This window comes from Diprion similis, chromosome 1 (genome assembly GCF_021155765.1).
Source record: "Diprion similis isolate iyDipSimi1 chromosome 1, iyDipSimi1.1, whole genome shotgun sequence".
Classification (NCBI taxonomy): Eukaryota; Metazoa; Arthropoda; class Insecta; order Hymenoptera; family Diprionidae; genus Diprion; species Diprion similis.
This window is the reverse complement of record NC_060105.1, coordinates 4,307,812-4,521,435: the sequence shown is the minus strand read 5'-3', so window position 1 is coordinate 4,521,435 and position 213,624 is coordinate 4,307,812. Positions and strand designations below refer to the sequence as shown.

The window sequence follows — 213,624 nt, the reverse complement described above, 5'->3', positions numbered from 1 at the left end:
CCAAAAAAGTAAGGCTCACCCCTTTGGATTTATGGCGAAAATTTCGACCACTTTGGAAAGTGATGAAATCAATTTTTTGAGGCACTATTCCGACGTAATTCTGCGAGAGGAATCGATCAAGCGCAGTCCCAATACGCTGCGAGCGATAGCTGAAAAGTTACGGCCAAAAAACTCATGATTTTCATCGGCATTTCTCTGCTGCTGGTCCTACCCTTTTTTTGATGTGTTTTCTGAGTTTCTGGGGGTCGAATTACTCTAGAAATGGTCATACAAAACGATTCGGAGACGAGAAATTTTTGGCTCCAAAAATGACCAGAAAAGTAAGGCTAACCCCTTTGGATTTTTGGCGAAAATTTCGACTACTTTGGAAAGTGCTGGAATCTATTTTTTGAGGCACTATTCCGACGTAATTTTGCGAGAGGAATCGATTAAGCGCAGTCCCAATACGCTGCGAGCGATAGCTGAAAAGTTACGGCCAAAAAACTCATGATTTTCATCGGCATTTCTCTGCTGCTGGTCCTACCCTTTTTTGATGTGTTTTCTGAGTTCCTGGGGGTCGAATTACTCTAGAAATGGTCACACAAAACGATTCGGAGACGAGAAATTTTCGGCTCAAAAAATGACCAAAAAAGTAAGGCTAACCCCTTTGGATTTTTGGCGAAAATTTCGACTACTTTGGAAAGTGCTGGAATCAATTTTTTGAGGCACTATTCCGACGTAATTTTGCGAGAGGAATCGATTAAGCGCAGTCCCAATACGCTGCGAGCGATAGCTGAAAAGTTACGGTCAAAAAACTCATGATTTTCATTGGCATTTCCCTGCTGCTGGTCCTACCCTCTTTTTGATGTGTTTTCTGAGTTTCTGGGGGTCGAATTACTCTAGAAATGGTCATACAAAACGATTCGGAGACGAGAAATTTTCGGCTCCAAAAATGACCAGAAAAGTAAGGCTAACCCCTTTGGATTTTTGGCGAAAATTTCGACCACTCTGAAAAGTGCTGGAATCAATTTTTTGAGGCACTATTCCGACGTAATTTTGCGAGAGGAATCGATTAAGCGCAGTCCCAATACGCTGCGAGCGATAGCTGAAAAGTTACGGCCAAAAAACTTATGGTTTTTATCGGCATTTCTCTGCTGCTGGTCCTACCCTTTTTTTGATGTGTTTTCTGAGTTCCTAGGGGTCGAATTACTCTAGAAATGGTCATACAAAACGATTCGAAGACGAGAAATTTTCGGCTTGAAAAATGACCAAAAAAGTAAGGCTAACCCCTTTGGATTTTTGGCGAAAATTTCGACCACTTTGGAAAGTGATGGAATCAATTTTTTGAGGCACTATTCCGACGTAATTTAGCGAGAGGAATCGATTAAGCGCAAACCCAATACGCTGCGAGCGATAGCTGAAAAGTTACGGCCAAAAAACTCATGATTTTCATCGGCATTTCTCTGCTGCTGGTCCTTCCCTTTTTTTGATGTGTTTTCTGAGTTCCTGGGGGTCAAATTACTCTAGAAATGGTCATACAAAACGATTCGGAGACGAGAAATTTTCGGCTCCAAAAATGACCAGAAAATTAAGGCTAACCCCTTTGGATTTTTAGCGAAAATTTCGACCACTTTGAAGAGTGCTGGAATCAATTTTTTGAGGCACTATTCCGACGTAATTTTGCGAGAGAAATCGATTAAGCGCAGTCCCAATACGCTGCGAGCGATAGCTGAAAAGTTACGGCCAAAAAACTTATGATTTTCATCGGCATTTCTCTGCTGCTGGTCCTACCCTTTTTTTGATGTGTTTTCTGAGTTCCTGGGGGTCGAATTACTCTAGAAATGGTCATACAAAACGATTCGGAGACGAGAAATTTTCGGCTCCAAAAATGACCAGAAAAGTAAGGCTAACCCCTTTGGATTTTTGGCGAAAATTTCGACCACTTTGGAAAGTGCTGGAATCAATTTTTTGAGGCACTATTCCGACGTAATTTTGCGAGAGGAATCGATTGAGCGCAGTCCCAATACGCTGCGAGCGATAGCTGAAAAGTTACGGCCAAAAAACTCATGATTTTCATCGGCATTTCTCTGCTGCTGGTCCTACCCTTTTTTTGATGTGTTTTCTGAGTTCCTGGGGGTCGAATTACTCTAGAAATGGTCATACAAAACGATTCGGAGACGAGAAATATTCGGCTCCAAAAATGACCAGAAAAGTAAGGCTAACCCCTTTGGATTTTTGGCGAAAATTTCGACCACTTTGAAAAGTGCTGGAATCAATTTTTTGAGGCACTATTCCGACGTAATTTTGCGAAAGGAATCGATTGAGCGCAGTCCCAATACGCTGCGAGCGATAGCTGAAAAGTTACGGCCAAAAAACTCATGATTTTCATCGGCATTTCTCTGCTGCTGGTCCTACCCTTTTTTTGATGTGTTTTCTGAGTTCCTGGGGGTCGAATTACTCTAGAAATGGTCATACAAAACGATTCGGAGACGAGAAATTTTCGGCTCCAAAAATGACCAGAAAAGTAAGGCTAACCCCTTTGGATTTTTGGCGAAAATTTCGACCACTTTGAAAAGTGCTGGAATCAATTTTTTGAGGCACTATTCCGACGTAATTTTGCGAGAGGAATCGATTGAGCGCAGTCCCAATACGCTGCGAGCGATAGCTGAAAAGTTACGGCCAAAAAACTCATGATTTTCATCGGCATTTCTCTGCTGCTGGTCCTACCCTTTTTTTGATGTGTTTTCTGAGTTCCTGGGGGTCGAATTACTCTAGAAATGGTCATACAAAACGATTCGGAGACGAGAAATTTTCGGCTCCAAAAATGACCAGAAAAGTAAGGCTAACCCCTTTGGAGTTTTGGCGAAAATTTCGACCACTTTGAAAAGTGCTGGAATCGATTTTTTGAGGCACTATTCCGACGTAATTTTGCGAAAGAAATCGATTAAGCGCAGTCCCAATACGCTGCGAGCGATAGCTGAAAAGTTACGGCCAAAAAACTCATGATTTTCATCGGCATTTCTCTGCTGCTGGTCCTACCCTTTTTTTGATGTGTTTTCTGAGTTCCTGGGGGTCGAATTACTCTAGAAATGGTCATACAAAACGTTTCGGAGACGAGAAATTTTCGGCTCCAAAAATGACCAGACAAGTAAGGCTAACCCCTTTGGATTTTTGGCGAAAATTTCGACCACTTTGAAAAGTGCTGGAATCAATTTTTTGAGGCACTATTCCGACGTAATTTTGCGAGAGGAATCGATTAAGCGCAGTCCCAATACGCTGCGAGCGATAGCTGAAAAGTTACGGCCAAAAAACTCATGATTTTCATCGGCATTTCTCTGCTGCTGGTCCTACCCTTTTTTTGATGTGTTTTCTGAGTTCCTGGGGGTCGAATTACTCTGGAAATGGTCATACAAAACGATTCGGAGACGAGAAATTTTCGGCTCCAAAAATGACCAAAAAAGTAAGGCTAACCCCTTTGGATTTTTGGCGAAAATTTTGACCACTTTGAAAAGTGCTGGAATCAATTTTTTGAGGCACTATTCCGACGTAATTTTGCGAGAGGAATCGATTAAGCGCAGTCCCAATACGCTGCGAGCGATAGCTGAAAAGTTACGGCCAAAAAACTCATGATTTTCATCGGCATTTCTCTGCTGCTGGTCCTACCCTTTTTTTGATGTGTTTTCTGAGTTCCTGGGGGTCGAATTACTCTAGAAATGGTCATACAAAACGATTCGGAGACGAGAAATTTTCGGCTCCAAAAATGACCAGAAAAGTAAGGCTAACCCCTTTGGATTTTTGGCGAAAATTTCGACCACTTTGAAAAGTGCTGGAATCAATTTTTTGAGGCACTATTCCGACGTAATTTTGCGAGAGGAATCGATTGAGCGCAGTCCCAATACGCTGCGAGCGATAGCTGAAAAGTTACGGCCAAAAAACTCATGATTTTCATCGGCATTTCTCTGCTGCTGGTCCTACCCTTTTTTTGATGTGTTTTCTGAGTTCCTGGGGGTCGAATTACTCTAGAAATGGTCATACAAAACGATTCGGAGACGAGAAATTTTCGGCTCCAAAAATGACCAGAAAAGTAAGGCTAACCCCTTTGGAGTTTTGGCGAAAATTTCGACCACTTTGAAAAGTGCTGGAATCAATTTTTTGAGGCACTATTCCGACGTAATTTTGCGAAAGAAATCGATTAAGCGCAGTCCCAATACGCTGCGAGCGATAGCTGAAAAGTTACGGCCAAAAAACTCATGATTTTCATCGGCATTTCTCTGCTGCTGGTCCTACCCTTTTTTTGATGTGTTTTCTGAGTTCCTGGGGGTCGAATTACTCTAGAAATGGTCATACAAAACGTTTCGGAGACGAGAAATTTTCGGCTCCAAAAATGACCAGAAAAGTAAGGCTAACCCCTTTGGATTTTTGGCGAAAATTTCGACCACTTTGAAAAGTGCTGGAATCAATTTTTTGAGGCACTATTCCGACGTAATTTTGCGAGAGGAATCGATTAAGCGCAGTCCCAATACGCTGCGAGCGATAGCTGAAAAGTTACGGCCAAAAAACTCATGATTTTCATCGGCATTTCTCTGCTGCTGGTCCTACCCTTTTTTTGATGTGTTTTCTGAGTTCCTGGGGGTCAAATTACTCTAGAAATGGTCATACAAAACGATTCGGAGACGAGAAATTTCCGGCTCCAAAAATGACCAGAAAAGTAAGGCTAACCCCTTTGGATTTTTAGCGAAAATTTCGACCACTTTGAAAAGTGCTGGAATCAATTTTTTGAGGCACTATTCCGACGTAATTTTGCGAGAGAAATCGATTAAGCGCAGTCCCAATACGCTGCGAGCGATAGCTGAAAAGTTACGGCCAAAAAACTTATGATTTTCATCGGCATTTCTCTGCTGCTGGTCCTACCCTTTTTTTGATGTGTTTTCTGAGTTCCTGGGGGTCGAATTACTCTAGAAATGGTCATACAAAACGATTCGGAGACGAGAAATTTTCGGCTCCAAAAATGACCAGAAAAGTAAGGCTAACCCCTTCGGATTTTTGGCGAAAATTTCGACCACTTTGGAAAGTGCTGGAATCAATTTTTTGAGGCACTATTCCGACGTAATTTTGCGAGAGGAATCGATTAAGCGCAGTCCCAATACGCTGCGAGCGATAGCTGAAAAGTTACGGCCAAAAAACTTATGATTTTCATCGGCATTTCTCTGCTGCTGGTCCTACCCTTTTTTTGATGTGTTTTCTGAGTTCCTGGGGGTCGAATTACTCTAGAAATGGTCATACAAAACGATTCGGAGACGAGAAATTTTCGGCTCCAAAAATGACCAGAAAAGTAAGGCTAACCCCTTTGGATTTTTGGCGAAAATTTCGACCACTTTGAAAAGTGCTGGAATCAATTTTTTGAGGCACTATTCCGACGTAATTTTGCGAGAGGAATCGATTGAGCGCAGTCCCAATACGCTGCGAGCGATAGCTGAAAAGTTACGGCCAAAAAACTCATGATTTTCATCGGCATTTCTCTGCTGCTGGTCCTACCCTTTTTTTGATGTGTTTTCTGAGTTCCTGGGGGTCGAATTACTCTAGAAATGGTCATACAAAACGATTCGGAGACGAGAAATTTTCGGCTCCAAAAATGACCAGAAAAGTAAGGCTAACCCCTTTGGAGTTTTGGCGAAAATTTCGACCACTTTGAAAAGTGCTGGAATCGATTTTTTGAGGCACTATTCCGACGTAATTTTGCGAAAGAAATCGATTAAGCGCAGTCCCAATACGCTGCGAGCGATAGCTGAAAAGTTACGGCCAAAAAACTCATGATTTTCATCGGCATTTCTCTGCTGCTGGTCCTACCCTTTTTTTGATGTGTTTTCTGAGTTCCTGGGGGTCGAATTACTCTAGAAATGGTCATACAAAACGTTTCGGAGACGAGAAATTTTCGGCTCCAAAAATGACCAGACAAGTAAGGCTAACCCCTTTGGATTTTTGGCGAAAATTTCGACCACTTTGAAAAGTGCTGGAATCAATTTTTTGAGGCACTATTCCGACGTAATTTTGCGAGAGGAATCGATTAAGCGCAGTCCCAATACGCTGCGAGCGATAGCTGAAAAGTTACGGCCAAAAAACTCATGATTTTCATCGGCATTTCTCTGCTGCTGGTCCTACCCTTTTTTTGATGTGTTTTCTGAGTTCCTGGGGGTCGAATTACTCTGGAAATGGTCATACAAAACGATTCGGAGACGAGAAATTTTCGGCTCCAAAAATGACCAAAAAAGTAAGGCTAACCCCTTTGGATTTTTGGCGAAAATTTTGACCACTTTGAAAAGTGCTGGAATCAATTTTTTGAGGCACTATTCCGACGTAATTTTGCGAGAGGAATCGATTAAGCGCAGTCCCAATACGCTGCGAGCGATAGCTGAAAAGTTACGGCCAAAAAACTCATGATTTTCATCGGCATTTCTCTGCTGCTGGTCCTACCCTTTTTTTGATGTGTTTTCTGAGTTCCTGGGGGTCGAATTACTCTAGAAATGGTCATACAAAACGATTCGGAGACGAGAAATTTTCGGCTCCAAAAATGACCAGAAAAGTAAGGCTAACCCCTTTGGATTTTTGGCGAAAATTTCGACCACTTTGAAAAGTGCTGGAATCAATTTTTTGAGGCACTATTCCGACGTAATTTTGCGAGAGAAATCGATTAAGCGCAGTCCCAATACGCTGCGAGCGATAGCTGAAAAGTTACGGCCAAAAAACTTATGGTTTTTATCGGCATTTCTCTGCTGCTGGTCCTACCCTTTTTTTGATGTGTTTTCTGAGTTCCTGGGGGTCGAATTACTCTAGAAATGGTCATACAAAACGATTCGGAGACGAGAAATTTCCGGCTTGAAAAATGACCAAAAAAGTAAGGCTAACCCCTTTGGATTTTTGGCGAAAATTTCGACCACTTTGGAAAGTGATGGAATCAATTTTTTGAGGCACTATTCCGACGTAATTTTGCGAGAGGAATCGATTAAGCGCAGTCCCAATACGCTGCGGGCGATAGCTGAAAAGTTACGGCCAAAAAACTCATGATTTTCATCGGCATTTCTCTGCTGCTGGTCCTACCCTTTTTTTGATGTGTTTTCTGAGTTCCTGGGGGTCAAATTACTCTAGAAATGGTCATACAAAACGATTCGGAGACGAGAAATTTTCGGCTCTAAAAATGACCAGAAAAGTAAGGCTAACCCCTTTGGATTTTTAGCGAAAATTTCGACCACTTTGAAAAGTGCTGGAATCAATTTTTTGAGGCACTATTCCGACGTAATTTTGCGAGAGAAATCGATTAAGCACAGTCCCAATACGCTGCGAGCGATAGCTGAAAAGTTACGGCCAAAAAACTTATGATTTTCATCGGCATTTCTCTGCTGCTGGTCCTACCCTTTTTTTGATGTATTTTCTGAGTTCCTGGGGGTCGAATTACTCTAGAAATGGTCATACAAAACGATTCGGAGACGAGAAATTTTCGGCTCCAAAAATGACCAGAAAAGTAAGGCTAACCCCTTTGGATTTTTGGCGAAAATTTCGACCACTTTGGAAAGTGCTGGAATCAATTTTTTGAGGCACTATTCCGACGTAATTTTGCGAGAGGAATCGATTAAGCGCAGTCCCAATACGCTGCGAGCGATAGCTGAAAAGTTACGGCCAAAAAACTCATGATTTTCATCGGCATTTCTCTGCTGCTGGTCCTACCCTTTTTTTGATGTGTTTTCTGAGTTCCTGGGGGTCGAATTACTCTAGAAATGGTCATACAAAACGATTCGGAGACGAGAAATTTTCGGCTCCAAAAATGACCAGAAAAGTAAGGCTAACCCCTTTGGATTTTTGGCGAAAATTTCGACCACTTTGGAAAGTGCTGGAATCAATTTTTTGAGGCACTATTCCGACGTAATTTTGCGAGAGGAATCGATTAAGCGCAGTCCCAATACGCTGCGAGCGATAGCTGAAAAGTTACGGCCAAAAAACTCATGATTTTCATCGACATTTCTCTGCTGCTGGTCCTACCCTTTTTTTGATGTGTTTTCTGAGTTCCTGGGGGTCGAATTACTCTAGAAATGGTCATACAAAACGATTCGGAGACGAGAAATTTTCGGCTCCAAAAATGACCAGAAAAGTAAGGCTAACCCCTTTGGATTTTTGGCGAAAATTTCGACCACTTTGGAAAGTGCTGGAATCAATTTTTTGAGGCACTATTCCGACGTAATTTTGCGAGAGGAATCGATTAAGCGCAGTACCAATACGCTGCGAGCGATAGCTGACAAGTTACGGCCAATAAACTTATGGTTTTTATCGGCATTTCTCTGCTGCTGGTCCTACCCTTTTTTTGATGTGTTTTCTGAGTTCCTGGGGGTCGAATTACTCTAGAAATGGTCATACAAAACGATTCGGTGACGAGAAATTTTCGGCTCCAAAAATGACCAGAAAAGTAAGGCTAACCCCTTTGGATTTTTGGCGAAAATTTCGACCACTTTGGAAAGTGCTGGAATCAATTTTTTGAGGCACTATTCCGACGTAATTTTGCGAGAGGAATCGATTAAGCGCAGTCCCAATACGCTGCGAGCGATAGCTGAAAAGTTACGGCCAAAAAACTCATGATTCTCATCGGCATTACTCTGCTGCTGGTCCTACCCTTTTTTTGATGTGTTTTCTGAGTTCCTGGGGGTCGAATTACTCTAGAAATGGTCATACAAAACGATTCGGAGACGAGAAATTTTCGGCTCCAAAAATGACCAGAAAAGTAAGGCTAACCCCTTTGGATTTTTGGCGAAAATTTCGACCACTTTGAAAAGTGCTGGAATCAATTTTTTGAGGCACTATTCCGACGTAATTTTGCGAGAGGAATCGATTGAGCGCAGTCCTAATACGCTGCGAGCGATAGCTGAAAAGTTACGGCCAAAAAACTCATGATTTTCATCGGCATTTCTCTGCTGCTGGTCCTACCCTTTTTTTGATGTGTTTTCTGAGTTCCTGGGGGTCGAATTACTCTAGAAATGGTCATACAAAACGATTCGGAGACGAGAAATTTTCGACTCCAAAAATGACCAGAAAAGTAAGGCTAACCCCTTTGGATTTTTGGCGAAAATTTCGACCACTTTGAAAAGTGCTGGAATCAATTTTTTGAGGCACTATTCCGACGTAATTTTGCGAGAGGAATCGATTAAGCGCAGTCCCAATACGCTGCGAGCGATAGCTGAGAAGTTACGGCCAAGAAACTCATGATTTTCATTGGCATTTCCCTGCTGCTGGTCCTACCCTCTTTTTGATGTGTTTTCTGAGTTTCTGGGGGTCGAATTACTCTAGAAATGGTCATACAAAACGATTCGGAGACGAGAAATTTTCGGCTCTAAAAATGATTAGAAAAGTAAGGCTAACCCCTTTGGATTTTTGGCGAAAATTTCGACCACTTTGAAAAGTGCTGGAATCAATTTTTTGAGGCACTATTCCGACGTAATTTTGCGAGAGGAATCGATTAAGCGCAGTCCCAATACGCTGCGAGCGATAGCTGAGAAGTTACGGCCAAGAAACTCATGATTTTCATTGGCATTTTCCTGCTGCTGGTCCTACCCTCTTTTTGATGTGTTTTCTGAGTTTCTGGGGGTCGAATTACTCTAGAAATGGTCATACAAAACGATTCGGAGACGAGAAATTTTCGGCTCTAAAAATGATTAGAAAAGTAAGGCTAACCCCTTTGGATTTTTGGCGAAAATTTCGACCACTTTGAAAAGTGCTGGAATCAATTTTTTGAGGCACTATTCCGACGTACTTTTGCGAGAGGAATCGATTAAGCGCAGTCCCAATACGCTGCGAGCGATAGCTGAAAAGTTACGGCCAAAAAACTCATGATTTTCATTGGCATTCCTCTGCTGCTGGTCCTACCCTCTCTTTGATGTGTTTTCTGAGTTCCTGGGGGTCGAATTACTCTAGAAATGGTCATACAAAACGATTCGGAGACGAGAAATTTTCGGCTTAAAAAATGACCAAAAAAGTAAGGCTAACCCCTTTGGATTTTTGGCGAAAATTTCGACCACTTTGAAAAGTGCTGGAATCAATTTTTTGAGGCATTATTCCGACGTAATTTTGCGAGAGGAATCGATTAAGCGCAGTCCCAATACGCTGCGAGCGATAGCTGAAAAGTTACGGCCAAAAAACTCATGATTTTCATCGGCATTTCTCTGCTGCTGGTCCTACCCTTTTTTTGATGTGTTTTCTGAGTTCCTGGGGGTCGAATTACTCTAGAAATGGTCACACAAAACGATTCGGAGACGAGAAATTTTCGGCTTGAAAAATGACCAAAAAAGTAAGGCTCACCCCTTTGGATTTATGGCGAAAATTTCGACCACTTTGGAAAGTGATGAAATCAATTTTTTGAGGCACTATTCCGACGTAATTCTGCGAGAGGAATCGATCAAGCGCAGTCCCAATACGCTGCGAGCGATAGCTGAAAAGTTACGGCCAAAAAACTCATGATTTTCATCGGCATTTCTCTGCTGCTGGTCCTACCCTTTTTTTGATGTGTTTTCTGAGTTTCTGGGGGTCGAATTACTCTAGAAATGGTCATACAAAACGATTCGGAGACGAGAAATTTTTGGCTCCAAAAATGACCAGAAAAGTAAGGCTAACCCCTTTGGATTTTTGGCGAAAATTTCGACTACTTTGGAAAGTGCTGGAATCTATTTTTTGAGGCACTATTCCGACGTAATTTTGCGAGAGGAATCGATTAAGCGCAGTCCCAATACGCTGCGAGCGATAGCTGAAAAGTTACGGCCAAAAAACTCATGATTTTCATCGGCATTTCTCTGCTGCTGGTCCTACCCTTTTTTGATGTGTTTTCTGAGTTCCTGGGGGTCGAATTACTCTAGAAATGGTCACACAAAACGATTCGGAGACGAGAAATTTTCGGCTCAAAAAATGACCAAAAAAGTAAGGCTAACCCCTTTGGATTTTTGGCGAAAATTTCGACTACTTTGGAAAGTGCTGGAATCAATTTTTTGAGGCACTATTCCGACGTAATTTTGCGAGAGGAATCGATTAAGCGCAGTCCCAATACGCTGCGAGCGATAGCTGAAAAGTTACGGTCAAAAAACTCATGATTTTCATTGGCATTTCCCTGCTGCTGGTCCTACCCTCTTTTTGATGTGTTTTCTGAGTTTCTGGGGGTCGAATTACTCTAGAAATGGTCACACAAAACGATTCGGAGACGAGAAATTTTCGGCTTGAAAAATGACCAAAAAAGTAAGGCTAACCCCTTTGGATTTTTGGCGAAAATTTCGACCACTTTGGAAAGTGATGAAATCAATTTTTTGAGGCACTATTCCGACGTAATTTTGCGAGAGGAATCGATTAAGCGCAGTCCCAATACGCTGCGAGCGATAGCTGAAAAGTTACGGCCAAAAAACTCATGATTTTCATCGGCATTTCTCTGCTGCTGGTCCTACCCTCTTTCCGACGTATTTTCTGAGTTCCTGGGGGTCGAATTACTCTAGAAATGGTCATACAAAACGATTCGGAGACGAGAAATTTTTGGCTCTAAAAATGACCAAAAAAGTAAGGCTAACCCCTTTGGATTTCTGGCGAAAATTTCGACGACTTTAAAAAGTGCTGCATGAATTCGATGAGGCACTATTCCGACGTGATTTCGCGAGACGAATCGATCAAGCGCAGTCTCAATACGCTGGGAGCAACGCGAATCAATTTAGAGTTGAAAAACTCATGAAAAACAGCAAGGTTCCCCCTACAACAAACAGCAGCGACCTCACGTCGTAGATACACGAAATCCGCAACGGGATTTCGGAAAGGTAAGGAAAAAATCACAACTTCCAACTTCCAAGTCTTCGTTTATTCAATTATCACAAATATCAATTCATATCAACTGTTACAAATTAAGTCCAAATAAGAAATAGGGAAATAGGACTGCAGTACTGTCTTACGCATAATATGAAAAACATCACATCGGAGAGTTACTGATGTAGTTCCAAAATACAGCCCAAGTTCAGGGCTGCCTGCAGTTGCAAAACATTCCCCAGGAATACGATGTATGATGCATGATGTACGGTGTACGATATTGTAACGTCTCTATCTTGTGTAACCGGTATTTTCATGAATACAAAATGATACTCATCGTATTTCCTCCATATTTCCTTAAATGCTGATCGTTTGCTGTTTTTGATTCCCGTTTCACAGTCCTGAGGTTCCAATTAGTCTAAAATGGATCATGCAAACAGATATTAAGACAAAATATTTCTTTCTCGACAAAAACTAAGACTAAGCCCTTTGTATTTCTCGTAAAAAATTTGACGATTTCAAATGATACCGGAATTGATTCTTTCGAGCTTTTTATTGGCCTAATGTTGCGAGATGAATTGATTGCTTGCAATCCAAACACGGCACGAGCAACGGATTCAAAAGAGTTACAATCGAGAAATCAAAGATTATCTTTGTACTTTCCTTGTCTCTGGTCCTACGTTCGTTTTGGCGCGTTTCCTGCGTTCTAGGGTGTCCAATCGTTCAAAATACGGTCATACAAAACGATTTTGAGACGAAACACTTCTTGCTCAACAAAACTATAAAGTTAAAACTCTATTTGAACGCTCAATACTCATACTTACACTCATACTGTTCTCAATAAAGCTATGAAGCGTTCTTCGTTGTACGAATTCCGCGCCTTAGCATTGAAAGGTTGTGTCAACAGCGAAGATTTACATCCGAAATTGGCACCGGTCACTTACACTCTTGTCCACCCGTTACACTTTTCCTCTCAATGGCCACGACGTTATTCTCCCAAAACGGTTGTGGCCTGTCTTGAATAGGTCAAAGGATGTCTGAACCTTCTAGAAGAGAATTGAATCACCTTATTTGTTACTTTTCTCCGTGCTTGGCGAGAGTGAAAAGCGCATGTATACATTATTGATAAAATGTTCGGCAGTTTCGACTGAAAACGGTGACTGTGTATACTACTACCTAACTATTATTCGTATAGGATTTTCTTCAACAATAATTCGAGATTTTCAATGCTTTTCCGTCAAGTCATTCCCCGACGTCTAATACTTCGCTCCACTCATCAGGCAGTTCATCGTTTCCTGAGAATAAGAACCCAGTTCGTATTCCGGGAGATCCAAGAAACGAGTATAGATCTACACCATTTGCTCTCGTATTTCGTATCTGAAAGAGGCTACCAACGAAAGGTTTCCGGTCACAATATAACAGCCGAGTGCGAAATGTTCATAGGGTAAAACGTGATCGCGACTGGGGGCGAAAGTTCGTCGGGACCACGCCACGGTCGAATCGTGCGATGTTACACAAGCCGCGGATTCGCAGGGTGCGGAAGACGAGCGCAGGGTGCTCAGATTACGTCGAGATAAGCCTGACTCAAGTTTTTCACTGCGTCCGTGTAACGACCCCAAAGCCGTTTGCTAAATTCAGGAAAGGCGGGCTCGCCCTCGTCGAGGAAAATAGTCTTAGTAACTCCGCAGACTCCGGTTCTCCTAACGTCCCTATTTCGTCCCCATTTCACGGACCTCGGTACTGTTAATTCCAAGTTTTCAGCCAGGCTTTACGCCGACTAATCGTCGCGGTCGCGTCGCCTGAGATCTGACGTCTAGATTGCAAATAAATAAGTCCGCAGAGGGTGTTTTCTACTAGTCGACGTTATCACCTGTGCAATTTTGAATTTCGCACGCGAAATGCCTGTCGTTTACACACGAATAGATGGTCAAGTATTGTAAACCGACTTCCTAATCCACTGCGATAATTTAATGATCGAAGCCCATGCAGGCTTCGGGGATTAGTGCAGGCTGTAATTCAAACACTGCAGTAATTAATGAAGGATCGATGTAGGTGATTAATACTATTCCAAGCCAGAAACGAGCGTAAGATGCTTGTATAATTAACGGGATATTTTGAGATCAGTGACAGGTGAAGTTATCCAGCGTTTTCGATTACCGTTCCAAACGTGCATATATCACGGATCATAATTGAAGGAGGTAATGGCGAGGAACCACAGACGAATGGACAATCTGCCCCCAACTTCCGGCGATGGAGAAGAGATTCTGTGTGTGTATCTATAGAGAGCGAGAGAGGAGTGGAGATTTTGGATGTGTGGCGTGAGGTATGATCGCTACTGCCCCGTTATCATGGTAATTAAATGCAAATAGGGACGGGAAGCACTACAGGAAAGCTGGCACGAACTTCTCTGAGATCCTTACACTCAACTTCGGCCTATTAGATTTAACGTCTTGTGAATTACTGCCACGGAATTGTGTATTGTAACCGTCACGTACAAGACATCCAAGCAATAAAAATAAACGTTGTATAAATCTAATTGGTAGCGCAGCTAAGTAAAGTAGCACCTCACGATCGAGTCGAAGAAAAATTAACTCACCGCAAGATATTGGGGCCAAAAGCAATCGGTTGAGTTGCGGCAGGTATTCCTGGGGCGAAGTCTTTTGGGAATCCTCCCTTTCCACCTGACCCAATGACGGCAGTTCCCTGTATCCTGTGGGGGTGACGAACGATGCACGAGAGACGGTACTTCCGGTGAACAGATCGGAAAACGGAGGAAAGAGTAAAGTGAAAAAAGTGATCAGGTGGAGTCACGAATTATATCAATAAATTTTGCCATGCGTTGTGTTGAGAATGGTGATTAATATTATCAGCTCTATTTCCAGAAACATAAATTCCTCACGGAAATTCTTGTAGCAAAATATTCCAGATACAGTCACCCTATAATTTATTCAATTTTGCTCCACGGCTGGCTGACACGAATTGAAAAGTTACGGTCTCGCGTTCGTCTGGAGATATCCTTCTGCATGGGGCAATATTTCAAATTCTATTATAAAGGAGGGACATCGACAAAGTCGAATCCGATATCGCTGTTTCATGGTTGGCGTTGCGTCAGGAGGTCGTAGTCCTGCATCCATCAAGCCCCCCCCCCCCCCCCTTTGATTTTTGATCTTCTTTGCAGAATCAGAAACGAGATAACGGATCAAAACTGTTTGTTTGTCAGGGGAATTGCTTCGGAAATCGGTTTTCTGCAGGAGCCAACAAAAGCTATTGTCGTATCCCGAGAACGAGAATGGTTTGAATTGCTTGTTATTCTTTTCCTTGATGTGACCTTTGCTCCAAATTATCGTACGAAATTATCGTACAGCCAGCTCTGGGGTATAATGGAATTTGGCTAATATTCGGAATTGCTATACCGCTGTTACGAAGTTGACATAAATTATCTGTTTTTTTTTTTTTTTTTTCTTTATTATATGTATATTTACGGTTCGAACGAGTTGTCATGCTACTCCAACCCTACAAGTGTAATTTGACATAAAATTTACGAGGCATATGGCGGGAGTGAAATTTGAAGAAAAAATTTCAGGTAAACAGGGAGTTGCCATATGGTGTGGATTTATAACAAGGGAGGATAAAGGGAGTCTTCGATGCAGAGAAGAAAGTTATTATGCTTCGTGCGATGCAGTTCAGTACCGGGCAATTATCTAGAGGAAAAAAGATCCGCGATCGCCTCGATATTATCTACCTTGAAAAAGTTCAGTCAACAGCAAGTCGAACGAACAGTTTCACGAAATACATACATTCCAGGAATAACTCTGCGTAATTGGTCAAGATGATACTTTACGATTTTCAAATTACTTACAACGCATAAATAAGGCTTCGAATTCCGTAAGATTTATTCAAATTTTCATCGTACAGAATTTTCTTTGCGACTGTCTCCCCTACCTTCGAAGAGGCTAATTTATGGCATGTTGAAAGACTAAAGAATAAGACGAAGGAGTAACGCCCCAAGAATCTAATTAGAAGTCCCTGTCGCACAAAGAGTTCAAAGCAACCTTTTTGCGGTATCCTTTAGAATAATCCTGAAGTGAAAGCGAGTATAACGACGACATCAACGACGTAAAATGAAAGCCTATTACTTGGTGGAAAATCATGCGAATCAAGTCCAGCTGCCTGAGCTTAGTGGCGGCACAGCTTTGCCTGGGTGAAGCTGTCAAATTATCTGAAACCTTATATGTACGTGAGTGTAATCAAGTTTTTATATGCGGCACCGTCATTCGTCTTGCATACACAAAACAAATCCCAGACTGCACAGACTGCGGAGAAACGAATTGATTAAACTCTAAATTTGTGGTGGGAAAATTCGTGCACCCTGGTGTAATTTACTCAATCTTAATTAACGTAACTGCGTAACACCCCGCACCATATTTATGTACTCACTCACCGACGTACAGTACGATTCGAGCTAGTTTACGAAACAGATTTTCACATATCTTATACCCCTGTACACTAGACCTTAACAAGGAGCGACAGGAACGCGCGGTAGTCTTTTAAGGGCGAAGTGACGTACGAAGGGTGGAACGAAAAAGGGGAAGAAAAAACAGCACTAGCCAAAGGCGATATTTCGGAACATCACTAAACTTCCTTAACGTATCCGAGTTTTGACGGTTGAAGGGGTTTGGGGTCATACCAGCATCCAGTTTTATATTTTACCTACTTGCTGGATAAAGTATTTTCTTTATGCTTGGTAAGGTGTCACGTTATAGATGAGCTTCAAATTACGTACATGCAGGGGAATGCGTGACACGCGCGTATGAATTTTGTTCGTTTTTCTTTCATCCGCGTAAAACTACTGTCATCATACTCTAAAATCCATTTGATAAAATGCAAAGTTATTCTGTGGTTTGAAGAGGGAGTAAATTTCACCGGTATCATCCTCTATACCCATGGTAAATGCGGTTGGCGTGCCATTTTGAGAGTGAAAATCCGGAGATTTCAGTCGCTTGAAATGACGATTCTATTCATCCTTCCACCCCCATGGAAAAAACAAGGGTCCAAAGAGCAAACGCTCGGCGTCTTGTGTAGCAGGTGTAACGTACTATAAGATGAAACGCGAGACGCTATACCGAAGTGCTGAATTTCCGGCATCGTTCCACTATATAAGAATTCGAAATGATCTCAATTTCTCACGCGAAGAGTACCAAGTTTTTACCATTCCAAGCGACACAACAGACGCACAACATGGATGTTCCAGTTCGTTAATCAATTATCAAGACCAAGGGTTAAACTATGATCAACACGGCTATCCATACATCTGTTTGAATAGAGAGAGAGCGAGAGAGAGAGAGAGAGAGAGAGAGTCCGACCCACATCCGTGAGGGATTCCAAAGTTGAGGCCTGGGAAAAGCTTGCGTGAGGATACAGAAGCCGCCTGCATGAGTGTGGTTTTGGTGTGGGGAGGTTACGGGAAATTTGGAAGACAAAGTGGGTCCGGGGATAATACGCGGCAGATTTATCACGTAAGGAAAATCTGGAGTTCTGGAACGTTCGGCGGGGTTTCGATACGAGACTTTAATCTCTGCCCAAATTTGATTTACCTATACTTCAAGCGGTTCGCGACTCAGGAGTGGAACCTTGCCGAGGCGAGGGGATTACGTGACCGATATCCGCTAAGCCAAGGGTAATATTTACGTTGAGAAACGGCCGTCTCATGGAGTCTCATTACTAAAATTATTCGCGTCAAATGGACGGGCAATGTCGTTATACGTGAAAGAAAAACAAGTTATAAATGAACCTGCGCGACGATTCTCGAGGAAAGATGAGAGGGAGAGAGGCGCTGGACCGAATTACTCCTGGGACGAATCTGATTGCCGATTAGAGTGTGGTGAGACCTACGGTGGAAAAATATAAGCTTCCACCTGTCGCCGAAATAAGTTAGACCCTGTGACTGATGCTCATTAATATTTACGCGGTACCGCGATTCTGCCCGAAATGTGTAATGTGAGTTTGGAATACAAACCGTTGCGCAGAACGGCCACAAATCGATTGACTAATCTGATAGAACGTGATCCATGGATTATGCCTGATACGTACAAAAATAACTAATATACTTGTGGATAAGTGCTCTAATTACCGATTAAAGACTTTAATCATTAAAGTGATCCACGGTCGTTCGAATTGCTTGGGTATTAATCTTGCATATTTCGCTGGTAGACGCGTCTTGTTATCTAGTCGGCGAGACGTTATACCTAATAACATTCTCTTAAATGGAGTTCGAATTTCACGTGGGCATGGATTTGCAGACGGAGGTCTAAAGTGGGATTTAGAATTATCGTGTATCGTGATATAATATATCGAGACTTGAAGAAGTTTCTGAACGTTAGAAACTGAGAATTATGATGATCATTCCTTTTCCGACATCCTTTTACGTTGTTCGGAGCAGAAAATATCGGCAGAACAGTACAGCGAGCAATATTCTCGACAATTTCCTCTACTACCTAGGAAAGAATGTGCTCGAGTCTGGACCATATTAATATCTGACGTCCTTTTTTGGCCGCTCTTCATTTTTCCGAATTGTATCACGGGCCAAAGAATATCCCATAAATCCGCGAAACAATGTTTCATCGATGAATGATAACTGTGTAGTGATAAATCTTGGTTGGACGGATAATTATGTATTCATCAGTTTTTCTTCGTGTACATGTTCGGATTGATCCGAGCAGCTGCAAGTATAGTTTCTTTGAAAGGCGTATGTTTGTAAGAAAATTAAAAAGAAGAAAAGGGAAGAAAACGTGAAATGTATGGTGAGGGAATTTAAATCTGCGATAGACCAATTGTACCATTCAACTCTGTCGGGTACAAATTAATATTTGAATATAATCAAGCGAAAATTGATTATACCCTAATTTAATGTGATTCAGAATGATTTGTCTTCTCAGATTTCACTTCTCGCCCTGGGGTTGAAACGTCTCTCGACTTTCAAGCCAGGCAAGGAAATGACATTTTCTCATTCTACTCATTGCGAAGAGGTTCAGAATTTATTACGACAATTAGATAAGTATCTAGTACGTAAGTAAACTTTCATTAAAGTTTGTTTTCACCAAGTAATAAAGACATTGAATAACGAGTTTACTTTGAAAGTTTGTTTTTCAGAAACCTGCTGCAGTTTCTACGGTTGGTATATATGGATGATTTTTTTCTGCATTTATAAATACCATTCTGACTTCAGTTGATTTATATTTGCGAGAAGTAAGCGTAATTGATATACCGCGCAACTCAAAAAGCACATCGCTGTAAATTGGACAACTTTCTTTTGTCTTGGTTAAATTAGTTCAGCACTTGGAAATTTCTCAACGAATTGTATGCTTCCAACAAATTTATGATTATATAGATAATATTATAATTCTAAGCCAGCGTTAAATTGTAAACATGACACAAGTACAGTGTATGGATTAAAATTCAAAAACAACCCCTAAGACGTTCTTAATTTTAGATATAATCAAATTTCAACGCCTCTGCCTACCTGGTCCTTAATTTTTCTTCATGAGAAGTTTTCCATTATTCACCACTTTGAGATCAATTGTATATTGGATGTATACGGCACATAAGTAGTTGCAACAATTGGCTTTTGTCGGTGTAATATTATCGGCTATTGCGGGAGGTTTATAACGATTGTGGGTAAGCCTGGTGAATAGAAAAAATCAATTTAAAGTTTCCAAGACAGATAAGTAGCAGCAATGCAAAAGTCGGTAACTTACCGTTGGAAAAGGCTCACATCCTTGGTAAGGACGTCACTGATCGTAATTTTGATTCACCATCCACCGGGTCTGAGGCAATTCCTTACGTTCGAATAAGAAAATACAGTTTTAAATGGTTACTTGTCGACTAGCTGACGTTAATTTTGCAAATAACCGTCAGTCGAAAAATGTATTAAAATTGGACAATTTACTGTAATTCCTAAAATTTAGCTCCGAATGAATGTCTTAAGATTTTCCGCTAATTTTGAGGTAAAGTAAATGGAACGATAAATAATGTTGTACCGTTTGTTCAATGTAACTTTCGTAAAAATACATAGAATACGAGAGCTTTTCATTAGAACGATGGAGCGATGGTGTAATGATTATTTAAAAAGGATTTAATAAAATCTGATACTCTCAAAATATGTACGTTGATATATTTATTCATATTTACTGCTATATCAATATATCAATAGGTATAAATATTATTCTTTCCATAAAAACATTACAGTTAATTCTTAATCTTTATACCGAAAGTTACGTGGCGATTATTATTAATATATTTACAGTAGTCGTTAACAACAATTATTGTTTATCCGTACAAGATTCATAAAATGATATAATACATATTTATATTTATAGATCTTCATTCTGATGATATATTTTTTTTTTTTCATCTTTTGCAATACGTAAAAAGGGAAATATCTAACGGCAGTACATATGTGTACTAAATTTATTTTCTAAGTCCGTGGCTCAAACGTAAGATTGATCGAATTTCATTTGTCTGATGTGTTTGATCACGCATTTCTTTTATGTAAATCGGAAAATATTTATATCCGTATAAGTGAAGATGCTATTTGACAGTTGACATTATTGTGTATATAGATGATGGAATAAATAGACGGATTTGAGAATTAAGTAGAGATCAAATTGTTATTACTGTTTTAATTTCATGTTCATCACTATTATCCGGAAATGACAGTCTCGAAAGGAAAGAAAATCGATCGTTTTATTTGGTTCGTTAAAAATTGATGATAGTATGATTTTCTTTTGGCACAGTAATTTTAATTTGGAAAATATGTCAAGAGTTGAATGAAACTCGATGATATATGTGCAAATTCAATCGTTGCATGAATAACAAGAAATGAAAATATTGAAGCGAAATTGAAAAAATTAATAAATAAAAGAAACAAAAAGAATTTGCAGCATCAAAGTAAGCTACGATTAAATTTTTTACTCTAGCATGCGCTTAAATATACTTTAAGATTAATCCGATTACGTTACAATCTAGTAAGCGACACGTGTGATACATCGTAGTATTTCATTTTCTTTTTTTTTTCTCCTTTTTTCTTGCCTTAGCTTTTCTCCTCTTCTTTATCCCCCCTTTATGTATAATATTGGTCAAGCAGTTTTTCTCTTCAGATGCCCTCATCTGTGTATGTACTTATTTTTACATATTTATCTGGATTTACAATATTTACATTAGGTGTGTAAGGTATCGTTGGAAAACTACACGGATAATAGTCGAACACTATCTGTATGTACCTAAATAACTGTTGCTATAATGATTGAAAATCATTAATGAAGAAGGTCTATTGTACACGTGCAAAAAGATGAATTTTGCTCATCGCGCTGAATTCAGCTAGTAACAACGACGCAAATTGTAAATTATATAAATAAATAGGCAAATGAGTGAAAGTTCCATCAACATTTCTTCGCAGTTGACCAGGTTCAATGATTTTAGTTTAGTTCGATGGATTTTTGATGTAGTAAGTGAAGGAACGAAGCGAGGCAGAAAAAGAAATAAGGAAGTATAAAAGTAAAACATGATACAAAATGATAATGTTGGAAAATTTATTATTAAACGATAATAATTGAATTAAATTCTTCTCGTAATGCACAATCTTTTGTGCATACATCTATATATAACGTAAATATAGCGATTCTGCGCCAATTTGCGTATCTTTCATAATATTTCTATCGATATTATAGTTAAATGCAGTTGAAAAATAATATCCCAGGTATCGCCATTCTTACGTTACGTCTACAGGTCTCTAATTTTCATACAAATCTAAGAGGATCGTATAAAACTCTGTACAATTGTCAATTCGTGATATTGAAGAGTGGAAGGAAAAGAAAAAATTATAACTTGCCCGTATATTAACTAGAATATTAAATCATTGAGTATAAAATAAGTTGACTTCGATTCAACGATAATGTCATGTCTCAGTATTGCATTATATTAAGGATAAAAGAAGAAGAAAAATAAAATCAATGATAAATCAACTTCACTTTTCTCCTCGAATTAATTCTTACTTAATAAACTAAAATCTTTGTCACATGATCCACATGTCCTTCACCATGCGAGTCTCTATATACCGTTCATACGTTATTCATATTTATTCTAACGTAATAGATTGACGTATGCTTTGGTTCAGAATATTGGATCAGGCTGACAACTTAAATATTTCCAAAGTTACGTACAACACACGTTTCTTACTCTTTTAATAGATAATACAAAACCTTATAAATGGAATGGCGTCAATTACAGAAGGAAAATAAAAGAAACTGATAATCGATTAAATACAATTAAACAAGAGAGAGGGAAAGAGAGAGAGAGAGTAAGAGGCTAGATCAGAAAGGAACAATAGTGAAAAATACAAGCATTTACAATTGAGTCTTAACAACAAATCGCCATCATTATGTATGAAAGTGTCTTCTGGTTCTAAAGATCACACTTCTTTCGATCCTGTATAACATTATAATGAAAAAAATCCACGCACATTCTAAAAATATTGTTGGAAACTGATACTATTACGAAAATTTCACAATGGCTACATTCGTTCGGAAGATTTCATTTTATCTTAAATCAAAGTTATGCTAAGACTTAGTACTGACTTCTTAGATAATTTCTTGCAAAATAAATAGATAAACGATATGTCAAAAATGTACCTGCAATATTTCTTTATCGCGTGAAGAGAGATATTAGGAGCGAGAAGCCAAGCGTTGAAAAATAATGTCGATTTTCAACACTGTTATTAATATGTCTGTTATAGTGAATAGATAAATATACACGTTAATCATTACACTTTTCATAAATCTAACGATAGTAAAATAAATCCTATTTGAAGACTAGGCGTCTTAAAAATTCGACATTTATTAGTATGTGTACATATCTATCTATCATAGGTATACGTATATATGCATAACAGTATATATATACATTATACGCATAACACGTAATGTTTTATATTGAAAAATATCGAGTTTTGCGACGACGACATATATCAAGTTATTTCCCCCAACTCTCTCTTGCGTTTATGGTCAATCATAGGATTTATAGACATAATAATAATGTATATAACCTTAGAAATAAAACGTGTATGCACGTATAATGATCATATCTAGCCTAACTAAGCAGCCTCTACTAAATACTAACAAAGGTGTAGGCATTGGCTAGAATAATGAATTTTTGTTAAATTGTATTTTTACCAAAATATTTTCCTTTCTCGGTACTTGAAACCGATATTAATAGTCTGTGGCTATAAAATACATTATCCTTGCGATTTCGCTCCAATTTTAAAACAATCGGCCATTAATATCATCGTAGCTGTACATACATATCTAAATGGAACACTGAATTGATTATCGAGGAGTATCCCAGGTGGATTCAATAAGAAAACGTAAGTTTCAAAACAGACGAGTAAAAGAAATAATTTGCTAATTTGGCTGAGCTTACTTAATGTATGTTCTTTCAACTTACGCAGGCACGTATACAAATTGAACATAAAGAAAAGTAAAATTTTGTTTAAAAATGTTCACCGTCAACAAAACCAAGGTGTAGCGGTTCGTATTCTACATTGTAACCGTGTGTTTTCATTAATCCTCGATGTTGGATACCCCGTTAATTTGAAAGTTTCAGTTAGAAAAATAACAATAACAATAATTATTACTCGAGAGTTTGAATAACGAGAATTCGGGAATACCGTGAAAGAAAAAAATTAAATAAAAGTCTTGGAAAGAAACAAGTGCAGCGTCCGATAAGTGAATCGTAATTTATAACTCCAGTATTCCCCAATTCTTTTTCTTCTCTCACGAGAATGAGGATTTAGTTTGAAAAAGAGATACTATATAATAATACGTTTCAGGAATGTATAACGTTTTTAAGTATATGTTAATCGTTTAACATTCTACAAGTAAAAAAGTTCAAGCAACAGTCCACTTAAAAATATAATATAATATAAAATATCACTTTTATTTTTGTTCTTCTTTTTTACATCATCTCATACACATATTTTCCCTTAGTGTCGAACAAGAACAAGCTTTTCGCTCTTCGCTCGTCGTTGAAGGCTTTAAAAAGAAGAAATTAAAAAATTAAAACAAGACATTCCAATTCTACAAACGACTGCAAGAAAATTTGGAACGGATTTTAGTCGCCGTTACTCGCGGGCAAGAAAATGAACGGTTGAACAACCTGATCAAAAAGCTTGATTAAGTTCGACGCGCGCCTGACATGATTCTTCTCTTCCAACTACCGAAGGCTTCAGGGTAAAATTGAGAAAATGACGCGAGATGGCCTGAAATATAAAGCTCGGACGGATCGAGCCAATTCTGCGGCGGAGGTGGCCAATTCCTCCCCGCGCCCCCACGGCGCACGTTGATTTTAAAATTACTCGAAGAATACACGACAATAACTGCACGAAAGTCTCGCTAAACGTTGCAGAATCACGATTAAATTAAACCGATGTGGACCTCGACTAGATCAGCATTCGGTTTTATTTTTTAATTATTTTAACACCGTTCGACGGATGAAATCTCGAGGTGAGATTTACCGTGATATGAAAATGGTAAATCCAATCTTAAGATTGAAAAATTGAAAATTGTTAACGGAATTAAAAAATTTTGTCACTCCTTTTAAACTAGTCAATTTGTTTAGCATTTTTTTTTTTTTTTTGTCTCAACATTTCAATCCTTAGATCTTTCTACTTGATCTCTTGAAAAATTCTACACGGACAAATGTTTCGTTAACTATGAATCATGATGTGAATGTCTCTTGTTAAAAGTTTTTTTTTCAACTTTTGTCTACGTGTAGCAGAAGATCCTTGTCGAGGATTGATCATCGGTCCGCAATTTTTATAACACAGTTGTTGAATCGTCGTTTCATTTTGTTGTTTACTTTTGTGTCACTGTCTCTATCTTCTTCGTGTTATTCTTATTCTTCTCTTGGTAATCTTCTGTTCTGAGATTTTGTAGAGTGTAGTAATAATCAATCAACGTGAACGACCAGCGTGCTGCCTGATACAGGCGAGCTGCTAGACTGCCGTGGGGGCCCTTGATTGTCAATGCCATTTAGCCTTCTGGGCAAATATGTCCGCCCGTAGATTTTGCGCGAAACAGATGCCCAGTATCTGAAAAATGATAAAAAGTGGGTGAGATTTAGAGGCGAAATAAAATATAGGGGTGGTAGTCTGAATTTGTTGGGAAATATGTACGAACGGATCCTTGATTTCTTACACGTAACGACAATATGTACAGTGACAACGTGCGCATGTTGAAAAGCGAGTACGTACACAATATGGAATAAATAAATGAATAAATAAATAAACAAATGACATTCCTGCGACTGCATGTTCATCTGCAAGACATCACAAGATGATGTTTTAAATGATCGATATCTTACCTTAAATCACGGAAGCGTCGATTGGAATCTCCCCGCTTAAAACTACAACGATTGCCTTATGATTAAAGAGAGAAAGAAACATTAAAGAGAGAGAGAGAGAGAAAAGTTTGATTTAAATTAATGCATATTAATCCACAATTTCACCAATTTCCAACGATTCATAAAATCATGAGTATACTTTTCTAGAAATTATCTTTGTATCTCGATATTTTGTAAGAAGAAATAAGCAAATAACAAATCGACACAGAATGAGCGACGCGCTTATTGAGCGGGAAAATTTATAATAAAATAATAAAAAGAAGAGGACAAATCCGTGAGTTTTGCGGGTGGAGGCCTGGAATGATTTTAAATATCTAAGTCAAGGTGAAAGAGTCGCGTGTATCTCGGGCGATACATCGAGATCAGATAAGAATAAAATGTGGGTAAAATTCGATATTCATGGATAAAGACGAGGGGAGGTAAGAGGCTGCGGTGCAGCTTCGCGGAGATCAAGATTGGGCCCATCGTACCTGAGCGAAAGCCGTGCAAACAGCACTGCTGGCAATGGCAAGTAGATTCCTCTCCATCCATTCTTCGCCAGCCAGAACGCATCCTTTATCATTGATCACCTTGGTTACGTCAAAATTCTGAAAAAACAAACATTCGAAGCTTCTTAATTCTTACCAAAAGCTGCAGGATTAGTTGTTGTGTTGTTAGTAGTCCAAAGGATCTGCGATTCCTCGGCGTTGAGCGGGGACTGAAAATTTTATACCGAGACAACTGGATCTCCGTTTGTGTTTAATCGTAAAACACACAAATCAGGGATCTTACAGTTATACTGTTTTAACGGTAAAGAATTCCAACCCGGAAGTCGGAGTTGAATGATGGAAAAAAAAGGGAAAAATGCAGATCCTAAGATCGTAAAAGAGATACGATCTTAAAACGTTGTGAAATTTTATAACAACCGCAATTACATTAATGATCTCATAATTACAAATGCCTACACACTTTTGTCTGTGATATTTTAAATGCCGTATTTAATTACCTCCTCGAAGTGTACGATAGTTACAAATTAATTAACAATATCAGATTTTTCATCCCAAGTAGTAAGAAGCGAGATAAAGAAATTAATGTTCAAGGTGCAGAATAACGCTCTTCAAATTCTACCCTCCTTAGCACATGTGGGTGAAATATGCAACGTTCAACAACGGCGCGGGCTCTTAATCGCAGGCTTTGCTAAATAGATAGTTCTAAGTGGGCTCAATAATTCACCGATTAAACGAACCTGCTGCAGGATTAGATTAACGGCAGGTAATTTACAGCTCGCATGGTTTTACCTCCCACAGCAGTGCCATGAGGTTACAGGTCTGTCGATTCTATTTCACCATCGATGTAGGTAAAAGTTCCTCCTCGTACTTCGCACGAAAGATTGAAGGTGAAACGTTTTTTTTTTTTTTCTTTCTTTTTTACCCACTTTGAAAATTCCACTGTAAAAGTGTAAATTTCGCCACTTGTTTACAACAATGATTACTTAATACTTACCCAGTAAATTCCAACGATTTTACTTTACCGTCTTAAATATTGTACAATTAATAGACGAATGTTTCAAATATTTATACACATATAACAGCTGTACGCGGGCATAAATTAAACTGACATATGGTAGAAAAATCTTTATGAAATTATACATGTATGCGCATGCGAGAAATTTTTTTTTTTTTTTTTTTTATATACGTGTAATGGACACACATGACGTGCATTTTATGTACGAAAAGTTGCGTTAGGAGATAAATGTTATAATACGTCTTGCCAGAAGGTGTTAAGAAAAAAGAAAACAAAACGTTTATCATTTCCAATAGACAAGCAGTTAATAATTAGAAAAATTATATTTTGTACCTATCGATCGCTGCATGCATTAAAACATCAATTTCTCACCTTCCGTGTGTGGGTTTTAAAAATAAAATCATCAATACGCGACATCTGATGGTAATAAAATGAATTCGGAGTTCAGAATTTTCACATGAGTTAGGAAATGTATTAAAAAATGTCTATAAAGCGTCAGTTTTTCAAAGTGAACAAGTAAATTTGATTTTCAACTCACATCGCGCGGAGGATCGTAATAAACTAGATTAAAATCTACGTTTACCCGAACGAATACCCGGAAGAAATGAAATCCCTGCACGAGTCGAAACATACAATTTGAATAATCTCGTAATCGTGACTGAAATGTAACCGACAAAAAAAAAATAGTTAAAAAGAAAAAAAATAGTAACATTTCATTGATATCCGACCAAAGGCGAGAGACTCGATTGAAGTAAAAGCAAAACGGAAAACCACTCAACACGTGCATAAAGAAGGGGAGAGAAAAATGTTCAGGCATAGATGTTAGGGGTGATTGTCGGGTACCTGGAGGACCATAACACCAACGGCGGCGCCGGCAACGGGGACGAGGTTCAACTCGACCCACTCTTCGCCGGCCCTTAGGCACCCTCTTTCAAAGATACTTCTTTCCCCTGGCTGCACACCCCAGGAGAAAGAAAGACAACAATGCTTTGTTAGTATAAATAGAGTTGAAAGCATGCGGAGTCGCGCCTTTTTCAAACTCATCTCTCATTTTTCGAGATATATTTTTATTTTTTTCCACCTCATTTCCTCGATAAATAATTATATTATAGAGATTAGTGCGCTGTCCGATTGATCGATTAATCGTTTTATTCGATTAATCGATTAACCAATAGTTTCGATTCGATACCGATTGTTCTGCTGAATTATTGTAACGCGAAATTTCGGTTTATCGATTAATCGAAAACCGATAAATCAAAATCGTGGATTAATCGATTAATCGGAAGAAGGATAAAAAATATAATCGATACATATTATATGTGTATACAGATAATCTGTGCAGTGTTCTTCGGGAGGCGGACGGTTAAGAAATCACGAGTATGATAATGACGATGACGAAGCAATATAAAAAAAAAAAAAAAAAATACACACATATATATATATATATATATGATGTGCAATTACACTCGAGGTATTATTAGGACGAAATATAATTGGTGTATAGATACGCGCGTGTATGTATAATACAGTGTAAAAGGACCTCAACCGAGAGTGGTACGATAATTTCTCGTCTCTGCTCGCTCGTTTTCCGTCTAATTAGGTTCCCGTTCGCATCCTGACCTGATTTGCAACCCCCCCCCCCCCCCCCCCCCCCCTCCCAAGCCCCTCTTTTGTGGCTTATAATTACCGACGTCCCCGACGACGGAGGCTTGAACTCGGTGTTGAAAACAACGCTTGGACTTCTCAACGTTATCTCGCATATCGATGGTGAGATTAATTCTTTCAATAGGTTTAAATACTAAAAACTCGACGAATGAAAATGTGTCTTGAATTTTTTCTCATCTACGATAGATCTTTCTGAAATTATGTTTTTTCCGTTTTTTTTTTCAGTTTCGTTTTTCAAAACTTTTTCACTGAATATTATGTTATGCGTTGTTATTTAGTTTTTTGTTTGTAGTTATACTATAAGTTTATTGGATTTGTGAGTATGTATAAGGAATTTTGAATTGACTCCCGTTGATAGTATAAATTTTCTCAAGTATTATTCACTTATTTATTTATCTATTTATTTTTGTAACATACTGATTATCCAAATTGAGCTGTACGGGGCAAAAATGTTTCTTCTAACTTTTTGCTCGGAAAATATATGAGGATAGAAAAAAAGGAAATACAAAAGTTTACATAATTTCACCATTTCCGATCCTATCATAAGTATGAATTCTTTGAATAAATCTTTATCGAAAAAACCAAAGTTTCGTGATTCATTGATTTTTTTCACTTTTAGCATATTCTGCATAATTCTCAAGTGTTTCGGTTACCAGGTTTCCTTTTCTTTTCTTTTTTCTTTTGGATAAACTTATTTCTACACCGAACTCTTCGACGAAATTTTCAGGAAACTAGATAAAGTTTCCTGAAAATATATATACCAAAGAAGATGAAGATAGAGAGATAGAAATGGAGAAAACTTCCCACCAGGGAAGACCGTCGTAATTAAATATGGACTGCATAATTCTTACACGTTAAATATACTACACTATACTTCATAACTATCTGGTAAAAATGATAAGGATCGATTTATCAAAACCGAATACTTACATAGCCGGGCTTTCGCACGTCGTATCCACACTGTTTGTTCTTGATAATCTCCTGAAAAGTATTCAACACGATTAGATAGATAAAAAAAAAAAGTTACCAGCAAAAAATCTGTCGGTTAAAAAATCCAAAAATCAAAATCGATACGGATCTATTTTAAGCAGCTATCTCAAGCCATCGAGATCATCGCTTTTCGAGAGACTTTCAATCAGCCAGAGAGATAAATATCGTAGATATAGGTATAATAATAATAATAACAATAATAATACGAGTACAAGGAAACAAGTAATAATACGTATACAAGGAAAGTAAAGTTCATTATATGTATATACCTATTATACAATGAAAATTAATGATACGGAATGAAATAATCTTACGTTTGGTTTTCGCTTGCAGCAGCTAAAAGGCACACCGCATGCTTCTCTCGACCCAATCTCACTCGACGAGCAGTTGAAGTAGTTGTTTCGGTCCCAGTCCTTGGGGCCCTCGATTCCGCAACACTGCAACTGTGAAACGAAACCCTCAACGATCAATATACCCCCTGGGTTAGAATTCGAATTTCGGATAAGGGTGGAAAACGGGAAAAGGATAGCAGAGAAAGAAATATAAATTATTTCGAAACAAGATACAGACATATATATATATATATATATATATATATATATATATTATACACATATTCCACAGTAATTATAAGGACACGAAGAAAAATAGGAAGAAAAAAATTAAAATTCAGAATAAACTGAATCGTTTATAAGCACGAAGAGGTTAAATAGTGCAAAATGTAAAACCGATGTAAAATAAACTATCGATATACGAGCTGATATCTACTGTTTTTTCTTTTTATAAAACTGGCGATATTTTTGATTTTATCATTCGTCAAAGAAATGATAAAATCTGAAATTATCTACAAAGAAATAAAACTACTTTGTGGGTGTAATATAGTAACTAATGTTGGGGAAAATAGGGATATTTTCTGGTATTAATTAATTTAAGGCCAGATATTAAGGTGGCGCGAAACAGGCTTGATTGCTGCAGTATATATACATATATATACCGCCCTATATATATACATAGGCATGCATAAGAGTCGGGAATTCGGAGAGCTATCGCCGTGAGAGAATCTCGACTGCGTAGTAAAGTCACCCAAGTTTCATTAAACCTCAATATTTCACGGTCGGTGGAAGCCCGACCCGTGTAACCACTCCTTGCCTAATTTACTCCCCAAACCCTACTTTTTGGCATCCGTATACTTGCCTACTTTGCAGCAGCCCTCAAACCTCTGGAAGCATCTAAATATCTTTTTCTTCGTTAATAGCAACACAATTTTCCTCGAGCAGAGCTTGTCGTGTTTTACAATTAAATCATTTTCGTAATAAGTATCGAATTAATTAGGTTCCTTCGAAACTCTATTATATAATCAATAACATAACGCGGAACGGATTTTTTCTTCGAATCAACGTGGAAAAACTGTGAAAAGAAGAAGAAGAAGAAAAAAAAAAGAAATATTTTATCGACCAGTAATAGTTTAATCGGAATTTACCCAGTCCTCCTGGATCCAATCGATCAGATTCTGTTGATCAGGATCTTCTCTGTAGTGGATTATGAAAGCTTGAAATCCACCCGTGGCCTGTGACTTGATCTGTAAACGTGAAACAGATGAATCTGAATTAGACAGAATGAATATATGTGCGTATGTAAAATATGCTCAACAGATGAAACAGAATTTGATAAAAAAAAAAAAAAAATCAAAATCCCAGATAGCCGATCAATTTTCTTCCGACGTCTGAATTTCACGAGCTTTCCACCGCGCTATTCCATCGGCTTTTATACACACGAATTTCGCGTACGCGTAATACTTGTTTTTCACCTCATTTCGTCATTCTCTCGATTGGAAATTTCGAGGACCAGCATTTTTATTAATTTTACGAACATCTTATTAATTCTCCCGTTTCCGATCGTTGAACGGGGAGAATCTCGTGCTGAAATTATTGTGTACACCCTTCGTGATAAAATTATATTCAAAATTTCTAAACGATGAGAGACGAATGAACGAATGAATGAAAGAAAGAGATAAAAGAAAATCATCCTAAGATACGTCCATACGTAAAAAAAAAAAAAATAACAAGAAAATCGTTTCAGAGTCTCGAAGTATTACATTTTCTTTTCTTTTCTTTCCATTTTTTTGTTTGTTTTTTCAATCAAACTTCAATATCGCACGATTCGTCGGAACAGAAAACGCGTTCTGTCAAAATTGTATTTATATGATTGAACTTTTGAATGACAGCTGTTACATAAATTCTGGAGTAGATTATAGGTATATATAGTACATTATACGTATATAAATACATAACGTAGATCGTAGAAGTCAGTGGAATAGCGGGTGTGAAAAATTGACATAAAAAAAAATGAGACTCACCCAATCTTTAAAGACGAATCCCAATATGCCAGCTGTCATTTCCGACAGAAGTAACAGCGCCAAAAATACCGCATACTGAAACAGAGATTACATAAATATGTGATTTTCTTTTAGTTCGTTGCTGTTGTCAAAATTTAAGAACGTGCAGATGAATTCAACTTTTGCGACTATTGTAGAAAATATTTATTCAAGGTTGTGTTTAACGGGCTGAAAAATATATCGTGAAAATCCATCGTTGATAGAGTAAGAAAATACACACAAATACCTGCAGCAGTCGCATAAATTTGCAAAAAAGATTTTTCTCTTTTATATCTATTGCCCGATAAAAATATTTCGACCATGTATTTCGACATGTTAAATACATCACGAGATCGATTCGCATTATTTCGTCCTTCATCGTCAGACCCACGATTCTATTATACCACATAATAATTTACCGAGCGCTGCGATCGGTGGAAATATTGGCGAATTTGGACAGCGTTTGGAAAATTTTTAAAATTGCAATTGAAGGCCAAATAACTGTTAAAATTAGTGAATTAATGAACATGCGAATTAGAAGTTGACGATTCGAGGAACTCTAGTAGAGTTTTTAAACAACAATTAGGCTTAACTTGAAGCCCCTGAATCGTTGAAAGAAATCAAATCATTTGTTCACATAACAGAAAATAATCCTGCAAATGATTGATTGAATCTTTATTATTCAGTTTTGAATCCATGATATCCGCACATTTCCAATTCCGTCCGTTACGCATATAATTCGTTATACGTGGTTTAGATTATATTTAAAAAAAAAAGAGGTGAAAACTGGAGTGCTTTTCAGAATTAAAATTCTCTTTCTATCAAGGTAATAAGAGGAAGAAAATAAAATAAATTCCTACGGCGAAGAGCTCGTTAAAAACGCGGATATATATATATATATATATACATATATATATACGTTTGGATAAAATTTATTCGCAGAATGCGATAACCCGCAGCATACATACATACTTTGATATTCCGGTTTGATCCTTAGGGACATAATTTGAGGATACGTATGTTAGGTAGGTACCTATATGTATAAGGAAACCAAGATAGCTACCCAGCTGAAAACCTAATATACATGCATGTATATATATATACTATATATGTATAAAGATTACATGTATCGCGCTGCTGTGCATAGGTAAGACTTTTTTAATAACGTCAGATAAGCCCGGGTATGTATAATACAAGTTATATATACACATATACCTACAGTATGTAGAGGAATAACGAGAAGGACAGTAACGTGAGAGAAAAGTAGTTGTAAGAAATGACGATACCGGGTTGTTCGGTAGTAAAGTTGATTGAAACGAGCCGCTGGCTCAAGTTTTTAACCCCCGTAAATCTGACCTCGCGGTTTATTAAACTTGAGGTTAAAAAAAATCCGACAATTACGCGATATTAACAGTTATATATAAATAAAAATGACATTACGATGAAATTTGAAAGAAACAAAACCAAAAAAAAAAAAAAAAAACAAATATCCGAATAGATCTCTGAAATCATTGTATGTATTGTTACGTACCTATAATTTTTAGTAATTTAAATTAATAAATATATGTAAATACATATTTTTTTAAATTAATTCAATAAGCATTATTCCAATGCCAATTGGATGGCATTTTTTGGAATGATCTTCTATATGTTTATTGATTAATATGTGAGCCCAAAACAAAGAAGATAAGTAGTATTGACAAAACTTATGAATATTATAGATGTGTATAATAATACTAACCGCAGCGAGTAAACAGGTGTTTTCCCTCAAGGCGCCAACGCATCCTGTGAATCCGATGATGAACGTCACTGTACCTGCAGAAAAAAAAAAAAAAGCACCAATCAAATAGTCTGAAATTATTTATAGATTATAATAATTATTTCATACCGCTTTGAATCAGTGGTTTTCTATGAATGATTTTTTCAAAATGACATTTTATTATCAATCAAATAAAATGCAACTCGTTATTTTGAAAAAGAAGAAAAACAATTAACAATTTCCGTCCTTGGATACCTAAGCTTTAATATTTATTAAATAAAGTGCTACAATTTTATATAATATTCTATATATTAATCGAATCTTTTGGCTTCTTCTTCTTCTTTTTTTTCTTCTTCTTCTTCTTCGAAAGAGAGATTCAATTACATATGTACTGTTTGAACGATTAGCAATCGACGTGGAAACGGGGTGAAAGTGAGTTCAGAATGATCCACCTCACGTGCACCAACGAAGAGACAAATCTATGCCGCAGAAATTAGGTAAATATGTAAGCGGAATACCACCCTCTGCAAACTGGATAATTCGTTTCCGGAGGATAATAATCCAAAACCCCTTGAACCTCTCCTTAATTCCTCTTATACGCTTACTATACATACATATATGTATGTTCATGTACGTATATATATATATATATTATAAAGGATGGTTTAATTACTGAGAACGTATCACGACATCCGCTCTCTGTCGTGTCATATAATATTATACGTGCGGCGTTATGAAAATTCCCCGCAGATTTCTGCCACTTTCATTCATACTATCACGTACGTATGTGTTATATATACATATATATATGTACTTATGTATACTACATATACACATGTATATATGTATATATATATATACGAAAACAAAGCTTTACCGCTCTCGACTACTTCTAAAGTGATTCGGAACTGTTGGTCATTGCGGCATGAAAAATGTTTCCGAGCGTGAAGAGAGGAATAACGATTTTTTACCGCAATTTCGTTTTACATTTATAAGTTGTTGTTGTTGTTTTTTTTTTTTTTAATTTTTTTTTTTTTTAAATTTCATTTTATTCTCTCTCTCTTTTTCTCTTTAGCTCTTTCGCGCTGTACGAAATATCAACGGAACCGTATAAGGTGGTGTATCAAGACGTATATACATAGATATAATGTGTGGGAGGAAAATCGATACGCCATTTTTCTGAACAACGCAATATAATCGGGGCAACACCAAACCCTTATATATATATATATATATATATATATATATATATATATGTGTGTGTGTGTATGTATGGATGTATATATATCATAGTGATATAGCTACTTTTGTGACGAAAATATTTCCACCCGGGCGAATAAAAATTCAGTGACGTATTAGAATGTTATACTGACAAGAAAAAAAAAAAACATTCTTCCAGCCAACCTCGCGGTGAAAATCTCATATTATAGAATATCTATGATCCTAATATATATATGTATAATACCGGTCTAGAAATTTCTCAAAGGAAGAATAGAAGTTTTGAGTGTTTTCTGGAGAATTCTCAGACCGTTTAAACAATATCTAAGTTGATGAAAAAAAGAAAAAAAAAAGAACAATTTCAATTTTTTCCTTGATACAATAATATATAAGTAATAACTTTACACGGTTACTTAATCAGCTTATATATAGCGAAGATCTCTCTCTTTGACAATTTACCGTACATAATGTACGTTGTACAGAAATTTCATTGGAAAACTATTGAAACGGTAAACGTAAATGAAACGCAACGAGACATGCATGTTACTCACGTGAAATGAACTATAACAATAAAAGTATACGCAGCATCCTTTTCACTTTGACGATGAAAGTTCGGATTTAATATCGTTGAATAAATTACAGTACTCGCGTTAACGTAACGACCTCTGACTGCACAAACAAATCTCTCCATTTCGGTGAGAATAACAATTCTGCACGCACCCACGTACCTCTGTACATTGCACACTAGACTTATCACGTTGCAGACGAGGTTGTAGGTATATGACACATTATGTGCGAGGTAGGAATAAATCAGGATAATAATATACTGCGGGGGGGGGGGGGGGGGGGGGGGGCAAAACGGTGTACATAAGGAAATACTAACTTTTCGAAGACTCAAATACGCTAAATCATTGTTCTTATTTTTTCAATTGTAACCAAAGAAAATAAAAATGATTTTCAGATGTCAGGGGTAAAGAAGATATTTTTTTTTTTTTGAGAATTTCTGAAAATTCAAATTAATGTTCAATAATGGTAAAAAAAAAAATTCATTTTTGACTATTGAGAAAAGGTTTTGAAAGACGAAATTTTTTTACTATAAAAAGTTAAGGGTACTCCGTTTTACTCGCCCCTCCCCTACAATTTTAGATAAATGTTTACCACATTCTTCATAGGAATTCTTAAACCAGCCACAAAAACGTTTCCACGTTCTTCATAGAAATATATGGGTACTTGAACGCGTCTGGCGACAAAATTTCTTCAATCTACATGAAATCTGGTTTATAGAGTGAACGATCCGTGACTAGGTATTCAATCTCCATACCTGCCTCACGTTTACATGTGTATATCACATACATACATTGTAACTCGCTACCTGCGTTACGGAAGAAAATGTGGGATCGTTGAGCTTTAAGGAACTGATTCAAGGGGACGAATAAATAAAGCTGGGAAAAAGGCTTTTATACCGATATATGTTTCTCGGTCTAACAAGTAAAAAACTCAGTTTTGTAAGTCAGAAACAAGACTGTTTTTACAATAACGCTGGTTGACGCAGCAGCAACCTTATTCATTTTGTATGACAGAAGAACTCTCAAGCTTTTTTTTATCCATGTCGACTTCTAGATCTTTGGAAGAAGGGTAAAACGGGAGATTTTACCCTTTGTTACAATATTGTGTAATGATCAGCTCCCTCTGTTCCTGAGCTAGTTACACTCGCCAAACCAGCGATGATGAATTCCACGTGTGTCGGATTAGGTCTGATGGACGGAATGGGCGAATGAAATGTAAATTTGGGTTAGCTGGTGTACCTGCCTAATTTACTTTACGAAAGAATGGACGGAGGAATAGATAGATTAGATCGGAGAAATTCGAACTGCACAATTAACTATGAGAATGGAACACTCTAAAAACAACGTCGACACTCCTGGGATTATTAAATCGGCACTTGAACGCCTATAGGTATAACTTTTCGGAGAATCGGGTATACGCTTTATATACTATGGTGTTTTCTCCCCATCGGTGAATTGCACGCACGGCGGTATCGACGTGATCTAATTAATGCTAAGAACATGATACGACCGGCGGCATCGCCGATGGATGGATGGATGGATGGATGGATGGATGGATGGATGCACCTACTGCCTCTGACAGTGATTAGAGAGAATGATGAGACGGATGAATGGGGCTCCCACGTATACCTGCTGTCTCGACGCTCTATTGTATAGACATAATATCGGCTAGCTGACCACGAGAAGCATATCTTGTTGCAGACATGCCATCCAGGATATCCAGCAGCGACGAGATGATTTCATGGTTACTGGAATTGCGCAGGGACCAATTTCAGAGAGTGATGACTTTTTCCTTCCTTCCTTCCTTCCTTTCTTCTATCTTTCTTTCTTTCTTTCTTTTTATCTGATTTTGCGACCTCGCGATACTGCAGAAATTGTCTTTTTTCAGGAGAATAAAGCCTCGCGACGTTATTGATCAAGATGATTCTGAATTATGCCCAAAGTATTGGATGTACATCGTATACCAAAAAAATGAAAAACAGAAGAAGAAGAAGAAGAAGAACTTTCTCATCACCGTGATGTAGTTTTAATAAAAATTATATCAACTAATTAGACCGAAATTTGGAATTGCTACTCTTTCATAGATAACTTCTTTCGGTTAAAATTTAACTAAAAGTATCACTATTAAATAATCAGCGTCTATAGTTACGAGTAAATTATTAATACAAAGCTAATTTTGAACAAAGTTTTGTGTTGAACAAATCTTTCAACTTCACCGTTTCTATAGTGGTAATTTATATACATAATATATACTTATATGTATACCTATATTAGGGTGAGCCAAAGAAAAGAAAAAACTAATTTTTTTTCTTTAGTTCTGATAAAGTTTCGCAAAGTTGATGAAAAATGTGATGTTTCATGTTTTTCAGCCATTATTTCGTGATGAAATATGAAAAAAAATTGTGGAAGTCATCATTTACCATTTGAGGTTGAACTTTAAGCTTGAATAACTTTTAAACGAGTATACTTGGCGAAAAATCACATTAGATCTTTTTCGTAGATCTTTCGATTTCCTACAAGAATATTTATTGATTTCGATAACACGAAAATTCGTTGGAACGCAATAAAATTACAAAAAAAAAAAAGAAGAATTCTCACGTGTTATTTAAATGGGAAATCCAAAATCACGAAAAGGCAACTCTCAATATTAATATTAAGAGCTTAAACTTCACCAGAATTTTTCTTTTTTCATCATCCTGAACGATATTTTCACAACTAAAAATAAAAATGATTTTTTTTTTCTTTTTGGTCCATCCTAAACTATATATATATATATATATATATTATATATAATATAAAGTAATAGGTAGACTTCAGAATCCGATTGTAAATCCTTGCGTGACATAGACGCGTAAATTAAAATCCGGCATATCACTCGGCTTGGAAGACAAGGATGGTAAATTAACCCCTAGCAGTAAAGAGAGATATTCTCGGTATAGGAAAGACAGACAGCTTGCGATAAAGCTCCGTGTAACATGTTTTATATATATACCTATATACATATACATATATACATATATACACGTGTGTATAACAGCATGTAAATGTAAAGCTGTTGGAAGTAAAATGTAGATTTTCTCTCGTTGGCACGTTCGCGGGTTGTTAAATCGAGCAGGAGTCGGACTCGATGTTAAGGAAGCCGTAAGGAAGCGCAAGTCCGCGCTTCATGAGATGGACGGTAATAGCCGCAGCTCGTTGCATGCAAGTGCAAGTGCAAGTGCAAGTGCAAGTGCAAGTGCAATGCACGATTACCCGGTACAATATATTAACACAAGAATGAATGGATCCGAAGTTGAAAAAAAAAAAAAAAAACGCCGCCATTTATCGAACATAAAAACGTCGCGTTGGAAATGAATTCTCTTTTTTTTTTTTTTTTTTTTATTCGTTATTTTTATTTATAATTTATTTATACCTGCGTATTTTTTTAACGGAGTGCAGAGTAAATCGCGTGTTTAAATCAGGTGCGCACTGCTCGCTGAGCGATAAGAGGAAGCAAAAAGCGTCGCCAAGTCGAGTTTTCAGTCGAGTCTTCTCGGTAGTGAAAAATACACGCAGGCACTGTATACTGATTGTAAGAAAAGTGTTCATAGAGGCATGGAAATTCGCGTTGGTATTCCTCGCGTAAGTTTATACGAAAATATTCAGGCACATATGCAATATGTATGTATGTATGTATGTATGTATGTATGTATGTATGCACATAACACGGTGAATAGGGGAAAATTTCTTAGCTACTGCACGTAATCAGGGGAGATAAAAGTAAATAAACTGCGAGTAAAGAAAGAGGAGAAGGAAAATATGAAAGAATAGCTATTGAGTATACAAATGAATTTATTTCTCACGTGTAGAAAATACTCAACTTAATTCGGACATGTTTTAAGAAAGAAGCGCCAGACAAAAACAAAAAAAAAAAAAAAACAAAGAAACGCGAATATACTATCTAGAAACAAAAATCTCTCGCCCTTTTTTTACTACTTGAGGATGGAAAAAGCTTTCGCTGTTACTTTTTCACCGAGTTACGTGTACGTAGGTCGAGACGAGGGCCAACGAAAAACGAAATAAAACGAAAGAGGACTTAAAGAAATTAAGAACCTGTTAAAAATCCACATTTTTTCATCGAAGTCAAAATTAAAGGATTCAAATTACTTGTATTGCAGGATATAAAAAAAAAAATCCTGCACAACATTTTAACCATACTTGCTTTAGAATAGTTCTAAGGACTCTCCAGAGTTTCTCGTTTCTACGAAGCTATCCTTACACGCGTGTGTGTTTATACATATGTATATATAAAAAGAAAATCTCGATATCTCACGAGCAGCGGGTGATTTAGATTCGAGTAACACGCGATCTACCTCATCATAGAATTAAAGGAGAAATTCACCGTTAAATTTTCGCGTATTCGTACAAAATCTATTGTCAGCTATCAATTAGCCAGATTTGATTTCATACGAACGTAGAATTTTTAGCCAGAAGAAAAAATATATGAAAAAAAAAAAAAAAAATTGTTCCAACAAGATACGTTATATAATTTTTTTTTTCTTTTCTTCCGACACACCGAGATCGTGTAGTAACAATTAGCAACAATTATTGTCGAGATTAATTTGAACTACAATTGTAGTAATAATTAAATCATATAACTCTTATACATTATCAAATTATTATATTATATTTTTCAAGGGTTAAAATTAAAGAGTTGTATATATATATATATATACTCACCGATTAGTATCAAAATGAACGCCGGATCAAGTGCGACGTTCGTAAGTCGAGACAAGTTGTTGAAAGTATCCTTTTCCGTCCAGGCCCAAACCCCGACTGCCATGATGCCGAGGCCAAGGAGCTGAAAGGAGAAAAGATGCACGAGACGCGATTAGTTTTCACGATATTCAATATTCCTTTTTGAAATTTTTCACACACGATTCAATTTTTTACATATTTTTTATCTTTCATATCACAGTTTGTTAATCATCGGAAACAATTACGATTAAAATTATAATTGACAGTCGGATAATAAAAAAACTAGTATCCACTCATATATTGCTGGCATGATTAATTGTCGCTTAGTCGAACGACCCTATCATGGATAGATTGAACAGGAAAACGGTGAGGGGGGGGGGGGGGGGAGGGGCGCCGCGTCCTGCAACTGCAACATTTCGGCTGACCAAGCATGACGACAATTAATTTCAGATAATGAGGGATACCCAATGATTCTGCTCACTCGAACGTGACATTTCTATTATTCCGTTATATTGGGTCAGTGAGAGAACGCTGAACCCCATGTACCTACATATATAGGTATATCATATATAGCTTATAATATGTATATACATCTGTAAGCATCACATCTGTAGGTTAATTATACATGTGAATGTAAAAATTAATACGTTTGCTATGAAAATGATAATATTAAGAGAAATATTTACAAATCCATTTTATGTAGAAACTATTGAAATATATATACGATGAGTGTCCATGTCAGAGGATTGGTTAAAATCGAGTCAATTAATCGGTTTAACCATTTGATAGAAATAATATTAACGATTCGCTGCAAGTTGATGAAATTAATTCGATTAATTAATTTATTATCTATCGCTTTGACATTGTCAAATATTGCCGATAATTTTTTCACTCATCTTATTTTTCATTTTCTCGCTATTATATGTATAAGCTATTTGGCAATATTGCGAGACAAGTTTCTTTGTCGCTTATTCTATGCGTCGCGTTTTTCGAATGCAAATGATAAAATAATATGATGGAGAAGAAGTCCGTGACTTCGAGTGAATGTTTCGTATAAGATTTATAGACAAGATAGCCAAGGTGTAATCCGGGTTTAAAATTTTAATCGCTGCGGCTGTGTAATCAGCTGCCCAACAAGGAGCAAGAAGGCTTATGTCGGCTAACCCTTGAATCCCCCTGGATGAACACTTTCCTCCAACGTACATTATACAATCCAGTATCAAAATTAGGCCCGATTTGTTGCTCGGTGAAAATATTCACGATGAACGCGTTTAAAAGAAAAATAATTTGCGATTTCCACCATGACACCTCGTAAAATTTTTTTTCAGGTGAAAGGAAAGGTTCTGTGAAAAAATCAGCGTCTACGTTATGCGGAAGATCTTAAGATATTTAATGTGCGAATAAAAAAATTGTATGATAACGGAATGAAAGAGAGAGAGAGAGAATAAATAAAAAAATGTTTGCGAGAAGCGGAAAAAAAACGCGACACTTTTTCCGTGCAAATAATTTCACAACATGCCAAACGGTTAGCGGTAGGTATTGTTAATTGGGTTAATTAGAGTCAGCCGGGATACCTAAATTGATGCCAGTAACTTTGTTGAGTAATTACTTTATCGCTAACAATTGTTTCCACCCTTAATCACACCTAACGCAGTTTAAAATTAACATACTTTACAAATACCAACGAACAATTTGTTACGCGTTTCTGTAAATGTAAAAACTTTTTTTTTTTTTTTTTTTTTAGCGAAAACTCCGGACTGCGAAAGACCTTCGACTTTTTGTAAGAGAAAAAACATTGGAAAAAAATGAAATAAAATCTGTCGAAAATGTAAAAATTAAACTCAAAGATTTCTCAATAATCACGTTGTAGATTAATGCAGATTAAAATTACAGAAAGATTCTAAAAACTATGTAGACGCTTGTGTACTTTGTATGAAAAGTATATAATAAGTGACTCTAATTTCTTTCCCTTCCTTTCCTTCACTTCTTTTTCTTTATTTCCTTAATTTCTTTTTTGCAGCATTGATTGCAGATTCCACTCACGTATAATAGTATATATATAACTTAGTCGAGTGCTGAAGAGATTAATTTTTTTTACCAATCCCTGAAGTTTTTACCTGTCCATAATGTAATTCCGATTCAATTTATACTAGCATGTATGTATTACATATACATATATAACATACACATCAGGTACATAGAAAAGTTGGTAAATTCATGCTCTTGACGTGCGCGAAAATGTGTGAATATTTTCACTACCGTCAGTTCTTATTATACTTACTTATTATACATGACAGGATCGCGAAATGAGACCTTTATAATTAATATTATACGTTTTAACCGCTTAAACGAACGAAGAGGAAGAAAGAACGATGCTAATCCGATTTCTCTTGAGCTGTTCAGTCTCTGCACACCTTAGTAAAAAAATTTCCCTCGTACGAATTATTCGATGGTACAATTTAAGGCCCAGAGTGTCTAGTCTAGCGTTAGTGAAATATCAAATTCCCTGAGCTTTCCCGGCTTTCCATACGAAAATAAATACTGCATTTTCCGGGACAAATTTGAACCGAACTTTACTAAGAAACTTACTTTTTTCACGAAAATTGGTTAAAAATTAGACATCACACGTCTCCGTCGTAATTTTGTAAAAATTGTCTCATTTTTCTTTGAATTTTGTTTAGGCTCTCGATTACTAAATATATCAGCGAACGCAGTAATTTTTAAAAATTAACGAAAGATTAGGATTAGCAATTCGTTCGAAACACGAAGGTATAAACATCGATCTGCTTATATTCTTCACCAATTTTTTACGTAATTCTCAACATCAAATTTATCATTTCTTAAAATTCCTCCAAAAAACGGAGAGCAATTTTTTACATTTCAAATAATCTCGCACCAGTGAGGAAGAATAAAATACAAAAATTCCAAGACATATACCCGAATTCCCTGACATTTCCCGGTTTTCCAGGATTCCCTGACAGCTGGACACCCTAAATTTAACGTACGATATACTTATTTTTTATTCATATATATATTTCCTTCAAAGTTGGTTATATAATTTTCATCGTAGAAGGGGGATGAAAAAATCGAAACAAACAAACAAAAACGCGAACGACAAACCCGGAAAATTTTAAACGATCGCGAATACTGCGGGCATAATTACTATACATTAATAAAATTGCAAATTTCCATGCAACAATACGCGATGCGAATTAAATGTAACAAGTACCCTGAGCCATATAATTTCAAATAGTAGTTTACAGCTGTTGCTGTTGCACGCGATACGAAGGTATAATATAATAATATCAAAATCGCGAAAAGATAATTACGTATCTAGGTAGAGGTGTAAGGAATTATAAGCGTTGACGCGGCTTGGAGAAACGTAGGTAGGCAGGTAAAAATTTTTTAACTTCAATTCTCTTCATTTTCATACTTCAATTTTTTCCTTCGCTTAAGGGGTTGCCCTGTTCGATTACCACGTCCACGTAAATATCTCCAGATATCCTCAGTCCGTGTGTTTTAAACTCAAAAAGAGCTTAACAAGCCCATTCTATACAAAATTTTGAACAAAAAAAAAATTTTGAGTCTAAGAAAATTTTCATTTGATGCACTAATAAAGAAATGGCACTAAAAGTACGAAATCGCAATAGTAAAAATTCGTAGTTTTCGTGCCATTTCTTTATTTCTACATCGAATAAAAATCTATTGGGAGTATTTTTGTTTAGAATCGTGTATAGAATGGGACGATTAAGTCCTTTTTGCGTTGAAAATATGTGGACTTTGATATCTGAATATACGTACATACGACGTTACCATCGACCAGGACACCCCCTTAACTCTTCCACTCGACTCGATGCGCCGAGAAGTATGAAATCTGCCACCGCAGGTGAACAAAAATGTTTACCAATACTTTCTGTCGTATGTTGTACCTATACTTTCTTTCGGCCCTCAGTCTTTCTCTTATCCTTTCTTTTCAGATCCAGTTCTTTCACGTGGATTAAGTTTACCCAGCTGAGTCCCTCCTGTCAACCATTTTGTGAGGAATTACGAAAGCAGTCATGCCAGCCACTCCTGCAATTGCTTTTCTCGTCTCTTGTTGCTGTCTCACTTCTGTTTTACTTTTTACTTTTATTATTTTCACGACGTTACGATGAACTCGATTGATAATCGAAGCGTATATACCCGCAAGGAAGAACGTGATTGCAGATTATTCGTGTATTTTCGACGAAATTAAACTCGTGACATGACGGGTATATAACAATATGAAAAAATGGAGCTGAAAAATGATATTATATGTGTAGAAATTGGTCCAGAATTCGAGTTAAAGATAGACGTGTATTATGAAATATGTATAGAGAAAAAGAGTCAGCAAGTTGGAAACTTTCAGGCTCAATTAAACTCGAGAGAGAAAAGTTTGAGAGTCGTTTATATATTATAAGCAATTAGACAACCTGCGCATTAATTAATGCATAACTATATATATATATATATATATATATATATATATATATATATATATCCATGAATATGAAAATGTTGAATGAAAATTAAATACCGTTTATGTATATAATAAAAATCCGATCCGTTTTCGATTGTGAAGAATCTTTTAAACTTGGAAGAACGATACTTTTTCTTCTTACCTTTTCACTCAACTCTTTTACTTTCCTCTTTGTGAATAGAAGTATAGTGTATTACTATATATATAGTCTCACTTTCCTCGAGAATCACGACTTATTTATGTGTGGTTAGAATAGAAAAGTTATATACGAGCACGTGAGTAACGTATTTATATGGATCTAACTTGATACCAAAGAATCAATGGAGTTGAGTTAGCGGTATACGCGCGGCATTTTTCCGCTCTTCTTTACTATTTATGGGTATTGAATTGATCTGACGAGGGTGAAAAGCAATGCAGCAGCAGCAGCAGCAGCAGCAACAGGAAAACAAATCGACGACGGTGAATTAGTAATTAAACATTAGGAAGCAGTAAGAGTTCGGAATCACAAGGAGAGGGTCGAAGAAGAAAGGAACGCCAAGAGGGCACTTAAACGGGAACCTGACTTCGACCTTAAGGATTTCCCGTACTATATATTTTTCGAGAAAACTTTGCACTCAACTGATTCAATCGGCGAGAAGCCACGGTTCTAATTAAATAAATGGATCTTCGACTGATTGCGTTACGTTACGGTATATATGTATATATATTAGGGTGGCGCAAAAAAACCGACTGTTTTTTTTTTTCTAGTCTCGTGTGACAAAGTGTTAGTTTTTGATGTTTCAAGAGCCCATTCCAAAGGACAGCTCAAAAAAAAATTTTAAGAGGTCACTCCAAATTTTTTAAAACGTCAAAAATCGTCAAAAAATTGAATCAAAAAAATTATATTTTCAGTATTTTGTTTGATTTTTAATTCATGTCGTGGTGTATTGTTATCGATTCTTTCTTACTAAATTGAAGAAAAAAAATGTATGAAATTTTAATATGAATATTAAAAGGTCGCTCGAAAAGATCTAAAGAGATGCACCAAAAAATTGAAAAAAAATTATGAGCGACCTTTCAAAATTCAAATTTTGAAGTGAAACTTTCGGAAACTTATGTTTTTGTCTATAAAATTATACCGTGACGAGATAAAAAATTTGAAGAAAAAAAAATCGAATTTTGACGATTTCTGACGTTTTAAAAAATGTGAAGCGACCTCTTAAATTTTTTTTTTTTTCGAGCTGTCCTTTGAAGTATGCCCTTAAAACATCAAAAACTAACATTTTGTCACACGAGACTCAAAAAAAAAAAAAATTGTCGTTTTTTTTGCGCCACCCTAATATATATATATATTACTATTATTATTGTTGTTATTATTATCAGGGATATATACAATCTATAGAAGCATTTCGGAATGTTTAATTTTCACTTTCGCTTAATCCCAGCGGGAATGAATGTTAAAAATTTTACGAGAGAATTACCGCTACAGCCAGGCAGTTTCCAAACGGAATGTATAATCAAAGCCCGTTAATTAATTACTCGGAAAAGACTGCAAAAAATTCGGCGTTGATGTAACAATCGCCGATTTTCATTATTATCTCGGTGTAGGTACTTGAAAAGAAATCATCAGCGCAGCTGAAAAGACGAAATTCAATGAAATCAATAACGTTGATTAAATAGTTAAAATTTCATTCCCATGGGTGAATTCCACGTATCAACCCGCTAATATCCGTTTCCTATAATTCATATATTATATATAATATGAAGTACGCGCTACCATTTAAAAATTATTTAAAACTATACATATATACCGCGAATAGTATAATAAATGGTTTTTAGCTAGATTCCAACAGTTTCCCCCATAATATTTTTAACTGTACCATAACATCAAAGCTCGTGTAATTTAATAATCCCTGCGCGTCACAGAACCCAACGAACATTTGTTACGTGTATCATTCGTTTTTACTTGTTTAATTAATATAACGAAGAAATACCTGTAATTAATAACGATCAAACAGTCTAAATACTCTGAACGTTTCGCAACAATTTCCGTTACAACATCCTGCAAAAAGGCAGAGAGTCAATAAAAAAAAAAAAAACAGAAAAAAAAATTCCTGTCAACAAGAAAACGAGTCTTGTGTCATTCGACAAAAAGAGGCAATTAACCTCTACGCTTAATTAACATCCTCCAGGAATTCTGTCGACTGTGTATAGAATTTTCGTCGTCGATTCGAAGAGATTGAATAACGTTAATTATAATTGGCCACGTGATCCATTTCCGAAGAGCAGCCGTGAGGGGCTGAACGAGCGAGAAAATAGAAACAAGTGTTATTTGTAAATGCGAATTTTGCTATCAGGTACACTACAAAAATTTCAGGGTACGCGTGATGAATTGAAGAACAAAAACGAAAAAAAAAATAAAAGAATCCGATTTGAATCAACAAATGAAACAAAAAACCGCCGAAATACCGGCGACAGCCGCGTTGCACGCGTTCGTTTCTCGAAACTCGTTTATCTCCGTTATACTGCACCGAGATTGGATTTGATTCGTGGTGTTCCACAGAATATTGATATAATGTGACATAGTTTCGGTATTGCGGCTCAGCTGCTGCTGCAGAAATGTAAAACAGCCGTTCGTTTCGTGTCGTCGTTTGCGATAGAGGTAGCTAGTAATGAGAATAAATGGCGAGTGAATTGTCGCCCCCCATAAACGATGTATTACATAGGTATAATTCATATTGGATGGGGGTTGAAAATGTAGAAGGATTAGAAAATTGAAAATTCGAATTTTCGAAAACGGTAAAATCTGTTTTATAGCATTTTAAAAAGTGCAATATAAGAAAGATGAACCATAGAAAAATTAAAACGTAAAATAATCAGAATTTTAATAATCTTTATTCGTCCTAACGATTCTATATCTTATATGGTTAGCTGCCGACACCTATTTTGACATTCTCGTCTTACCGTATCTAAAAATTTTCTAAAACAGATTTTCGAAATCTTTGACAATTCGATACTGCGGCTCTGCTTTTTTCTGATCTTCCCACATTTTGACCTCCACCTTGATCCGTTACTAATTGATGAAAATCAAAGTCAAAACTTGGATGAAAACAAGTGAAAACATCAAGCCCAGTAAATTTAACCAGCTACCCATAATAACGAACGAGTCTACGACTAAACAAGACGACGAAGGGTTAGTAAAATAATCTGTAAACCCTATATCTACCTACCTACACCTCGTAATTTCCGTTCATCAATTATCTCGTTTCGCAAGCAGAGCTATGCTAAAAACGCGGCCGTTATATCGATCGGGAGCAGTTTAACCCGCGCAGGTAAACGAGGTTAACTCGCAATTCTGAAGTTTGCAGGTAAACGAGTTAGTTGGCATCACGGTTTATAAATTGGGTCAGATGATCAGTCGTTTACAGAGACGTATGTACCTATTCCTGCCCCGCTTCCAGTGCATCGGCGAACGGTAAACGATCATCATAGAACCATCAGTTGAACAGCTGCTGAATAACGGATCTGCAGGCCAAAATACAGATTCCACGCATACATACATGTAAGAGGCAGGATCAGAGCTCAGCAGAGTTCGATATTTCTCAATTAGGGGGGCTGATAGACAGTGTATGTATGTACATATATATATATATATATATATATATATATATACACATGCACACACACACACACACACACACACATATATCCATATAGACCAATCAGCGGGCGCGTTCTAATTACTCCGGATGACTTCTACGAGTTCGCCGTGATTCTCGGACCGCAGAGAATTTCTGACCCTCTCCCATCAGGTATTTGCGGTTTAATCATATGCGTGTGCAGCGAGTTTAACCCCACTGACACAGACAGATAGATGGAGGGAGATAGAGAGATATCACGTATGCGAGATTCGCGCATAATCAACCGCTATGCATATTCATTCCGTTCCTCCGCAAGGCGACGCGATGCAGCAGCTAGCGTCAAGTTGATATTTCAAATTAGCCGGGTCGCGTGTCGCGTGACCGATTGCTCCGGATTCGATGATCGATTGTCACCCCTTTCCGGTTTCACACGTTCGTTGTTCTGAAATCACCATTTATTTTTAGTTTGCTTGCTTGCCTGCTATTTTTTTTTTGTTTTTTTTGTTTTGTTTATTGTTTCTGTTTTTTCTTTTTTAATTTATTGTTTATTTTGAGTGTAAATTGTGGCAAAAACTGGGAGAGAAAATTTACACGAGAAACAAAAAAAAGAAATTGAATTGTTACTGTACACGGACGGTCTACCGTCTATTTTTGTTTTTTCATTTCTTCTTCTTTTTTTTCTTTTTTTTTTATCATTTATTCATCTCCCAGTTGCAGAATGAAAATAAAAATCGAACCCTGTATAATTAATAAGGGTACAATTTTTCTTCTCGCAATTCGTTTCTCGAATTTGTCGTGATTTCTTTTTTTTTTTTTTTTTTTTTTTTTTCCACCCTTACGCTGCACATGACCACCTGTCACGTCAACCAGTCGTTGCGTAGAAACGGAGACATCGATTCGAATAACTTGAAAACAAAATTCTGGTATACCTACTCTTGGAACTGTGATATTTGAAGAAAAATTAAATAATTTTTTAGCAATATGAAATTTTGAATACAGGAACAAAAAAAGAATTCATAAAACAACAGAATAGCGATAAATACTATAAAAGACGAGACATAATTTATAAGCTCACAGATTGTAAAATTTATAAAACTTGATCAATACTTAATGTTCAACCGATTAAAAGAAAGTAAAAATGGAAAAAAAGGAGGAGCAAAAAAAAATCAAGTCCAAAGTAAAACTTTATCCATTCCGCGAGTAAACGTCAATGGCAGGGGGGGGGGTGCGTGTGATTGTATATGCATTGGGGAAAAAAAAAAAAAAATATTATAGGAAAAATAAGGAATCGGAGCAAGCCGTTCGTCTCAAAAAAAAAAAAAAAAAAATGTAAGTTTCCAACCTGTGCAGAGGTGCACGTATGCGGTATCAGCTTCTGGTATAGTCGTAAATCAGGCTCCTTTCGAGGGAGGAGAAGGATGATAACTTGCCGTAGCTGTCTTGGAACATACGGGAACTATAAGTCGTTAATACTACAAGTTTGGACAAATATTTCCGGGAAAGTTGAGCTGAGCGCAGAGAGAGAGAGAGAGAGAGAGAGAAGCATCCCTTCCAGCTTCCCTTACACTGACATCTTCGCAGCAGCAGCAGCAGCAGCAGCGGAGGACAAGGGACGCGAAATGGCTTTGGCAGGGCTTTGTGGGAAAACTTTCGGATTGTTCCTTCCTTCGGGAAGGCGAGGAGCAGCTCCTATATGTACGGAAAACTCTCTCCCTTCCTCTATTCCGGCTGCAACCGAGCGTTATATGTATGCATACATACACACATATGTGTATATATACATACATATTTCATACATACATATGTATAAGGGTGAAATACTTGTGCCAGCGGATGCCGCGAGAAATCAACCTGGTAAGCAAATATCGATGTCACTATACATATGTATGTGTATAGGTATACGTGTTACATATATATATATATATATATATATATATATAGCTAACGGTTCCCGAAACTTTTCAAGTAACAAGGTATACAAACGATAGTTGGGTGCAAAAGTTAACCAGAAACAAGCTATATCCAGCACTTTCTTTCCTTTCTTTCTTTCTTTTTGTCTCTGTTTTTTTTTTCAAGCCCTCTTTCCCGTGTGTCCTGCACAAAACAGGATAGAAAAATGTCATCCTTACAGCAAACTTTTTAGAATCCAGATACGGATCTCGGAGGATTTCTTCTCTTCGTTTCATTCGCAGAACGATATTAGATCAGAGATTTAATTTAGGGCTGGACGATTTTGAATATTAGTTTCATTGTTTAGTTTTCTCGAATGAACAATTGCACATCGATCGATATTTCGAGAGAGCTGCAGAGTTTGCATCTTCACAATAAGTACAAAAATTATCTACCACGTGACCTACGCGAGATTGTGATAATAAGGCGAGAATGAAAAAAAATTTTTTTTTTTTATTTTCATTATTCATTTATTTATATTTTGGACCAGCGGTTTACAACTAGTGAAGTAGTGACTGAACGACTGACGCAAGGACGACTCGCGTTTTTCACTGCGCATCCAAAGCGTAACCTTTACAAGAGAAGTAGAGGCAGGAGCCTAGATAACAAAGGAAAGTCCCCTTAGGGTCATTAAAAACGGGGAATCACTCCGTACACTGGCGTCAAACAGAATACATAAACTGAAAAAGTGAATAGAATAAATAAACAAATCGAAATTTTACCAAGCGGAAAATTCACAGAACTGAAAATCTTCGATCACTTGGAATTTCGATATATTTCGGATTCTCAAATTTTCTCATTTTCGCACTTTCGGAACTTTGACTCGTCGGAGTTACACCATTTCGGAAATTTGAGCGTCGGATTTCGGACTATTCGAAACGTGGATGTTTCCTCAAAGTTTAGATTTCTTTACTTCAAGTTTCGACGCCAAGAAATTCGGAACATGACGCTTCCGGAAGTTTTCAATGTAAAAAAATCCGACCCCGCCTCTGCAACGAATTTACACAGGAGAGTCGAGCTTTGAAAAACTCGATATATTTCAGGTCAGACAATTGAGTCAGCCGCCGCCGTCTGAGCAAGTAGTAAAAGTCAGCCGGCGGCTTATCCATATTTAAGTAGATACGGTCAACGTCCGTTTCGCCGCAGTCGAACGTCGAAACAAAATCACAACTTCAGACAAGATTTTTTGTTTTTTCAAACAACATTTAAACCATTAGGAAAAAATTATTAAATATACGGTGTGTAATACATAGGAAAAAATTTTCATTATACATCAAAGTATTCGTATTATTTTTTTCCTGTTCAGTTCCTTTTTAATTAAGCAAAATTTCAACGTAGACGTAAAGAACAAAGGTAAAAAAATAAAAAATAAACAGTTCTTAAATTTATTTCTTTCCGCAGAAATTTCTAATTCGTTCGTATTTAGAAAAAACCAAACAAAACGAATATAAAGAAGAAAAAAAAAAATTAATCATCCTGCCAATAACCGTCAAAAAACTAAATTTCACTTTCGTGATAACGACTCGCAAAATTCTCATTTATAATCGCGTAAAAAAAGTGAAAAACTTTCGACTTTAAAATAGTCAGGAACAAAGAACCGTTGAGGTCAAAATTGAAAAGCGTCTGCGACCAGGGAACATTGAAATTCCAAAAAAAAACAAAAACACCATTTAACAACCAACCATAACCAGGTAAATACATACAGTATTAAGTATGTGTATATATCAAGTAGTTTGCAATAATACAGAGGCAAACAATTTCGCGTTGGATTTGAGAGGTAGGTACATACATAGTAGAAGGTAAAAGCTGGTATCCGAACAGACAAAGACAAAGCAAAATGGATACATCAGAGGAGAATCCGGAGTCGGTCTTATGCACAGCGTGCATTTACATACCTCCATATGTATATATATATATATATATATATACCTACAATACCGGTATAGGTATATATCTACGTAATTTCCTGATTTGATTTTCCAGCCGAGATATTCAGCCGCTCGTACCAACCGCCTGACAATTGAACCTGTAGTAGATGGTAGAAACTGACGTGGTGGTTTGCAGCTCGCATGACGCAATGCAGTCAGTCTCGGCTCGACTCAAAACAGAACTCTCCATGTTGTACAATGGCGGCATTATATACATGCATATATATGTATGTATAGATGGTTGTACAGAGGTATTGTATACACAGTATATAAACTTTCATTATACACAACGTGTGGGTATTCGTTTTACGAAGCACAGTGCAACAGCAACAGCGGCAGCAGCAGCAGCAGCTATTCACTTTCCAACACAGCAGAATCTGCACTACGGTTTAAAGTTTTAAAAGGTTTTGTCCTATAATCGCGTCAGTCATCCACCTGATGCCTGGAAGCTTTCAGCGGGATTTCTCGCATGGTGGGATTAAAATTTTCAGTGCTTTGTTATTTCATTCCTTTATTTTACCTTTCAATTATTCACCATCTTTGTAAGCTTAAAATATACATTAGAAAGATGATTACGTACAGTTTATAACAGTAGATAGATATTGAGTTTTGTTTTTAACAATAAGTCGTAAAAGACGAGAAGAAAATTATCAAACGGAGAACGCTGTAAAAATTGAAAATCCAAAGTTAGGGTGAATTGTTTCGTTGATTTATTATAACGTAGAATTATAATGATTATTGCAAAAACCATACATTCTGCCAGATATTATGTACAAGAACCGGATAGTTCTGTAAGACAAAAAGTAAAACCAGAATTCCCTTTATGGAAAACGAGATGTGTTTCAAGTATCAAGATGATTTTGTAAAAAATGCATGCAAATGCAGGATAAGATATATACATATATATATATATATATATGATATAAACATCTGCAAAGGAATTAATGTATAGACAGACTGAAGAATGAGGAGAACTCAAAGGTTATTCGTGAATCAACGACGACATGTACATTTCATGTATATAAATGCTGAAAGCTTTGCGCAAATTTCAGTTAAATTTTTGAAATGCAGTTAAAGGAGAAGACGACGGAAAATGAACCAAGTGTATATATACATATCATATAACGTAAGGAAGTTTTGTTTAATAATTAAAATCAACGTTCGTTTATTCCCTTATTTTAATCAATTTTTTTTATTCAACCTTTCGTTGAATATAGATTACATACAAGATAGACGATTTTCTTTTTTCGAGATGAAAAATATTCAAAATTTGCATACGATAACAAAGCAACGGAGAAAAGATCATACAACTTTCACGATCACATTACATACCCGAGCATAAATATGAAGAGATAAAAGAAAGGAGCAGTAAAAAATCATTGGAATTGAATCGGCATGAAAGAATCGGCTATCAGTGAAGCCCGAAGGATACCTAAATCAAATTACGAGATTGAATAGACCGGTTTTTTTTTTCTTCTTCATAAACCTTCCCGTCTTGATTTCCTGCAACCACGGTGCTGAATTGTATATACAAACGATGATATATATACAGATCTGGATACGGGTGCAAACATCGACGTTGATAAAGAGGTTAACGTGGGTGGAAATACGCGTTAACAAGGTTGAATAATTCCCCGAAGGGTATTGTATATATAGGTATATAAAAATATGTACGTACGTCTACATATCTATGCATTTATATATACATATATGGGGTATTCCACGCCAACTTGACGCCAGTATTAAACCTCGACCGTCTCAAATTCATTTCATGTTTTTTTTCTAAAATTCTACTCGGTAAAAAACGTGATCTGAATTTTTTTCGATTTTTTTTATAGAAGTGTTTATTATATATAGATTAGGGTGGCGTAAAAAAACCGACTTTTTTTTCGAGTCTCGTGTGACAAAATGTTAGTTTTTCATGTTTTAAGAGCCCACTCCAAGAGACAGCTTAAAAAAAAATTTTAAGAGGTCGCTCCGAATTATTTAAAATGTCAAAAATCGTCAAAAAATTAAATTAAAAAAATTATATTTTCAGTATTTTGTTTGATTTTCAATTCATGTCGTGGTGTATTGTTATCGATTCTTTCTGACTGAATAAAAGAAAAAAAATTTATGAAATTTTAATATGAATATTAAAAGGTCGCTCGAAAAAATCTAAAGAAATGCACCAAAAAATTTAAAAAAAATTATGAGCGACCTTTCAAAATTCAAATTTTGAACTAAAACTTTCGGAAACTTATTATTTTTTTTTAGTCTATAAAATTATATCGTAACGAGAAAAAAAAAAAAAAAAAAAATTCGATTTTTGACGATTTTTAACGTTTCAGAAAATGTGGAGCGACGTCTTAAAAAAATTTTTTCGAGCTGTCCTTTAGAGTAGGCTCTTGAAACATCAAAAACTAACATTTTGTCACACGAGACAAAAAAAAAAAGTCAGTTTTTTTGCGTCGTCCTAATATACATATATATATAAATAAGGATGATGAGATGGAAGGTGCAGGATAGATTACGCCTGTACACCTGTACCTTCGAAACCCTCGCAAATCCTGGACATTCTCCAAACGGCGTTATGATGTTCAATTTCCGTATCGATTCGAGAAACGAATCCCGGAGGAAACCCGGATCTGACGTATAATAGACGATGGTTCTCTCTGTCTTTCTCTCTCTCTCCCTCTCTTTCTCTCTATCTCTTTCACTCACTCGCGAGGAGCTAATTTCATTAAAGGACACGTAGATTCCGACAAAGGAAAATTAATGAATGTACGTGGCCTTAGATCTGATTTTCTTTTCGAATATTTCGTTGTCGCTAGAAAACTAGCTGATTCTGGCGAATTTCACCGTGCGAGAAAAATCTTCATATTTATAAATCTGCTGCAACCCCTGACCAACCTCTGACCCTCGCCATTTCTAGTTTCGTTATAAAACAAATTTCAGTAATCGTTCCAGCTCTGAACCAGTATCCTGAATTATTTCAAACATTTTTTTATTCAACTGCTAAGTTATTCATAAATAATATTTAAATTAATTTTGAAATGAAGCTGTCTTAAAATTCTAAAAAAAAATAATAATATATATATACATATGTAGGTAATTTCTCCTTAAGGTGATTATTTTTATAGCTGCACGATTAAAACGATAGATTATTCTCTTCGTGTTTCGATTCGTTAACGTGACCAAGTTCTATGCGATCTAGTTTCTCGATCGTGTCGTATAAAGGTATAATAATGTCAGAGTTTTTTCAGCGATGGTAAAAGGTAGAGAAGGTAAAGAGAAGGAATGGAGGAGAACGTAAGCTTGCAGGAAATCATTTCGCGATCGGATCTTTCTTTTAACTAGCTGTAACGGTGAACATTTTACCTTATACTTCGATAGTGTAGGAATGAAAAATCATAGTAATCTCTTCTTCAGTTCCCGCCCTTCCCTATATATACCTGCAACTGAGATAAGGTTTGAAAACGCTCCATATTTAATCGAGAAATAACCCTGCAGGGGTTGAGAAAAGTATATGGAGAGAGGACTCTCGTAAGATTTATCGCAACGAAAAGTGAGCGCAAAGTTTATACCGCAAGCCCAACCCCAGCTCAGCGTCCTCCACACTTTGTTATTACACTTTCCGATAGCCTCCGGCATTTTCGAATCTTTAGAAAAAGATAAAAAAAAAGGTTCGAATGTTTTTCCAAGTGTAATATTAGAACGAACTACGATTTACTATAGACTACAAATATCAACCCTATAGCTAGATTGACTTGTTTCAACGATAACTTTTCCACGTGTGTGTGACAATAAATTTCTCACATATTGTTCTCCGATAACATAATAACAATTAATTTCTGGATACAATCCGAACTCGAGCTTAAAATTAAATTTATAGATAGCAGGTAGAGTTAAATTGATTGAAATACGAGAAGTGAGAAATGAGGTGAGAAACTGACTATCAATTTTATGATTTAGCTATCAAGGAGATCAATAAGAACTGGCTCAGTACCCTGAAAATTCTGAAACGAAAAGGTGCTGCCAAAATGCTGCCTTAAAAGTGGAATAGTAACGGAGTTTTCTTATGGGGGAAGAGAGAGAGAAAGAAAGCTTTTTGCGAACGCTGCAGGGTGGTGGTGGTGAAACTTTCAACAAAATCGCTTCAAGGATATTCTTATTCAAGGCATGTGCCAAAGGGCTCGCTCTGCTCCTGCTCGGAACTATGGGTCGTAGAGCTAATATAGAAAGCGCATACATATTCTCGAATTACGCCAACTTCTTGGGTATTATAGGAGCTTTCGGCGTGTGCGCGCATTGCGAAAAAGTGTTACACGCCCCATCGTTTTTTCCCTTTATTTTTCTTTTTTCTTTCGTTTTTCTTTTTCCTTCCTATTTCTCGATATTATACAGATAATATCGGTATATAGTATTACTGTTACTGTAGCACGGTTTCCACTCTGACGTACAAAAACCTGCCACTTTCACTCCATCTTACAACCGATTACCGATATACCATTCAATTTCTGGGTACAACATGTAGGTATACATGTATACATATACGTACATATATACCTACATAACCGATGTATAACATCTGTTACTACCAAAGTTAGCAAGAAACGCTTACAGCAGCTGAAACAATTTGCAACGTTAGCAGCAAGGTATGGTAATAAAATGGAATACATGGTATTACCATTGATCCGTCGCGAGAAAATAAGAAAATTTTTATAAGTTATTCGATACAGGTGTTGTTGTTGTTTTTTTTTCTTTTTTTTTTTTTCTCTCCGTTCACCCACGAGAAAAATTCGTTTTATCCGGGAGTTAAAAAACCTGACACGATTCGGGTTATCTGTAATAATTGTTCTAACTTCCGTGTTATAGAATGCAATTTATTAAGACGAAGAAGAAGATAAAAACAAAAAGCAAATGGCGTGTGTTTGGTAAGTATACTTTGTAGATCAGAGCTTTGTTTCTTTACTTTATACTGTTTTTCTTCATCTTTGCCTCGTTAGAATCATTATATTCTGCTCACAGATAAACATATATATGTATGTATATCCGGATGTCGGATGTAAAATATACTTAAATTTAACATATATTCTTATTTCCCGATCTCATTATAAACTGGTACAAAAGTCGAATGAAATTCATCGTTCGTGGAGTTTGGAGAGAGATAGAAAACTGGGTTCAGGTCGTTGGAGGTGAGGGGAAGGGGAGGGGAGGGGATGAGAAAAAGGTATGAGAAGAGACGCGCCATTAGGAACGTATTTAGACATAAAGATGCCTCTTTGAAAATTTTTCAGTCCCTTGGCGGTCTTTATAAAAAGTAAACTTTTGGTAACGAGGGTCGAACTGACACACAGAGGAACGTTTCTCCCCAACGTAGTTATAACGTACCAAAAAGAGAACGTTTCACGTTTGGCTTAAATATATTCTCAATGAAGGGTCGCTCGTATCCTTCATAATACCAACCCATCCGTACGTTTTCTTTTTTGTTTTTGTCGTTTTTTAAATATGCATGGTTATTCGAAAACATATAGAAAAGTGAAGAAGAAGAAGAAGTTGAAGAAGAGAACGAAGAGCATGATAAAACGATTACCTACCTGTGATTATGATTACGATGTACACTAATGTGTCCCTTATTTAAGGTGTTAACGAATTTTTGCCCTTTCCTGCATCCCTCAAATTAATTTCAAATAATAAGAAAACAATTGTCTAATTTTTTTTAGATTTTTACCTCAACTCTATCAGATATTCCGCTTTGTGGTCGAAGTTTCTTATGGAAATAACATGGGAAAAATTTTTTTTTCTATATATAGTATATATTTTATTGCAAGAGTAATAATGTTGAAAAAAAATTTGTGACCGTGAGGTTTTAGTCGACGTTAGTGCTACTGTCTGGGAAAAAATTCCCATAATCGTAACACGAAATCTCGACGAATTGCACACCCTCGAAATTTGACCCCTTTTTTTTTATCTAGAAGAAATTCAATTTGTCTAGATTTGCTGCTATCGTGATATAAATTTTTTTACAGATAGTAGCACTAATGCCCACTAAAAAGTCGCAGTTATAGATTTTTTTTTTCAATATTATTACTCTCGAAAATAAAATATGGACCGACGACAACAAGTTTTTGCCATGATAATTGAATAAGAAACTTTGATCACAAAGTTGAGGTAGAAATCTGAAAAAATTATGCAATTGTTTTCGAATTATTTGAAGTTTATTTGGGGGATGGGGGGGGGGGGCAAAAATTCGTCAACACCCTAAATAAGGACCACCCTAATGTATGCACACTAATAATGAATGTTTCAATCTTTATATCTGTAATTAGAAAATTTATGTGCAGGTTATGCAGTTGTATGTGAATAATATATTTATGTACATAAATGCAGAGATATAAGATATGTATGTACATAAAGCTCGCGTTCAATCCGACGCGGTTGATCAATAAACGGAGTATTTGCCTTGGTATATATGCTGCAGCATTCCATATCCTATCAACGTCATGTATTATGGGGAAAAGCAAGCAACTCCGCATCAGCCCGTGATGTAACAGTTTTAGAACAACAATCGAAAGATATTGCGATAGAAAACTCACTTTTCACACTGCATGTATTGCTCGTGTTCTTGTTACTTTAAAGAGTACGGGTTTATAGTAAAAGGAAAAGGAAAAGAAAGAGAAATAGAGAGGAATTTGAAAGAAATAATAACGAAAACAAAAGAAAAACTTTTATAAAAAATTATCACACATGGCATTCGCCCAGCTGCAGCCGAATGAAAAAGGTTTTTACTTTGCACCCCATGATGTAATATATCTGATATATTTATCGTCGAACTCCGGCCGGTATAAGCTGGCATAAAAATATGGTGGATGGGTGTGGTGTATGTATATGACGTAATGTAATGGTTATGTAGCTGATATAGCCAGAACCGAGTTTCTGTATTAAAAATATTTCCGCTCACGTACCGGTGTGTTAAATTGGATTCGTTGGAAGAAGATTTGTGAAAACCTATTCGAGTAAACTGCTCCCTCTCTCTCTCTCTCTCTCTCTCTCTCTCTCTCTCTCTCTCTCTGCTTCACCCCGCGTTTCGAGATGTAGTTTCCAGGTTTGCTAACGGAATTTGGATTCCCTTCACAGTCCCTGAGTTCTTCAAGGTAAGTCTTTCTTTCTTTCTTTCTTTCTTTTTTTTATAACTTCAATTTCTCCATATTCCGTTTACCTCATAAATTTTTCATCCCATATCTTGGTTTCTTTTTTCTTTCTCATTTCTTTCTTTCTTTCCTTCTCAATTTTTTTCGGACTCGATTAACAATCCAAACGTGCAGACAAAGCGCAAAAACGAAACACGTGAGGCGGAAATTTGGTAATAGAATATTTAAGTAACGAGGAGGCTGGTATAAAATTATCCTCGGGCTGAATGTCCTTAAATTAAATGGACAGATTGGACGATAATACTGCCGAGTATAATTTACGCTCGAGAAATTATCCAATTTAACGATATGAATACCGTTTTATTTATTATATCTTTATGAGAATTTTCCAAATTCACTGTTCACATTATATATAATTGTATAATTCTGCATAAACATCAAAATTGTTGTTATCGTTGTATACAGAATTAAAAGCCCTCGAAATTGATGCATGTATTAATAAATTTGCAAACTTGATCGTGATTAATTTTATCATTCGCGCATCACGTTTAGCAAAAAATTTCAAGATTTTTTTTATTTTTTGCCACATTTAAAAATAATAATCAACAAGGAAACTTTATTTTCTCAAATTCTTATTATTTATTACCATACAAATTATCCACGTCTGCGTGACAATAACAACATTAAGAAGAAAATTTGTTAATTTCGGATAAAACGATATACATATAGTGTGTTACATATTACGACATAAGAGTATCGATATAAATACACGAGCCTCTGCATTTCCACAGAGAAAATATTTCAACACCCGTGTCAAAATTCCGTATCGGATATTAAAAAAAATAGAATAAAAAAAAAAAAAAAAAAAAAAAAAAAAATTAAAGCGAAGAAGATTAAGAGGAAGAAGAAGAGTAGAATCGACAACGGAGTAACGAACTGTGCACACGTGAAACAGAGGGAGAGAAAAATAAAGAAGCAATATCGTAAATAAACAGCTGCACGTGTATATAATACCCATGTACGTAGCTGTCGAAGGGTGTGCGGAGGGTGCGCGAAATGAGAGGAGGGAAAACGCAATAAAGCAAGATCTGAACGAGGGGGAGGTAAAAGAGGAAAGGAAAGGAGAGGAGAGGAGAGGGGATGGGATTTCAAACGTTAGTCATCGTCGGCGGTGCAAATTGGCATCGACTTGTCGGAGTGAGTAATTTCCCCAGGGGTGGTAAAAGGGGGGATGGGGTGGGGGTGGAGTGAAGAGAAGAGGACAGGCGCGCAGGGTTTTAGGTTATCTATTTATTTGCCTTTCTGCATACACCATCGCAAGACCATCCGTCACAACTCCTTGATCGAGTTTCACCCCCTTAAGACGTTTGCTAATCCTATTGCCATTGTGTTTTTCTTTCTATATTGAATAAATGCTGTTCGTTCGCGGCTGACTTGTCGACGATATCGTCTACGACCTACTCGCTTCTCCTCACCCCCACCCCCACCCCCTTGTATATACCCTGTTAAAAAATTCCCAGCTTTAAAAGTTACAAGGTGTTTGCCTAATTTATAAATATTATCGTCCGTTATTCTTTTCCAACACTAACATATTGCAAATGTAAGTGTTTAGGGATAAAAATTAGAATTAGATTGATAGAAGAAGAAGAAGAAGAAGAAAAAGATAAGATGTGAAAAAATAAATAAATAATCACACATTTTTTATATTTTCAACGTTCTAGTGATAAAAACCTTTTCCCAAATTGTTCATACCTTGAATTTATTGATCGAATTTTCTAACAAACAGAATCATATTTTTTCCTATAATTTTGAACGATTTTTATTCTCTATGAAATGAATCAAAGCGAGGAGAGTGTGCAGCAGCTATTAGACTGTGCGAAATCAAACGAGAAATTTCTTCAATTCGTTAAAAAGTTACTTTTGTAGAGACTTAATTCCCTACAAAATGACACCTTGATCTTTTTTTTTTTTGATCGATCATATTCAACGAGTTATAGATCATAAAGTTGTGCCAAAAAATTTGTTTTTCCAAAAAAGTTTTTATTTACTCGAGCGTTAACTGAAAAATGGACATGCATATCGAGTTGAAACTTCACCAGAATTTATTTTTTGCAAAAGACAACCTAATTTTCGTATTAGACCGGAAAAAAAATAAAATACTCGCTTCACTTGGCACAGTCTAATATACATACATACCTATATACATGGTTAGAAATAACTAAACAAACCGGCAGTTACGGCCGGTGTTCCAAGGGAACAATTCGGATCTCTAGAGCATTGTCTACCATGGCTAGGATTGCATTATAGATAAGCGACGGTGGCGGTGAAGGAAGTAGAGAAGGAAGAGGACGAAGAGGAGGAGGAAGAACGGTCCTTGAACGGATGTGGGTACAGCCGTCTATACAAGTTAAATACAAAATCGTGCCAATTTACGATCGATGTCAAATTATACGTATTTATAAAAAAAATGAAACTCTTTGTAAAAAGAATTCGATTGGTTGCTAAACATAAAATTAGTTGTTACAATATATCTCTTTTCGAAAGAAACTTCCTTCCGCCGCGCGTGTTACAAGGGAAATTGTATTGCTTGACTGGGAATGAAAATAGGCCATTTCGTCGCGCCATTGCAGGGATCCATTTCTTCTTAATCGGGGTGAGATGGGGGTTGGGGTGGCGAAAAAAGCTCCTTGTCAGGACAATGGCAGTTGTTTCTAACAAGGGTGCAAGCCCAAGGTTGACGTGAAGGGGGTCGAGGTGATGCGGGAGCTTTGCCGCCCTGGTTGTTGCGGCCTCGTCTATCCCTCTCTCTCTCTCTCTCTCTCTCTCTCTTCGTGTTTTGCTAAATTACCTTCATAACGAAAAAGGCTACAACCCGCGTCTCGTTTCCACCGGCATCAAAACCGCGAGGCGTTAAACCGTAACCAAGGAACAAGCTTCGCGGCTAAAAACAACCTGTACAGCTAAAGCAGGTAGGTATATAAATATATACCTATATGCGTACCTACTACTTACTACTTAGTCTTAATTATTATACTTTACTTTATTAACAACTATAGGAGAAATATGATTATTGCATTAATTCAAAGCACAGGTACCTTGGCATCGATTCCATTGGAAACTGCATAACACCATAGAGTGCAACAAAACTTGAAAAAACGTCAATAACGTATCTTCGCAATCACTAATTGCTCGACAGTCTCGTTCGTTTCGATTAAATACACGCGTCGTTTCGAATTTCCATGCAGGATTCTGACTTTTTTTTTCTTCTTCTTCTTATCTTTTCTTTTCATTTTTTTTTTTTATTATTACCCTCGTGCAACATGCATTACGTATGCATATCGTCCTCTTACGGTGCAACGCCGTTTACCGCAAGAGGACGGAACTCGATTGACCGCGTGCCAATTTTTATACGGACCGTCAATTTCCGAGGTGCAGACTTATTATGTGTCAGGATTCTTATTCTTCGTAGGTATATTATATGTATATATAGTATACATGCATATATGTACGTATATTAGACTGGCCGTTAAAAAAATGTTTATTATTCGAGTTGAAAAATTTCAAATTAATCTTGAAAAAAGAAAATCCTCAAAGTTTCAATGCTCTATCGCGCTGTTAAGGAGTGTCGGTATTTTTTTTTTTTTTTTTTGTTTTTCGTTTTTTAAATTGTTTATAGACTAATTTCCAAGCTAGACTGTTTTTTTTTTTTTGCCGCCATGTTGAATAATCCGTCATGAATAATTGAAAATGTCTGTATGAAAAGTATAATTCCAATTCCAGATTTATTTGTGTACCGTTTGATATTTTTTTTTTTTTTCTTCTCTCTTTCTCGACTAAACTTGAATTTTTTAGAAACGACTTTATCGACCGACCAAAATTAAATAAAATTAAGAAAAAAAAAAGATTCTTCGCAAGACATTTTTTTTTACTCTACACTTTGCTGATAAAACAAAATTACAAATCGTAAAGTTGAGAAATATCTCGACCAGATGACATCGTCAATTTGTCAAAGAACATCAGACTGCCTCTAAAACTTCATGAATCCCCGAAACGCAGGCGTGTCTCTTGATAATCTATCCATCGGAATGAATGGGATTAGTCGAAAAAGGCACGACGGCTGACTGACGGATCCGATGAAACGACGATTCGGCAAGCCTGCGAGGGAGGTCCATTTATTTCACCCAGTTAACAAAGATAATGAAAATTGCATTCAACGTCGTTCGTAAAGGGATAACGAGGATAACGAGGATAACGAACTTGACCCCAGCTGACAATGAACAATTCTTCCTCCTTACAATTTTAAAAGCTTGTCGGAGAAAGAGAGAGAGAAAATAGGATCTCATTCGGAGGGTTCGCGAGTCGGTCGGCATTGTGGCACCACAGACGTGGAAATCAGAGGGTGGCAGAAGAGAGGGATAAATGAGAGAGTGAGAAAGAAAGAGAGAGAGAGAGAGAGAGAGAGGAATGAGAAGGTAGGTAGGTATAGCGGGAGATAAAGTACGGAAGATTAAGTCAGGCCAAAGCCAATGGCCGACGGGGTACGGGACACGATAATATCGTCGCAAGCTCAGCGCTTTTCCGCATCCGGTACATTATATGTACCTACGGCCAACATTATATCTAGAAGGTAGACTGGCTATAAGTTCTCCCTGCAGGATACCTCCGCGAGTTACTGCTGCTATAGTTATTGCGTGGATTGTACAAAAAAAAAAAAAAAAAAAAAAAAAAAAAAAAAAAAAAAAAAAAAAAAAAAAAAAAAAAAAAAAAAAAAAAGCGGTCCTTTCAAGAGTTTTTTTGTTTTGTTTTGTTTTTAACAAGTTTTAACTGTAAATATTGATACAGGCTTTGTTACTTTTAATAAATACCGCACTCTCGAATTATGTAATAAAAATTTTTATTGATTTTAATCACTTTTTATATACGCGCGAGAATCGTAGTTGAAATTCAGTTTGAAAAAAAAAAAAAAAGTTGATTTGCGGTGTTGATGATTTCTCGGAGATGGTTAACCTGAAACGAAAATATCGAACGATTTTAGATTCGGTATGTTAATTGCCTTGGAATGAATCATGAGTTTTTTTTTTTTTTGAAATTTTAATTCTGACTATGTTTCTATTTTTTTGCAAATAAACGGCAAAAAAAAAGCGGTCTTTTTCAACTTTTTCGTAAAATGGCCGGCATTTTGTTAATTTTGCAAATATAAAAAATCGTATGGTTCATTCCAAGGTCATCGAAATGCTGAATCTAAAACCGTTTGATTTTTTGATTCCAGGTTAATCATCTGCGAGAATTCATCAACACCGCAGACCTACCTTTTTTCAAACTGAATTTCAACTACGATTTTCGTGTATAAAAAGTGATTAAAATGGATTAAAAATTTTCTTTTTTTTTTCGTATATATAAAATTCAAGAGCGTATTTATTGAGTCTAATAAAGCCTGTATCAATATTTACAGTTAAAAGTTACTAAAAAAAAAAAACTCTCAAAAAAAAACCCTTTTTTTTATTGCTCGTCAGTTGGTTAAACTGCTTAACTATATACATATATAATCAGAATCCGAACATCATATTTTGACACGAATACTTTCATCTTTGTCAATATTGCCGTCAAGCTTCTTTGACTTCTTTATCGCAGATTTATTCAACAGAGAATTCAAATGGCAAAATATACATATAATATATATATATATATTATATATGTATGCAATAAAAATCGCGACGCATTTAGCGTACATAAGGGTGTTATTCGCGCCTGGATAAACGGAAGCTGCCGTGTACTTGAAACTCTCGACGCGCACCTTGTTATATACAGAATGTACATACATATACTTATATACCTACATATAATATAACCTGCTCTTTCATATTTGTGCAGTACAAGTTGATTTGAAAAATACACACAGAGTCGAGAGCTGATTGCGAGGATGAAATCTGATTGGACGCGAGACGAGGGAAGAGGAAGTACAGCCGAGAATTTCCGCCCTTCTACACACGTCAATTCTCCAATTCGGCTACGATATTTCAGCAAGGTGTTTCTGTATATACATATATATATATATATATTAGGGTGGCGCAAAAAAACCGAATATTTTTTTTTTTCTTTGAGTTGCGCGTGACAAAATGTTAGTTTGGTTAGTAATGGTTTTCGGGGTTGCTGATTGAATTCGCCACACTGAATTTTCAAAACTTAACAACATCAGATTCGTAATCAGCGACCCGAAAACCCCGTAGTCAGAGTTTTTTCTCCGGATTCGATCGAATTCTAAATTTTCGTCCACCATATTGGATCCGGTATCATGAATTTAAAAAATCCGATGTCAAATTCGTAATATCAGCGAGCCAAAAAACTTACAATTTATGTAAATCATGTATAATAAACGTGTAGCGGAGTAAATGTTCAATTTTCACGATCCTTCTTCTTTTTTTCTCTTCAACAAATTTGTTTTTTAACAACAACAATTTAAATCGTATCGCAATAATTACTCTCGAGTATTGAAAACATATCATTATACCACCAGAAATAGCAAAAAAAAAAACGGCAAAGAAATATGTTTTCAAAGTTCTTTGAATATACAAAAACAAAAAGCAAAAAAAAAAAAAAAATAATATGAACATAAAATAAGTGGTAAGAATTAAGAACTTATGTAACCACCATGACTGACAAGGGTTAAAAAATTCGTCAACGAGGGCCGGTAATTGCAGTCCATCGTCCATCCGAATAATCTGGGCCATCGATACTCTTCTATACCTACTTCCATGCGAACCATACGAAGCACACTAATCGTTTAATACCCTCGACTCGCCCCATCACAGTCCCATGGATGTCCCTACGTGCGTATGTATGTATACATGTTATATACCTGCAGCCACGCCATGGCGATAGGGGATGATTTATTGCTTTGATATCCGGCAAGCTGGACGACGGTTGGGTGGTTGGGTGGTTGGTAGATATGTAGATATGTAGGTATAACCTCCTCCTCCTCCTCTATAATACACGCTGCGTAACGCAAATCCCCAACGATGCTGACACAAATACACACTCATATCGTGTCTGCCGTAGCACGTCATGAATATTTCATGACATTAAGCAAAAATTTAAGAGACTGTTCGAGCTGATGATATACATTGTTATATAAATATATATACGTGTATGTACAACAAATTCGAACGCTTTGCATGGACACACTGGGCAGTAGTATTAATGCTTAGTTATATATGTAGATATGGGACGTTCCACCAAGTATCGATCAGGATCGGAAATTGACATTTCAATTTTCATCTACAAAAATACTGGTCGTAAAACAATTAAAGCCCTGATTTTTCAATTCAATTCGTGTATGAGATATCGCTATTTCCAGACCAACCGTTTTTTTTTTTTTTTTTTTAATTGATTCGTAAATTACGATAATTTTCAAAAATTACTTCTGGAATGCAATTTTTCAAATCAAAAATTAACGAAAAAGTTTTCTTTACAGCAATCATCATTCGTGTTCATTTTCTTTCTTTATTACAAGAAACTTTTTTGTTCATTTTCATATATGAAAAGTGCATTTGAAAAGTAATATTTGAAATTTTTATCATTATCAAAATCCAACTTTTGTTGTAATAAAATCTCCGTCTTTGAATAGGTCTAAAAAATTTTATCATATTTTCCTAGAATTTTCCTGAAATTTTTTAAAGCTCAAAAACTGAGCACGAATGATTCAAGAAATTTTATTTTTACATCAATTTTTACATTTGTTCTTCTACCAGTGCTTTCGCAGAAATTTTTTTTCCATCAAATCGGAAATACGAATTTCCAATCCTAATCGATACTTCGTGGAATGCCCCATATGCTAACCTGTCATACATTATAATTCCGCACAACTAGTGTGTTATAATATAACAATTTAACGATTTTATCACGTGCAAATTAGACAAGGATGTCCTTTATGAATTATTAATAATAGAGGCATTACTCGATTGCTTTTCCTCACGATCGATTTCTCTTGGTTTTCGCCTCGTATTCCGTTGATACGAGGGAATAAAAATGAGAGAAGAGAGAAGCGGAATCATGAATGACCGACCCCTTGAGACCGCTTCTTCGGTAGGTACATATACAAGACAGGATCTCGAGATAAACAAGGAAAGATCCAACACCAAATGGCAGGCACGAATATGCAACGACGATTGATCCGAGAAAAAAGAAAAATAAGAAGCAAATAATTAAAGGAAATAAAAAACAAGACACCGAGAAGGAGAGAGAGAGAGAGAGAGAGAGAGAGATTTCAGTGGGAGAAAAAAGGAAAATTTTTTAGACAGTCAAAAGCATACGAATATATAATGTTGATTCGTAAATTCTGCTTAAATCGTGTGTGAAAAAAAAAATTGACCGGACGATAAAATTGAATGATGTGGTTTTTTTTTTTTTTCTTGTTTTTGTTCTTTGATACCAAATTTCTCACGAATACTTTATATTTTTTATGATTAAAATCTTTCCTTCGATTTTCGTGCATTCATAAATTTATCTAAAATAGATGGGCATCTAGAGAGAGTGATAAGGGGAGGGGGGGAGGGGGGAGGGGAGGTTGAACAGAGCAGAGTAAAGTGATAGAGAGGGGGATGGGGGGGGGGGGGGGGAGGGAGGTGGTTATTGAGAGGTAGCCTTATATATACTTACGTTCGAGGTTAAGAGCTTTATTACAAAGGGTACTCGCAGTGCTGTGCTCAAAGTAGAAGCGATCGGTGAGAAAGTTAGTTTATAGGGTGGAGCGAACGAAAAAAAAAAAAAACAGCTTTTCACGAAAACGGGAGAAAAAGGGGAAACACGAAAGAAGAAAACGAATTCCAGACGTGAGGTAAAAGAAAAATGAGTATAAAAAAATTATTGCTGCATGCATGGATACTGTACTGTACTGTACACACAATGTGAATATAATAAATAAACTGATAATACCTTGAAAATTTCATACATATATATATATATATATATAAGTATTCTTATGAAAAATCGAATTTTTGATCAGACATTTTTTCAGCGAGTTTTCTTTCGTTAAACTTTTCTAACAATGGCAAAATTCATTTTATTACTAAATAGGTATACTATTAAACCCTTTTCGTTCAACCAGCGTGTGAATGAACAGGATGTTTAAACATAGGATGGCAACAAATTTTTGGAAAAAAAAATTCCATGCCTAGTTTTCCCTGACATTTTCCCACTTCTAGTAAGTTACTAAAACATAAATCGTTCAGTTTACAAATTAATGAAAAATATAACGTAAAAAAAGTCAATTTCAGCTAATTTGTTTTCTCGATAAAAAAAAAAAAGTAAACTTATTACCTCGGAAAATCATTTCTAATTCCCACAATAAAAACATTAAATTTTCAGTTTTTTCCATGAACAAATTAAAAATCCCCAGATAATTACAGATTTTTCATGATCCCTTTTAAATCCCCTGACATTTTCAGATTTTTCACATTTCCCAGGTGTTTGTGTGTGGTCACCCTGTTACAGGCACTAACAAAAGCAGCAACGTTTCCAATGATGAGAACAAGTGTGTCGACCGTTCTTGGATCGAGCAAGTACCCACATATAGCCGAAGTCCTTTAAGACAAGGACACACGAAGTAACACTTGCTCTCTCTCTCTCTCTCTCTCTCTTCCTCTCTCGTGAGCAAGCTCTTGGCATAAATTGGAGAATTCGCAACGACGCGACGGTACATACATACGTGCCGAGTTATTTGACTGAGCAAACACCTCGTCGAACACAAGTTATATTGTACAAAGATATTAACTGCACACATATACCGATCAGTGTCGCATGCCCGCCATTTCCGTAATTCTGACGTGAATCGGATATATTCGAATGCATGTGAAACTTGTCAGATTACACCGTACCTATGCAACAAACATCAATGTAGGTACATAATAAATTTATAAACAATTTTAGGAGCGCAAAAAAATCGGAAGGAAACCAATTTTTCAAAGGTTGAAAAATATTTATTTCATCTGTAAAAAGCTTCTGCTTGGTTACTTTTTTTTTTTTTTATTCTTTATTTTCTTACTTCTTTCTTTCTTTCTTTCTTTTCCTCGTAAACCTGTCTTCATTCTTCTGCTATAGCGACGCGTTTCAAATATTCCGCACTTTTATTCTCTACGAAAAATTTTCAATTTCAATTACATATATATGTATATGTTACGTATGTACATACATACAGGTAGGTAGATAAATACAATCTGTGAAAATGGGTTCCGGCATTATAGGTATAATATAACATTTTATATCATACCCTATTATGATTATTATTATTATTGTTATTATTATCATTACTATTCTACATAATAATGATAATGATAATAACAATAACATCGTGTCTGTATAGTGATTTATTCGATGAAGTGTGAACGAACTTTTCTCAGCTCTGCAGCCTCTGATTATTTTCTCTGACCGTTTCTCTATGTACTTTATTCTTCGTCCTTCCTTCTCCTATTCACCAATTTGATGCTCGAAAATATCTCCGGGGAGTTTTATATGTATAGATATATGTATATGTTTACAGGAGCATCCAGTAAATGGAGCAACTATTTCTAGATTGAAATGTAAGGGATGATACGTCTAATGGTTACCATAACTACATACCAACATATTCGCAGCTTCCTTCCTACATTCGTTTTCACCCCTCCCCCACCCTCCTTGCGGGCCTTCTTTATCCCTCTCTCATTCTCTCTTTGTCCATTCTTGTCAATATTTTCGTCCCAAAAAAAAAAAAAAGACAATTAAGTAAATTAAATTCACCGCGTTTCCCCGAATCTGCAGCTTGATAAAAATTAAATTGTTGTTTCTTTTTTCATTTTTTCTCTCGGCGACGCACAAATACATCGTTTTCAACCGTATTATAAAATGTCGCGATAAAATGTCAAAGTAATTTTCGGGCTCAAAAGGATATGAGTTTAAAAAAAGAAAAAAAGAAAAAAAAAAACACTTCATATATTTTGTATCAAACGGCAAGGATACGTGGAAAAAGTGTATTTTTTTTTCTTTTCTTTCTTTCTTTTTCAAAAACAAAGCGGTAGGGAAATTATTCTCAAAGGACAAAAATCAGCCCGCGCGTTTCGTGTGATAGTACCTATATATTATACACGTTACGTTTTGTATAATGGAGCGAGATTTGTGCGGAAAAACGGAAACGGTCGGTTGAGGGGATAAGAGAGTGAGATTGAGAGATGTGGAAGAAACGGGGAAAGAGAGAGATAGAAATAAAAGAATTACGATATAGTACATGGTTGTGGAGGGTGAATTCAGGCGGGGGGTTGGAGAGATGAAATATTGGTTGCTCGTGGGGTTTTTTGAGCTACGGGGTTAACGGGGGTGGAGGTGGGGGTGGGGGTGGGGGAAGAGGAACGAAGGATTCGAGGACGTAAATGGAACGACCGAGAAAAATGAGAGAGAGACGGAGAAAGAGGGAAAGGGAAAGAAAAAGAGAAAAAGGAACGGTGCCAAATGGCCGTCCCATAAAAAATACTATAACTATATATATATCGTGTGTGGGCTAAATTCTCATGTGATAATTTATTCCCTTCGCGGAAAGAATTATCCGTCATTCCAAATTTCAGTTTCGTCGTAGAAACACGCCGCAACGTTAATCCGCGTTAATGATCTTTACGCAATTATACAATTTTGCTCGCAAGGTGTAACGTGAAATTTAGAAGATACTTTGGAAATTGGAATAACAACGTCTTAATTAATACATTTCAATTATTTCAGCAGAAAATCAACTTCAGATTTACGGTTTACAAAAATTCACAAAAATTGTCAATTACCAATTACCTTAACTTGTCGGATTACAATTTCTACGGTAACTTTTTGTTTTCTACGCTTTTCTAACGGTTATGAAATTTTTTTCCGATCTTTACGATAAGAATTGTGACGCAATAAGAAGCCCCGCTTTTCGAGAAACGCCACTTTTTGACGTTATTTTAAATAATAACTGGACATATGTAAAACGTAATTGATTGGAATCGCGTGAAAAGCACTTGTTTTACGAAGCTTTATCGTGAGTTTCAAGTTTCAAGCAAATCAAAAAAGTTTAAGAGGTTCACTGACGTGTCCTCTTAAGAAGATCGTATAAATTATTCCAGATCACGTGTCTCCAAAGAATTTTTTTTTATTATTACACCTCAGAATTTGATCGAGGCTTATTACGGATGGTAAAAATTTCTGTTGGTATAAGAAACTCGGCGGAAAATTTCATCGTTTAATATTCTGCAAGCGTATATAACCGACACTATAAAAAAATCGCAATCGATCAATTGCGCTGTAATTAAAAATTCCCTAAGAAACTTTTTCACCAAATGATGATATGAAAAGTATTTAATTCAATTGCCTCGAGGATGAAAGTGCAGTACATTAAGTTAAAAAAAAAAAACGAACAAATAATAAACAAATCTTTCCTCGACCACAGGAACTGTGACACAAAGAGGACTTAGAATACAAGAAATTAAAAATGAAGATAGAAAACGCGACTCGCACCTCATACACTCAACGATTAACAAAGAATCTTTACAAGACTTTAACACCACCCAGCTGGCTACGAAGTTGTAGCCGTTACAACGTTGTTTAAATATTTAACCCAAATGAAGGTAAGAATTACTTGAAAAAAAAAGAGAAAAAAAAAACAAACAAACGAGAAAAAATTTCCTCCCATCGGTATTATTATTTATAAAACGAGAGATGAGGCAAGCAAGTATCGCTTATCTTCTGAACTACCTACCCATGTATGCGCGAGTAAATGATTATATTATTATTATACGCTTATGTCACGAAGTTCGGAACAAGGGATGAAATATTTTAAAAACTGTATCCCTTATTTAACATCACCTGCTGCCTCTCCATAGCACGCAATTTTATAAAAATAAATTTCTGATCTTGGATATCGTTCAATTTTCCACGTAACTCGATAATTTTCGTTACAATTTTTCGTTCTTTCTCCCCTGGAAAATCACTATAATTATAACTATTATTTAAAAAAAGATCTTTTCCACCTGCGTAAAAAGATCCAAGGAAAGGAAAATGTATCCGTGAAATGTTGTGATAACGAAAGAGAGAGAGAGATGGAAAAATATGAATGAAGAAAAGAGGGGAAAACAAACATAACCGTAACAAAAAAAAAAAAATCGACAAGAAAAAAGTAAGCGGTACAAAAGGGATCGTCAACTGTTTAGCGAACCTGAAAATTTCTCTCTTTTCCCTCGAGTTTCTACTTCGGTTAACGGGACGCGATAAAAATTCAACAAATATCCTGAAATTTCTCTTTCTCTTTCTCTTTATCTTTCTCTCTCTCTCTCTCTCTCTCTCACCTTTCTTCTCCGATGTTTCTCTCCCTTTTATTATTTCATACTAACCATTACCTTACATTGTTTTCACCTCATTTTCCAGCATTGCCATATACAATATAATGGGTACATATTGCTGTACACAATATTGTAGGTGAATCCCTGATAGAATCAGAGGAAAGAACAAAACAACAACAACAAAAAGGAGAGAAGAAGAAAGAAAAAAATTAAATAAAAAAAAAAAGACTGGCGAGAGTGGCGTTCAATTTGTTCCTACGAAACCAAGGTATAAGTGGAGGGTGAGTTGCGAAGGTAGGTTATCGATTTATAGGGTTGTCGCTGAGTTCACTTATAACTATATATATCTATAGTGAATATATACATACATACATATAGACTCATAGATTCGCCCAGTTTCGTTCTACACCACCATCCACACCCCCGTACGTACGTATATTCTGTACACACAGGACTCAGTGTCAATAACAAATTGAAGGCGACCAGGCGGGAAGGGTTTTCAACTTAATTACGAAGCAGGTTCGTTCGGTCAATATTTGCAGAAAGGGTTGCCATTATTTTTCTTTCTTTTTTTTTTTTTTTTTTTCTTCTTCTTCTGTCAAATAAACTGCAATTTTTATCACCTATAATTATCATCATTGTACTATATATATATTTATACTTGATTATATTTATATACGTATGTATAATAAATGTAACGTGAATATTGTAAAATTCGGCTATACGTTTATAGATGAATAAATAAAAATGTAAAAACAATTCGTGTGTCATATGTAAAATAAAATTTACACATCCAAGACTATATAAATAATTATTTTATTCTTTATCGAGAGAAATGAGAGAAAGGTAATGTATGTAATTTAAAAACGATTATACTATAATATACGGAGAATGGGGAATGAGTTTTAATTAATAATTCTCAGTAACAATACGAACTTTTCACTACGTTAAAATTATTTACCACCCACTAGTTTTGTAAGAAATTTCAATGCTTGTCCCTGAACGGGTAGAATTAATATTCAACTAATATAACGAGACGTGTTTCACGAAGCGAAGTTAACTCTAATTAAAACCCCTCGTCGAGAACTCCTGAACAAGACAAATTCATTGTTCACGCAGCCCTTGTAAAGGAATCTTTCATCCATTCATCCATTTCTCGTTTACACGCACGCACACACGCACACATACACTAATATATATATATACATTAGGGTGGCGCAAAAAACCCGACTATTTCTATTTTTTGAGTCTCGTGTGACAAAATGTTAGTTTTTGATGTTTTAAGAGCCGACTCCAAAGGACAGCTCAAAAAAAAATTTTAAGAGGTCGCTCCAAATTTTTTAAAATGTCAAAAATCGACAAAAACTAAATTCAAAAAATTATATTTTCAGTATTTTGTTTGATTTTTAATTCATGTCGTGGTGTATTGTTATCGATTCTTTCTTACTAAATAGAAGAAAAAAAATGTATGAAATTTCAATATGAATATTAAAAGGTCGCTCGAAAAGATCTAAAGAAATGCATCAAAAAATTGAAAAAAAATTATGAGCGACCTTTCAAAATTCAAATTTTGAACTGAAACTTTCGGAAACTTATTTTTTTTTTGTCTATAAAATTATACCGTAACGAGAAAAAAAATTTGAAAAAAATCAATTTTTGACGATTTCCGACGTTTTAAAAAATGTGGAACGACCTCTTAAAAATTTTTTTTTTAACTGTCCTTTGAAGTGGGCTCTTAAAACACCAAAAACTAACATTATGTCACACGAGACTCAAAAAAAAAAAAATAGTCGGTTATTTTGCGCCACCCTAATATATATATATATAAGTAATTTCATGCCTTATATCCGACTTGTATTAATTATTATACACTTGGGATAAAATTGGAGTGTAAAAAATGTGGGAAAAAAAAAAAAAGTGCAAGCTTCGAAGGCGAGGCGCATAATCGGGCAATGGGCAAAAGTGCCTGCAAGGCAAATGCACATTCATGCCATCCAAGCACAGCCCAGCCCAGGCCAACCAGAGAAGTTGTACCTGCAGAGAGGCAACGTAACGTAACGTGTAACGCGACACTCGACGCAATAGGTTCGATGTCATAAAACTTTCAAATTACCTGAAACTTTCGACCCGGAAAATTGTATCGCTTGAGGTAGGATAGGTAGGATCGTATACATCGGACCTATACCTACCTACATATGCATTCTACCGTCGGAGACAAAAACTTTGAAACAAGCATCATATACATCATATACGATGTGCGTAAACGATAATTTGATAGATTTTTGAATTTGACAAAAAATTATTCTCCCAGCAAAAGTCAGACAGAACTTAGGACGTTTAATACACTCCAGTTTAAATGGAATGAATAAATAAATAAATAAAAACATACATCGTGCGAAGGTAAAGAAATAAAAAAATATATATGTGTGTACAAATTGAACCTATAATAATTATCTGCGTTCAAAGTTTTAATAACCCACATGCACCAGTTTTCAAACGATCCGCTGTATCTATATGTGGGTGACATAATATACGCTCGTGTTTATCTTCGACAAGTTTCAAACGTGTATGAATACCTCGATAACAGCCTTTGTTGCCGTTTAGATTTTGCCGATAACCAATTAAAAAATTGCCTCGGGCTCTTTGAACTATACCTATATGTACACACAACTAGAACGTAAAACGTAAAACATAAAACATAAAACATAAAACGTACAAGCACGCGAGGCTATAAATGAAAAAAATTAGGTCTGACTTCAGTCTTTGCAATGGTAGGTGTTGTTGTTGTTGTTGTTGTTGTTGTTGTTGTTGTTGCTGGTATTGATATTCTTCCGATCTCATCGTGATGAATTATTTCTGTGTATATCGAGAATGTTAATTATTTCTCAACGACGATCGTTCTGAATTTCGCGAAAATATTAAAACAATAAAAATTTGAATAACATAAAAGTAAAAATTGATGAATAAATTAGAATTCTTTTGAAAAGAGTAATTATACTAATAGTATATATATATAAATTGAAAATGCATCGATAATAAATGTATATTAAATATAAATTTCAGATAAATTCACGGATAATAAATATTTTCAAAATAACCAAAGAAGTAAATTTAATCGTTTTTCTTTCTTATACCCAGAAATATTTCCGCAACGTCAGCATATTCGCATCGTCTAATTCCTTTGGAAGTAATTATACATAAAACAAAGGAGATGATGATGTAGGTATACCTGTTAGAAGAAACAATGAGGTTGCGGATGCTGTGGAACTGATAAGACAACGGAAAACAGACTGAAAGGAAAGGACAAAAAGAGGACGAAAAGAAAAACAGGAAAAAGAAAAAAAAAAACAGAAAAGAAACCCACAAAACAGAACAAAATCACAACGAATTAAGAGCAAACGGATTCTCGCAAAATACAAACGAATTAGCCTGCACAATTGAGATAAGATGCCGTTGATAACTATAAGATATATATAAGGGTGGCCGTTGAAAAAAAAGTTGATGCTCCAACTTGAAAAATCTTGAGTTCAAGTTGAAAAAAAATTATCCTGAAAGTTTCAATTCTCTATGTTACTATTAAGGGATAAATATTTTTTTTTCAAATGTGATAAAAAAAAATTTTTTTTATTCGTTTTCCTTATAAAATAAGATTTCATTTTTCGTCGACCCCGATTCTTTTGAATCTTACAACGATTGAAAAATCAAAATCAAACTGTATATACAAATAAATCTGGAATCAAAAATACTCTTTACTCAAATATTTTCAATTTTTCAAAAGTATTTTTCATCCCATATTTATTTGTTTACCGTTTGATTTTTTTTTTCGAATCGTTATCAAATTCCAAAAAATCGGTATCCGACAAAAAATGAAATCTTATTTCATAAAGAAAATGAAAGAAAAAAAAATCGAAAAAAAAATATTTTTCAAAAATCTGCCGGCACGCCTTAATAGTGAGATGGAGCATTCAAAGTTTCAGGATCTTTTTTCTTTTTTCAAGATGAACTTGAGATTTTTCAAGTTGAAGCATAAAGTTTGTTTTAACCGGCCACCCTAATATATATATATATATAGTAATTGTACACTTCGTAACGCGAAACGTTTAAAATTATGCTTTACTCTCATCCCGTGAAAAGTGAAATAATTTTCTGAACTTGAATTTATGATGATTTATTCTCGAAAAATCTCGATAGTAATTAAACATAATTTTTTATATGAAAAGTAAAAATTTTATTCTGATTTTAGAAATCACTTTCTTAAGGGTCCCACTTTATTGCTCCGCAACCTTTAGAACTTGACTCGGTTTGTCGTCGCGAAAGGGGGTCAAACCGGTGACCCGACATTGCAGGTAGACATTGAGTTCCGCAGCAGCAGGAACCGCATCCGGCGTTTGGCCTGCAGTATCCTTTCAAGCTTGAGTATGCAGAGCATGGAAGCTCGGTAATAACAAGCTCCGCAAAACCGCAAACGGAATGCGTGGTTACAGAGTCTAGAGCAGTTCTGCGGCGCGGCGTGCAGAAATATGCCATCAGAGTTGAGTACAAAGTAGTGCATGGCATATATATATATACCAGTATATACATGTATAAGAACAAAAGCTTGGAAAATAGTCGAGTTTAAACAACCGTTTGCAAATTTTTTTCCCACAAAGTCCAAATCATTTCAAAGTGTTTTTATATAAGTATTAATTAACATGTATTCGATTGTACGATAAATGAGTCGACTGTTTGCAGACAAATGTTTAACAGGATTAATTAATCGAGTTATGTACATTTATAGATATTTGATACTAATTATTCTGCAGGTCAGAGAGCAAAAGAAAATCAGACAAAAAAGCAAAAATTATACATCAAAGTACCGAAGGAATTTTTTTTTTTTGTTGTTATTTTTTTTTTTCTTACAACGATAGAAGTGATTCGAAAATCGCGCATTGATATTGATGTGCAAAATACTGGTATAACGAATAAGACTTTTCGTGTAATAGATTGAACAACAATAAAGTACTTCTCGGATTGCAGGGTCAAGGCGGGAGTAAATCGAGGAATCGCATGACTGGCCATCGTCACGCCTATGAATTCGATAAATATTGCCATTATATATATACATAGACTATGTTTAAAGATGAAAAAAATAAGAAGAAATCTTTATTTTTCTTACGAAAGCGGACGAACGTGTCGCGAATAACTCCAAAAATTGGTAAAACAGTGTGGTCACATTGATTTCGAAAAAAAAATCTCAAAACGATACCAACCACTAATTTTTTTCGTGCTCAGATTAAAATTCTTAATACTACAATCGATATAACATCATCATCATCATCGTCATCGTCGTCGTCGTCGTTTCTTCTATGTGATGGTTAAGTATAAAAATCGAAATGATCATATAAAATACACGGTGTAATTTGAATGTAACCACAACATGTTAATTAATGGCGATTAGTGTTACTTATGGTGGAAGTTTAACAGGTCGAATCGACCACCATATATAGCAAAAGTTTTTGGTACGATCAAGTTTGAATTTAATTTACATAGACAGCAGTCTGATAGTAAGTTTTTGGGTCTTAAAGTCATGGTTGTGGATATTTATACCTTATATAGTATACATATACATATATGTACACGATTAAACGTCAGGGGCAAGGGGAGATTCTTAATTAACGCTACAAACACACACGCACACACACACGCACACGCACAAACACAAAAGAAACACAATCGTGTAAGAAGTTATAACGTGAATTATTTCACGTTGCAAACTATTCGTACACACGTTATATATTATTAATTAAGAACCTCAAAGGATATCTCGCGTTGTGTTTTGTGAAGGTAAAACGTTGCCTATAAAAATTGTTTGTGATGAGAAGAGAAACGATAATTATATTAAAAAAAAAAACGACACAATTTCAATCACGCAAGACAAACGGTTGTAAAATTTTACACCATCGCGTCAACGGTTTAATAAATCCTGTTAAAAATGATTGTGAATTGACTAAAAATTTACTGTACAAAATAATTGTCAAATTAGGAAATCAGCTTTCAAATTTATAAATCGGGGTGTAGCGACGTAAATTACTATATATATAATATGTATTTGCCTTAAATTTACGATAAAAATGTTTCATTTTACGAAAATTTTGATAAAAAACCGACACAAAAGTAATTTAAATTAACTGAATATTGTAGGTATATATATATACAACCTTTAACGAGTTTCGAACGGTGCAGAACCGCAGCGTCTATATATAATGCAAGGTGCAAGAAGATGATGATGAAACTTACCTGAAACAAATAAATAAAAAAATCATTATTATTATATAAAATATAAGATGAACAAATATCGACAAACACAATTAATAATAAGGTGAGAGGTTAATTTTTTAAAGAATTTTACTCTCTTTTCTTTTCTTTTCTTTCTTAATTTGCCAAATATTAGCAAAAAAAATTACTCTTTCATTTCATTCTTCGCTAGTAATTGCATATAAAGATAATTGACGATGTTCAAATTTTTTTGTTTGTTTTTTTTTTTTTTTTCTTTTCTTCTCTTCAAAATTTGCTTTTATTCTCGCAATGTGATAATAATTCAACGAAATAAACTAGCTGCAATCGATTTGTCAGAGAATTTAACCCACGTTTCATATATTTGACAATTATGTATTTATTAAATATATATATATATCACGCAGTTCATCCCGAGAAAATTGTGAAAAAAAAAAAAAAAAAAAAACGAAAATCAAGGTTATGCATCAAGGAAAAAAATTTTTTTTAAAATCGTATCAGTTAACGTATCGGAACGTTGAAGGGAAAAAGAAAAGAAAAAAAGAAGAAATCACTATTCTGCACATTTGGTATAACCGAAGAAGTTGAATTTAGCAAAAATCAGAGTTTATTTGCTTTGTTAACGGTTTACTATAATTTCAAGATACTACCGGAGAGTAGAAAATGGTCGGGAGGAGGAGGAGGAGGAGGAGGAGGAGGAGAAAGAGGAAAAAGAGGGTCGAAGGTAGGAAGGCAAGGAGGCTTGGAGAGTCCCTCACATAAAACGAACTGTTCCAATATGCATGGACATTCGCCGGGAGCGGAAGTCAGTACCTGTGTGTACCTACAAGGCATGTCTGTATATTATGCAACACCTTCTCCCAAGCTCCCTACATGGGAGGGGGGGGGGGGTGTACATGTGGGTATTATAACATATACATACATATGTACACACATATATGCACGTATGTATACAAGGACACCCATCCACCCGTTCTGCACTCTCCTCTCTCGTCGCTCCTTAGACGTGCGTGTTATGGCTTCTGTATTTATGAGGTTAAGGGCCTACGCAGAATATGTCTACACCTATGTCATACCGTCACACCGTTCCCGTTTATTGCCACGTATATACCTATATATAGTTGTTACATGTATTATACCTGGTGTACAGACAGGTATTATAAGAAGATTCGTATCAAGCCAAAGTTTTGACTTCTTCTTTTGTTCATCTTAAGTTTTTAAAAATCATCACCACCATTTAGGTAGTCCTCAAGCACAATTCCTATTCGTCGATCTGTCAAGTTCAAAAAGCAAAAAATTTGTGCGGATATAGTCACTTTGAGATGTGATTTTCTAACAAATTAGCAGCTCGACAAACATACGACAAACTTTGGGAGTTAAGGGTGGATTGGATCAACATAAGCTTCGTGGCGGAAAAGCGAATAAGATGAGATTGAGCATCGGTAGAATCGAAAGGACATGCACCGTACAAGAGTGAACCTCTTTGCCGAGGCCTAGTTCCAATACTTCCATCCAGCCAGAGCACCGTGTGATTTTATTATAAAGAAGACACGATGAAGCTCTGAAGTCAATCACTCGGCCATGGCTGCCCGCTTCATCGACATCACCGCGAGTGCATGTGGGTATTAAAAGTACTCGTATTAGGCGTGTATACATATAATAGAATTGGATGAGGTGTGTACGTCCACCACCATAGACAACACATGTGTAAATCCACCTACGTATGTATGTACACGTGACAACGACATGACATGACATGCGAACATCGTGCAACAAGCGAAACTGCGTAAGTACTGGAATCAGTTGAGAGTTTGTCGAACGCAATATCCGCTCTCCGCATTCGTCCGTACTGAGGGTACCTTGTATGTACATGCATAGATATACGTGTCTATATGGGGTGTTCCACGCCAACTCGACCAGTGTTGAACCCCAAGCATCTGAAAATCATTTCATATTTTTTTCTAACATTGTACTCGGTGAAAAAACGCGACCTGATTTTTTTTCAAATTTTTTTAACAAACGGTTTATTTTTTTTTTTCACCACCCAATTCAGAACTTTTTAATTTGTAAAACTCAAAATTATCTCAACTACCTAAAGTGGCGCATCATCGAATTGGTGAAACCGTACATTTGCAAGTAAATTGACTCTTCTTTGACGCTTACGATTTGATCCTGTGTTAATTTTGAGATTCAAAATTTCGAATTAGGTGATGAAAAAATGGTCGGGGTTTAACACTGGTCAGGTTGTCTTGGAACACCCCATATATATATATGAGGTAGATGAGCACACACACAGCAACGATACTTAACCCCATGTGAATCATTCGCTCATTTCCGGTAGTGAAGCTGCCGCCTGACTGGATGTAGGTATGTATGTACATATTTTCCTTGTCGAAACACGATTAATGAATGTCCGATTAATTGATTCCTTCTTTTGTCCAAATACTCGATTTCATTACACGTATATGTATGTAATGTGTATATATACAAGCACTATGTATACCTATACCGACTACGGAAGGGTTTAAAAAGACTTTCAATCGAGTCACATATCAGATTCGAGATCATAATTTTACGACCGGAAATAATGCTTTGCCAAGCTTATTGCAATCAGTAATTACACGTGTTAAATTATCGCTATCGATGAAATCATTTTTTTATTTTTCGTATTATTTTCTATACTATACTTTCCAGCAGTTTTTGAAAGAAGGATCTGAAACGGTACTAAATTCAAAACAAGACATATCCTGTTCATTCCTATATATTTAATTAACACGAAGTAACAAAGATCGTAATTAAAATAGCAGGTGAAAAAAAAGAAACCGTGCTTATAAACGTGGATAAAAGATAATTCTTTTTTTTTTTTTTTTTATGAATAAATTTAAATATTTGTCCCCGAATTAGCTGAGGGTTACTCTTCAAGATGTAGCGCGGCAGCGAAACTGAGAGTACCAAGTTAATTACATAATTAAGTATTATTAATAATACAAGACTAAAGTAGAGGGTTGGTTGAGAAAAATGAAAAGAAAAGAAATTCCCAAAAGATATATAGAGGTTTGAAAATAATTTCAAATTTGACTAGAGTCTTATTGGCTATACGTTCTTCAAATCTCTGCAGAATATACCATAGATATAGCTGTGTACATAAATATGTACACACACACACACACACACATATTCCATGTAAAATGTATATATATTTACGTTTAATTAGCGTTATCAGCTGAATGCAGAAAAATATTTTCAACCTATTATGTACATTATGAAATAAACTGTGCAAAGAGCGCGTTCCTGTTAGAGCTTAACGAACGCTAATTAGAGAGAAAGAGAGAGAGGGAGGGAGAGAGAGAATTAAATTTTCACCCAGCGTTTGATGTTAAAAATTCATCTTCCCTTCGAAGTTGGTAACGTTTACTGTAACGATGCATGTTTAAAGAAAATCGTTACTTCGCATTTTTCCAATAAATGTCCGAAACTTAGTAATTCTACAATCAAAATATGCATTAATTTTGAAAAAAAGGAAACTTTTTGAAAGTCATTTTTAAATTTCCGGATAATGTTGATTTTCTTACCTTTCAACTTTCGTTACGTTAACAATTTCAGCCTGATTATTTTTTATCGCCGAGGAGTGAGTCACCTATGCAAATATCGGCAAAATTAATTTTTCGAAATTAATTACTGTACAATATTCTATGTCTCTTTTTTTTTCCGACATTACCATTTAATAAAAACTATTTAATAAAAACATCTAACAATAAATACTGGAAGTATGGTTAATTTTTTTTTTTTTTTTTTTTTTTTTTTTTCTTTTTCACAATTGATAGACAGTTTCAGACCCAAAGTCAATTCAACAACAAATCACAAAATTTATCCAAAAACCTATCTCCTGCAGTGAATAAAGTTCGAACAAAAATTCACCTTCAAATATACGGTAGACATTTTTATCATCATCATTATCACGTTTCATTTTTTCATGTTTTTTTTTTTTTTTTCACCTTTCCTTACAAATTCTGCCGGAGGATATTTTCCATACAGAGTTATATTACCATTCCAATCTTAGAATTCAAATTTTTTTCCTTTCTCTCTCTCTCTCTCTCTCTCTCTCTCTCTCACTCTAATCTTTTTCACCTCTTGCCTCTTCAAACTCGTTTTATCTCGCGAAAGAGAATCGATAATTTCCCGTAAGGTTTCCGGAGAATTCTGGGACACTACGGAGACATATATACATATATATACAGGCACATATATATATATATATGTATAATATACGTAGGGACAGGTATATATAGTATATGGAAGCGAAAAGGAATTTATTCAAATCTGTAACCGGATCGAAGATCCATCTCCGGTTGACGCGGTTAAGAGGAAGACTAGTCGAATTTTTGTCAGCTTGACAAATGCGTTCGGGAAAGGGAAAAAGGTTGGGGTGCAAGTTTAAATCCTGCTTAATAGCATATCCTACCTCAGCAGAAGCGGGAGAGAGAGAGCAAAAGAGAAAAAGCATAGGAAGGGAGGTAAGGAACAGGGAAAAGGACGGTTTTCCGTATCTCGCTCAGACGTAATGCAGTATAAGGTGCTCGATAAATTTCGAAAAAAGTATCATATAATATTAGGTAAGTATAATCCTTCATTGCGCTGCGCATCTAGGATCTAAAAAATCACGTGTAAATACATCGTATTAAAAACTTAACAAATAATGTCGTCAATTTTATAAGTTAATTCTGATAATTTTTCCTCTTTCTTTTTTTACTGTATTATTTAATTTATATACGTCATGAAACTTGGGCGAAGATCAATAATCGTACCTGCACCATCATTATCTAGAAATAACGAGAGAAGAAAAACTGCGGCTTCGACAGTTTCTACGATTGATTGGAAATCCCTTTTCGGGCAGTGAGAAACGGTCAGCAATACACGTCGGATGTAAGAGAATTCCCTGAACACGCGTTACCTGAAGAACAGGGAGAACTACAGAAATAAAACGGGATCTTAGATCAAAATTTTACGGGTATAAACGTTTGTTAAAAATCGTGATCGTCGCAACAGGAATTAAAAGAAGAAAAATCGAAATTGCGATGCAGTATCAATCAAGCATTAATAGAATTTAAAAAATGATGTTATAATATAATCTTTCAATTTTTCACCAAGCAATTGATTTATATACATATATAACATATATAGCTAAAATAGCCTTGTTTGTAATTAAGTTTTACACTATTTTGCACTTGGCTGCTGCATCGAATATTATCGAAATGTATAATGAAGTAATTCGTATAATAATTGTAAGGTGGAATATTGCTGCGTAGCAGAACTTGCAGGGATTCTTTTTTTTAGAAATGCACTAGACAAGTAATCCGGTTGAAAAGCGTGAAAAAGGAAGGGAAACTGTGAAATCAAATTCGTTACCATGTGAATAAGGCCACGACGCGCGCGACGTAGCGAGATAGAAGAGATAGAATCAAAATATTCAATTTTAGTATATATATATATATACGTATATGTATATCCAATCGTCTGAGCAGCCATGCTCCCCCTTCCCCCCCCCCCCCCCCCCCCGCTCTTGTCTTAATTCAATTTCTAATTTCGCGAAAGGGGAAAAGCAGCGTAAGACATTCGTTCACTTCAGAATTCAAATTGGATCTGTCGCGCTGGAAGACTAAAGATTCAATTTGAAGACGTGTTGCAGCAAGGATGATGGGAGTACGAATATCCATAGGTATGTAACACATGACGTTTACGTATTTATTTATTTATTTATTTATTTTTTTAAATTTTCATTAGCCATTTTTCGTTTCTCTTCACTCCAACTGTCACAATCAACGTCGTCAGCCAGGTGAGACGTCGCATTTTTATCAACGTCGCATCGTGCTGTGTACAATAATACTTACCAACATATATTATAAGGATATTCAAAATGACGCATTTCACGGGCAGTTTGAAAGCACAAAATAAGCCCGCATTTTGACGGAAGATACATCGTGAAGATCACGGAAGGCGAATAACAAAAAAACATAATGTAAGCTCGGCACGGAGCCGCAAGGTTTATAAATCAGAGTTCTTTAAAAGCCCGTTTATTAAACTTGATAGAATCTTATGAAAGAGCGGGAAATTTATTCGTGGTCGGTTACAAATTACAATGCAACTATAGTATACTTAATTTATCCCATTTTATACAGAAAAAACAAATACCTACGTAAAGTTTTTGTGTATAAAAAGTAAAAGCATTGTTGCAAACAATGCAGATAATAAACGTATATCAACTTTACTCTCTGCACAAGATCAGTTGTGTTTTTTCGAATTCGAAATGTCATTTAAGAATCCATCGCATTCGAAATACGTACCGACCGCATAAGCAACAGGAGAGGCGATTAGCGAACACATTTACCGATCGAGCTCCGAGCATGAAGTGTGTCAATACTAGGATCGGATATGCGAAATGTAATTAATGGACGCTGCACACCAGGAGCGGGTTCCAAAACCTGACTCAACTAGACCTTCTTTTATTCTTTTTTTTTCTTAATAGCTATTGCGATTAGACCTCTTTTGACCTTAGGGCATACAAACATGGAGGAAACCTGGTATACCCTTTTGAGTAAATGGAAAACGGCATAGAGATCAGTCTCCTTTCTTTCTCTAACGCGTCCGCAGAAAGCATAGATAGTAGAAAGAGAGGACATCTAATTTTATTACGACCCTCTCTCTCTCTCTTATATTTCTGTGCTCTCGCTCTCTCTGTCGCTGTCATTGTTCCCCATTTATAAATTAGTATGCTGTCCTTGTAATTGTTCAACGTCGCCATGGACATAATAAACTATATATCTATCTATCTATCTATCTATCTCTCTCTAATTACTGATTAGTTTACTTATCTACAAACCTTATTCATCCTTATCTTTCTATTCTATTTTCGTTTTTAATCTTTTATTTCAATAATATAGGTACATATCTGGTTAATGTAATCGATTCTGCTCTTGTGTATGTTGCTCATCTTTAAGTTATACTATATATCTTCTTGTACCGCTGAATTGCCCTTTGGCCTCACATATACCACGACATAACAATAAAATGTAATTTAATCTAATCTCTAACTCGAACACTTGTTCGGCATCGATACTTCCTCCATATTTATTTATATGCTCTAAGCTTTTGACACGATCTGAGCACATTTCAGAACACCTACTGGTCGGCAAGATTATCCATAACCAATCAGAAACGTGCTTACACATATTTGAAATCCGAACGTATGCCATTTGCAATTAGGTGTCGAAGGATGAACGATTGCGACAGCCTGACATTTGTCGTCCGTTTTTTTTTTTAAATCTTGCTTGAAAGTGATTTCGTGCAATAACTAAACAAAGTGTAATAATTAGGCGGCGAGATTCGTTATTACAGTTGAAAATCCCTACATTATAATACAGAAATCGAACAGTAACGAGCTATCGATAGAATATTCATTGTGACGAGCGGGGAATCCCCCATTCAACAAAATGGCAACATCGAACAAAGCAGGGCGAGTAACGCCCGCGACAATTGTCGAAGAATTTTTCAACTCTCAATTTCTCTCGCAGTCACCCAGTGACGACGGCACCATGGATTATCTCGAATATTGGTATAAGTTCTTCTGTACGATGAAAGAAATTCTGCCGGGCAAAGAAGATGATCATACGATCAAGGACTACCTGACCATGTTTGCAATTCTCCCCCCCAACCTCAGAGAGACAGAGAAGTGCGATATTCGCGCAGACAAATTGCGTGATGCAGGTAATTATTCATCTCGTTTATAAGATTTTCTATCTACCTATCTATCTCGCTATCTCTCTCTCTCTCTCTCTCTCTCTATCTATCTATCTTTGTTTCTTATTTTCTGTTGGTCTTACAAACCCGTAGGGAACCACGTCTTCATGCTTGGGAAGGACGAAGAAGCCGCACTGTTTTACACTCGTAGTCTAATGACAGCACCGGCGTACACAAAGTGCACCGCATTAGCGTATGCGAATCGATCGGCAGCCTTGTACCGGATGAAAGCGTACGCAGAATGCATCTCCGACACAAAAAGATCTCTGGATCTTCCTTACCCAGATAATTTGAGACAGAAAGTAATAACCCGAAAGGAAACAGCTGAAAAAAATATGAAGGAAGAGGCTGAAAAGAATATTAATGATTCCCGTTCGGAAGACAAAGACGAAATGATAGAAGACGATCTGCAATGTGCTTACGGGCCAAACACCAAGCTGCCAGAAGTTAGCAAGGGAATCGACATTGTTTACACTCCTCAAGAGGGGCAAAAATTTGTGGCAAAAATGCCGTTCCATTCAGGCGATGTTCTGATTGTTGAAAAGAAGTATTTGGCTGTGCCAGCACTCGACAATAATTTGAATTATTGCCATGATTGTTTGAAGAATTCCTTTTGCCTTATTCCTTGCGATCAATGCTGCGAAGTGGTCTACTGCTCGGACGAATGCCGCATCAGGGCGTATGAAAACTATCATCGCATAGAATGTAAAATACAATCCACTTTGTCCGTGGCTTTACCAATGCATTCGCAAGCGCTACTTTTCCAGCTGAGGTGTTTGAACCTTTTTACCGAACAAGGCGCTAACTTGAAAGCTGTTCAGGATGATCTTAAAGAAATTGAAGATAGTTCAGGTAAGTCAGATTCCAGAATACTCGCTTTGTATTGTAAAGTATTCAAAAGACATGAAATTCCTTTTATTTGTGGTAAAAAAAAAGGATATTTGTGCACTTTAAACTCATGACTGAAATGTTTTGTTTTCTCAGATTCTAATGAACTTGGATCCACCGACGAACAGTTTATTCCAAATTCAAGGAGAGCGTTTCTGAATTTGTTGAAGAGTAAAAATCCCAAAAAGAAACGCAATTGTCATTTGGCTTTGGAAGCGGCTTACATCGTAACTTTGCTCAGGAATCATACCAACTTTTTTAAGCAAAATAGCGACGTTCAAGTTGTTGCAGAGATCATGGCGAAAATCAACTCTATGTGGCCATGGAGTCATGTAGGGGTGAATATACTTTATTCCTATTTCAAGATACGAAATTCTATTTGGAGAAATATCTCACAATTACCACTAATATTACCATTTCAACTCATAAAGATCATAACGATTCTCAATACAATCTTTACAGATCTTGTGCCACGGAGAAAAGAAACTCAAAGCAGTTGCTGCCTTTCCATTACTCAGCTTAGCCAAACATGCATGTGTTAATAATACTATAACATACATCGACAATGAGGAAAGAATTGTAATGCGTGCGTCTCAATTCATAAGACCTGGTGACGAGGTAAAGTTTTTATTCCCTAACGAATTCCCTAAAATTGTTAAATTTAATACGACCAACCTCTCATTAATTGCCAATAAATATTAAACATTTTCCATAATTTCACAGATACTTTACGACTACCAACAATTGCACTTTACGTTTGAAGAAATCGGAAACAGATCCGGACGATTCGTGCAGTGTAGGCGCCTCTGCGACAAGTGTGATAAATCATTTTTGTACCTGCCGGAAAGGCGACCGAATATTAAAATTGACAAGAAATTACGCATGAAATTGGAAAAGAATCCTTACGACACTGAGGCACTGTGGAAACTGCTAAATATTGTACGCGGAAAGTACCAACATTTCACTCTACAAACACAGATCGTTAAAGTTCTCCTGATTGAGGGATATGAGCAGCGATTTAACAACGCGGTGAGTTTAAGAAATTGATTGAATCACGCAAGAGTAATAAAATTATAATTACTTAACTATAAAAATTCACTAATTAGAATTCTACAGATCTTTCAATTTCAATCAATACCTTCGTTACAGGCTGATCCGAAGGTTGGTCGCAGGCACTTGTACATGCTTGGCGTACTTCAAAGTTCGCCAACGATATAATATCACATACAGCATTCGAAGGAGAAGAAAAGTATGAAAATACAGGCGAAAAGGGAAGATGACTATTATCAATATATTATCACTTTGTTCTTTTATGATGTACTATTGTTATGTTTTATATGATTTAACGTTAAAATATTTCATAAGTTTGTGATACAGTAACAATTCATTTTTAATTTTTTTATTTTAACTCTTTTTGTTTTATCGTCGCTATATTCAGTGATGTAGATGTAGGCATAGATAGGCGTATGTACACGCGAATGTGTAACGTTGATGTTTCTTATATAATTTTACTTCTGGAAGTAAATGGAAGAAGAAAATCGATAAGAAATAAATGTTCTTTGTTATATTCTTTAGAAATAAGTGACAAATCGAGAATAAAGATTACAACCATAAACCCTTGGCGCGTTTTACTGACCGTATTTATAGCGAGCAAGCGAACTTGGATCCTTCCGCACTTTTATTTCTCCAATATCTTTTCCCTGTCGACCCGAATGAGAGAAGAGGGTGATACCCGAAAACCTTTATAACCCTCGATAAACCTTCCAGGAAGTGAATTTCTCCTTTTACCCATAGTGATTTTCTCATTTCGCGAAAATCGCTCGTACTATCATCCGTATTATAAGGCCGACCTAGATTTTGTTGAAAATTTCATTACAATACATGAACGGATGTAATTAAAGACTGTAATAAATACGTAATTATATCGTAATACACCAATAAATAAGAGTAAAACCGGCCTTTGTTCAAATTTTTTCACATTATCCGACGACGAAGTTCGTTCGTTGAACCGAATGTGCGTATATAATTTTCTCTTGAGAATTTTCACTCGAGCCGACACGAAGAGGAAGTTTAATGGAAAGATTTTTTCACCGGCAGAAATCCTCAGTGAAAATTCAATTTTTTCGAATTCGTTTCAACTCGCGAAAAGCGGAGAATCAGTGATTCCTGCTAACCTAAATTATACATACCCGTAGGTACTTATAGGTAAAATGCGTAGCTAATACAGAATACTTGAGTATAAAAGTCGAAGAGAAAAAAGGATTTATTCAAATCTAGATCGGATTGAAAATCCATCTTCGGTTTACACGAAGGTCGAGACGAGAAATTCGACGCTAGAATTTTTCGACAATTCTCATCCAAACACGCTGATAAATCTCAACGTAAAATATTACAATAAATTATAATATAAAAAAAAAATAAAAAAATTCTTCTCCTTACTTTTGATACACGCGATAGATTCAAAAAATCGATATGCATATAATATATTAAGTAACACCGGTCAACACGAATTTTGAGTCTGGGTTCTAGATGTGAAATTTTTAAATTGTGAATAACAATTAAACGAACTTTAGTTTCGCATTTCTCATGCGAAAATCACTTTTATTAAAAAACAATAATTAATAATAAACTACAAACGTAAAAGAACTGATATACAAAGTTCAAAAATGAATATTTTTCGTACTTTTTCTACACATTCGTATCAAACCCTAAACTTAATCTCCAATCATGTTCTCATTATACTGCTTCTAATAAAATGGTTCAAAGTCCGTCAAATCTTGTTAAAAACGTTTTCTTTGTTGAATATTGTGCTTGTTATTCCATGTGTATAGAATAAAAATTTATTTATTTGAAAATAAACCGCAAAAAAATTATGTTTTTATTTACTTTTTGTTAACCTGTATAATTCTCATTATAGACGTATTACGTCATTTCTCGTCTCAACTATAAATTCAAAGGCTCGTCGCCGTCGAATCGACGTCACCTGCAATCTCAATTCACAAATTTCCTCTACGCAGCTTCGATTGAGCACAGCCTGGGAATCCCGCAGACTCATCGTCAGTTAGTACCTACCAACCAACCAACCAAAAGACAAAGAACGAACCCATTCGACCCCGACATCGACATCAGTGGGAGCAAAAACACGATCCGCAACCCACACTCAACGGATCTTCCTACGCAGAAAAATCTACCTTCATGAGAATGTGGCAGAGCCACGTCAGAAAAAAGCCACAAAATGTCTCGTAATTAGATGCTCTTTAGGAACAATATTACCATTTTTTTTTTATCACCAAAGAAATATCGTCGTCTTAAAATTTTTCTCTATACTGTGATTAAAATTTCTGATGCCCGAGATTCCATCGAAACATGATTATATAAATATTTAAAAAATCGCGTTTTTTTGTCGATATTTTATGGTTTCTCAATTAAAATCACTGTATATTAATATACTGTACAATCGAAATTCGAAGAACGTCAAAAGCGTAACATTACAATCGATTCTCACTTGGCGGATTGTCTGATAAAAGAATCGAGGTGGATGGAATAAAGGAAGGAGAATTTTCTCCGACATAAGTATGTATAGCCATATGTAATACACCATCCATACACCGTATCTTATAATACCGATCTGGGGTCATCTTTATCGAACAATACTCGTGTCGCGTGTGTTCGAATAGTCTCGATAAAGTCCAGGTTATACCCACCACATCGAATATATGTATATAGGTAATACCTAATACCGTAAAGCAACGTTCAATCATCGATAGATATATATCAAATGATTCCCTGTTCCTGGAGGGAAATAAAAGGAAATTCGAAAAAACGATATTATCGTTATAGCGTTTCTTTTTCGTCGAAGAATACACGCGTGTAATATAATATATTATATATACTATAATAAACTCTATATATATATGTACATCTTTACTCTGTGAAATGATACGATATTTATTCATTGTTTTATCTAAATCACAAATTAGGATATTATTATACAAAGAACGTGAGGTAACATCACTTTATCCCGGTTTGAGTATCGGCATAACGTTTGCTTGTTTAGATTTTTATTTTTTCCCTAAAGCACGTTAGAAACAAGGATTCGAAGAATAAAAAAAAAAAACTTTTTTACTACGTATATTGTACAGGTACCACACCAAAAGGAAAATAAGGAAAAACGGTATCGCGAGGTCTGCAATAAACTTCACTCGTATCGTCTCGTTCCCATCTCGATGGGGTTGAAAAAAGAAAAGAAAAGAAAAATACACGAGGGGGTGCAGTTATGTAAAAATAAAACAGGTAAAAAGGTGATAAGGGTGTGGTGTGGTGTGGTGTAAGTGGATATAGTCTTAATTAAAACGCGGAAAGGTATACCGACTCGAAATTGGCTGAATAATTTAAAAAAATTTTCGTTCTTCCTTAAAATCTTAACTGAAGAAACGAAACTGCGCGAGAGGAAAAACGCGGACTTTTCAAATTAAATTCCTAGGAGGAAGTAATAAAAGATAAATAATTCCTTACACGTTGCAATTTCTTGTGTAGTAGGTACCTGAATAAATTTCAATTGCAAATAAGAAAAAAAATAATAATAAATATTGCCAGCCCGATCTATTTATTCGATACAGCGTCAAGTGTTGTTCCAGATCAATTTCAAGTGTGTTACGTAAAGGTAGGAATTGCATACAACACACATGTATTACGTACACATACCTATATAAAAAAAAACTGTCTGCAACTGGTGTATATATATATATATATATATATATATATCGTGATTATTACGTCGCTTCATTCGATCAATTTTCGCAATAAAAAGAAAAACTAGAGAAATAAGAAAAAATCAACTTTCGCACTAAGGAATATACGATAAAAGTGAAGAAATTTTCGTCAGTATAGTCTAGAGAATATTTCGACGGTAAAAATGAGGAAAAAACAAAAAAGAACAAACTAGCAAACAAAAACTTGCAGGTAGGTATACCGTTGCGAACGTGAAGAGCTGACTAAATACCTGCAGAACATTTAATATTTATTTAATATTTATACACAACTTGTCACAGAATTCGAAGCGAGTCGCCTTTCAGAGTAAATTAACAAACTTTAGGTATCAAAACTCGAACATCAATTGATATTTATTAAAAATTTTAAAAAGACCTTTAATTTTCTTATACCTTCACAATTTTTGTTATTCCAGAAAAAATAAATAAATAAAAACTCAGAGCGTCCGAAGGCAGCTCCAATCAGATTTTCAAAAATCATGCTTTAAAACACATAAAATACGATTCTATGACGACAATCATAAGCAACAAGTATAATATATATGGGATAAGCTTATATTCGCTGTTACGATGAGAAAAAAGAATTTTTCAATTTCGCAAAAAAAAAAAAAAAAGAAAAAAAAAAGGAGAAAATTCCATGGAATTTCAACCTAAGAAAAAGAATTTTTTTTCACGTCGGTATTTTACAGTTGAACATCGAAATTTAATGACTGCGGGTATTGAAAAAATTTTCCGATCCTTAGTTTTGCCCACGAATTAAAAACGGGTTTAGAAAGTTTCAATGAAAAATTATCCGAATAATATATATGTATGTAGATACCTAGATGCACACGCGTGAACACACACACACACGTTATCCACATTAGAAGATGATAGAAGGAAGTGAAAGAGGCTGCCAAAAAAAAGCTGCTGGGAGATCGATCGATTCGGACGTTTATAAAAGTTCTGCATTTTACCGCGACTCACCATCTGCTCGAATTCCAAATATGTATCATACATAAAAATAATATATAAAAATAATAATTTAAATGTGTGATTGCTGATTTGATATTGCACAATGTATTATATAAATCGTATGACATATACACGTATAATAATAAATATCGAGCGCGAGCAAATCCGCGATGTCAATTATCTAATTATGCATATTCGTTTGACTTGCAGTTTCATTTTTCAACATAGCTAATTCCACCCACCACGTGTTATAACATTATATTAATAATATTGTATTATAGAATATGTGGGTATCGATGGCGCAGAGAAAGAAAAAGTGGAGCGTGGAGGCCGAATTTCTTTCTCTCTGTTTCTCTCTCTCTCTCTCTACATCCGCATGCCTTTCGCGTGCTCATAATCGAACCAAATAAGTAAACGCGTGCATAAACTGTATAATTGACTATTAGATAAAATCGTGCGATTCATGAGTTACGGTTAATACGATGAGTTCTTAAAAAATCTTGACTCCATTTATATTATATTATATGCCTGCAGTGTGAGTAAGTAGAGGTCCAAGAGGATACGGGAAATAAAAAAACTCAGCAAAACGTAACGAAATGCACAGTTTTTAGTTTTGCAAACCTCTTATGACTATTACTTTATGCCATTGACCAGCTATAAAAAATAAACAAAATAATAATAATAATAATAATAAATACGGGCAAACAGATCGCGATGATAAAATAGCAGTAGAGCGATAAAAAAAAAATTATGATTAAATTTATTAGTGACGAGATATAAATATTTCAAAAGTCAATATAAGGATAGCAAGAAAAAGAAAACGATAAATTGATTAAATAATAATAATAATAATAACAATAATAATGTCGAGTAATGGAAAAACTCAAAGGTGCGTGCAAAGGTGAAATTGAAATTCTCAAACGCCGAGATATCTTTTCAAACTGTTATTATATTATGAACTCATGTGCATGATTATACTTTTAATACCGTACGGATATATATATTTACATATAATATACTCGCAGCTTCTTATAGTCAGCAAAAGATAAAATATAAATATCGATAGTATATATATATATCAACTGCTGCATACATAAAAGTAATAGGTCTCTGGAAAGTTGGAAAGTAAATAAATAAATAAATAAATAAATAAAAACGACATTCTTCTTTCCAATTTCGCGAAACCGTTATGCAAGAAAGAAAAGAAAAAGAGAAAAATGGAAAAAGAATTGCAATTCACGTGTAATAAAATTCTAAACTGTCTATATATACATGTATATATACATATATATACATTGCGATATTTCGCATCGTTATTTACAGTTACGTGTGCACGTATTGCAGTAAATAATTCTATATATATATATATATATATAACAAGTATATTTAAAAATTTGAAATATATATATATATATCTACATACATGTATGTATACCTATGTAAGAAACATGACGGTGTAGTTGTTTCAGAAAATAACTGTTTCAGAAAAACACACGCTGTGCCAGCTCTTCCGACAAATTTGTATACCTACACTGACGTGTACCACCAGTACGCATGCATAAACTGTACGGATCCGTCCGCACGCTCTTCTAAACCTGAGAGAATTTCGCCCGGAGGCAAAAGATGTGTCAAGGCGCGTAGAAAACGCCATATACATATATATATACATATATATATACTATAACAGGACTCGCCCACGATCCTTGAAAATTTAAATGCTACCGTTCGTTTCCATATAATTTACATATGAGGTAGGTACAGATACTGTGTGTATGATAAACAGATCGAATATTTGTAATAACAGTATCTACGAGAATTTCCATGCGAACCCATGGAACCAACGGCTGACCATCAAAGTTTATGGATTTAGTTAAAAATTTTCGTCAACAACAAATTCCATTTTTTCATCAACAATCAAGTCTTCTAAAGTCGTTTAATCCAAACATCATAATATAAGACTTAGAATTTATAGATCGAATCACATTTTGCAAAATGTGCACCGAGGGTTGAAATCGCGAAATAAGATCCAGCCCCCGAGATCGAGAAATGTTGTTGGCCTCGATTCTATACGACGGGGAACAAACAACTTCGTTATTATTACTTATCGCCGGTGCAGTATAACAATAATAACATTGCATGGTGATTTATTGGGCGTAAGTAAGTTCCGAGTAACCCGTAGAGTTTTCATCGGTATACCTTATTACACGTAGCAACCCCTGCAGCTATCCACGTGCTGCTACAAATGACCCGAACTTTATCCCCCAAAAGTTTGCCCAAAAGCTCGGCGACGACACTGTTTCCAATTCCCCCAAACTCTGCATGATACATTATATATAGCATAGAAATTGTTCAATTGTAATTGATTTGAAAAAATTCAGACAAAAAACGATAAGTAAATAAATAAATAAATGAATAATTAACGCAGTTTTTTTAAAGCACAGTAATAGTTTGTTCTTTTTTCCACTTCCCGGCGTGTTTTTACCGCAAAAATGTTTTTCACGGCAGTTACTAAAACGTTCACGTCGAAGTAAAAATTACGAAAAAAGGTGGAGTTTTGAGAGGGATGGGGGGGGGAGGGGAGGAGGGATTCATATTTTGTCCAAATTTCAAGGTGTTCGGAAATTAGAGAAAAATATAAGCGTAAATTTGAGACTTGAATATTATATAGGTAATACGATGTTAAAACAGTTTTATTATATATATAATTGTATAATATACGCCTTAAATAGGGTCAAAAGGGGTTAAACGAACGATTCGAAGTAAGACGTTGCATCTGCCTCAGAGGAAATTAAATAGTATAATGAATCTAGCAACACCGTGACAATTGCGTTGCTCTTTTATGTTTGTATGAAAGGGTTATATTCGAAAGCTCGTTATAGAAAGAGAAGAGAAGAGAAAATATTTATACTTATATTTAACCGAATGAATACAAGTTTAAACAATACGAGAGGTACACTTTTTTCGAAAAGTAATTGGAAGGGCGAAAAAAACACGAAAAAAAAAAGGAAATTTTGACAAGGTTCTGAAAATTAATAAATTCAAATATTAAACGACAAGGGACAGCAAAAATTCTCTACTTTTTCTTACGATGCATCCGCAGTACCTTTAAGTGTAAACTTTTAACATTTCTCATGCGACATAAAATCTCACTTCCATTCTTTTTTTTTGCCGATGGTGTAATAATTCGTTGCAGACGTAGTGATACTCGTGAACGATTTCAAATAATGTACAAATATTGGGCACATGGATAAAAAAAAAAAAAAAGAAAAATAACAATCCGTTATAAATTTCAACCATTTATATTCAATCAAGAATGTACCCGATAATCCTTATTCATCACAATATATGTAGAAGTGTAATGTAGTTTAACACGGCAGTTCCTATCGGTCGAGAACTCTATCCGTAAAAATCTAGCCGAAAGGGGAAACTGACGATGAGTAGGTAAAGTAGGACAGGATTTTACCGACACGCCGCGTCACCGAGAGCGCAAAGTCACGGGTCAGTGTCTTTAGCCAAGGCCTCCATGCATCGTTCGGTTTCTGTGCTCACGTAGCTGATATACATACATGTGGGAACATACAGAGTGAACTGCTAAAGCTGAAGAGGGTTTAACACCCCTTTCAGTCACACACTTTTCAACTCAATATTTTGGCCTGAATTTTCTGACATGGTGGGGGGGAGGGGGGGGGGGCTCGCTGATCACGAATCTGAAGTTAGAATTTGACAATTTCTAAATGCAAGATGGCGGATCCAATATGGCGGATATGAAACCGAAAAAAAAATTACAAAAACACGACGATTCTGGCGGAAAGTTGTTACACTTGGTGGGTTTTTGGGGTTACACGAAGTAACAAAGATCATTTGAGGTTGTGAATAAACTGTGATAAGGCTATGACATGGAAATATGAGCATCCCGTTGTGACTGAAAGGTTTAACGCGCGTGCGCTCAAGTTCGAGATCAAGAGCAGTGTTTTAATTGTCATGTTGGCCAACATTTTTCAGATTACATAGATCGCGGCGAGCTGTCATCTGAATTTATGAAGGTTGGTCGCCCTGACGAAACGACCGCTCTTGATCTTGAATTTTAGCGCATGCGCGTTACACCGTTCAATCGTTATCAGTTCTAGCTCGATATTCTAACTGTTTGTTTAGTTTACTATTGTATTATATATAACTCGATGATGTTGCATTTTATTTTATATTTTATTGAATATATATAAGCATGAACATAAGCCATACTTATTATATCTTGAGAACTGTTTCCTAATTTTTTAAGCACCTACGATACAATAACCTAAAACTCTATGAACGTTAAAAATGTGTAATTTCGTCAAAATAACTAAAATAAAAAGTAACATAAATCCATAAACTCGCGAATAACTGAATACATTACAAAATCATCTGATAATAAGAAAACACATAGGCATACAAATGATCGAAAAAAACGGAACGGAACGAAACGGAACGAAAGGAAAGAAAACTGCGATCCTGCGCGAGAGTCTGCAATGGTTGGCCTCGAGGGATCTCGTAAAGAGGAGCAGCGCCTTGCGCAGGGTATGTATAGGTAGGTGGTGTGGCAATGTATTTCCCTCTTTTGCACAGCAGCCTTTTTCCGCGTCACTTTGTTTCCCCTTTTCCTCCCTACCGCCCTGGTACCACGGGTACCGTTTATTTCCGGAGACCGCGTTCCTCAAAGCCTCGAGAAAATTTGACCCTGCCGAAGAGGCGCGTAGTAATATACACCACCCCTTACGTCACAAGTTATACGACATAAAAATGATGCCCTCCTCAAAAATATCGCGTTAAAAATTCCTGCCGACAATGAGAGTGCCGGTGTGTGAAGAATACGCGAGAATTTTTAGAAATTTTTGTATATATACGTATACATACTATATGTAAAAAATTAACGCATATATAAATTCTGACAACTATGAAAATGAGGGAAAATAAAAATAAACTAACATAAGTGTGAAACATTTTTTTCTTCCTCACGCGCGCGGGAGTGTAGGAAAATCGTCGAAGAGAGGGTCCAAAAACGACAAAGACGTTTGGTGGGAGAAGGGATTTTTTTTTTTTTTTTTTTAGCATCGTTACACCCGCGAATGGTTTTCATTCCGTCGACGCGCCGGCGACTCGACCGCGTGACTTGACTACCAAATCGAAGAGAGAGAATTTTTTTGCATGAGATTTCGCGTTTGGGAGTAAATTCTTATTTTTAATACCTTACTTTTTTATATTCTTATTTGCACGAGGGTAAAGAAAGCCGGAATGTAGCGAAAAAATTTTGCAATCTTAGTTTTCATCGAGTTTATATTTTTTACCACTTTATTTTTATTTCTTTCTTTCTTTCTATATCTCTCTCAGACGCCTCTCGGATATATGTGGTGAAAAGCAAGGGTCTTCGCGTCACGTCGAGACGACTTTGCTGTTTTCCCCCGCGGGTCTCCCTTTATTGACTAGCTTTACTCCGTCAAGTAATACATACATACATACATACATACGTAAATAAATACAAAAATAGCATAGCTGCGCGTAGATCCGAAACGTTGGCAGATAACGGTTGTTCGAGAAAAGCAAATATCGCCGAAATTTTTGGCAGGATCAAACAATTTTTTCACACGATTTTCACTCATCAACGTGATTTTTTTTTCTCAAAAAGAATTTTCATTTCAATATTACATTTGTAAAATCTTCAAGGTAAAAAGTACGAGCATAACACAAAAGAAAGAAAGAAAAAAAGAAAAAATGAAGAAAACCAATAGAAACTCACCGAAAAAAGTCGTGAAACTTATACCGAAATTCCATTTACAATGTTCAGCCATTATTATAACCTTATATAGATAGATATTATCGAGGATCTTATATAACAACGTGTCAAATTCCACGCCCATAAACATTCTCACAATCGAAGAACCATCGTCGTTATACTCGTTTTCCTTTCCGTCGCTCATTCCACCGAATTCCTTCTACCACCCTCTTACCAATATCCAAATACACTATTATTATTGTTACTTTGTCCCGCGATTGATTTCTTTATTCTTTCACAATAATAATTCAAGAAATCACGAAAGAGAAATAAAAAAAAAAAGAAATTAATCGCCTTAGTAACGTAAATTTACTATCAACAATATAAATTTATCATACCTATAACTAATTGCATGGAAAAAAAAAATATGAATAACTAATATAACGAGACGGTCTGTATAATGTAGTAATTATTTATTATTATACGCAATTTCTAGCGTTGTATCAGAATTCATGCTGCATATAGTATATATAATATAAGTATCGGAAATTAATTTTAATCAATCAAAAATGGTTATAATTATATGACAATAGAGAGGGAAAAAAAAGAAATCGGCAATTCTGCTGATTTAATAACAATAATAATGATAATAACAATAATAATGATACTTGAACAACGCGATGCAAGAAAGATTTTTCGCTGAATTCTAACACACACACATATATATATATATATATATATATATATATATATGCAAGTGTGGGAGATAGATCGGTGAAAAAAGAAAAGATCGAGAAATTTGTGGGTGGCTTAAGATGATGGCCTTCCGAATAAATACCCAACTCGAGGATGAAAATGAAGGGAGAAACTGGTTATGAATATGAATATGAATATGAACGTGTGTGCGGAGGAGGCAAAAGCTGGCTGGCTATGGACGCGTGTCTGACAGAAATGAAAATGAGGGTTTGATGTCTGTGTGTGTGTCTGCATACATGTGGATAATGAGGAATGGTCACGTGACCACCAAAAGTCCCGAGACCATCCCCAGGGGTTTCCAGGACCTCCGGAGGTTCCACTTATCCCAAGAGCTGAATTATTCAACTCCGGGTTACACAAGCTGTGTTACATATACGCGAGGGTGTAACGAAGTAAAATAATACATAATTATAACAATGATAATAAAATTTACGCAGATATATGTATACGTTCTACGACTCGTATTATGTGTATACCTAGTAGATATGTGTTGTATGGGGAATTCCATGCGGTATCGATCAAGAAAGTAAGTAAATTGAGATCTTGTTGTTGGCTGATTTGCTTGGGATTATTTTTTTTTTTTTTTTTTTTTTTTTTTGTACAAAACCATCGCAGTCGCAGGTCGACAATCGGAGTCACATTTTTGTCAATTTTTCAAATTAATCGTATATATCAATTCGATACGGGAATCAATTTGCTGTAGATATTTCCTAATAAGCGTAAAATTTTAGAAAATGTGAAAAAAAAAAAAGTAAAAATAAATAAAATTAGAAAAAGAATCTAGTGAGGCGTAATGATAAAATTTTGTGACACTTGTCAAAAATCGGATTTTCATTCGTCGAAAAAATTTTATTAGTTCTTTGTGATTATTTGTAAAAATTGCCCAAAAAATGGAGAATATTTTTCGACTATAATAATTGCACGTAGGAAGTTCAAAGGCAAATAAAAAATCTCAAGTCTCGATCTTGATCGATCACAGCCCCAAACATGTGAGATAAGCGTGGAAAAGGTGGAAAAAAAATCCAAATTCTTTGCATGAATCCTAATTAATTATTAACAAAACCAATTTACGTGAAAAAATTTCACAAAACATAATTAAACAGTACATATATTGAATCCTGAATAATAATTTCGATCGGAACAAATTTTATTGCAGGATAAAAACAAATTTGATCAACGATCAATATATAATTAAGTTCCACATACAGACGTTTCTTTTCCCTCACATTTTCGCGTTTCTTTTTTAGTTTAACATCGTGTTACACCACCAATATCCCCAAACTCCGAAATTCAATCATGAGAAAACCGTCATCAACCCGTGTCAACTCTAAACTCCTCTCAGTTCAACATACATATATATACAATTATACATACATGCATGTACACCTATGTTATGAATGAGTTTGAGTTATAGGAACTTGGGAGTTTTGACACTTTGCGCCAGCAGCTGCAGGGTTCAACCAATCAAAATTGGCCAGTTGGCTATATACAACACAATATCCATGACGTTAGATCGGTGAGTGATAAATTGAACTTGATCAATTTTCTTGATAAAATATATTACTTGACAATATGAAACGAAACAAAAAATATTTGACATTTTCACACGAAATACAAAAAAAAAAAGGAAGAAAAAACCAAAAAACAAAATGGGGTGAGTAAAAAGAAAGAAAAGAAAAAAACCCTTATTCGAATACTTGAATATATAGATAAACCTCACGTGACTATAAAGGAGGGCAAAGATTATAAGTAAATAAAGTTGAGGGAAAAGAAAAAAAAAAAAAAAAACAAACAAACAAACAAACAAAACGTAGGGTATGTAGATGAAAAGTGGTTGCTGCTGGGGTGAAGATAAATAAATGTGGACTATATTATAAGGTAATGTAGAGAAGAAAGTGAAGAAGAAGAAGAAGAGGAAAAAGAAGAACCCAGGCAGACTGCAAGCTAAATAACAGGGGTTGCAGGTAGGGTGCATACAGGTAGGGATGGATGGATGGATGTATATATGTATAAGTTTATAGGGGGGGATGCAAACAGGAAATACCTGACACACACGCGAGGAGAAAAGAACAGAAGCAGCTGCAGGAGTGCGACTTTGGCGTCTGAACACACATGGCACATGGCACATGGCACATGGCACATGGCACATGGCACAGGACACGCGACACGCGACATTCTGATTGTGAGTCACGATTTTGACGACTCGCAAGAATGGTTCATTGACCCTCCATGTCGGGAAAACAAAGGGAAGAAAAAAAATAATACCGGAACCAGCCACGTGTTAAATACCTCGTACATGTTTAACTAGGTCCATGTAATTATAAAACAGCTTGCATATATATATGGGGCATTCCAGGTGAAATCGAGAAGTTATTTGCCTCACGTTATTTGTCATCAGATTTATTTTGAAAGATATATATAGAAAATGTCAAAATTTTCCAAGATACGTTTTATTTTTCTCTTTTTTCTTTCCCTCTTCTGTAAAGACTATTAGGTTTTTTTTTTTATAATTAATTTTTTTAAAAATGTGAGGCAGCCGCAGCCTACTTTCTAATTTTTTATGATAGATATTACTTATTTTTTATCCAGAGTCTGTGGAAAAATATACAGAATTTAAATAATGGTGTTTTTTTCAGTAATCCCTTTTTTAAACAAAAACGATCATCGTGCCACCTGAAGGAGTAGCGAGAAAATTATGAAAAAAAAATTAGGCTTCTCTTGCAGTGAAATCAATGCGAAAAAAAACTTGTGCAAAGAACTGATGACATGAGGGAAATGACTCCTCGATTTCACTCGGAATGTCCCATATATATTCATTCATACAAACACATAATCAACGGAAAAACCGAATAAAAAACGAAACATATATAGAAATTGTATAGGATATAACTAATTGTGAATGAAATAATTATGTAATATACGGAGCAGTAATTAATTTTTAAACTTAATTTAGCGTTTCCGACATTTAAACAAAAAAAAAAAAATATATTCTCTTTCATCAATATATTCGTATATGATTAAACTGCGTAAAATTAGCTACAATTTTATAATTAGCATATATATATATATATATATATATTATATATCGGGTATTAAAAATTTTTTTCACTCCTTTTCATATTATAACGTACGTTTAATCCCTTAATTGGCAATAGAATGAATTACTTTATCACGTTGCATGAAAGTATGGTTAAAGAGATTAAAATTGAAGAAAGAGAAAAAAAAAGAAGAAAAAAAACGCAGCAAGATTAGAGAGGGAAAAAAGAGAGAGAGTGTACAATAAGTAATGAAGAAAGAAATAAGAAAAGGAAGAAATCTTTTTCAAGCGTCATAAATCACGAGTTAATTATTCGCCTCCACCATCGCTACCCTGCATTTGAAAAGACTTCATGTAAAACTTTCTGCTTTCAAACTTGGCGGGTAAGAACCCCTTTTCGTCGATATTCGGAACCGGAAAGAAAAACCTGTGAAGAAATAGAAAAAAAGAAGACAAAAAAAAAAAAAAAAAAAAATTCTCGACACATTCGTTAAAAACACATAATAAATGATTTTTATATCTTTTAAAGATTTCAACGATAATCGGAATCGTTAAATGAAATGTCTAAAAAATAATCATAATTTTTCGTACACATTATAACATAATAATTACAAATTTAAAAACTGCTTCCTTTTTTTTTCGCCACAGTCTGCGGGTGCATCTGCAAGTTTCGGTGTAAATTTCCCATAATAATAATAATAATATACGTGTTTCTACTCTACCCCGAATTCTCTCCATACAACACACAGCAATAATCTCTGTGGTATAATTAAACACGAGTTTGGGATTTAATTCAAGCTGTTCAATTATTTCAATTTACATTAGCAAACGTACGTGTGTGTATTATCACACACATAAGGTGGATGATACAAAGCGGACGATTTCACGTGCGAGTTTCGATTGCAGGTACTAGCTGCTAACTAGGAATTAGAGAAGCGATCAGGAGATGAACAGGTTTTCATTTACGAGTATATAGATTGCTGGAGAAGTAGGCGAATTTCGAGAATTTTTATCTAAAAAACTGTTTACCCGATTCCATCCGTTTATTTTCTTTCTTTTTTTTTTTTTTTTTTTAAACGAAACGATGAACGTTTAGACTTTATCGTTCGTTTTCTGGCCTAAATTTAACACTTTTTTTGGGCCATAAAAAAATAAGTAATTGAATTAAAAAAATCCATACGCAGCGAACGAGAGAAAATGTACGAAAAGATTGTTTCCAACTTTGGTAAAAATTTTCATTGGAACGCCCCCAGATCCGTTTCAAATCATGAAAAAAAAAAAGAAAGAAAAATCTGTAAAAAGTTTCGAGCCTCTACGTCAACTGGAACACGTGCGGCTAAGCTCCGAAAGTTTTAAACGTAAGATACATGTAGTTTTTATAATTAGTTATTTAGTTTCGCATGATGAATTTGGTAAAAAAAATAATTTAAGGGACCGATTTGAAACTTGGCAAAGTTGTTGTTTATAATAATGGGAAGAAAAGCGTGAAAATATCAAAAATTTACATCATAATTTTATAATAATATATATAATCAGTATTAGTTAAATAATAACAATAATAATAATAACCGAACTCTTTTTCTAAACGATGCAGTATTTCACTTTAACAATTCATACTCCGTTTAACAATTAATCAGCCTACAAGATTTATGCGATATAAATAAACCTTGTAGAATTATAATGAAAACAGCCTCTGCAGTCATAATTTAAAAGACTCTTGAAATTAAAAAAAAAAAAAACACGTAGATTTTTTTTTCTCTCAAGTTAGTTACATTTAAATTATGAGGACAGAATACTTTGTCAGCGTTTTATATCCATCATGCGAAACAACCTTCTTTTCCATATAATTTTCAAGTTACACAACCTGACTGATCCTTAATCCTGTGATAAATATAAAAAGTTTTTTATATTTTTCAATATAAACATTCGTGTATACGTAACCTCTTAAACAAATAATAATAATACCAAGGTTATATACCTCTAGATTATACGTTACGTCATCAAACTCTACCTGCAGCGAACGGTATAATGTAATTTATTTTCAACAGGAACCGATGAGCGCCGTTGTGTTGCTATATATAATCAATGCTATAACAATGGGTTGAAGGGAAATGGAATGGCATTGAAAAAACGTGTTAATATAACGGCGCGGAGTTTGCCAGTGAAAATTCGAAGGGTACAAAGACGACCTCGAGGTCCGAACAAGGTTCATTCCGTGTACTTAGAACTATAGATATATTGTCTTGGACATTTTATACATACATATAGATACTATTGTTCGTTTTACTGTCGTACTTTAATACAGCAATGTATATATATATGTTACATATGAGGCATTCCACCCCAAAACGATCTACGTCTGACCCTCGGACCATCGGTGATTTTATTTATTTTTAAGTACGGTGTGGAGGGTAGGAAAGAAAATTATATTTTACTGAGGTATAGATTTTTTTTTAGACTAAGGATTGCATTTTTACTGAACCCAAGAACACAAGAAACCGATTTTTTAACGAATAGCCTTAATAGATATATGCTTTAAATTATTCTCATAAATTCTTTGTTAGAAAATGAAAGTTTTGGAAGAAAAATTTAGAATTCAAAAAATGATAATTTTCGTATATATATATATATAATTCTTTTTTTCTCACTATTCAATCACTCGCTTAGTTCGTAGTTTCTGAACCAAAACCCCAAAAGTGAGAAAAATCGAATTAAATATGAATTCGTACTTTTGAAATTCATATTAAACACGATTTTTCTCATTCTTCAATTAACTGTCTCGTCCATGACTTCTACAGCGATTAAAAACTTTCCTCTTCCAACAAAGAATTCGCAAGAAAAATTTCACGTCAATTTATAGTGGCTATTCGATAAAAAATTGGCTTTCCGTGTTATTGTTATCAGTAAAAATCAAACGCATGGTCCAAGAAATCTAAAACCCAATGAATCATTTCGTTTTTTATACACTCTACACGTCACAGAAAAATGAAAAAAAATTTCCAATGGTGAGAATCATCCGTCGGTTAGTTTGGTGGTGTTGGATGGTGGAATGCCTCATATATGTATAACATGCATGTATTTACGTATAGATGTAGAGGGCGCGAGGTGTTAAACAATGAAGAGGCGTACAGTACCAGTACCAGGGTAGGTGATAATGAATGGCGCGCAGAAACTTTCAGACAAAGAGCGATATACGGACGAGTCTCTTCTCCGCTCCTCCTCCACGCTCGTTATTTACTCCTTTTAAGACCATCTGCAGCACCCAGCATGACGCGAAGACGAAGAAGAACAAGAAGCGTTTCCGCCTTGGTTTTGACGTTATAATATACGTTTTATACATATACATATACAATATGACGAACGGCCTCCTTAAATGTTTATACAAGGAGGCCGTTCGTAATTTATATTTTGATAAACTTACTCAAAACAGAGTGCATTATATGTTTAACGCGTAGGTACATAGAAAATAGAGAAGAAAGATAACAAGTAGGAAGAAGAAGAGGAAGAAAAAGGAGCTGCAGGCCCTCTTCCTCTTCCTCTCCCTCTCCCTCTCTCTCTCTCTCTGTTCATCGCGCATGATCAAAAGTGCGCCAGACTGTAAACCGGTTTGTCGCAACCGTCGCAACTCGCAAGAGCGAAGAGCGAGAGTACAACTATTATAATAAGATGACCGTACGGTGAGGTAAGGTGAGTCGAGGTGCAGCGAAGCCGAGCAACAACCGGATAACACGCGAGCTGCACAACGCTCTTTTCTTTTTCTTCTTCTTCTTCTACTTATTCGTCTTAGTTTTTTCTTCGCGGTCGTCGTCGAGAGAATTACCGCAACTCTCAACAATCGATCCCCAGAGAGTAATAATCAATTGAATTCGAGTATAATTAAGAAAAGAGAATCTTTCGAAAAAAAAGTTTCTAGACAATAGCAGTAGGTTTTCTCTTTTTTTTTTCCCCTTATTCTTGAAGCGTCATATGTTAATTGAAAATTTTTAATTGTTACTTATACTTCTCGAATCTGCGGTAGATACTTTATTTGAATCGCGCTAAAAATGATTATTTACGATGAAATTTACAATTAAGTATAATAATTTTCTAATCAAATAAATATAAAATATCCGATTATAATTCCGGCTGTCTGAAATATGATCGATGGAAATGGTAATGGGAATGGGAATACAATGTGAGGTGAATTTGAGTCAAGGAAATAAGGTGAGACGGGTCGAGATAAGTCTGCAAAATTGTGCAGCTCCTCCTCTCCTCTATCTGGCGGCCAAATCTCGACTCTGAGGCTGAGGCTGAGGCTGAGGCATTGTGTGTCGCATAGCACGGATCACATCGGCAAGGCCAATCGCCCGCCTCAACTCAGCCATGTAGAAAGCGCGGTGAACGGATTCGGCTCGTCTCTCAAAGATTTCACAGGCTTTGTTGTTGCTGCTGCTGTTGGTGGTGCTGGTGCTGGGTGAGGAGAAAATAAGGAAGAGAGGAGGAGGAAGATATCGTAGATTCAGGCACAGCGGACGGTAGTCGTCGGCTTTATAGATTCACACTCAGTGGGCTGTGATTTCATTTACTATGTATTTTTTATCTTCAATATTCTGCGGGGGAAATAAATTAATGCCATCCATTCTTATTTCTATAGCAATTGTAAAATCTCGAAATGTAGGGGGATTGGAAAGCTGAAGAAGAAGAAGAAGAAGAAGAAGAAGAAGAAGACGAATATGAGAGAGAAATAAAGGGAGAGATGAAATTGGGTCGGAATAAAAAGTTAGAATGTCTGATTGATATATATAGACGGACTAAAATATCGAATTTTCAATGACGCGAAAATCTAGTTCGTACAATTATGAAAATATAAAGAATCCAAGTTAGAAACTTGAAAATATGCAAAAAGACAAAATATCTAGAATCTGATTCTACAATTCTATATCATCGAGACAAATTCCGTGAATTCCACATCTTTTTTGGCATTCTATATTCTGACCCTTCTACTTTTTGGCTTTTCCACACCTCGACTTTCTACATTCTTAAATTCCACAATATAAATATCTGTTTCTTAAAAAATTCGATAATGTAACCCTTCCATTTTGCAATTAATATTTCTACATGTTTACCCTCACCCACGGAAATTGCGGGGAAAAAACCTTCTAAATAATCTCTTTAATATTATTACCGCCCGTGCGGATAATCTTCGAGCACCGGAGGCTGGAAAAATCGAATGAACGAACGTCGTTTTATATTATTGGTATTCAACGCCGTTTCTCATATTAAAAATTCTCCGAATTCTATCGAGATATATATATATAAATGAATATCCCAGCTGCACAGTACATCCGATTCTGGATATGAAAATATAGGGAAAAAAGAAAAATAGAGAGAAAGAAGAAAAGGGTCACCGACGGAATGCCGGCGATAAATATTTCAGATGTACGCGAAACCGCGTTGCCTGTGTGCAGTTTTATCGGGGTGAAGCAGAAAATAGAAACAAAAAAAAAAAAGAATTCTTTTACACGACAATAACCGCAACGAAAAACCCTTCACGATTATTCATTTATTCATATGCATCAATATTCTTTTCCGTTCCCTCGGTTTCGTTCTTATTGATATCAAACGGCGCGATACGTCGAATTCAAATAATAAAATAAAAAAGAGGGTATAAAATTTTTCGTTATAAATTTTTGAGAAAGATAATAATTATATGTTTGAGAATTGAATTGCAGAATTGTTTCATTTTATTAATCGTGTTTGATATTGACAAAATTTCTTTTTTCCACCCTTCTTCTCAGGTTATTCCGTTAATAAAATTATCTGCTGATGCTTACGATGAAAATATTTGATTAATTTTCTTTTTTGTTCTAAGGTTCCAATATTACCGTATCGCTTGACTTTCATCTTCCACGCGTAACGACACGCTTTATTATGTAGGTACGCAGGCAAATGTTAATACGTAAAAGAGAAAGGTGACCTTTTGCGATCCGTCAAAGTTAGGGATCTCCTATCGAGAGGAGTTTCACCCCGATGGAACCGAAACTAAAATAATGGAAACACAAAAATAAAATGAAAATTAAACTAGATAGGTAATAAAAATTTGCGTGGTTTGTAAATTTTCTTAAATTATGGGCAACTCGAATTCTTTCAGTCTTAATTCTATTTCTCTAAATTATTGTCGAGCTCGCCGTTTGTCACAACACGTGACTTTATTAACCTTTATATTTTATCATAAATTTGTAAACGAATAAGTGCGATATATTTTACGTAGTTAAAAATTCAAACTAGGAATTACCTAGAAATTCGGTCAATGAACTCTAGGTGAGTCTAATAATATCAATGCCGTACCAACGTGAAGTAGTGAGTCGGTAGAACTCTTTGCTACATGTCCTCGCTTTCATCCTCCTTGTCCGTCTCCTTGCTGCTGGAAAAAGGATTATCTCCCACCTTCTACTTGTTGTCGTCCGATCAGCTGACCGTTATAATACCCGCAGAAATACTTGGTTACTTTTGTCAAACCGATTGCAAGCAAGTCGGAGGCGCTAATCTGCGGCGTTGAACGACACGAATCGTTACTTCACACCGAGATTATAGTAATTCGAACGAGGCGTGTTCGAACGAGAACCGTTCACTAATTTAGTACAACGCCGCTACGCATGAATCACTCGTGTGTGAATGTATGCACAAGGACACTGCCTTCACCGTCGTTTGTTTGCTGAATGCTGCCGAATCACGATCTGCGCCTACGTTCAGGCGACGGAAGCATAAGAAACAAAAGAAGCGAGTGATCGAGTTAACATTAACAACGTTATCGGACACGGCGAGTGCAACAATATACAAACTGCATAACTGCACTCAGCCGATAACTTGTCGACAGGTCTCGCGCTCTGACAAACATGACAGTATAAACAAGTGAAAGTCAGCGTGCGCGACGACACATTCGTGAATTGAGTAGCGGATTAAAAACGTGACAAAAACTTACCCAAAACAGGACATTAAATCCAAATATAACATATTTCAGACAGCAGCTAACTTCACTAGTATCCCTTCTGTACTTCCGCACAGGCATGTTTGACACATTAATTACTAAGGATATATATCAGAGGCGGCGACGAGCACACGGGGTTATTTTTTCAGATTCGGGAATTCGGGAGCAACGGGGCGACGACACGAGCACAGGCACAGATTTCACTCGGATGCATACACACAACACGCTCAATGGGGGTCGTGGGTGGTCGCGACGAACAGCTTCTTCTTCTTCGGACGGGAAACGAACGACGCGCACTCCGACGATCACAATGCCCTCCTGGTGGATACAGTGCCGGATTATTCCCAGTCGAGTATTCGCACGCGAATATCCTGACGCCGAACGCCGAGGGTTCGTCGTCGTCGTCCCGGCAGTCGATCAGCTGATCACGACGCCGTAACGCACCGCGATTCCGACCTCTGACATCGTCTCCTCGCTTCGCACGCTGAGTTCTGACTGCTGGACAGCCCGTTGCTGGCGTTGCTTGCCAGTTGCCGTTGCGCCGGAATCTCACTACTGGGGACCCGGATCCCCCCCTTCCGTCCTTTACCGCCCGACGCGCCGCAGGGACGAACAAACCAAATCGACTCGCACGCTGCAGCCCCGAATCCCGACTGAGTATTTGCCTACTGCGCATGCTCCGACGATCCCGTGACTGAACAATATACCTATATACTGACGGGATTCGAAGTATTTTGATGGCTTTGATTCCGTATTTCGAGTTTCGAGACGCGCTCGCGCCTCGCGTTTTATTCTTCAGTTTACTTGAATGGAACTAATTTCTTTACAGAGTTTTGACTTGTTTTTTTCCTTTACTCCGCGTTCGTTATCGTAAAATACTTTAACTTTGTGATTTCTGTTCACCTTGAACGCGGTGTAATTCGTCGGTAAGAACATGCTCTGTTTTATTTGACTATGTATGTACGAATTTAGAGTTTGAACAATGATAACGCGTTCAATGTAGTTTGTTTACTTGTTTTGTCTCGGGGTACTGTGCGATCGACTGATTAATACCGTTTAAATTGTTTAACCATAAGATATTATTAACTTCAAATGATAGGATGGTTTTAAGCCAAATTAATGACGATCTACTAGATTTGTTTGATTTTGATAACCCATAAGTTTTGTATCGTAAATAGTGTATCAAGCACGTTTCTTACGAAGATCTTATTTCATTGACAAAACAATCTCTGTTACCAATGTGTAAATCCATGTTTGAACGTTGGCTGACGATTGGTGGATTGAAATTGTGAGAGGTGGTAGCTTCTTGGCTAGCTTCTCTGCAGGCGGATAGTTAGATCAACGCTCCGCTCTTGACATGCGCAACACCGTGGTTGAATTGGGTCGAGTTTGCGACGCAGTTTCCAGTCTACCATAAGATCGTCAACACGGCTCGTGGGGAAAGCACTCAGCTGTTGTGACAGGCGAGGGGGATCTTAACCAACAAAATTCGCTGAATACCACCAAGGTTCGTAGAATTTTCGACATTTCGTTTGTCAAGATAGTTCATCAAGCTATTCTTCACCTGATGTACTAATTCGGGGGACAAACTTTATCGACACGGCGGTGAATTTAAGGTGAAAACTTGTCGTCGCGGAGCAGCTACCAACACAGTCGAATCAGTTACGTATCTCCATTTGCTCGGTGTCACGTACGGCGGGTCTGTGTACGTGCATACATACTTAGAAAGCATCCTATTGTCATTGGAAAACCCTAATAATGCGATATTCCGTATATACAATTAACGACGATCACTTATAATCCTGTAACTTATTCCTCGGAATTGTGTGACATGGCGATTCCGATACCTGATGACTCATTGACGCATTCCTGGAACAAACAGATGCTCAACTCCGGTTGCATCTCGCAATACGATTTCCTTTTTCCTTACTTCTACAATGTTTCATCATTGCTTTACTCAGGCTCGGTTGAAAGATTTTATTACCTTATTATTCGAGCTGTCGACATCTGACCTTGACTGATAACACACGTCCCTCCCTTTGTATTTTCGAAAAGCATTTAATCTCACCTTGACGTTCTAACGGCAGAAAACATAATTTTGTCATTCTCGAAATATTAAATCTGTCTTCAAAGAAGTTTAGACGTGATATTTCTGCTGCTGAGTATGTTACTCCATGTTTTTGCATAACCTGTTATTGCTCAAGTTTAGTGTTGCGTTTTTTCTACCTCAAACATATTCAACTCATCTGTGTTTTGTACGCCAAATCTCTATTGATAGCTCCTCCATAACGTCCAGTATGCAAATCAACCTGTTATGTCGGTTGAACGTTGCGGATAAAAACGAAAATAAATACACAAGAAGTTTGACATTTTTTTTTCTTTAATCTATAATCGGCAGGAAATACCTGGGTATTAAATATATCCAGAGGGGTCTTAATTAGTTCCATTACTTTACTAACATCTGACAAAATACCAGTGAGAATAATAACGTTAATAGAACTTGTTATTTCAGGCCAGGTAGCGATCTAAACCGATACTTCATAACAATTCTGGAAATAGTATGGAATCATTTTAACTAAGATATACGAAAACCATAACATGCGGAAAGAAGTTGAAAATGGAGGTGGGTGTAACGGCGCTGCGACCAGACCTCGAAGATTACTTCCCCGATTTTCCCTGCGAAGACTTTTGTACTCCAGCCCGCTTCTTGGACGACGTTTTGCCCGCGCGACGAGTTCTAGCAATCGCACAGCTAAAGGTTTGCGTCAAAATTGTCTTGCTTACAAAAAATCATATCTGTATTCACTTAACCAACGGCGTTTTTCTCACACCTAACAACTACTCACTAAATACACCTTTAGCTAAAGATGCAGTCGACGGAAGAGCAGGAGATGTAGAAAAAGGCGAAACGCGCGGAACCAGTGTTTCCAGCCAGCCGCAGTCCCACACAATAGACATGCAGCATGTCACGAGCAAAAGCTCTGTCCCCAATAACGCAGGAACGGTATGTCGATTTATTTTTCTTATCTTTTCTCTGCTTATTAGTTACTGCTAAGGAAAGGTTTTAACGACAAAGAACTCTCTCGATACTTTTAGAGCCTTGAAAATGGCTTGATGGAGTGTCCCCTGTGCTTAGCCGAGCTTTCTGCTGAGTCCTTCCCTGTCGTTCAGTCTTGCGATCATCAAAGCTGTTATGATTGTTACCAGCAATATCTCAAGGTTGAAATATCGGAATCCAGGGTCAACATTGCCTGTCCTGAATGCTCAGAACTTTTACATCCTAATGGTAAGTTACATAAAAGTACGGGCACCGATTACCACTAATGAAACTCGACTACTTGTTTGCCCACAGATATACGAATGATCCTGAATGATCAAGCTCAGTTTGAAAAATACGAAGATTTCATGGTGCGAAGAGTTCTCGCTGTTGAACCGGATACCAGGTGGTGTCCTGCGCCTGATTGTAGCTTTGCCGTAATTGCCACTGGCTGTGCCTCCTGTCCTAAACTACGATGCGAACGACTTGGGTGTGATTCGTACTTTTGCTACCACTGTAAAGCCAGGTGGCATCCTAATCAAACTTGCGACGCAGCCAGAGCGCAGAGATCTCAGTACTACGATCGTAGCTCATCTCTCAGCTTTAGCCAAAGTGACTCGCAACACAGTAAGTATTTCTTTACCATCTGCAAAAATTGAGTCGTGACTCAGTTTAGTTGTGGAATTTGTAAAATGCAATGATTTGAAAATCTGTTTTTCTTAGGAGATGATATCAAGCCGTGTCCTAGATGTCAAGTGCTGATTGTCAAAATGGACGATGGCAGTTGTAATCACATGACTTGTGCCGTGTGCGGCGCCGAGTTTTGTTGGCTGTGTATGAAAGAAATCAGTGACCTTCATTATCTCAGGTAACAATCTTCTCGTTGTTTATCAATGAAGCATGTATTCGGTTGAATTTGAAAAGACTAGAGTATATCAGAATGGTCGATATCATTTTTGTGTATAAACGATTAATCGTTTTTTTAAATCATAGTCCGTCTGGATGCACGTTTTGGGGTAAAAAGCCTTGGTCAAGAAAAAAGAAAATCCTCTGGCAACTTGGAACTCTGGTTGGAGCTCCAGTCGGTATTGGTCTTGTTGCTGGTATCGCAGTGCCTGCCATGATTATAGGTAATCACGTTTGAACGTTGTAATTTTTCAATCTAATAATCATAGTATGGCCAGTTGAAACTGACGTCATTGACGTTACGCACTGTATACTTCAAGGAAATTACGAGTAACTTTAGTTTTCCAACGTAACAATCATTACTGGTCAGAAGAGCTTGCGGACTCATTACGATCTCTAGATAATGACTTTCTGGAGCACGGAATCGGGTTCTCTGACCATCAGCCAAGTGAATTGTGAAAGTGGTTGAGAACCGTTGCAAGAGAAAATAGAGTATTAAGCGGTTTTAGGGAATCTCCATGCCTGGCACGTATTGCTGCAGGCAGTCATCGGTTTAGTTGACACTTTCGTTGTAGATTGTTTTTATTATTTTGACGATGTCATTGACCCGAAACGTGTGGCTTTGCTCTGATTGAATTATTCAACTCCTTCGGGCAATGTGGCACGATCGTTTTCTTTCACGAAAATAAACTCAGTCGCTGCTGTTTCTTCCAGGAATTCCCGTCTGGGTGGGACGGAAGCTTTACACGAGATACGAAAACGCTAACAAACACAAGAGAAATGCTTTCATCGCTGGAGGTGTAACTGCATCGGTAAGTCATACAAATATTATGCAACAACTATTTAGATTATCGAGTAGTCCAGATGCTTTGTTTTCTCCACTAGGATTGCTTATCTCCTCACACGCCAACACGGAAAGATCTTAGTCATTAATATTTACCGTCAGAGACAGTTTTCAGATCTACATGAGCCAAAGGCACATTACAATTTTTATCTTGATAAGAAAAACGACGTTGTAATTTTCAATTCTTTATTGCAAAATAGGTGCTAACATCGACATTTGATGGGGTAGTTAATGGGACAATAAACCGAGTAAAACGATTACGATCACTGGAGAAAAACAGATTTGTTACTTTTTAAAATATTTACACAGAATGACACAAATATTGTAATCAAGCTAAGTGCAGAGAATTAGTTTTAACAGCAATAAGGATAAACGCAACGCGGATAGTTAAAAATTATTTTTTTTACATGCCTGCTTATGTTTCGTAAATATATGTGCAAGGCATTAGTTTGAGAGATAATTCGATTCTATGGAATGACGCAATTCAGGACACGCAAAAATGACACGAATATACACTGAGCAGTTTACCAGGCTTTGAAGTATTTATTAAACTTAATATCACACAATTATATCAGTAGAAATGTGCGCTGTAAGCGATCGTAACAGGGTGATGATGCAAAAGCCACGGTATTAGCAGTAAACAAGCATTATTCTTGAATCGATAATTTATATCCTTTTGATCTTTGCGTTATCAATAGTATTAAAATTTTCATATTTGCATGATATATCATCAGTCCAAATTAAGTGAAGTTAAATATAACTTGATACTTTCGACGCACACATGAGTGACCCACTTTCAGGTTGATATCACTGAGAAATAATGTCGTATCGAATTGCTTCATCAGTATCAAAAAAGTTCTGGACTTTGGAAGCTGCCAGGCTTACGAGCCTTACGATGCTTTGATTTTCATTATATTATCACTAGCTTATAATAATTAATTGATTAATCTACACGATAATTTCATCGCCAACTCTTCTTTAACATGACAAGCATAAAGTAAGCAATAACCAAACACCTTTCATTTGTGATAAATGAATGGCTTCGTTTTGAAAATGAAAATCAAATTGCGGGCTGTTTGAATATTACATTAGTTTCTCTCCCTTACTGCTCAACTAAATGACTCCACTGTTACGGATCACTTTTGCCGAACACAAAAATGGACAGATTTGAAACAATACATTTTAAGAATCGCTCGAGGATCACTGAACCGATGGATTTGTTTCAATAGACTCTCCCGATAGTATACCGTCGTTATGGAGATCTTCTAACACATCTATGAGCCGCTGTTCGGTGAGGGGATCGCCTAAAGCTACGTCTACCGATCCTATACAGAGTAAAAGAGCCAAAAGCAAAGACCGCCTATAATCCTGACTCAAGTCTGCTCTACTGTAATCTAAATCTTTTGGAATGTCCAAACCAAGACTGCTGCAATTGCTTGTCAAAACGGCCCAGTATCTGTCCAAAAGTGATTCGGTGTGCCTGCGTCTTAGTTCTGTAGGAACGGAGCTGACCAGCAGTAAAGCTACGTCGTTTGTCGGTCTGCTGTAAGTGACCATTTGCCAATCGAGTATGGCGCACTCGCATACACCATTCTCCGTGTCTCTAAAGAGTAAATTATTGCACCAAAAATCCGTGTGAGTTATCAGAGCCAACGGACCTTCGGGTGCAAGAAGAGCTGCAATGATTTCCTTGGTGCGAGGACGCAGAGCCAGGAGAGCTTCCAGCACAGCTTCGAGGCCCGGTCTTCTCTCAAGGAATCGAGCAAGCTGTGGCAATCCTCGCTCCACCAGCTGCTGGTAAGAGTCCGTAGCTCTGGCTGTTTGGAACAAGAATGTGTAGCGCTCGGAGAGAGATCTTCCTTCCTTGACTTTGATCGCCAATGACAAAGCGTGGAGTCTAGCAACAGCCGTCAAGGCAGCTTCAGCCTGCCTGAGTGTTAATCCTCGGGAAAATTCTGCTCCCTCAAAACCACGAGGTCGAAGATTTTCTAATACCAAAAATGACTCCGGAGGCTCTGGACTCTCTTCAGTCCCTCCCGCTGGACTGTAGTGAGCATGAACACAGGCAGGTATTGGCAACTCTGGAAGCTCCACTCCGCTCCCTTCTTCTTCCCCGGCTAATTGTTTCTTCTGGAAAGCTTCAAGCTCCGGAACAACCTGTATGGAATATCCAATGACTGATCGTGATTTCAGAGGGATGAATAATACAATGGCAACGGTTTTTGTCCACCAACAAAACAAACCGTCGATTCCACCCAATAAAATAAACTGTGATTATTGAAGAGGAGGAGTAGCCAAGATTACCTGGGTGTAAAATTTGATCTCTCGCAGATCGAATTGAGCCTCGGTAACGAAGAATCGACTGAACGGATCCTGGGGCAAGAGTTTAACGATAACGCTGAGATCGCACCGCGTGTTTTCCGGCTTCAAACGATACTCAACCGAGACGGCGAGGATGTCGCTGAGGACGCTGTCGCCGGCGGCGCATCCGGGTCTGACGGTGAAATCGTCGACGGAAATCTGCGACCCCTCGCCGTGATGAACCGTGAGCAATTCTTCGAGCCACTCCTTGGTCACGGGCCACTCCCCGACGGATTCGTCGGTGTCCTCGCTGTCGGACATCGCGACCTCGCAATACCCGCAGTCCCGGAAACAGTCTCTCCCGGGTTTCCTCCTTTCTTTTGAACTCAAAATCGTCCCCCTCTAATCAGAATCGGTTTCGGACAACGTATTCACGAAATAAACCGCTGCTCACACTCGAACATTTCCCCTGGAGCCATCGGCTCCAAATACGGAAATTCTATTTCGAAAAAGTCCCGGCAACGACTTGAGGATGGATCCGGAAAATTTTTAGCAGGGTGAACCGCCGATTACATCGGTCACCTTGGATTCCGGCACTTTTTCTCTCCAACAATCACCGTTTCAAGTACTCCAGCTTGATTCGACAAGCCTCGATCACCGGCTTGATTACTCAAATCCTCGGCTTAACTGCGACGTGTTAACACGCATCCAGGGACCGCACTCGCGGTGTCTGCATTCCTCCGGCGGCGCCGGGTTTGCGTTTTCCATACGTATATAATCGCACACCCACAACGCCGCTTCGAGGCGCACTTCCTCCACCCCGATGAAAACGCAGCCGCGTCACCAAGGGCGGGTCTATGCGCGGACTCCTCGTCTCAATCAATATCCTCTTTCCCGCGCCGCATCTCGTCACCGTCTCCACCGCGTCCACCGGGATTTCTATGAGGAAAAATTGACCCGGAGTTTTGATGCTGGGATAACGAATCATTATATACGCCCCTTTGTTCATTCCTCGACTTTATATACTACGCTCTCACATCGGATCCTGCTCTTAAACTTATGACTTCGTCAAAATGTTGACACATTTTCTACCAATATTCATCTGTTATTTTTAACTTTTTCCAATTTTTTTTTTTTTTTTTGTCTCATAATTTGTACAGGTGCATTCTTTTACGTTTTCTAATTCTATACTCAGATTCCTTTTTTGAATTCTACATTTCAATACATTTGTAATTTATTCCCGCTATATAAATAATAATAAATAATAATTAATATGTATTCCACGATGTTTGATATCTTCTTATCTTTTTACCAGGCACGTTATCAGAGCTGAGATTTTTATCGGATACAAACTTTTGAATTCAGATTACAATATGATGAAAAAATGACATTCAATCACTAACGAAATATTATTAAACGATTGTTAAATTTTTTATTGGGAAAATAAATTTTCACCGGAAAATACGAAGCCTACTTACAAATAGAGATAAAATATTCCTGGATTTTTTTGCCACTGTTTTATCATATTACGTAAAAAATAATCATCACAATACGAACCATTGATCTTTAAAAATTATCTGGGACGTTTTTTTTTATTGTAATTTTTTTTTTTTTTTTTGTATAATTTTCCAAACAAAGCTGTTCCCGTCATTGACTGTGACTAATTAGTAATTTCATGACAATAATTTCGTCTGTGATCTCATTATTGACTGATATTAATTTTGAAGCTCCTGTTAATTTAGTTTTTATCAATTTAGAATTCGTAATATCGTAAGCTGAGCTGTGGTATTATTTCGCATAGCATTTCACATAAAAATCTGACGTAAAAATTAAATGAAGAGATATATTTCAGATGCTCATTGGATCATATTTGAAAAAAAAAAAAAAAATAACCATATAATAAAGTTTGAAAATCGATTGGCGAAGCAAATGTAGGCTCGTACTGTTCTTGCACTTACGTTTAATTACGTGTTATCACAATGAACAGCAACTTTTTTAAAGTTTAAATATACGGCATCGAAGCGGTTCGTACGGAATTTCTTTCCTCCTATTTTAACGAGTAAATCGTTAACGCTGGCCTGAACACTTATTGGATTTTAATACACTTCATAAAAACTTTCACTAAAAATAGAAACGAGACTACGTAAAAAAGTCTATAATGATTGAAAAACATTATTTCACGGAAATCCTAGTCTATTTGACAAAATAACTAATGCTGTGAATGGACACACATATTCGTCTTTTCTCAACAATTTTTTCGTGATCCATTCTTATTTATTTTTAAAGTAATATATTCCAAAATAGTCCGTTGCATCTATTACAGGGTTTTCTCCACCAATATTCTGAATCTCGAAACTTAATGATCACATTATTTTATAATTTCAGGTCCTAGTATCTCCGGTGTTAGCTGGACTGGCAGTGGGTATCGGAGTTCCTATACTTTTGTTTTATGTTTACGGAGTCGTTCCTGTGTCTCTTTGCCGAAGCGGGGGCTGTGGAGTTTCAACAAATGGAGCCGGTGTTCGGTTCGATTTCGACGATGAAAATGAGCTTATGGGAGCATTCAGCAACAAGAATACCGGAGGTATATTATCAAAGTTGATATACTTGCGTACTTTACATCCCCTGAATTATGAAGATTGATTCTACGTACTCGATTTTGGTAAAAGATTATCAGAAAATAATTTACATATTTGTTCCAGACGCGTCATCAATAGATGCTGCCAGTCACAGAGGTGCGAATCCCTCGATCGGAGAAGCCTCGTTATCTCTGGGTAGCGGCAGTCAGTTAAACGATCAAGATGTAGCGACGTACAACTACATAGTGTCCGCCGGCGCCAGTCTCGCCGCCAGTATAGCATCGACACTCTTGCCTGGTGGCCAAAGGTATTAAAAAACCTCTGACAATTCATAAAATACATCAGCTCTCTTAAATCTTATCTAAAATGTCTCGTCTCAACCTTTCATAAATAGACTGGAGGTTCAAGCCGACGTAGCATCCACACAAAGATTCAGTCTTAGTAGCGAAACTGCGTCAGCCGCTACTAGCCTGTCTGAAAAGTCTGTCAATGCTTCTATTGCTCCGGACGACGGTGCAGCTTCAACAAGGGCCTTAGCTGGCTCAGTTTTAAATTTCAAGGTAATTCACATTGCGCTTGAGGATATGTTTTTTTTTTTTAAATATATGTTTCCTGCGATAAGCATGTTACCATCGAGTTTTATCAAATTTAGGTCGACAGTGGAACGACAAATAGTGTACGTAACACTGAGGGTGATTCGGAAGCTGGTACGACAGCAGAAAACCATGTCGATACGGCCGGACAAGCCGCTTCTCTCAGTTCCTTGGAGGAGCTTGCATCTGGTTTGGCCAGACGCGCACGTCGCAGGCCAATTCTTGACCGTCAACTTAGCGATTCCAGTAGCTGGACTACTTGCGGTGAAGACGGAGGATCAGAAAGGGTCCGTTTCGATGATCATGTTAGTTTTATTGAAGCTGACCAGGAGGCTGGTCCTAGCAGTGGCTGCAGCACAGCAAATCGGGGCCCGGGAAGGCGTAAGCGAAACAAGGACCACGATCAGGAAATCGAAATAGCGTCGAGATCTCCTTCGAATCCAAGGTAATTTGCGGGTTTTGCAAAGTTAGCTTTCATAGCGACGAACAAGGAGAAGTCAGCCTTTCCTGCGACGAGACGTATTTTACACGCTCGAATTGAAATTTTCCTTATTTCATGGATTTAACAATGTACCAATACTGGTTCTCATTCCACAGTAAATTAATTCTACCCCTTCAGATCTTCCAACAATGATTCTAACGTCGACGCTGCGGCAGATGATCACCCGAGGGAGAGGGTAAACGTCGCTACTCTGCGCAGTGTGTTCTTTCACAATGGTTCAAATTTTGAAAGAGAAAAGCGACTACCTGTGATAGAAGAACCTTGTCCCATCGAGACGCGACAAAGCCGTGTGGTCAAAGAAGCAAAGCCTATAATCGCATCACGACCAACCCATAGCGCCGATGTCGAAGTACCAGAACTTCCTCAGCGATCGTATCATGTCATAAAGGAGGAGACGCCTCGTATGGCGTCGAAATCACCCCCCCTGTCAGATGTGGAAGTGCCAGAAATTGCGTCGCGACCAAATCACGTGATAATGGAAGAGACGCCCCCAATGGCAACGCGACCAACGCAGATAGTCGAAATTGAAGAACCGAAAATGGCATCGAAATACGACTACATAATAGAGAAAGAAAGACAACCAGAAATTGCATCGCTACCAAATCACGTGATAATGGAAGAGACGCCCCCAATGGCAACGCGACCAACGCAGATAGTCGAAATTGAAGAACCGAAAATGGCATCGAAATACGACTACATAATAGAGAAAGAAAGACAACCAGAAATTGCATTGCGACCAGGCAATGTAATGGACGAAAAAATTATTTGCCCCGTTGAGTCGAAACATAGCCATGTTCTCGAAGTTGAGAAATCTTGCCCAGTAGCATCTCCCCATTATCAACTCACGCAAAGTTATTGCGAGAATGACAATGTTCGTATCAAGGAGGATAATTCTCATTGCTGAAATGAATTTACGGTAAGATGAGAGTTATGTTTATAGTTGTGCTTAATACCCTGCAACATGCCTTAGAACGCGCATGAAAATGAATTCGCGGAACATGCATTCCTGGCATTCTGATATGTGCGTCGGACATGTAAGTATTCACACATGGATGATGATTTTGATTACAATTACATGTTGAGTTGTTATCCGCTTCGTGAAACCGAAAAATCCTGTTACGCTAATAAACAGCATATTCGACGTCTACGCGAGCAGATTTAATCAGTAACGACGAGTCGATATGGTATACTAAGAAGTATTAATCGCGATTCAGGGTGCTTGAGCAACTCAAGACGACTTCTGTGCAAGCAACGCGCCTTCACGCTCAACTCTTTGAAATTTCTGTCGGTGTATCGCATAACGTTGAAATGCAGAAGTATAGTAACGTCAACGTTTTATGTTTGTCAATGTTTGTGACGATAAGCGATAATCGTAATTTGCAACGATTTGGCGTGAGAATGAGTTTAAGAAATTGAACATTTCTTCAACGAAACTCGACACTATCTAGTCAAATAAAGAATGAAAAAACAGAAATCACTAAAATATACACTCTAACATAGTCAAAGAGAAGACAATATCACAGTGTGGTGCGACGATTAGAAAACTAAAATCTGAAGTCGCATTGCAATTTATGTAAATTTTAATTGGTCAATGATCACATGTTCACTTTTCCATCACTCGAAAATACCGTATGACTAGCCAGATTATGCATTTTTTTTTTTTACTTTTAAACTGTAACTTTCTTTGGTGTTACGTCACTTCGCCCATCAACCTATGAAACTACTCTTTTGTGAAGATTTCACAATTTATCACATCATTTTTGCTTCATTCTAAAAACTGATCTTTGAGTATAATCAAAGTTTTGATATTGTTCAAATTGAATTGCAGTGATTTCTTTAAAATTACCAACTTTTCCTGCACATGACAAATTCTCTGACAGTGTATTCTTTCTAGATTTTATATCCAATTGACAATCCAAATTCGAATTGTAAATTACATATAATTCGACAGCAGACAGATTTATTCTCATTTCTTAATCCCTGGTGGATACGAAAAATAGAAATACGTTTCAAACGCAAATAAATAATCCATTATCCTCCCTTTATTTCTTCAGTTTTTACACTCCATCCAAGTATACGTAGCGAGACTCTCACATTTCGAGATAATCGGATATCATGAAAACTCTCGTCATATTAAGTTTAGTTTTGATATATCCGGTTCGTGAATGTGTAATTAATTCTTACAATTCTTCTTTAAAAATACAGTTGCCAAAAGGAAAGAAAACCATAGGCATACTTATGTTGGTGGTTTGAGGAGAGGTGGAAGAAAAGAAAACTCCGTCAACTGCTTCAAAGTCTATATCACCATTCCTATCAAATCTTTGACAATCAATCACATTTACGTTTACGTATATCTGGTAGTTCGTAGATCAGTAAGGTGCTTAAAAAAGGACAAAGAAGAGAAAGAAGAAGCGTATAAGGGATGATGAATAATATAAGAAAAAACACGACAATACAATTCAGGGGTTGTTTGCATAAAAAAAAAAAAAAAAAAAATCGCGGTTAAACTGAAGATGGATAGCTACTTGACAAGTAATTTTCGATCAACCATCGATCTAATGTTTAAGGGCAAAAAGACCGATACTCGAACAACTGTCGATTCATCCTGCAAATATTGTAAATGTGTCTCAAGCTCGTTCAATTATTCGATTGCTCACATGTATAGGAAAATATTACAATAGATTTTATGGGAGAAAAACCCGTGTACCATATAGTTCCGCTTGTATGTCGTCGCTCGGTAGCACATCCGTATAGAAATTTTTTATAAGAACGGTTATTTATAATAGCGATCACATTATTAGATGTTTTCATGTATGAAATTGTGAAAATATTGGTATAGGAAGAATATATTTATCAGAATTTTTCATCAATAAATACTACGAACAGAATCGAATTACATGAAATTTAAGGGACAAGTGCCAATACAATCTTAGGATGTTTACGACGGATGTGAATGTAATGTTAGTAGAAAAAAAAAATTTCGTTTGCATAAATTATTGCGTAATTTTTCAATAGTAAACAATGAATTCACCAAAAAGCTGTAAAGAAAGAAAGAAAAAAAAAAAAAAAAACTAACGCAACGATAATTTTTTTGTCAACAGTTGGTAACAATTTCAAGGGCCTATCTTTTGCGAAATAAAATTAAGATTTATATACAATCTAAATATACTTATAAAATAGTGGAAATTAAGAAAAAAAAAAACAAAAAAAAAATACATTATCTGAAAAAAATTTCCTGGTCACACGAAATTATCTTTAAACGTATTACTCAATCGCGTCATTATTTGAGTTTTATTTATATAGGCTGAATTAAGATCGACATGGTGATTAAAAGAAGAAGTATTAATCAGTGATTGGAAACATTCGTTCGTTATCCTTAGAATACAACATTACTTATCTGAGAAATAAATTTCAGAATCATTGTGACGCTTTGACTAGTGAAGAATTTTCGCCCAGTCTGATAGGATATTAAAATTTTTTGTGCAGTTTGTTGAACATAGTGAGAGAGCACTTAATGATTTCATAAATCGCTCCAACGAATTATTAGCATATTACCTTTCTAAATGCATAGTTATTATATCAGACATACATTCATTCAATGAAATTTTTGTACATGATGATGGAGTTTTGCTAGGCGTATTCGTATGTGAAAATAAAAAAACAAAAAACAAAAAAAGAAAAACAATTTATCCTCAACCAATGCTAAATCGCAAATTGTAGTTCAATTTTGTATCATGATTCTACGTTATATATACTTTTTTCTTCTTCTTTCACTTTTTCGTTTTTTATTTTTTTCGTTCTATCCAATCTTTGAATTTTCTCAGTTGTTGGTCGGAAAGTCGTTTCTCAATATCGCAAGGAAAGAAAAAAACAAGCCAATTGTAAGGCAAATATCTAACGATACTTCCATATATATACATATATATACATATACACGAGTATATATGTATATACACACACACTCACGAATTCGGGACGGGGTGTTTTGCTCATCAAATTTTCTAAAATCCTTAAACTTTTATATGTCTATACTGTATATTGTATAAAATTTCAAGAGTGGGATTTGACTAATTTAAAAAAAAAAAACTACCACTAAACTAATCGCAGGTTACAAACGCCCTATCCCGTAATATACTATACGTAGATATTCGAACATCTAATCACACGATTATCCAACATGCAACTGGAATATGAATTGTACCATTTGTTTTTCATTCTTTTTACTTTATGCAATGAGTCAATGCCTGAAAGGTGACATAAAATGTCGTGTTCCATTTCAAATCGATGGAAAGTACTTTAAAAATAAATATAAAATAAACTATTCATAAGGAATTTCGTGTACAGTATAAATTTATACATAATAATTGTGTGCGTATATATATAAAAAAAAAACAAAAAATAAGTCTACTCATCAATTGAACTACGTAAATATATATATATATATATGATAAAAATGAATAACACGTACTAATTCATAATTCATTTCACAAACTTCACTCTTGATTCCGTGAAAGAATAAAAAAAACAATCAATCGTTGCGCTGATATGTTCGCAAGAGTTTTGCTCAAATAATTCTGACTTGTAGTTGCAGCTATTTTTTTTTTTTTTTTTCTCAAAATTCTTTATTCACTTTCAACTGACGACATCGTTGGGGAAGAAAAATGACTTACAGTAGAATATAAATCGTTAATTTACCGATGATATCTGTAATTACAATGAGTACAGGTATAAATATTATCTTTCGGTATGTAATACATACTTCTATAAATAATACAAACAGAAAAAAAATATGTATATATGATTACAAAAATACATATTAATTTTAAATGTCAGTTGTACAGGTATTTTTAAACAGGATAAATTACTTGCCAGTTACTATTACTACTACATATACATATAAAAAAAAATATCTATATAATATATGTTAATATTTTACTACATTGAAAATTGAAGTAAAATTTAGTCCAAGAAAAATTTTCACTTTCAATACAAGAGAAAGATTAATTATTGTTTATAATTTTTTGTTTCCTAATTCAGTTTTAATAATATAACTATTAATGGTAGATCATATCGAGGAATCATAGCATAACAAAAAAGATTGTTTCTTCTCTAGGCATGAAAATTGAAATTTCAGCTGTGGGATGAAGTATTTTTTTTTTACTTTTGATATGCTACTTTAATAATTTTAATGCGTATCAACAACATTGAATAGAATTCGGTCGATAACTTCACGTTAAAATTATTATCCTAAAAATATTTACCTATACTGATAATTATATTTGATTGAAATAAATTTGCGAAGTTTGTTTAATTTGGAAAGAGTTTATCACTGAAAAATCATAATTCAGTTTCAATTGGACACCCGGTTGAAGTATTTCAAAGCAATACCTGCGGTTGAGAATGGAGATTGAATTTAAATTCAATAATATTTTAATCACGTTATACACGATAGAAAGACGTAACGATACTTGAGTAAACAATAAATGAACGGAAATAGATAAATAGATAATTACTTAATTGTAAGGTACTAAGCGTACTTTGTTGGAGTATAAATTTTCGTTGAGGTTCTATCAGCATACAGAATAGTTAATCACAACGCGGTAAAAAAAAAAAAAGTCGACGACATTAGGTTTGGAATTCGTATAACGCATATAATCTTTTTCACTGTGTGGAAATTTCTTATTTTCTCCTATTCCGCAGCGTTAAACTTTCTCTTTCTTACCTGTTGATCAAACCTTTTTTGCATCGTGAATATTTATTGAAAACCGTATGCAACAGAACCTCCGAACGATACGTAACATTAGCCTATAACCATTTACCCGGTCGCATCCTACATATTATTTAACTTATACCTCTCTCTCTATATATATATATATATCTATATATATATAAATAAATAAGTAAATAAATATTAAATATAATGACTAAACATCGTAGTCCAAGAACCAAGGTGACAAGATGATATTTGAGCTAACGTGTATCGACACTATACATGTATTCGTTGCAACTTAGAAGATTGGTCAGAAAATAGGGAATAATTCAAAAGATGAATGGAAAGACTTAACTAAGTGCTTGTCAAACGGTGAAATTCAACAACGTATAGCCTGAAGAATATTGTAACGAGAAAAAAATCAGTTTTGTGGACATACTCGTCGACTCAAACACTGAATTTAAACACATGTATGATTAGTTGAAAAACTATAGTGAAAAATTAATAATTCTTAAACATAGTCTATGTATATATAGGCGGGGAGCCTCGGTTTAGCCGTAAATTACGTATATATTTTAATACGTAAAAATCTATGCTTATAAAAATTGAGACATCTTTCCCCGATCAGGTATAAATGTCGAGCGAATCGACGGATTTAAGCATCTTAACTATTCGTAACCGGATAGAATACAATAACAAGATGAGTATCGGTATAACCCAATCTCAATTAAAGTGTGGAAAAATTGTTTCGTTAGTCGCTCGTCATTTGTTTGGGAGGTGGGGGGGGGGGGGGGGGGGGGGGCGTCGTCCGAAGATATGCATTTTCGTTTTTTCCTCTTGGGAGAAAAGAGAGCAGTTGTCTTGAATATCCTAAGAGTAAAAGCAAGTCTTGGACGTTTTTTTATGCGCGTTACTACCGAAAGGTCCAACGATTCCCTTGTTCGGTAGTTTACCGAACGGTCTTAAACGCAGGCAAACGTAAGCCGTGAGGGCGAAGGATACGAGTAAAATAGCGAGGAGTACGATGAGCGTGATGGCGAATCCTGGTGTCGTCATGCATATGAGACTCGAATTGACGGCGTGGTCCTTTCCCGGAAATACCATCGTCGGTCCGACGACGGTATCGTTGCTCGACTCGTCGATGGCGAAGGTTAAATCGCCGGTAGAAACGACCCGGATGATCCTGTTGACGCCGACCTCTTTCTCGGGACTTACGGCGACCTCGCGAGACTTTCTCCTGCGTTCATCCCTCGGTCTTCCGGCTGTCGCCTGGAGGTAGGCCTCGAGAGGAAGCGGATGAAGAGGCGGCGGTCCGTACCCTGACTCGGGATGGATGACCTGGTGGTTCTCGATGTACGTCGACTGCGAGGAGTCGAGGAGATTCGACTCGGAGCATTGGTCGGGGCACTGGTACCTGCATATCTGAATGGTGCATTGGAAGTGGACCTCCATCGAGTCGGGGAACTTGAACGCCTGGAAATGCGCGTAGGAGAGAACGGAGGCGCTTGCTCCGAAGTTTTTTATCTTTGTGAAACGGGACATCAACTTGGGCCTGGTTATGCACCCCTTCTGATCGACCAGCTGAATCGGGGCGCGCTTGCCGTCGTGAGCCATGCAATTACGGACCAGCATGTCGAACTTGGAGTCGTCGTCCTTTATGGCCAGGACCATGGTCATCGTCTGGCCGATCTTGACCAGGCCGGATACCTCGGAGGCCCAGGGTCCCTTGCCCACCTGGATCTGCATCCAGCATCCGACGTTGTCGCCGGCGAAATCGGTCCGCACGACGTCGAGCATGTCGACTGGAAAGGGCCTGAAGGTGACCGACTTCTCGTACTGGTCGTGCCACGTGCACCGTAGCTTCCTGGCCTGGTCCCATACCTCCTGAACCTGCGGATCGTACTGCACGACTATTATATTCTCGAAGTATGTTCCCGAGCCCGATTCAGCGCCATAGCCGTACAGTCCGTTCTCCGTGTTACCAGCCGTCCCGCAGGCGTGAATGCTGATCTCGAAGTTGGCCGAGGTCCTCCCGAGACCGGCCGGAAGGTGGACGCAATTCACATTGCTGTAGTGACCCTTGCTGAAGACTATGCCGTAGAAGGGCTGGTCGAACCCGAGATAGACCTTCATCAAGTTTTTCTCGCACTTGACGTCGAGCGATATGATCTTGGGCATATCCGGCGTTGCTACCGGCCAGGAATCGCCCCCGGATCCAGAATGGGAGGTGTAGATCTTGTCCTGAGCCTCGGTCTGACCCTTCGACGGCAAGGGGGGTGGGGGTCCGTGATAAGCGACGTTGTGAGAAGGCCTGGAATTGGAAAGGCCAAGACTGACACGTCCCGGATGATTGCGCACTTGACCGGTGTTGTAGTGACCACCGCCGGCGGTGTTTTCACCAGTCGTCTCGAGGGCCAGCTGGTCCGAGCTGCCGAGCTCGGTGTCCTGTCGATCCATGGCCGATTTGTCATTCCGATTGTCTTCTCCAGGAACGGCCTGTATCACCTCGACGTCGTCGGAGCCGGCCAGCTGAAAAATGAAGAAGACACGATTACAAGGAGTTCATTACCCCGTTGATAAAGAACTAAGCTTACAGGAAATGAGGAGGAATCGCGTCTCGATTCTCGAGGAAACGCCTGAGGTTAACACAGATAGTCCGACACGGCGTGACAGAGGAGCTGGGATATTCTCGACGAGGCGAGATGGGTAGGGATGGGTACAAAACAGGAGCATCTGACACGTCGCACATGACCCTCAGGCATAACGGATCAACCGACCGACCGACCGAATGAACGAATGAACGACCACCGTACCATCCTCAACGCAGGTCAATCGGCCAGCAGCATCGCTCACTTCGTCGTCTCTCGTTCCATGAGCTCTCGGTGCTCACTCGTTCCTCTAACCCAATTAAAGACCGTGCGATTTATACTCGCGAGGCTGGCCCGGGGAACGGGCACACGGGAATCAAAGGACCCGCTCCGTCTGGTACCGGCGCGTCATGCCGCGGGTCCGCTCACCAAAACCGGCTCTAATTTAATAACAAACCTGAAGGTGAACCTGGGCCTGGGCCTGGGCCTGGGCTTGCCCACACACAGCGATCCTTATTTCTTTCTTTCTTTCTCTTCTTACTTACTCCTTCCCCCCCCCCCCCCCCCCCCCCCCCCGCCCCCCCCACATTCGCCGCGAGCAGACGTTGTTGAATAAGGAGGTACCACCGACCGGCCGACCGACCGGCGTGGCCTGACTCCAAGGAGGAAACTCGAAGCCCTTAGCACTGGGTCAGACAACTGGATAACGGCAACACTACGTGGCCTCCCATGGATATAAGTACATAAGTAACGCGCGATATCTGGGTTACATAAAGCTGTTATAAATCGCTCGCGTACTCCCCATCGGCCAGTCCAGTACCGTAGCCCTTCGTTTATTATCCCGCTTACCAAATTTTCGCCATTTTTATCTCTCTTTGGTCTTTTTCTCACGCCTGTATGTCTAGTCGCCTCCGGTTTATCCGAGGAATTTATGTACTCTGGTGGCAGGCGTTAACAGCTGATTTGGACTGACGCTGATGCAGGTTTGGAATAAATCGTATCTCAATTTATAGCGATCGCTATGGATCATCAGGGTGTATTAAACGAAATTGAGGACTATGTAGCCGGACTATCGATTCGTTGTTACTTTCTTACACGGACTTCGACGCGGCCAATGTCGATGTATACAGAAACACGAGGCATCTTAGTGAGACATCAATCATGGCTAATAACACCGCGCCAAGAAGCAGCGTTGAGCGGAAGAAATGAGTTTTTTCACGTTAGGCACGTCTTTTTTTCTTATTCCTTTACCAAACCTTCGTCGTGTCCAAAGCTGGAGGCGTTAGAATGTTGAAAGGTGCTTATTTCGGCTCAAACCTCCACATGTAGTACCCCACACGCGTACACACGTGTTTTTCTGCGCGTGTGTTTAACTTCCATTGAAGAAGAGCTCGTCGAGCTGCACGATATACAACGATTAAGAGAGAAACGGCGATGAATGGAAAACAGTTCTCTATACCTGTACGTGGAATTGATAGAATTGCGAGTGGGAAAGGCATAAAGAGAGCGTTATACCTCAACTATAATCTCATAAGTCTGGCGCTTCTTCAGGAGCGTTCATCACACCTGCGCAGGTTACAATGCACCGCTGGATTTCATGCCAAACGACTATTCCCTCCGTTTGTTTTCATTCCCTTTTTGTCCGCTTAACAACCTCGTAACATTGAATAGATATTGAATAGAAGAAGCCCTAGTCCTCTCTCATCTCATGGTAAACCAACGCGAACTCCGTGGTGATTAATGACCTGCACAGCAGCGAAGCGCGTAATCGAAGTTACAAAAGGGTTACGGGAAAGTAGGCGAATACATGCTCAACAGCTTCCATACTCCTAATGAAGATGCATCGACAACACTCCGTGTAATACACTCCTCTATTTTCATCTCGGGACCAAAATCTACCCGCTGAATTTACCACGGTCCCAAGACCTGCAAGTGGGAAATGGGAAGAATTTCAGGTTCCGGTGATCGGATGATTCCCCTGGCTTTTCACCGCATGTTCTACAAAACCAATTCACATACTCAAACTCTATCCATGAACAACTGCACGTAACAGAAAACGACGCGACGTCTCGCCTGGAGACTCTGACACGGACGACAGTTAAGTGATTGATCAACTTCAATTGGATTCAAGCTTCCCCGAGTAGCTATATTTCTGCGAACCTGGAACGAACGGAGGAACACAACCGTAGTCAGGTAACTGAAACCCCAACAAATCCAGATCAACACTAACGTCTGATCAGTCTACATTCCGCTCTATGCTATGGACAACGTGTTTTCGTTTTTTTTTTTTTTTTTTTTTTTCCCTTTTAAGTAAATGTTTTCCATTGGTTACAATTATGGAATATCCTCAAGGGGTTTAGTTCATCATCATTTCACGAGACGCATTTATAGAGTAAAGGATCAAAATACTCACTCCCTTGAAGAGAAGACAGGCTAGGACCAAATGTATGTGTAACCGCATCGTCTGACGGTTTTTGGTTGCACCGTAGTAGCTCAGATATGGACTCTGGAAAATAAATTTTGTTCAGTTGATAAATTTTTGGGAAACGTTTATTCAGTGTGACAGGGATGGATTAAAAATGGATTCATTTTTACTCGCAGGGGGTTTTGAAAAATGGGCTTTTAATTACCGCAGCTCGGACCATATATTCTTCTTTCATATGTATACCTGCAGGTGAGAATTTAGTTTTTGTATTCAAATTGAGTTTTAATTAGTTATTTACCGTACAGATTCCTTTAAATGGAATCATCATCATTGATACGCGTAACCGACAATACGAAACCCACTTCAGGATCTTCGTTCTAACCAACCATATCGTCGATGTATTCTAAACTGTAATTAGCGGATTCCGTGAAAGAAGTGTGCTTCGTACTTAATTTTATCGGAGGCAGAATATTTTGACGCGCATTCGTAAAGTCGTTATTTTATTTCTTTATTTTTATTTTTCTTTCTGCCCTTTTTCAATGATTTTTTCTTTCTCTCATCACGCGTTTAAGACTCTCCGCTTTGTTCCATTAACCTTTTAAAAGCTTCAATTTGGCCGGCACACGGCAAGATCTTCCGACGCACTAATGATGAATAGTTTCTCACACTATTTTCGACGTGGTTTTTTTTTTCTTTTTTTAATTCTTTTTCATTTCCTCGTTATTTTTATTTCTAATCCGCCCCCCTCCACCCAGTGCTTCCTTCCAGTCCTCGATGGGATATAAATAAATCTCAAGTTTATTCATGATCTCCGTCGGTACGACTTATGGTATAATATACCTCTAGCGGGAAAGACCGTTAGCTCTCACTTGTCGTTTCAGAAATATAATTATTTTCAAGTTGATTTGTGAATTTGGGTTAACGACTTAGCCAATCATCACCGCGTGCTCTCTCCTCTCTTTCTCTCTTTCTCTCTCTCTCTCTCTCTCTGGTGCTGCACAAACTCAAAGTATATATCCGGCCACTCCTTTTTTAATTCAACTCAACATTCCTCTCGCGTTTTAGTCGGGGTTATGAATGATGAATGAAATGGAAAAAACCTTATGAAAAAAAAAAATAGAGAAGAAAAAACAGTTTACACCTACTGCAAGATAAGGATATTCTCAACTAACATGCTTGAATGAAATATTAGCCGAAGGGATGATGGAATCGATTTTATGCCGCCCACTTCTTCAACAACTGTGAGGTTCGTTCGTTCGTTTAAATTCATGAAATAACGCGTAAAGAAATGGTAATGCAACTTCCAATCCACCGATAATGATGGGTATCGGTATTCCAAATGTGCAGATGACCCATGTGCCACCGCCGGTGGGGAATTCTTGACAAGTTTAAAACAAGAGTGTGCGGCAGCATATCGCATTGCTATTCAGGCACGGAGAGGCAGCCTGTAATTAGCATATGGGAACGTTCGAATAATAAAAAAGGAGTACAATGTTCCCCTGAATATGCAAGCATTTGCCCCACAAATAACTATACCTACATGCCCGTCGCACACCTTGTTACGTCACAAGTCGGGGAGAGCCGGGTATGTAGATATACTGTGTTTGCTTGAGTTACTTAGGTGGCTCCTATGGACTTTGGGCCCAACTGGTCCCCCAGCCCATTCGGCGCCGTCCGTCCCACCTTTTATCTTCTACTCATTATCAATCGGAGATGAAAAGTGCCGTTACGAGATTCGGCCCTGATTGTTATTATCGTTATTATTATCATTAAAATCTGGCCCCGAGCTTTGACTTTGTATTCGAGTAAGAAGATAAAAAGATACAGTGAAAGAAAGAAGAGGAGGACTTTAAAAAAAAAAAAAAAAAAAGAAACGAATTTGGAGCGTCGTTATAATATCTATATACCTACTATGTCGCACTATGATCTTTAAATATTGTAAGATAACAATATCGACCGCATTACACGCTAGACTGAAGTCTAACGGTTAACAATTTTCTCACTCTCCGGATCATACGGCGTAAAATTTTATGAATGAAAATTCTTTCCCGATCCTTCAATACCACGCCGCCAATGAAGCGGCTATTAAATTGATGTAATTCCGGAGGTTCGTTAATCCGGGAAATATCAGCCGCTGATCTCTGTTCGATGACCTCGACGCGCGGTTGGGCCATCCACGTGGCTCAAAGGCCACTCCGTATTTACAATACCTTCTAAACACGAGGAAGGCGGCTGGCACTCGAGATGACTCTGGTGACCCACTGGTCCACTGGCCGTCTCGTGCTCGTCGTGAGTCGTGAGTCGTACAACCGAGTCGTGAGAGGAGCTCCTCCTCCGTATGGGTACGTATGGGACTTAAGATCTTATCCGGACCTCGCCGAAGGGATCTATCGACGAAATTAATCATTCAATAGGGTCAGAGGAGTGGACTGGTTGACAATTGGATAACGTCATATATTTCAATTCTGTGGGAGACGTTTTCTCTCTTGGTTTTTGGTCCTCCATGAGACTAAAGGCGAAGTGATCGGGTCGATTTTGGGTCTGGACAATAAGGAGGGACTCTTCCCATTATTAATTACCACAAATTCGTGACCCAGAAACCATTGCCTGACCAGGTGCTGCCTGCACTCGGTGGGAACACATTCATCGTCTATTATAACTCGACTCTATAAGAGATTTGTAATTGAAGTGACAATTAATGATCGTTGGATAAACGTCGATTGATTTGAAATTCGTAAACCATACGTCGTCTCGTCAATAGAACGCGGCATGCATAGGCACTCTTGATGGGTACATAAACATGCGGATATATTCCTGCATCGTCTTGGGAGAAATGATCGTAGGATTGGTGCAGGCTGTTTAAGTGTATAAGTAGGAAAGTAGGCGAAGTATTTACGTAAGTTGCGCGGTTGGCATTCGCGGATACAACACATGCCCGTCTTGGAGCGTCGAGCATTCCTTCGGCCAATTTGCAATTCGGCTACCTTCCAACTCCTCGCCTACTTTCCGCGGTTACTCCCCTTGTGTGTGCGGATTTCAACCTTGGATTCGTGTAATGATCACGGCAAATTCACACACACACACACACACACATATGTGTGCAACCACACGCTGAACATCCTCCGGCGTTGTGCTCCTACCTTGGGATCAACTTGTGCCGGTTCCACGTCGATAAATAATAAACTCGAACTACCCCCGGGGCTTGCAGGCGGTAGCTCACCCAGTAGGTATAAGATGATCCTAAGATGTGGTAAACATGTGACGAGATCCGGTCTTATGATGCAGTAATAAATCAGCAACCGTTGCGGTAACTCGTCGTTCATTACCTTCCCATATTATCTTTCCTGCAGTCGGGACAATTTCTTTTGAATTATTCATATAGCGGTGATCGGGGTCTCAGTCCGACGAAAAGTCTTCCTTCTGTGGAAAACATTTTTTCTGGATGTTCGAAGAGAATTGCTATAGAAACTTATCCGAGGTGTTCCATTATTCGAATCACAGATTAATTAATAATCACTTAAATCTTATGTGTTCATTTTCAAATTGTGTATTTTGTTCCTCTATGGTTGTAATTTTGGTGATCGTACGTATTTTGCAACCGTCGTGACGACGAAGAGTAAAATTCCCGAGGGTGATTAACGACGACGGGAAATGATAAAACGACCAGCCTACATTCGACATGTCTAATTTCGAATGGAAATAAATTAGTGTACATATTCAGCTGCCGGCTTCTTCGGTCGTTACAGATGTTGAAAACGGAGGCTGCTCGGTCACGACGAGAAAGGCCATCGCGCGTTATGGCAGCGCCGGAGGATTTCAAGTAAAGTAGGACCAGGAGATCTGTGACCGAGAACTGATCGTCAAATATACGCATAACGGTTTCATTGATGAAGTAATACGCAACCGACAAACTCAGCGGCAGCAGCAACCGGTCGCTTTGACCGAATGGAAGCTGCGGGTCTATTTCCATTGTCGTAAAAAGCACCGGCTGTGCTTATAATGGAGAAAAGCTGTCGATTTTTCTCCGCATCTTTCCAAAGTGTTACAATAAAATTTATAGACCTTGGGATAAAATTTCGACCAAATTACCCGGCGATCCTGACAAACGTAACCGTGCCATCTGCAAAATGTCTTTTTAGCCCCGGGCCTTCTTCCTTCTCCTCTCCCTGTACCGCGTCTTTCACCATTGCCTCTTCAGCCTCTCTTTCTCCATCTTTATTCCTCTCCCTACAGTTTGATATAATCATCAAATATTATTCGCGGGTCGATTCACTGCGTGCCGATCGGTCGTGTTCCACTTTCGTGTAATACGCACGTGATAAAAGTTCGATGACTGCACTTCGGACGAAAATCAACTTTTATACCCCCTTCCAAGCCTCGAGTCAATTTGATACCAATTTCCAGCTGCACTTCCATACTGTGTAATTTTACTGTGATTCACGATTCAACCTGCAGCGATCAGAAATGTAGAAATTAAAAGCTTCTCGAAAATTGCGTGAAAACCGCCTGGTTTGACGATTTAGATTCGGATGACATTGTTGGTGAAATGGATCGCCACGATGCACCGTAATTTTACTATTCAAATGCATTCCCGACGCGTGCAGTATCGATAGGTGCCTATACCAACCTGTATGCTGGAAAGTAGTGCTTCGCACAATAATTTATCACCTTTAAAGATATTTTGGACAACTGTTGTCCACGGTAAAACATAACGGGTTGGACATTTACACAATTCGGTCGTACCGATCGAACGGGAATATATATGTATGTATATATATATGTATATATATATATATATAGGTATGTGTCACAGTCAACAGTGTCCAGTGACACCAAAAAACCTTTAATTAACCTTTAGGTATACAACTGTAGGCTCGAAACCAGCTTCGTGGAACTTTTTTTTCTCATCTGAACTCGTGACCAGTTTAACCGATGCATCAAATATTGAGGCGTGTGCACGCACGTGAGCTTATTTTGTATTATCTTGAAAGGAAGATATTTTTTTTCAAATTTCCATTTCATTCAGTCGGCTAATTTAAATACAAATCATATACACGTATCCGTAAAATTTTTACATAAATCGTCGGGTTCATTAATCTCAGTGGCATTTAATTTTCAAACTCTTTTACATCCATTAGCGTAATATTCGTGTCGAGAAAATAATAATGATTAAAATTGACTAATAATTCAAACTTTTTCTCACATCAATTAATTATTGGTCATAATCAGTTGTAAGATTGTCCAATAAATTGTTGCGAGTGCATAGATGTTTAAATTGATGTATTGTATGGTTTTTTATTTTAAAGCACAGTAAATTTCCTTCGCATTTGCATCCCAGAATTTATTACCAAAAGTCAAACTGCGGTGATGAAAGAAATTTGGTAGCAAACAAGAAGTTCGTTAATCATCAACATTCTGAATGACCGATCGTTTTTTATAAGTCAATAATTTTCTTCCAGTGTTCAGAATCCTTGTTACACAATTCTAGAGAGAAACTTGACTGGATTATCATCGTGCAAAAAAAGGAGTCCATCTTATTTTGCACTGAAACGAAAGTGGCTGGATGAGTCTAGCTGCCTGCTGCGGTACAAGAGAAACGGGAATATACTCGTAAAGTCTAATGGTATAATTCAGAGGCGCCTGCATGCGCGCAGGCAGGTAAATAGATAATCATAAGAGATAGGAAATTTTTCTTCAGATAGTTAAGTAAGCAATGCCGCGCTCCAATAATCATTTTCCGTGCCATATTCACGCGGTAATATAACAAATCACACGACGTAGTCGAGCGAGCATTAGCAATTTCCATTCTTCTATACGCATATCATTACTTTATACATATATAGGTACCTATGCCATTATTTCTTTTCCAAGGGAGGAGAGCAATGAATTATGACGCGGTGAGCCGTTTCCACGTACCTACATAGTTTCATCTGTAACGCCTTTTGACTAAAGACCTGATTAATTCGTCACGCCGGTTACCCACGAGTTACTTGTTAACCCGGACGCACGTTTACCCGATTTGGCATGCTTCGCAAGGCTCGTGCCCATCTTCAAGGTATGTGCTCAGCAAAAGAAAAAAAAGAAAAAACCGACAACAACGAGAGAGGAAAAAAAGAACCCGAGAGGCCCAGAAAATCGGAGATTAATATTAAACAGTCTAACGAGACGGGACACTAATTGACCACGTCTAACCAACCAGCCACAATTATTAATATCGTATACCAATTTACGACCACGCGTGCTCAAACGCCAATTTTCTAAAAGTACAGACATTTAAGACCTACTCGGGACTTTAAGTTATCCAAGCACTCTGGTTCAAGACGAATTCATACCCGAATCTTCCGCTTCCAAGAGTCGTTCACGGTATCGACACCAAGACATTGTGTTATTAGGACTTGGAAACTCGGTACTTGAGTAAACGAATCCAAGCTTCCGAGCAGCTCGAGGGTACAACTAAATTTGGGGTTTTGGGGGGTAAAAGCGTCCCTCGAAATACACGTGCAGACGGATACCTTGATTGGTCTGGTGACTCTCGATCCTCCTGGGATGAACGACTCTGCAAGTTCGATGGTCGGGATGCACGTGGAGTGACGCACAAGATGCACTTAATCACAGTGGTCACGTTTCTGGCGCCGGATCATAGACGTCGTAATTAATACCTGGGTGGGCACAGTGACACAGACACAACTGTTGTTAACGCGGTGCCGGGCATCGACGTCGTCCCGCGTCGACTTCGAGGAGATGAGAGACCCTCGGACACTGGTGGATCAGCCGTGCAGGAACAGGTGTTGAGGCGCGAGCGCGAAGACGCGGAGACGCGAGGGCGCGCGAACCAAGAATGGGATACACCTGTCCGATATACAGACTATATCTACTACAACTCCGTGATCCGCCTCCTGACCCAGACACGCTGGTACAGTTATATAGGTTCCTCGGGCTGAACCGCGAGAAGCGTAAGTACGCGGGAACCTCCGATATCTCCTTATTCACCCAGCACCGCTGCTGCTGTGTCTGTCTGTCTGTTTGTCTGTCTGTCTGTTTCTCGTCGATGTCTACTCCGGTGCACTCTGCACGTCCCAACGACTCTCCTGCCATTCGATTTTCACCCCAGTCTGCGGGGTGATGGAGGAAATGGTCTCACAAGTTTTGGGCTATGTATCCCAGACAGTGCAATAGTTACAAGGAAGGTATCCCCAGCCGATCTATCCGATTTCGTTTATTTTTTAATATGTTATAGTAGACTGAAAACTAAGCGAGACGTGTTTTTTTTTTTTAGTCTTCCATTAAATACTTTATAGGGGGGTGAAATCACCCTTTCAAGTAAGGCGTGACAAGGGGCGATTTATTTTGCAGTTTTACCCATGAGATCATGATGTTTTTTAAACAAACCATCTGGAAAAGTTTTCTCAAAACGAGAACTAATGTCATATTCTCAATTAGAAAAAAATACTACCAAGTGGGTCCTTGACATTCCTCAGTTCGGAGGGTGGTTTGACCACCCCAAACCCCCGTTAAAGTGTTTAATGGTAGATGAAAAAAAACTAAATGTCGCTTAGTTTTTAGTCTTATGCTTTAACATATTACAAAAGAAATCAAATCGGAAATATCGACCTGGGATACCTTCCATATTAGGGTTATCAAAAAGACGTTAAAATGATTCCTTACGCGACATTTTTTCACGTCTCAAATTCCTCCAAGGACGTCCCTTAGGACGTATGAAGGTATTTTTTAGACGAGAAATATCATTTAGACGTCTTTTTGACGTCTTATCGCAAGGAGTTTTATGGAATCATTTTTCTCAAGTTGTTTGACTTTTTTTTAGTCCCACTTCTTGGCTTCGTATAACTACACATATTCGGATCACCCGTGCAACCTTCGCGGTGAACGTTAATTGCGAAAAAAGTGGTCTTCTTCTATACTCGGAATCCGTAATATGTTTCATCATCCTCGTGTTCCGCTTCTTTGGTCCCGATTGCAAATGTAGGCCACGAGGAACTTGCCAAATTAACCATATTTTTTAGGATCTTTTTCGTTCACGAATATCCACACGTAAGGGTGATACGACCTTTTGTCAGGACTCTTTTCACATTTACGATTTAGAAACCCTCATTCTGCAACCGTTTTCAAGACTATTAACACTGTAATGTGAAACGGTAAAACTTTGCTTGTTCAACTTATAATATATAAATTGCACATCCAAAAGCAAGCAAAACTTCATCTCCATAAATTACTATATCCTATATCGTATGTATATATACACACGTAGTATGTCAGCTGCCGATATCTAACATAAATTTTTACCGCTTTTTCGACAAATTCCATACATTACATCCAATGCCGCAGTCGTAAAAGTTTGGTGTACGAGGAAGAGGAAGAAGTTGTTTGAGCTGGTTTTGCCAGCGGTAATCAGAACTCTATATATACTATTTATCTATCGGGACTATCGATGCGGCTGGCTAACGTTACCGAAGAAGCCGAACGAACCCTCAGCGTCAGTCAGTCTGACGATAAGATCAACGCGAGTCGATACAACACAGTTGCATATCTTAATTCAAATTCTTCATGCCCGTGCATTCTTCTTTTTAATTAATCTTACAAATATGCGCGTGTAATTGCTTTGCTATACCTGTTCCATTATTTTTCATTTTCTTTTTTTTTTTTTTTTTTTGTGTGTTTCTTTCTCGTAAAGTTTTTATAAACCTCTTGTTTCAACGTCGTAGCGTTGAATTCAAATTCGTTTGTGCGGATCGCTGTGTACCAATTCTCAAATTTTTTTGCATTGAATTCTCAAATTATCCAACCGTGCAATCATGCGTATACAGCATCGAAACGGAAATGGGCGGGAGGGAAATTTGGCAGTACATGAATAGCATCGTTAGAAAGGTTGCCGCAACGTGTTATCTTTTCTATTCTTTTCTTTTCTTTTCTTTTATTCTTCTTCGCCAGCAAATTCGCCCCATGACTCAATGATATTTCTCCTCCGAGACCGCGTAACGAATTTATAATATTATACAGAGCCCCGGAATTGCGTTACACGCGGCTTGACCGATTGGAGAAAGCTCGAAATTTTCGAACATTCTGATGTATTTTATCAATGGGACAAGGATCGACAGCAGAAATTTCTGTGTCTTCTCCTAGCTATCGCCAACATCAATAAATTTATTAGTTGATTGAAAATTAACTCAAAGACTGCGTCATCCGGGACGGCTGAAAATATATTTGAAACGTGTAAAATGAAGATCGCAGGTCGTTATTATGCTAATTTATTTATCTAACACGCACGATTCTCATTCCGATATATTTTATTTTAACTAAATTACCGATTCAAATCGTGAATTAAAATGTAGGGTATGCCTGACTTGGATTTAGTAGGTATACCACGGACGGCCGGTCTATTGACCTAGTATGGCATCCATCCCACCAACACAACTTCCAATCAACGTTCCCGATACCTTTATGACGTCTTTGTGATTGTTATACCGGAAAAATTTAGCGTCAAATTCTCGCAGTCAACTGATTCAGCTATACATATATGTATGTATGGGATATTCCACGCCAATTCGACCAGAATGATACAAAACACCCTCCGTTAAGGATAACGTGGGGCAAATTTTTTTCCTATTTTTTTTTTCCATCACCTAATTCGGAATTTTTACATTTTTAAACCCAAAATTACAATTTACAAGTAAATTGACCCTTATTTGACACTTACGATTTGATCCTGTGTTAATTTTGGGTTTAAAAATTAAAAAATTCCTAATTAGGTGATGAAAAAAAAAAAAAAAAAAAAAATTATACGGCACGAAATGAAACGAAGTTGAGCATTGCTTGGAATCGTGGAATTGGTGCGTTTAAATGATTGTGTGATGAAGCGGTTATTTAGGTCTGCGAAGCGTATCACATCTAGAAGGCATATTAAAATCTAACAAGGTTCTTCGCAGATATACATTATGCCTATATAGGCGTGTCATATCGCTTGAATACCTGCTGCTATGAAACAAGTGTGTCAGTTCTCTATTTTATACGCGACGGTACTGCAAACAAGTCGGTTAGCTGGTACAGCGACGTGTGTCAAGAGCCGAGGATAATGTCGCGTTAAATATTCGCGCTTCTGGCAAGGAATAGCAGCCCATCATCCGCATCAACAATTCATGTACATACATACATGGCGCGGTATAATGTTACTTGCAGAGAACTGGAAGTAAATTTACATTCGCATACATGTCGATTTTTCAACAAATCTGAAAATCTGCGAGTAAACATGTGTTTGGAAAATTGGACGCCCTCCTGATCTTGAATTTTGGCCAATATCATAATGATTTCAATTCTCGACAGTTGTCTTCGAAATCTTTATACACATACAATCTCGGATGAAAATGATCAACAAGTGATTGTAAGCAACAAATTCGTAATTTGCATGTGTAAGAAAAAATATAAAATATTTGTACAGAGAAAACTTATCGTTCAACGTCAGCTTTATTAGAATACATGGGTATATATGCGCGTTATATGTACAGGAGTTTCGATATACCGATATATATATGTGTGTATATATATATAATATATACATATTTGAACATTTTCTTATTTTGAATTTATAAACATGCCTACTGAATTCTAAATTTAATCACACGACTACACGCTACTGGTCTATGAAGCATTGTTACAAAATTTTAACTGCAAAGCTTACAGGGTAAAAAATTTAACCCTCCGTTGGCCACCTGTAAGGACGAATTCATCCACTCGTACTTTCTCCTATCTCGAGAGTTGCGCATGGGCGTGACCTCGAAGCCCTAAAGTATTTTATTACTCTGACTTTCGGAATATGAAAAAGAAAGCTCAAACTGGTTGTCTAAATTTTTTTTAGAATTTTTCCTCATTCCTAAGTGGTTGGAAATATAGGTGGCAAACGAAGGATTAATTATGTGTTTTCTCGACTTGGTGAACAATGTTCATCGATATCTTGGTATCGCAATTGTGCACACGAACAGTAGAGAAATCTACACAACGACACGTTGACAATTTTTTACAATAAATAAAAATATTTCAGATCTGACCATTACAGAAAAATTAAAGAAATAAAACTAATTACGCTACTCAAGTCTTTCGCTTCGCGTTAATCGTCGCATATTAAAACTGATGTTCAGGGTTGCAAAAATGGGATAAAGAAATACATCGTTACGGTTCCACAGTTATACAAGTATAATATCACCTATCTATACAAACAAACCAGAAACATCTATCATTTATAAACATCATCGGCTATTTACAATATTGTACAATAAACTACTTGTGTGGTTTTACAATTACACTTAGCCAAGCACGCGGTTTATACTCTTAAAAGTTTTCTATTATATTTGTCTTATTTCTCTTCAGTAAACTGTCGATATTACGTGTACATTTTCAAAATTAAGAAAGTCTGCTGTGCGTCGATATATTATACGGACTTTGCTAAGAAGAATTTGGGTTACTATATTTCAGGATTCAAAGATACGCTGGGTGTGACGTTAAATAAGGTTTAAGACAACAAAGTGCCAAAAAAGCAAAGAATTTTTGCAAAGAATGTGGCGTAAACCGTTACTGCAGGGTGCAGGGAAGCGAAATGTTCCTCTTTCCGTGCATCAAAGAGAGCATAAATTAAATTGAATAAAAAAACACATTCACGCACGAAACGAATACTGAAGCTTGAATAAGAACGTATCTTTGATCGACAGTAATTGCTCTCTTCTTTGTAATCAAGATCACCTGCAGCTATTCTGACTTGTGTCGAAGTTTTCTCGAGAGAGAAATAAACTATATTTAATATTATAATTTTCAAAACTCATCTAATTGAATACGAAACGTTATTTCAGTGAACCTATAAGTAGCGCACATTAAATTTTTTGCAAACCTCGCTCGTTCTGTTGAGTTATTTAAATCATTGCGATTGTACGTCTAAGCTGTGTGACGCGTAAGAGTTTTTACACCGATCGATCAAACTAATCAGAAATACTTAAATTGAAACTGTATTTGCACTGATACTCTCAGTATTTTTACGCTAATCAATCAAATTAATAAATTATACTTCAATTAAAATTACTCGCGTTTGAACGTTGTAAAAATATTTCTACCAATTCGTGAGAGCCGTTTAAAACCAACGGCTGATTCATTCGAATATATCTTGTAAAACTAAATGAGTCCAGTGCGCAGGTTCCTGGCAATCGTTAATCCCAATTACTTTTATAAAAGTTTAGTAGAAAATATTTATCAACAAATTGAAATTCGAGTTAAAACATACAACATATCGAAAAAGCTTTTATAATTACTCTCCGTTTATCCGTAGGAGAAAAAAATTCAACGTCATGTATTTGAAAATATAATCACGAGCTCGAGTATCTGCAACTTTATAGCACGGACGTGAGTGAGAAATTAATGATCTAATGTGGGAAATTTTAGTTTTATGATGCCCCATACACATCAGCTATGGCCGTACTAATGATGTGTATAATATATGCTCCGTGTTTTCACAGTTTCGAATTGAATTCTTATCTCTCTAAAATTAGGCCGAATATGCATAAATTTTATGACAAATTAGACTGGATCACCGTCGCGTCGTCGACTCTGCGACGAGTGACCGTCCTGGTTCCTCGCTGTATCGAAGAGAACCAGAAAGGAGGGTAAAAACATCACCATCAAAAGATGGGAAACGAGTGGCAAGTGAAAGATTAAATTTCTTGTAAAATGGGTTATGGCCACAGGATCCTATCGAAAAGCGTATAAAGGCCAGAGTAGTAAGAAATTACATTTATTTGATGCATTTGTGCTGATTTATAAGCAATTGTTTGTTGTTTTCTGCTTTTTTTTTTTTCTTTCCCTTTTTTTCTTTTTCTAATACATTCTCATCTTGACTGACATCAGTCAATAAAACCGATACATCGTACGCACTATCTAAGTGGAACAGTTTTTTTGTTTTTACTTTAAATTATGTACAATATTATATTATACAATATATAATAATATATATTTTTTAATCTGAAAAGAGAATGAAATTTCATTAAACACAGTGTTACTTTATACGTTTAAATCCCGTTATTGTTTGTCATACCTTTATTGGAAACAAACAAATAATCACCGATCGCGGATTTCTGACTCGTTTCGATCTCTCAATGAAAGAAAAAAAAGAAAGAATCATAGTGTATTTTAAAGGCACAGCTTTAAATATGTAATCCAAATTCAACGTTTCATGCTTATTAAAATTAACACCGCGCTGATGTTAAGTATGAATATCAGACTTTTTAGAACATTTCTTCTGATCGATATTGTTCTATTCAGACACTCGTCTTCACATTGGAGAATATATAACTATATACATGTGTTTTTTCACTTGGTTAAAATCATTCATCATAAATAATGTATGCACTGACGTTTGAATAACAGATATACAATTATTAATACACCTACGGTCATTTAGCTGTGTACCCAAGTTCCTAAGTTTTGAAGTATTGGAATTATAACTAACAATAGCTTCGAATTGGTGTTTTGGAAATTCATTACAATTATCAATATACATCTAGACGAATAAAAATGTTTTAATTCGTATAAATTTAGATACCGTGTACCTGGAATATATCGCTAGTTTTTTTTCTGCTTTTTTTCACAATCCATTTTGTACACAATATACGCGCAATGCTTTTCATCAATATAAATACATGCCGACTATTTGGTTTTATTTTTAATTATTTTCTCATCCGTTTATGAACAGATGGTTACTAAACTTTAAACTTTCACCTTTGATGCATGGATGTAAGTGCATGGGTGTGTAATAAAAATATATTGTTTTGCTGACGCCAAGCAATAGAACGCTATAAGTATAATTCTATTATTTTACAATTAGCATCCCGTTTAAATTTACAGTTAACTTAGAGGGCAAGCGGACGATATAATATTTTCAATATTAATAATAATATTCATAACTGGTTAATCAAGACTATAAAAGATTAAAAAAGTTCCTTTACACTACTATGCAAAATTTATTGAAGATTGCAACGAAGTATAATATAACAGGACACATCGTTTCTTAGAAAACAAAATGTGTATATATATATATGTATATGTATATATTTTGTATATTATATTAAAAAGCATGCTGATGATTCAAATATGGCACAGAAAAATCATCACTGCAATTAACTTGATTTAGTGCGCAAAACAGTATGGTGCATTTTCATATACATCATTTTGTAGTGGGAAATCTTATTAATTCTATATCCAATGTTGAAAGGCTTTCAAAAAATTAATGCCTAAACCGATAAATTACGATTTCAATATATAATGAAAATAAAATAAAGAAAATGAATAATTATCCAAACACAGTGAATAAGTATCTAACGTGAAAATACTGTTGAGTAATTTTTAAGCAAACATCTGATATTATGTTTCGTTAATTGCTGAAAAACATAGACCAGAAACTTAGAGCAGTCTCCATGATTTGAGAAACCTCTCATATGATTCAGGCAGAAAAAAGTAGTTGTTTTCTGTGCATCAGCAATTTGTTACATGATTATAATTTTGGATCACAATAAATTAGACGAATAGCTTGATATGGAATTAGCAAGATTGTCCTGTAAAATTTTTGTGTCAATAAAACAATTTCATTCCTCATAACTAAAAACGTGGTTTTGTCTTCAACGTGGAGATGAGTTTAGTCAACATCTTGGTTAAATTAAGAAAACACCAATTACAGACCGACCCAAGACATAAAAATTAACGATTAAATTACTCTGGAATTTTTTGGTGAAAATTTCGCGTTATGCAAGTGCGGATGCTGGCAACGAGCTGTGTTTTGGTTTAGTTTTATTTAGAAACACCTTGATGTATCCGTTAAAGTCAGCGCTAACTAAAACGTGACCACCGCATCCCTTGGTTCGCTGTTCTACAACCGGATCAACGGGCGTTGCACCGTCGATGATACTCTTAGAATCAATCCCTCCTTCCCACTGCTCTCGTGTTTCAATTTGTTTTATAATAATATCAGGATTTGGTGCAAATACGGCACAAGTTACAACTGCGTTGTGAGCTTTTATCCCTTCCCAAAAGTCATTCCGATCCCGCCGTACGCTTGAGAATTTTGAATAGTCATGATGCGTCTTCCATATGTAAATGCACTGATTCTCAGATCCACTCACAATGTACTGTCCGTCGGGACTGAAGCTTGCCTTTATTTGACTGCTGACATTAACGTATCCCTTGTATTTGCAGGAAAGGTTCAAGTCCCTCAAATCGTAGAGCCGAATCCTACTGTCATTCGATGTTACCAGTATTTTGTCTTCGCCAGGCATGGGTTCAATGCCGCTTATTTTTCTACCGGTTGAATTTTTACCTCTTGTAGATCGGACGTGAATCTGTGTGTGATACTTCAACTCGTCGGTGTTGTAGAATATGCATCGACCGTCGTAAGATCCGACAACCGCGAATTTTCCGTTCTGACAAAAATTCGCCGCTGTAATCAACTTTGTTTGTCCATCAACTTCGTTCCACACCGCAACCTTTTTGTCAGGAATATTCCATAGCCGTAATTTACCGTCCAGGGATCCGGAGAGAAAGTATCTGTCATCTCGCGGATGAAATACAATCGCTGTGACAAAATCAATGTGCTGGAAACAGCAGAGGCATTCCTTTCTCGATATGTGCCAAAGCCGGACCGTTTTGTCCATCGACGAAGATAAAACAAAGTAATTTTTGGACCACGATACATCGAGAAGGTCCGAGGTGTGTCCGGTATACGTGCAAAACGGTTTAGGCATAAACGGGCTCTTCGCGCCTTCGGAATCGCTGCTCATACTGGCCAAAATATTTGGATCATCCACAGATTGCTGTGAAACGAGTGATTCCTGAGATGGAGTCGGGCTAACTTTTTCCGCGTTATATTTCGTTCTCATGTCCTGAAAGTACGCGAACGCGTCCCTCAAGACCCAAATTCTTAGAACGCGATCTTGTCCCGCAGTGGCCAGTAAACGTCCGCACGCGGAAAACTTCATACACCATACAGGACCGACGTGTTCTCCACTTAGATCCTGAACGTGTTGTATATTGTCAAATTCGTAGGGGCCTTTGTGACTGTTTGAGGCTTTCAGTTTGATGTATTGCTGTTCTCCTGGATAAACGTCGTCAACAATGTCCATAATATCCTCCTTGTGTCTTGCGTGGGATACCTCCTGAGCAATTGATTTTGCCTTGTCCATTGTCTTCTTGACTGTGGATCCCAGGAATCGCTTCAGTTTTTGCGTCTTCTTACGTACTCGACCCACTGCTACGTCCTCGTCGGGAGGTATGCTAGACATTTTACTGTCTACGCTCTCCTCGTCACTTTCTTTTTCTTTTTCCAAACTCGCGTTGCTTATGTACTCTGATGTTATTCTCATTATTTGCAACGACAAGGGATCCATGCATTGCGGCAATTTATCTTCTGCTACACTCAGAGGTACTCGCTCTCCAGTGTCCAAGTTCAACACGGATACCTGTTCCAGAATCTCCTGAAAAATAACGATTTCACACATTATTGACGAATCAGAAATGGTTTTTTAGTGGGCTGTTGTACACAAAAAGAAGGATTCAGCCAGTTTCTGTATTTATTGACTTCAAGAAGAGAGATACAATAAAAGAGTTTATTTTTTTTCTACCAACCATATCTGTGAGTCGTTTTCCAGAGTCGGTTCGTGTTCTGACGACCATGTTTAGCTGTTTTATCATATCCTGATCACCGGCAGATCTGCGTCGTTCTCTGGAACCTTGGACACCAAAACCGGTCAAACGATGCGGACCCAAAGAACAGCGACCTATACTATTGCTTGAAACGGACCCAAGGGGACTGTTTGACATTTCACTGGAGCGAATACTCATTATTTCAGCTTTCATTCGTTCCACTCTAGCCAATTCTTCGGGAGATGGTCCCTGTGCCTTTGCTTTATCTTCATCCTAAGAAAAGCAAGTATTCACATACAGATAATTGATAGATTAATTCTTTTCAGTTAAAACAATTGTGTGTTATTGCTAATTCACCTGCGGTTTGACGACGTATTGTCCTTTCGTTGCTGATCGAATGTCAAGAGAATGTTCAAACTCTCTGGTAATGGATTCGATTGTACTTGCTGGACTCGGTAGTGGCGAAGCAGGAATGAGGTCTTCAATAACAGGTGGCTAAAAGCAAAATCACAACTTTATAACGTGAGAATGGAAGTGCTATCAAATATGTGTTACGTGCTTGAATGCTATAACTCTATTGGCAGCATTATCAATTACTAGGTGCTTCATAATATTTACAGCTAAACTGCGATAGCAGGGCTAGCATGAAATAATTTTGGTTGTGAATTCAATTCTTTAAAAACGTGATTTAATGCGTAACCAAAATGATAAGCAAGGTTCTCTTTACTAAAAGACACGTTGATCGAACATTGAGATATCTTACAGTAAGATCGGTAGGTGTCTGAGGTTTAGATTTCTTTTTGCGTCGTGGTGGTGCAACAGGCATTGAAGGAGGGGGCAAATCCTGTACGCTCTCGATAGGTTTTCCATTATTCTTGGTACTGGCGATAACGTCAGGTTCTTGGAACATGACAGGCATGTTACCTTGTGAGGATGGAGAATAATCTGGCCTATCGTTGATACACGATTCATTATCATCGAGGTTGTCTCCTGACAAAGTTAGAATACTAGAGGACTGGGATACTTTACCAGAGGCAGTATCCTCGTCTTTAATCGGAATGCTAATTGCTGAGGGTAATTGTGTATCGACGAGAATTGGAGTGACGGGACATTGAGGTAAATTTATTGGAACTACTCCGGAGGAGTTATCTGACACACCAGCCAATATTCGACCGACGCGCCCTAATGAAGTCATACTTTGCAAGCTAAGGGTATCGTGTTCTATTATTCTGAACGGATGAGAAGCTTTGGAAGGTGCGGGATACACTCCTTCTATCGAGGAGGTCTGGCTATCGGGAGGTGAATTGTTTATTGGAATATCATCATCCTCAGTTTGCATGCGCTGCCTTAGTTCGCGAAATCGACGCCTGCCAACAATTTTGTCCACACCACTACCTTTCCAGTCCTCCTCCTATTGAAAACAGATAAATTTTATTCTTATTACACCGTTTATTCTTCATTGTTCAAACAAATCTAGCATTTTTTCACAATTTTTTTAAAATTTCTTGAATAATTTATTTGTTTATTTTCAATTGCCACGGGATACTAGCTACTACCTATTCTTAAAAAGATGCAAGTACATGTTACGCAGTTAGAGGAGATATCTGCTAGATAATAGGATATCGCTGTGATATAAAAATATTTATTACTGCATAATTTGAACTGCTGCTCTTCGCATGAGAAAATCAATAACAGCAACTATGTCAATCACAATTAAGCTAACTTTGCAAACCATAAATGGATGAAGATATTTGCCAGCCTAGCCAGACGTGTAATCAATCCGCTGCAGCACATACGAATTCCAAAGAATATGAGACCTCTATTTTTGATCTGTATTTTTTATTAGCTATGATTACTGAAGCTACGACACGTCAATCAGTGTTTATTCTTGGATAAATCTGTCGACTGTGCCAAATTTAAAGAGTGTATGTTTGAAAATGTGTATATAGGATGGCTGGCAAGGAAAGCTGACCGGTACACCACCGTAGTCGACTGAACGAAATGGATATACGCAGGGGAGTTGCAAGATTACGTAATAATAATGTTCTTAAGAAAAAATTGGAAATTATTATTCGCAGTAAACAATTAAGCAATGAAACTGAATAAATATCAAGAATTTTGTTCCAGAGCAAAAAAATTTCAACAGGAGTACACTATTTGATTGATGTTAGAGAGCAGTGTAAAGCAGAGTACCCTCATAATGCGGAAGCGCAGCATACTCAAATACAGAAGCAAAGAAATCAGCGTAAATCATGCAACTTCCCGATTGATTTGAAAGAACTATTTTGCAATTGATAATTACTTGTTTTCAGATAATCGTGTCAAGGATGAATTAAAAAAACTTGAAATTTACATACTGGTTTATCCGAGTTTTCCTTCCTTTCCGCATCTGCATGGGTTTTAGAATCATCAATTGGCTTAGGATCTGCAGGCTTGACAAAGACATCGTCAGCCAACTGTTTACTTGCACTTGATATACTAGGCGATTGCAAATCAGTCGCGGTTGTATCTCGGGAACGAGATTTCCTGCAAATATGAAATGAAATATTATTAAAACTGAGTGGCGTAAAGCAGTCAGAGAATATAACATGAACTGGTAGTTGTTTTGTTTTGTTTTTGATTATAGTAATTATCATTGAATCACAATACAGATTTTACAATTTTTCATTAGCTGTCACTGGGATGAACATTAGTGATTGGTAAGAATGGTTGTCAATTTTGAAAGAAGCGATAGATGGTGCAAGATTTCAACGAAAGTTGAAGAATGGTTATCTTCAATTAGCTTGTAGTTGTAAAGTACTTTGTGTAAATAAATTTAAGCAAGTTGGTTAGAATTAAATTGAGTGTGTATATTAAGAATAAACACTGCAGAAGTAAACATAAATAAGTCAAAAAGGTATGAAGGTGAATATCCATAGAATTGAAGTTGAAATGGTGATTGAATAACAAGTGAATGAACAAAATCATTGGATGACGTTTCGTAACGAGTGACGAGAGGATGATGAAAAAAGTGAATTATTTAACGGTGTTTATTGCCGTTCGTGAGGAATTCTTATTGTTAAATAAATATTGAGAATCAGTTTGACAGTGTTGCCCCACCCCCCCTCCAATTCGCTTAATCAGAATACGCAAATCACATGATGAAATTCACCGTGAGCTGCGATGTGAAATGTCGTCCTCGGCGTCGAAAAATTCTTCGGAATCGCTACTTCCAGACATCTTTATCACTTTTGTAAGCGATAGGGGTAACCATTGGATAGTAATTAAGACTTCTGTTTCATTGCTCTTGCACGCAAAAGCTCACTCGATCACGGACCCATGACAGTCGCGTATTGTCGTAATTCGCCAGCCAATCAGAGCCGCGGATTTTGATTCGGTGATACCTGATTGGCCGAGCGTCGCGTAGCCTCGAACCCATCGGCCATTTCCCACCATGCATGCCTGCTCCAAAGGATCCGTCACACAAAAGCAAGATGGAGGATCTCGCAGTCGAAGTATGCGGCGAAAACGGAGCGTATTATAAGGTTTGTTATGTGAAAAGTATATGAAAATGTAACGGTATCGTGTGGTACATCAGTCCTCGGAATATCGGGCCATGTTATAGTGATAATATCACCCCTCGGAGGCTTGTACTTAGTGGAAATCTGAGCTTTCAATGTCGTCGAGGTAACGCGGCTTCCTACGACGCCATGTCTCATTTGACAGGGCGTGATTTTCGCATGTGTTTCATTAACTCAGTTTTCAATACTACGATTCACCAGGAACATTTCGACGTGCTTGTTGATCCAGCCGTCAAATCAGTTCGATCTAATCTCGCCCGGTCCCCGACAGAGTACGAACCCGCGACACCGAACTTCACACTGCATTTTCTTCCTTGCTTGCCCACCAGTAAATACATTTTTTTTCCTCTCGTTTCAGGCCTTTGTCACTGATGTCTTTGATGAAGAGGTTTTAGTAGCCTTTGAAAATGAGTAAGTACAAAATGTTTGCTTTTTTAACGAGCTTTGTCTGTGGTTCTGTTACAAACAGTTTATATGGCAAATCATCAAGAACTTTTTTATAAACAATTTCTTACAAGCTCAGTTCAACGAGTCGATTATCTTGGACCAATTCGATGACTCGCCCTAGTCACAAGATCAGTGTATCAATCTATTAAACGTTTTTCAAATTCACTATTCCCTGAAAATCCAGAAGTGTGATATTTGTTATCGTTTAATGAATAATTTTGTTGTCTACAATTATCCAATTTTCACATTCTCTTCTATTTCTCGAACAACGATTCTGTACAATCATATCTCAAAATAGAGCGATGGATTAAAGCTATAAATAGATTTAAAGATTTTTGTTTCTAAGAGAAAACAAAAAGGAAATTTGAGCTATGGTTATACTAGAATTTTATTTTATTATGATTATAGTCGTATGTTTGACCAATATTCGTAGGCATTTTTAGGTTAGTTTGATCACTGCAAAAAATTTAGCTAAACAAATTAGCTTTTGATACTGTGTGGAGTAAAAATTAAAAGAAAATTATTCTTGGATTGTATCCTAGCTCAGGAACCAATGGTTTTAATTAATAAGTATAATTCAAAGTTTTACATATAGAGGTTAGCAATGCAATTTCATGTTTTTGGGCTGCATTGAATACCGAGACAATAGGTTTGTCTAATATAGTTGAGCATGTTGAAGAATTATCAGGAATGCTTTGATTTTTAGAAATTTTATTCGGTACTAGTTCAAAAAGGAATGAGTTAACAATTTTGAGCACTACTTTAATAAGAAATGAATTATCCGTTGCAGCTGGCAGCCTGAATCGAAGTTCCCTTTTGCTCAAGTACGCCTACCTCCCAAAGATGGCCCTAAGCCTGAATTTGTGGAACATCAAGAAATTGAAGTGTTTTCTAGAGCGAATGACCAGGAAGCCTGTGGCTGGTGGAAAGCCATTATCCAGGTCTGTTGTTTCAAAAAATATTTTACTACTCATGAATAATAATAATAATTAATTGGGTTGTATATGAAGTTAAAAAATGTTTGAAAGTCCAAAGGTATCGTGTTACAGAGAAATTCGAGTAATCGTGCAATTTCTATGGAAGTTAAAGAGTGTGTAAAAACCCTAATATGGTTGAGGATCAAAAATTACCAAAATTCATTAAAAAATTTGAAGTTTTCTGCTAACTAATCGCTTTATCTACTTATAGAGAATTTTCTTCGATTCATGTTACTAATTTTGACAATACTTTCCCTTTTAATTTTATAAAACCTTAGCATCAAAATCTTCATTTTAGTAAATTTTATGCGAAATAAATGACCGCATAAATCAGTCATGAAATTTTAAAAATATATTCATTGGAGAAAAAAAAATTTCAGATGATGAAGGGAGGATTTCTAGTTGTGGAATATCTAGGATGGGAGAACACATATACAGAAATAGTCAACAGTGAAAGACTTAGGCCGAAAAATCCCAACCCACCCATCGACAAGACCACCTTCCACAAAATTGAGATCGATGTACCTGAGGAATTGCGGGAATTGTGAGTCTCTCAATTTTTCTTAGTCTTTACCAAAAGTTAATCCAATTTTTTGGTCTCGCATCGATTCATGTGATTACTCAAAATATCGCACGTCTTGTTAGAAGTATTTCAAATGCCAATGTCGTAACAAAAATTTTCTCTCTTTCATATTTCTTGTGGATTCGTTGCAAATAATTATTTATTCAGCCCTTATCGTCTTTTCCAAATTTATGTAGGCCAAAAAGTATGCCAAATGAAAAGTTATGCACAGCTTTAAACTGGTGTTCGTTTTTTTTTAAATATTTAACTAAGTGGTTTGGTGGATTTGCAAGTTGTAAGTTGACCTTAATTAGATTTTCTTCACAACGCAGTGCAAAAATGGATAATGCACATAAGGAATTTCAAAAGGCGATAGAAGCTGCTGTGTGCCGATACGTGCCTGATAGGGGAGTATTGCTGGCCATCTCCCGGAGTGAAAACACACGCCGACATAGTGCCATGCTACAGGACATGCACTTCCGTAATTTATCACAGAAGGTAAGCCTCACCCTTCAACTTGGAATCGTATGTGAAATTTGACAATATTATTGAAATGCCTGTACTTTAGATTCCAGAATAACTTTATCGTTTTATAATTTGTATAAAAATTTCAAATAATAAATAGATATTCTCCTTACTTATAGGTTTTACTACTGAAAAGAACAGAAGAGGCAGCACGTCAACTTGAATCTACTAAACTGCAAACCAGTGGGGGGTAAGTAATGCGATTTAAAAAACTATGATGGTTTTTCTTTTGTTTCTTATTCCTAATAACGGTACAAAAATGTGGAACTCTTCACCTGCTAGCCCATCTGCACACTGATTCTCCTTACCATCCTGTCTGTTGCCTGCACAATTAAGGATGTAATGTTCAGAAATTTTGACAGCATAAAATTTCAGCAAAGTTAATATTATTAATATATATGAATACTAACTGGTGTTGCTTAAGATATCCCCAATTTTTTACCCTGTGTCAAATTATCGGTTAACACGAACTCGTATTAGGATAGGTCAATCATGACTATTTACAGTTTACGAAGTAACTAATTAGTCTTTCATTGACCACTTACGTATGTTTCGTATTAGAGAAACAGCCACAGTGCAGTGTCTCACTTGTTGAAAATACATGTACAACATTCGTGATGAACAAATCTCTCTAACTTTCTAAGGATACTAGCGATAATTATGTCATATTCATAACACGAAACGTTGTTACTTTTAAGTGTCTACAATTTGAAATTAGATAAATAATTAATCCTCTTCATATGTCAACAACTTTTCAGAGATTATCTTATTTTCTATTTCGCATTGTTTTATGTTTAGAATAATTTTGTAGGAATAGTTTAAGGAATCATCGTTTGTTACCATAATTCTGAAAGTATCATCACTCAATTATCCCATACAGAAAATATCAAATATAAATTCATATCGTCTCACTCCGAAAAAAGCATGCGCTTTAGATTGCAGAATGATACTTTTGCTAATATTACTACTTACATGCAACACAGTCATGCAATGGTAATATGCAAAAATCGTTGAAAAGATGTTTGATAATGAATCGTTTGTAATCGGCTTTGAAATTGCGGTTGTAGTACACTATTCAAAGTATATAACAGAATAAATTCAGAAACTGACATAATCTGTTTTTATCTGATTATTTAAGTTACGGCGTAATAGCAAAGAATCACGATTTGTTCTTGGAGTTGCCTGAAAAGACAGTTCATAAAGAATCTCATATTCAGCGACATTATTCACATACAGTTTTTCCCATTTTATTTTAATACTATAAAATCAGTATTCTAATATGTATTTTCTCTATAAGTAATGCAAAGTTCCATGACTGACTATGGTTTGTTGTAAACTACTGGAAACGAATGTTCTTTGATATTCCAAGTTCCATCTTCTAGTACAAAGATTGGGTCTAAAGTGCAACATTGAAATATTCCTCCGCTGTTTAACATTTTATAGTTGAAAATCATATAACCCTTAAGCCTTGGAAGTTTTTGCAACTATTTTCATACAAGTACACAAGGATAGAAAGCCTATAAAATGTAATGCATATATTTCGCCAAAGCAATATTTATTCAGTCTTCTCTTTACATCTTTGTAAGAGTATTTTGAACATTTCTATCGTTATATATTGCATCAGATAAAAAATTATACTTATGACAAATATCCAACCATGGGTGATTACACGCACATATCATAAAAATCATTCTATTATTTTTAGTCAACTGCATACAGACAGTATGGTAATAATAAAATAAGAATAGGGTCACCGTTCGTTCATTATTTCCATTGAGTTACATCAGGGTTTCTTTCTCATTTCAGCAAATTTAGATCTTCAAACTTTATATATCAGCGTGTCTCAAACTTTGAGGCAGGAGTGAGAACGAATTCAAGGTGAGATCACAGTGGCGTGGCTTAGACATAAGTTAGATTATTGTATAACATGTTAAATCACTGCATCATAAAGATTAAAAAAAAAAGAAATGATGTTTTCTAAAGATGAGAAGTCTTTTACCTTATCAATGTGCATGCAACGACGTGTAGATCAGTCATTACAATCATATGCTTCAACATACACGCACAAACGCAAACAAATATTTTCAGTTGACAAATTAGATGCTATTTATGTCCTATGTGATTGAATGATCTACCTTGTGTGCTGGTATTTATATATACATATATTTAGCATCTGCTGCCACTCTCTAGTTTTTCACATATAATTTTCTACTTTACCAATAGTAGATTCATAGTCTTTCTGTCGAAGAACGTATAAGAGTAAAAGACAACAAAACATCCAAACCTGCCAACGTTTGAGAAACCCTGATATATAGCGTAAAACTTGCGCGAAGTTGGAAGTAGAAAACTATTTCTGTACCCTTCCCAAAGTTTTCTATGCAATAATCACATTCTAGTTGTATGAATTTCATTTTAGTTTTAATAGAAAAAATAAGCTTGTGCCACATATTACTGATACAGATCACATTTATCAGATCTTATTTCTTCGAAATAACAGAATCAGGATATTAGTTTCATATTAGCATTGAGCAAGATTTTGTATTATCGCGGTACAAGTAATTTTAACAAGTGATGACACCTACAATTTTTTTTAATTTAATGTTAGCCGCAGAAATATTCATTACATGTGTGCTATATAGAACCATTGTATGAAAAATGATGATTCATATCCTCTTTTCTTGTTTACTCACCATTTGAAAAAGTATTTGATAGCTTCTCGAAATTATCAAAGGCTTTGATGGGTTTGGAACCATCGTCAACAAGTATACAAAACCGTGTAAATGAAAACTTATTCAATATTTTTTACAACTAGGGAACCGATAAATTTATGCAGTCATTAGTTGTAGTATATTTAAATCGATGGTGTTGATGATCATCGGTGGATTTCCAAACAGACAGCGTATTTTGATTAATTTTATCTTGTGCCATTCATAAACATGTTACTGATAGTAGAATTAAATTTCTTTTTCTCTTTCCTAAACTTCCTGAAATTGCATGGTAGTTGATGTGTTCTCTAATATCTTTGTGCTTAATAAATCTTATTGTTAAACTTACAGATGTGTTTGTTAATTTTCACAAAATTTCATAATTCTGGCCTACTCAAATACGATTACCGAGCTTTTTTCAAAAGTCAACTTTACGTTTCACGACTGATCTATTTTTCCAGCTTAACAACTACTGAAAATTCATCTTTTGAAATAAGTCACATCATTTCCATGCAATTATTTGATTTTTCAAATTACGGACATGCAAAGAAGTTTTTTGCAGTTAACATTTATTATACAATTGGGTGTTGGTGTAAATCCTAAGATATTAATAGTAGTCGTGTATTGTAATTTCAATTAGAAACACAATATTTGCGAGTACGTCACTATTATAAATAATTCATATCAGGCATGAGTATGAATCCGATTATATGAGGACTTGAAAATTGTTCTCTTACAGTTTTCATCAGCGTTTTATCAGTGAAGTACTATATATAATTTGAAATTTTTCAGGTATACAGACGAGTTCAATGTGCGAGAAGACTTGATGGGACTTGCAATTGGTGCTCATGGAGCCAACATACAACAGGCCAGAAAAGTCGAAGGAATCACCAACATAGAGCTAGAGGAAAATTCGTGTACCTTCAAAATTTATGGAGAGGTAAATACACGAATTTAGCGTAAATTGTTCAAGCAAATAGCTAGATTCGCACTGAATAGTTTGTTTGATTATAATTGATAATAATAACAATCTCTTTGATGCAACCTGGATTGCAGACACACGAAGCTGTGAAGAAGGCACGCTCTATGCTGGAATACAGCGAGGAGTCCATACAAGTTCCTCGCATTCTCGTGGGGAAGGTTATAGGAAAAAACGGTCGCATCATACAGGAAATTGTCGACAAAAGTGGTGTGGTAAGCAAAATTTCAATTTCTTTTATGATTGTTAAACTCGCACGTGCTCTTAGAACTGCGCAGCTATCATAAAGTAAGATGGAATTATGAAAATTAAGGTGTTCATGTCTATTTGAAGGTTGTAGCGCAGTGAAACTGAAACTGTAAGAATTGTCTCTACCATGGAACTTGATAAGTTTTTCTTCTTGACATGCAAGGTTGTGCCTGGACTTGGTCTAACATATGTCTGCACATCGCGCAATTAGCTCCACACTTGGAGTTCCAAGTGATATGCACAATAGTAGCTTTATCCTTGCTGTGGAAACTACATTCTAGTAGATTTTTTATAACAAGGTTTCACTGTGCTCAAATAGATAACCGAACATCTCTTTATAGGTTGAATATAGATACTCAATTCCATCTTGCACATGTCTTACGATATTTTGACAAATTTTGCATTATTTACTAGGTTCATTTATTTGTGCTTTGAATCGATGTGCTAATGCTGTCAGAAACATTGACAATCCATATAAATTGTTGTGATGAATAATACATCTGATGCATGCATTTGATTATATACAGATTGATTAACTAACAGTTGAATGGTCTAAAGCAGATTTTTAGAATTTTTGCACATGCAGGTTATAGACCATTCGAGCGTTAGCTAATCACTCTGTGTATACAAACACACAAAATATGCGAAATAATCGAACTACTCGAGTTATTACATGTGTATTATTTCATGGAAAATACTTACCTACATACGAACAACTATTTTATGTTGAACAAATATGGAATGAGGCATACTATTTTGTTGTAGCTTATTCTGTACTATATACTATACCAGTATAAATACCGAACATTACTTATTTGTTTTTAAGCAGACACAAGTTTGTCAGATTATTTTCTCTTAAGTTTTTCTATTCTATACTGACAATCCAAGGTACATTTAGACAATTTATGCACCATTGCTCCGCATCTTTTCTCAGGTCACATCATCTTCCAGATTCGTGCAATGTACTATGCAAATGTCACGTCGTCTAAACGTATTTTGGGTGTTTTCTTATCTTAATAATTTTTAAACTGATTCATTTTCATTTCTAAGACTAAAATGTGGCATAAACCCAAAATTTCAGCTCCTATTGCTAATTTCAGAATCAGTGTAATTTTACGTTTTGAAACTGTTCTCCATGTTATAATTCGATAAAAAAAAAAAAAAAATTTAACCACTCATGATTACTACTGAATTGATTAAATATCATTGCGGGAGTGGTCGCTGGCTAACTTTTATACAGATATATGTAATATTAGCAATGTGAAGGATTCCAAAATGCTTAAATGCATCCACTCTCACGGTGAAGTTATACTTACAAGAATAGTTTTTAGACGTATCTAACAAAATTAATGTCACTTTTGTACAACACAAGTTTCCGATTTCATTTTTCACTTCATTTTGCCGTAAAATAAGTATTACGTTGTTGGTGATTGTAGAATTAAGATCATGGACAAGTTGCAGGTAAGTGAAATAAATCATTAATTAGGTCGTATACTTTGCCATGTGTCAAAAGCTGCAATTTTTGCAAATGTTTATCTTGACCGCAAATTTTCTCTTCGTAAAATAGGTGATTTCGTCACTTTTGCCTGTTGAAAAGTTTCTGGTCTAGATATTAGTGAACAGATCCACGAATGAAGAAAAAAAAACGATCATGTATTATTAAAGATTACATTTGAGATGCAAGAATGAAGACCCACCAAATCAGAAGCAACTTGAACCACAGTATCATTGTCTGCCATAATTTTGTTGTACGCTAATTATGTATCTTATAAAAAAATCTTTCAAAAGATCAACTATCATTTTATTCAAATAGCCTTGTAAATATTCGGAATATTGATATTCGTATTGCTTTGATTTAATAATATTTAGATTATGTTTCATTTTCGTCAAATAATATCAATTTTAAAATATCTAATCCAGCAAAGAAATTGATGTGTTAAATTTTATTATTACGGTAAAATTGAAACTGATCAAAAAGAAGAAAAAGCATGGTTTTGTCCTGTAGAGAACATACGGGAAAACAATTTGTCTGCTTCGTGTATGCATTTCTCAGTAGTAAATGCTCGAATCTTCACATAAAGTGTTGTGCCAACTATAAAACGAATTCTCTTGAAATGCCACATTTTACGTCGTACAGTATTTTTTCTGATTCTACCAAGTGGCAGATCGCCAGTTTGAACAGATCTTTCATTTGGGATACTGCCACTTGGTGAATGAACTTTATTTTCTTCGCATCTAGTCGTACTGAATGTATTCCACACATCATTGTTGTGGATGAGAATAGATTGACCAATATGATTTATCTGTACAACGTCCTGTAAACTGTATGAATACTTTGAGAGACCCAAGTGAATCAGTATCACACAGAATATGATAATAAACGCGTCTTATTTTGAATACGACAAAATATTCAGGACCTTAAACTTTGTGTCTGTAAGCATTAAATGGCTAAGACATTTTTCACACTTTGGTAGTAAAAAATTTAATGTAATTATTTTTTCGCTTAGTTTGATAAGTAATTTCTATAATTTGTCAAAATGTTGTTCAGTTCGAAATACATATTTATATACTATATTGTGGTCAAATGACAAACTAATTGTTATGTGAAGAAAGAGAATTATTAGAAGAAAATAAATGTAAACTCATTCTTTGTTAAGCGATCAAAAATTTATTGTTTGGCAAAAGCTAGTTTCTCCAGTGATGGTTCTAAAAAAAAAAAAAAAAAAAAACAAGAAATGTAAACAAATGCGTCCAACCAATTTGTCATGTGAGCACAAATTATAGATTTACGGGGTGATGTTATGCGTGATATACTTGCATTGTTTGTTCTCGGTAGATAACATCTGGCTCGAGTGGGAATGTACATACTGATAGAGTAAGTATATTATCTTACACTGTTTGTGTCTTTGTCTCATCTCAACCTTATCCAACTGGAGCTTCCACCTTCCTTCAGTAAAAGAAAACGAAAGAAAAAAACAATCAACAAATAAACAGATCATATGTGAATGTTACATGAACCACTTGGGCCAGCTTCACTTTTGAAATTGCATAATCAACAAAAATATTGTTAATTTATGGTGTTTTTCGAAGCTATTTACCTTTCTTTATCGAAAAAATTTAATTATTTATTGAAATAATGCCTATTGTTTGCAAGATACTTCGGTTGATTCAAGCGATTCATATATCACACATAACAGCTATATTAATCATTATTCTCCTTTCATTGCATACATTTAATATTAGTTCATTATTTGTTTTCACATGGCCAGACGGCATGAAATTATCTTCAATCACAAGTTGGTCATTTTATACATTTACTGGAAAACCATGTAATATTCAGTAATTATCATGACTCAAGTGTAATCAAAACATCAGTAATTTACGAGTTGTTAAATTTCATATATTAGCTTGATAATGAAACCTATTTTCCTCCCTGTGAAAAGATTGGATCGTTCGAATTCAAGCAGTAATTACTGTAGAGTAGCTTCTTTTGGGTACTGCGTCAACCATTTACTACTACTGGGTTATTATACATTAATTCAAAGCAATTCCACATGTATCTTGTATCATTTAAACGCTTACTTTCTTCGTGGGTTGTATATTTAATATTTATTTGGTTTTACATGTGAATTTAGACAACACTAAAGTGGAGTATTAATATGAAATTACATTTCGGATTTTCATTCACTTCAATTGCATAGATAACAACCATCATTTTTATTAAGTTCTAGGAAACTACACCATTGGCTAAATTACTTAGCAAAATCTCCTATTTTCACGTAAGGATCTGTCTCAAGCAGTTGAGCATAAAAAAAACTTTAGTTGCGTCTTTTTTTTTAACTTCGTATTAACAAATATCGATGGAATTTTTTTTCATACAATGGTAAGTAGTAAATTTGTGAAAATGCTAAGATCTGAATTTGTTGGAGTATAAATTTATGGATAATATTTATTTTGTTCTAGCATTTTGGATATTCAATGTTCACGCGATATGGTATTAGTTTCATTGAATCAAACGAATTATTGACTATTAGTCATGTGATTATACAACCGAAAAAAAAATTATGTAACGCAAATCATAAGTATTGTATATCAATCTTTGATGTGACAATGGAGAATTAAAAAGTTTTTAAATACAAATGTTGCAATTATATATTTCCTAAATTGATCATTGTAATTTATAACAGCTCATTTTGAAATTGTATCTTATCGTGAATAACATTATTGACGGTACGATAAAAATAATATTTTTCACTGTTACAGACTTCGTGTGATACAATTTATTCAAAGTTTGGATTATTGTTAACACTAGAAAATACAGCTCCTTCTTCTAAATTTTGTGCTTGGTTTATGCGCTTTTAGGTCATTAGATAGATCAATGTTTGACTATTCCAATGGGCAATCACAATTGTAATGTGTAATTAAAATGACTAATAATTGAAAGTAACATCAGCTTTACTGAAGGATTCACCAATCTTTTGTGCAATATTTTAAAATTCCAAACGAATTAGCATGAGGTTATTTATACATTGACATTGTTCTCGAATCTCGAAGTGTTACAATTTTTGTAGTCAATCAGATTCTGATATTGATAAGTTTGAACATGACGCATCCTTACGTGAATATCTTAGACTCAAAATTTCAGTAGAAACTTGATATGTTAATCTAAAGTTATTACGATCTTCTTTCTTAACAAGTTTCACTGTTGTCGAAATCATAGGGTTTGTGTATTTTCTCACCTGTGTAATTGTCTTACGTATGATAGTACTGACATCTGAGTTTAAAATCATCATTCTCTGTGTAGAAACTAATTACAATGTGAAATATAAGATTTTGGATGTAAATCTATACAATTATGTTTTATTTTCTGTTAAATTTCAGGTCCGGGTTAAAATCGAAGGTGACAATGAGCCTCAACCTACGATTCCTCGCGAAGAGGGTCAAGTTCCTTTTGTATTTGTTGGCACGGTCGAAAGCATAGCTAATGCTAAGGTCCTGCTCGAGTATCACTTGGCACACCTGAAGGTATAATTTACACAAGAGCATTTACAAATTTTTGGTTCACAGATTGAGTTTTGAAAAAAGTTCAAAAGGAAACATTCGATTAATCCTTAGAAATAAATTCACATTCACAGCTATAATATCACCGATATTTCATTATAGGAGGTGGAACAACTTAGACAGGAAAAATTAGAAATAGACCAACAGTTGCGGAGTATGCATGGTTCGACAACTGGACCAATGCCTAGTTTTCCTTCCCAAAGACGGGGCATGGGATCCGGACCTGAAGATGGTGGAGGCGGCCGTCCCAATAGAGGTGGTCCATCCCGAGGACGCGGGAGGGGTAGGGCCTCGATCAGACACAACGCTGGTAACACTATTACCGATTATATCAACAATGTAGAGCATACTTCGAAACGGGGTGATAGGGGTCGCCGTGGTTATGAGCCTGTAAGAGAGAAGGGGCATGTTACTGCTAAATGATTATAGTTTGCTTTTCACGATACTATCGTTTATTGGAGCAGATTTATCTAACTTTCCAACAATCATTGCTTCCGCTATGATTTTAACGGGACTGATTTTTACGTTAGGTTGGAATAATTGGTCTAAGTATCAGTACGAAATCATCTTACACGGTGTTTCAGATTTTGTTGTGAAATTAGTTCCTTTTCTCTCTTTTGCCTGTCCATAGTTGCTACTGTCTTATTGCGCTGTCCCTTATTGCTCCATTCTTATACTTTCCAATCCTAAACTCGTTTAAGCATTGTTGTTATTGTTGTTACGTAATTGGGTAGTTGACACTATTCTCGATTCTCAAGGTATTACAATTTTTATATACACGATTTGTCACCTTTTAATCAATGTTATTGAAGAATTGTTTCTGGGTTAAATAGAATTAAACCAAAACCTTTTGTACTGTTTCGTTTCCGCAGTATTTCATGTGTTCGACATGTGTCTTATAATAAACATAATTCTGTGCTAAATTTTTATTATGTAGAAATAAATTATGACTAACTAATTTACCATTAGCATTGCCTAAAGTAATGAAATTTTCTTCTGGCGATAGCCCGATATGAAATGTTCAGAAGCTGTCGATGATTATCTTACACGTTTGATTTTCGTCTATTGCACAACTTTCGTGAGTATCTGTCTGAGTATCAAACATTTCATGCTTGCGAATGTAATACAAGGTCAACTTTTTTCCCTTACGGTTGGGTATAAACCTCTCAAATTTTGATATTCCCAATCGCTTCATATTGTGTAGAGAGCAATATCTTGCATAGCTTGAAAGCACTTTTCAATTAATTCACTGACCGCGAGTGACACTGTACATCGTGTTTGAGCAATAATGTTTTGACTATACTGTTCATATCTTCACTACCCATGTTTAACGATATTCCCGTTTGACCTGAAGTTTGAACCACCGACTTAACACCGTGATTGGACTTCACAGTGAACAAGTAAGAACATGCCCTGCATTAAATCCCTTCCTTCACAGTTTTTATTCAGTACATTGCAGTCCGCGGCTCTTCAATGCATAGACATCAGTATTTTACACGTAATTGCATCGTTACAGTTTTTAATTGATAACGTCTACTCATCTAGTGTTTTACAAATATTTTTAGGATCTCGTCGTGATACTTTGGATGGTAGCGAGGATCGCATGAGGGATTCGTCGATGAGAGGGGGACACCAAGGTCAAGGTGGTTCCGGAAATTCGGGATACATGGGTAGTAGACAAGGACGACCTCCGTCTCAACGTCGAGATCGTAGAGACGATCGTCGCCGGATGACAGACGATGAAGATACTGTTCTCGACAGCCAAGACGTTTCAAGTATTGATAGAGGTAAAACTTAGATGAATGAAGTAAGCGTATATTTTCATCGTCAGCCTTATATATGCTACATAGATAAGTGATTCGATGTTAAAATTACTTTGCGAGCAGCATGGGATGTGGGGCAAACACTTGTGACCATCTAACACTGTTTCTTATATTTATTTTAACACGGCGCACGCTACTAACATATGCACTTTATAATTTTCGCTTTTCCTCAATTATTCTGAAGAATAATTAACCACGCATATGCAATTTTCGCTGAAACACTAAAAAATACTTTGAAATCACATTCTCGTATAAATAAAAACATGTTGAATAAAAAGGGAGATGGTCACAATGGTTTGTATGTGTGTAGAATCAGTATCAAGTGTGGAGGGAGGATCACGAGGCATAAGGAGAAGGAGACCGAGACGTTCTCGACAGCGCAGCTCTACACCAGCAAATAATCCGAAAGGTAATTGCCGCAGTGTGTCGCCTGTGTCTGAGCGATCCATCGGGATCATGTGGGGTTCATGTAGAAATCATTCCTCTCTGATAGATTGTCGTGTATTCAATATTCCGAAAATGGAACGCAATTAAAATTTCAGATACCCCATATCATAATTATTACCATGAAGAGAAAAAGACAGCATATCGATTTTTCCCATGTATATTTATAGGTGTCAAAATTTTTTTTAACAATTGAGCCGACTCGCTGATTCCATTATTGTTTAAACTAAAACAAGTTCAGTATATTTCCTTCTTATTCTGGAGCTCAAACTACACTCAAGGAGACCTGCCGAGCTGTGTAGAAGAAGAAAAATGTAACTGCTTCAGACCATCTTGATGTGATATTTCACTTTCTATTCTACAATTCTCGTATTTCTATGTCATCAATATTTCAGCGATATACCACATTAATTTTACAACTGTCAAACTGAAACGTAACCCCCCAGCGAATGATGCTAAAAGTTGATATTGGTATTCCTTTAGGTAGCAACGTTGGGCCAAGTGATCAGTCAACTTTGACAAGTAAGGAGGGAACTCCGGCCAATGATGTGATTGTATCAAATTCAAACTCCCAAGGGCCGAAGAGCCAGAGAGAACCCCGACCTCGTCATTCCCGTATGGCGCCTAATAACAAGCCGAAAGAGGCCATGGTCAACGGTACTAGTGGCTAAGCTATCTATAAATATAGTTGCAAATCAGCCTGTATTTAAAGAGAAGCTGTTAATACCAGTACATTACATGACGCATACACCCAAAAGGACTACGTAATTATGGACGACGACGTGATTAACCTATGCTCGTTGTTAAGACTGTTTGCTACCGATAAGAATATGACTTGTTTAAGAAGAAAACGTCACTCTCCTAATGAAAATTTTTTTTAAGGGCACATAATAATACCCATGCATGGTTTAGTTTAATGATAGTAAAGGAAAAGAAAAAACAATACTATCATATTTGAATATCTGGACACTCTTATGATTGGGAGATAGTAGAAGCAAAAATTAATGATGGTGATCGTAAAACTGTGCCTCATTTTTATATATCAAGATTCAAGACACTATACCACTGTGGTCGTATTATTTAATAGTACTTCCAGAGGGGTTTGCGAATTTTTCAAGTACACTGAAAACTGGTTTTTTGGAGGTTCATCGTCAATTTCCTACTGAACATATATATCTCTATCATATTTATTCTTAACCAGTTCAATCACGTTAGAATTCATAATACCCATGTTAATTTGATATTTCGTTATAACATGCCACATAAAATTTGGCATGTAAATTTCACGCTTGCAGAAATCAGAATGATTCTTTTTTTATTTTCTTTATTCGTTATCTTACATTATCTCTAGCTTCTTTACAGTGGAGTTTATTTTACTCACAATAATGAATTGTGCGTGTAGAAAATAACGTTTCACACAGGGCATAGTTACGTGACATACCTATTACTTTATCAAACAATAAATTCTTTGCTTATCTATTACTCCTAATATGTGAAATGTGTCAGTCCGTATTCTCAGTTGACGTATTATTGGCATATCACGTGCATGTCAAAAGAGATCAATGCTATTACTCAATTAATCCTTGAGAAAGAATGTATAGCGATTGAAACTCACATAATCTTCAAATTTTATTTTGAAAAACCTGTTTCAGGAGTTAGATTATAAAGTTTGAACTTAATAATTATATCCTCAATTTTACCAACTTCTAATACAGTTAAACTATAGTTTGGTAGAGAAGTTCAATGTTTCATTGAAAGCCAATAAAAAAATTCAAATTCATCGTGGTTGAATGTTTTTATATGACTTTACTCTTATTCTATGCTCGTTTTCATAATTATCTTCGAACATATTGTTGGTTTCGCAAAATTGAAAATCAAAGTAGTTTGAAGTAAGTTTTGTAAAGAAAGACTCAAAATCATGCTCTTCGTTAATAATGCAAAATAAGGTGAAATACCAAATATGGCTCAATGAAAATGATATTTAGTGCAATGAAAATTCAAGTTATTTTGTTTTTTCTATTTTTTGCTATGCCGAGTATTACATTCTATCAGTTGTTATTGAAACATAACGATAAGTAGTACCTTCCCTACTACGTGAGCAAAAACCAAATTTTCATTTGTAGACAAACAAGAAAACGAATGCAAGAATTTTGAACTTACCACAATCCGTACTTTAACAATTTTAACATCTTGTTAATTGGTTTAATCGTGTGTAAAACCAGCTTTACTCTATTATAAATCGTGCTGTCGCTTGGCAAAAATAGATTCATCAACTGCGTATACCACCTGCCTCTGGAATTTTATTATACTTTCGCATAAATTAGCGAGGATCGATTACACGTTCAAAAAATGCTCAGTACATGGCGTTTATTATACTGTAATAATCACGATAAAGTATGTTACACGTTTGCCTCCTAAAACTTGGAAAAATTGAATATAAAATAGCGGTGTAAGTATTTCGTCCATTTTAGAGAACCAATGACAGCGGCTTGTGATTTCGGTTTAACTGTGTTGCCAATGATGTCACGTTTCTTTCCTACTGAGATTGAGTTCATAGTTTTTTTTTTTGTCTTTTTTTTTGTCTTTTTTCAATAAATTATCTGTATAGTTACTTAACAATACTAGATTTTTATGTTTCAATGCTGAGTGCTAATTAATACCTTGAAGAATGCTAAAGCGGCCTGTTCAGTTGAGAAGAAAAAAAACAAGATTCAAAGAAAAAGCAAACAGGTACGCACAAAGGGGTTGGTTTTATTTCCCATCACACTTAGTAATTTAGTTGTTTATTTTTAATACAATATAAGCATATTATATCAAGTAATAGCATTCAGTACAGAGTTCATTTCTGCATTGTTTCCCCATTTGATTTAAAATGAAAGTAAGCATATATACTTAGTGATATCTATGTATGAGATGCAAAAAAAGAAATGATTAAGATACGTGTTTTATAATATCTAGCTAAAGTGCAGACTTAGCGCATACTTTTATTACTATAATACTACTTAGTCAAAAATGTGGATGTCTGAACAAATAAACTAGCTTTATTATACTGAGCTATGATATAGATATGGGCAGGTGTTTCAAATTGGTAATCAATTTGAAACAGTTGACCAAATTCTTCCGGATATGACAACAACTAATCGGACGTGTCTCATGGATTTTGCAAAAAAAAAAAAAAAAAAATATATGATCAAATAACAACGCACGGCAATCTGATGTCCCAGATTGATACCTAACAAAATGCTACCGCAATAAACCAACTATTGTCCAGGTAGCTGATAAACCATCTTAAAAAATAACTGAGATATCCCCCAACTTGCTTGTTTCAGATAAATTTGTATTGATTGCAATTTGTGCATAATTTAAGAATAAAAACATTTCTGTACATAACTCTTTGTAATCCCTACTACCCATGTCAACATTTAAACTCGACAACGTTGCGCAATGTTGAACCTATTGGAAGGTCGAGACATGGACTGAATTTTCCGTTCTCTTGAGTCTAAGATTTGCAGTAGTCATGACGCAGCAAATAAATAGCGAAAATGCACAGTGGTTGCTGCGTTTGATTGACTTCTGTGCCTTGATGCGCTTATAATGGCAGTTTGGGATTATGTACAATCGTTTTCTCTCGCTAAAGTGAGTGACGATTGAGTCGAAAAACATCGATTTCAGTGTTTCAAAAATTCGACGAAAATATTGGTGTCAAAATTCGAAGAGATTGACGTTTTTGAACCTACGACTTGAGTCTCGTCCAAGGGATTGTTTCCGATGACCCTTTCTAAACTAGTTAGACCGTGAGAAATTCAACAGCTTGGGATCGAGAGCACATAATATCCGGAGACAATACGTGGGTAACTTGGGTTTTTTCGCTATAACTCGTAATTCGTCGCTCGCAGCGTTATTCAGACTACGCGCGGTCGATTCCTCTCGCTGGATAACGTCGATTTAGAGCATAAAATAATTTTTTCGATTTTCAAAATCTGCGAAAAAACCCACAGAGGGTTAGCCTTACTTTTTTGTTCATTTTTGGAGCCGAGAATTTTTCATCTCGGAATCGATTTGTATGAGCCTTTCTGGATTAATTGGACACCCAGGAACTCAGAAAGAACATGAAAAAGAGCGTAGGACCAGCAGCAGAGAAATTGAGAAAATGCGTCTCTCGTTTTTTGGCTGTAACTTTTGATCCGTTGCTCGCAGCGCATTTGGACTGCGCTTAATCGATTCCTTTCGAAAAATTACGTCGGAATGGTGCCTCAAAGAATTAATCGCAGCACTATTCAATGTCGTCGAAATTTTCGCCAAAAATCCAAAGGGGTTAGCCTTGGATTTTTTTTGGCCGAAAAATCTTTTGTCTGGGAATCGATCCGTATGACGCTTTCTAGACTCATCCGACGCCCAGGAACTCAGAAAACACATGAAAAATAGCCTAGGACCAGCAGCAGAGAAATGACGATGAAAATCTGCAGTTTTTCGGCTGTAACTTTGCAGGTGTTGCTCGCAGCGTATCGAGACTGCGATTGATCGATTCCTCTCGCAAAATCACGTCGGAATAGTACCCTAAAGAATTAATTGCAGCACTTTTCAAAGTCGTCGAAATTTTCGCCAAAAATGCAAAGGGGTTAGCCTTGGATTTTTTTTGGCGGAAAAATCTTTTGTCTGGGAATCGATCCGTATGACGCTTTTTAGACTAATTCGACGCCCAGGAACTCAGAAAACACATGAAAAATAGCCTAGGACCAGCAGCAGAGAAATGACGATGAAAATCTGCAGTTTTTCGGCTGTAACTTTGCAGGTGTTGCTCGCAGCGTATCGGGACTGCGATTGATCGATTCCTCTCGCAAAATCACGTCGGAATAGTACCCTAAAGAATTAATTGCAGCACTTTTCAAAGTCGTCGAAATTTTCGCCAAAAATGCAAAGGGGTTAGCCTTGGATTTTTTTTGGCCGAAAAATCTTTTGTCTGGGAATCGATCCGTATGACGCTTTTTAGACTAATTCGACGCCCAGGAACTCAGAAAACACATGAAAAATAGCCTAGGACCAGCAGCAGAGAAATGACGATGAAAATCTGCAGTTTTTCGGCTGTAACTTTGCAGGTGTTGCTCGCAGCGTATCGGGACTGCGATTGATCGATTCCTCTCGCAAAATCACGTCGGAATAGTACCCTAAAGAATTAATTGCAGCACTTTTCAAAGTCGTCGAAATTTACGCCAAAAATGCAAAGGGGTTAGCCTTGGATTTTTTTTGGACGAAAAATCTTTTGTCTGGGAATCGATCCGTATGACGCTTTTTAGACTAATTCGACGCCCAGGAACTCAGAAAACACATGAAAAATAGCCTAGGACCAGCAGCAGAGAAATGACGATGAAAATCTGCAGTTTTTCGGCTGTAACTTTGCAGGTGTTGCTCGCAGCGTATCGGGACTGCGATTGATCGATTCCTCTCGCAAAATCACGTCGGAATAGTACCCTAAAAAATTAAATGCAGCACTTTTCAAAGTCGTCGGAATTTTCGCCAAAAATGCAAAGGGGTTAGCCTTGGATTTTTTTTGGCCGAAAATCTTTTGTCTGGGAATCGATCCGTATGACGCTTTTTATACTAATTCGACGCCCAGGAACTCAGAAAACACATGAAAAATAGCCTAGGACCAGCAGCAGAGAAATGACGATGAAAATCTGCAGTTTTTCGGCTGTAACTTTGCAGGTGTTGCTCGCAGCGTATCGGGACTGCGATTGATCGATTCCTCTCGCAAAATCACGTCGGAATAGTACCCTAAAGAATTAATTGCAGCACTTTTCAAAGTCGTCGAAATTTTCGCCAAAAATGCAAAGGGGTTAGCCTTGGATTTTTTTTGGCCGAAAAATCTTTTGTCTGGGAATCGATCCGTATGACGCTTTTTAGACTAATTCGACGCCCAGGAACTCAGAAAACACATGAAAAATAGCCTAGGACCAGCAGCAGAGAAATGACGATGAAAATCTGCAGTTTTTCGGCTGTAACTTTGCAGGTGTTGCTCGCAGCGTATCGGGACTGCGATTGATCGATTCCTCTCGCAAAATCACGTCGGAATAGTACCCTAAAGAATTAATTGCAGCACTTTTCAAAGTCGTCGAAATTTACGCCAAAAATGCAAAGGGGTTAGCCTTGGATTTTTTTTGGACGAAAAATCTTTTGTCTGGGAATCGATCCGTATGACGCTTTTTGAACTAATTCGACGCCCAGGAACTCAGAAAACACATGAAAAATAGCCTAGGACCAGCAGCAGAGAAATGACGATGAAAATCTGCAGTTTTTCGGCTGTAACTTTGCAGGTGTTGCTCGCAGCGTATCGGGACTGCGATTGATCGATTCCTCTCGCAAAATCACGTCGGAATAGTACCCTAAAGAATTAATTGCAGCACTTTTCAAAGTCGTCGAAATTTACGCCAAAAATGCAAAGGGGTTAGCCTTGGATTTTTTTTGGACGAAAAATCTTTTGTCTGGGAATCGATCCGTATGACGCTTTTTAGACTAATTCGACGCCCAGGAACTCAGAAAACACATGAAAAATAGCCTAGGACCAGCAGCAGAGAAATGACGATGAAAATCTGCAGTTTTTCGGCTGTAACTTTGCAGGTGTTGCTCGCAGCGTATCGGGACTGCGATTGATCGATTCCTCTCGCAAAATCACGTCGGAATAGTACCCTAAAGAATTAATTGCAGCACTTTTCAAAGTCGTCGAAATTTACGCCAAAAATGCAAAGGGGTTAGCCTTGGATTTTTTTTGGCCGAAAAATCTTTTGTCTGGGAATCGATCCGTATGACGCTTTTTAGACTAATTCGACGCCCAGGAACTCAGAAAACACATGAAAAATAGCCTAGGACCAGCAGCAGAGAAATGACGATGAAAATCTGCAGTTTTTCGGCTGTAACTTTGCAGGTGTTGCTCGCAGCGTATCGGGACTGCGATTGATCGATTCCTCTCGCAAAATCACGTCGGAATAGTACCCTAAAGAATTAATTGCAGCACTTTTCAAAGTCGTCGAAATTTTCGCCAAAAATGCAAAGGGGTTAGCCTTGGATTTTTTTTGGCCGAAAAATCTTTTGTCTGGGAATCGATCCGTATGACGCTTTTTAGACTAATTCGACGCCCAGGAACTCAGAAAACACATGAAAAATAGCCTAGGACCAGCAGCAGAGAAATGACGATGAAAATCTGCAGTTTTTCGGCTGTAACTTTGCAGGTGTTGCTCGCAGCGTATCGGGACTGCGATTGATCGATTCCTCTCGCAAAATCACGTCGGAATAGTACCCTAAAGAATTAATTGCAGCACTTTTCAAAGTCGTCGAAATTTACGCCAAAAATGCAAAGGGGTTAGCCTTGGATTTTTTTTGGACGAAAAATCTTTTGTCTGGGAATCGATCCGTATGACGCTTTTTGAACTAATTCGACGCCCAGGAACTCAGAAAACACATGAAAAATAGCCTAGGACCAGCAGCAGAGAAATGACGATGAAAATCTGCAGTTTTTCGGCTGTAACTTTGCAGGTGTTGCTCGCAGCGTATCGGGACTGCGATTGATCGATTCCTCTCGCAAAATCACGTCGGAATAGTACCCTAAAGAATTAATTGCAGCACTTTTCAAAGTCGTCGAAATTTACGCCAAAAATGCAAAGGGGTTAGCCTTGGATTTTTTTTGGACGAAAAATCTTTTGTCTGGGAATCGATCCGTATGACGCTTTTTAGACTAATTCGACGCCCAGGAACTCAGAAAACACATGAAAAATAGCCTAGGACCAGCAGCAGAGAAATGACGATGAAAATCTGCAGTTTTTCGGCTGTAACTTTGCAGGTGTTGCTCGCAGCGTATCGGGACTGCGATTGATCGATTCCTCTCGCAAAATCACGTCGGAATAGTACCCTAAAGAATTAATTGCAGCACTTTTCAAAGTCGTCGAAATTTACGCCAAAAATGCAAAGGGGTTAGCCTTGGATTTTTTTTGGCCGAAAAATCTTTTGTCTGGGAATCGATCCGTATGACGCTTTTTAGACTAATTCGACGCCCAGGAACTCAGAAAACACATGAAAAATAGCCTAGGACCAGCAGCAGAGAAATGACGATGAAAATCTGCAGTTTTTCGGCTGTAACTTTGCAGGTGTTGCTCGCAGCGTATCGGGACTGCGATTGATCGATTCCTCTCGCAAAATCACGTCGGAATAGTACCCTAAAGAATTAATTGCAGCACTTTTCAAAGTCGTCGAAATTTTCGCCAAAAATGCAAAGGGGTTAGCCTTGGATTTTTTTTGGCCGAAAAATCTTTTGTCTGGGAATCGATCCGTATGACGCTTTTTAGACTAATTCGACGCCCAGGAACTCAGAAAACACATGAAAAATAGCCTAGGACCAGCAGCAGAGAAATGACGATGAAAATCTGCAGTTTTTCGGCTGTAACTTTGCAGGTGTTGCTCGCAGCGTATCGGGACTGCGATTGATCGATTCCTCTCGCAAAATCACGTCGGAATAGTACCCTAAAGAATTAATTGCAGCACTTTTCAAAGTCGTCGAAATTTTCGCCAAAAATGCAAAGGGGTTAGCCTTGGATTTTTTTTGGCCGAAAAATCTTTTGTCTGGGAATCGATCCGTATGACGCTTTTTAGACTAATTCGACGCCCAGGAACTCAGAAAACACATGAAAAATAGCCTAGGACCAGCAGCAGAGAAATGACGATGAAAATCTGCAGTTTTTCGGCTGTAACTTTGCAGGTGTTGCTCGCAGCGTATCGGGACTGCGATTGATCGATTCCTCTCGCAAAATCACGTCGGAATAGTACCCTAAAGAATTAATTGCAGCACTTTTCAAAGTCGTCGAAATTTACGCCAAAAATGCAAAGGGGTTAGCCTTGGATTTTTTTTGGACGAAAAATCTTTTGTCTGGGAATCGATCCGTATGACGCTTTTTAGACTAATTCGACGCCCAGGAACTCAGAAAACACATGAAAAATAGCCTAGGACCAGCAGCAGAGAAATGACGATGAAAATCTGCAGTTTTTCGGCTGTAAATTTGCAGGTGTTGCTCGCAGCGTATCGGGACTGCGATTGATCGATTCCTCTCGCAAAATCACGTCGGAATAGTACCCTAAAGAATTAATTGCAGCACTTTTCAAAGTCGTCGAAATTTTCGCCAAAAATGCAAAGGGGTTAGCCTTGGATTTTTTTTGGCCGAAAAATCTTTTGTCTGGGAATCGATCCGTATGACGCTTTTTAGACTAATTCGACGCCCAGGAACTCAGAAAACACATGAAAAATAGCCTAGGACCAGCAGCAGAGAAATGACGATGAAAATCTGCAGTTTTTCGGCTGTAACTTTGCAGGTGTTGCTCGCAGCGTATCGGGACTGCGATTGATCGATTCCTCTCGCAAAATCACGTCGGAATAGTACCCTAAAGAATTAATTGCAGCACTTTTCAAAGTCGTCGAAATTTACGCCAAAAATGCAAAGGGGTTAGCCTTGGATTTTTTTTGGACGAAAAATCTTTTGTCTGGGAATCGATCCGTATGACGCTTTTTAGACTAATTCGACGCCCAGGAACTCAGAAAACACATGAAAAATAGCCTAGGACCAGCAGCAGAGAAATGACGATGAAAATCTGCAGTTTTTCGGCTGTAACTTTGCAGGTGTTGCTCGCAGCGTATCGGGACTGCGATTGATCGATTCCTCTCGCAAAATCACGTCGGAATAGTACCCTAAAGAATTAATTGCAGCACTTTTCAAAGTCGTCGAAATTTTCGCCAAAAATGCAAAGGGGTTAGCCTTGGATTTTTTTTGGCCGAAAAATCTTTTGTCTGGGAATCGATCCGTATGACGCTTTTTAGACTAATTCGACGCCCAGGAACTCAGAAAACACATGAAAAATAGCCTAGGACCAGCAGCAGAGAAATGACGATGAAAATCTGCAGTTTTTCGGCTGTAACTTTGCAGGTGTTGCTCGCAGCGTATCGGGACTGCGATTGATCGATTCCTCTCGCAAAATCACGTCGGAATAGTACCCTAAAGAATTAATTGCAGCACTTTTCAAAGTCGTCGAAATTTTCGCCAAAAATGCAAAGGGGTTAGCCTTGGATTTTTTTTGGCCGAAAAATCTTTTGTCTGGGAATCGATCCGTATGACGCTTTTTAGACTAATTCGACGCCCAGGAACTCAGAAAACACATGAAAAATAGCCTAGGACCAGCAGCAGAGAAATGACGATGAAAATCTGCAGTTTTTCGGCTGTAACTTTGCAGGTGTTGCTCGCAGCGTATCGGGACTGCGATTGATCGATTCCTCTCGCAAAATCACGTCGGAATAGTACCCTAAAGAATTAATTGCAGCACTTTTCAAAGTCGTCGAAATTTTCGCCAAAAATGCAAAGGGGTTAGCCTTGGATTTTTTTTGGCCGAAAAATCTTTTGTCTGGGAATCGATCCGTATGACGCTTTTTAGACTAATTCGACGCCCAGGAACTCAGAAAACACATGAAAAATAGCCTAGGACCAGCAGCAGAGAAATGACGATGAAAATCTGCAGTTTTTCGGCTGTAACTTTGCAGGTGTTGCTCGCAGCGTATCGGGACTGCGATTGATCGATTCCTCTCGCAAAATCACGTCGGAATAGTACCCTAAAGAATTATTTGCAGCACTTTTCAAAGTCGTCGAAATTTTCGCCAAAAATGCAAAGGGGTTAGCCTTGGATTTTTTTTGGCCGAAAAATCTTTTGTCTGGGAATCGATCCGTATGACGCTTTTTAGACTAATTCGACGCCCAGGAACTCAGAAAACACATGAAAAATAGCCTAGGACCAGCAGCAGAGAAATGACGATGAAAATCTGCAGTTTTTCGGCTGTAACTTTGCAGGTGTTGCTCGCAGCGTATCGGGACTGCGATTGATCGATTCCTCTCGCAAAATCACGTCGGAATAGTACCCTAAAGAATTAATTGCAGCACTTTTCAAAGTCGTCGAAATTTTCGCCAAAAATGCAAAGGGGTTAGCCTTGGATTTTTTTTGGCCGAAAAATCTTTTGTCTGGGAATCGATCCGTATGACGCTTTTTAGACTAATTCGACGCCCAGGAACTCAGAAAACACATGAAAAATAGCCTAGGACCAGCAGCAGAGAAATGACGATGAAAATCTGCAGTTTTTCGGCTGTAACTTTGCAGGTGTTGCTCGCAGCGTATCGGGACTGCGATTGATCGATTCCTCTCGCAAAATCACGTCGGAATAGTACCCTAAAGAATTAATTGCAGCACTTTTCAAAGTCGTCGAAATTTTCGCCAAAAATGCAAAGGGGTTAGCCTTGGATTTTTTTTGGCCGAAAAATCTTTTGTCTGGGAATCGATCCGTATGACGCTTTTTAGACTAATTCGACGCCCAGGAACTCAGAAAACACATGAAAAATAGCCTAGGACCAGCAGCAGAGAAATGACGATGAAAATCTGCAGTTTTTCGGCTGTAACTTTGCAGGTGTTGCTCGCAGCGTATCGGGACTGCGATTGATCGATTCCTCTCGCAAAATCACGTCGGAATAGTACCCTAAAGAATTAATTGCAGCACTTTTCAAAGTCGTCGAAATTTACGCCAAAAATGCAAAGGGGTTAGCCTTGGATTTTTTTTGGACGAAAAATCTTTTGTCTGGGAATCGATCCGTATGACGCTTTTTAGACTAATTCGACGCCCAGGAACTCAGAAAACACATGAAAAATAGCCTAGGACCAGCAGCAGAGAAATGACGATGAAAATCTGCAGTTTTTCGGCTGTAACTTTGCAGGTGTTGCTCGCAGCGTATCGGGACTGCGATTGATCGATTCCTCTCGCAAAATCACGTCGGAATAGTACCCTAAAGAATTAATTGCAGCACTTTTCAAAGTCGTCGAAATTTTCGCCAAAAATGCAAAGGGGTTAGCCTTGGATTTTTTTTGGCCGAAAAATCTTTTGTCTGGGAATCGATCCGTATGACGCTTTTTAGACTAATTCGACGCCCAGGAACTCAGAAAACACATGAAAAATAGCCTAGGACCAGCAGCAGAGAAATGACGATGAAAATCTGCAGTTTTTCGGCTGTAACTTTGCAGGTGTTGCTCGCAGCGTATCGGGACTGCGATTGATCGATTCCTCTCGCAAAATCACGTCGGAATAGTACCCTAAAGAATTAATTGCAGCACTTTTCAAAGTCGTCGAAATTTTCGCCAAAAATGCAAAGGGGTTAGCCTTGGATTTTTTTTGGCCGAAAAATCCTTTGTCTGGGAATCGATCCGTATGACGCTTTTTAGACTAATTCGACGCCCAGGAACTCAGAAAACACATGAAAAATAGCCTAGGACCAGCAGCAGAGAAATGACGATGAAAATCTGCAGTTTTTCGGCTGTAACTTTGCAGGTGTTGCTCGCAGCGTATCGGGACTGCGATTGATCGATTCCTCTCGCAAAATCACGTCGGAATAGTACCCTAAAGAATTAATTGCAGCACTTTTCAAAGTCGTCGAAATTTTCGCCAAAAATGCAAAGGGGTTAGCCTTGGATTTTTTTTGGCCGAAAAATCTTTTGTCTGGGAATCGATCCGTATGACGCTTTTTAGACTAATTCGACGCCCAGGAACTCAGAAAACACATGAAAAATAGGCTAGGACCAGCAGCAGAGAAATGACGATGAAAATCTGCAGTTTTTCGGCTGTAACTTTGCAGGTGTTGCTCGCAGCGTATCGGGACTGCGATAGATCGATTCCTCTCGCAAAATCACGTCGGAAAAGTACCCTAAAGAAACAATTGCAGCACTTTTCAAAGTCGTCGAAATTTTCGCCCAAAATGCAAAGGGGTTAGCCTTGGATTTTTTTTGGCCGAAAAATCTTTTGTCTGGGAATCGATCCGTATGACGCTTTTTAGACTAATTCGACGCCCAGGAACTCAGAAAACACATGAAAAATAGCCTAGGACCAGCAGCAGAGAAATGACGATGAAAATCTGCAGTTTTTCGGCTGTAACTTTGCAGGTGTTGCTCGCAGCGTATCGGGACTGCGGTTGATCGATTCCTCTCGCAAAATCACGTCGGAATAGTACCCTAAAGAATTAATTGCAGCACTTTTCAAAGTCGTCGAAATTTTCGCCAAAAATGCAAAGGGGTTAGCCTTGGATTTTTTTTGGCCGAAAAATCTTTAGTCTGGGAATCGATCCGTATGACGCTTTTTAGACTAATTCGACGCCCAGGAACTCAGAAAACACATGAAAAATAGCCTAGGACCAGCAGCAGAGAAATGACGATGAAAATCTGCAGTTTTTCGGCTGTAACTTTGCAGGTGTTGCTCGCAGCGTATCGGGACTGCGATTGATCGATTCCTCTCGCAAAATCACGTCGGAATAGTACCCTAAAGAATTAATTGCAGCACTTTTCAAAGTCGTCGAAATTTTCGCCAAAAATGCAAAGGGGTTAGCCTTGGATTTTTTTTGGCCGAAAAATCTTTTGTCTGGGAATCGATCCGTATGACGCTTTTTAGACTAATTCGACGCCCAGGAACTCAGAAAACACATGAAAAATAGCCTAGGACCAGCAGCAGAGAAATGACGATGAAAATCTGCAGTTTTTCGGCTGTAACTTTGCAGGTGTTGCTCGCAGCGTATCGGGACTGCGGTTGATCGATTCCTCTCGCAAAATCACGTCGGAATGGTACCCTAAAGAATTAATTGCAGCACTTTTCAAAGTCGTCGAAATTTTCGCCAAAAATGCAAAGGGGTTAGCCTTGGATTTTTTTTGGCCGAAAAATCTTTTGTCTGGGAATCGATCCGTATGACGCTTTTTAGACTAATTCGACGCCCAGGAACTCAGAAAACACATGAAAAATAGCCTAGGACCAGCAGCAGAGAAATGACGATGGAAATCTGCAGTTTTTCGGCTGTAACTTTGCAGGTGTTGCTCGCAGCGTATCGGGACTGCGATTGATCGATTCCTCTCGCAAAATCACGTCGGAATAGTACCCTAAAGAATTAATTGCAGCACTTTTCAAAGTCGTCGAAATTTTCGCCAAAAATGCAAAGGGGTTAGCCTTGGATTTTTTTTGGCCGAAAAATCTTTTGTCTGGGAATCGATCCGTATGACGCTTTTCAGACTAATTCGACGCCCAGGAACTCAGAAAACACATGAAAAATAGCCTAGGACCAGCAGCAGAGAAATGACGATGAAAATCTGCAGTTTTTCGGCTGTAACTTTGCAGGTGTTGCTCGCAGCGTATCGGGACTGCGATAGATCGATTCCTCTCGCAAAATCACGTCGGAAAAGTACCCTAAAGAAACAATTGCAGCACTTTCCAAAGTCGTCGAAATTTTCGCCCAAAATGCAAAGGGGTTAGCCTTGGATTTTTTTTGGCCGAAAAATCTTTTGTCTGGGAATCGATCCGTATGACGCTTTTTAGACTAATTCGACGCCCAGGAACTCAGAAAACACATGAAAAATAGCCTAGGACCAGCAGCAGAGAAATGACGATGAAAATCTGCAGTTTTTCGGCTGTCACTTTGCAGGTGTTGCTCGCAGCGTATCGGGACTGCGGTTGATCGATTCCTCTCGCAAAATCACGTCGGAATGGTACCCTAAAGAATTAATTGCAGCACTTTTCAAAGTCGTCGAAATTTTCGCCAAAAATGCAAAGGGGTTAGTTTAGTTTAGTTTAGTTTAGTTTATTGGATATCTCCCATTTCGGTGAACACAATACATTTTTTTTTTTTTTAAATACGCTACATAGTTATACTTGTAAGTTTATACAGTGTTTTTTTTTTTTTTTTTTTTTTTTTTTTTTCTATTTCTGTCTGCGTGAGAATTAACTTATAATCTACGATGTGTACCTCCATGTAGAGTGCGTCGCCCTCCCCCACATAAGTTCGGAAACTTGTGCGTAGGGTGTCAAGGGTTCGGCTTACTTATTTTCATTATTTCGTTCGTGTTGTCCGTCCTGTGTTCTGATTTGTAGGTCTCATCGTTTTCATTCCTGGCTTGTAATTTTGTTGAAGTATTCTCTTCCTCTGCTGAAAATCCATTGTTTCATGTTTTTTTTGAATCTGAGTGTTGGTTGTTTTCTCATTTCGTTATCGAGTTCGTTATATATTTTTCGGCCTATGTAGTCAGCTTGGTGTTGTCCTTTCGTTGTGTATGTTTTCAGGTTTGTTACCTCTTTGTTGACTCTTGCCCTTGTATCATGCGCGTGTACGATCTGGTATTCTTCGTCCGTTAAATTCGATTTATGAATCTTTATTGCTGCAGCCTTCATGTAAGTTTGTCTAATGTCCAGTAGTCCCGTTTCTTCATATAATTTCTCGGTAGAGTATTTTCTATCCTTCTTGTACGCTATTCTTAGGATTAGCTTCTGAGTTATTTCCAGCGGTCTTAGATGTTTGCCGTATGTTCCACCCCAGCCTATTATACCGTATTCTAGTACGGAGTTCACGAGACTATAGTATACTTTTTTCATTGTTGTTTTGTCTACCATATTTTGTAAATTGATGAAGGTGTGTATCAGTTTTCGGATTCTTGCTGATGTTTGAAGTATATGTGTCTTCCATGTTAGTTTTTGGTCAATGATTATTCCTAGGTACTTTATTTCTTCTGTCTTTTCAATTTCTTCATACGTCCATTTCTTGTTTGTTGTATCGTATCTATGTAGTTTAATTGAAAATTCCGGTCCTCTTGTTTCTTCTCCTATTTTGCTGGATGCGTATGTCATATATTTGGTTTTTTTCTCATTCAAGGATAGTAGGTGTTCGTTAAGATATTCATATACTGCATTCAGGTCTTGGTTTGCTGTTTCAAAGGCTTCTTTCCACGTATCCTTTGCAGTCAATATGACAGTGTCGTCGGCGTATGCTAATATTTTCGATGACATTTTCATGTTGCATATATCATTTACATATACGTTAAACAAAATTGCCGATAGGACAGTCCCTTGGGGTATTCCGCATTCCGTAATTTTTCGTTCACTGTATGATGTTCCTAGTTTTACTTGTTGCGTTCTTTCTGTCAGGTAGCTTCCGAACCATCGCAGAGAGATGCCCCTGATCCCTATTGCTTCCATTTTCTCCAACAGTCTTTGATGTGGCACCGTGTCGAAAGCTTTCGCTAGGTCTAGATACACTCCTACTATTTTCTTCTTTTTGTCTATCTTCCCGTATATGTACTTTGTTAGTGAGTAGATCGCATCCTGTGTGCTGCAATTTTGTCTGAATCCATATTGATTTTCTGAAATGATGTTGTGCTTGTCCATGTGTTTTATCAGCCTAGTTTTCATACATTTCTCAAGGAGCTTTCCTATCGCACTGGTGATAGCTATGGGCCTATAGTTGGCCATGTCCATTTTATCCCCTGTCTTATATATAGTCGTTATGGTGTTTGTCTTAAAGTGTATCGGAAATATTCCTTTTTCTATACTAAGATTGAATATGTATTCTAGGGGTTTTGTAAGGTATTCTACATTCTGTTTGAGAAATTCGGCTTTAATGTTGTCATGTCCCGTGGATGCACTGTTTTGGATTTTTTTTGGCCGAAAAATCTTTTGTCTGGGAATCGATCCGTATGACGCTTTTTAGACTAATTCGACGCCCAGGAACTCAGAAAACACATGAAAAATAGCCTAGGACCAGCAGCAGAGAAATGACGATGAAAATCTGCAGTTTTTCGGCTGTAACTTTGCAGGTGTTGCTCGCAGCGTATCGGGACTGCGATTGATCGATTCCTCTCGCAAAATCACGTCGGAATAGTACCCTAAAGAATTAATTGCAGCACTTTTCAAAGTCGTCGAAATTTTCGCCAAAAATGCAAAGGGGTTAGCCTTGGATTTTTTTTGGCCGAAAAATCTTTTGTCTGGGAATCGATCCGTATGACGCTTTTTAGACTAATTCGACCCCCAGGAACTCAGAAAACACATGAAAAATAGCCTAGGACCAGCAGCAGAGAAATGACGATGAAAATCTGCAGTTTTTCGGCTGTAACTTTGCAGGTGTTGCTCGCAGCGTATCGGGACTGCGATTGATCGATTCCTCTCGCAAAATCACGTCGGAATAGTACCCTAAAGAATTAATTGCAGCACTTTTCAAAGTCGTCGAAATTTTCGCCAAAAATGCAAAGGGGTTAGCCTTGGATTTTTTTTGGCCGAAAAATCTTTTGTCTGGGAATCGATCCGTATGACGCTTTTTAGACTAATTCGACGCCCAGGAACTCAGAAAACACATGAAAAATAGGCTAGGACCAGCAGCAGAGAAATGACGATGAAAATCTGCAGTTTTTCGGCTGTAACTTTGCAGGTGTTGCTCGCAGCGTATCGGGACTGCGATAGATCGATTCCTCTCGCAAAATCACGTCGGAAAAGTACCCTAAAGAAACAATTGCAGCACTTTTCAAAGTCGTCGAAATTTTCGCCCAAAATGCAAAGGGGTTAGCCTTGGATTTTTTTTGGCCGAAAAATCTTTTGTCTGGGAATCGATCCGTATGACGCTTTTTAGACTAATTCGACGCCCAGGAACTCAGAAAACACATGAAAAATAGCCTAGGACCAGCAGCAGAGAAATGACGATGAAAATCTGCAGTTTTTCGGCTGTAACTTTGCAGGTGTTGCTCGCAGCGTATCGGGACTGCGGTTGATCGATTCCTCTCGCAAAATCACGTCGGAATGGTACCCTAAAGAATTAATTGCAGCACTTTTCAAAGTCGTCGAAATTTTCGCCAAAAATGCAAAGGGGTTAGCCTTGGATTTTTTTTGGCCGAAAAATCTTTTGTCTGGGAATCGATCCGTATGACGCTTTTTAGACTAATTCGACGCCCAGGAACTCAGAAAACACATGAAAAATAGCCTAGGACCAGCAGCAGAGAAATGACGATGAAAATCTGCAGTTTTTCGGCTGTAACTTTGCAGGTGTTGCTCGCAGCGTATCGGGACTGCGATTGATCGATTCCTCTCGCAAAATCACGTCGGAATAGTACCCTAAAGAATTAATTGCAGCACTTTTCAAAGTCGTCGAAATTTTCGCCAAAAATGCAAAGGGGTTAGCCTTGGATTTTTTTTGGCCGAAAAATCTTTAGTCTGGGAATCGATCCGTATGACGCTTTTTAGACTAATTCGACGCCCAGGAACTCAGAAAACACATGAAAAATAGCCTAGGACCAGCAGCAGAGAAATGACGATGAAAATCTGCAGTTTTTCGGCTGTAACTTTGCAGGTGTTGCTCGCAGCGTATCGGGACTGCGATTGATCGATTCCTCTCGCAAAATCACGTCGGAATAGTACCCTAAAGAATTAATTGCAGCACTTTTCAAAGTCGTCGAAATTTTCGCCAAAAATGCGAAGGGGTTAGCCTTGGATTTTTTTTGGCCGAAAAATCTTTTGTCTGGGAATCGATCCGTATGACGCTTTTTAGACTAATTCGACGCCCAGGAACTCAGAAAACACATGAAAAATAGCCTAGGACCAGCAGCAGAGAAATGACGATGAAAATCTGCAGTTTTTCGGCTGTAACTTTGCAGGTGTTGCTCGCAGCGTATCGGGACTGCGATTGATCGATTCCTCTCGCAAAATCACGTCGGAATAGTACCCTAAAGAATTAATTGCAGCACTTTTCAAAGTCGTCGAAATTTACGCCAAAAATGCAAAGGGGTTAGCCTTGGATTTTTTTTGGACGAAAAATCTTTTGTCTGGGAATCGATCCGTATGACGCTTTTTAGACTAATTCGACGCCCAGGAACTCAGAAAACACATGAAAAATAGCCTAGGACCAGCAGCAGAGAAATGACGATGAAAATCTGCAGTTTTTCGGCTGTAACTTTGCAGGTGTTGCTCGCAGCGTATCGGGACTGCGATTGATCGATTCCTCTCGCAAAATCACGTCGGAATAGTACCCTAAAGAATTAGTTGCAGCACTTTTCAAAGTCGTCGAAATTTTCGCCAAAAATGCAAAGGGGTTAGCCTTGGATTTTTTTTGGCCGAAAAATCTTTTGTCTGGGAATCGATCCGTATGACGCTTTTTAGACTAATTCGGCGCCTAGGAACTCAGAAAACACATGAAAAATAGGCTAGGACCAGCAGCAGAGAAATGACGATGAAAATCTGCAGTTTTTCGGCTGTAACTTTGCAGGTGTTGCTCGCAGCGTATCGGGACTGCGATAGATCGATTCCTCTCGCAAAATCACGTCGGAAAAGTACCCTAAAGAAACAATTGCAGCACTTTCCAAAGTCGTCGAAATTTTCGCCCAAAATGCAAAGGGGTTAGCCTTGGATTTTTTTTGGCCGAAAAATCTTTTGTCTGGGAATCGATCCGTATGACGCTTTTTAGACTAATTCGACGCCCAGGAACTCAGAAAACACATGAAAAATAGCCTAGGACCAGCAGCAGAGAAATGACGATGAAAATCTGCAGTTTTTCGGCTGTAACTTTGCAGGTGTTGCTCGCAGCGTATCGGGACTGCGATTGATCGATTCCTCTCGCAAAATCACGTCGGAATAGTACCCTAAAGAATTAATTGCAGCACTTTTCAAAGTCGTCGAAATTTTCGCCAAAAATGCAAAGGGGTTAGCCTTGGATTTTTTTTGGCCGAAAAATCTTTTGTCTGGGAATCGATCCGTATGACGCTTTTTAGACTAATTCGACGCCCAGGAACTCAGAAAACACATGAAAAATAGCCTAGGACCAGCAGCAGAGAAATGACGATGAAAATCTGCAGTTTTTCGGCTGTAACTTTGCAGGTGTTGCTCGCAGCGTATCGGGACTGCGATTGATCGATTCCTCTCGCAAAATCACGTCGGAATAGTACCCTAAAGAATTAATTGCAGCACTTTTCAAAGTCGTCGAAATTTTCGCCAAAAATGCAAAGGGGTTAGCCTTGGATTTTTTTTGGCCGAAAAATCTTTTGTCTGGGAATCGATCCGTATGACGCTTTTTAGACTAATTCGACGCCCAGGAACTCAGAAAACACATGAAAAATAGCCTAGGACCAGCAGCAGAGAAATGACGATGAAAATCTGCAGTTTTTCGGCTGTAACTTTGCAGGTGTTGCTCGCAGCGTATCGGGACTGCGATTGATCGATTCCTCTCGCAAAATCACGTCGGAATAGTACCCTAAAGAATTAATTGCAGCACTTTTCAAAGTCGTCGAAATTTTCGCCAAAAATGCAAAGGGGTTAGCCTTGGATTTTTTTTGGCCGAAAAATCTTTTGTCTGGGAATCGATCCGTATGACGCTTTTTAGACTAATTCGACGCCCAGGAACTCAGAAAACACATGAAAAATAGGCTAGGACCAGCAGCAGAGAAATGACGATGAAAATCTGCAGTTTTTCGGCTGTAACTTTGCAGGTGTTGCTCGCAGCGTATCGGGACTGCGGTTGATCGATTCCTCTCGCAAAATCACGTCGGAATGGTACCCTAAAGAATTAATTGCAGCACTTTTCAAAGTCGTCGAAATTTTCGCCAAAAATGCAAAGGGGTTAGCCTTGGATTTTTTTTGGCAGAAAAATCTTTTGTCTGGGAATCGATCCGTATGACGCTTTTTAGACTAATTCGACGCCCAGGAACTCAGAAAACACATGAAAAATAGCCTAGGACCAGCAGCAGAGAAATGACGATGAAAATCTGCAGTTTTTCGGCTGTAACTTTGCAGGTGTTGCTCGCAGCGTATCGGGACTGCGATTGATCGATTCCTCTCGCAAAATCACGTCGGAATAGTACCCTAAAGAATTAATTGCAGCACTTTTCAAAGTCGTCGAAATTTTCGCCAAAAATGCAAAGGGGTTAGCCTTGGATTTTTTTTGGCCGAAAAATCTTTTGTCTGGGAATCGATCCGTATGACGCTTTTTAGACTAATTCGACGCCCAGGAACTCAGAAAACACATGAAAAATAGCCTAGGACCAGCAGCAGAGAAATGACGATGAAAATCTGCAGTTTTTCGGCTGTAACTTTGCAGGTGTTGCTCGCAGCGTATCGGGACTGCGATTGATCGATTCCTCTCGCAAAATCACGTCGGAATAGTACCCTAAAGAATTAATTGCAGCACTTTTCAAAGTCGTCGAAATTTACGCCAAAAATGCAAAGGGGTTAGCCTTGGATTTTTTTTGGACGAAAAATCTTTTGTCTGGGAATCGATCCGTATGACGCTTTTTAGACTAATTCGACGCCCAGGAACTCAGAAAACACATGAAAAATAGCCTAGGACCAGCAGCAGAGAAATGACGATGAAAATCTGCAGTTTTTCGGCTGTAACTTTGCAGGTGTTGCTCGCAGCGTATCGGGACTGCGATTGATCGATTCCTCTCGCAAAATCACGTCGGAATAGTACCCTAAAGAATTAGTTGCAGCACTTTTCAAAGTCGTCGAAATTTTCGCCAAAAATGCAAAGGGGTTAGCCTTGGATTTTTTTTGGCCGAAAAATCTTTTGTCTGGGAATCGATCCGTATGACGCTTTTCAGACTAATTCGACGCCCAGGAACTCAGAAAACACATGAAAAATAGCCTAGGACCAGCAGCAGAGAAATGACGATGAAAATCTGCAGTTTTTCGGCTGTAACTTTGCAGGCGTTGCTCGCAGCGTATCGGGACTGCGATTGATCGATTCCTCTCGCAAAATCACGTCGGAATAGTACCCTCAAGAATTAATTGCAGCACTTTTCAAAGTCGTCGAAATTTTCGCCAAAAATGCAAAGGGGTTAGCCTTGGATTTTTTTTGGCCGAAAAATCTTTAGTCTGGGAATCGATCCGTATGACGCTTTTTAGACTAATTCGACGCCCAGGAACTCAGAAAACACATGAAAAATAGCCTAGGACCAGCAGCAGAGAAATGACGATGGAAATCTGCAGTTTCTCGGCTGTAACTTTGCAGGTGTTGCTCGCAGCGTATCGGGACTGCGATTGATCGATTCCTCTCGCAAAATCACGTCGGAATAGTACCCTAAAGAATTAATTGCAGCACTTTTCAAAGTCGTCGAAATTTTCGCCAAAAATGCAAAGGGGTTAGCCTTGGATTTTTTTTGGCCGAAAAATCTTTTGTCTGGGAATCGATCCGTATGACGCTTTTTAGACTAATTCGACGCCCAGGAACTCAGAAAACACATGAAAAATAGGCTAGGACCAGCAGCAGAGAAATGACGATGAAAATCTGCAGTTTTTCGGCTGTAACTTTGCAGGTGTTGCTCGCAGCGTATCGGGACTGCGATAGATCGATTCCTCTCGCAAAATCACGTCGGAAAAGTACCCTAAAGAAACAATTGCAGCACTTTTCAAAGTCGTCGAAATTTTCGCCCAAAATGCAAAGGGGTTAGCCTTGGATTTTTTTTGGCCGAAAAATCTTTTGTCTGGGAATCGATCCGTATGACGCTTTTTAGACTAATTCGACGCCCAGGAACTCAGAAAACACATGAAAAATAGCCTAGGACCAGCAGCAGAGAAATGACGATGAAAATCTGCAGTTTTTCGGCTGTAACTTTGCAGGTGTTGCTCGCAGCGTATCGGGACTGCGGTTGATCGATTCCTCTCGCAAAATCACGTCGGAATGGTACCCTAAAGAATTAATTGCAGCACTTTTCAAAGTCGTCGAAATTTTCGCCAAAAATGCAAAGGGGTTAGCCTTGGATTTTTTTTGGCCGAAAAATCTTTTGTCTGGGAATCGATCCGTATGACGCTTTTTAGACTAATTCGACGCCCAGGAACTCAGAAAACACATGAAAAATAGCCTAGGACCAGCAGCAGAGAAATGACGATGGAAATCTGCAGTTTTTCGGCTGTAACTTTGCAGGTGTTGCTCGCAGCGTATCGGGACTGCGATTGATCGATTCCTCTCGCAAAATCACGTCGGAATAGTACCCTAAAGAATTAATTGCAGCACTTTTCAAAGTCGTCGAAATTTTCGCCAAAAATGCAAAGGGGTTAGCCTTGGATTTTTTTTGGCCGAAAAATCTTTTGTCTGGGAATCGATCCGTATGACGCTTTTTAGACTAATTCGACGCCCAGGAACTCAGAAAACACATGAAAAATAGCCTAGGACCAGCAGCAGAGAAATGACGATGAAAATCTGCAGTTTTTCGGCTGTAACTTTGCAGGTGTTGCTCGCAGCGTATCGGGACTGCGATAGATCGATTCCTCTCGCAAAATCACGTCGGAATAGTACCCTAAAGAAACAATTGCAGCACTTTTCAAAGTCGTCGAAATTTTCGCCCAAAATGCAAAGGGGTTAGCCTTGGATTTTTTTTGGCCGAAAAATCTTTTGTCTGGGAATCGATCCGTATGACGCTTTTTAGACTAATTCGACCCCCAGGAACTCAGAAAACACATGAAAAATAGCCTAGGACCAGCAGCAGAGAAATGACGATGAAAATCTGCAGTTTTTCGGCTGTAACTTTGCAGGTGTTGCTCGCAGCGTATCGGGACTGCGATTGATCGATTCCTCTCGCAAAATCACGTCGGAATAGTACCCTAAAGAATTAGTTGCAGCACTTTTCAAAGTCGTCGAAATTTTCGCCAAAAATGCAAAGGGGTTAGCCTTGGATTTTTTTTGGCCGAAAAATCTTTTGTCTGGGAATCGATCCGTATGACGCTTTTCAGACTAATTCGACGCCCAGGAACTCAGAAAACACATGAAAAATAGCCTAGGACCAGCAGCAGAGAAATGACGATGAAAATCTGCAGTTTTTCGGCTGTAACTTTGCAGGCGTTGCTCGCAGCGTATCGGGACTGCGATTGATCGATTCCTCTCGCAAAATCACGTCGGAATAGTACCCTCAAGAATTAATTGCAGCACTTTTCAAAGTCGTCGAAATTTTCGCCAAAAATGCAAAGGGGTTAGCCTTGGATTTTTTTTGGCCGAAAAATCTTTAGTCTGGGAATCGATCCGTATGACGCTTTTTAGACTAATTCGACGCCCAGGAACTCAGAAAACACATGAAAAATAGCCTAGGACCAGCAGCAGAGAAATGACGATGGAAATCTGCAGTTTCTCGGCTGTAACTTTGCAGGTGTTGCTCGCAGCGTATCGGGACTGCGATTGATCGATTCCTCTCGCAAAATCACGTCGGAATAGTACCCTAAAGAATTAATTGCAGCACTTTTCAAAGTCGTCGAAATTTTCGCCAAAAATGCAAAGGGGTTAGCGTTGGATTTTTTTTGGCCGAAAAATCTTTTGTCTGGGAATCGATCCGTATGACGCTTTTTAGACTAATTCGACGCCCAGGAACTCAGAAAACACATGAAAAATAGGCTAGGACCAGCAGCAGAGAAATGACGATGAAAATCTGCAGTTTTTCGGCTGTAACTTTGCAGGTGTTGCTCGCAGCGTATCGGGACTGCGATAGATCGATTCCTCTCGCAAAATCACGTCGGAAAAGTACCCTAAAGAAACAATTGCAGCACTTTTCAAAGTCGTCGAAATTTTCGCCCAAAATGCAAAGGGGTTAGCCTTGGATTTTTTTTGGCCGAAAAATCTTTTGTCTGGGAATCGATCCGTATGACGCTTTTTAGACTAATTCGACGCCCAGGAACTCAGAAAACACATGAAAAATAGCCTAGGACCAGCAGCAGAGAAATGACGATGAAAATCTGCAGTTTTTCGGCTGTAACTTTGCAGGTGTTGCTCGCAGCGTATCGGGACTGCGATTGATCGATTCCTCTCGCAAAATCACGTCGGAATAGTACCCTAAAGAATTAATTGCAGCACTTTTCAAAGTCGTCGAAATTTACGCCAAAAATGCAAAGGGGTTAGCCTTGGATTTTTTTTGGACGAAAAATCTTTTGTCTGGGAATCGATCCGTATGACGCTTTTTAGACTAATTCGACGCCCAGGAACTCAGAAAACACATGAAAAATAGCCTAGGACCAGCAGCAGAGAAATGACGATGAAAATCTGCAGTTTTTCGGCTGTAACTTTGCAGGTGTTGCTCGCAGCGTATCGGGACTGCGATTGATCGATTCCTCTCGCAAAATCACGTCGGAATAGTACCCTAAAGAATTAGTTGCAGCACTTTTCAAAGTCGTCGAAATTTTCGCCAAAAATGCAAAGGGGTTAGCCTTGGATTTTTTTTGGCCGAAAAATCTTTTGTCTGGGAATCGATCCGTATGACGCTTTTTAGACTAATTCGGCGCCTAGGAACTCAGAAAACACATGAAAAATAGGCTAGGACCAGCAGCAGAGAAATGACGATGAAAATCTGCAGTTTTTCGGCTGTAACTTTGCAGGTGTTGCTCGCAGCGTATCGGGACTGCGATAGATCGATTCCTCTCGCAAAATCACGTCGGAAAAGTACCCTAAAGAAACAATTGCAGCACTTTCCAAAGTCGTCGAAATTTTCGCCCAAAATGCAAAGGGGTTAGCCTTGGATTTTTTTTGGCCGAAAAATCTTTTGTCTGGGAATCGATCCGTATGACGCTTTTTAGACTAATTCGACGCCCAGGAACTCAGAAAACACATGAAAAATAGCCTAGGACCAGCAGCAGAGAAATGACGATGAAAATCTGCAGTTTTTCGGCTGTAACTTTGCAGGTGTTGCTCGCAGCGTATCGGGACTGCGATTGATCGATTCCTCTCGCAAAATCACGTCGGAATAGTACCCTAAAGAATTAATTGCAGCACTTTTCAAAGTCGTCGAAATTTTCGCCAAAAATGCAAAGGGGTTAGCCTTGGATTTTTTTTGGCCGAAAAATCTTTTGTCTGGGAATCGATCCGTATGACGCTTTTTAGACTAATTCGACGCCCAGGAACTCAGAAAACACATGAAAAATAGCCTAGGACCAGCAGCAGAGAAATGACGATGAAAATCTGCAGTTTTTCGGCTGTAACTTTGCAGGTGTTGCTCGCAGCGTATCGGGACTGCGATTGATCGATTCCTCTCGCAAAATCACGTCGGAATAGTACCCTAAAGAATTAATTGCAGCACTTTTCAAAGTCGTCGAAATTTTCGCCAAAAATGCAAAGGGGTTAGCCTTGGATTTTTTTTGGCCGAAAAATCTTTTGTCTGGGAATCGATCCGTATGACGCTTTTTAGACTAATTCGACGCCCAGGAACTCAGAAAACACATGAAAAATAGCCTAGGACCAGCAGCAGAGAAATGACGATGAAAATCTGCAGTTTTTCGGCTGTAACTTTGCAGGTGTTGCTCGCAGCGTATCGGGACTGCGATTGATCGATTCCTCTCGCAAAATCACGTCGGAATAGTACCCTAAAGAATTAATTGCAGCACTTTTCAAAGTCGTCGAAATTTTCGCCAAAAATGCAAAGGGGTTAGCCTTGGATTTTTTTTGGCCGAAAAATCTTTTGTCTGGGAATCGATCCGTATGACGCTTTTTAGACTAATTCGACGCCCAGGAACTCAGAAAACACATGAAAAATAGGCTAGGACCAGCAGCAGAGAAATGACGATGAAAATCTGCAGTTTTTCGGCTGTAACTTTGCAGGTGTTGCTCGCAGCGTATCGGGACTGCGGTTGATCGATTCCTCTCGCAAAATCACGTCGGAATGGTACCCTAAAGAATTAATTGCAGCACTTTTCAAAGTCGTCGAAATTTTCGCCAAAAATGCAAAGGGGTTAGCCTTGGATTTTTTTTGGCAGAAAAATCTTTTGTCTGGGAATCGATCCGTATGACGCTTTTTAGACTAATTCGACGCCCAGGAACTCAGAAAACACATGAAAAATAGCCTAGGACCAGCAGCAGAGAAATGACGATGAAAATCTGCAGTTTTTCGGCTGTAACTTTGCAGGTGTTGCTCGCAGCGTATCGGGACTGCGATTGATCGATTCCTCTCGCAAAATCACGTCGGAATAGTACCCTAAAGAATTAATTGCAGCACTTTTCAAAGTCGTCGAAATTTTCGCCAAAAATGCAAAGGGGTTAGCCTTGGATTTTTTTTGGCCGAAAAATCTTTTGTCTGGGAATCGATCCGTATGACGCTTTTTAGACTAATTCGACGCCCAGGAACTCAGAAAACACATGAAAAATAGCCTAGGACCAGCAGCAGAGAAATGACGATGAAAATCTGCAGTTTTTCGGCTGTAACTTTGCAGGTGTTGCTCGCAGCGTATCGGGACTGCGATTGATCGATTCCTCTCGCAAAATCACGTCGGAATAGTACCCTAAAGAATTAATTGCAGCACTTTTCAAAGTCGTCGAAATTTACGCCAAAAATGCAAAGGGGTTAGCCTTGGATTTTTTTTGGACGAAAAATCTTTTGTCTGGGAATCGATCCGTATGACGCTTTTTAGACTAATTCGACGCCCAGGAACTCAGAAAACACATGAAAAATAGCCTAGGACCAGCAGCAGAGAAATGACGATGAAAATCTGCAGTTTTTCGGCTGTAACTTTGCAGGTGTTGCTCGCAGCGTATCGGGACTGCGATTGATCGATTCCTCTCGCAAAATCACGTCGGAATAGTACCCTAAAGAATTAGTTGCAGCACTTTTCAAAGTCGTCGAAATTTTCGCCAAAAATGCAAAGGGGTTAGCCTTGGATTTTTTTTGGCCGAAAAATCTTTTGTCTGGGAATCGATCCGTATGACGCTTTTCAGACTAATTCGACGCCCAGGAACTCAGAAAACACATGAAAAATAGCCTAGGACCAGCAGCAGAGAAATGACGATGAAAATCTGCAGTTTTTCGGCTGTAACTTTGCAGGCGTTGCTCGCAGCGTATCGGGACTGCGATTGATCGATTCCTCTCGCAAAATCACGTCGGAATAGTACCCTCAAGAATTAATTGCAGCACTTTTCAAAGTCGTCGAAATTTTCGCCAAAAATGCAAAGGGGTTAGCCTTGGATTTTTTTTGGCCGAAAAATCTTTAGTCTGGGAATCGATCCGTATGACGCTTTTTAGACTAATTCGACGCCTAGGAACTCAGAAAACACATGAAAAATAGCCTAGGACCAGCAGCAGAGAAATGACGATGGAAATCTGCAGTTTCTCGGCTGTAACTTTGCAGGTGTTGCTCGCAGCGTATCGGGACTGCGATTGATCGATTCCTCTCGCAAAATCACGTCGGAATAGTACCCTAAAGAATTAATTGCAGCACTTTTCAAAGTCGTCGAAATTTTCGCCAAAAATGCAAAGGGGTTAGCCTTGGATTTTTTTTGGCCGAAAAATCTTTTGTCTGGGAATCGATCCGTATGACGCTTTTTAGACTAATTCGACGCCCAGGAACTCAGAAAACACATGAAAAATAGGCTAGGACCAGCAGCAGAGAAATGACGATGAAAATCTGCAGTTTTTCGGCTGTAACTTTGCAGGTGTTGCTCGCAGCGTATCGGGACTGCGATAGATCGATTCCTCTCGCAAAATCACGTCGGAAAAGTACCCTAAAGAAACAATTGCAGCACTTTTCAAAGTCGTCGAAATTTTCGCCCAAAATGCAAAGGGGTTAGCCTTGGATTTTTTTTGGCCGAAAAATCTTTTGTCTGGGAATCGATCCGTATGACGCTTTTTAGACTAATTCGACGCCCAGGAACTCAGAAAACACATGAAAAATAGCCTAGGACCAGCAGCAGAGAAATGACGATGAAAATCTGCAGTTTTTCGGCTGTAACTTTGCAGGTGTTGCTCGCAGCGTATCGGGACTGCGGTTGATCGATTCCTCTCGCAAAATCACGTCGGAATGGTACCCTAAAGAATTAATTGCAGCACTTTTCAAAGTCGTCGAAATTTTCGCCAAAAATGCAAAGGGGTTAGCCTTGGATTTTTTTTGGCCGAAAAATCTTTTGTCTGGGAATCGATCCGTATGACGCTTTTTAGACTAATTCGACGCCCAGGAACTCAGAAAACACATGAAAAATAGCCTAGGACCAGCAGCAGAGAAATGACGATGGAAATCTGCAGTTTTTCGGCTGTAACTTTGCAGGTGTTGCTCGCAGCGTATCGGGACTGCGATTGATCGATTCCTCTCGCAAAATCACGTCGGAATAGTACCCTAAAGAATTAATTGCAGCACTTTTCAAAGTCGTCGAAATTTTCGCCAAAAATGCAAAGGGGTTAGCCTTGGATTTTTTTTGGCCGAAAAATCTTTTGTCTGGGAATCGATCCGTATGACGCTTTTTAGACTAATTCGACGCCCAGGAACTCAGAAAACACATGAAAAATAGCCTAGGACCAGCAGCAGAGAAATGACGATGAAAATCTGCAGTTTTTCGGCTGTAACTTTGCAGGTGTTGCTCGCAGCGTATCGGGACTGCGATAGATCGATTCCTCTCGCAAAATCACGTCGGAATAGTACCCTAAAGAAACAATTGCAGCACTTTTCAAAGTCGTCGAAATTTTCGCCCAAAATGCAAAGGGGTTAGCCTTGGATTTTTTTTGGCCGAAAAATCTTTTGTCTGGGAATCGATCCGTATGACGCTTTTTAGACTAATTCGACCCCCAGGAACTCAGAAAACACATGAAAAATAGCCTAGGACCAGCAGCAGAGAAATGACGATGAAAATCTGCAGTTTTTCGGCTGTAACTTTGCAGGTGTTGCTCGCAGCGTATCGGGACTGCGATTGATCGATTCCTCTCGCAAAATCACGTCGGAATAGTACCCTAAAGAATTAGTTGCAGCACTTTTCAAAGTCGTCGAAATTTTCGCCAAAAATGCAAAGGGGTTAGCCTTGGATTTTTTTTGGCCGAAAAATCTTTTGTCTGGGAATCGATCCGTATGACGCTTTTCAGACTAATTCGACGCCCAGGAACTCAGAAAACACATGAAAAATAGCCTAGGACCAGCAGCAGAGAAATGACGATGAAAATCTGCAGTTTTTCGGCTGTAACTTTGCAGGCGTTGCTCGCAGCGTATCGGGACTGCGATTGATCGATTCCTCTCGCAAAATCACGTCGGAATAGTACCCTCAAGAATTAATTGCAGCACTTTTCAAAGTCGTCGAAATTTTCGCCAAAAATGCAAAGGGGTTAGCCTTGGATTTTTTTTGGCCGAAAAATCTTTAGTCTGGGAATCGATCCGTATGACGCTTTTTAGACTAATTCGACGCCCAGGAACTCAGAAAACACATGAAAAATAGCCTAGGACCAGCAGCAGAGAAATGACGATGGAAATCTGCAGTTTCTCGGCTGTAACTTTGCAGGTGTTGCTCGCAGCGTATCGGGACTGCGATTGATCGATTCCTCTCGCAAAATCACGTCGGAATAGTACCCTAAAGAATTAATTGCAGCACTTTTCAAAGTCGTCGAAATTTTCGCCAAAAATGCAAAGGGGTTAGCGTTGGATTTTTTTTGGCCGAAAAATCTTTTGTCTGGGAATCGATCCGTATGACGCTTTTTAGACTAATTCGACGCCCAGGAACTCAGAAAACACATGAAAAATAGGCTAGGACCAGCAGCAGAGAAATGACGATGAAAATCTGCAGTTTTTCGGCTGTAACTTTGCAGGTGTTGCTCGCAGCGTATCGGGACTGCGATAGATCGATTCCTCTCGCAAAATCACGTCGGAAAAGTACCCTAAAGAAACAATTGCAGCACTTTTCAAAGTCGTCGAAATTTTCGCCCAAAATGCAAAGGGGTTAGCCTTGGATTTTTTTTGGCCGAAAAATCTTTTGTCTGGGAATCGATCCGTATGACGCTTTTTAGACTAATTCGACGCCCAGGAACTCAGAAAACACATGAAAAATAGCCTAGGACCAGCAGCAGAGAAATGACGATGAAAATCTGCAGTTTTTCGGCTGTAACTTTGCAGGTGTTGCTCGCAGCGTATCGGGACTGCGATAGATCGATTCCTCTCGCAAAATCACGTCGGAATAGTACCCTAAAGAAACAATTGCAGCACTTTTCAAAGTCGTCGAAATTTTCGCCCAAAATGCAAAGGGGTTAGCCTTGGATTTTTTTTGGCCGAAAAATCTTTTGTCTGGGAATCGATCCGTATGACGCTTTTTAGACTAATTCGACCCCCAGGAACTCAGAAAACACATGAAAAATAGCCTAGGACCAGCAGCAGAGAAATGACGATGAAAATCTGCAGTTTTTCGGCTGTAACTTTGCAGGTGTTGCTCGCAGCGTATCGGGACTGCGATTGATCGATTCCTCTCGCAAAATCACGTCGGAATAGTACCCTAAAGAATTAATTGCAGCACTTTTCAAAGTCGTCGAAATTTTCGCCAAAAATGCAAAGGGGTTAGCCTTGGATTTTTTTTGGCCGAAAAATCTTTTGTCTGGGAATCGATCCGTATGACGCTTTTTAGACTAATTCGACGCCCAGGAACTCAGAAAACACATGAAAAATAGGCTAGGACCAGCAGCAGAGAAATGACGATGAAAATCTGCAGTTTTTCGGCTGTAACTTTGCAGGTGTTGCTCGCAGCGTATCGGGACTGCGATTGATCGATTCCTCTCGCAAAATCACGTCGGAATAGTACCCTAAAGAATTGATTGCAGCACTTTTCAAAGTCGTCGAAATTTACGCCAAAAATGCAAAGGGGTTAGCCTTGGATTTTTTTTGGACGAAAAATCTTTTGTCTGGGAATCGATCCGTATGACGCTTTTTAGACTAATTCGACGCCCAGGAACTCAGAAAACACATGAAAAATAGCCTAGGACCAGCAGCAGAGAAATGACGATGAAAATCTGCAGTTTTTCGGCTGTAACTTTGCAGGTGTTGCTCGCAGCGTATCGGGACTGCGATTGATCGATTCCTCTCGCAAAATCACGTCGGAATAGTACCCTAAAGAATTAGTTGCAGCACTTTTCAAAGTCGTCGAAATTTTCGCCAAAAATGCAAAGGGGTTAGCCTTGGATTTTTTTTGGCCGAAAAATCTTTTGTCTGGGAATCGATCCGTATGACGCTTTTCAGACTAATTCGACGCCCAGGAACTCAGAAAACACATGAAAAATAGCCTAGGACCAGCAGCAGAGAAATGACGATGAAAATCTGCAGTTTTTCGGCTGTAACTTTGCAGGCGTTGCTCGCAGCGTATCGGGACTGCGATTGATCGATTCCTCTCGCAAAATCACGTCGGAATAGTACCCTCAAGAATTAATTGCAGCACTTTTCAAAGTCGTCGAAATTTTCGCCAAAAATGCAAAGGGGTTAGCCTTGGATTTTTTTTGGCCGAAAAATCTTTAGTCTGGGAATCGATCCGTATGACGCTTTTTAGACTAATTCGACGCCCAGGAACTCAGAAAACACATGAAAAATAGCCTAGGACCAGCAGCAGAGAAATGACGATGGAAATCTGCAGTTTCTCGGCTGTAACTTTGCAGGTGTTGCTCGCAGCGTATCGGGACTGCGATTGATCGATTCCTCTCGCAAAATCACGTCGGAATAGTACCCTAAAGAATTAATTGCAGCACTTTTCAAAGTCGTCGAAATTTTCGCCAAAAATGCAAAGGGGTTAGCCTTGGATTTTTTTTGGCCGAAAAATCTTTTGTCTGGGAATCGATCCGTATGACGCTTTTTAGACTAATTCGACGCCCAGGAACTCAGAAAACACATGAAAAATAGGCTAGGACCAGCAGCAGAGAAATGACGATGAAAATCTGCAGTTTTTCGGCTGTAACTTTGCAGGTGTTGCTCGCAGCGTATCGGGACTGCGATAGATCGATTCCTCTCGCAAAATCACGTCGGAAAAGTACCCTAAAGAAACAATTGCAGCACTTTTCAAAGTCGTCGAAATTTTCGCCCAAAATGCAAAGGGGTTAGCCTTGGATTTTTTTTGGCCGAAAAATCTTTTGTCTGGGAATCGATCCGTATGACGCTTTTTAGACTAATTCGACGCCCAGGAACTCAGAAAACACATGAAAAATAGCCTAGGACCAGCAGCAGAGAAATGACGATGAAAATCTGCAGTTTTTCGGCTGTAACTTTGCAGGTGTTGCTCGCAGCGTATCGGGACTGCGGTTGATCGATTCCTCTCGCAAAATCACGTCGGAATGGTACCCTAAAGAATTAATTGCAGCACTTTTCAAAGTCGTCGAAATTTTCGCCAAAAATGCAAAGGGGTTAGCCTTGGATTTTTTTTGGCCGAAAAATCTTTTGTCTGGGAATCGATCCGTATGACGCTTTTTAGACTAATTCGACGCCCAGGAACTCAGAAAACACATGAAAAATAGCCTAGGACCAGCAGCAGAGAAATGACGATGGAAATCTGCAGTTTTTCGGCTGTAACTTTGCAGGTGTTGCTCGCAGCGTATCGGGACTGCGATTGATCGATTCCTCTCGCAAAATCACGTCGGAATAGTACCCTAAAGAATTAATTGCAGCACTTTTCAAAGTCGTCGAAATTTTCGCCAAAAATGCAAAGGGGTTAGCCTTGGATTTTTTTTGGCCGAAAAATCTTTTGTCTGGGAATCGATCCGTATGACGCTTTTTAGACTAATTCGACGCCCAGGAACTCAGAAAACACATGAAAAATAGCCTAGGACCAGCAGCAGAGAAATGACGATGAAAATCTGCAGTTTTTCGGCTGTAACTTTGCAGGTGTTGCTCGCAGCGTATCGGGACTGCGATAGATCGATTCCTCTCGCAAAATCACGTCGGAATAGTACCCTAAAGAAACAATTGCAGCACTTTTCAAAGTCGTCGAAATTTTCGCCCAAAATGCAAAGGGGTTAGCCTTGGATTTTTTTTGGCCGAAAAATCTTTTGTCTGGGAATCGATCCGTATGACGCTTTTTAGACTAATTCGACCCCCAGGAACTCAGAAAACACATGAAAAATAGCCTAGGACCAGCAGCAGAGAAATGACGATGAAAATCTGCAGTTTTTCGGCTGTAACTTTGCAGGTGTTGCTCGCAGCGTATCGGGACTGCGATTGATCGATTCCTCTCGCAAAATCACGTCGGAATAGTACCCTAAAGAATCAATTGCAGCACTTTTTAAAGTCGTCGAAATTTTCGCCAAAAATGCAAAGGGGTTAGCCTTGGATTTTTTTTGGCCGAAAAATCTTTTGTCTGGGAATCGATCCGTATGACGCTTTTTAGACTAATTCGACGCCCAGGAACTCAGAAAACACATGAAAAATAGGCTAGGACCAGCAGCAGAGAAATGACGATGAAAATCTGCAGTTTTTCGGCTGTAACTTTGCAGGTGTTGCTCGCAGCGTATCGGGACTGCGATAGATCGATTCCTCTCGCAAAATCACGTCGGAAAAGTACCCTAAAGAAACAATTGCAGCACTTTTCAAAGTCGTCGAAATTTTCGCCCAAAATGCAAAGGGGTTAGCCTTGGATTTTTTTTGGCCGAAAAATCTTTTGTCTGGGAATCGATCCGTATGACGCTTTTTAGACTAATTCGACGCCCAGGAACTCAGAAAACACATGAAAAATAGCCTAGGACCAGCAGCAGAGAAATGACGATGAAAATCTGCAGTTTTTCGGCTGTAACTTTGCAGGTGTTGCTCGCAGCGTATCGGGACTGCGGTTGATCGATTCCTCTCGCAAAATCACGTCGGAATGGTACCCTAAAGAATTAATTGCAGCACTTTTCAAAGTCGTCGAAATTTTCGCCAAAAATGCAAAGGGGTTAGCCTTGGATTTTTTTTGGCCGAAAAATCTTTTGTCTGGGAATCGATCCGTATGACGCTTTTTAGACTAATTCGACGCCCAGGAACTCAGAAAACACATGAAAAATAGCCTAGGACCAGCAGCAGAGAAATGACGATGAAAATCTGCAGTTTTTCGGCTGTAACTTTGCAGGTGTTGCTCGCAGCGTATCGGGACTGCGATTGATCGATTCCTCTCGCAAAATCACGTCGGAATAGTACCCTAAAGAATTAATTGCAGCACTTTTCAAAGTCGTCGAAATTTTCGCCAAAAATGCAAAGGGGTTAGCCTTGGATTTTTTTTGGCCGAAAAATCTTTTGTCTGGGAATCGATCCGTATGACGCTTTTTAGACTAATTCGACGCCCAGGAACTCAGAAAACACATGAAAAATAGCCTAGGACCAGCAGCAGAGAAATGACGATGAAAATCTGCAGTTTTTCGGCTGTAACTTTGCAGGTGTTGCTCGCAGCGTATCGGGACTGCGGTTGATCGATTCCTCTCGCAAAATCACGTCGGAATGGTACCCTAAAGAATTAATTGCAGCACTTTTCAAAGTCGTCGAAATTTTCGCCAAAAATGCAAAGGGGTTAGCCTTGGATTTTTTTTGGCCGAAAAATCTTTTGTCTGGGAATCGATCCGTATGACGCTTTTTAGACTAATTCGACGCCCAGGAACTCAGAAAACACATGAAAAATAGCCTAGGACCAGCAGCAGAGAAATGACGATGGAAATCTGCAGTTTTTCGGCTGTAACTTTGCAGGTGTTGCTCGCAGCGTATCGGGACTGCGATTGATCGATTCCTCTCGCAAAATCACGTCGGAATAGTACCCTAAAGAATTAATTGCAGCACTTTTCAAAGTCGTCGAAATTTTCGCCAAAAATGCAAAGGGGTTAGCCTTGGATTTTTTTTGGCCGAAAAATCTTTTGTCTGGGAATCGATCCGTATGACGCTTTTTAGACTAATTCGACGCCCAGGAACTCAGAAAACACATGAAAAATAGCCTAGGACCAGCAGCAGAGAAATGACGATGAAAATCTGCAGTTTTTCGGCTGTAACTTTGCAGGTGTTGCTCGCAGCGTATCGGGACTGCGATAGATCGATTCCTCTCGCAAAATCACGTCGGAATAGTACCCTAAAGAAACAATTGCAGCACTTTTCAAAGTCGTCGAAATTTTCGCCCAAAATGCAAAGGGGTTAGCCTTGGATTTTTTTTGGCCGAAAAATCTTTTGTCTGGGAATCGATCCGTATGACGCTTTTTAGACTAATTCGACCCCCAGGAACTCAGAAAACACATGAAAAATAGCCTAGGACCAGCAGCAGAGAAATGACGATGAAAATCTGCAGTTTTTCGGCTGTAACTTTGCAGGTGTTGCTCGCAGCGTATCGGGACTGCGATTGATCGATTCCTCTCGCAAAATCACGTCGGAATAGTACCCTAAAGAATTAATTGCAGCACTTTTCAAAGTCGTCGAAATTTTCGCCAAAAATGCAAAGGGGTTAGCCTTGGATTTTTTTTGGCCGAAAAATCTTTTGTCTGGGAATCGATCCGTATGACGCTTTTTAGACTAATTCGACGCCCAGGAACTCAGAAAACACATGAAAAATAGGCTAGGACCAGCAGCAGAGAAATGACGATGAAAATCTGCAGTTTTTCGGCTGTAACTTTGCAGGTGTTGCTCGCAGCGTATCGGGACTGCGATAGATCGATTCCTCTCGCAAAATCACGTCGGAAAAGTACCCTAAAGAAACAATTGCAGCACTTTTCAAAGTCGTCGAAATTTTCGCCCAAAATGCAAAGGGGTTAGCCTTGGATTTTTTTTGGCCGAAAAATCTTTTGTCTGGGAATCGATCCGTATGACGCTTTTTAGACTAATTCGACGCCCAGGAACTCAGAAAACACATGAAAAATAGCCTAGGACCAGCAGCAGAGAAATGACGATGAAAATCTGCAGTTTTTCGGCTGTAACTTTGCAGGTGTTGCTCGCAGCGTATCGGGACTGCGGTTGATCGATTCCTCTCGCAAAATCACGTCGGAATGGTACCCTAAAGAATTAATTGCAGCACTTTTCAAAGTCGTCGAAATTTTCGCCAAAAATGCAAAGGGGTTAGCCTTGGATTTTTTTTGGCCGAAAAATCTTTTGTCTGGGAATCGATCCGTATGACGCTTTTTAGACTAATTCGACGCCCAGGAACTCAGAAAACACATGAAAAATAGCCTAGGACCAGCAGCAGAGAAATGACGATGAAAATCTGCAGTTTTTCGGCTGTAACTTTGCAGGTGTTGCTCGCAGCGTATCGGGACTGCGATTGATCGATTCCTCTCGCAAAATCACGTCGGAATAGTACCCTAAAGAATTAATTGCAGCACTTTTCAAAGTCGTCGAAATTTTCGCCAAAAATGCAAAGGGGTTAGCCTTGGATTTTTTTTGGCCGAAAAATCTTTTGTCTGGGAATCGATCCGTATGACGCTTTTTAGACTAATTCGACGCCCAGGAACTCAGAAAACACATGAAAAATAGCCTAGGACCAGCAGCAGAGAAATGACGATGAAAATCTGCAGTTTTTCGGCTGTAACTTTGCAGGTGTTGCTCGCAGCGTATCGGGACTGCGGTTGATCGATTCCTCTCGCAAAATCACGTCGGAATGGTACCCTAAAGAATTAATTGCAGCATTTTTCAAAGTCGTCGAAATTTTCGCCAAAAATGCAAAGGGGTTAGCCTTGGATTTTTTTTGGCCGAAAAATCTTTTGTCTGGGAATCGATCCGTATGACGCTTTTTAGACTAATTCGACGCCCAGGAACTCAGAAAACACATGAAAAATAGCCTAGGACCAGCAGCAGAGAAATGACGATGGAAATCTGCAGTTTTTCGGCTGTAACTTTGCAGGTGTTGCTCGCAGCGTATCGGGACTGCGATTGATCGATTCCTCTCGCAAAATCACGTCGGAATAGTACCCTAAAGAATTAATTGCAGCACTTTTCAAAGTCGTCGAAATTTTCGCCAAAAATGCAAAGGGGTTAGCCTTGGATTTTTTTTGGCCGAAAAATCTTTTGTCTGGGAATCGATCCGTATGACGCTTTTTAGACTAATTCGACGCCCAGGAACTCAGAAAACACATGAAAAATAGCCTAGGACCAGCAGCAGAGAAATGACGATGAAAATCTGCAGTTTTTCGGCTGTAACTTTGCAGGTGTTGCTCGCAGCGTATCGGGACTGCGATAGATCGATTCCTCTCGCAAAATCACGTCGGAATAGTACCCTAAAGAAACAATTGCAGCACTTTTCAAAGTCGTCGAAATTTTCGCCCAAAATGCAAAGGGGTTAGCCTTGGATTTTTTTTGGCCGAAAAATCTTTTGTCTGGGAATCGATCCGTATGACGCTTTTTAGACTAATTCGACCCCCAGGAACTCAGAAAACACATGAAAAATAGCCTAGGACCAGCAGCAGAGAAATGACGATGAAAATCTGCAGTTTTTCGGCTGTAACTTTGCAGGTGTTGCTCGCAGCGTATCGGGACTGCGATTGATCGATTCCTCTCGCAAAATCACGTCGGAATAGTACCCTAAAGAATTAATTGCAGCACTTTTCAAAGTCGTCGAAATTTTCGCCAAAAATGCAAAGGGGTTAGCCTTGGATTTTTTTTGGCCGAAAAATCTTTTGTCTGGGAATCGATCCGTATGACGCTTTTTAGACTAATTCGACGCCCAGGAACTCAGAAAACACATGAAAAATAGGCTAGGACCAGCAGCAGAGAAATGACGATGAAAATCTGCAGTTTTTCGGCTGTAACTTTGCAGGTGTTGCTCGCAGCGTATCGGGACTGCGATAGATCGATTCCTCTCGCAAAATCACGTCGGAAAAGTACCCTAAAGAAACAATTGCAGCACTTTTCAAAGTCGTCGAAATTTTCGCCCAAAATGCAAAGGGGTTAGCCTTGGATTTTTTTTGGCCGAAAAATCTTTTGTCTGGGAATCGATCCGTATGACGCTTTTTAGACTAATTCGACGCCCAGGAACTCAGAAAACACATGAAAAATAGCCTAGGACCAGCAGCAGAGAAATGACGATGAAAATCTGCAGTTTTTCGGCTGTAACTTTGCAGGTGTTGCTCGCAGCGTATCGGGACTGCGGTTGATCGATTCCTCTCGCAAAATCACGTCGGAATGGTACCCTAAAGAATTAATTGCAGCACTTTTCAAAGTCGTCGAAATTTTCGCCAAAAATGCAAAGGGGTTAGCCTTGGATTTTTTTTGGCCGAAAAATCTTTTGTCTGGGAATCGATCCGTATGACGCTTTTTAGACTAATTCGACGCCCAGGAACTCAGAAAACACATGAAAAATAGCCTAGGACCAGCAGCAGAGAAATGACGATGAAAATCTGCAGTTTTTCGGCTGTAACTTTGCAGGTGTTGCTCGCAGCGTATCGGGACTGCGATTGATCGATTCCTCTCGCAAAATCACGTCGGAATAGTACCCTAAAGAATTAATTGCAGCACTTTTCAAAGTCGTCGAAATTTTCGCCAAAAATGCAAAGGGGTTAGCCTTGGATTTTTTTTGGCCGAAAAATCTTTAGTCTGGGAATCGATCCGTATGACGCTTTTTAGACTAATTCGACGCCCAGGAACTCAGAAAACACATGAAAAATAGCCTAGGACCAGCAGCAGAGAAATGACGATGAAAATCTGCAGTTTTTCGGCTGTAACTTTGCAGGTGTTGCTCGCAGCGTATCGGGACTGCGATTGATCGATTCCTCTCGCAAAATCACGTCGGAATAGTACCCTAAAGAATTAATTGCAGCACTTTTCAAAGTCGTCGAAATTTTCGCCAAAAATGCAAAGGGGTTAGCCTTGGATTTTTTTTGGCCGAAAAATCTTTTGTCTGGGAATCGATCCGTATGACGCTTTTTAGACTAATTCGACGCCCAGGAACTCAGAAAACACATGAAAAATAGCCTAGGACCAGCAGCAGAGAAATGACGATGAAAATCTGCAGTTTTTCGGCTGTAACTTTGCAGGTGTTGCTCGCAGCGTATCGGGACTGCGATTGATCGATTCCTCTCGCAAAATCACGTCGGAATAGTACCCTAAAGAATTAATTGCAGCACTTTTCAAAGTCGTCGAAATTTACGCCAAAAATGCAAAGGGGTTAGCCTTGGATTTTTTTTGGACGAAAAATCTTTTGTCTGGGAATCGATCCGTATGACGCTTTTTAGACTAATTCGACGCCCAGGAACTCAGAAAACACATGAAAAATAGCCTAGGACCAGCAGCAGAGAAATGACGATGAAAATCTGCAGTTTTTCGGCTGTAACTTTGCAGGTGTTGCTCGCAGCGTATCGGGACTGCGATTGATCGATTCCTCTCGCAAAATCACGTCGGAATAGTACCCTAAAGAATTAGTTGCAGCACTTTTCAAAGTCGTCGAAATTTTCGCCAAAAATGCAAAGGGGTTAGCCTTGGATTTTTTTTGGCCGAAAAATCTTTTGTCTGGGAATCGATCCGTATGACGCTTTTTAGACTAATTCGACGCCCAGGAACTCAGAAAACACATGAAAAATAGCCTAGGACCAGCAGCAGAGAAATGACGATGAAAATCTGCAGTTTTTCGGCTGTAACTTTGCAGGTGTTGCTCGCAGCGTATCGGGACTGCGATAGATCGATTCCTCTCGCAAAATCACGTCGGAAAAGTACCCTAAAGAAACAATTGCAGCACTTTCCAAAGTCGTCGAAATTTTCGCCCAAAATGCAAAGGGGTTAGCCTTGGATTTTTTTTGGCCGAAAAATCTTTTGTCTGGGAATCGATCCGTATGACGCTTTTTAGACTAATTCGACGCCCAGGAACTCAGAAAACACATGAAAAATAGCCTAGGACCAGCAGCAGAGAAATGACGATGAAAATCTGCAGTTTTTCGGCTGTAACTTTGCAGGTGTTGCTCGCAGCGTATCGGGACTGCGATAGATCGATTCCTCTTGCAAAATCACGTCGGAAAAGTACCCTAAAGAAACAATTGCAGCACTTTCCAAAGTCGTCGAAATTTTCGCCCAAAATGCAAAGGGGTTAGCCTTGGATTTTTTTTGGCCGAAAAATCTTTTGTCTGGGAATCGATCCGTATGACGCTTTTTAGACTAATTCGACGCCCAGGAACTCAGAAAACACATGAAAAATAGCCTAGGACCAGCAGCAGAGAAATGACGATGAAAATCTGCAGTTTTTCGGCTGTAACTTTGCAGGTGTTGCTCGCAGCGTATCGGGACTGCGATTGATCGATTCCTCTCGCAAAATCACGTCGGAATAGTACCCTAAAGAATTAATTGCAGCACTTTTCAAAGTCGTCGAAATTTTCGCCAAAAATGCAAAGGGGTTAGCCTTGGATTTTTTTTGGCCGAAAAATCTTTTGTCTGGGAATCGATCCGTATGACGCTTTTTAGACTAATTCGACGCCCAGGAACTCAGAAAACACATGAAAAATAGCCTAGGACCAGCAGCAGAGAAATGACGATGAAAATCTGCAGTTTTTCGGCTGTAACTTTGCAGGTGTTGCTCGCAGCGTATCGGGACTGCGATTGATCGATTCCTCTCGCAAAATCACGTCGGAATAGTACCCTAAAGAATTAATTGCAGCACTTTTCAAAGTCGTCGAAATTTTCGCCAAAAATGCAAAGGGGTTAGCCTTGGATTTTTTTTGGCCGAAAAATCTTTTGTCTGGGAATCGATCCGTATGACGCTTTTTAGACTAATTCGACGCCCAGGAACTCAGAAAACACATGAAAAATAGCCTAGGACCAGCAGCAGAGAAATGACGATGAAAATCTGCAGTTTTTCGGCTGTAACTTTGCAGGTGTTGCTCGCAGCGTATCGGGACTGCGATTGATCGATTCCTCTCGCAAAATCACGTCGGAATAGTACCCTAAAGAATTAATTGCAGCACTTTTCAAAGTCGTCGAAATTTTCGCCAAAAATGCAAAGGGGTTAGCCTTGGATTTTTTTTGGCCGAAAAATCTTTTGTCTGGGAATCGATCCGTATGACGCTTTTTAGACTAATTCGACGCCCAGGAACTCAGAAAACACATGAAAAATAGGCTAGGACCAGCAGCAGAGAAATGACGATGAAAATCTGCAGTTTTTCGGCTGTAACTTTGCAGGTGTTGCTCGCAGCGTATCGGGACTGCGGTTGATCGATTCCTCTCGCAAAATCACGTCGGAATGGTACCCTAAAGAATTAATTGCAGCACTTTTCAAAGTCGTCGAAATTTTCGCCAAAAATGCAAAGGGGTTAGCCTTGGATTTTTTTTGGCAGAAAAATCTTTTGTCTGGGAATCGATCCGTATGACGCTTTTTAGACTAATTCGACGCCCAGGAACTCAGAAAACACATGAAAAATAGCCTAGGACCAGCAGCAGAGAAATGACGATGAAAATCTGCAGTTTTTCGGCTGTAACTTTGCAGGTGTTGCTCGCAGCGTATCGGGACTGCGATTGATCGATTCCTCTCGCAAAATCACGTCGGAATAGTACCCTAAAGAATTAATTGCAGCACTTTCCAAAGTCGTCGAAATTTTCGCCCAAAATGCAAAGGGGTTAGCCTTGGATTTTTTTTGGCCGAAAAATCTTTTGTCTGGGAATCGATCCGTATGACGCTTTTTAGACTAATTCGACGCCCAGGAACTCAGAAAACACATGAAAAATAGCCTAGGACCAGCAGCAGAGAAATGACGATGAAAATCTGCAGTTTTTCGGCTGTAACTTTGCAGGTGTTGCTCGCAGCGTATCGGGACTGCGATTGATCGATTCCTCTCGCAAAATCACGTCGGAATAGTACCCTAAAGAATTAATTGCAGCACTTTTCAAAGTCGTCGAAATTTTCGCCAAAAATGCAAAGGGGTTAGCCTTGGATTTTTTTTGGCCGAAAAATCTTTTGTCTGGGAATCGATCCGTATGACGCTTTTTAGACTAATTCGACGCCCAGGAACTCAGAAAACACATGAAAAATAGCCTAGGACCAGCAGCAGAGAAATGACGATGAAAATCTGCAGTTTTTCGGCTGTAACTTTGCAGGTGTTGCTCGCAGCGTATCGGGACTGCGATTGATCGATTCCTCTCGCAAAATCACGTCGGAATAGTACCCTAAAGAATTAATTGCAGCACTTTTCAAAGTCGTCGAAATTTTCGCCAAAAATGCAAAGGGGTTAGCCTTGGATTTTTTTTGGCCGAAAAATCTTTTGTCTGGGAATCGATCCGTATGACGCTTTTTAGACTAATTCGACGCCCAGGAACTCAGAAAACACATGAAAAATAGCCTAGGACCAGCAGCAGAGAAATGACGATGAAAATCTGCAGTTTTTCGGCTGTAACTTTGCAGGCGTTGCTCGCAGCGTATCGGGACTGCGATTGATCGATTCCTCTCGCAAAATCACGTCGGAATAGTACCCTAAAGAATTAATTGCAGCACTTTTCAAAGTCGTCGAAATTTTCGCCAAAAATGCAAAGGGGTTAGCCTTGGATTTTTTTTGGCCGAAAAATCTTTTGTCTGGGAATCGATCCGTATGACGCTTTTTAGACTAATTCGGCGCCCAGGAACTCAGAAAACACATGAAAAATAGGCTAGGACCAGCAGCAGAGAAATGACGATGAAAATCTGCAGTTTTTCGGCTGTAACTTTGCAGGTGTTGCTCGCAGCGTATCGGGACTGCGATAGATCGATTCCTCTCGCAAAATCACGTCGGAAAAGTACCCTAAAGAAACAATTGCAGCACTTTCCAAAGTCGTCGAAATTTTCGCCCAAAATGCAAAGGGGTTAGCCTTGGATTTTTTTTGGCCGAAAAATCTTTTGTCTGGGAATCGATCCGTATGACGCTTTTTAGACTAATTCGACGCCCAGGAACTCAGAAAACACATGAAAAATAGCCTAGGACCAGCAGCAGAGAAATGACGATGAAAATCTGCAGTTTTTCGGCTGTAACTTTGCAGGTGTTGCTCGCAGCGTATCGGGACTGCGATTGATCGATTCCTCTCGCTAAATCACGTCGGAATAGTACCCTAAAGAATTAATTGCAGCACTTTTCAAAGTCGTCGAAATTTTCGCCAAAAATGCAAAGGGGTTAGCCTTGGATTTTTTTTGGCCGAAAAATCTTTTGTCTGGGAATCGATCCGTATGACGCTTTTTAGACTAATTCGACGCCCAGGAACTCAGAAAACACATGAAAAATAGCCTAGGACCAGCAGCAGAGAAATGACGATGAAAATCTGCAGTTTTTCGGCTGTAACTTTGCAGGTGTTGCTCGCAGCGTATCGGGACTGCGATTGATCGATTCCTCTCGCAAAATCACGTCGGAATAGTACCCTAAAGAATTAATTGCAGCACTTTTCAAAGTCGTCGAAATTTTCGCCAAAAATGCAAAGGGGTTAGCCTTGGATTTTTTTTGGCCGAAAAATCTTTTGTCTGGGAATCGATCCGTATGACGCTTTTTAGACTAATTCGACGCCCAGGAACTCAGAAAACACATGAAAAATAGCCTAGGACCAGCAGCAGAGAAATGACGATGAAAATCTGCAGTTTTTCGGCTGTAACTTTGCAGGTGTTGCTCGCAGCGTATCGGGACTGCGATTGATCGATTCCTCTCGCAAAATCACGTCGGAATAGTACCCTAAAGAATTAATTGCAGCACTTTTCAAAGTCGTCGAAATTTTCGCCAAAAATGCAAAGGGGTTAGCCTTGGATTTTTTTTGGCCGAAAAATCTTTTGTCTGGGAATCGATCCGTATGACGCTTTTTAGACTAATTCGACGCCCAGGAACTCAGAAAACACATGAAAAATAGGCTAGGACCAGCAGCAGAGAAATGACGATGAAAATCTGCAGTTTTTCGGCTGTAACTTTGCAGGTGTTGCTCGCAGCGTATCGGGACTGCGGTTGATCGATTCCTCTCGCAAAATCACGTCGGAATGGTACCCTAAAGAATTAATTGCAGCACTTTTCAAAGTCGTCGAAATTTTCGCCAAAAATGCAAAGGGGTTAGCCTTGGATTTTTTTTGGCAGAAAAATCTTTTGTCTGGGAATCGATCCGTATGACGCTTTTTAGACTAATTCGACGCCCAGGAACTCAGAAAACACATGAAAAATAGCCTAGGACCAGCAGCAGAGAAATGACGATGAAAATCTGCAGTTTTTCGGCTGTAACTTTGCAGGTGTTGCTCGCAGCGTATCGGGACTGCGATTGATCGATTCCTCTCGCAAAATCACGTCGGAATAGTACCCTAAAGAATTAATTGCAGCACTTTTCAAAGTCGTCGAAATTTTCGCCAAAAATGCAAAGGGGTTAGCCTTGGATTTTTTTTGGCCGAAAAATCTTTAGTCTGGGAATCGATCCGTATGACGCTTTTTAGACTAATTCGACGCCCAGGAACTCAGAAAACACATGAAAAATAGCCTAGGACCAGCAGCAGAGAAATGACGATGAAAATCTGCAGTTTTTCGGCTGTAACTTTGCAGGTGTTGCTCGCAGCGTATCGGGACTGCGATTGATCGATTCCTCTCGCAAAATCACGTCGGAATAGTACCCTAAAGAATTAATTGCAGCACTTTTCAAAGTCGTCGAAATTTTCGCCAAAAATGCAAAGGGGTTAGCCTTGGATTTTTTTTGGCCGAAAAATCTTTTGTCTGGGAATCGATCCGTATGACGCTTTTTAGACTAATTCGACGCCCAGGAACTCAGAAAACACATGAAAAATAGCCTAGGACCAGCAGCAGAGAAATGACGATGAAAATCTGCAGTTTTTCGGCTGTAACTTTGCAGGTGTTGCTCGCAGCGTATCGGGACTGCGATTGATCGATTCCTCTCGCAAAATCACGTCGGAATAGTACCCTAAAGAATTAATTGCAGCACTTTTCAAAGTCGTCGAAATTTACGCCAAAAATGCAAAGGGGTTAGCCTTGGATTTTTTTTGGACGAAAAATCTTTTGTCTGGGAATCGATCCGTATGACGCTTTTTAGACTAATTCGACGCCCAGGAACTCAGAAAACACATGAAAAATAGCCTAGGACCAGCAGCAGAGAAATGACGATGAAAATCTGCAGTTTTTCGGCTGTAACTTTGCAGGTGTTGCTCGCAGCGTATCGGGACTGCGATTGATCGATTCCTCTCGCAAAATCACGTCGGAATAGTACCCTAAAGAATTAGTTGCAGCACTTTTCAAAGTCGTCGAAATTTTCGCCAAAAATGCAAAGGGGTTAGCCTTGGATTTTTTTTGGCCGAAAAATCTTTTGTCTGGGAATCGATCCGTATGACGCTTTTCAGACTAATTCGACGCCCAGGAACTCAGAAAACACATGAAAAATAGCCTAGGACCAGCAGCAGAGAAATGACGATGAAAATCTGCAGTTTTTCGGCTGTAACTTTGCAGGCGTTGCTCGCAGCGTATCGGGACTGCGATTGATCGATTCCTCTCGCAAAATCACGTCGGAATAGTACCCTCAAGAATTAATTGCAGCACTTTTCAAAGTCGTCGAAATTTTCGCCAAAAATGCAAAGGGGTTAGCCTTGGATTTTTTTTGGCCGAAAAATCTTTAGTCTGGGAATCGATCCGTATGACGCTTTTTAGACTAATTCGACGCCCAGGAACTCAGAAAACACATGAAAAATAGCCTAGGACCAGCAGCAGAGAAATGACGATGGAAATCTGCAGTTTCTCGGCTGTAACTTTGCAGGTGTTGCTCGCAGCGTATCGGGACTGCGATTGATCGATTCCTCTCGCAAAATCACGTCGGAATAGTACCCTAAAGAATTAATTGCAGCACTTTTCAAAGTCGTCGAAATTTTCGCCAAAAATGCAAAGGGGTTAGCCTTGGATTTTTTTTGGCCGAAAAATCTTCTGTCTGGGAATCGATCCGTATGACGCTTTTTAGACTAATTCGACGCCCAGGAACTCAGAAAACACATGAAAAATAGCCTAGGACCAGCAGCAGAGAAATGACGATGAAAATCTGCAGTTTTTCGGCTGTAACTTTGCAGGTGTTGCTCGCAGCGTATCGGGACTGCGATAGATCGATTCCTCTCGCAAAATCACGTCGGAATAGTACCCTAAAGAAACAATTGCAGCACTTTTCAAAGTCGTCGAAATTTTCGCCCAAAATGCAAAGGGGTTAGCCTTGGATTTTTTTTGGCCGAAAAATCTTTTGTCTGGGAATCGATCCGTATGACGCTTTTTAGACTAATTCGACGCCCAGGAACTCAGAAAACACATGAAAAATAGCCTAGGACCAGCAGCAGAGAAATGACGATGAAAATCTGCAGTTTTTCGGCTGTAACTTTGCAGGTGTTGCTCGCAGCGTATCGGGACTGCGATTGATCGATTCCTCTCGCAAAATCACGTCGGAATGGTACCCTAAAGAATTAATTGCAGCACTTTTCAAAGTCGTCGGAATTTTCGCCAAAAATGCGAAGGGGTTAGCCTTGGATTTTTTTTGGCCGAAAAATCTTTTGTCTGGGAATCGATCCGTATGACGCTTTTTAGACTAATTCGACGCCCAGGAACTCAGAAAACACATGAAAAATAGCCTAGGACCAGCAGCAGAGAAATGACGATGAAAATCTGCAGTTTTTCGGCTGTAACTTTGCAGGTGTTGCTCGCAGCGTATCGGGACTGCGATTGATCGATTCCTCTCGCAAAATCACGTCGGAATAGTACCCTAAAGAATTAATTGCAGCACTTTTCAAAGTCGTCGAAATTTTCGCCAAAAATGCGAAGGGGTTAGCCTTGGATTTTTTTTGGCCGAAAAATCTTTTGTCTGGGAATCGATCCGTATGACGCTTTTTAGACTAATTCGACGCCCAGGAACTCAGAAAACACATGAAAAATAGCCTAGGACCAGCAGCAGAGAAATGACGATGAAAATCTGCAGTTTTTCGGCTGTAACTTTGCAGGTGTTGCTCGCAGCGTATCGGGACTGCGATTGATCGATTCCTCTCGCAAAATCACGTCGGAATAGTACCCTAAAGAATTAATTGCAGCACTTTTCAAAGTCGTCGAAATTTTCGCCAAAAATGCGAAGGGGTTAGCCTTGGATTTTTTTTGGCCGAAAAATCTTTTGTCTGGGAATCGATCCGTATGACGCTTTTTAGACTAATTCGACGCCCAGGAACTCAGAAAACACATGAAAAATAGCCTAGGACCAGCAGCAGAGAAATGACGATGAAAATCTGCAGTTTTTCGGCTGTAACTTTGCAGGTGTTGCTCGCAGCGTATCGGGACTGCGATAGATCGATTCCTCTCGCAAAATCACTTCGGAATAGTACCCTAAAGAAACAATTGCAGCACTTTTCAAAGTCGTCGAAATTTTCGCCAAAAATGCAAAGGGGTTAGCCTTGGATTTTTTTTGGCCGAAAAATCTTTTGTCTGGGAATCGATCCGTATGACGCTTTTTAGACTAATTCGACGCCCAGGAACTCAGAAAACACATGAAAAATAGCCTAGGACCAGCAGCAGAGAAATGACGATGAAAATCTGCAGTTTTTCGGCTGTAACTTTGCAGGTGTTGCTCGCAGCGTATCGGGACTGCGGTTGATCGATTCCTCTCGCAAAATCACGTCGGAATAGTACCCTCAAGAATTAATTGCAGCACTTTTCAAAGTCGTCGAAGTTTTCGCCAAAAATGCAAAGGGGTTAGCCTTGGATTTTTTTTGGCCGAAAAATCTTTAGTCTGGGAATCGATCCGTATGACGCTTTTTAGACTAATTCGACGCCCAGGAACTCAGAAAACACATGAAAAATAGCCTAGGACCAGCAGCAGAGAAATGACGATGAAAATCTGCAGTTTTTCGGCTGTAACTTTGCAGGTGTTGCTCGCAGCGTGTCGGGACTGCGCCTAATCGATTCCTCTCGCAAAATCACGTCGGAATAGTACCCTAAAGAATTAATTGCAGCACTTTTCAAAGTCGTCGAAATTTCCGCCAAAAATGCAAAGGGGTTAGCCTCACT

General features: G+C 37.9%; 6 protein-coding genes across 20 annotated transcripts; 2 read left to right on the top strand and 4 right to left on the bottom strand.

Annotated features, from left to right (window-relative positions):
- Positions 1-22,995: 22,995 nt before the first annotated feature.
- Positions 22,996-110,197, bottom strand: LOC124404543 (tetraspanin-5). 3 transcript variants are annotated; one of them, XM_046878780.1, is made up of 10 exons: positions 109,684-110,197; positions 40,034-40,154; positions 33,513-33,586; positions 31,754-31,828; positions 30,878-30,976; positions 29,712-29,840; positions 29,338-29,388; positions 27,586-27,696; positions 25,710-25,826; positions 22,996-24,928 (listed from the first exon to the last, which is right to left on the bottom strand). In XM_046878780.1, the coding sequence occupies exons 1-10, from the start codon at positions 109,768-109,770 to the stop codon at positions 24,860-24,862; spliced, it is 933 nt and encodes a 310-aa protein (XP_046734736.1). In that variant the 5' UTR covers positions 109,771-110,197; the 3' UTR covers positions 22,996-24,859. The 3 variants fall into 3 exon arrangements, with proteins under 3 accessions (XP_046734736.1, XP_046734729.1, XP_046734722.1); XM_046878773.1 differs by lacking the exon at positions 25,710-25,826; XM_046878766.1 differs by lacking the exon at positions 27,586-27,696.
- Positions 110,198-111,075: 878 nt separating this feature from the next.
- LOC124416519 (E3 ubiquitin-protein ligase RNF19B-like) lies at positions 111,076-122,466 on the top strand. 4 transcript variants are annotated; one of them, XM_046897688.1, is made up of 13 exons: positions 111,076-111,196; positions 112,207-112,447; positions 112,551-112,693; positions 112,786-112,968; positions 113,035-113,353; positions 113,450-113,594; positions 113,720-113,856; positions 114,347-114,444; positions 119,163-119,361; positions 119,480-119,663; positions 119,751-119,916; positions 120,009-120,394; positions 120,569-122,466. In XM_046897688.1, the coding sequence occupies exons 2-13, from the start codon at positions 112,288-112,290 to the stop codon at positions 121,353-121,355; spliced, it is 2,907 nt and encodes a 968-aa protein (XP_046753644.1). In that variant the 5' UTR covers positions 111,076-111,196; positions 112,207-112,287; the 3' UTR covers positions 121,356-122,466. The 4 variants fall into 4 exon arrangements, with proteins under 4 accessions (XP_046753644.1, XP_046753636.1, XP_046753627.1 ...); XM_046897680.1 differs by having other exon boundaries at positions 112,202-112,447; XM_046897671.1 differs by having other exon boundaries at positions 112,202-112,447; positions 112,786-112,975; positions 113,042-113,353.
- On the bottom strand, positions 114,808-117,289 carry LOC124416539. The gene is made up of 2 exons (XM_046897710.1): positions 116,781-117,289; positions 114,808-116,633 (listed from the first exon to the last, which is right to left on the bottom strand). The coding sequence occupies exons 1-2, from the start codon at positions 117,096-117,098 to the stop codon at positions 115,677-115,679; spliced, it is 1,275 nt and encodes a 424-aa protein (XP_046753666.1). The 5' UTR covers positions 117,099-117,289; the 3' UTR covers positions 114,808-115,676.
- Positions 122,467-126,960: 4,494 nt separating the features above from the next.
- Positions 126,961-137,814, bottom strand: LOC124408957. 2 transcript variants are annotated; one of them, XM_046886301.1, is made up of 3 exons: positions 137,687-137,814; positions 131,163-131,255; positions 126,961-128,690 (listed from the first exon to the last, which is right to left on the bottom strand). In XM_046886301.1, the coding sequence occupies exons 2-3, from the start codon at positions 131,208-131,210 to the stop codon at positions 127,032-127,034; spliced, it is 1,707 nt and encodes a 568-aa protein (XP_046742257.1). In that variant the 5' UTR covers positions 131,211-131,255; positions 137,687-137,814; the 3' UTR covers positions 126,961-127,031. The 2 variants fall into 2 exon arrangements, with proteins under 2 accessions (XP_046742257.1, XP_046742266.1); XM_046886310.1 differs by lacking the exon at positions 137,687-137,814 and adding an exon at positions 137,507-137,544.
- Positions 137,815-144,036: 6,222 nt separating this feature from the next.
- LOC124408905 (WD repeat-containing protein 44) lies at positions 144,037-151,192 on the bottom strand. The gene is made up of 6 exons (XM_046886207.1): positions 151,006-151,192; positions 150,212-150,380; positions 148,618-149,265; positions 148,212-148,349; positions 147,837-148,127; positions 144,037-147,685 (listed from the first exon to the last, which is right to left on the bottom strand). Exons 1-6 carry the CDS (start codon positions 151,071-151,073, stop codon positions 145,961-145,963), a joined length of 3,039 nt encoding a protein of 1,012 aa, XP_046742163.1. The 5' UTR covers positions 151,074-151,192; the 3' UTR covers positions 144,037-145,960.
- A 46-nt stretch (positions 151,193-151,238) lies between these two features.
- LOC124408915 (synaptic functional regulator FMR1) lies at positions 151,239-168,387 on the top strand. 9 transcript variants are annotated; one of them, XM_046886227.1, is made up of 15 exons: positions 151,239-151,378; positions 151,773-151,825; positions 152,652-152,802; positions 153,219-153,382; positions 153,733-153,898; positions 154,045-154,115; positions 155,732-155,803; positions 157,423-157,570; positions 157,687-157,824; positions 160,695-160,733; positions 162,740-162,883; positions 163,022-163,229; positions 164,485-164,706; positions 165,053-165,151; positions 165,670-168,387. In XM_046886227.1, exons 1-15 carry the CDS (start codon positions 151,292-151,294, stop codon positions 165,855-165,857), a joined length of 1,950 nt encoding a protein of 649 aa, XP_046742183.1. In that variant the 5' UTR covers positions 151,239-151,291; the 3' UTR covers positions 165,858-168,387. The 9 variants fall into 9 exon arrangements, with proteins under 9 accessions (XP_046742183.1, XP_046742175.1, XP_046742201.1 ...); XM_046886219.1 differs by having other exon boundaries at positions 153,715-153,898; XM_046886245.1 differs by lacking the exon at positions 160,695-160,733.
- Positions 168,388-213,624: the final 45,237 nt, after the last annotated feature.

Bases quoted from the DNA above. Each gene is read 5' to 3' on its own strand.
- LOC124408957 (XM_046886301.1), bottom strand. From the start codon at position 131,210: ATGCGGTTACACATACATTTGGTCCTAGCCTGTCTTCTCTTCAAGGGA. The intron at 128,691-131,162 runs GTGAGTATTTTG...TTCATTTTTCAG, and splicing joins CCTGTCTTCTCTTCAAGGGA to CTGGCCGGCTCCGACGACGT.
- LOC124416539 (XM_046897710.1), bottom strand. From the start codon at position 117,098: ATGTCCGACAGCGAGGACACCGACGAATCCGTCGGGGAGTGGCCCGTG. The intron at 116,634-116,780 runs GTAATCTTGGCT...TATTCCATACAG, and splicing joins AGATCAAATTTTACACCCAG to GTTGTTCCGGAGCTTGAAGC.
- LOC124408905 (XM_046886207.1), bottom strand. From the start codon at position 151,073: ATGTCTGGAAGTAGCGATTCCGAAGAATTTTTCGACGCCGAGGACGAC. The intron at 148,128-148,211 runs GTGAATTAGCAA...TGCTTTTCTTAG, and splicing joins AATACGTCGTCAAACCGCAG to GATGAAGATAAAGCAAAGGC. The intron at 147,686-147,836 runs GTTGGTAGAAAA...GTTATTTTTCAG, and splicing joins GAAAACGACTCACAGATATG to GAGATTCTGGAACAGGTATC.
- LOC124408915 (XM_046886219.1), top strand. From the start codon at position 151,292: ATGCCTGCTCCAAAGGATCCGTCACACAAAAGCAAGATGGAGGATCTC. The intron at 157,571-157,686 runs GTAAATACACGA...CCTGGATTGCAG, and splicing joins CCTTCAAAATTTATGGAGAG to ACACACGAAGCTGTGAAGAA. The intron at 162,884-163,021 runs GTATAATTTACA...ATTTCATTATAG, and splicing joins ATCACTTGGCACACCTGAAG to GAGGTGGAACAACTTAGACA.
- LOC124416519 (XM_046897688.1), top strand. From the start codon at position 112,288: ATGCGGAAAGAAGTTGAAAATGGAGGTGGGTGTAACGGCGCTGCGACC. The intron at 113,857-114,346 runs GTAATCACGTTT...TGTTTCTTCCAG, and splicing joins AGTGCCTGCCATGATTATAG to GAATTCCCGTCTGGGTGGGA. The intron at 119,664-119,750 runs GTATTAAAAAAC...TTTCATAAATAG, and splicing joins CTCTTGCCTGGTGGCCAAAG to ACTGGAGGTTCAAGCCGACG.
- LOC124404543 (XM_046878780.1), bottom strand. From the start codon at position 109,770: ATGCCTGTGCGGAAGTACAGAAGGGATACTAGTGAAGTTAGCTGCTGT. The intron at 33,587-40,033 runs GTGAGTATATAT...TTTTTTCTGCAG, and splicing joins GTTCATTTTGATACTAATCG to GTACAGTGACGTTCATCATC. The intron at 29,841-30,877 runs GTAAATTCCGAT...TTCGTTTCACAG, and splicing joins ATTGGATCCAGGAGGACTGG to TTGCAGTGTTGCGGAATCGA.